The sequence below is a fragment of the Drosophila subpulchrella genome, chromosome X (genome assembly GCF_014743375.2).
Source record: "Drosophila subpulchrella strain 33 F10 #4 breed RU33 chromosome X, RU_Dsub_v1.1 Primary Assembly, whole genome shotgun sequence".
Lineage (NCBI taxonomy): Eukaryota > Metazoa > Arthropoda > Insecta > Diptera > Drosophilidae > Drosophila > Drosophila subpulchrella.
Window position 1 is genome coordinate 27,415,173 of NC_050613.1, and position 252,541 is coordinate 27,667,713.

The following is a 252,541-nucleotide window of genomic DNA, read 5'->3' on the forward strand; positions in this document are numbered from 1 at the left end:
GGAAATCCTCTCGCCAAAAAAAAAAACAAAACTTTATCATAGTTTTAATACCATTTAAATAAGTGTTTAATAATATTAAGCTTAGAAAATGAATGTAGTTGACTTGGATGAATTTTTAACTGAGTGAATCACATATATTAATAAAATATTGAATACAATAAAAATCATAGGGAATGTAAATTGTATTGCCTATATTTTTGTTACCTTTTCCTATTTTAAGTTGTTAAATTTAAGGACAGCGGAGAGCAATTTAACCCTTAAAACCCTCTTCACCACTTTAAGCCTCCAAGGAAGTAGATTTCAGGGCTTCCCCCACTTAACTCGCTGAAAATAAAATACTACCCCATCAATCAATCAATACGTGCTGATGTAAGCAAATAATCCAGTACAAAATTGAGACGTCACGCGTGATTACCGAACGTAGTCGCAGGACATTTCGAGGATACGAGGATACGAGGATGTGTGTGTGGGACCATTTCGTATGATCGGCCGACAGATTGGGAGCTATGCAGCATATATGCTCGCTTATGGCTACGTGATCGCCCAGTTAGGAGGGCACATATAATGGGGGCACTCGACGCGACTCCCAGCAATTTGTGCCGGGCATTTGCATCTGCACATACCCACATCTCCCACTTTTTGGGAGGGGGGCGTCACAGGACCACAAAACACTCGGCAAAAGCAGTCGACCCTTGGCCAAAAAGGACACCCACGCCCACCGTTGCACACTTGGCTAGCTTCTAGCCAAATGGGGATACATTTATTATAACACTTTGTATAGTCATACTGGGTTCTAGCCAAATAGGGATATTTTCCGTATAACCATGCAGAATATTATTTCATTTTCGATTTGTCCAAATTAATTCCCATTTAAAAATTACTTCTTGTCAAAGGGAAAATGATATGTGTTGATAGTTCAAATGCTACTTTGATTAATTATCATTGAAAAATATTCCTCTATTAAAGGGGATTTTATTTTTATTCCTAAGAAAAAACCAAATTTATCAAAATAAATAAAGTTTGAATGCAAATGGTTCAACAAAACAATTGTTTTTATTCGTTTTTTTGAGAAAAAACCTCTCAAAACATCTCATATGTTAACACACATTAATATTCTACAATTTGGGGTTCACAATAAAATTGTTCTTCATTGTGATTCAATCAACAAAGTTAGCTGGAGAGAATTCTTAGTATTTCCCACGCCATTTATTGAGATTCTCTCCCCCAAAGATTTGCCAATAAAGTGTGGGTTTTTAGGGCTTTCGAAAACATCTGGCAAGAATTCAAAAATATGCTTAAATATTTGAGATGATAAATATCATATTTTGAGTCAAAAGCGGCTTGTTTAAGCACCTTTCCTAATTTATAGTCGGCAGCACTGGGCGCCCACTTGTCCAGCTGCATTGGCAAATCCCAGCGCCCCCCTCTCAAAGCCTTTGCCCCGCCCATGCACACACACATATGGCACCTTTGCTTTGTCCCGAAAATTTCCATCGATTTGATTTATATGCAAAATATTTAAATTTTATTGCCCGTTTGCATATGGGCCAGACAGTCGGACGGAGGGAGAGTCAGGACCCAGGAGGCTTAAGTGAGATCGATAGTTATAGTTGGGAAAGCACACACACGAGAACAGTCGGAAAAGCAGCTGAGGTTGTGAAGATAATTTATGCAGCTTTCGGTAATATTGAAAACGAAATTTAAATGCAAACAAGGGAAAGTGTTTGGGAAAGCCAGTTTTGCTAACCCGGCCTCGAACCCAGTTTAGTCGCCACCTGTTTTGTTTGTGTTTGGCAGAAATTCGCTTATGTGGGGAAATGGAAAACGGAAAATGGAAAATAGAAAATGGCCAGGCGATCAAAGGCCATCGAATCTCAGAGATGGCTCCTCAAATGCAGCTAATGAGGGGCCTGCGTCCGCTTTTCGTGTCGCCGACTTGCAACTTTCCACATTTTTCATTATGTCGCAGACAAGGCGCAAATGAAAAGGAGCTGCGAAATGGGCAAAAGGGAAACCCCCGAGTGGCCGAGGGGCGTGGGAGGCGGGGAGGCGTGTCAGAAATTATGTTGATTGTTTGCTCTAGCCAAGGAAATAATTAAGCAAGACATGGCAGCAACGGAGACACGGGCAAGAAACCCGAGCACATTTCGCTGGCGCCAAGTCAAAAATATATATATACACCAGATATATCTGGGCTTTTCTGCACAGCAACAGAATATAGAGTTCTTATTGCAAAATTTGTAAAAAATAAGGATTTTATAATATTATCATATAAAGGAAACCCCTCTTCACAAATTCAGATTTTTCTTCACTGCTATCATTATATTGTTTTCTGTTCTTGCAAAGAAATATTTATTTATTATAATTTTGTCCTAATATTGATTTTATTAATCATAAAAGGATAACTCAGCTAAAAGTCTCTTTAATAAAATTGAGTTTTTAAACAGACTAAGATTTTAAGTATTATAACAAAATTGCTTAAAGTACTTGTGTTTGGTTTGTTTACCTATTAACGTTATTTAAAATAGTAAAAAAAAACGACTTAATTGTTTTTTCAAACAACTTTGAGTACCATAACATTGGCAAAATGTGGCTGATTATATCTTTTAAATATTTATATTTTAGTCTTAACAATTATTTTGTTTAGTGTACGCATTTCCCTATCAGGCTGCAAAAACAAATTCCGAAATTGTCAACAGCTTTTTGTGAGTCACTGTGTGTGCGCTGGTTTTTTGTTGCTGCTGCAAGTTAATCTAATTAGTGTGCCACTTGGAGCTGCAGTTTTGATTTACATTTCGAGCTGCCACTGGAAATTAGCCAGGCCCGCCCCGAAATCCTCATCCTGAAATTTGGGCACCAAAAAGTTCTACTAATTTCCGCACAATTCGCTCAAAATGTTCGAAATAGATCGCTGGCCATCGCCATCGCCCCTTTTGGCTTTGAATGCCGGCATTATTTCGGTTCGATTTCGATTTCGGGTTCGGTTCATTTTATCGCATTTCATTAGCGGCGAACAGCGATTCCAATTTCCAATTTCCAATTTACCAATTCCATTTAGTTTTTCGACTCCGCCCCCCTGCCCAACCGCCTTTGTTCCCCTTCTAATCCAGCCTCCAATGGGATTCTATTTTATTTATTTATTACGTATACGTAGTACGTCCAAACGCAGCGCGTTCCTTTGTCCTCGGCAATCCCTTTGTTTGTCCCAACTGGGCAAATATTTGGCCAACGAAAAGCGGTCCGCGGCTCCCTTGATAAGCGATAAGCCTCGTCTCGCCAGGGCCATGAATAAATTAGTTGGCCAGCCCCAGCAGAACTCGCAGTTGGTCAAGAAAACATCGTCATTTTTCGGTTCCCAAAAGTTGGAGATCCGAAAAGGAAAGTTTAGCAAGAGTGCTGTTACAATTGTTCTATTTTAAGACTGTTTTATATGGTTTTGTTCTCTCACTCATTAATTGCTACTAAAAAGATTCCCTGAAGAACTCGCAGTTTATCAAGAAAACATCGTCCTTGAATATAATCCTTTGGTACTTATTATGTGTAAAAAAACATTGTAAAAGTAAAGCTAAATTCTCTTTGAAAGCAAGCCCTGATATGGATTTCAGTACGAACTTTAGCAAAGTTTCTAGTTCAGTTCTAAACTCCATTCAGTTATAACTAGAACTCCGTCGGCTCAACAACGAAATCGACCATTTATTTATTTTCTTAAAGTGAATTTTTAGTTGACATATTTGGTACGCTATACAAAGAAGTTGTAATATTGTATAATACATAGTGCTATCTGAATCAGTTCTAGGACCACCATGAGCATAATCGAGCATCCAGGGGCGGTGGCAAGGAGGGCGCGCCCGCGAAGATATACGTTGGGCGAGTTAAACCGGATGTTCAGGGACGCAGCCCTGACCCGGTTCTTTGGCCAGATGGTGCTCTGCCGCGATCCCAGGCTCTGTGCCCTCTCGCTGGCTCTGGGACTCGTGGTCCTCGACTTCCTGGCCCGGCACACGCTGCCCCAGCTGCTGGGCATGGTCTGCTGGATGCTCCTGTACCATGGATTGATGTACAGCGTCCTGCGGCGGTATGTCCGCTTTCTGCCCTACGAGGAACTCATCGTTAGCCGGATCAACTTGTCCTGGTCCAGGGACCTGGGCATCCGCATGGCCAGCAACCTGGCCCACTTCATCAACCGCTGCGTGGTCACCGCCCAGTTCCTGCTCTTCGGACCGGACATCGTCTCCAGCCTCCTGCTGGGACTCGTCCTGCTGGAAGTGCGCTCCATCCTCTACTGGATAAAGTTCTCCTCGCTGCTCAAGATCGGTAGGTATCCTTAGAAAAATTAGTATGTACGTTAGGAAGACCATAGAATCTTATTCTCACTCTTAGATTTTGTTTTAAGAAGCTAAATTTGTTTAAGATTTAGTAATGTTTCCATAAAAATTAATCATACGACACGTATGCCAGTTAGAATTTGGTCCAAAAACTTATTCTCCCACTTCTAACTTCTCCAATAATTGTTAAAATAATAGAGCAAAAACACAAATCTTTGTTTTAAATATACTTCACCTAGTTTAAAATAAACTTTGGCTTAAGGGCAACACTACGTATGAGTGATATACTCAAAAAAATCTTTTGGTATGCCTTACTTGTCCGAATGCACGTTATATAAGAGGAAAAGATTAGGATTTTTAAAATATCCGGAGAAGTGTGAAACGCACTAATGTGAATTCATATGATAATACCATTAAAATGATGTAAAATTTTCCATATTACTTCAGTATCAAATTGTTCTTCACAAGAACATCTAATTAAAATTGAGTGTAAAATATAAATATTAAGTCTAGCATGAAATTTCTAACTGGTAAATGGAATATCATTATAATTTATTTTTCTCCCCATAGCCTACATTATGGCATTTACCCTACCGAAACTGTGGGAGGCCTTGCTTCTCTATCTGGTGGACGTACATCCTTTTGGGATTTATCTACTGGTCCAGCTACTGCCGTACCTCTTAAGCAAGGAATTCATCTTCGGGCTCCTCGAGGAGTTGGCCATGGAAGTGGACCTGTACAGTGCACAGTACTTCGAGCTGGAAACGGAGGAAATGCCGGAGGAAACTGACAATGGGAGGCCGAAAAAAGGTGGGGAAATCAAATGGGAATCGCGGATCGAAGGACAATGCAATAATCCAGTTCGGGGCTAAGAATCATCTCTCAAAAGTATTTGTTTTTCGTTAATTCATTAGATTTGTTTAAATTTGTTCACCGTTTTCGTACAAGCCAGCTTCAAATACTGACATCTAATTGCACATAGCCACAATAATAATGAATGACAAAAGGCAAGGCAATATAATAACAATCTTATATACACTTATTACACGTTAAATTGCCAGTTGTTTTAATTAATTTAAAGGGTATTCTAAAATCTGTATATGTAGCCAAAAATATATATGCCTTGAACTTTAAAATTTTGGAGTCAAGGGCGATTTATATTTAAATTATTATTATTATAATAATAAACTACTACATTTGAAAAAAAATTCTTTAAGAGTAGATAGTTTTTGAATTATAAAAATATACTGTGTTTATTTATTTTATTTATTTATTTAACAAATTATGCTAAGCATACAATGACTAACTTAATTGCAAAAATACCGAGCACTGGCTGCGGTGGCCTTCGACTCTGGTTGTGATTAATTTGTTCTATGTATTTATTATGGTTTTATTTATATATATATACATTTGTTTTTCATATTTTTACTTAACTTTTATATTGAGAGCTTTGCTTTTTTAATGAACTCGTGCATTTTTTTGATGTTTTCTGCGGATGGGCATTCTAAGGTTTGTGTGGGTAGCTGGGGCCCAAATAAGTATGATCTGAGGCTAGCCAGACCAGGACAATCATTTAGTAGGTGGTCAATGGTCGGAAGTCCACCGCAGAGACTACAAATTGGATTATTTTGGCCTTTTAATAGGTGCTCGTGTGTTTGTTGAGTGTGTCCTATTCGAAGTCGGATAAAAGTGCTGCACTGGGGTCTACCGGTCGCAGCTGGAAGATGTATTTTGGTGCATGTAGGATTAAAACTCCTGTACCTATGGTTGAAACTATTCCATTCCAACAACTTTTGGGTTTCCAAGTGGTTATATGTAAGGTTGTGTATATCGTTGCAATTAATGGGTGTAAAGATGAAGGTTGGTGAGCGGCCCATATTGTGGGCAGCCAGGTCTGCGTCTTCGTTTCCTCGTATGCCCTGATGGCTAGGGACCCAGAAGAATGTAATTTTTGTGGAATACTGTTTGCCTATCCTTTGTATCTCCTGTATGGTGGGGTCGCGATACTCGGGGTTATTTATTGCTAGCAGAGAAGAAAGGCTATCTGTGCAGACAACAAATTTCCCCTTGTGATCGATTGCAAAGCGGCAGGCTAATAATATAGCAGTGGCTTCTGCAATGAATATGGAATTGTAAAGGGGAAGGCCTCCCCCCGCTATGATGGAGTTGTTAGCGTCTACAACCGCGAATGAGGTTGATTCCGATGTTTTGGATCCGTCGGTATACAGCCAATGTTTTCCTCCGAGGCGCTCTTTTTCGCTTTGAAATCGGGTGCGATATACTGAGCTAGGAGTGTGCCACTTGCTTGAGATACGCAGGTTGGTGTTTATAATCGGTTGTTTCCGAGACCAGGGTGGAAATGGCCCGGGCGACTTGAAACGGTTCGGTGGGGGTAGATCCAATTCTTTGCTGAAGTTTGCGCATATTCGGAGAGTAGAAAGGCATTTATACTTCCTTCTATCTTTGAAAGTGCTCTTGAAGTCGTCAGACAGTAACCGATTTGGGGTGGTGTACAGTTTTGGAATAAGCCGGGTGGTTGTTTCTTTTATCCTTGTGGGGATGCTAGGTAGTCCTGATTCCGCAAGAATGCACTTTATAGGTGACGTAGGAAACGCGTAGATAGATCTGCGTGCAGCTCCATGGTATGGTGGTTGAATTTTCTTGATATGTGTGGCTGCGCACCAGCCGAAGATCGGGAGACCGTAGTCTATTTTGGAGAGCATTAATGCTCTGGTTATGTTTATAAGAGTATTAATATGTACATGAGAATACTTAGAGCTAAGAAATTTAATTATATTTAGGCGAGATTCTAGCTGTTTTCGTAATATTAAGCAGTGTGTTTTAAATGTAAACCTAGAGTCGAAGGTAATCCCTAAAATTTTCAGATTCTCCGTATAGCTTATACTTTTGTTCCTGAATACAATTTCGGGAAAGTTACAATTGTGCTTACGACATATATGTAGGACCTGGCATTTTTCAATGGAGAGTGAAGCCCCGGATGAAGTACCCCATTGCTCCAGCTCTTCCAAAACTTCAGAGAAAGTTTCCTTGACAGAATCGAGATCTTTTTTTTTGGTAAAAATAAAGGCATCGTCCGCATACAGCGAGATGGATATGTCTTTATGCCTGTTAAAGATGGAGGTGATTTGCTCAAAGGCAACCATAAAGAGCAACACCGATAAAGGGGAACCCTGAGGTATACCGTTGTGGAGCTTGTGTAGTTTAGAGGTTGAGTTGTTAACTCGGACCCTAAAAGTTCTATTGGTCATAAAGGCTTTGATAAGGTTATAAAGCCTTGGACCAACACCCCAGAGTTCAAGTTGGTGTAACACTGAATGTAACCCTACGCGGTCGAAAGCCTTTTCAAAATCCGTAGCCAGAACGGATACGTGATTTTTTGTAGAAAGGGCCTTCGACGTGAAGTGTTGAAATCTCAGCAGAGCGTCCATGGTAGAGTGGCTCCTTTTAAATGCCACTTGGTAGTGAGAGATTCGGTTTTTTTGGGTGATAAACCACATGAGTCTACGAGCTATCATTTTTTCTATTATTTTCCCAAGGCAGGAGAGGAGCGAGATGGGACGGAAACTGTTTGTGCTGTGGTCAGATTTCTTTGGCTTCGGGATAGGGATTACTGTGGCTGATTTCCAGACGTGTGGGTAGGAACCAGTGACAAGAGTGAGGTTGAAGATTTCAAGGACCTTTTCCTTAAGAGTGGGGGGAATATTTTTCAGCATTGCATACGATATTCTGTCGTACCCAGGACATTTCCCTTTGGAAGTTCGAATGGCAAGTTCCATTTCCAAGAGACTGAATTTTTGCTCAAGTTGCTTCGCAGCATTGCATATTGAGTTTGGTTGGTATATGCTGTTTACGTAGCTTTGTTTTTGATCGACGTAATTCCGAGAGAAATTACAGTCTGCAGAATAATTTGACCAGGTATTACCAAATTCCTCAGCTATTTGACACTCACTGGTAACAAACCCAGCTACGGTTTTTAGGCACTTTATTGGGGTGGGAGGCACTCCCGCTAGGCGCTTTACATCGGACCATATCTTTTTTGAGCTGGACAGGAGCGAGATTCGTGAGGTAAATTTTTCCAGGCAGGATCGCTTAGCAGTCAGGACGGCCCTTTTGAACCGAGAATTGGATTTCTTGTAATTCAAGAGGTTTGAAGTGGTCAAGTTGGACTTGAAAGTGTAGAACAAAGCTTGTTTTTCATTTCTAAGCTCCTGAAGGGTGCTATTCCACCAGGGAACTTTGGCTTTGTGCCGTATACACTTGGTTTGCGGAATACTGCGATTGGCCGCGGCATGGATGCATTTGGTTACTTGAGCCACTTGGTGGTTAATGGAGTTTGGTTTCCACTGTAGAGGAAAGTTGGCACATTCCCTCTCGAATAGTTTCCAGTTTGCTAGATCGGTTTTATATTTTGGCAAAGGAGGGGAACTGTCTGGACTGGGGTTCAGACACAGAAGAATTTGAATGGGAAAGTGATCACTGCCATGTGGAGATTTGAAAACTGACCATTCCGAAATATGTGCCAGTCGTGGAGAAATGAAAGATACATCTACATGTGTGAGTGTGTTATGGGTGGAAATGTGGGTTGCTGAGCCATCGTTTAAGGTGATCATATTGGAATCGACTATGGCCCGCTCTAAGGCTTTGCCACGCCCATTGGATACAGGCGAACCCCATAGTGGGCTCCATGCATTAAAGTCACCTAACATTAGAAGGGGACCCGTAAACTGATTTCTAATATTTAAAATGTCGCTGCTGGTGAATGCCTGAGAAGGGGGAATGTATATATTTATAACAGTAATTAGCCTATCAAGACTGAGTTGAAGGGCCGTACTAAGAATATTTGTATTTAATACTTTGTAGGTGTGAGGAATATGCTGCTTTATGAGCACACCAATACCTTGCTTGCTTGTGGTATTATGAGAAAGGTTGTGAAAATAGCCAACATAGGCTTTTGGGCAGATGAAGTTTTGGAAGTTATGGGGCAAGTGGGTTTCTTGCAGGCATAAAACATCGGGGGAGAGGTCGTTTAGGATTAGTGTAAGTTCATTGTAGTTGTTGAAAATACCATTTATGTTCCATTGAAGAATTTTTACAGGCATAGAGGATAAAAAGATTATGTTTTACGTTTACCATTTCATTTCATAGTTAAAATGCTTTTAAAAGTCTTGATCCATAGAAGAATCAGACTCGCTTATTGTGTTTTTTGTTTGGGATTCAGAGTGATCTGAATCTAAGGGATATTTAGGTGAACTTAATTGATCTGTTTCATTTAGAAAGTCTCGCACTTCTTTGTTGAGAGCTCGAGACTGCTTGATCAAATCATACGATTTTCGGGAGGAGGTTGTGGGAGGAGAGGGGGAGGTGCGGGAAGGATTTGAAGGTCTGGTGGAAGGGGAAGAGGACGGAGAGGGGGAGGGGGAGGGTGCCGGAACGGCAGAAATTTCTTGCGCTTTGGATGCTGCTGCGGTTGTCTGGTTGCTGATGGTCTGCTTGTTTTGTTGGAGCGTTGCTGTTGTCGTTGGTGTTGTCGATGGTTGTTGTGGAGCGACGACGGTCGCGAAGGTGGCCGAAGTTATTTTTGGCGATAAGGTTTGTTGTTGCTGCTTGTGGATGATTTTGGCTTCGCGCATGCTGCATTTCTTTGAAGTTTTGATTCGGAGTATTTCTTTTTGCTGTTGATATGACGGGCAGACGGGTGAAGAGGCAGGGTGTTTATCAGCGCAGTTTGCGCACTCAGTTCTGGTGCATGTTGTAGGTGCGTGAGGGGGGAGGTTACAGGTACAGCACATGGCAGTGTTTTTACAGAATTTTGCCGTATGTCCAAGTTTTTGGCAGTTTTTGCACCTCATTGGATTGGGTATATATTCCCTAACCTTGACTGTGTGCCAACAAATGTCCAGTTTGCTCGGAAGGTTGTATAAATCAAAGGTTACCAAGATCACGCCAGTGGGCTTGATGACCCCTTCATTTGTCCGGGTGAATTTAAATACGTCATGGACGTTCTGGGATTTCAATTCGGCCTTTATCTCAGCTTCGGGAATGTTGTTTAAGTAAGGCGCATAGATGGTCCCCTTAACAAAGTTAAGTGCTTCGTGGTACTTAGCTTCAATTTCGCAAATACCGTGTAGACGATCGGTTTTTAGAAATTTTTCGGCTACATCTTTGGTTTTAACCAGAATCAGCAGATTCCCGTCTCTGAGGGTGGAAATTGAGATTATCTCTTTGCTGATGATGTTGAGTGCTCGATGAACAGCGAAACAGGAAAATTCGGATATGGTTTTGGTTGAGTTTTTTGCGGTTATGATGATGAACTTTGGATTCTTTTGCACAGTTTCTGGGAGTTCTGGGAATTCCTCGGAAAACTTTTGATAAGGTCGTTTTTTCTTTTTAGTTTTTGGGCTTTCACTGAGGACAGCAAAGCGGTTTTCCCCCAGATTGGGGGGCCCGGGGGGCATGGTCACTATTTGCTTGCTGTTAGGTGGAGATCGGGTGTTCGTTAGAGATAAGAAAAATTTGATCGTAACTCGCACGAATAGAACTGCCGGGAGAAAAGTTACAGACGTCCGCACTCGATGAGAGGTAGTCGGTGACGATACTGTGTTTATGCTATGCCTATTTCATGAAATCAATTCATGAAATGAGCAAATTCGTGTGTGCATAAACACCATATCATGAATTCGATAACACACGAAAGTTGACTATGAATTCAGTCCCAATGTACGAAATGCTGAAGCACAGCCTACTACTCTATATCAAATTCAAAAAATTTGACAGCTTTACTAATATTATTTCATGAATTTGTCTGTGTTCTATAAACAGGGGCTATTATAATTTCATGTATGGGAGAATGCATGAAATTCATAGCATAAACATAGTATATGATTTGGTGAATATCTAACCTGCTTTGAAGGAATCTGAAGGAATCTGCACATTACCATATGGTCAATACTAAAATTCAAATTTCAGGCGCAATTCTGTTACCGGCTTAACAATGTGGGTTATGACAATATATAAAAAAGTCGTATCGATAATATATAACTTAAGACAAGAAAGGAAGTTAACTTCGGCAAGCCGAAGTTTGTATACCCTTGCAGTTATAATATTTAAATTTAATACCAAATTCTTAAAAATAAAAAAAATTATATTCCCAATAGTATAAGATAATATGTCAAAAAACACCGAACCTATAATTTGTTTCATATTATTTTCCCACCAATTTTCCGATCGTTCCTATGACAGCTATTATACTACCTGCAAAAGAAAGAAGACTTTTGGGAAACGGACGGACAGACGGACATGGCTACATCGACTCGTCTAGTGACGCTGATCAAGAATATATATACTTTATGGGGTCGGAGACGTCTCCTTCACTGCGTTGCAAACTTCTGACTGAAATGATAATACCCTCTGAAAGGGTATAATGAAATGAATCATACAATAAATAGTATAGTGTACATTAGTTGAGTAGTTTTTTCTCATATTTTAAAGGTTTATTTAAATAATTCATTTTTATAGAACTCCAAGAAAAGATTGCAATACATGTATATATCAACACGAATTCATATCGCCCTCAGAAAATAAGGCAATATATATTTGAAACGCTTTGTTGTTTAAAACCACTGTGAAAATCCCAGAGATTATTTGCACACATTGGAGGAAAAGGGGCAAAGGTCAAGGCAAAAAGCTTCGAAAAATTCAAAACTTTGAAAACAAGATAACGTTTGCAGTCATCGGCTGATCGCAGCTTAGAAACTCATGGTATTATTCTATGATTACAAAACATACCTATGTCAGCTTATCGTTCCGAAAAAGCGCCGATCTGCCTATATAAGCCGCACATAAGGCCTGTGCTGAGATCAGTATAAAGTTGGCGGATCCAGCAAAATGAAATCGTACTTCACGTTTTTTCTGTCGTTTTGGCTTTTAAATGAGCTTTCTGCCACGGGAGCCCCATTTTCGGAAATAGATTCGGGTCAGTTAACGGAAAATCAGTGCATTGGATATTGTTTTTCTATTCTGAAGCCCGTTCTCTACCGCAATGGGCAACTTGAGGAATCAGCAACAAAGAACGAAGAACTTCAGAATTTAAAAAACCAAGTAGAAAAACTAATAGATGCGCAAACTAGAGAATTCGATTATCAACGTGAAATGATCAAGACATTGACAGGAAGTATCCAAAGTCTGCAGGGTGAAATAAAAAACAGAGACTCTCAGATCAGTGGTCAAATTGAACAACAATTCAAAGGCATTACGAATAATGACGACAGAGTAAAATCTCTGACCGAAACTGTAAAAGATTTGGAAAGTAGGCTAGAAATCATGGGTTCCCAAATCAATAATCAAGCAGAATTGATAAAAGCTAAAAATGCCGAGGTAGTGAATTTAACATTTAACAACAAATTGTGTACGGAATCCATGAGCAAAATAACCGATGATCTATTGAAGTGCAATCGACAGGACTCCTGCCCCAGCGAAGGTCCTAGTGATATTTACAAAATCAACCTGAGGGGGATAAGTACAATCGAAGCTCCCTGCAGTTCAGATGGTTGGCTAACTATTCAAAAACGTTTTGACGGCTCCGAGAACTTTGATCGACCCTGGAAGGACTATAAGGAAGGATTCGGAAATAATAGAGGAGAGTTTTTTATCGGGCTTGAGAAACTGCATGTTATGACCCGGGAACGTCCTCACGAACTTTACATTAAACTTGGCATGGTGAACGGATCCACAGGCTACGCTCATTATGATGAATTTAAGATTAGAAGTGAACTGGAGTCGTATGAGTTGTCGATAGGGACATATAATGGTACAGTCGGAGACTCTCTAGATAGCCATAGGAACCAAAAGTTTACTACACTTGACAGAGATAATGATCAAAATAATAATGGCAATTGCGCTTTAGGTGAAAGGGGTGGTTGGTGGTATAAACGTTGTGCATACAGGTAAAAACATTAATTCACTAACAATTGATCCATATTAATATAATTACTTAAAATTACAGCCAACTAAATGGAAAGTTTTATAAGGAGGGTCGTTCCAGAGACAACAAAACTAATGGAATTACTTGGGGTAGCTGGCATGACTATTGGACCGACTCGCTTACCTTTGTGGAAATGATGATCAGGCCCAAGACGTTGTGAGCTTTATAAATATTGCATTGCGGAAAATATCAAATACCATATTATTATCTTTTGTAAATTTGTTTGTGTAAGGACAAAATGAATAAAGTTTGGGTTCTTTTCAATAAAATATTCTAAGAGTAAAATGTAAGAAACCGTACAGGAAAACTACACTTTTGTATAACGATAGTAGTTATAAGTTCAAATAAAATTTAATTACATAAATCTCTTAGAAGTCTAACAAAATAGAGTGTTCTAAAATCCTTAAATTTGTTTTGTTTCAATAAATTAATGAAAAATTAAAATAAAAAATCTTGAGAAAACTGTGATTTATTGAATATTTAAGCTGTTTCGTAGGAATCTATGCATGTTTATTTATATCAGCTTTATTTTTCAGCTTTACTTATCTTGAGAGTGGGAAATAAATGGGGCGAATGGAACAGGATACGAAACTTTTATATCTATATAATCTTGCTTAGATGGCTGGGAAAATACATTTAGTCTTTACTTATTTACAATTACAATTTATTTAATTGTTCAATGGGAATATAACAAAATGCTGATCATAGACAGCAGCAACTAAGAAATTAATTGGGAAATCTAGAAAATTCATATGATGTTTCATTTTTAAATAAAAATAAGCAAGTTAAAATAAGTTTTAATGTAAATATATCATTTGATTACTAATTACACAAACAAGGAGCCTTATGATTACAAATGTAATTTGAGCTACCATTTTAGTTTTTAAATTAGGAACTAGTAAATAGATCGGTAAAGATATCGGCAACGAAAAGAGTGACCGAAACAGTGACGGATCCGATTCCAAGCGGTGCAATAGATACATAGATACATAGATACATAGATACATAGATACATAGATACATAGATACATAGATACATAGATACATAGATACATAGATACATAGATACATAGATACATAGATACATAGATACATAGATACATAGATACATAGATACATAGATACATAGATACATAGATACATAGATACATAGATACATAGATACATAGATACATAGATACATAGATACATAGATACATAGATACATAGATACATAGATACATAGATACATAGATACATAGATACATAGATACATAGATACATAGATACATAGATACATAGATACACAGATACATAGATACATAGATACATAGATACATAGATACATAGATACATAGATACATAGATACATAGATACATAGATACATAGATACATAGATACATAGATACATAGATACATAGATACATAGATACATAGATACATAGATACATAGATACATAGATACATAGATACATAGATACATAGATACATAGATACATAGATACATAGATACATAGATACATAGATACATAGATACATAGATACATAGATACATAGATACATAGATACATAGATACATAGATACATAGATACATAGATACATAGATACATAGATACATAGATACATAGATACATAGATACATAGATACATAGATACATAGATACATAGATACATAGATACATAGATACATAGATACATAGATACATAGATACATAGATACATAGATACATAGATACATAGATACATAGATACATAGATACATAGATACATAGATACATAGATACATAGATACATAGATACATAGATACATAGATACATAGATACATAGATACATAGATACATAGATACATAGATACATAGATACATAGATACATAGATACATAGATACATAGATACATAGATACATAGATACATAGATACATAGATACATAGATGAATTATAATTATAATTTCGTGAGTTGGAGAATGCATGAAATTCATATTCAACACTGGTAGTTGTATGCATATTTAAATGCATATGCATATTTATTTATTATATAAAAATATAAGAAATAATAATATATAAATTCGATATAATTTAGCTCTTGACCCGCTTTTCCTGAATTTATGTTTCCCCAATAATGTGAAGAGGTGGTAACTGTGTAATTTTTGGCGTGGAAATTAATTAAAGCCCCCTGTTTTTCCGCGCAACTTGTGGGCGATAAAAATCGCGCCCAGAACGTGACGAGCGACGATGAAGTTGAAGGCGCCGAGAGCAAACAAGCCTACGACTTGCCGATGATGTGGGTGTTGTTCCTGTATGGAAAGTGGGTGGCTGTGGGCGCAGGTGGGCGGCAGTGGGTGGTGGGTGGTGGATGCAGCACAGCCTGGTCAGTGGTTAATCATTAAAGCCGCCTCCTCTTGCCAGGGGCTCAAGATGGTCGGATTTATTCATTAGCGGGTGTTTGGGGCCTGCGAAATCACTGTGGCCCAGTGGGGGCATTAAAAATTTAGTGAGCTCTCGGCAGGAAGTGCACGAAAATCGGAGGAGAAAGCGACAGGAAGTGGGTGAAAATTGGGCAAAGGGAGCGCGAGCGGGAGCGGGTGGGAAGGGGCTTTTCTTCTTGCAATTTGCACTCAATTGCAATTTCCGTTCGCCGCTGCCATTTGCTACGTGGCTGCCACGTGAAAAGCCATCTCGCCCACCCCCCTTGCTTTCGTACGCCCCTGCCTACGTGCTGAGCGGCGCAAAACGCGCAGAAATTTGTTTTGCCATTTTGTTTAGTTGTTAGTTGTTGGTGCGGCGGTCCGCCCATCCCCTCCCCCCTTCTGCCCACCACCCATGTTGTTTTTTTAAATATCAATATAAAACGTGACAGAATGGACTTTTGGCTCGACAAAGCTCAGGAAGCACAGCGGACGAGGGGCAGGACATACACTTGGGAAATCTCATGTTCGTTTTTAGAATCTTCTGAAATTTCTTACAACTAGATTTGCATTTTACTGTAGAACTTGTTCGCTTAACAACTTTAACAGGATACGTTTTCTTCAATTGTTAAGACTTTTGTTGGTATTTTACGTGTGCGCCTCAGTTTGACCAAACAACGACCGAAAAACGGCATAACAAGGCATTTTTGGTCGAAAATCCTACTTCCTATTTTTCCCTTAAAATAAGAGTATTTTGGCCGTCACTGTGCGAAATAAGGTCAGAATATGAAGTGCCATACCTCGTTAAGCTCGTAATTAAATTCCCAATCGACTGGCATTAAAACCTGGGAATTTTAATTTTTGGCCATTTTTTGCAAAAATAGATGATCCCCTTGATGAACCCCTTACAAAAAATGCGAAAATCGGTCAAAAAATAAATTTCCCGAAAAGTGATGGGGATCGATAGCCTTGGTTGTTAGCTGCTCATAACAGTAGATCTATTAACTGTGCGCTTCGGTTTGACCGAATTACGACTTTAAAACGTGTAAGAAATAAGGTATTTTGGTCCAAAATTCTACTTTTTATTTATTGCCTAAAATTTCTTGGCATAAAAATATGACACACTTTTTTTCCACGTGCACCGTTTAAAGCAAATCCGGGGAACAGGGAACAGCATTTCCGTAAGCGGTTTAACTGCCTGGCGATGGACTGGCATAAGTAGGCGACGGGCGGTCGGAAAGGGGCGGCGCGGGTTCACGCATTATAATCCGTTTATGGACGTCACCCCCGTCGAAAATCTCTGCTGAAATCCGAGGCAACGAGAGCCGTTCCGAAGGAGGGGTCCGACTTAGCTGTCCCTCAGAATTGTGGAATTAGTCGAGGATGTCGGAAAACCAGGAGGTGAAACAGGAATCAGGTGGTCGGGATGTGGAGCCCTGCTTAAGGTATTTTACGCATTATTCTTATTTTATTGTGGAATATACCACAGGAGCTTGTTGAAGTAGAATCAAAGATTAAGAACAGATTATTACTAGCTTTCTATGGTGAGTGGTATAATACAACTTTACGTTTTTTTTTGTTATTTATTAAACTAGGGTCGGATCGTATCAAAATACACCCGGAATATCTCTTAGTCCCTGTGATATTAAAGCCAACTTTTGGTGGCTGTTGCCATTGTGCAGCGAAGCATTGGGAAGATGATGCCCCCGGCCAGGAAGATGATGATGATAATGATGATTCCAGCGCCAGTTCCAATTGCAATTCCAAAAGGCATATGCGGTTCCCCTTGGATGCCATCGGGGGGTCGCTTCTTGGGCTCGGGCTCGGCCAAATGGACTCACGGTCGATGACGCCGCCTTTCAAAAGGACTCCCCACTATTCCCGTTTGAATGGGAAATCAGACAGAGGTTTCCCCGGTTTCCATGGCACAGCATTGTGCGCAAATATACTCCCCTATAGGGGGGGGGGAGGGGGTGTTTAACTATATAAGGAATGCTCTGGAGGGAGAGTGGTGGCCCGGTGGTGAAAATTGCATTCAGCGAGTGTTTTATGGCCATGTTCGGCACTCCGACTGCAACTGCTTTATGAATGCATAATTTTATTATGCACAAATTCTATTTACAACGCGACACGTTGCGTGAACGGTTCATGGGGTGCAGAATGCGAGGGTCGCTCCACAACTTCGGCCCCCTGCCCATCCTTTTAGAGCAGCAATTTTTCGATTTCACCTGACTGCCCATTTGATTGTAATTAATATTTGCATTTCAATTGCATTTGCGCTGGTCGCGCTGCAAAACCGGGTTTTTGTGGCCAGCAGCCAAATATTTGCCACGCCGCCCTGTCACGCCCCAATTATCACATATGGCGGCACATTGATTAAACATTTAACTGTCCATAAGTATTTTAATAACTATTTCGGAGCCCCGAAAAACAATTTCCCAGCGGCTAATTGTGGGTGCTTAGTGGGATCGGTTTTTGTTCGCCAGTCCAATCCAACTGAAAGTCATCCAAATGGAAAGCAACAACAAGCTTGGATTGAGTTCGGGCTTACACAGGGAGAAAATGTTAAAGTAAATGTCTTAACACATGTACTAAGGGCTAACTTGGTGGTTTGTCACATTCTTTATTACCGTGATGAAGCCAGATTTCTGCAAATATAAAAACCTTAAGTTGTTAGACAATAATAATAACATGTTTTAAAACTAATTTAATTACATGTGTGCATTTGTTGCAAATATTTTAAAAATATACAACTCACCTAAGACCACTGGAAAACTTAAGTTTTAAAGCTTTGTTTATAGATTAAGATATACACAAATTAAGAGATACTTTAAACTTAAGTCAAAAATTTTTAAACAATTTTAGCTACTTAAAAACTATAGTTTTCAGTATCTTATTTAAAGATAACATAAGTAAAAATATATACAGATATGTATGTATCTTGTTGTCCTGGAAATCTTTTTTTTTGCTTAACCTCTAATAATATTTGATTGCATAAGTTGGCTGAGATTTTCAAGACATACCCTCTTGAAATTAGTTTCTCGGACTTTTTTTTCCCGTGTATGGACTCCATGGGCATCTGGTTATGGCACCCGGCGATGATTGCTTCCCTCAGGGCGCTCAGCATCGACATTGACATGGTCCAGTGCGTATAAATCAACAGCTGCAGCAGGTTTTCCGGCACAGCAGTGGAGGGGTTGAAACGGGGACAGCAGCCGGCAGCGGGTTAAAAATCTTTTCAAGTGGTCAACGGACGCAAATCCCTGTATCCCAGTGTCCCCACATCCCAGTATCCCAGTATCCCAGTAACCCAACATCCCGCATCCTTGTGCCATTGCGGTTGAATTAAGACAAACAAAAGGCACTGGCAGAAAATGGGGAACTGGGAAATGGAGAGCTCTGCTTAGATTACGCATACGCCGTGTTGAGCAGTGGGTCCTTTAGGCTTTGGGATTTGAGTTGGTGCGGGGTAATGGGGTCGAGAAAAGAAAGTGCAACACACATGCACGGCAACAGAAGCAGTTGGAGAATGGAGACAGGAGAAAGGAGAATGTAGAGTGGAGAACGGAGAATGGAAAGGACCTGGAGTGGCAGGACAAAAACGAAAAAGGGCAAACGCAAAATGTAAATGGGCTTTTCACAAAATGAATATTAAATTGCAAGTGGGGCAAAGAAAAAGGCAACGGGCGGGGGTGGCGAAAAAGTAAGGGGGCGGGGCGGTGCCGGCTTAGCCAAAGGGTGTTAGACATGTCTGAGCCGACATTAACATGGCCCAAACCGAGACCGAAACAGAAACCGAAGCCGAAGCCTTCAATGGGCTTGGCTTAGGAACTCTTTGCGGTCTCCCCCGTCCACATATTCATTTCCCAAGCATTTCTTTTGTGGCCGATGTGAATATGATTATCGCTGTGATTGCCAAGCTGGGAAATCTGACAGGCCAAAGGATGATATTTTTGGCACCTTCTTTGGCTTACCTATTGGAAAGCCAATGTGGGAAATGAAAATGCTGGCCCTTAACTGAGCTCTAATCGTTTTCAATTTCGATTTCGTATTGGTTTTTTGTTTCATTTGAATAAATAATTCACTTATGGTAAACAACGTACCAAGTCCCTTAAGTTTGCTTTAATTATAATCGATTTTAATAGGGTTCAGTTAAAATCTTGGATTACTTTTAAAGTTTGACTTTAATATGGTACTACTTTTCTTATTGACTAGACTAATTATTAGTCTATTAAATACTTAAAATAAATCTGACTAACATCCAATATTTCCTAGTTACATTAAATAAAATTAAATACATCATATTAAATTCAATGTGCAGATACTTATTTTTACTATTTCATTTTCATTTCAGGGTTCCAGTTGTGAACATTGAAATGAATTTCTTTTTGTGACATATCCTTTACCAGACTCGAAATTTAACTTTCCCACAATTAACACGAGTGCATCATTTTCAACTGGTTGGTCTAATGAGCTTATGGTAACGAGCATTTCTCGCGATTATTCCAGAAAGTTGCTCCTTCGGCAAATGCTAATCCCAATTAGATGCCGCAGCCCGACTAATTAGCATTGGGTGAATCTCGGATATCCGACTTGTTTTGTGGCTGTTTTCCCAGATAGATGAGGAATTTGTGCAGTTTCCTGGAAACGCCCAGGAAAAGTCTCTCTCACTTTTCGCCAACCGCCCACCGCCCACAGCCCCGCCCCCCGGACGCCTACTTATATGACATGGCATATGCATTGTTTTCAAAATGATTTGCGGTTCTAATTTTTCGCACAGAGGCGGCGGCTGGAAAGGGGCCAAAAAGGGGGAGAGGGGGCTTGTACTTTGTCGTCGTTTCTTATTTTTGTGGCTTTCGCTGCACAACTTGAACAGAGGCCCCTGCCACGCCCCTTTTCCTATTACCACTCCATTTCCGCCCCCGCCAGTGTCCACAAAAGTGTGCAGCAAGTAAGATGCCGCCACAAACCGCATGCAGCTCCAGTCGCTCTCAACTATCGCATCTTCCTTGGAAATACACTGTACAAAATTCACTGAAAATGATGACATTTCTTGGGGTTCCCCAGAACATATTAAATCATATATATAAAGTGTTGCAATATAAACCTGATTTTACAAGACCTAACTTTAGTGCTTTTTCAGTTTTTAGTTTATATTGCATTTTTATGAAGGAGAGTGCACTGAAAAAAAATTTATAAAAATTGGAAGTACTCTTGGAATCCTCCAGACCATATACCTAACTTTATTTCAATTTCAGTTTTTAACTTAAACAAAGTGTATAACAATTTGAACCTACGCTTGGGATTCTTTCGAACATATAGCCATACTTTATTGAAAGAAAAACTCGTTTTGAAGGAAAGAACTTTAAGGAGGAATTTTATTTAGTGTTTGGCTAGGCTTTTCTCTCAGTGCACCTTTGTGCCCTGCTCATTTTGTGTGTTTCTTGAGCTGAGGCGCCAAAACAAAGCAGAAACTTCGCTTGGTTCAACATTTCAACTGCTTGGAAATTTATTCATTCCCATTCCCATGCCCATGCCCATCCCATCGCCTATGCCATCTGCATCTCCGTCTTCATTTGTCTGCCGTTTTGTATTTGAGCATTTCGGTATTTGAGTTTCGTCCCGATGCCACGCCCCCAGCCCCCAGCCCCTGCTAAATGCCACACAAAAACTTTGTCGAGCAAATAAGTAAATTTTTAATTGAAACTCACATGGGAGGCAAGGGCGCAAAACGAAATTTGATAATTCAAATGGCAGAACGTTTAATATTTGATGTTGGCTCACAGCTCACAGCTCACAGCTAGCACCTCGCACCTCCAGCGCTCCAGTGAATTTAATTCCATTTGTCGAAATCAATTAAAATGCCTTTCAAAATTTATCACCTGCAAAAACGGACGATTTGCGAAAATTGGACTCGGCTCCTTTCGCCCTCGAGTGCCTCAATTACTCTCCGGCCAACTTCAACTGCAGGCGAATGCAAAAGTTTTCGTCCTTTCGTCCTAGAGTCCTCCTTTCGGCCAAAGTTAACAAATTTTTTTGTGCCCCAGCAAAAGTTGAGGTAAGTTGTGTACTGAAGTCGAAAGTTTTCCCACACACATCCGAGGAAAACGGGGGGGGTAAGCTGCAAGTTCTGCATGGCAGAGGACAAATATTTTTCAACAACTTCTCAATGTTGCTAGTGGGCTTTGAATTGCAACTAAATTCAAAAGCTGCAATCGGAGACTTTGAATAGGGCAGGCTCAAACAGCGGCGGTTGCAATAATAGTTCACATCGGGGTATCCTTGGCAGTTTTAAATTGCTTTTAAAGTTGTTCAAAATATTCGCGAAACCTTCGACTTCCACTATTAAATATTTAGCTTTATTAAAGTTTAAAAAAAATACACTTATCTGGGTATCTGATAGTCGATAGTTCTCTATTGTTAAATTTTTTCCCTTAGGACTTGATTATATCATTCTTTCCAAAATAATATTTTGTAGTAAGTAAGACTAATATAAGCCCTTACTGATTCACTTTGCATAGATGTTGATTTGAAATTCCAAAAAACCAGCAATAAAAATGTTTTCAGTCATTTATTTGTACAGTTTTTCGAAAACATTTTACTACCCCTATTAGGTTGACCACACCTGTGGGAAAAAGGAAAACAGGAAAAAAGGAAGAGTTTGTTTTGCAAATTTACCATGTCGTGGTTGCAGTTCTTACTTTAACAATCAGCGTTGACTAAATCAGAGCTGGTCTGTTGATGTTGCAGCTGCAGTTGTTGCTGCTGCTGCTGCTGCTGTTGTGATGTTGCTGCTGGGATGTTGCTGCTGTGATGCTGCTGTTGTTGCTGCTGATTTATCTGGCGAGTGCGCCAAACGCATGTAAACAAGCATCGGGGCAGGCATGTGTTTTTCCAGCACTCCCGCTGGAAAAGCCACCCGGAAAAACCGCCCGCGCGCCATAATGCGCTATTCAATTTGGCAACGAGGTCCTCTGATGTTGCCCACATAAGTAGGCAATGCATTTTTCCCAACTGCAGTTGCCACCGATTTTGAATGTTGCGCAGTGCTGGGCCTCACTGAGATAAATAGTCTTATATCTGGTTAAATCAGTGTTTTTTAGGGAGTAGGATTTTGGCCAAAGTTATCTCATATTTTAGCCTTTTTTAACTGTAATTTGGTCAAAACAAATCGCGCAGTTGAAAGATCTACTGTTTTGAGCAGCTAACAGTCGAGGCTAACTATCCCCACTTTTTGGGAAATCTATATTTTGACCAATTTTTGATTTTGTTGTTAGGGGTTTATTATCTTTTTTTTTCGAAAAATTTTCAAAAATTAAAGTTTAAAGATTTAAATGCCAATCGATTGGGAATTTAATTACGAGCTCAACGAGGTATCACATTCCTTAATTTGACCTCATTTCGCGATGTGTCGGCCAAAATACTGACTTTTTTTGCGAAAAAAAGAGGGGTATAATTTTTTGGACGAAAAATACGTTATTTTTAGGCCGTTTTTATGTCGTAATTTAGTCAAATGGAAGCGCATAACAAGAAGACCGACTGTTATGAGCTGCTAACAACCAAGGCTATCGATCCCCATTACTTTTCGGGAAATTTATTTTTTGACGAATTTTCGCATTTTTTGTAAGGGGTTACATCATGTTTTTTGCGAAAAATGGTAAAAAATTAGATTTTCCAGATTTAAATGCCAATCGATTGGGAATTTAATTACGAGCTCAACGAGGTATGACATTCCTTATTCTGGATCCATTTTGCAATTTGTCGACGAAAAAACTGACCTTTTTTGGCCAAAAATAGGGAGAAGCATTTTTTGACGAAAAATACGTTATTTTTAAACCGTTTTTCAGTCGTAAATTAGTCAAATCGAGGCGCATAACAAAAGACCGACTGTTTTGAGCAGCTTACAATCTAGGCTAACGATCCCTATCACTTTTAGCGAAATTTATTTTTTGACGAATTTTTGCGAAAAATGGCCAAAAATTAAATTTTTTAGATTTAAATGCCAATCTATTGGGAATTTAATTACGAGCTCAACGAGGTATCACATTCCATATTCTGACCTCATTTCGCAATTTGTCAACCAAAATACTGATTTTTTTGTGCAAAAATAGGGAGTATTATTTTTTGACGAAAAATACGTTATTTTTATGCCGTCTTTAGTCGTAATTTAGTCAAATAGAGGCTCATAAAAAAAAGACCGCCTGTTATGAGCAGCTAACAACCAAGGCTATCGATCCCTGTCACTTTTTGGGAAATTTATTTTTTGACGAATTTTTGCATTTTTTGTAAGGGGTTACATTATCTATTTTTGCGAAAATTGGTCAATAAATAAAGTTTTCAGGTTTTAATGTCAATCGATTGGAAACTTAATACAAAGCTCAACGAGGTATGGCATTCCTTATTCCGACTTTAATTCGCAAAATGATTGCTAAAATACCATGTTTTTTGGTTGTAAAATAGGTAGTAGGATTTCAGACAAAAACACCCATATATTAGTCGGTTTTTCAATCGTGACTTGGTTAAATCGAGGCGCACATCTGAAAGACCGACTGTTTTGAATAGCTGACAACCTAGGCTAATGATTTCCATCGCTTTTGGGGAAATTTATTTTTTGACCAATTTTTGCATTTTTTGTAAGGGGTTACATCATCTATTTTTGAGAAAAATGGCCAAAAATTAAAATTCCCAGGTTTAAATGCCAATCGATTGGGAATTAAATTACGAGCTCAACGAGGTATGGCACTTCATATTCTGACCTTATTTCGCACAGTGACGGCCAAAATACTCATTTTTTAAGGGAAAAGTTGGGAGTAGGATTTCGGACATAAATACCTTGTTTTTTAGCCGTTCTTCAGTCGGTAATAGGTCAAACCGAAGCGCAGAGCTAAAATACCGACTCCTTTGAGAGGCAAATAAAAATATCAAGAAGTAGACACATAATTTGTGGGTCCTTGGCTTTTTCCGCTGTGTCTGATTCTGTCACTCCCGTATCTCTTTCAACCCTAGTTTTCCCATGTGTATATACACATTGATGATTGTGTGTTGGTGTTGGCTGCCCTCTAATGGCCACAAATTAAAGACTTCGGACAAAAGCTTAACTTTCATTAATCGCGGCAAATGTCAGTGCACAGATTTCCCGCCAAAAGAGATGGGGAAAACATAGAAGGAGAGAAAGTGGGAGAAAGGCAGAGTTTTGGGGGCGGTAAGCGAGGTGGGGAGACAGAGTGAGGGCGCTGCAGCTACAACAAACTATCAAAATAAATAACAGAACGTGACGGCAACGTAACGTGCCACATTCTACCCACCGCCCCCTTTATGCCACACCCCCTTAACCCCCAACACCCCCTCTTTTGGACCACCACACAATTGCCACACAAACGAAACTTTTCAGCCACGAAAATTGCACATAAAACTTAATTAGTTTTTTCTCTCTCTGCTTGGCCAGTGTGTGTGTGTGTGCTTGTGAGCCTGTGTGTGTTTCGTGCTATTTGGTCATTTTTATCATTTGCACTTAATTAATTAAGTTGTAGCAATTTTATTGCCACACAACAATAACAGCAACAAGAACAACTATATAATACACAAGTTAAGGAATAGTTGTTGCTAGAATACAAAATGAATGAGCCAATCGGGCAAATAGCCACAAGAAATATTTGGCCAAAAAGGAATTTCACTGAGATTTTGCCAGTAATTACAGAATAAAAGTTTAAAAATCTTTAAAAAAAAGTTTACCTCAAATAAAAAACCAGAAAAGTGCATAAAAAGCTTTTTATCAAATCGAAAACATTTTCTAGACCTATCTTTCCAATGATAAACAAAATAAATATGTTCATACCCTAAAGATATATTCACTTTAATTGGATAGATTAGTTTTTGAGTACCCTAAAAAGTAAGTGGATGAAGTGGCAACACTTGACGGTCTTGATTCCTGATTATGAAACCGTAATTGGATTTGCACAAGCTGGGCGAGGCATAAATATATAATACATATATCGCGGCAAGTAAGTGCCTATTGGTATAAAAAATTGATCAACTGCGCGGGGGCGCCATCTAGCGGGCATTTATGCTACGGCTGCCGTAAGCCGTAAGTCGTGAGTCGTAAGTCGTAAGCCGTAAAAATTAATAGCCAGACGATGGGAATGCGAATGGAAATGGGTATGCGAATGGGAATGGGTGTGGTGTGGCTGTTTTCGACCTGGTCGTCGACTTCAAGTACGTGTAATATCAATAAAATTAAGCCGAGACAAGGGCCCAAAAGCCAGACGACCAGAGAGCCTTGCGTGCAATCATAAAAACGCGACAGTGCCAAACAATAAGCTGAAAGCCTCTTACATGTATTTTTATGCCCCACCCACCGCCCACCGCCCAACGCCCATCGCCCGTTCACCCACTCAACCACCCACTTGGCCACCCAACCACCGCGATGATGACGCCGCCGTGTCGCTTCTAATGCGACTTGAAAAGTCAACGACATCCGGAACGGCAGGAATGGGTTAACGGGGTGGCGGTCTGGAGTGGTGCAGGGGGCACCAGGGGGTTAAGGGAGGAGGGGTGGAGGGGGTAGAGGGGGTTGCTCGTGGGGCACCGAGAGCGAAAGGCTTCTAAATGCGGCCCGTCATTGTTTTGCCCTGAAGGAGCTGCCAGCTGAAATCCCTGCCCCGAGCCAGAAGTCCTGCTCCTCGATCTGCACCACCCACTCGCTGCTTTTGGGTGGTGCACAGTGGTGCAGGGACTCATTTATTGGCCCTTAAATGTAGCTACTCAATTTTTTATGCATTTATTTTATCTTGAAACGCTGATAATTATTATTTTTATATTAGTTGGCAAATTTAAAACCTTATTTATCATTCAAAATTTTGATAGGTATTGGTATAATAAACTTTTGACAATGAAATAAAATCTGAAACTATTTTTAACGTTTGCCATTATGGATTAATCATCTAAGATCCCATTTCGAAATTGATTAAGCTTCCCTAATTTATTTGATTTAAAATGTTGAGCCTCTGGCCATAACGAGTGGAAGTTTTTAAACCTTAATAATCAAATTTTTTTTTTTTTTAATAGGTAACGACTACACATTAAAAAAGCTATTTAATAATAACTAGTGAATTTATATTGAAGGCTACATATACAACATATTAGGCTTAAAATTTGGATTCTTGGCCGAGTTTGGGGCACACGAAATAATCGATCGAATACAAATTAGATATGCGATTGTAATTGGAAGTTCGAAACGGTCGCTTTGAGTGACGGAATAGACACGTAAATTTAGCTAGTGCCGCTGGAAGCCGGGGAACCCAAAGCCCGCGGCAGGATTAATATCGCCGGCTGGAGATCCAGTTCCAGATCCAGTTGAAGATCCAGTAGCAGATCCAGTAGCAGATCCAGTTGCAGATCCAGTTGCAGATGCAGATCCTGTTGCAGAGGCAGATCCTGCTGAAGATGCAGTTCCAGTTGCAGAAGCAGAAGCAGAGGCAGATCCAAATCCAAATCCGAATCCCTCCGCCGACTGCGGGTCGGGATTGCGGAACTGCTCGGCCGAGATGCGGGTGAACAGGATGCCCACGCCCTCGATCATCGAGAGCAGGACTCCGCCGATGATGGCGCTGCCGAACATGGCCGCCACTCCGTTCCGGGACGAGAGCACCCCGCCGGCCACAGCCCCGCTGACAATGGAGTTCCAGGGGTCCTCCTTCTTGCGCAGGTGCACCAGGCTGCAGTCCACGATGCTGAAGAGGAAGCCCCAGGAGGCGAAGCCCCCGCCGACGGTCGGCGCCCTGGCCTTCACCGAGGCCAATCCCCCGGCGAACCGGCGGCGCATGCCCTGCGGCGCATTACGGAATCCCCTCAGCCCCTGGAAGAGACCGCCTCCGAAGCAGCCCATCGCGAAGGCGCCGCCACAATCGTCGACGATGCGATAGGGGCAGGGTTCACGCGAATACTCCTCCATTCCCATTTGGTATCGTTCTATATAGTTATATATCTGGCCGAAATTGAAAACTTAAAAGCTGAATTTGTTCCGTTTGCTCTACACACGACTTATCACTGTTTCGATGGGACTTGAAATGAATGTGAAGCGAGGCGATCGGGGCTGCGAGGTGGAATACAATGACGCCGCCTACTGCTCAACCAAAATTTAAATCAATGTTTATTATCTATATAACTGTTAGTTATTATACTTAAGATCTGTTTAAAGTATAATTTCTTAAATATAATTAATAATGTGAAACCAGACATTAAGCCCTCCTTTTTCAGCTAGACTAGTTGTACACATTTTGCATTAAACCAAAATTGGACCATGGTAATTGGTAAAACTAACCAATATGTTACTATAAAAAGTGTACTACTATTAAACACAGTAGTATGTATTTTGATAGTAAAATAAATAAAATTAATGTTAAAATTATATTTAAATTAGTACGTATTTTGCAGTTGCTGGGGTACTATTTAATAGTTAAGTAACTGTTGAGTCCATTTAACTATTATATCGCTCAATTGCTGGGGTTACTATTTAAATGTAAAATTACTATTGAATAGTTAAGTAACTATAGAGTCCATTTAACTTTTATATTGCTCAATTGCTGGGGTTACTATTTAATTGTAAAATTATTATTGAATAGTTCAGTAACTATAGAGTCCATTTAACTATTATATCGCTCAATTGCTGGGGTAACTATTTAATTGTAAAATTACTATTTAATAGTTAAGGAACTATAGAGTCCATTTAACTATTATATCGCTCAACTTGACTAGAGGTTTTTTTTTCGTGAAGGACATTCCTTGGATTTTGTTTTCTTTATAAATGGTTTATTATTATATATTTAAAGGTATATGTTTGTCAGTTTGTTGTGTAAATATAAAATAAAATATTAATAATAAATAAAATAATATTAAATAAATTAAATATTAAACATTAACAAAAGAGTAATAATACTCCCTAAAAAGGACCTTATCGATCCTCAAGGGAAACAAAAATGGCACGAGAAACTGCCTGACTAATGGCCACATATCGCACGACCTCTGAAAGGCCTAAAGGCAATCCATTTTGCATAGACAACCAACCAGTGTTGTTTGGCTCCCTCCGTTGTTGCTGTTGTTGTTGTTGTTGCTGGGTGAAGTGCTGCTTAAATATGAAAAACTAACTCGCAGCTGCTTTTCACATTTTCCTGCACTTGACACTAAATTCACTTTGGCCAAGTGGGTGCTTGGTGCACTTGAAGCGCACTTTCGCTTGACAACAAACCCACCGTCAGCATGGCATCCACATCCACATTCACATTCACATGGAGCCACATATTCGCATCCATAGAGGCAACATATTCACATGCACATGGGCAGGTGCGCTACGTACGTACCACATAACGTACGTATATTTATTTTATTACTTAAATAAATTACAAAACGGTAGTCGGTTAACCAGAGCCAAAGCCAACGCCATGGCCGTAGCCATAGCCAAAGCCAAATGGCCACCCATCCGGCGGCTGCATAGTTGAGGAGCTTAGCGCATAATATATTGTTGCAGTGCAGCAGCAACATTCCGGCCAACAAAGGCAACAAAATGTTTGCCGGAGCGGCGTTGGGAGGTCCTGCGTGCCTCCTTTCCTCGCCGCCCCCTTGCCAGGATAACTTCCAACTGCCAAGTGCAGGACTGGAGAGGTGGATAGCCGGGAAACTGGGGAACTGGGGAACCCCGGGCGAGGTGTGGCCCCTGCGAAGTGCGAGGCGGCACAGGACAGGTGAGCTGGCAAACTGGTAAACTGCCGAACTGAAACTGCTACGGAAACGCAGCGCATTTCGAGTGTTAAACTTCCCCAACTCGGCCAACTTTTCGGTCCGCAAATCCGCTTGCCTTCAGTCAACAGCCTCTTAAAAAGTTATGATCGCGTTGATTAAAGATCTCTGATATTTTCACAGAGTTTCTGTTGGCCCAAAAGCCATTTACACTGCCATTTGTCTGCGGCTGCCACGCAAATGTGAGCTGTTGTTGGCCAACTTTTAAGATGGCCTAATGATCCGCAAGTACCACTAATGGTTTATTTAAAATACATTCTTTTCACATTCAAAAGGGTAAAAGTTATTTAAAATGCGTGGCATGTGGTTGGAAATTCAATTAGATATTTTAATATTATTTTGCATATCTTTTTTGATCAATTTTCCCTTTTTCATGGGGCGTCATATTTTTTGGCGAAAAATGGACAAAACTTAAAATTGCCAATCGAGTGTCAAATTGCTAGATTTCTTATTTCAGACACCAGGCGAACATAAACGTTTAGTAGGTGTAAAACGATCAGCTGATTAGCTTTATCCAAGCTTACTTAGAGATGCTCTCGTGATTTCTTCCTTTTGGTACGACCAAAATCGTGACAAGATAGTGACAAGATAGTGACAAGATCGTGACAAGCTTGTGACAAGCTCGTGACAAGATGATGACACGGCCATGGTTGCTCATCTCTGGTCTGCGTTTGGCCCACAACTAACGGTCCTTTCCCATGGAGATCAATTCCTATTGGTCAGTGGGGCGAGGGGAAATATGTAAAGGGCCGCCATCTTGAAAATTAAGTTCACTTTTGGCTACCAGCTGTCACTTGCTAAGTTTTCTGTTTGCCTGGTGTCTGAGAGACACAAATCCAGCATTTTGAATGAAAAAAGCCTTGCGAAATACCCCTATTTTGTGCGGTTTTTCAATTGTAACTTGGTCAAAACGGGACGCACAACAAAAAGACAGACTGTTTTGAGCAGCTAACAATCTAGGCTAACGATCCCCATCACTTTTCGCGAAATTTATTTTTTAACCAATTTTTGCATTTTTTATAAGGGGTTACATCATCCATTTTTGCAAAAAGTGGCCAAAAATTAAAGTTTTTAAATTTAAATGCCAATCGATTGGAAATTTAATTACGAGTTCAACGAGGTATCACATTCTATATTCTGACCTTATTTCGCAAAATTACGACCAAAATACTGATTTTTTTTGTGCGAAAAAACAAGGATTGGAATTTTTTACAAAAATACCATGTTTTTAGCGGTTTTTCAGCCGTAACTTGGTCAAAACGAGGCGTAGACCTGAAAGACCGGCTGTTATGAGCAGCTATCGACCTAGGCTTACAATCCACATCACTATTTGGGAAAATTATTTTTTGATCAATTTTCTCATTTTTTGTAAGGGGGTTACATCATTCATTTTTGCAAAAAGTGGCCAAAAATAAAATTTTTTAGATTTAGATGCCAATCGATTGGGAATTTAATTACGAGTTCAACGAGGTATCACATTCCTTATTCTGGCCTCATTTCGGAATTTGTCGACCAAAATACTGATTTTTTTTGCTTAAAAATAGGGAGAATTATTTTTTTGACGAAAAATACGCTATTTTTAAGCGGTTTTTATGTCGTAATTTAGTCAAATCCGGGCGTACAACAAAAAATTACCTTTATTTCTTTTGCGGTTTTTCTATTTTTCAATTTTTGGGAAATTAGTTTTTAACGAATTTTTGCATTTCTCGTAAAGGTTCATCTTTTTTGCGAAAATTGGTCAAAACTTAAAATTTTCCGTTTTGAATGCAATCGATTGTCAAATTTCTCGATTTCCTAATTTCGGACACCAGGCGAACAGAAGTTTAGCAGAAGTAAAAACAATCAGCTGATCAGTTTAATCAGAGTTCATTTGGAGATGACCTCGTGAGTGGTTCCTTTTCGCACGGCCCAAGCAAATACATAGGATTTAATTGTTATTTCGTGCATATCGTGACAAGCTCGTGACAAATTCGTGATAAACTCGTGAAACAGCCATGGTTGCCCATCTCTAGTATGCGTTTGGCTTACAACTAACGCTTCTTTCCCATGCAGATCAATTCCTATTGGTCAGTGGGGGGAGGGGAAATATGTAAAAGGCCGCCATCTTGAAAATAAACAGCTGTTTAGGTTTACTTCTGCCTACCAGTTGTCACTTGCTAAGTTTTCTGTTTGCCTGGTGTCTGAGAACCATAAATCATCATTTTGACTGAAAAAACGTTACGAAGCCTTTCAATTTCTTGAAGTAAATGAGTGATTTTTCAATTTAAAGCACCAGGTGAACAGGAAAATTAGTAGGTGGCCAACGATTAGTTTTTAAGGCCTTTCTAGAGGTGTGCCACTTCAAAAAATGTAAGGGCTTTTGTTGCCGACCAAGCGGTAGCCCACCTCTAATCCACTTGTACTAAACTAACGGTGGTCTTCCAGTAAAAAAAAATTTTACGCCCAGCAGCCACCTGCTACGGATTATGTTGGCCTGGTGTCAAAGATCAAGAAATTTCATTTCAGACCTTATTGAACTGACAATTCATAGAAATCAGAAGTCCAAAATACCTCGAGAAAATGGTCAAATTGCTAAATTTTTTATTTCAGACACCAGGCGAACATAAGCGTTTAGTAGGTGTAAAACGATCAGCTGATCAGCTTTTTCCAAGCTCACTTAGAGATGGCTTAGTGATTTTTTCCTTTTGGCACGGCCTGTTATTTCGTGAATATCGTGACAGGATCGTGACAAGATCGTGACAAGATCGTGACAAGATTGTGACAGGCTCGTGAGACGGCCATGGTTGCTCATCTCTGGTCTGCGTTTGGCTCCCAACTAACGGATCCTTCCCATGGAGATCAATTCCTATTGGTCAGTGGGGGAAGGGGAAATATGAAAAGGGACGCCATCTTGAAAACTAACTGTTCTTTAAGTAAAATCATAGTTACCAGCTGTTACTTGCTATGATTTCTGTTTGCCTGGTGTCTGAGACCAATAAACTCAGCAATTTTACTGAAAAATGTGTCGAATCCTTTTAATTTGTTGAAGTAAATGTGTGGTTTTTTCAATTTGAAGCACCAGGTGAACAGGAAAATTAGTAGGTGGCCAACGATTAGTTTTTAGGGCATTACTAGAGGTGAGTCACTTCAAAATATGTAAGGCCTTTTGTTGACAATCATGCGATTGCCCATCTCTAGACGGCTTACACTAAACTAACGGTTCTCTTCCAGTAAAAAAATGTTAGCTCCCAGCAGCCACCTACTACGGAATATGTTGGCCTGGTGTCAAAAATCAAGAAATTAGCCTTAAAACTCTCAAGTGTCAAACAATTTAATGAGGAAAATTCCTCTATTTTAAATTTCTGAGGCCCCTAGATGTATGCATTAAAAATGTTCATGTATTTTGTACCAAAAATTCTTTTTTTTAGCCGTTCTTAAGTCCTAATACTCCTTCTTCATGGCTTTTGAGTCCCATTATATTTGTCCTAGTTAACTTACCACATCTCCATTTATCCCTTCTCCAAAACCAATAAAAAAAAGAACACTAGCTGGCTTTCAATTCTTACGTATATTGTTCAATTTCAATTTCAGTTACTTTTCTATGTACAAATGAACTCCGAATGGGGCATCTTGTTTTTTTTTTGGGGGGGGAGGGGGATTCTACGCGCACGGTATCTCAAATTACATGTGACAGCTCTCTCAATTATCGGGTTTACATATATGTATATATATATATGCTTGTATATATGTATTGTATTTGTATAATCGTCATTTATAGTTGCGTATAATATGCTTATATATATAGATTTCAATATTGTTTCAGTTAATTTCGTTGAAAGTTCTCAATTTGATTACATTGCCAAAGAACGAAAGAAAAAAAAGGGGTAGAGGGTGAAATTGATTTGGGGAGGATCCTCTGCTGATCTCCAGATCTCCAGATCTCCCGATCCTCCGATGAAAGCCAGCCGTAGCTCAGCCGTAGTAGTTGCCCGGTGCCTGGGTGGGATATCCCTTGGCGCCGCCCTGGGAGGAGTAGCCATCGGAAGAGGAGCCGCCGCCCCTGGAAGAGGGATTCTCGCTGAAGAGGCCGCCAAAGTTCTTCGAGCTGAAGATGTCGCCCAGTCCGCCAGAGCCACCTCCTCCGCCTCCCTGCTGGCCACCGCGGTTGGCATTTCCGCCGCTCAGCAAGCTGCCCAGGAAGCTTCCTGCTCCACCTCCACCGCCGCCGGCTCCATTGGCGCCAGCTCCGCCACCGGAGAGAACGGATCCCAAAAGTCCGCCCAGAATGTTGCTGCCGGTGGAGCCACCGCCTCCTGCTGCCTGGGATCCTCCGCCGTAGCCACCACTAGGCTGATAGCCACCTGGCTGCTGCTGGCCACCACCTGCTCCTCCAGCTCCGCCGCCCTGCAGTTGCTTGGCTATCTGGCCTGCAATGATACCGGAGACCGCTTGACTCACCGCCGGATTCGAGAAGAAGTTGGAGAAGAAGCCGCCCTCCTTGTCCTTGGGCTTCTGGCCACCACCACCACCATTGTTCTCATAGCCCGGGGCGGGTGGTGTGTAGCCGGGACGGGGCTGGTAGCCGCCAGGAGCTTGGGGCTGATAGCCGCCGGGAGCTGGGGGCTGGTAGCCGCCGTTGTAGGGATTGTAGCCACCGTTGCCGTTGCCGGCATATGGATTGTAGGGAGCTGCACCGCCACCGCCATTCGAGTTGGGTAGACTGGGGTAGAGGGAGTGGCCGCCAGCCGAGAAGCCACCACCGTATCCGCCACTTCCGCCTCCACCACCACCACCACCACCACCGTTCGCATCCGTTTCCGGCAGCGGGGCACTCGGAGCACTGGGGGCATTCGGGGCGTATGCGTTATGGCTCACCTCTGCGATCGGTCGGCAAAGCAGTGTGCGTGAGCGCGCAGTCGGCAAAGCAGTTGGTTAGCCACAAAAGCAGGGGAGATTTCGAATCGAAATGGAAATGATATAAGAAAAACATAAGAAAACATAAGTTACAACACACAAATTAGGTAGATCAAAAACAGTGGGACAATAAAGCAATGCGTTTACATTCAATGAACTTAGCTTAGGTTTTTGATTAATTACCATACCGAATACGTTAAATCTACACAACTTTGAGTTTTTGTCCGCCCGGGCTTATTCTAGTTAAGTCTTCGCTGTAGTATATTAAATATAACTCTTCTGTCCAACTCCACACACATTTATATATATAATATATTCATATATATATATATATATTTAATGCTATGTACAACTCTTTAGTTAGTGGTTTTTGATTAGTAAATACTCGAATACTTGTTGTGTGTGTATGGGTCGGTTTTTGGGAGGGGGTGTAAGTATCTTATCGCAATAAAATGATTTCAGTTTGGTTAATACTGGTCGTACTGTTTACATGGTTCCGGTTCAGAGATTGCAAATGAAGTTAGCATTAGTCGGTGTGTCCCAAAATCATGTGTGTGTGTGTGTGTGCAAATACAAATACAAATACAAATACAAATACAAACGGACGGAGTAAATATGCTCGACATGAGTGCTTTTTATCCGGAATTTACAGCGACAAAATCGTTATGTTCTATGTTATGTTTTCTTGGGCAGTTTTGAATTTCTGGGACTTGACTTCGTATGTGTGTGGTTGTGTGTGTGTGTGTGTTGAATGTTTCACAATTTGTATTCTCTGTATTTTTGTATTTTTGTATTTTTGTATCTTTGCATTTTGGCTTTCGATTTCGATTTTGTAGTTGTATTTGCTTTTCTGGCAGTTGGTTAGCAATGTAAATGCCTTTCTGTAACAGCTTTTTGATTTTACGGGAGTCTGCAGCACTTACAGCTTAGTTTTGGGTTTTTAGTTTTTACTTTAGATTAGTTTTGAACACCTTAGGCTAGCTTAATTCTTGTGGTTTTCCTTTTAAAATGCCATTCAATTTGCATCAGTGATTATTTATTCATATTCGTAATCGTATAAAAAAAAAAACAAAATCAATCTGCTGCACTTGGTGCACTGCCCTCGAATGTAGCTCATTATGCATTTTGATTGACATGCGTATCTTGTATCTACAACACTATCCATCTAAGTATCTGGGTTTTATGTATTTTTCTGTATTTTTGACTGCAGCAGCAGTGGCAGCACTGCTAACATCATCGAAATCCCCGGATTCGCCAGAGTCTGGCCGCAAATTCGTAACATCAACAAAAATGAAATTAACATCAAAGTTGCCCAACCATGTGTGTGTGTGTGTGTGTGTGTGAGTGTCTGTGTGTTGGTCAGACTTTGCCACGCCCCCTTTGACCAGAGGCTGGCTGTCTAAGCCCGAAATTAAATTCCAATTTAATTGAGCTGCAAAAAAGAGCAACTCCCAGGGGCCGACGAGCAGTTCCCCTTGACTGATAGTCCAAAACACACACTCGCACACACACCCTCACATATATTGAACTCACACACACACAGACACACCCTGCACAACATTAAATTGAAATTACGTATTCGCAGTGTGGGCCAGACGGCAAAAGGCTGCCGAGAAAAAATGCCAAAATACGAGAAACGAGAGGCGGCAAAGGCTTACAGCTTATGGTGTAATTAAAATACAACCTTTGAATTGTTGTGCAAAGCTACGAAAAGTTATCATTCTGTGAGTGCTTTTATTGTTTTCCGAAGGAACTGCTAGGAAAGAAAAGCATACATATTGCCCTTCCGGTCAAACAAAACCACAAGTAAATTATTTACGAATTCTAACAGTTATAACGAAAAAAAAACTTCCATATTTCTTAAAACCTGACAGGAAATTGAAAAAATATATGTTCCTTTCTGAAAGGGGTAAAAGAAATTTCCTAATTTCTTGTGCATGACTAACTTTTTTAAAATTGTACATTATTCATTTGCTAATTTAACTGCCACTGCCATTGCCTTTACATTTTTCTTAAGCCTAAGCCAAAAAAAAATATTCAAACGAAAAAGGTTGAGAAAAATCAGGAGAAAACGGGAAACGAAGAGAACCAAAAAATTAAACACATAAGCTACGGAAGAGTTGCCATTTTCACTTATTATTTTTTGATATTTATTTTAATTTGGGATTGAAAGGCTTAGAAAAATGCCGAACCAATGGCTTAATATTTTGATTTGTGGTAAAGACCTTATGACACTTGCTTGATTTTTTACTAGATGTCTAGATTTATTTTTAAAAGTCAAGGCAACCCAAACTTCATTTAATATATTGCATTCATAGAATTCTGTTAGGTAGTAAAACCTCTTTTCTAGGTGACCATGAGTTTTTAAAATAAATTCAAAACAAAGACAGTGTTATAAGGCTTTTACAAAAATGTTTGGTAAAGGCCTTATGGCACTGGGTAAAGGTCTGGATTTATTTTTAAAATTCAAGGCAACCCAACTTGATTTAATATATTGCATTCATAGAATTCTGTTAGGTAGTAAAACCTCTTTTCTAGGTGACCATGAGTTTTTAAAATAAATTCAAAACAAAGACAGTGTTATAAGGCTTTTACAAAAATGTTTGGTTATGGCACTGGGTAAAGGTCTGAATTTATTTTTAAAAGTCAAGGCAACCTATGTTTGTTTAATATATAAATTCATAAATGTTTTTCGGATGTATGACCCTTATCTCCAGCTGATCATGGCTTTTTCAAATAAATCCCAAACAAAGCCAGTGTCAAAAGGCCATAAGTATGAAAGTTCAGTGAAAATGGTCTCATTCCGCGATGGTTATGGTGAACATATCGAAAGGCTTAATTTTCCAGGGGGTCGTCGGGGCTGGTATTGTGTGCTGCTGCTCCTGCTTATTACGTGTAGGGCAGTAGGCCGGCCAGGACGAGTCCCATGGCCAGGACGAGGATACCGCCTCCACCGCCGCCCAAGCTGCTGGCTGCCGAGGGATGCGCCTGGGTGCGCCGGTTGTACGGGTTCTGTTGGTTCTGGTTCTGGTACTGCGGCGGCGGTTTGTTGTACATATTCGCATTGGAGTGCTGGCTCTGGTAGCCCTGGAAGTTGCTGCCGTAGGGCGCCAGGCCGCCGCCGCCGCCGCCAAGGATGCCCAGCGTCGAGCTGGGCAGTCCGACGCCGCCGCCGATGCCTCCGTTGCCTCCACCGCCGCCGCCGCCGCCGACGATGCCGCCATTACCGCCTCCACCGCCGCCGGGCGGTCCACCGGTGCCGGTCGGTCCGCCGCCGCCGTAGAACGGCAGCTGGCCAAAGACGAAGGGCGGATTGTAGGGATTCACCGGCTGCAGGCCGTGCATGGGATAGCCTGGGTTGAGGACGCTGCCTGGATGGTTCGGTTGGGGGAACTGTTGGAACGAGGGCGCCGACGTGGGCGAGTTGTACGGGAAGATGGGCATGTTCGGTATGACGGGCATGTGATGTTTCGCCCCAAATACGTAGTGCGGATCGATGATGCCCGTCGAGGAGGCGCCCGCTGCCCCCGCATTGCCGCCCTTGTCGCGATCATTTCCGTTTCCGGCGTGCCCGTTCCCATTACCATTTCCGTTTCCGTTCATACCACCATCGTGGTCATGGCCACCCTGCTGATGGCCATTGTACGTGTAGGTGTTAAGCGTGGGGTTCGATGAGGCGGGTGCAAAGATGTTGTTCTCGGGTCCCTGGCCCAGACTCGATCCTGTTAGTGGTTAGTGGTTTAGTCGGTTTTCGATGGTGGGCAAGATGGCGGGAAAGAAGAGCGGTTTTTATCGTTAGCGTTAGTCGTGGCTATGATCATTCCACCCCACCCAGCCTGCTCCCTTCTCCGGCCAGCACAGAGAGAAAAGGTGCCTATACTTATTTTAAAATAATAATAATAATACAATAAAATAAATTCTAAGTGATGGTAATTTTCTAGTGATTAAATTGTTATAAAAAATGTATGTACGATAAAAAAAACTATGCTTGTTGCTAAAGAATTTTGTAAAATATTTTTAAGTATACTCCAGAAAAAGTATTTCTCCTGAATTTAATAAACTTGGAATCAATTGTGATTTATCTAAAACAAATTTTTTTCCTATTGAAAGATCTTTTGTTACAATTTTTATCGAACCAACACTTTTAAATTTTTTTTTTTTTGTATTTTTAAAACGTTTTAAATAATTCTAAGTTTACTAGATCTTCTTGGGAAAGTTTTCTTATTTATGCCAAATAAAATGGTTTCGAAAATTTCAAATCTAAACGAAATTGGTTCTAAAAAAATAGTATTTTTACATTTGATACTTGCGTAGCTTTTAAAGAAGTGATAGAAGTTTTGATTGCAATGACAAAGTAGAGGTGGCATTGCTATGCCTTTTTTCTCTCCGTGCTGTGACGTCCTAAAACATGCAATAGTGGTCAACGGAGAGGGGTGAGGCGGAGGCTGGTGGGTGGTGGGTGGCTTGCGGTCGAATATTAGGAAGCCTTGAGCAAATGAGGCGATGAATGAGCGAGCGAGCGAGTGATTGATTGATTGACTTGGTGTTAGATTGATTGATTGATCAGCGGAAGCTCTCAGTGTGTTTGTGTGGGTGTGCGAGTGTGTCTGTGTTAGATCGCCATACAACATATTACATTCGGTTATACAGCATATTAGCATATATGTTTGAATACGTATAGAGATGAAAACGATCATAAAACTAAACAAATACTTAAGGCCAAACATAAAACAAGACAAAATAAGTTTTGAGAATTTGGAATAGTATTTATAGCCTTGCAGGGCTTGATGGATCGAGTGGGTCTCATACATTTAATTGCTATTTTATTTATTTAATCAATTAAAATCATTTCGAAATTCAAAAAGATTTGCAGATGAAATTGAATTTTATTGACCTTATATGGGCTTCCTGCTTGAGTTATTTTATCAAATTTTTAAATGTGCCTTAATACACTTCAATCATTGTAAAATCCTTACGATTTTCTGTTTGGCGGGAAAACGGTTGATTAAGAAATGATCTCAAATATAATAGCACAATCGGTTAGAGTAAAACACGGATGACAGCCTGTCTTAAAAGGTAAAATATCCGTATCAGCTCTGCAAGTCTATTATAATCTTCGGCCACCGAAGTAAGCTTTTGTTGCCCCACAGAAATCCCTGTTTTTCGACACAAATCGTTGGAAATAACTCGTATTATGTTTTTTTTCTTTGAGGAACCAAAAAGTCGCCGTTCAAAACACGAGACACGATGCCAATCGCCTGGACAACTCCCCCAGGGAAGCGCACAATGAGTAATCAAGTGGGGGATTCCAAGCTAAATACCTGACGGATTGGCCGAGGGGGCGGCCAAATTGGGGCTGCTGTTCGAGGCCGAGGATGATCCTCCGCCGGAGCGGCGCTTGCAGGTGGGATAGTTGCCGCAGTCCTTTCCATCCCGCTGGTTGTAGCTGCACGAGTCGCTGGTGATGACGCACTCCTCGGTGGGCAGGCATCCAATGTCACCGCATCCACGGCCGTATTCTTCGCCCGCGGGAAATTCGATTAGGTTCGGGGATTACGGAATACGGAATACGGATAACGGATATCGGATATCGGATACCGGATTTTGGATACGGATTGCGGATTGCGGATTGCGGGTTTCAGTGTGTGTTGTTTTTGTGGAGCGTGGAGTGGAGAGTGGTTCGAAATCATAAGGAATAAAAAAAAGGAAAAACAAATTATAAGCCTGCACAAAATCGGGGGTAATCTCCTCTAGCCTCGGTATACGTATGTCAATGATGGGGGAGGGGGTTTGATGAAGGCATGAAACGTTCACCACCGATCCAAAGGATCGATGCTTATCTCGGGATTACAGATTACACGAAAGACAACAGATAACATTTTGGGGAGGGGGTGGGTTTTCCAAGCGGAGAACCCGCAGGTTATCCCCTGCAAAAGGAAAACCCACCCCACCCGCAATATCACGTATACGTACTCGAGTAGGCCTCCACGGAGTAGCCGCAGCTGGCGAGGATTGCCAAAATCAGCACAGGCAGAGCCAGCATCCTGTTGCTCGATTGCTGTCGATGCCACGCCCTTGGATCAAAAGTTGCTGCAAAGTATAAGAAAAATACAAAGATTTTCAGTTGGCCAACTTTGGCACATGAATAGAAATAAGTTTGAAAACAGACCGCTTCGAAAAGCATACGCATATGCCAGAAGTATCCAATCAAAACTGCATGGCAAGTTTACTGTGCAATTCTAGGTTCTGTTTGGATTTCTGATATAAATAAACACCATTTCATTTAAAGTTTGACTTATTCTTGATAAATATTTAGTTGAAATCGATCTACTGAAATTGGTAACAGATTTTATTAACTTGTTAACAAATAAGAAACAACAAACAATAAACCAAAAACCACAACTAGAAAATATATAATCACAGAGTTCTCTCAACAATATATCATATTTATATATATTTATATGTATAATATATTTAATTTTATAATATATTTATATTTATAATATTACTTAGACCCCAAAAAGAAAATGAAAATATTGTTTTTAATATTTTAGGTCTATCCTTTTCATAAGAAATACATGTGTATTAAATATAAACAGAGATTATTTTAAAAACAGTTATTAAGCCCCAAATAAGAAATTATTGTTACGCTTTAATTATAAAAATCCAATTCTTAAGCAAATCTGACATCTTATTTTTACCATAAAGCAAAACTTTGTAATTTATTGCAGTCTATAAACTTTTTTGAAGTGCTCTAGAAACTCTCGTCCCTTCCCTAGAGGATTTATATCTATCACTAGCCTTATATTTGCGAAACGCACTGTGGCCAGACAGCTGAGACAGCCGCTGCCTGATTATTATTTATATGTTGCAGCAGAGCCAGGGGCTGTACCCTTTTGGCAAGCCAAGTTTATTTATCACATTGACAGCTGGCTCAAGTTCATTGCGGTCCCGATGCGTCACAGAGAGAAATGGGAAGGTGGGGCGGAGAAATGGGGAAATGTTGGTTTAGAGAAATGGCAAAAGGGAGCGACCAAATGGCGTCGCATTTGTTTGGCAGAAAAAGTCGAAACTGGAATCCCCACATGTGATCAAACCAACTTCGCTGCCCCCATTCAAAATCCCAGCTGCTTAGGAAATTGAACAGAAAGGGCAGGAAAAATGGAAACACCATTGGGGTTATCAGTGGGTATAGGCACCTTATAGGCATTTTAGTAAAATAATAATAATATTCTTCATACAGAAAATTATAAAAAATTCCCTTGATCCCTAGTTTTATTTTCAAACCAAGTTTAAAGCTACGGCAACCATATTCCCCCTTATGAGCACAGAAGACAAGTTATCTGTTCATCATTTATAAATAATAAAAATCATTTAACTGCACACCATAAAATTCTGGAGAAAGTGGAGAATTCCGAATTTCGTTCGCCTTTCATGTCATCCCTCAAGGACCTAGGAAATCGTCAACTCATTCCAGTCAGCCCACCTGGAGCAGTCACTCCATCACAGTCAGCCATCGTCCCCTTCCATTTTGAACCTCCCGTGGTCCTTAATCAATTGCCCTCCAGTGGGTGAAAAAAAATATAAAGAAATATCAAAAAAAAAATCAGGAGCAGCAGGGGAAGGTTATAATATTTTCCGCGTTTCAATATCAAACAATTTCAAGAACTTTTTCATAATTTCCCCTTCTTGGCCGTCGTCCACTCGCAACATTTCCATATTCAAATTTCGCAAATGACTTGGCAACTTTTCCGGGGGACATGAGCGGAAAACGCTGCTCAGTCGGGGAGGAAATGACTTTAACGTTCGTTCGTCTTGATTAATTTCGAATTCCGCTTAAAGATTTTTGTCATTTTTTTTCTAGTATGAAATGGGAATTTTTGGGGAATGAAAGCGCATAAATTTTACGTCTGTCTATGATTTGTGCCTTGCTTCATCTGTAGCCCCCCTTTTGGACGCTCATGCCTGAATTAGCCCAAGGGCAGCGACAAACAAGAATGAAAATACAACTTTCCCTGATATAAAATTTTGTACAAAGAACGCCTTAATAGCTTTAAAAATAAATTTTACTTAATTTGAAACTCCAAAGATATATAAAAAAGTTTGCCCCAAATTTATAATTGGAATGTTAATATTTTATTATGTTTGTAGCTAATAATATTCTACAAATTGTTATTATCTGAAGATTTATAATTTCTTTTTTACTTGAGTATTTTTTTACATTTATATTGAATGGTAATTGTAATCTAAACATCTAGAAATATAAACAACTTTAATCTTATGTTTTCCTTTTAATTTTGGCACCATTATGAATCACTTTGGTTAGGTAAAATTAATTTTTTTAAATTTAAAATATTTTAAATGTATGGGTAATATTTTGTTTAATTTGTACCTAGGGTATTCCCCCAATACAGGCTACACTCATAGTAATTTTACTGTAAAATCGACCTAAAAACAAGGAAAAGCGCCCTAAAATGGGGGTCAATTCATCATCCTTCTTGGGGCAGTTTAAAAATATTATTTTTTTAAGCTAATTTAATTTTTATCAAATAATGTCAGCCATTGAATGAATTGTGGAATGCTGGAAATTCAAATTCATAAATAACAATTTCGTTTCTTGTATACTTTTAGGCAAAAATAATTTTAAAATAAAATGATATGAATACAATATATAGTATAGTATTAGTTTACACTAAATAGTACATTAAGATATTTCACGCTAACATTTCAAAGAAGGCGGCTGAGTAGTTTTTTCTCATATTTTAAAGGTTTATTTAAAAAATACAGTTATATAGAACTCTAAGATAAGATTGCATACATGTATATATCAACACGAAATCCAATCGCCCTCAGAAAATAAGGCAATATATGTATATTTAAAACGCTTTGTTGTTTAAAACCACTGTGAAAATCCCAGAGATTATTTGCACACATTGGAGGAAAAGGGGCAAAGGTTAAAGCATTTTTTACTGCAAAAGCTTCGAAAAATTCCCAAAATTAAAAACATGATAACGTTTGCAGTCATCGGCTGATCGCAGCTTAGAAACTCATGGTATTATCCTATGATTATGAATCATACCAATGGCAGCTTATCGTTCCGAAAAAGCGCCGATCTGCCTATATAAGCCGCACAAATGGCCTGTGCTGAGATTAGTTTAAAGTTGGCGGATCCAGCAAAATGAAATCGTACCTCACGTTTTTTCTGTCGTTTTGGCTTTTAAATGAGCTTTCTGCCACGGGAGTGGTAATAGATATAGATACGGAAAAGCAGTGCTACGGATATTGTTTTTCTGTTCTGACGTCCGTTCTCTACCGCAATGCGCAACTTGAGGAATTAGCAAAAAAGAACGAAGATCTTCAGAATTTGAAAAACCAAGTAGAGTGGAAGAAAGAACTAATAGATGCGCAAACTAGAGAAATCGACTATCAACGTGACGTGATCAAGACATTGACTGGAAATATCCAAAGTCTGCAGGGTGAAATAAAAAACAGAGACTCTCAGATTAGTGGTCAAATTGAACAACTGAAAACCCAAATCAAAGGCATTACGAAGCAGAATAATGACGACCGAGTAAAATCTCTGACCGAAACTTTAGAAGGTTTGGAAAGTAGGCTAGAAATGATGGGTTCCCACATCAATAATCAAGCAGAATTGATAAAAGCTAAAAATGCCGAGGTAGTGCATTTAACATTTAACAACAAATTGTGTACGGAATCCATTAGCAAAATAACCGATGATCTATTGAAGTGCAATCGACAGGACTCCTGCCCCAGCGAAGGTCCTAGTGATATTTACAAAATCAACCTGAGGGGGATAAGTACATTCGAAGCTCCCTGCAGTTCAGATGGTTGGCTAACTATTCAAAAACGTTTTGACGGCTCCGAGAACTTCGATCGACCCTGGAAGGACTATAAGGAAGGATTCGGAAATAAAAGAGGAGAGTTTTTTATCGGGCTTGAGAAACTGCATGTTATGACTCGGGAACGTCCTCACGAACTTTACATTAAACTTGGCAAGGTGAATGGATCCACAGGCTACGCTCATTATGATGACTTTAAGATTGGAAGTGAACTGGAATCGTATGTGTTGTCGATAGGGACATATAATGGTACAGTCGGAGACTCTCTAGATTACCATAGGAACCAAAAGTTTACTACACTTGACAGAGATAATGATGAACATTGCGCTATCAATGAATATGGTGGTTGGTGGTATAAAAATTGTGCTTACAGGTAAAAACATCAATTCACTAGCAATAAATCCATATTAATATAATCACTTAAAATTACAGCAAGCTAAATGGAAAGTTTTATAAGGAGGGTCGTTCCAAGAACAACAGCACTAATGGAATTAATTGGGGTACCTGGCATGACACGGATTGGACTTACTCGCTTACCTTTGTGGAAATGATGATTAGGCCCAAGACGTTGTGAGCTTTATAAATATTGCATTGCGGAAAATATCAAATACCATTTTATTATCTTTTGTAAATTTGTTTGTGTAAGGACCAAATTAATAAAGTTTGGATTCTATTCAATAAAATATTCTAAGAGTAAAATGTTAGAAAGCGTACAGGAAAACTATAGTTTTATATAACGATAGTAGTTCTAAGTTCAAAAAAAATTTAATTACATAAAGCTAAAATCCTTAAATTTGTTTTGTTTCAATAAATTACTGAAAAATAAAATAAAAAATTTTGAGAAAACTGCGGTTTATTAAGTATCTAAGCTGTTATGAAAAAATCTGTGTATGTCTACACTAATAGAAATTTTACTGTAAAATCGCCCTAAAAACAAGAAAAATAGCCCTAAAACGGGGGTCAATGGCGACTGGGTAACAAAATAAGGGAAACATTTTCTAAAAATAGGCACGTATTGGTCTTACATTTAGGGTTATTTTTCTTAGATCTAGGGTTAATTTTCTTAAGTCTAGGGCGATTTTTCTGTTTCCAAAGGTAAATAACCTTAACATATGAAAAAATATTTTAAGCATCAACGGCGGAATTCTTGAAATTATGGTGAAGCGCCTTAAAAACAAGGGCTTGTGCCCTAAAAATTTAAACAAATTTTTATAAAGAATCGTGTTTGGACATGTTTGCTGCTGGTTCTCGGCAAACATTATCTGCGTCATTTTTTTCAGGAATTTTTTTTAGGATTATTTGACTTAGTGTCCTTTTTTCACTATAAAAAAAGGGCAAGGTTATTATTCGGCCGCTTCGGTCGCACAAAATTGTTTAAGAATTCAATTCTAAAAACTTGCACAAAAAAGAAAATAATAAATGTTGACTCTTTGTGGGCTCGAACTCACGCCATTTAGATGAATTTGAAAGTTCAACGCATTAGACCGCTGGGCGATTTTGGATGATTTTTTGTTCTACGAAATAAGGCGATTTGCCCTAAATATGAGAAAATATTAAAAGCATATGCTCGGAAAAATTCGCCCTAAATAATAGAAATTTTAGAAAAATTAACCCTAAAACATATTTTCTATGGTGATTTTTCCTATATTTAGGGCGATTTTTCTTAATGTTAGGGCGATTTCATGTTTAGGGCGATTTTTCTAGTATTTAGAAAAATAATTTTATGAGTGTAGCTGGGGAACCCAATTTCTTTGTTCCAAAGCTTGCGGCTGGGCTGCCATCATTCCGGCTGTCTTGCCTGCAACTCGACTCGACCACTGTCCGTCCGGCTGTCCGTTTGTCCGGTTGTCCGTTTGTCCGGCTGTCCGTTTGTCCGGTTGTCCGTTTTTCTGTCCGTCCGTCCGCTTGTCCGTCCGCCTGTCCCTGTACATTTGTCTGTGCGGGCCACGTCCCGGTCGACGGAAGCCAAAAGTGGAAATGCATGATAAATGACACAAGGTTTGCCTCTCTTTTTTGCACTGTTATTTTTTATTTTTTTTTAAATTTTTTTTTTCTATGGGCGTGGGCGGACCTTGTACAACAACACGAAGAACGAGAGCGGCAACAAAAATTTTTATTTTAAGACACTACACAACACAGCATAACACACAAACACAAAACAACGATTCTAGGACAGCGAGAAAGTGAGCAAAAGGGGGCCTCACAGCACGAAAATTGTGAAACGATGACGTCGTAAATGTTTTGTTGCAACATTTTTCTGTTGTAAGCGAAAGAAACAACAAAAAATAGAAGAGAAAATAAAAAATAAAAACCAAAAAACAAAAAAGGAGCAACAGAGACAGTTAGATACGCGGTGCAGAGCTGGAGAAAAATGAAGTAAAAACAGCAAAGCAAACTGTCCGCGAAACGGAAGCGCAAATAAAACAACTGCAAGGGGTGCCCAGCCAAGCGGCCAGTGGCGTCGGAAAGGGGCTGTCCCAAGGGGGGATGGACTCTGAAAAAATCGAGGACTAAAGCCGCAGCGAGCCCCACTGTGCGCCGCTTTAAGACGTGGTTTTTTAAATAAAATCTTAAGCCATAATAAACAAAAGGTGTTTTTAAAATAAATTGTTTTTGTTTTTCAAATTATGATTATAAAATATCATATTATATTATATATTATATTATAATATATAAGTATATCAAATGTTTTTAGGAAATATATGACAAACAGAAAAGTCTTTGATATATGTTTTAACGCTACAATCGTTATAAAGCAAAACATAAAATTATTAATTCTATATATTTTATAAATTATATAATAAATTATAAATTTAATTTTGCCATTTATTTTTTATCAAAACTAAAAAAATCTTCAATTATGTGGTCCTAAGCTTCTTTAATAAAATTGTATTTTGCATTAACTTTAAAAATAAATAATTTTTAAATGATTTTAGATTTTTTTTAGGAATTATATGACAAACATAAATGTCTTTTATATATATTTTAACCCTACAATCGTTATAGAACAAAACATAAAATGATTAATTCTCTATAGTTTATAAACCATATAATAAATTATATATTTGACTTTGCCATTTATTTGTTATCAAAACTAAAAAAGTCTTCAATTATGTGGTCTCTTTAATTAAATTGTAATTTCCATTAACTTTAAAAAAAAATAATTCTTAATAATTCATTAATTTTAAATTATATTTCAAATATTATTTGAATCAAAATTGAAAACCCCATTAGGTCGTATTAAAATACACAATTATTATTCGCCTGGCATTTTTGTTGCGAACTAGAGACTCCGCCAGTGCGGCCAAGTGAAGCTATAAATCCAGACCCCACCCGTTTGACCCACCGACAACAGGAAGGAGAACAAGCCACACCAACGAGCAGTGCCCGAGGGAAAGCGGAAAAGCGGGGGAAAAGCGGGGGAAAAGCGAGGGGAAAATGGGGAAAAACAGCAGCAGCGCCGCTTCAACGCTTGGGTTCGCAAGGCATAAACCGAAAATTCACACTTGGTTACTTCCTTCATGACTTTGGATATTATTGTGGTTTATGTTAGTGCTGTCACTTGCCCGCCGGCCGGCCACGCCCCCCGCCCCACTGCCGCCCCTTTAACCCTCCACTGCCGCGTGATGTATGACTCCATGAAATGCGATATATTCATGTTAAATTATTTTTTTCTTTTTACTATTCTTCTTTTTTTCAGTAACACAAAAAAGCGAGTAGCAAAAGGACCAAAAGGCGACATCAGAGAGCGAGAGTCGCCGAACAAGTTTAAAACAACAAAAGTGCAAAGTTTGGCGCCAGTTTGAAATTGCAATTGCAATTGAACAAACAATTAAAACTTTTAAATATTGTGACAGCGTTTTCACAGTTAATTGCACAGGCCAACGAGCAGCTGCTGCCTCCAGTTCTCCAGTTTGCCATTCTGGCATTCTGGCATTTTGGCATTTTGGCAAGCCCTCAGCTCATTCATTCATTCCTTCATTCATTACTTCCAATTCATTTCAAAAACTTGTCCCACTCCCCGGGAAAAGTCCACAGTTTGCCCTTTCGCCCTGCCAAAATAGGTGCAAAAAACGGGGGAAAAAGGAAAAAAGAACGGCGTTGCTCTCTTTTTATCTGCAGTTGTTGCAGCGGCCAACTGACAAACTGACAACCATTTGTCATTAGCCATGGGCGTGGGGCCTGGGAGCGTGGCCAGCCATATGCTTTTACACTCAGATAAACACTAGGCCTCGAATCTCTTGTTATTTACTCACTCTTTCAGCCAAACATAAATATATACTGCTTTATTAAAGCTATTCCAATTTGTTGTATCTTTATGGAATTTTTCTAACCGAATTCCAATTAAAAATACTACCTTTGAAGTTTTCTAAATCACTTTATACATTTTATCCAACTTGAATATGCCAATTTATTTACCAAAATTCCAATGAAACAACAACATATTTTTAACCCATTTAAATATATTTCTAAACTTACTTAATTCCACTTTGCCAGTTTGCGAAAAATAAGTAAACTTCTGCTGCGATTGTAAGTCTGCTTTTCAAACGAAACTAAGATATTTCTCTAAGTGTATTATCTGCCAAAAAAAATATCTAGCCACCGAGGGTGACTTTAATTAGCGAGCGTCGCGAGTTTGCTGATTTTTCAAATTTATTTCGGTTCGGCTGGCTTATTAAATTCCGTCAGCTAACTACAAAAAAGTGGCAGGGCGCAAAAAAAAATTGGAAAAATAGGAGGGCGACAAAACGTCGGAAAAAAAAGGTATTCCATTTCGTCCCGTTCCCCGGAAAAATGTCAATTTGTGGCCAGAACAGGCTCCGGGCCAGCAGCGAATCACAAAAAGGCAGGCAACACAAATAACAAAAAAAAAAAGAAGAAAAAAATACCGGAAGAAGGAAAATCTTTGTAAGGCAGTTAATTAAAAACTTCACATAAAGAGCCCTGAGTGGGCGGTGGGGGCAGGCAATAGGCGTGGCATGTGTGTGCTAGGAAAAGCGGCGACAAAAGAAAAGCTGCCAAAGAGTTTCCGACTGCAGGCATAATTAAAAAAGTCTGGAGCCGAAATTGAAACCCGCATTGAGGGCGGTTCAATGGGGCGTATGCGTGATTTGGCCACCCGCCGCTTACGCATTCAATTAGGTTACAAATTACTGGCCCCAAAGAATCGAATGATGTATGGGCAGCATCATGTTGGCCTCGCATTTCCCGGCACTTGCCATTTTTTATTTTATTTTTATATCGCAGCGTGAGAGCAACGGCATGTGGCGCCTTGCTTTGCTGGACAAAAATGCACAGCGAGAAAAGAGCAGCGAAATGGGTCAGAAAATGGGGATCTTTCAAAGCAGATATCCTCGAGAAGGATTGTATTGAACCCTGAACCATTAAACATATTTTTCACTTTATAAAAGTTTTTATCTTTCAATACGGAACAAAAAGGTTCATTAACAACTAAAAGAACCTCTTTAATATTTAGAAAAAGTTTTATAATTCTCAACTGATTCTAGCGTTCGTCGCATGGTAAGTACGTTAGAAAACATTGTGCTTTAAGGTAAAATATGCACTAATATTTATAGGTAATATATATAGGATAACCAAAGGTTCCTAATTTATTAAATATATACATCATGATGAATGATAGTCCTGATAATCCTATGAGTGACTGGTGAGTGTTTTGAATATTCACTTTTCTTGTTTGTCATGAAACGAATTAAAATATAAGCCCGTACTGTTTGGCTTATTTTGCTGTGTATGTCAGGTGCCATTCCAGGCATGATGATGATTGATTTTGTTAATTTAGTTGAGCAGCTGAGCTCGTGGCGGGCCATGAAAAATGCATGACACTCAGCGGTGGGTGGTGTTTGATGGGTGGTGCTTGGTATTCTGTATTCGGTGGTGCAGTGGGTGGTCTTTGGTCACTGCGATTGAGTTAATTGAATGGCTTAAAGGGTGGAGTCTCCATCTTCTCTTCACTAAAATCAGCTGAAAGGCCACACTCACATGAGTAAGTTGGGGGGTCAAATGTTAGCCAGCCATTCGGATACGTATGTAAGGGTCAAGGGTTAATGCATTGTTGGCTCATCTAATCAGTGAATCGCATTCACTTTCAATCCACAGGCGAGGTTAATTGGATATCAATGAACTGTGCAGGCAAAGGGTTCAAATTCGCTTCTGTTCGATGAGTAGAACATAATACAGCTCACAGACAATTCATTACTTCTAGTCATTACTTTATGAGAACTAAATATAACCTTTAATTCAATTTTATGGAGCCTTAGCACTGAGCTCGGTCACTAAGCAATACTAAATGCCCTTGTAATTAGTTTGACTTCATTGGCTTGATAGGTAAAGAGTACTTTTCAGCTCGATAGCAATGCTGACTTTGACATTTCAAGAAACTAATGATGATGAGCTATATACTTTGGATCATATATATATATAGTTAGAAAGACCTTCAGGCAGTACAACTTTTTGGAACGCTAAACCATTCAGACATGTTACCCTACTGGATTTTTTTGCTACTGCTTTGTGGACAGGAGATCCTGGGCGAACATAAAAATGAATCTGCCATAGAACCCCGCATTGTGGGCGGAACCAAGGCGAAGGAGGGTCAATTTCCCCACCAGATTTCCCTGCGTCTTCGAGGAAACCATTATTGCGGTGGTGCTATAATCTCGGCCACCCATGTCATCACCGCGGCCCATTGTGTGAGGGATGGCAATAACGTGTGGGTATCAAGGGGGATCTCTTAGGGTTTTTCGTTCTTAAATAATCCCCTAATGATTTCTTTAGAATTCCGGCGGATCTGTGGTCAATTCAGGCGGGCAGCCTACACATCTCGAGCGGAGGAGTTAGAATTCCTGTGGCTGAGGTTATTGTGCATCCCGGGTACACGGAATACGGGGATTACGATCTGGCCGTGGTGCGTCTGCAGAGTCCCCTGACCTTTGACTCCAATATCGCCGCCATCCCACTGGCCACCGAGGATCCGCCCAACTGTGCCTCTGTGGACATTTCCGGTTGGGGCTACATCGCCGAAAAGGGTCCCTCCTCCGAAAGTTTGTTGTTCGCCAGGGTTACGAGTGTGTCGCGGAAGCTGTGCAAGCTGTTCTACTATCCCTGGTTGCCGGAGACCATGATATGCCTGGTCCACACGAAGGACAAGGGGGCCTGCTACGGCGACTCCGGCGGACCGGCCACCTACAACGGCAAAGTGGTGGGCCTGGCCAGTCTGCTGCTCACCGGCGGCTGCGGAGGAGCGGGTCCAGATGGCTACCAGCGGATATCCAGGCTGAGGGGCTGGATCGCCGAGAAGGCGGGCTTGTAAAGTATAACATCTCTATTTTGTTTAGTCTCATGCATTTTGGCACCCTAACTATCAAATAATAATGAGCATTTTAAAAATATACAACTGACATTCTCAACAAATCGAGTTACAACTTGTGACAACTTGAACAGATTTTGAAACAAAGTGGGGAATATCTCTTTTTTCAGTTCTTCATTAGTAATTCGGTCAAAGAAAGGCGCCTAGCTAAAGAATCTACTGTTTTTAACAGCTGACAACCTAACGATTCTCATTACTTTCTTGGAAATTGATTTTCTTTGCCAATTTTCACATTTTTTATTAGGGGTTACATCAAGTTATGCATTTTTCAAGTTTTCTTGCAAAAATTGGTCAAAAACTCACACAGGTGCAGGCACTTCTTATTCTGACCTCCTATCGCAATTTGTCAACCAAATTACTGATTTTTTCGTCCAAAAATAGGGAGTATTAATTTTTTACGAAAAATACGTTATTTTTAAGCCGATTTCTAGTCGTCATTTAGTCAAATCGAGGCGCATACCAAAAAGAACGCCTGTTATGAGCTGCTAACAACCAAGGCTATCGATCCCCATCACTTTTCGGGGAATTTATTTTTTGACCGATTTTCGCATTTTTTGTAAGGGGTTACATCATGTTTTTTTGCGAAAAATGGCCAAAAATTAAATTTTCCAGATTTAAATGCCAATCGATTGGGAATTTAATTACGAGCTCAACGAGGTATCACATTCGTAATTCTGACCTCCTATCGCAATTTGTCAACCAAAATACTGATTTTTTTGTGCAAAAATAGGGAGTATTAACTTTTGACGAAAAATACGTTTTTTGTTAGCCGTTTTGAAGTCGTAATTTAGTCAAATGGAGGCGCATAACAAAAAAACCGACTGTTATGAGCAGCTTACAACCAAGGCTATCGATCCCTATCACTTTTCGGGCAAATTATTTTTTGACCGATTTTCGCATTTTTTGTAAGGGGTTACATCATGTTTTTTTGCGAAAAATGGCCAAAAATTAAATTTTCCAGATTTATATGCCAATCGGTTGGGATTTTAATTACGAGCTCAACGAGGTATGACAGTCCATATTATCACTATTATTATTGAAAGTTTTGGCCCACAATACGTGGTCCGAAGTGGAAAACTATAGCTTAAGTTTTGGGCCATAAATAAGATTAAAGTCCTTCCTAGTGCAAAAATCTCTGCAATTCCCTACGTTATACATTCCTTCAAGAAAAGACCTTAATGAATATCAATCAAAATCATTTCGAAATTGGTCAATAAATCGAATCAATGGCTGTAGTTCTCTTCAAAACCACTTTGGATGCAATAAATGTAGTTAGACCCACTTGGTTGACTTTTCGCAGACAATCAGTGGCTGATTGCTGGGCCAAAAGAGTTGTCGCACAACATAATGAATCGGTGGGCCGAAAGTTTCCCGATTCGCCGATATATTTCGATGCTGGCCCCACCAATCGCGCTTTATTTTTCGATCAACTTGAGGAAACTTTTGGAGGACTCTTCAGTCGCTCGCGCTCCATCGACTGGCGATGAGTGGGCTTGGGATTCGGTTGGGAAAACTATCAAGTGGGTGGGGCAATGTTGGCCTTGTTGCTCGCTCGCTCGCTTAACCCTCGAGTGCCCCTGGGGAGCTGAAATGTGGTAGGGATATGGGTATGGGTATCCTGGGCGGAAATGAATGTTATTTATTTATGTCGCTGCGGCATGGTTGTTGGCCCTGTTATTTGTTGTACTTATTAGCAGTACATAAGGATAACTATCAGCCGGCGGCGATGGCGGCGGTGGGTGCACTTTTAGCCGACTAAACTTTTGCCTTGTAATAAAGTTTGCCCCATCCTCAGAAGCTTCGCTTGCAGCTTCATCTTCATCTTCAGCCATGTAAATTCCCCTTTAAGCAATAAAATGCACAGTAACTGGACTCGCTTCCCTGGTCTTGTTTTGTAATCATTTCATTTCTTAGTCAAAGCAGCCAGGGCGGAAGTTATTATTTGCTAGGCAACTGCATAACTGTTAGAAGTACAGACACGCAGAAAAAATTGCAAAAAAAAAAAAAAAAAAAAGGATGAACCATGGAAGGCAAAAACTAAAGGCAAAAGGACGAGGACTGAAAACAATTTCTGAGCTGGCGACGCGTTGTAAACGAAGGCAGCAAACAAAGTTTAAATTGCAGTTGGGCGAGAGTTTTAAATTATGTGACCAGCTCTCTGGCAGCGCCATCTTCAGCATTCTTTTCCCGGCTAATTGCTGTCTCTGGAAAATCCCACACCCTTTTCCCCATTTTTCTCCCACTTCAGCACCCGCATTGCGTATACGCCGCGTATATCGATATCAAGTGTGTGTGGCGGGGTAGATATAGAGTGTTTGCCTAGAGAGGCGGCCAAATGCGGTGATTCGCAGAGACGGCGGGCCCTGTGCTAAATGGAAAATCCATAAGCCCTAAAGAGCCCACTGAGCTGGGGCAGATGAGCTGGAAATGGAGCTGCAGTTGTCCTCCGATGGAGCAACTCCTCGAGGCTCTGCACTCGAAATCCGTACACTGGGGGAAAAGTGTGGCCCTGAAAGTTGGGTATATTAAGCTGAACTATAAGCTGAAACTAGGCTGCAACTTTGAAGACAGCTTTGCTGCTCATAAATTTCAATTATAGGGAATATTTAAAGAAAAACCCGAACCTTAAGACGTTTCTACCTATAAATTATACTTTAGTTCTTATATTTTTTTCCATTTTTTGAGAACTGAATTTTTATTTAATATTAATAACTAAGTGTGTTTAAAATACGATTCAGTTTGAAAAAAGCTGACCTGATAGAGGGGGTATTTATAACAACATTCTTTAAAAATCTAACTTATAAATAATACTCTTACTTTTTTTTTTATCTGACGGAAGAAATGCATATAAAAATCAAGATAAGATATGAAAAATATCTAAATTTTTGCCAATAATAGCATGGATTCTATTTAATGGCCTTTAAAGGGGCTACACTACAAATATTTGATAATACTCAAATTATTATGGTTAAAAAAACGAAATATATCTGAGTTTCTAGAGCTAGCTATATATTTAAGCATGGTTTCTGATAAACAGTAAATAAATAAGATTTGAAGTCTTAAGCCCGCACATTTGACTGATGAGCTGCACAAGTGTGGTGACTTTTCAAATGTTTTCTGATCGATTTGCCGACTTTGGTGCGTTATTTCCCTGAGTGCCCGTCCCCGTGCCCGTGCCCCTCCTGCCAGGCTATTCCGGCTCTGCCGGTTATCCTGGTTATCCTGTGGCGGTTTCTGGGGGTGTGTTTATTGAACACTGAACCCGGGGATCTCCGGATCCTTTTACCCGGCCAACAAGTTGCCGCTGTAATCCACTTAAGTCGTTGCCATAGCTGTCGATGTTGCTGCCGTGCCGTTGGTGTTGCTGTTGCCGCTGTTGCTGCTGTTGCTGTTGTGCATTGGCATTCCAGATGCTGGGCCGCTGACTCTTTTGTGCTCCGGAAGAGGGGCGAAGGGGGCGTGGCATTGCGATTTGCATAATGCCGGGCCAAGTGCACAAAAGCCGAGGAATACGAGCACTCGAAGGCCGGAGAAAGGCCAAAGGAGCAAGGATAAAGGACCAAGGATCCCGGGACAATGGGCAATGGCCTACAGCTAACCCCTGGCCCGCCCCTCCATGTTTATATTTTACAGCATTTTATTTACTAATAAAGTCCTTATGAAGTCAATGCCAAGGAGCCCTCTACAAATCCCGGCCATAAATCATGCACTCTCTACATTTTCCACTCCGATCATCAACTCATTTCGGTGCGTAATTGAAATCCTTTGACAGTCTCAAGCTGATTTAATTTATAGCCGCAATTTCCAATTTAATTGAAACTGAAAATTGAAATCGGAAATATTTATAACCATCCCCCTGGACAACCCCTTTCGAATATTTCGCCTCGAATCGCGCTGAAAATTTAATCAAGCGCCAAAATGCGAGCCAAAACTAAACAAAGTGCCAGTCAAAGGGAGCACACACACACAGGGGCATATATGTTTATAAATTATATAGGTACTTGCACATATATGTAGTTACTACACACACACAGATGCATGAATGGCTGGCACGAGTGTGCGTGCGTATTAGCCGGGGTAGCAGCAAAATTAATTAAGTTGAGAAAATGTCAACGCTGCTGCTTTTTGGCTTGACAACGCTGCTTACCAACCCGCCCCCATCCCCCTTGAACATATCCCACCGCCACCCCTGTACCTTTTGTACCTTTCATACCTTTGTAAACCTACCCTGAACAATGGAGCATATATCCCCGCCGATCTTTTCAGTATGACAACTTAACTAGTCGTTTTTAATTTATTTTCATAGAATTTCAGGGGGATGTAAGATAGCTATGACGGCTAATATTTTTAATTTGTGCTAAATGCTTGCTAAAATTTATAGTATTTTTACCCTAAATCAATAACATTATTATATTATACTTGGGTTTAGTCTAAAATTCGAAATCAAGTGTTCTCGGGGCTAAGCAACCAAAGAACCCCTAAATAAAAATTGGTATATTAATGGGTTTTCTGTATTTTTTCCATTTATCATAAGTAATTTTTTAATCAAATTCATAAATATTCAAATTTTTAGCAAAGCTGTTGGAAAACAAACATATAGCAATATAGTTTCCAATAATAATACATAGTTTAAGTGATAAATCATTATTCATTCAACATTTTTTTAATAAAGGTTAATAATTTTTGATTTATCTGGGCCAAGAACCATTAAAAATTAATGAAAAAATATAAAGTTATAAACAGTTTTGAACATGTTATATTTTTTACCATTTCAGATATATTTACAAATCAGATATGATAATGTTACAGTTTTCCCCATTTTAAATATATTTATAAATTGGTTTTGAAATTGTTACAGCTCTTCCATTTAATACATATTTTATTTAAGACACATTTATAAATCAGATGTGATAATGTTCCAGTTCTTACCATTTGAACAAGTTTAGTATGATATGGTTATAGTTTTTCCCATTAATCTAGTTTAAGGTCCCAAAAATGCTGCATATAGATGGAAAATTATCATAAATAAATTCCATATTTGCTGATTTTTGTCAGGACCTCCTTTGAAGGGTATTCCCAGTTCCCTTTCCTTAAAATCCCCCCCCCTCCCCGCAGCAAATTGACTTTTCGTTCTGCTTGTTCCCATTTTCCGTTTCGTCGCAGCCATTTTGTGCAGCTGCCTGCATTTTGGCCACGTGTGTGTGAGCCCGCTGCTTCTTCTTCCACATCCTTTTATCCTTTCTCCTTTTTAATATTTTTGCTTTTGTTAAGTTTTCCACACACACACACACACAGACTCGTCTGAGCACACATATTCCCACACCTGGTGATTTAATAACGCGTCGTTGCAAAAATTTGCGGTTTGAATAGCTGCTAACTTTATTTTATGATAAGTTTATAATGCCCATGCCCCAACTACACATATATATATATATATATAGTTGGGAATGGGAATGGGAATGGGAATTGCAGCTGTGGGTCGCACAAAGCGAAAAAATCAAATCATAAAGGCAAAGCCCCTGTGGCAGCAGACTGGCTCGTAAAATTTGTTAAAATTGCACTAAAATGCAGCTCCCGCAGCGGCAAAGGAAATCACATTAGAAATTTGTTTGCCCGCGCATCGCCCACATGGCGTATGAGTGACGCCGCCAGAAGGAGCACCATCCTTGTGTCTGAACTTTCTAATTTTCCCTCACTTTTTTTTTTCTTTTTTTGCTTTTTAGGCAAATTTCTTCTCGATTTTTGGGGAGTGGGGGGGGAAAGTAGCTTTCGACTACACAAACAGCAAGTGAAAATTTTCAATTTCCCATGCAAAACTCCCGCTCAGCTTCATAGTCACGCACGCAGAAAGAAGAAGACGTGGCCAAGAAATGGAAGGGGGGGGGGCAGGGAGGGGGCGTGGCATTCGGGGGGGTTCGCTCCTTTTGGGGAAATGATGATGTCGCCCACGGACCTGCCCCCTGAACTGATTCTGTTTGCCCGATAGGCGACAAAAAGTCAAATTGTGGCAGCCAATTAACAGCAGCCAAGGGTTAAGGGGGTTGAGGGGTTAAGGGGGGAGGGAAGGGTACAGATTCACAAGGGTTAAGGGGGGACGGGTAGACGGGGGTGGCCAAGAAAAGAACGCCACCAACAAGTCAAACAGAAACGGGCAAAGTGTGCAAAGGATGCACGACCCAGGTTCAGGACGCAAGGGTTAAAGCCCAAGGAAACCGTGACATAGGACACAGAAAAGTCTTAACAAAAATAAATTAGGCCAGCTAATTAATTATACAAAATATATTTAAGTAAGGAAACGTTAGAAAACAAAGAGTGTACCTATAATCCTAATTGAATGTGCCCTGCTACTTTTTAAGCTATACGTTTCACATTAATTTAAGCAATTTGCTTTTGAGTTTTAAATACTAGTTTTTGATATATTTTGATTGTCCAATTAAAAATATTCAGTACCCACAAAAAAAAAATTAAATATATATTTTATATAAGAGTATATGTTTTAAAAAATAATGATTTTAGTAAACTTACATTTCAAAAGTAGGTAACTTGAAATTATGGTATATCTTTATACGGTTTTTAGAATTTCCTTACCTGAAAATATTAAAAAAATACAAATTATTAAATTTGGTTTTATAGAGAAAAGTTAAACAAATTTATAAAGTATTCCTGGTTTGGGGACTGTCAAATAGAAAATGAAATTTCAATAAGATTCTAAGTCAATTCCTTAATCCTACATCTGGGGAAAGTCACTTTATAGGACTATTTTTAAAAGTAATGGGAGGTGTTCCAAACTATACAATTTTATACTTTTTCTAGGTCTATAACCAACGTTTTGGCTTTTGGATATTATTTCCTACTTTAAACTTTAAATTCAACATGTGGATGATAAAAGATTCTTGATGCTTTTTTCCTAGCCATATTGTGCAGGGCAATTGGTCGAATATTTCTTCGCAATATATCACAATGCATGAAAGAATCTTTGATATTATTTCCAACTATTTTTCCTTTGTGACTGGCCTTCTCAAGTGACTTTCCCTGTTTCCGCTGGACCTGGACCCACTGCTCCCAAGACGTTCGAGTGTGTTCCTTCGCAGGGGGGGGGGGGGATTGCCAGTGATATGGACGTGCCTCGGTCCAAGTCTTTCGTCATGCCGAGATGAGCTCGTTTATAAAGTTGACAAAAGGCGTTCCCCAGTTCCGATAATCATCTGACAGTTTTTGCGCTATCAGCGACAAGGCACACACACACACACAGTGTGTGAGAGGGAGACGGCATGGCACTGAGTGGGCAAACAGAAAGAGACGGGGCTAGGGGGCGAGAAAGAGACAGGTCCATGTGAGCGCTGCCTTCCTGTTCAACACTTTTGCTTTTGTCAGCATTGCGGACAAGATACAAAATTTCCCATTGCCAAAGATGACTAAGGGAAAATCCCTTAGAAATTAAAATAAAAAGGGGAGAGGATATGAAAATGGGAAAGCGGAAAGGCGGAAAAGCGGATGGGAAATGGAAAACGGCGGAGATGTAGTTTCTAGCCCTAGGGGACGGTGACCCGCTAATGAGCCGCCAAAGCATAAAAAATGCGACAAGGGTCGTACAAACCCGCGCCACGCCCCCTTTTTTTCCTGGGAAAATGGGCGCAAGGCCAGGCCAACAACAAAAGCCAAGAAGAAGCAGCAGCAGCAGCGGCAGCAAAAAACTATTCCTGCAGCTCATTAAAAACCCAAAGGGTTAAAAAAAGTTAAGGGTGGCAAAGGGGGGGTTACCACAATGCAATATGCAAAACAAGGCACAAACAACAACAATAATAATAACCGGCGCAGCTCGAGAAATTGAAACTAGGCTGCCGCAGAGAGAGACAGCAATAGCGGTGTGCGAGCGAGACGGCACCATGCCACTGGAGAAAGTGAACAAAGTTAAACAATTGAAATTGAAATTAGTTGGCGAGCGTAAAAATTAGTTGGGCGCCAATTAAACGAGGGTCTCTTAAATTGCAAACTGGGAAATGGGAAAATTCCACCGAGACCATTAATAAGGTGACAGAATGCAATTACAAATGGGCTCTATATTCCTTAATTATAAGCAGGAATTTATTAAACATGCCCGTGTAGAAATGGGTTAATATTAAAATAACCCAAAAAGATTGCTTTACCACCTAAGACAAACGGAAAAATAATTCTTTCTGCCAATTTGTTAATGTTTCAAATGCAAAGATGGTCTAAGGACAAGCATTTACAAATAATTACTTTAATATATGAGTTCAATTAATTAAAAATTCATTACGAGAGTGTTGTTCAGAAGATTTGAATATGCAAAAAATATATTTATATTTAAAATGAAGGTGTAAAACCCTTTTTCTGTCCAGCTTTTCTTCGCTCTTAAATGCTTTTCTTGGCTGACTCGAAATTCTATGCATATATGCTCCATTTGCACATATTTCTTAATGGGTCAGCGCCCCGCGGAGACAACCCTACCCCTCTCGCCCCCTCTTATCCCCTCTCACCCCCTTCACCCCCCATATATAATGTCCTGCCAGTGACAGTTGTCAAGGGGGCTGCCTGATTAAGAACTTAGTTAAATGGAAATCCGCAAAAAAAAGGAGCAACAACAAATAAAAGCGGAGCAAAGAGCAAAGAATTTAATTTGCACAAAATGGCACACACACAGAGACAAAACAAATATGTATATGTATATAAACATAATATGTGTGTATATACGGATAAATAGAAAGGATGGGACGGGGAAAGTGTCCCTAAAAAGAGCAGCGAAATTCGCCTTTTGAGCTTGGCATCATATATCTTTCAGTCAACAGCAGGCAGTCCACAGTTGGTTTGTCACACAAAAGGACAGCTCTTGCCCGCCCCAAAAAAGCTCGGGGGAACCCCCTTCATATCGCTGCGATTCCGAATCCTTCGTCGTCCTGCGACAGCGTTGCAATTAAATGAAGGCAACGCACAAAAGTATGCAATGCAAATGGCGCCCACTGCGAGGCGGGCTAAAAATTAAACAGGGAAAGGAGTTCAATTTGAAGAGGGAACACTGAATACGCCGGCGGCAGGATGTTCCCGATTTATACGCGTGTCTCGAAACTCTTTTTCAAGGTACTGGGTAGAACGGGAAAAATATTATTCACTCCACTAGGCATGGCAAATTAATTTATAATATTTAAGAATTGATTAGAAGTCTTATGTTTATGTTCTGATTTGTAAGGGAATTCTTTGTTAGTATTTATCACAACAACATATTGAATGTTCAAGACAATTTTGAAATCCTTAATTTCCGGAAGATGTTTATTGCTCACCTCTTTCACAGCAAGTCAAATGGAATGAATATAACATATTATCAAGGTTTTCACATGGCAACAAAATGTATTAAAATTTGTGAATAACAAACAAACATTTTGGGAGTTTTACAGATTTGATTAAGAAATTTAAGTTTATCTTATGCCTTGAGATGCATTTTTATTTCATATTTATCACAACAAAAAATTTAATGACAAAGAAAATTTAAAATTAGGCCTTTAGAAAGCAGTTTATTGCTCACCTTCGGGTATTCCAAATAAACTTTTTAAACAGTTAGTGTTTTTTTCCACCGCAAGTCAAAGGGAATAAATATAAAATATGTTTTTATGGCTCACTCTCAAGGCCATAAAAATATTTTCGAAATCTATAAAGATTTTAGGAACGGCCCCGCTAGAGGGAGACGGATGGAGAAGGACTTAGGATCCCAAGGACCCCGAAGAGTGAGCGAGAGGGGGCGAGGGGGAGTGAGTGCCAGTTAGAGTGAGTGGGATGCACACGTGCAGACATAAAAGCGGCCATACCTGAGCTACGTGCACTCAACACCTGCCCAAAGCCTCTTCAATCCGGCAGCTTCACCCCTCTGAAGACCCTCTGCCGGCGCCCCTGCTCCGTCACCCCCTCCCCCCCCCCCCCTCCTGAATTGGCGAGTGTGTGGCAATTGCAATTGAAAGTGATAATTTCATTGCATCATGCACAAAGGGGAGGAGCACGGGGACCGGAAGCAGAGAGGCAGGACGAAGGACGAAGGATCCACCCGCATTCGTATTCGCACTCGCATCCCTTTTCCCTCCCCGATTTACCCCCACTCCACTGTTATCAGGGCACGTCCATGGCCAGTTACACACACACTAGGACTTGCAGAGACACTTACACATACTACTAGTTGCCTACACTGGCAGAAATAATTAAAAAACATTAAGAATCGCAAAAAAAAGCCAATCTTAATGTTTGATGAAATGTAATATTTTTAAGATTTAACTTTAATCCTCTCTTAGAAAAAAAATGTAAAAACAAAAAAACATCTGATCTAGAACTGTTGATCTACCATTAATTAAAAACCTATAATAAATCCTATAGTTCTTGAATAACATTTGATCAACTTTATATGAAAACCCTTAGGACCGAATGGTTCCAAAATGATTTCAAATGATAAATGGAAAGTGAAAATTTAAGCCCCTGGTTTTTGGGAGTTTTCGATTTCTCTCAGTGCACTTAGCGGGCATGACAGTTGGGCACAAATCAGGTTAAACACACGACAAGGAGTGGGCGGTGGGCGGTTTGGGGCGTGGGAGGCGTGGTTTGAAGGGAAATGCAAACCAAAGCCAAACCAATTGGGTCATAATTGCTTTACGGGCGCCAAACGCAAATGAGTCGTAAGCAGAAGGATGCAGGACGAAGGAGCTCGGCATCTGGATCAGGACAAGATTGGGGGCGGTTTTGGTATTCGAATGGAGAGTTAGTGGTTGGGCGACTTTGTCACGCTCCATGTGGAACGATTTTCGAAGGGGACCAAGGGGAAGGGGACCTGCAGATCCTGCAGGACCTGTCGATTTGTATTCAGTACCCAGGATGATGGAGGCCACACAAATATAATTATCAATTGCCATGAGCACTGAGCCATTATCCAAGTGCGGTGTCTCAAGTGGGCGCAACGAGTTCGATTGGAAAAATGTACTCTATAAGCATTCTCAAAAAACTGGTATTATAGAAATAAGCTTGAAAAATATAAATCTAAATTTTGTTGTTTTCTATTTTGGACATTTTTGCATTGATTCTTAGTTTCAAGTGGATAGATAAGATTAAATATATAGATTAGAATTTCTTAAATAGCTGACACACTTTTGTTAATTTAATGTAATTTATTATTATATAAAGAAAGTATTTACCGGCACTTGCTTAAATTTTTTTAAGGTTTCAATGAAATTTTAAAGTCATTATAAGCTGCTGCATAACCCTATAAGTTCACCCCCATTTTGCAAAGCCATTCTCGATACGTTAACCGCACTCATCATTAGTCCATCTGAGTTATTCATTGAAATCATTCATTCAGCGAGTGCAAATATTTGCCAGCTTTTCCGGCCGGGGGAAAGGGCAGGAAATGGAAAAATGAAAAAAAAAGAGGGAAAACAAGGAAAAACGGAAACAAATCAAAAGGGAAACAAGTAAAAATGATTGCGGCTCCTGTGGCGTCGTCATCGTTAATTTGTTATTTGATGTGCGCTCTAAGCACACATAACCGGAGTCCCAGCGCTTAAGTCCGCCCCCAACTAAGCCCCCCTTGAAAGCCCCCCCTCCCTGCCGCAGCCACTGGGGCACACTCAGTCATTCGCTGGAGCCAGTGACGAAGGATGTAGGATGTAGGATGTAGGACGAAGGACGAGGGACGAGGGACGCAGGACGACGACAAACGTCAACGACGCACTTAATGAGCCCCGTGCGGCCAACATGTTAATCCATCCCGGACTGAACGAACCACACTGTCAGAAATTAGGGGGTACTCTCAAAAACTTCTTATAAAAAAATTATTAAGCTTTGACATGCTCTAGAGTTTTTTAAAAAATGTGAACTGCTTCCAATGCGTGTTGTCACTGCTTTTAATATTTATCAACGTTAATTGATTTAGAAAGTATATATCTTTTTAAATACTAGCTACATCAATTTATATAAAAAAAATACTCGAGATAATTATAAAACCACAACAATTTTGAAAATAACTATTTTATAATTGTCATAATTCGAATAACTTACATGGTATGGTAAAGTTTGTTAGTAAAGCAAATGTTAAGGAGGTACATTTAAGATCTCTAAGCTTATAAAGTATATCTAAAACCAATTTGGATCATTTGTGGAAAAGCCAATATTAAAGAAAATCTTCGCTTATTAAGTTATAAAAAAATCAATAATTAAAATCAATAGTTAAGACCCTTTGAATTCTACACATAGATCAACTCAGAAACATCATAGATATTTGTGCTCTTGATTTTATCAGAATATTTTCGCCGAGTGCACCGACTCCGGACTATGGACTCCGGACCAACGGACCCGGCATCAGGCGTCGTCATTCAACACGATTGCCCCCGTCACCCAAACCACCCAACCACCCAATCCACCCACTCGCCCACCGGAAAACCCCCATCGCATTTGTTTCGTGAGCGCATACGAATGCATTTTTGTGTTTTAATTGCCCCCCGGCTGTGGGAAATCCCAGGGCGAATTTAGCAGCAGTTTTTTTTTATACATTTTTCACGCTCATTTATCGGAGTATGAGGGTGTGCAGCTGGTGGTGCAGTGGTGCAGTGGTGTTTGGTGTTTGGTGGGTCAGAAGTGGAGTCGCATAAATCAAGAAGCTGACGAGGCGTCAATGGCAGGCGGCGACGGTCGGTCCAGTCGCCACTTCATAGCTTTTCTTTCGTTTTCTTCGACCCGCCCTGAACCAACCCACCCTAAACCACCCTAAACCACCCACTCACCCACCACCCATCCCTGTTTACACTTGCAATAACTTAACGATGGGGAAAATTCGCCAAAGAAACTCAAAAATTAATAAGGGGAAAAATTCCGTTTGCGAGAACTTGGCCTTAATTGAGCATTTTTCTGTTACATTAATAAATCCCTGCGAATATGAGGAGGCATAAAAAAATGTTAGCCATAAAAGCACTGCCTTAATTTGGACACTATTATTTCGAGCATGAAACTTAAGGCGGGCAAACCTCCAGGATAACTGTTATTTTTGAGAATTCCACCAGTGGTAAAAAAAAAGTACCAGAGCAAGCTAAATTTTACTTTTCAGATTTTTACTAAAATGGTAGTAATACACGCAATTAAAAAGGTTAAGGAAAAATTCAATGATCTTTTTTTAGGGTTTTTTAACCCTAACAATCTTAATGGAAAACATGTTTTTAATTAATTAATTAAAATAATAGAATAATTAATAAAATTATAATAATAACTAATAATAAAAGACAACAGTTGAGATGCTCAACACTTTAGGTAAAACTATAAAGCGCTACAAAAAATTAGAGACAACTTTTAATATAAATTAATATGGTCAAACGAAACTTAGAAACATAAAGGCTTTGAGTTGTTTTTGTAACTAAAATAACAACAATTAAGGGGCATTACACTTAATAGTTTTAGTGAACTATTTATAATAAATGAATAATGTCAAACGATGGAGTATGTGTAATAAACTTTAGAAACATGAAAGGTTTTTAGGATAATTGAGTTGTTTTTTGTTGAGGGGTGGTCAGAAAAAGTTAAGTGAGTGGGGGATTCGAAGCCAAAAAATAAAGAAACAAGAGAGGAAACTATTCCAGCGATAACGGCAGTAACAGTGGGCTCAAACTGGCCACTGGCCAGTGGCTTGGGCCATGGGCCATGGGCAATGGGCCGTCAGACATCGGGCATCAGACATCAGACATCCGACATCGGGACCAATGGGGGACTGGGAAATGGGAAATGGGAAATGGCAAATGGAATATGGGAAGGTGGGGATAGTACCATAGACCGAGGACCGGGGAACGGAGAGCAGAGGCTAGAAACTAGAGACTGGAGACCAGAGACCAGAGACCAGGGACCAGGGACCAGGGGCCATGTCCACGTTGTCGTTGTCGTTGTCGTGGTCGTTGTCGTCATGGCCCTGTTAGATCGCTCTTTGGGGTAAAATAAATTACCATAATTTAAGCGTAATTCAGTGCCAGTGGCAGCAAAAACTGTGGACCGTTCGGCGGGGCGGTTCCTTTTTAGCCGAAACGGGATCTGGAGTTATGGGTGGGCGGCCGACTTTGTCGTTATGTCGTCTTCTTGGCTAAGTGGACATGAAACATGCACGACCGGCCATGATTTGTTGGTGGCCATAAGTGCGAGTGTGTGTGGCTTTCCGCCATATATATGTTTTTTTTTTTAAGATTTTTAGCCCTCCAGAAAGGGCATATGCAATTGGTCAATTGATTTATGCAGCATATATGTCTGTGTGATCCTAGAAATGCTTCGGCATTTATGCTTTCTGCTTGGGTCTTTAGAAAACTTGGTATAGTTTTTTTTTAATCTTAAATCAAACATTCTTTGGTTTTGTTCCCACAAATTGATTATTGCTAATAAATTGAAATAAATTCCAGTAAAATTTTTTTTTTTTTAATATAAAAATGTATTACTTTAATGATAAAAAATCATTTTAAAATAGTATGCCTCTATCAAACATCTCAAAATAACAGCGTTCTATAATGCTTTATAAATTCTTTCTTTTTCTATTAATTTAATTTTCCTTGCCCTCAAATAACTTAATTATTTATTACAAGTAATAGAAGACAAGTGAAATAATGTTGTGTGGCAAGGAAATTAATTCACGGCCATGGAGATGGTTATCATAAGAGCACTGGCCATATATTAGGGCATTTTCTGGTCGTTTGTGTAAAAATCCCCATGGGATTTCGGCCAGGACAAATGTCCGAGCGTGTTTCAGTTAAGCTTTTTGATAAACTGCCCCCTGCCCCTGCAGTCTTTTGAGGTTCTCAAGCGTTTACGGCTGCCATTTTTTTTTTTGCTGCTGTTTCTTCTTTTTCGGGAAACATAGGACCAGCAGACCAAAACCAGCCAGACATCAGAGGCGGTGGCAGGGGGGGGGGGGGGGGGTTTGCCAGGACGAGTACAAGGCTAATAAAGTTCAATAGCCAAGGCGACGCCTGCTAAATGTGCGCACAGCTCATTTGATGCACATTATCGTGGGGGGTTCAGTTCGGTTTCGGTTTGCTTTTTTCATCCCAACGACTTTTCATTTTGAATGTTTGCCAAAAGGGGAAAAGCAGGAGGGGGGGGGGGGCAATGAAAACATTTACAGGGCAGAGAATTCCCACTGACCTGTCCCCTCTTTATGGCCCAAAGAAAATATGCTCATGTTGTTTTCGAGCGTCGTCGATGGCGCCTCCTGCAAATTGGTAGCCATGAATCGGGCCGAATGAATTGAAGGGAATTGCAAGGACTCGAAGGATATTCAAGGGTACACGAGGGCAGTGAATGGAGGGAAATGGCATGGAATCGACTACGAATCGAAACGAATCCAATTGAATTGAAATGAAATGTAGCCAAATGAAAGAAAAACGAATGAATAAAGTAGTAGCGAGTAGGGGAAAGATGCCTCCGGCTCTGGCCAATCAATCCGATGATGAGGCCGCTGATTATGACGGCGATGGTGAGCCGATGAGCACGACTGTTCTCCGTGTATTGTGCCGGGAATCGGGCTCCATTGTGATACAGCAGCCCCATAATTGGGCAGTCGTTAAAAATAAATATATATGGCTGAACAGAAGGGTTAAGGAGTTCAAAGGCTTAAAATCAGAAAAAAAGAAGGAGACGCGAAATAACTGAATTCCTGTGACTTCTCTGGGATACAAGAGTTTCTTTCAAAAGTATTGCAGATTTATATTGAAAAACAAATATTATATTTGGAGGTTCCTTATCACTGTAAGTAAATTTCTTTATATAGAATAATTGGAAAACACCAAAACATCACACTGAAATGTTACTTTTAGATCTAGAACCTAATATACCCTTTAACTGTACGAGTAACAAGTATTTTTATTGCCCTAAAAAATAGATAAATAAAACGTTATATATATTTCTTTTAATTTTCGTTTTATTCAATTTAAAAAATGTTCTGCTAGAATATTGTAGTGGCTAAGTCAACAAATGAAAGATAACTTAGCACTTATACGATTTTTATAAATCTAAAACTCCTGAGGCTTTTGCCTAAAAACTAAATATTTATTATGAATACCTTGATAATGGTGTACATTATATGGCAAGCTGAAATATTTTTAAAAAAAGAAAGAAATAATTGATGGGACTGAACCCCCGACCTTTGAAATATCAGCTAGCTCTAATGACCCCTAAAGAGAGAGCGCCCTGTTCTTAAAATAGAACGTGGATCGTGGCGCAAGTGGGGAATTTTTAAAGATTTGCGATTTGCAGTAATGACGGGGCGTGAAAGCTCTGCTAAAGCCCCCCTTTGAAAGAGGGAGATGGAGCGAGGGAAGCCGGAAATATTCCTTTTCAGCTCGCGGCAGAGACAAAAGCAACAAAAACACAGAAAAAACACAAGAGTTTCCAAGTCATTTTGCACATTTCCTTGACATTTCATTTTTTTTTCATACTCGTTTTTCCGCCGTCTAGTTATTCTTTCCTTTTTTTCCATCTTTTTAGTTTCAGCACTCATTTCTTGCGTATGGAACGTGTTCTATTGTCGGTATTTGTGCTCATGAGCCAGGAAGAGGAAGAGGAAGCAGCTGCACCTTATTGTCCGTCCGTCAGTTCGTCACTCCGGCATTTCCCCAATTCCCCATTCCGGCATTCCGTCAGTTGTTCATTAGAGCGTTTCTTAATTAGCGCCTCGCTTTGTTTTCGCACACACCATTCTCCCTCTCTTTCTGATTCGCATTCTACAAGGCCCCCTCTCTTTCTAATTCCGTAGTTCCCGTCTCCCTCTCGCACTCGCACCCCCCGTTTGCGTTATTCGCATCTTAATCCGCTGGAAAACCAGCGACCGTGTGGCCTAATGGATAAGGCGTCGGACTTCGGATCCGAAGATTGCAGGTTCGAGTCCTGTCACGGTCGAAAAGAATTTTTTATCTTTTTTTTAGGTCTGCAAAATTTTATATAATTAACCCACTATGTTTTTTTAAGTTAACGAAAATATTAAAATATTTACATTATCAAATATCAAAAGGGAAATTACATCAGTTAATATTGCCTTATTATAAGAAGGAAATCTATTTAAATGAAGCTTTTTTATTGAACCTATTGCTTATATTTATTATATATAATATGTTTCAACATCAATGTAACTTACTATATTGCATATAATAAACTTAGACATCTGTACAATCAATTCCAGCCAAGTTTCTAAAGAACACCCAACCAAAAATCAAGAAATCCTCTGTAACTCAAAGTAAAATGCTAGCCTTAATGGCCATAGAATTGAGCTTAAATAATAATTATAATACTTAATCACATACCAAGTTTCATATCAGTGACATCACCAGTTACCTAGTTACTTCAGTAAAATACCAGCTTAAATTGCCATAGAATGACTTGGACAAGCTTACTACACTCATAGAAATTTGACTGTAAAATCGCCCTAAAAACAAGGAAAATCGCCCTAAAACGGGGGTCAATCCATCATCCTTGTTGGGGCAGTTTAAAAATATTATTTTTATACCCTTGCAGAGGGTATATTGATTTCAGTCAGAAGTTTGCAACGCAGTGAAGGAGACGTTTCCGACCCCATAAAGTATATATATTCTTGATCAGCATAACTAGACGAGTCGATCTAGCCATGTCCGTCTGTCCGTCTGTCCGTCCGTTTCTACGCAAACTAGTCTCTCAGTTTTAAAGCTATCGGGCTGAAACTTTCCCAAAAGTCTTATATTTTTTGCAGGTAGTATATAAGTCGGAACCAGCCGGATCGGACAACTATATCTTATAGCTCCCATAGGAATAATCGGACAAAAAAATGAAAAAAAATTATATCTTTGGTGTTTTTTAGCATATAAACTCCTAAGCTTGGAAATAACAATTTTTAAATAATTTTGAATTTTGAATTAAATTTTATCGAAATCGGACGACTATATCATATAGCTGCCATAGGAACGATCGGAAAATTTGTGGAAAAATAATATGAAAAAAATTATAGCTTCGGTGTTTTTCAACATATAACCTCCAACGCTTGGAAATAACATTTTTTAATTAGTTCTGAATTTCGAATTAAATTTTATCAAAATCGGACGACTATGTCATATAGCTGCCATAGGAACGATCGCAAAATTGGTAAGAAAATAATATGAAACAAATTATAGCTTCGGTGTTTTTTGACATATTATCTTATACTATTGGGAATATCATTTTTTGTGTTTTTAAATTTAATAATTATAGCTGCAAGGGTATATAAGCTTCGGCTTGCCGAAGCTAACTTCCTTTCTTGTTTTAAGCTAATTTAATTTAAAAGAAGTCGGCTGAGTAGTTTTTTCTCATATTTTAAAGGTTTATTTAAAAAATACAGTTATATAGAACTCCAAGAAAAGATTGCTATACATGTATATATCAACACGAAATCCAATCGCCCTCAGAAAATAAGGCAATATATATTTAAAACGCTTTGTTGTTTAAAACCACTACGAAAATCCCAGAGATTATTTGCACACATTGGAGGAAAAGGGGCAAAGGTTAAAGCATTTTTTACTGCAAAAGCTTCGAAAAATTCCCAAAATTAAAAACATGATAACGTTTGCAGTCATCGGCTGATCGCAGCTTAGAAACTCATGGTATTATTCTATGATTACAAAACATACCTATGTCAGCTTATCGTTCCGAAAAAGCGCCGATCTGCCTATATAAGCCGCTCAAATGGCCTTTGCTGAGATTAGTTTAAAGTTGGCGGATCCAGCAAAATGAAATCGTTCTTCACGTTTTTTCTGTCGTTTTGGCTTTTAAATGAGCTTTCTGCCACGGGAGCCCCATTTACGGAAACAGATTCGGGTCAGTTAACGGAAAATCAGTGCAACGGAGATTGTTTTTCTGTTCTGAAGTCCGTTCTCTACCGCAATGGGCAACTTGAGGAATCAGCAACAAAGAACGAAGATCTTCAGAATTTGAAAAACCACGTAGAGTGGAAAAAAGAACTAATAGATGCGCAAACTAGAGAAATCGATTATCAACGTGGCGTGATCAAGAGATTGACAAGAAATATCCAAAGACTGCAGGGAGAAATAAAAAACAGAGACTCTCAGATTAGTAGTGAAATGAAACAACTGAAAAACCAAATCAAAGGCATTACGAAGCAGAATAATGACGACAAAGTTAAATCTCTGACCGAAACTTTAAAAGATTTGGAAAGTAGGCTAGAAATCATGGGTTCCCAAGTCAATAATCAAAATGAATTGATAAAAGCTAAAAATGCCGAGGTAGTGAATTTAACATTCAACAACAAATTGTGTACGGAATCCATTAGCAAAATAACCCATGATCTATTGAAGTGCAATCGACAGGACTCCTGCCCCAGCAAAGGTCCTAGTGATATTTACAAAATCAACCTGAGGGGGATAAGTACATTCGAAGCTCCCTGCAGTTCAGATGGTTGGCTAACTATTCAAAAACGTTTTGACGGCTCCGAGAACTTCAATCGACTCTGGAAGGACTATAAGGAAGGATTCGGAAATAAAAGAGGAGAGTTTTTTATCGGGCTTGAGAAACTGCATGTTATGACTCGGGAACGTCCTCACGAACTTTACATTAAACTTGGCAAGGTGGACGGATCCACAGGCTACGCTCATTATGATGAATTTAAGATTGGAAGTGAACTGGAGTCGTATGTGTTGTCAATAGGGACATATACTGGTACAGTCGGAGACTCTCTACTTATGCATAGGAACAAAAAGTTTACTACACTTGACAGAGATAATGATCAAATTAAAAATGACAATTGCGCTAAATTTGAAAGGGGTGGTTGGTGGTATAATAGTTGTGCTTCCAGGTAAAAACATCAATTCACTAACAATTGATCCATATTAATATAATCACTTAAAATTACAGCAAGCTAAATGGAAAGTTTTATAAGGAGGGTCGTTCCAGAGACAACAAAACTAATGGAATTACTTGGGGTAGCTGGCATGACTATTGGACCGACTCGCTTACCTTTGTGGAAATGATGATCAGGCCCAAGACGTTGTGAGCTTTATAAATATTGCATTGCGGAAAATATCAAATACCATTTTATTATCTTTTGTAAATTTGTTTGTGTAAGGACCAAATTAATAAAGTTTGGATTCTATTCAATAAAATATTCTAAGAGTAAAATGTTAGAAAGCGTTCAGGAAAACTACAGTTTTATATAACGATAGTAGTTATAATTTCAAATAAAGTTTAATTACATAAGTTATTAAAAAATAACTTAAAGATGCCACATACCAAGTTTCATATCTATGGGACCCCCAGCAACCAAGTTACTTCGGCACAGCCGGCTAGAAACACAGAAATCCACTACAATGGCGGCATTTAAAAGCAGCCCGGTGCACTTTCATTGGAGTTTCCATGCCAAGTGCCGGGCCGGGCCGGCGATCCGATCGGATCGGGCATCAATTTCGTGCTGTGCCTGACAGCGGCTGTCGCTTATAAATTGCAGAGCCCACAAAAACAGAAAGAACAACAACGGCCATGGCCACCATGGCCACTATGGCAACAACGGCGACAAGCGCTCTGACATTTAACATCCGGTTGAAATTGTTCAACGCATTTCCGGTGCCCTCTGGTGTGCCCACAACCAGCCACCCACCGCCTACCCAATCGGGCCGCCCAGAAGACAGGACGTTGGGTCCTCGACCGGCAATTAAACGCTTATCGAGAAGTTGGCCAAAAAGAGGAGTCTAAGGGGGTGGAGCAGAATACTGAAAACTGAAAACAGAAAACAGACGACAATGAGCTGCCTTGCATATAATTGAGGTTATGGCCGACACCGGCCACCTTTGGCCTTTACCGAACTTTTCCCGGCAGCAGCAGAAAAACAGGTCTCCGCAAAAAGTTTTCGCACAGCGCAGCATAAGTTGAAATGCGTCCACCGACTGGAAGAGAGACACCTGGGTGGCATACCACCACTGCTTGCATATGCGGCAAATAACTGCAGACAAAAGGCGAGGAAATTAATTAGGGTCTTCTCATGACCATCCTGGCCATCCTGGCCATCCTGGCCATCCCGACCATCATCACCATCATTATCGTCGCAGGCAACCTGCATCAAAACTAGCAAAACTAGCAAAACGGATGTCACCCGTAAACAAGCGGCGACACAAAGGCAACAAAACGGCCAGAAAAGGACGAAAAAGGTCCTGCGAGATGGTGAAAGGAGTCGGCAAACAAATCGAGTTGTTGGCATGGAAATTAATTGCTGCAAATTGAGTAATGATGTTGGCCGCCGTCACAAGTGCCACCAAAAAATGCCCAAGACAAGAACGGAGGTACTGCAATTATCCCTAATGATTTCGGGGGCTTCAAAACTAATTTACAAGTTGATAGCCAAGTGGGAGCCTTTAAAATAAAATCAATAGAGATTTTAAAATGTTTTGTATAATACATTGATTTTCTCAAATAGCTTCTATGAGCATGGTTTGTTATCCAATCTTAATGGTTTTTAAAATACGTTACGTTGTGAAATTAGGTATGTGAAATAATTACGATTTCATCTGAAGATATATTTTTTAATCACTATATGAACTTTTTTATCCCTAACTAATACTGTATTAGCTTCTATGGGCATGGTTTGTTATACTATCGTGATGGAACTAGAATTGTATGAATTTGGTATGTACAATTTTAAGGACTTTATCTAAGGCTTTGTATATTTTATCTAATCACTATATGAACTTTTCCATCCTAATCTAATACTGAACTAGCTTCTCTGAGCATGATTTAATTTCTAATTGTTATGGATATTGAAATATATTGGTTTTTAGCTTTAAATTTGGTATAAGACAATTTAAAGATGTTATCTAAGCATATTTGTTTTAAGATAACATTCCCATTCCTAACTAAAAATATACAAGTTATAATAAACATTGTTTTTCATCACATCATTATGGGTTTTACAAATTGTTGTTACATTTGTTTTCCAAACATTTTTAGATATTATCTAAAACATATGTTAAATTATAACCAATTACTTTATTCTTACTGATTTGCAATTCGGGAAACTCGACAACTCAACACCTCTGCCATCCAAGGACCGAGAATCCAGAACTATATTGGGCTTTCCCGGCACCTCAGCGCGGACATCAAAGACCGCCGAATTTCCCTGCATCATCACATTTAAATATATATTCTTCGCTCCCCTAATCAAATCAACCTGGAGCCCCTGCGAACTTATGATTACGCATTTTCCGGCGCTGCCTGCGAATGAAATGTTTTGTCAACTCTGAACTGCCAAAACAGCGTCAAACGGAGGCGGGCAAACAGAGACAAACAAACAAGCAAACTGGCGAACAAACGAACAAATAAGCAGGCAAACAAACAAACGAACGAACAAACAAACATTGACGCAATTTCTGCTGCAATATGAAAAAGTTTTCCCTACTCCTGCCACGCTTTTCCAGGCATTTTTCCCTCACCACTCTGGCATTTTTTCTTTTCCTGTCTTTTTTTTTTGTGCTGTTATTGCTCTGAGCTTCAGTCGACGCTGTAATTTGCATTTGTAATCAAAAAGTTGCACATAAACTTTGTTTTATGCTCATTTTCCTCGGCTAGTCACATGTGTGTGTGTGTGTGTGTGTGAGTGGAAAAGCCTCCTCCGGTTGCTAAGACATAAAAGGACACACAGCGCACAGGACGAACTCTCATCATAATTTTCCTAATTTCAAATTATTTCCATTAGTAGAGTGAAGCGAAAATAAAGCTCGTAGCGAAAAAAATTAGAAAAGATGGGGTTACACAAGGCAGTGACAAAGCTTTTTAGCGAAAACTGTGTGCTCTAGAACGAAGCTACATCAGGGAAAATCTAAAAAAAAAAAGTATTTACAGCTAAGGCTCAAGCGATTTTTATTGCATATTTAATTCAGAGGAACTCAGTTTAAGAAAATCACTTAAGAAACGAGTTGTCCGCAAATGATTTAGAAATGTTGTAGAACGAAACTAGAGTATTGTTCTTTATTTTATTAAAGAGGATAAGTCTTAACTACCCAAAAAAAATACAACTGATTAAAAATCGAAATACCTTTCAATCGATAGAGTGTAAAACATATTTAGAGTTCAAATAAAATCCTACATATTTATTAAGACTCGTATTTAGCCAAATTAAAATTTGCTCCTGCAGTTTCCGCCGTTTGACAAACAACCGGTCTATGGAAATACTCCATTGAATCACTCTTTCACAAACATCACAAAATCTGCAGTTCTTTTTCCACCTCTTAAAACGTTCAATTAAATCCATAAAGGAAAATCACCGAAATTGAAAAGCTGAAAATTGCCATTTAATCAACTGATGCCGTTTCTGGCTCTATCGGTTGGGATGGGAGTGAAAATCAAATCAAATATTTACTTGCTGTTAAATTTATGACGAAACGCAAATCGCATAAAAAGGTTTTGTGCCCCGTCTCGCTCGCCCGGTGTGTTGCCATTTCGCTTGCACCCACTGTGCTTTGTGGTCGCATAAAAAATGCGGCAAATATTTGCGTGCAGCTGCGACCCTTCAAAACCCTTCGGAAAAGCGGAACGGAAAACGTCCTGAAGTGGGGAGGGAAAATCGAGGAGTCGGAAGTGGTTTTCCCGGGGGGCTTTAAGCCATTTTCCAGGGCTCCTTGGTCTCGAGTAGGCCGAAAAAGCGATGCCAAAAGCCATTTAACTGCATTTATCCAGCCAGGAAGCCAGCAAGCCAGGGGCATTTGATAGATATATAGATAAAGATAAAGTCTCCTCGACTGGCTGCCCAATTTTTGCCACTCCCCGGTCAATATTTAATTTGTCAAAGTGAGATTTCACTGTCGGCAGCTTAGCAAAAAAAAAAGTTTCCCGAGGGGCTGGGCTTTATTTCCAGTTGCAGTCGCTTGCATTTAACAATTTGTTGATAAATTAGCCGAAAGCCAAAACCCACTGACGTGGAGGAGAGTGGCTTAAAAAGTTGTTTCCCTTTGGCCCGGCTTTCCTTTGCTTTCCCCTCCTTTCCCTTCCATTCCATGGAAAGCCATATCCGACCTTAGCGCGTGACATTTAATTTTTCGGACACACAAACATGCTCCTCTGCCGTCCCGAGAATGAAGTTTTAATGCAGATTTATCACCCGGCCACCGAAGACAAAGGCGGATGACAAACACTTTTGGCCAAAAGCGGTGAGCTGGCTTCTTTGTCTTGTTGATAATGTCAACAAGTTTAGGGATAATTCCCGGCACACAAAAATGCAAATCTCTACTGTGTTTTATTTTTTTAAGTAGGAAAGAGCTAGGAATATATGTATAAATATGGGGAACATTTTTAAAAATTTATTGAATCACAGAGGCTGGTTGGAACTCATGGTTCTTTGGATCTGTTTTACACCCGGAACTCGAAAGTCATCAAGGGAGGTATTAAAATCTCTACTGGCTTTTATTTTTTAAATTGGAAAGACCTGCACTTGTAGCGCTAGGATATAAACAAATAAATAAATAAATTCAACAAATATTTCTATATTATATTTTTTTTAAATATTCCTGGAATTTTATTGACACCAAGCATGGGAATAATTCTCTTTCCAAAACATAAATCTCTACTGGGTCTCTAGCTTGGAATTATATATTTAAACATATTGCTATGATGATATTTAAAAAATATTCATGAATTTATTCGATCTTAAAGGTTTTTTGGAATTGGTGGTATTTATGATCATTTTTGTTGATGCTATTTTCTTGGTAATATTAAGTTTTAAACCTTGATAAACATGTTCTCATCTTAATTATTTATTTACTTTAAACGGAAAAAGAGAGCGAAAACACATTTGACAAATTTTGAATGCTCAGATATGTTTAAAAAACCATGGAATTTATATTAACTTTCGTATTTTGGAAAATAACCCCAGTTTGGTAAGCATTTTCTCATCCCTGTTTAAATTACCTAATACATTTCACAGTCGTTAGAAGTTTTCTAACTTACTGGGCCAGTCATATTTAATTTTAATTTAATTTCGACGCATTTCCAGGACAGTTGAAGCGAAAACAGGGGAAACTCTTGGAAAAGCATTTTGGGCTGCCCTGGAATTTTGCGCACTTTTTGTGCTGACCGCAAGTTGACAGAGTTTCTGGTCCGGAGCCGGCGGCGGAGATTTAGTTAATTAAAATACAATAAAATATGCACAAGTGCTGAAATACTTAGGCCAAGGGAAACTGGAGGCTGGAGGCCGCAAAAGCCGCAAAATGCCCGGGGACCCACTCGCACTGGATCAACTTGACTCAAACCAACTCTTTGCCAGTTTCAAGTTTCAAGTTTCAAGTTTCTCCTTTCTCGTTTCTCGGCTACTTTTTCGGGCCAAGTCAATAGTCGGGCCAACAGAGGGAGAGGGAAAAAGCTGCAGCAACAGAGATAGAGAGGGACAGAGTGCATGTGCCACATGGCGTATGCGTGATGTGGGGCCATGGAAGGACTCTGCAATATTCAGCAGCCCACTGCCACCGAGTGGCAACTCAATTAATCCGCCCATCCCGACCACGTTAAATGCATTTACATAGATTTATTTTTAAGCAGACACTGCCCTTTAAAGGCCTGCTTAAATTTCGATATTTTTGTAATTTTATTACCATCTGCTCTCGTCTCTGCCATTTTTTTTTCAGTCCCCCAAAGGACGTTGGGTCCTTTCTCGATTTTTATTTCGGTGGTTTTTGAAAGCTTTTCGTGCTGCCACATTTTTTCTTCTTTTTTTTTTTTTAATATTTTGCGAAACGAGAGGATTGCCAATTATGCAGAAGGCCGCTGAATAAATATGAAATGACATAAATGACCACACAACACAGCGGCAACAAAAAGTTTCGGCTTTCCAGCATTTTGCAGACCCTCGTCTAGGCGCCAACAATACAAACACAACGGACAACAACAACATTGACAGGACAACAAAGCCGAGCGGTATAAATATCCTTAAAAAAGGGGTGTGGCCGGGCGGCAATAAATAACATTTATGACTGAACAGGGCGCTTAAATATTTACATAGAATACAATTATTTATTAATATTTCCGACGGTCCAAATAAGAAGAAAAAAAAAGTAAGAAAAAACGGGGAAAGTGGGAGAATTGGAAAAGGGAGAAGAAACGCAAAGGAAGTCCAAAAGGCATAAACAAAAGAAAGAATTTTCTATTATTTGCGAAAAAGTTTAAAACAAACGATAAGTCAACGAAGTGGTGGCTTAAAGTTGACCGGAAATTAATGCTAATGGAATCGTACAAGAAATGTAATGCGAAAAGCTTGTAAAATACTTATATTTAAGAAAAAAAACCAATAAAATTTAAGAAAATATTTTAGATGATACAAGAGATGTTTCAATAAAAAGATTAAAGATGCCAAACAATATTTTACTTCCCCTTTCATTTCATTTTCAAACAATAAGTATTTTGGTTATTTCAAATAAACATGTTAATTAACAAATAATTATTTAAGGTTCAAATCCCATATTTAATGAGTAACTATATTTTGATAACCATATTTGGGATAAATAAAAAAGTAATTGTTGATGCCATTTTTTAGGTAAATAAATATCTATGGTTCAAAATTTAGAGACCCACCAACCCTTAAGTTGTTATAATAATTTCTAGATTATACATAATATATGTACTTCCAGTTATTATAGTTGGTTTTATGAATATCACGTAGATGTCGTGTAGAATATTAAAAAACTATTTTTAGAATCCAAATAGAAACCGTTTTCCCTCTTGTTTTCAGCCCAACTGCTAACAGCTTCCTGCTTTTGTTCGCCGCTCCCTTTGCCCTGGCTAATTCACTTGGAAACTCACTAATAACTTGATTCAATTTACATTTAGTCCATAAAAAGCTGAATTGCCAGCCCCCCGATTCCCGGCCAATTGCGATTACTTTCGGAAAATAAAATGCAAAAAAAAAAAAGGGACATCGAGGAGGCCAAAGAAGAGCGGAAATCGACACAAAACGTAGCGACTTCAATGCAGGCGAGGGCGAAAAGAGGAGCCCCGCACCCGGAAGCCTGCTCCTCGGACACCCAGGACCCGGCAGTCAGGAGCCAGGAGCCAGGATACAGGACTCAGGATACAGGACACGATGTCCGGACAAGATGGGGCAATTATTGTAAGCGGCTTTCATCGTGCGATGATTACACTTACAACAGAAATGGGGCGCGCGAAGAGAAGCGCCATTGAGTATCCCGCCAAAAAAAAAACACACACAAAAAATCAGGGAGAAAAAACTGGATATAGCCACATAAAAATAATATCAAAAGGCGGCCAAGAAAACTTTTCTAAGAACGCATCTGCTGGCGTTTTTGCCATGTTTGTTGGCCTAATTAGTGGCAGTGCATTTTTATAGCATAATTTTCGGCGTTGTAAGCGTTTTTCGTCCCCTTTCCCCTTTCCCGAAATCCCACCAGCCAAATTGTACAACATGGAAATATTACATTAAAATTTATGAAACTGCAGGGGGGGCTCAAGCTCAAACCCACCAAAAAACCCAAAAAAAAAAAAAAAATGAAAAGAGAGAGCCCAGAAAAAAACCAAAGGGTACATAGATAGACTTGGCTACATTACACACAGCGGGTGGAAAAACCGGGGGCGAAATGGAGTTAAAATGGGGAATGCGGTCTGGAATTGAGGCATCTGAGGGATCTCCGCCAACGGGGGCAATTAGTGGCCAGTTTCAGTTTTCCCCCCAAAAGCCCCGGCAGTCCCGGAAAATCCCAGGCTAACCATTCTGGCTACGCCAACGAAACTCACCTGCAACGAGATAAGGAGAGATAAAGAGTTGAATTAATAAATAGTCCAGCGAATGAATGAAAATTACTTAGTTAAATGCAAGCCAGTTGAGGTGTAATTATAAAAATGCTCAAGGCACAAAGGCAGCAGATGAGAAAGGAGCTTGAAATATTTAAGATAACTCTCAGGTTGATTAACGCTTAAACTCTGGTTAATAAATCAAAACTAGAACATAAACCATTAATCCTCTCACTATTTCTTTATTTAGTAAAATCAAAGCTTTAATCAAAGACTAGTTTTCTTACCCCTTTTAATAATAACAAATTATAGGTTGAAATACTTGCAATCAGGGTACTTAAGCGGCCATATTTTTTATGAAACTTTGAACTCCTAATGGGCCGCAGAACCTTTGAGCAAAACTGATAAATGAAATAATAATTTCCATTCGATGAAAGTTTGTCTGCTGCTCAAAGGACTTTTAGCAAGCAACTTGCAACTTGCAACTTGCAACTTGCAACTTGCCACTCGCAACTCGCTGCTTTGGGGTCCTCGTAAATTTATGAACTTTATGGCCGGCAACTCCAGAGGCCGCCAGTCGACAGTCGACGGTCGAGGGTCGTTAGTCGGCAGTCAATATCTTGTGCATTTCAATAGTTCATATATTTCGGTGGTTACCCATGTTGTGCACACACAGTTCCGAACAAACCCCGCCCCCCCTCTCCCTGAAGCGCCGTACCACCCATCGCTACTTGGGCGCAATAAAAATGCATTTCATGCTCGAAACATGACTTGGCTCAATTTATTTTACTTTGCCGCATTTAACGACTTCACACAGGCGCCGCCAGACTTGGCCTAAGCCGGACACTGAGAGAAAATTTATTTCCTCACATTTATATATTTTTTTTTTCTTATATAAGCTAATTTCTACTTGTACTAAAAGTTCATATATCTTAAAAAATATATAGCTAAACCTTTTTCTCAACATAAAATATATTCTTAATATTTTTAGTTTAAAAAAATTATTACAATTACAAGAAATTAAAATTGAATGATTGCCTACATTTGAAAAAAAAAATGTTTTTCATCTGTAACTGAATAACTAAACTGAATAACTAAAAAAAAAACAATCTGAATATTATTTACCGCAACTGAATAACCAAAAAACAATGGAAATATTTATTTCCTTATTTTCAAAAAGATAGTAATATTATAATGTTATCATAATATCTATATATATCGAACTCTTTCCCTTAAGAATCAATGCAGATAAACATAAAACATACACTTTACTAGAATATTGATTTTTCTATTCAAGTGATTCTATTCAGCTTCAATAAAAATATTTATATATTTAAATGCGTTTTGAATCAAGCTTTTGGGGAACCATTTACTATTGCTTTTCTCGCGGTGTAGGCACAGTTGAATTTGGCAACTCCATCTATCTGTGTCTGCCTGCCGCCAACCCTTGACCCCCCTGGGCCGCCCTTCCCACACATGGGCGCCGTCGTACATGGCCGGTGTAATGGTGTTAGACCACAATGAGCTCAATTTACGCCAATGATTGGCGGTGCTTGGCAAAGGCGGAAGCGGAAGCGGCGGACTCACACAGACAGAGATTTTCAGGGGCGGCGTGGCAAGAGGGTGGCGCACCAAAAAAGGGGGCATGGTCTGGCGGTTTCCACCCCCTTCGTTTTGGCCGAAAAAGTTTCTTGTTTGCATTTGCCTATCGTCTGGGACTCAGGAGGAGGTGGCGGCCCAAAAAGGATCCAGGAGCCAGGATCCGAGAAATCAGGAACTCGGGAACTCGGTAGCTCGGGAGCTCGGAACTCAGGAACTCAGGAACTCGGAATCCGGGAAAAGCAGACGTTAAACATCGCGTGCAGACATTGCCAATGTTTGCCACGCCCCCCTGGGCGCTGCCAGCCGCCCCCGCCGGCAGACGCGCGAATTTTTGCCACTGCACACGAAAAATGTTCGACAGTCGTGGAAAAAGCGAGAAACACAAGTTGCAGTTGAAGACTTTGGGGCAACACACGCCGAAAAAAATCAAAAAAAAAAAAGAATAAAAAAATCAACTGCAAGGGGATTCCCAACTACCGAGCTGTCATGTCCCAGACACAGGGGCGTCGTGCGGCCGGGGGCCACAAACTGAGACTGCATTTTTTTGGGCGAGCTTGATCAATAACTTGGGATAACGCAAGAAAAAAAAAAAGGAAAGCAAACGGGGAACCCGGAAAACAGTATGGAATGTCTTGGATTTCTTGGCTTAAGTTCCCCAGGGGGCACCAGGCCGCCCCCTCCCGCCCCTCACGGGACTAAGCCCCTGCTTAGCCAGACAAGTTTACTTGTTACACGTAACCAGCGACAGGCAATTTTTGTATGCCGAAGAAACTAAGTCCCAACCAAAACATTATTTTTTCACCTTTCGGAGCCCGACAACAAAACGAAAAATTAACAGACAGTTTGACTTATAATTAGCCGATGTTTTCCACGGAATTTTGCGCACAAGATAAATATAGACTACCAAGTGGGAAATTGGAGTGTTTAAAAAATAAATTAAAATAAATCAATGTCAACCTATGCTGTTTCGATAGAAACGCAGTTTCTTAATATCAAGTTAGGTTTCATATGGCTAAAAACTCTTAACTAGAAGCAATGGTGGTGAATCCTATTTAAATTACGATTACAAACTGTATAAAAAAGAAGCCACCTACTAAGATGTTTTAGAAACAGAAGCACCCACATATATTCCCCTTATCAACGGCAGGGGCGGCAGTAATCAAAAGAAAAGCCAGTTGCTAACACCATTTGCCATTGGCCCATTATGATAATCATTTTGAAAGGCTTTCCGCACGAGTTTTTGAACAACAAAGGCGATTTAAATTACGCCCGCTAAGCGGTTTATGCAGTCACCAGCAACAACAATACCAAAGGGCCACAACAAGAAACATCCGCAGTGAGTCAAAGTTAACAAGCGAACAAGAAAGTCGACCGGCTTTTCCCCACGAAACTCTGTGGATGCCCTTCGGGCTGTGAGGAAAACGCTGCCGGAAAACTCCTCAGCCTTTCTTTTTTTTCGAGTAATTTTATTTTATGGGGTGGAATCAGGGTTGGGTAACAAGACAGCTGGCAAAATTTAAATTAGGTGATCTATTAAAATTTATCAAATATAAAAACATAAATGCCTAAAAACTAGTTCAATAATAGGGTTGGTGATTGATAAAACCCTATAAGTTATTAAAATATAAAAAAAACAATAACACAATTTTTTCTATCGTTCTCCAACACTTCTACTTTAAATTCTTACTTACTTTAAATGCTTATATCACCAGAGCAACACTTGCCTAAAAAACCCCTCTGTCTTGCTGACAAAACTAAAGTCAACTTAAAATTCTTTTGCTTCCCTTTCCACTTTCCAACACTGTCAGAATTATGGCTGCACTAATGGCAAACAGAAATGCCTAAAAATAGTTCAATAACAGGGTTGGGTAATATGAATTAAAAAATGGTGATTAATAAAATAAAACCATCTAAATTATTACAATATATAAAAAAAAAAAACAATAACACAATTTTTTCTAACGTTCACCAACACTCCTACTTCAGTTGCCTCTACCATTAAGTACTTATATCACCAAAGCAACACTTGCCTAAAAAACCTCTCTGTCTTGCTGGCAAAACTAAAGTCATCTTAAAATTCTTTTGCTTCCCTTTCCACTTTCCAACACTGTCAAAAACATGGCTGCATTAATGGCAAACAGAATCATTAAGTGAACAAGCAGAACTCAAAATTCAACCTAAGCAGTGAAAAAAGGACATGGAAGCAGAGAGGTTTTTTCGAGGGGGGCTTGGCTTGGATGTGGGTAAATGACAAGCTTCCATCTCTTGAGGGGAACGGGGGTGGAGGGCGCTGGAGGAGGAGGAGGGGGCGGCTGTGGCTGGCACTCATCAGCAGCCAAGCATCGCATTTTGAGATAAAACATAAAGAGCGCACCTAATGCGTGCCTGTGTCAGTGTGGGTGTGGGTATGCATGTGTGTGTGTGCGGCGGTCTACGAGTGTGCAAATGTGTGGGTGCCCGTACCGATGTTAAGTGTATGCTTGTATACAGCTGCGGTCACGAAAATAGCAATTAGGATAGTGCACCTGCAGTTAATTAAGGCAGGTGTACATGGAGAGAAAACTCAAGGAAAATAAAAATATAATATTTAATATTTATAGGTACAAGAATGATACTATAGAAGTACTTATAAGAATAAAAAATAATAAGTAGTCAAAGAAAGTATTCTGATTTTAAAAACAATCTTTCAAAGGTCTTGATTTAAGCTGAGTTTTTTCAAAATGATATAAAATGATATATGATATATGTCATAAAGTCTTTTAAATAATACAGTTATAAAGAATGTAACCTTGTAAATTATTTTAATATCCTTATTAACTAATTATTAATTGAAAAATATGAAGTTGCTAAAGTTCCAATGAACTTAACTCTCCTTTTAGGCCTCTCTTTATGTAAATCTCTTTATAACTTATTTTAAGTTTTAAAACATGCTCTTTGGTGCGAAATGCAGCTTAAAATCCCCCCGATCTATTTAGTTAATATTTGATTTGCCAATTGATTGAAAAAATAGCAGCCTCACTATTTTTTTAAACAGCGCTGTGCTTGGGTGCGTGTGATTTGTTTGTGCTGTTGACTTTGGATAATGTCGTTTGTTGGCTGCCATCGCCAACCGCTTTTGTTTGTCTGCATGTTTGTTTGTCTCGGCCGTGTGGGTGTGTGTGTGGGGGTGTGGATGTGGGTGTGTGTGGGTGTGGGTGTGTGTGTATATTTGTCTGTTTGTTTGACTGATTGTCTGTCATTTTGTCTGATTGTGCGCCTATTAGTACACAAATGAATGAATAAGTGCGCACACACACACACCGCACCCGCAATCCCCCATCCACCCTCATTTCATTTTCATTTTCGTTGATTGAATGGCCCTAAACCCCTCCCAAAACCACCCCCTAATGCCCCCCCTCCCCCTCCCCCTTAACCCTCTATTGGCCTATCTGGATTATTTGCGCTTTAAGCCTTTAAGTCTTTGTTAGACAATTTGCTGCCAAACTGGCTAACAAAAAGGGTGCAAAAAACGTCAAGGGAGCGTGTGTGCTTTAATTGTTGTAATGCGATTTTGTCACCTCATCCAGGCCTCCCCCCTTTCCCCATTTCCCCATCAAAGCACACCCCTCTACTTTCCCCACTTTCACATTCATTCATTCCTTTTGTCGGCGGCTTTTGATTAGCTTTTCTGTGTGTTTGTGCGGCGCAATCCAAGTTTCGAGCTCTTGGTCAATTTGATTTGCCTAATTGGCCAAGCCAATGGATTGGAAATTGGCCGAGGGATTAGTCAAAGCGTTCGAAAGGAGTCGTTTTAAGTGGGAACTATTCTTGTTCCTTCAGAGGCTTACTATATAAAGTTCCTATATAAAGTTCCTTAAAAGGATGGTAGCTTTAGGCTACGGAAAAAGAAATTCTCCAAGAATAACTAAACATTTCAACAAAAAGTAAAACATATTTTTCCAATCTGCTCAAGTATTACTTTTAAAATAAAAAACCATATAATTTAGAACTTAAGCCTTAAAATTTTTCACAAGATCATATTTTTCGCTACTTTGTTTAATAGATTACGTTTTCGGAATAAGATTTTCTACAAGTTATTAATAAATTAGTAATGTAAATCTAAAACGAAAGCTTTTTATACCCCCAATTTGGTAATTTAGTCATACCATTATAAATTGAATAGTTTAAAAAACATATGATAATCAATCAATAAAATCATAATTTTAATTTTAAGCTTAATTTTAGTTTTACAGCACTTTTCAATTGTAGTACACACGAGATTATATAATGTTTTCGTATATTTGTACTTACGTTTTAAGTGATACAATTCATTTAAAGAACTTTCCAATTAATAAGCAAAGTTATCAAATGAATCCAACTAAAATATTCTCGCAATCAGACTTTTACTTGACTCATTTTTACGGCAATTTCTCACTTGAGCTCGTCAAATGCCGTGTGGGTGGATGGGGGTTTTCTGGTGGTATTCCGGTAAGGGGCGAAGACCACCCACCCAGCCATGCTATTAACACTTAGTTACAACATGTACAGCAATTGGGAATTTAGCTCGGCCACTTGAGCCACTTAAATGTTCGTGAAAACAAACAAATTGAGTGGACTTGGCTGGCGTTTGTCTACTACAGCTGCGACTGTAGCACTAAATATGTTTATATATATATAGTTATATAGATAGAGATGTATGTAGCTGGTGGTATGCGTAACACACAATATAGTTATTTGGCCCTAATGATGCGCATAAATTTGTCAGGGCCAGGGGTCAGGGGTCGGGAGAGTTGGGCAACATAATTTAGCATCCCGGCCAACGAAACCAGTATCATAAACACAGTGCGCGCAAATTGTTAATTGACACATTGCTACACTCAAGTGGTCCCCTAATGGTCCTTGCTTTTGGGCGGCGGGCAATTTGGAGTGGCTTTCGCCAATTTCAGTGGGCTTTCAATTAGTTTCGGAGTTCGGAGGCGGAAATCGGGAAAAACCAAAACGATAAGGGCAGGCCCAAAACAAAAAACCCAAATGATATGGTCTGAAATTGGTGCTTAACCGGATACATTCTCAATCAATTAATTGGGAGATAACTAATTCGGTAACCGAAAGTTTTTTATATTTATAATATGGATATACACACTTGAAGCCAATTAAGTTTTAACTAATTTACCACTCTATTTATTTGTTACATTGCCATTATTATTATACCATATTAATTTTCTCGGAATAAATTATTTGATATGGTCTGAGGTTGATGCTCAATCGGGTTTATTATTTAATTAGTGATAAGTCTCGACTTTAATTAGGGCACCACATTCGTTTATTTGGTAATTATGTAACAAAATATATTTTAAAAGTAAACAGCACATAATCTTGACATCAAAAATAACAACAATTTATGTGTCCAAAATCCTATCATTTCTCTCCTTTTAAAATCCCCATTAACAAATTTTGATTTTGAAAGACCAACCTATAATATCAATAAAGATAATCAGCTTATTATGATACTTGGAACCAAAAGCACAATCATTTTAATTGAATTATTCCCCGGCCAAACATTTCGATTCCGGCTTAATCGCCAACTGGGGCAATTCATTAGGACAATCTCCGAGTTTAAATTAAATCAAATAATTGTTCTCCGACAATCAGCAGCAATCACGAAGGCATCCTTGGACATTCAGACACCCAAGACATCCATCCATTCAGACATCCAGACACTCAGACCACTTGAATCGCTCTCAAAGACGCTGCTCATTTCGAATTCATTGAATTTTGCGATAATTTGATTAGGCCACGCCTCTGACAATGGTTTGGGAAATGGTTTTGGAAACTCCCCTGTTCCGTTTCTGAGCAGCGGGTATGTCATCTCTGAAATGCCTTTCTGACATTAATTGCAATTGCAGTTGCGAAATGCGAAATGCTAAATTTGGAATTTACATTTAAATGCTTGACATGGAAGAGTGGGCCATTTATCACAAGTATGTATAGTATATCAAATAGATTAGTTAAATATTATGTTATCCAATTACAAAGGGGGGGATGGGGATGAAAATTGCAGAGCAGACATTCTGTCAGCATAAATTGCCAAGTCGCCGCATTTGATATGACAACAATAAAGCCAAGAGAGCCGGGTTGGCATTCAAATTACGACAAACTAAAGCCTGGGAAATTGTCAGCGACACTCGCTGGGTTTTCCCAAGCCACAGCCACCCCAAAACCCCCTTTCCTCCTCTAAGTCCAGCCCACAAGTTGGCAGTTCAAAATGCTAATCACCACATGACATTCATTGTCTGGGAAACAATTGGACTCCCTAACTAACACGCCTCGCCATCATTATGAATCGCATTATGTGTCCCGCTAATTCCGTGGCCTTGGGGGGGGGGGGGGGGTTTGGTGGGTTATAGGGGGTGTAGAGTAACCCCCATCAGTTAAGCAACCCGTCAATATCAGGCTGCGCAAATTGCTGCCCATCAATCGGAAACAGATTTCAATTTGCCACCGCTGAAATCCAATCATCCATGGCGAAATTGCCCTTTAGACCACCAAAAAAACCGCAGGTTAAGGGTCAAGTCGGGATTCAAAGCAAACCACTTGAAATCATAAATTAATTAAAGATTGTTTATGCTTAGTTCATGAAGTTCCACGTCCTATTGTTATAATAAATCCATTAATTGTCTATCATGTATAGTTAATCATATGTAAAAGTCCAAAAATATTTAACACTAAATTTATCAAGCAATAGTTTTATTTTACACAGACAGTTCAAATCAAAATTAAAATGTTAAACAGTACAACAAAATGCTGTAAGCCATCACATGTCAATTGAAATCTGCTGTAAAATCAAATTATTCTACATAATTAAACAGAAGAGACGCTAACAAAACACTAATTAAATCAATGATGTGAAAATTGTTCAATCAATCGAAGCATTTAAATACAGTCAAACTTGACTTTTGGCAATTGAAACGAACATATTTTTTATAAACCAATATTAAAATAAATTAATTAATTTAAATTAAAATGTCGCATTAAAAATAAATGTGCTTGCCTGTTTTAAAAAGATTCTACTCTTACGTTTTTAAACAAAAAAACAAAGTTTTGAAGTTAATTGTATTCCTCTTAAACGGTATTTAAATTTATTTGCCAGTCTTAAATCCAAAATTTAACGCCTGGCAAAAATAAAGAAGAAAATGGCTATGAATCACTTACGAAAACGTTTAAAATTTGCCATGACCACAAGTCAAGGACCAGGATTGTCAAGATTTGAACAAGGAAATTGCACAAGAGTCTCTTATCACACCAGACACCGCACTTTTCATCCATTGAACTCAAAATGCAACACAAACTGCCAAATTCCTAATCGCAAAATATATTTAAAAATAAAAATGAAGTGCGGACCGCAAGCCGAAATGCAATTATTTTTGCCGTCCGTCCAAAAGCCCCGGTATTTGCATATTGTCAACATAATTAAACAGGCTTTTGACTTGTGGTTACACGCCCACTCGAACACACACACGTGTACATTGTGGCACGCTGCGTATGAATATGTATGAACAACAGTGAACACTCACTCGTTCATTCAAAAAACATTCACTCGAGTGTCCTTGAGTGGCGCTGCTGAATACCGAGTGCACAACACTGAATCCTGCAGATGCAAAATTGTTTTTGGCAAAGTGCACAATGCACTTGACGACTGTCAAAACGGACATAAGGGGGGCCATAGTCCTGTCCATGTCCTTGTTATTTATGCAAAATGTTGCACAACATTTATTGTGTTTCCCCCCCGTCCGCCGCCTCACAAATAAAATCGTCCTTAACTGAAAGAAAATGAGGACAATTGCAGCAACTTTTCCGGCAATTTTATGTATATATATTGAAACAATGCCGATGTCCTTGCTGCTTGGGTCAGCAATAAAAATTTGTCCTGCGGTAAATGAAATGGATAGCGATTGCGATTGCGATAACTGGCTGCCCAATGGTCAAGCCAGTAAGCGCGAATCTTCCCCATAGCCAAAGAAAAAATCACGATAAAAAAAAGGAGGAAAATCGGCAAAAAACAATGGGCCACCAAATACAAGTTATAGCCGGGTCGAGGTCACCACGGACTGGTGTCCTCTTTCCGCACTTGCCTACCCTGTAATCGCAGTCCTTGAGAGTTGGCCCCCCAGCGTTTCATTAGTTATGAATGGCCATATACTCAGAAGTCCACGGCTCCAGCCATATTAAAATAATTCAACGGCAATTATTACGAAAGAAAATTGCCATCAATTACGCTTTTATCGAAAGGAAATGCACTTCAATTTTGTTAGGCTAAGGTGAAAAATTAAAAAAAAAAAAATTATAAAAAAAAGTTTTTTATAGGTTTTTATTTTAAAAACTTTTATGTTAATTGTATTTATTAAATTAACTTAAAGCCAATTTTTATAAGTATAGACTTAAATAAATCTTTCTGATTTTTTTTTTTTTTTTTTTTTTTTTTTTTACTTTTATATACTTTATATCGACTGCTCAAGGGCTTTTAAGTCATGTTCATTATTTTATTATTCTTAGAAGTTTATAAAATCACAAATAAATTAGTTTTACCACTTCCAACAAATTGTTAATTTTTGTAGGTTGTTACCCATTACCCAATAGATTACTAAGTAACACCACGTTCACTACTTTTAAGCTGCTTACGCCACTTTTTGTGGGGGAAGAGTTCACGTTGTTTTTGTCTAAGAGGCGATTTCTGTTTCAGTTTTCAACTTGTTGGCATTGCTTTTCGATTTCTGCACTTGTGGGCAAGAAGGGCTTTGTTTTTTAATATTACACTTTTGTTGCGAGTATTCTGTTACGACTTGATTTTTTTTTTTCGGGAAAGTTTATCTGGCCCGGATTACTGGGTCAATTGGTTGGATGGCCTCCACTGTGGGAAATCAGCTTTTTGGGATCGGGGACAGGGGTTTGCCTAATTAACAAAGTCCTGAAAAGGAAAGTTAAGCACACCCCCACCACCACACAATACGTATATGTATATGTATCTCTGTCTCTGTTTTGTTCAACTGAACTTTGACCCGTGCATTGACATCGTTTTTGCGTAAACTACAGAACTGTGTCAGGTAATTGCGTTCAATAAGCAGGTCGAAATGGGAACTGGCACTGAGAAAGAGACGGTTAGATGTTACAAGAAAGGGAAAGGGATATGGCAAGAGGAAGGGAAAGAGAAAGACAGAGAGTGAGGGAGATAGACACATATGTATGGCCCGAATGGCGTCGAGTGTCACTTGCATCCTGCATAATTGGTTTATCAATTGCCGTTGGCCCATTCAAATAACCAACTTGCTTTTGTGCGTTTAACTCTAAGCATGTCAGATACACCCCTCCCTTAGTCACCACCCTGCACATGCCCCATGAAATGTCCCAGTAAAATCCAAGATGACACCATCCACAAGCGACCATCCGCACCGGAAAACCACTGCGCCCCTGGACTTTCCCACTTTGGCCGCACAAATTTGGAGCGAGGCAATGATTAATTTATGCGAAATCCGAAATGAAATCGTGCGAAAACCAAATTTGCTCGCCACACACAATTTAAATGCGAAAAGAGATGACACTCGCAGGTCTCGGAAATCCTCTGTAAAAATTAAAATCAGAATAAAGAGAAGGAGGAACAAACGATTGGAAATGTGCAGGACCTGGTTAAATAAATGTGAACAAACTGCAACTAGCCCTAACTAAATATTACCTTTCTTACTTTGTCCTTAAATATATTTAAAGAATTTTAAGAGAAAATTCGTATGTTTGAAGCTCAGCAGAAAACACTTATCTGAAGTTCTTATATATAATACATTTTTTATATAATTTTCAATTTATTTTGCTACTACTAGTAATTTCTATCCATTAAGCCCTCTTATCACAGGACCAACATCTTTCTTTAGCACAACTTGTAAATTACAGTGAGCCTAATGGTTCCCCAAGATTATTAAGCTTTATATCGCCTGTCTGCATCTTGGTTTAGTTAACCCCTGCTCAACCCATCGAATATTACGTAACCTCTTCTTAGGGGGGGCTTTCTTTAATCCCATTCTCATCCTGGCAGCCAGGCCAATTCAGCCGCACTTAGTGGCACAAAGAGTCTCCATTCCAATTGGCGTCTTCGATGGCACCGCTCTCCTTTTTTTTTCAAAGGCCCCCTTGCTCTTCAACTTGAATGCAATCAAGGATTTTTTCGACTGGCCAAAAGTGCGCTTTCAGCCATGTTCTTTCGGGCGGACACTGGCCCTCCACCATTCTTCTTCCTGGATTCTACATCCTACATCCTACAGCCTCCATCCCCCATCCACCAGCCACCAACGACCATTCCCGTCTCAAAATCCCTCCAATTCCCCGCCTGAATCACGGTCTGGCCACGATTATAAAGCTCGGGGCATAAATATTAGCAAAGGCGTTGCCGTTGACGTCGCTGCAGTCATTTAAATGTTGTCGGTTGTGGTTCCAGATCCTCCAGAGCTCCTCCTGCTGCTCTTCTTTTGCACAACCCCTTTTTCCCCTGTTCCTGCTGATTATGCCTGTCAACGAAGTTTTCACATACACCGTAAAAAGTCTTCAAAAATATATATAATAAGCCGTTCTTTTCATACACAAAACTTCTCTAAAGTAGCTAGTAACGAGTAACTATAACGAGTAACCATAACGATTAACATAAAAATATAATAGTATTCCTTTCATAATTATTCTTTATTATTAACAACCCAACAAATCAGAGTAACAACAAAAAAAGAACAGAAATTAAATGGAGCTAAGTAACTGGAGAATATCTCATTTGAAGAAACAAGAGTAACGAGTAAATATTGCAACTTTTATGAATTTCCAAAAATTTCCTTAAATTACCATTCTATTCTAATGAAATCATCTTTTCTTTACGTGCAATACAATGCTTAACCCTTTGCCACCCCAAAAATCCAGCTCGGCGCACAATGAATTAAATGAATCTCAATTTCCGTTCGGTTTGCGGTTAAAAGCCGCAGTCGTCGTCTTGGGCTTCTGGGCAAAATGCAAATTCCCCGGCGGCGAAAATGAAAACAAGCCGAAAAACTCTCGTTGCAACAACACAAATGGCAGAATGGGAACGTGCCGCCCCCTTGACCTTTCGACCCCCTTTTTGGGGGGCTGGTGCTGCATCAATTGCCTGGATTCCATCTTCCATTCGCTTCTCAAGTTTCTTCCCGTAAATTGCTGCAAGATGCCCCCGAAAAAACCGATGCCGGGAGCAAGGATTTCTGGCCCCCGAAACTTTTGTGCCGGCAAAACTTTTACAACTGCACCAGGACGATGATGAGTTTGGGAGGAGCCGGGGGATTCAGGAGGAGCAAGGAGTCCAAGTCGCTGGGTCGCCGTCTGCAAAACTTTTGCGATTTGTTTGCGCGAAATAAACGCGACGCAGATAATTTGCGCAAAAGTTCGCTTACTGCCCCGCCGACCTCGCGGAAGCCAACCCGAAATCCATCCGAAAATCCCAGACCCAAGACCCAAGACCCCAATCCCCCATCTCCCAAAACCCAAAACCCATTCCCATTCCCACACCATCTTGTCCAACAATTTCATTTGGGAATATGTATTTCTGGTATGTCCAAATAAACCAACCAAAATGAAAATGTTTCGCGTTCGTTTGAAACTTGTGCGGATAAGTTTTTCCGTTGTTGTTCAGAAATTCCATACTCGTTGATTACTGAATCCATTACCCATGTCGCAGGTTTTCCATATTAAGATCAGATTTATATCGGAAATCGTTGGTTAAAGTTTAGTTATTGGTTAAGATATTGAATATTTTCACAAAATCCATTAGATTCACTGTAATTTGCCTTGCTTACGACAATAAAAGGAAAATATACATATCACTTTAAAACCTCTTTCTTGGTAGTTATGTGCACTCGTTACTCGTTAGTTTTAAATAATTTTTGTCTCATCTCCATTTGATTCACGGATAATTTATACTTGAAAATATATAAAAATATGGAGTCGCGAAACCATTTTGTCAAGGAAATATTGATCCACTTATTACATATTCACTCGTTACTCGCCACTCGTCAATGGAAAAATCTCCAGGACTGCGGCTTCCGGATGGAAGAGGCATACATATTTTGAAACTCGTTGGTGGAGATGAAGTCGATGATGGGCAGTCGGTTGGTCAGCGGCACCACCACATCCTTGGCGGCGATGACACCGCCGACAATGGACGATAGTCCAGATGGGCCGGGTCTCCCTGATCCTGGCAGAGCAGCCGAACCACCCAATCTAGATCCTCCTCTACCTCCACCTACTCCTTCTCCGCCTGCCAATCTGGCCTCGAATCCTGCTCCTCCTCCACCACCACGTTGCTGTCGCACCTGTTGATCCTTCGCCTTCTGGCCTCTCATGCCCAGATTATAGAAGAAGTCCACACCCTCGGTGGCGGTCCTCTTCTCCACTTGACTCATCCACCGGGGATCCATGCGGGGCAATCGTTGTTTCCTTCTTCCCGCCGTCGAAGACTTCTTTATTTTCTGGCCCTTTGAGTCCTTGAGCAGGAAGAGCACCGGAGTAGCGGCCGATTTCTTCTGCGGACTGGCATCTATGAGCTTGGTCCTGCGGGACATTCCCAGGGATTGCAATGCATTCATCGGTTTTTTTTGACTCTTCTTGAAGGTCACATGCGATTTGACCAGCGGCTTTACCTTGGCGGAACCTAAAATTGTGGGCTGCATGGCGGTACGCATCAGCGGAGAACGTCGCAAGGGTTTCTTCAACGGATTCTTCAAAGATTTCTGCTGTTTCTTCGGCTTGATGGCCTTGCAGGTAGTCGAGACTTTAGATTTTGACATTTTCTTAACCGCTTTCATTGGCGAACTCTGCTTGGACTTGGTCTTCATTGTTTGTCTACTATGCACTTGGCTCAAATCTCCCGAATTCTTCTTCGATCCGTCGTTCTCAGTTTTAACTGGGAATTTTGGGCGTGATTTCGGGACGGGGGGGCTATTTCGAAATCGAATGTCTCGGCTTGACGGGTTGACTCGGACTGGGGGGCTGGAAAGACGGACTTCGTAGTGCCTACTCTGTCCCAGGATCTTGAGCACGTACCGCATCTTGTTTCCTGTCACCTCTTGACTTGCCCTCTGCTTGTTTGTTTGTCTTGAGTCAACTTCTATTTGCTTTTCACCCCAGCTCTTTTCTTTTTTTTTCCATAAAACCTTTGTCTTTGCCTCGGGCTAAGAAAACTTGAAATCAACTTCCGTTTTGTGGCCCTTGATTTGCATATGTATATGCGACATTGCCTTTGAGAAAATACCCTCACATTTATAGCTAAAAAAACAATATTACATACCTAACCATTAAAAAAGGAACCCCCTTTTTAGAGTAGTGATTTAATTTGTTCCCTATTGATTTTTCCTCCAAACAACTCATTAATAAAGTACGAACATGCACTTGTCTGTGTGTCGATTTTCCTCCATTTTGGTCTACTTCCTTGGCTTTCGGTTTTAGTTTTCCTCTTTGGCTCATTTTGGTGTCAAGTGTTGCGTATCATTTAATGTGACACACTTAGCTGGAAAATGAAGGGGAAAAGTTGTGGAGGGGCTTTTCCAGACTGACAGCCAAACACATGTTGGCTGAATGCTAATTTGCTGTGCTAAGCGAATGACGAAAAACAGGAATAGGACATTAAACCAGGGGGTAAATGCACTAGGGAAAAAGTTTTGGAAACACAATATTTATATACCCCTTACTCGTAGAGTAAAAGGGTATACTAGATTCGTCGAAAGGTATGTGACAGGTAGAAGTAAGCAATTTCGACCCTATAAAGTATACATATTCTTGATCAGTCGATCAAGCCATGTCCGTCTGTCTGTCCGTCCGTTAAGCACCCACATTATTAAATATTATATAAAATATATTTTTTTTCTTTATTTTAATATAGTTTCCATTTATTTCTCGCCCTGCATTTGACCATATTCCGTTGGGAGACATTATTCAGTTCTCAGGAACAGGAACCTATATACAACAAACACACACTCGAGCAGCTGGCAAGACAGGAAATCAACAGGACACCACACACACAGCTGTTGTAGGGACTTCCGTTTTCGGTCAGCTTTGATATATGATCAAAAATCAAGTCTTCAGCCCGCCACATATGCACATATATAGCTCTATATATATATGGATATACTCCATCTGGGGACGAGTAAATTGCAAACTGAAGCAATCAGCTTATGCCCATCTTGGTTGTATGTTTATTACCCACTCTTTCGTCTCTTGTTGCCATGTCTTGATTATCACGTTTCTTTTGTGTGCAGCAATATCAAGTATACGCAATATCACGTATACGCCGCATTGGCCAAAGAGTGGCGAGCACTCTCTCCATCTCTATGACATTTCTCACTCCTTTCTTTTTCGTTCCTCATAAGATTCAATTTTTGAAATTATCTTAGCCTAACACCTCAATAAGTCCCCCGGATGTCAGTTGCAGCCGCCACAACTAGCAACATACAACATGCAATCTCCAATATGCAATCTGCAATCTGCAACCTGCAACACCAGTAGCAAAATGTTGTTTTCCGCTTAAGCACATCGCTGGAAAAATAAAAATGGAAAAAAATAACAGAGGAGGAAACAAAGAGGCAGCTCCATTCCCATTCCCTTACCAATCCCAGAAGTGCGTCCGTCCAAACGTTTGTTTATTTTATTTTGCCGCACAATTTTGCCCCTTCTTTTTCTGCTCTGCCCCTGCCCCTGCCACTGCCCCTGCCCTCTTCAGCCCCTTTCACCGCTTTCTCCTCTTTCTTCGGCTTCGTCTTCTGCCGCCTGTTTCTTAAACAACAGCAACAACAATGGGAACAATGAAACCTCAGTCGAGGACCAGGCCAAAAAAGGAGTGGAAGTGCTACCAGCTCGACATTTGGAATTACCTGTAATTCTGTCACCTACAATGCTCTACATTTTTTAAATTTACTTTTTAAAATTAAATACAATTAGTTAACTTTGAAATTATTTAGGTGATCAAAACTTGAAATTTCCAAGCTATTTCAATGTTTTTCGGTATACATTTTAAAAATGTTATACGCTTTTATGTTTACAAATCTATTTTGCCATCCCTTTAACTTTTTTGATAGATTTTCTTTAATTTGCATGCTGTTTAAATGCTTTTTAAAATTTTAATTTGAAAATTTTTCTGGTAAATGTAAGTTTACAAATTTATTTTGTTGTATAAGCTTATCTTAAAATTCATTTATAAGCTAAATAATAGGTGCTTAAATTAAGTTCTTAGATTTTTAATTATTTTTTAAAGAAATATTTCTTTTTTTTATTTTTAGGTGTTATGTTTTTAAATATTAACCTTGCTACAAATAAAGTTTTTATTCGCTGAGCACCTGCTTGTACATCCCTGAAATCTTTTCTTCTGTTGTTCATGGTGAAAAAAATGAAACAAAACAAATGAAATACAAAAAGGAGCAGAGGACCGGCACAGAGTCGGCAGAAAAGGATGAAAAAATACAAAAAACAAAAAAAAAACACAAATGTGCACATGCTTCGTTGCCTGGAGTGCGCTATTTTGCACCTACGGGATTTTGTGCCTCACACAGATACTCGCACACACTCGAGCACTGAAACACTGACACACACTCACACATGCAAAGCGTGGAAAATCCATTCGAAATCAGTCAACGCGCCAAGGCTTTCATTCAGTTAGAAAGCAGACAGCAGACACACAAGGGCAGGAAAAGGGGTTTTTTAGGTACAGGGGTTGGGGGCTGCTTTTTAGGGGGTTTTCCACCATGGGACCCCCAGCTCACAAGCTTGAAACGGAAGTGCGGCTTGATTTACTCAACTCGTTTGCTCGCTCGTTTGTTTCCAACTGCTGCAAACATATTTTTCTGCACCACCCCAGCTAAAATATTTATTAGCCCTTAAACAAACGGAATAGATGTGCGGCCCCCCGGAAAACTACACGTACCTTCCGATACGAACCATCTCTATATGTATATGCGGGACCCAACTTAAAGACTTTCCAGGCAAATGGCCCGGAAAGCAAACTACCATCTTCCTGCCCCCTCCAAAAAAAAAAAAAAGGAAACTGGTTCCATGTTTATTAAAGCATTTCTTACGCATCATTTGTTGCCTTGCCAGCAAACAAATAAAACCAACGCCAGTGAAGAATGCAAATGAAATGGCCCAAAGGAAAAGCTAATAAAAAGGCCGGAAAATGCTGATGAAAACGCAACTAGAAGTTTGATAAAGTGAAATCTCGTATGAGTAATGCGGATAACTTGAACCAAGGCAAGCCACTCACGTCCTCGTACGGAATGCATCAATCAAAATCGAAAAAATTGAACAGAGCACACCCCTAATTGGTTCGATAGACAGAAAAAGGAATTAAGTAAATCGCCAAAATTAATTGTGCGGGGGTAACGCCAAAAACGTTAAGAAAGTCCAGGACCAAGTCCAAATCCACACAAGGCCAGGTCAATGGACTGGACTTAACTGAGCCAAGAGCTGGCGAAAAAAGGAGATGTGGTCTTGGTTAAAAGGAAATAAATTTAAGAAAATCGAAGTACGAAGAAGAGAAATTAAAATGGCCCCAGAATATGCTATCGGAGTTATACTCTCTTTCTAATTTAAAAAATTGTTTATAGCTTACTATAGTAAAATATATTTAATCAAATCAAGCAAAGCAGTGTAAAAGAACAAAAAAATATTTTATTGCCTACTTTTTGACACTTCTTGGGGGAATTACGTGAAACCCAGTTGTAAAACTTATAAGACTCCAAACGTTATCAAAGCACACTAAAAAAAATAATGAAATATAAATAAATATAACTTAGGGCCACTTAAATGCAAATAAAATATAAAAAGATTAAAAGAAAATTGATACACGAAGAAAAGAAATAAAAATGATACCTAAAGATACTATCGCTGTTATTCTAGGTTCTTATTTTTTAAAATATTATTTTATTTACAATGTAGAAGTGAAAAAATAACATTTAAGATATTTCATTTCATACTTTTTATACTTCTTAGGGGAATCTTATGAAATATATTTTTCAAAATGACTCCAAACGAAAAAAATATAACAAGGATATAAGAATAATATATTTAAGGGTACTTCCGTGAAGTCTAAGTATAAATACATGAATACATGAAATTATAATAGCCCCTGTTTATACAACACAGACAAATTCATGAAATGATATTAGTAAAGATGTCAAGTTTTTCGAATTTGAATAGTAGACTGTGAAGTAGGCTGTGCCTCAGCATTTCGGAAATTGGGACTGAATTCATAGTCAACTTTCGTGTGTTATCGAATTCATGAAACGGTGTTTATGCACACACGAATTTCCTCATTTCATGAATTGATTTCATGAAATAGACATAGCATAAACACAGTATATATCAAAGCAGCCTTAGCATTATCTGAACCTTTCAAAGCAGCCCGAGAACACAAGGTCTGATCACAATCATTTCAAACACCATTGAACAAGGGCACAAGCCAGTCAGAGATCTCCGATTTTCAAAAAATTTTCACATTTTAATTTGAATACTATTTTCAATGCCGGGACTAAATCTGAGGCTGACCTACCGTCAGCGCGAAATTGCCGACAGTATTATCATATCCATGTGCCGCGGGGACTACGAAGAGGCTATGCACTTGCTGCAGAAATCGAGCAGGTCGGAACACCACATTCCTCCATTCCAGGAGGCGGTGCTGCGCAGGATCCTGCAGCGCCTGCTGATGAGGCCATCTCGACGGGATCATCGCCGTCTGACGGGACTCAGGGAGATCCAGCCGGCTGACCAAGCGGAACGAGGACTTCAGGACCTTCTCCTGGCCCGGATGGATATGCCTCGCGAGATACTGGACGAGATCTACGAACGGGCCTTCAGACTCAGCTTCAGACGTTTTTACAACCATCTGCTACGCGTGCGGACGGCGAACAATACGATCCAATTCAATATGCAGATTCTGGCCAATCAGTGCATGCGCCTGATAAGGGCTGATGCGAAGATAGCCCGAATGAAACCCGGCCCATGGGTCGACTGGGAGGAAGTATTGATCTACGCTTTCATCATTTGTGCCTCACTGCTCTTGGTGTTTGTTTTCTAACAAACAAACCTCAAGTCTTTTGACAGCTATTGCTAACCTTTATATTTGTTTTCAAATTTGTCTAGTGTCCGGGGGCTAATAAAAAAAAATGTTATTGTTTTAGGGCCAATTCTGTGAATTTACTCATTAAAATTACACGTTGTTGGGCTGCGTGTTAAATGTGGCAGGCAATAAAACGTAAAAAATACATTAATTTCATAATCAAATTAGAAAATTTCGCTTTTATTTTCATCTATTGTTCTTTTTTTAATATGGAAAGGTTAATAAAATATATTTCATAGAATTAAAAAATGTTAAGCGAGGCTAGCAATGTTTCTATTATTTTCCAACTTGATTCGCATGTTTTAAAATAAAATACCGCAATTTATAGTAATATGTTTTGTTAAAAAATGTTAAAGGAATTATTGCTAGCAATGTTTCTAATATTTTTTCCAACTTGATTCGCAAAAAATGCCGCAATTCATTGTAATATGTTTTGTACTGAATACTATGCTTATTAATTCAAATACTACACCCAAAAAAAAAATCGCCCTTAAATCAAGAAATTCGCCCTTAAATCAAGAAAATCGCCTATGATTTTGAGCCAACGGCGACTCGCCTTTATTTTAAGTAAATAATTTTCTTGAATTTATGGTTTGCCATTTCTGGAAATAATGACAAATTTTTCTTGAATGTATGGTAAATAACCTTAAAATTAAGGAAAATTTTCTTAAAATAAGAAAAAAAATATTTATTTTCTAAGATTACCTTTTTCTACATTTGAGGAATTTGGTTGGTTTTGTATACCAATTTTGGATTTTAAATGGATAAAACCGTTTCTAATTTTAAAGGCAATTATTACATGGTAATATAGTATATAAATTTTTATGTTTACCTGTATTTATGTAAGATTTATTTTATATAAATACTTTTTATAAACATATAAATAACAAATGGAAAAATCCTTACCTCAGACAACCCCGGCATGAACTCGAACCCGAAACTGCTCACACCATAGCCAGACGTCTTAACCATTCGGCCACGCGTGCTTCTTGTCATACAATGACTAAAGAGGGCTATGGTGCTTTTGGTCCAGCTTTACGCATACCAATAACGTTTATTCTAATCTAAACTCTTTTAACAACCGTTTAAACAATTTGGTAAATAGAAAAGTGAAACTAATAAGAATAAAAATTAAATAAATTAAAAAAAAAAAGAAAAATAAATAAACAAAGGGTACACTTGCCGTGGCGTGGGCTCGAACCAGGTACTTTTGTACGATTATTTATTGACCGGACGTCTTTACCAGCTAGACCACCATCAAAATGTATAAAAAAAAGTCACTTTTTCCTTAAAATATGGGTATTTATATGTGTTTATAAACACAAAATCAAATTTCGCAATGTTTAAAAATAAAAAAAACTACTTTTTTAATACCCCATGTGAAGGGGTACATATTTATTTTTTTTATTCCACTTTTTCATCAGTGACTTTGACTTTTGTATTTTAGGAAATCACAAAAGCAACCAAATCACAACCCCTACACATCGTGACTACAGTCAACAACCCCTAATCCCACCCATTAATTTGATGCTCCAACTAGGGTCTGCTACACCCAGCCTGATATAATTAAACCTATTGGCCACTGAGAGCAGTTGGCCAAACTTCAATCAAACATTTAACCAAATTAGTAGCGTTCCTGTCAATTGCCAGTGGTCGAAGGGGAGGTGGCAAAGAACAGGGGCGTACAGGAAGTCACGGAATTGTTCCATTGCCCGCAAAAGTAGGCAACAGATTTTTGTGCTTCAATTAAATTTGATTTGCTGCCATTCAGTGGGAATGGAAATGTGAGTGTGAATGAAATGGGCCAGCCTCCGGATAGGGAGGATAGAGGATGGTCATATGATCATACTGATGGAGCTGTGCGACATCCATGTATGCGCAATTTGATAAGGACCGCCTTTGAACCCAACCCTCTTTACCCATCATTAGTTTCGCAGTTTGTGGACCTTTTTTGCGCTCGCTTGCCGCAAATTTAGTGCCATGTGGGAGAACTGGTATACGGAATTGGGGGTACGGGACTGGGGTTTCGGGATCCAGGACCCCTTGTCCCATTTTTGGCCATTACCTTTGGCAGTTGCGCCTGGAAATGACATTTTCACATCATTTGCTGATGTGGCAAATGTGTCGTGTGGCTCTCCAGCTCTCCAGCTCTTCAGCTAACCAGCTCTTTGGCTCCCTTTTTCCCAGTGTCTCTCGGTAACGCTTCGCTCTGTGTACCAAAAAAAAAAACCCCCCTCTTAACCCACCATAACCCTCGTTGACCTGCGGTCAGCATTGAGTGCTGGTCCTAACCCGCCCCCCATACGTACTACATACGTACGTTTTTTGTCATTTCCGTTTGTGCGAAATTTTCGGATATCCTCGAATGCAGCCTCATCCAATGGGCACTGAACCACAGCCACCACATCCACATAACTTGCACAATTTGAGGCAAACGACGACAGCTTCCAATCATAATGCCAATGAAATGAACTGGCCCAAAACCCCTCTACTCCTCCTGCCTAAAATGTCAGGCTCAATAAACTCCAAAAGCAATCTCTCTACGTGTGTGTTAATATGGGTGGTGCTTCTACTGGTCCTGGTGTTTTTGTAGGTTGCACATGCCATTGCCCTATTTCTTTTGCCCTCTGGTACAGAGTTGATTAACTAGGTCTAAGATCTGCAAAACGTAAGGTTTTTATACAGCAAAGCGAAAGGAAAACTGTATTCGAAAATAGCCACCTCAGGATTATATTTCACAGCTCTATAGAAATACAAAAAAAAATAAAACTAAACAGTAAAAGTCAAACAAGCGTTTAAATGTATTAGCTAGTTCTATAGTAAAAGTAAAATAAATTGTTTAAAGGTATATGCTGAATAGATAAATCAGAATTACACATGGATTTTTAAACTACCTATTAAGGTGTCTACAAGTATGCAACAATATATATTCCTTTATACTTTGCATACTTTTCGACACCGAAAATGAAATTTAAGGGCTTGAAGAACACAAAGTTAATTCCAGTCCAGCGATACACTTTCATATTAGATAAGTGATATTGCAATTTCTGAGGCACCAAAAACCCAATTCTTGAACTTGAATCACTTATTAAGGTGTCTAAAAGTATGCACTAAAATATTTGCAATTCTTGACCACATTTTGTGGCCAAAAAACCATTATTCGAAAGTCGTTAATATTAAGATCTAATAACGTCATTGTGTACGGATAACATCAAACTTCATTTTTTGATATTTTGAAAACACAAAGCCAAGATTTAAAAAATCCAGTGAAAGTAAAAAACGTAGCACTTGAAATAAAATCAATTTAAAGAAATACTTTTCTAGTTCGATAGATAGTGTGAAAACTGGTCTTCAAAATCCCCATCTAAGGGCATTCGCAAATGCGTATACCGTGATGGTGGGGAAATCACGAAATCTGCTGTGTGCAGGGCGCTGCACTTTTCACTTTGGCGGCTGCCCGACACGATTTGCACTCTGGTTGCCTTTGGCCTGCAAATCCGTATACGAATCCTTTGGCTGCTTATGATGTCCCTAAGGCACACAAACAAACACACTCGCACACACAGATGTGTATATCCTGCATGTGCGCGGAAAATCTGCTGCAAATCATTTAATATTTCGTCTGCGGCTTCATCTTCATCGACTTCGCAGGGTTCTTGCTTTTCCGTCTTGCGCTTTTCAGCTGATTTGGCACTTTTCATGATTTCCACAAAAATCATTTAGCTTTGCCCGGTATTCTTGCAGTTTTCCCTCGCATTTTCGGCTAATATTCGTCTAGCTTTGCGGTGATGGATATTTGGTCGTTATTTGTTGCATCTCACTATTAGTGTTTTTCCGGCTTTAGCAATTTTTCTTCGCTCTTCGGCTTTCTTGTTTCGGTGCGTACTTAAAAAATCATTTCTTCCGCTGACGCAGCGCTTAAATCGTTTTTCATGTGCTTATGGGACTCCTCGCATTTCGCAATTCCCCCTTTTTGTTATCTAGTTTTTGCTGCTTTGCAACACTCTTCTCCCTCTTTTCCATTTTTTTCCCAGTTTTACAAGCCCTTTTTTGCGAGGACAGTACTTGAGCATTTCTTTTTAATTTTCCCATTCGGTTGGCTTGGTTTTTAACATTTTAGTTCTCATGTTGCTTGAAAAGTTGTTGGGTTTTTTAGGTAACCAATATTATATATTTTTGGGTTAGCAAATTCTTAAAAGTTTTTCAAACACTTAATTGTTTTTCAATTTTTTACCAAGACTCTACAATGCATAGTCTTAAATTCCTGCTTCTAAATTCAAAAATGAAATGCCAAAGATTTGTGCTGAAAGCTTTTCCCGTCCATCTTGCTCTGCACACTTCCCCTTCCTGCCTGGATTTATGATCATTTCATTTCCTCGAATCCCCTTCAATCCTTGTTGTGTATATCCTCTTGTCACATCTGTGCCAATCCAAAAATGATTCTTTCACGAAAGTTTCGCTTGGCCATAAGTTTGTGCAACAGCAAGAGCAACGGCCATTTGGAGTTGCACATTAGGCCAGAAAAGTTGCTTGCTCCTCTTTCCTATTCTCCATTTTGGCCCAAAAGCTCTTGGCCAGGCCAAAAGCAATTGCGCCCACTGCAATTGCCGTTGTTGCTGTGCTGTGTGCTGTGGTCCCAGCTGCCAAAATGCCCCGTGTTGGGGTCAGCTAACACAACTGGCCAAGCAAAGTCCAAGTCCCAAAGTCCGAGTACCAGAAGTGAAGCCAAGTTTTGGAAGCGTCGACAGACAAACGACAACAGAAGCCTGGCGAAACTAAATTAATGCCATCTTCGGTGGAAAGCAACGAACTGGGGATACCCTAGTTCTGATATAAGAATATTCCTAAGCATTAAACAGCTTTTATTAACAGCCAACAAGTTATACAAAATTACTAAAGATGATAAAAGTTATTATCTTTATATTATTTTATAAAAATTGTTAACCACCATTCGGTAATTCATTCATGTTAACTGTTCCACTTTGAATATAAATATGTCTAAAAGAATGCAACAATATATTGCTATCACAAGATAATTTCACTGCATACTTTTAGACACCTTAATAGTGATTTCAAGCCCCCAAGTAATTCAATGTTAATTTTTTATTTACTAAGGTTTTTAGGGACGTCAGGAAGTGCCACCAACAGGACCCCAAAGTGAATATACCCAGAGGTTAGCTAGAAGCACTCTGGCACAATCACGACTCCTTTCTGAGGACGAGATGTCGTCTGGGCGCTGTCATCTTGGGCGCTGCTGTCTTAGCGCTTAAGTGCGATGGCATTAAGCTATTAGCATAATTTTTGTGCATTATCATTACGGCCGAAGGAGGCGAAGTTTGTTGTGGGCTAAAAAGATTATGCCATTTATCATTGACATATTTGGTTCTGACCCCCCTCCCCCACCCCTCTCACACAGACACACACACACACACAGACACCCCGGAAAATATGGCAGGAGAAAGGAAAACGCATCCGGGAAAAAGGGAAAAAATTTGCTTTTACTTACTTATGGCCGAACCACAGACAAAGCCAAACAAAGTTGTACGAAAAAAGTTTCGGCTTTTTTCTATTTTGCCGTCTTCCCGTCTTCCCTGTTTTCCTTTTTATTTTCTTTTTTCAGAACCGGCTTAGTCCAGGGAAATGAAACGAACCGAAATAAAGATGAAAGAAACTGCACTCACCTGCAATGACAGAAAAAAAATGGAATTTTTTGTTAGTGTTTAATGCACTTTGGGATAGCTATGAGTAAATATGTCCCAGAACAAGACTTTCGTAAACTTAGAAGCTAATTTAATCAGAGAATGCCAGAAAGAACCACTGCCCTAAGCAAATGAAATATGGCAGCTATTAAAAATCACCATTAGTTGCATTCACTTATTTTAATTATAAAAATATAATCTGCCCTTTCCTCAAAACTGTATTCCAAGTACTTTTGAAGTTAATCCCACAAATCCCCACAGCACTTGTTTGATTAAAACTGTCTCCACTTGGGCATATTTTGCATCTCAGAAATCAATGCATTTCAATCATCATCGATAATCCTTTTCCCCCAGTTGAATGTCCTCAAAGTGTGCTGCACTTAATCAAATCAAAAGGCAGCCCGTTTCCTTAGTTTTGATTGATTTTCTCTTACTTATGTGTTTATTATAAGTGATTTTATGGGTAGAAGTCTAGCCGAAGCTTAGGATTGCTTTATAAATGCAATTCATTAATAATGATATTTTCTTAAAAATTTATAAATAAAAATATTAAAAGAGTTATTATCAATTAAATAGTGCAAGTTAAACTATAATTTCTAAAACAATTAATTTATAATAGACTGTAACTATAATTGCAAAGAAAATACTATAGATTAAAACACATATTTAATTAAAAAATCTTTGTGACTATATTTGTGACTTTTTTAAAAACATCTTTAAATCTAAATCTAAATTTACAAATATTTTCCTTACTGCAGACATAATCGGGTTTAATGTATATAATAAAAGTATTGGGGAAAATCTCCTCCCAAAATTCATAAACCAAAGTTGAGCTATAACAACGGTGTATAATAAAAATTCGTCACATGTCATAAGCGAATTTCCATAAACCAGTTGATTGATTCCACCGTCCTCATACCCCCACCCCCCTCGTTTGCCATGAAAATTGATGTATGTAGCTTTTCCGCGACTTTTCATGGGTATCAACAGGCCGAGACGAGGATTATTTTCTTCCTTTTTTTTACCCCAACCCCCAATCCCCAATCCCCGTACCGTGAGGTTGAGCTGAGTGAATAGAGAGCTTGGATTTGTTTTCCCCGCCGCACTTTTCCGCATTTCCACACATATGGGGTGGGGGGGAAAATTGTGGCAGGATAATGGGGCAGCCGCCAGGGAGCGGAGTTCAAGTCCGGACGCATTTTGGCCTGGCCCCAGGACGAGGAGGACTCAACATTTTAATTGCCTCGACGGGAGCAGCGCACGACTTCCAATTTTCAACTCGAAAACTCCAATTTCGTGTGCAATTTTCTTCGCTCCGCCGGAGGAGGCGGTGGAAAGTGCAAAAGGTAGAGCTGGTCGCGCAATATAAAAAAAAAAATAAAAAATAAAAAACACATAGAAAAGGCTAAACGACTTGCTAGATAACTCGCTAAGCCGCAAAACGTTCCGCAGTTCGTTTTTAGTTTTTTTTTTCCAGACCCTCTTTCCCTAATTTCCCCCCTTGATTTTCCCTGGTTTTTACCCATTTTTCTCAACCCACTCACGCCTCAGCAGTTTGTCCCCCAACTAATCCGCCTCAAAATTTATTTGCTTAATTTCATTTGTTGGCTGCAACTTTTTGGGGGTCAGGGGGCAAGAACTGGAGCTGCAACTGAAGCGGAGCTTTGCGGACGTGCGGTAATGTTTTGGCCTAAGCTCTCTCTTTCTCCATCCTGCTGTCCCACTCGCACAGCAATTTTCTCCAACTGGTCAGTGGCCAAAAAGCAACTTGGCTTCGGATCATAAATAATCAGTGCAAGTGTATAAATCGGGTCAGTGGGAAGCCAGGCACTTCTTATCTATAAGGAATGAGATACTACGAACATTTTTAAGATCACCCCTAATACTTTTTATTTTTGTGAAACAAACAAACTGTATATTTTTATTTTTAAAGGATATAAAAAATAACTCCGCATTGAAACAAACCATAAAATCGTATACAAAGTGGTAATGTTATGGTTATATGTTGTACTTTAAGAATACTTTCCTATGAATATTGTCGATGATCAAAATATCTATTCTTTTAGGGGTCTGTTCTGCTTTACTTAAATTTTTAAAGAACATATAAAATTACTTAGATTTTAACCGACCGAAAAGCATCCAATATACTATTGTTAATTTATAAAAACTTATGTTGCTATATCTTAACTCTTGTAATATCTGAATTAGGACATCATAAAGAAATGTTTAAGATCTGGAAAAATATAAAATGTAAAAATAAACATACCAATTATGGGTTTTCTGCATTAAAATGACATATAAGCTACCACAATTTTTAAAACAGACCTAAAAACATTATAAGAACATCCTATGAAACATGCTTATATTATGAGAATATTTAACACACTTTTAATAAAGCCTCTGAAGTTATCGTAAAATTGGTTCAAACATGGTGTAGATGCATATCTCACCATAGGAACAGCTCTTAAAGTCATCGTAAAATTTGTTTAAGCATGGTGTAGTTTTGAAATTTCCATTTCATTGCGATGCGCCCGCCTAAAACTATTTTTGCCCCGAAGGAGTTTTCTCGCTGGCAGAGACATGAGAACGCATCTTTATTATTTCATTTTCCGCGCATCGGCTGCAGCAGCTTTGGCCTCGCGGAAAAGCCCTCCCTGCCCGCGTAAAGGTCCTTGGGAACATTCCAGCCTTCATTTCAATTAATTTTCGCGACATTGATGCGCCTTGGCAGCCCGTAGAAGTTGCTACCCTCGGCGTAGATGTGTGCTGCTGCTGCTGCTGCCCGTAATTTTCCTCTGCAATTTCCCAGCAGCCCCCACTGAATTTTCCTGCATTTCCCCAGCCCCATTTTTTCGGCCGCTCCCTCTGAGATTCCTGCCCACGAAAACGGCTTGACGCCCGCGTTTGTTGTCATCGCAAGCTTAAAACATTTTTGCCCGGCGCGTTTTTAATTAATTTAAAGTTATTTTGCCTGTCGCCACGCCCCCACACGCCCCCACACGCCCCCTTTTCGTATACGCCTTTATTAAATCTGTCTGCATGGCGTTTTAATTGAAATCCGCTTGTTGCTCAATAAATTTACATAAATATCGTAATGGCTTAAAAGGCTTAAGAAAAGAAAAAAGAAAAAGAGCGGAAGACCCGAGACTGGTTGATTCGGGGAAATGCCAAGGATTGGGGGGATTATTTTCCATGATTTCTGATTAGCCCGGTCTGCGTTCTACGGCGAAGTCCCCAGGTTTTTGGGGGCCGAAGACAGATGCAATATCCGCAGACAGGAATCCTAGAAACTCCGGAGGCAGCAGCTGCATCTGGCATAATTAATATTTCCCCTCCGCGGCGGTGAAGAGCGAAATGGAAGATGGTCGGGAGAAATCCGAGGCACAAATGTCAGGGTTGCCAAGTCCTGCAGCCAGAACTACGTGTTCAAACAAGAATTTTCCTTATTTCCTGAATTATTGGATACTTAACTTGAAAGTGGAATACCTCTTCGAGTTTGTGGTTCAAATTTTTCTAATATCGATTTTATCGTATTTCCAAAGGCATTCAGAAAAAGACACCAAAATTGAACTTTTAAAATTCGCAGCTTGGAGCGATTTTGGAGTGGTATACCTCTATGAGTTTGTGGTTGAGTTCCCTAATATTATACGTTATAATATTTATTTTAAAATAGGGTTAAAACTTTGGCCCAATTTCATGTTAGAATTTTCCGTAATACCAATGGTTTTCAAAATAGGAACCCAAAACGGAACTTCTAAATTCTATAACTTGGGTTACTTGAGCCCGATTTAGACGTGGGGTACCTTTATGGATTTGTGGTTAAATTCCATAATATTATACACTGGAATATTTATTTTAAAAGGGGGTCCACATTTTAACCAATTTTTATGTTCGGTTTTTACATAATTCCAATGGGTTTTAGAACGAGAACCCAAAACTGCACTTCCGCAATCCATAACTTGAGTTATATGATACCGATTTTCAAGTGTGATACCTCTATGAATTTGTAATTAAATTCTCTTATATTCTACATCAAAATCTCACTTTTTAACGAGGGTCAACATTTTAGCCCATTTTCATGTTAGATTTTTCCGTATTTACAATGGTTTTCAGAACGAGAACCCAAAACTGCACTTCTACAATCCATAACTTGAGTTATATGATACCAATTTTCAAGTGTGATACCTCTATAAATTTGTAATTAAATTCTCTTATATTCTACATCAAAATCTCACTTTTTAACGAGGGTCAACATTTTAGCCCATTTTCATGTTAGATTTTTCCGTATTTACAATGGTTTTCAGAACGAGAACCCAAAACTGCACTTCTAAAATACATAACTTTGTTATTGATTTTAAGTGGGATACCTCTATAAATGTGTAGTTAAATTCTCTATTATTTTAAATTATATCTAGCCAGACTACTAGTAATATTTTGCCCTTAAGTGTTAGTTATTACATACCATTACGTATTTATTTCAAGAAAAATAAAAAAGGTAAAACGAGTTTAAAACGAATGACTTAGCCGGCAGTTCATATCCGAATTCGCCTCAACTTGAATAATTTGAAGAACTGAAGACTGTTTTGAAACGAAACTCTTCAACTTCCGAACACGAGTTTTCCATTTTGGACTTGGGCAAATCCGAACCCATTCAGTTTATACAAATTTCATTCGGCTTGTTTTTATTTCCAGCTTTCAGTTCTGTTCTGTTCTGTGCTCTTTCGCTAGCCTGTTTCTCTGCATGGCTGTGTATTTGTTTGTTTGTCTGTTTGTTTGTTTGTTTGTGTTTGTTTGGTTGTTTGTTTGATGTCAACATGGCCTAGGCATATGAGCAGCAGCAACTGGAGCTGTGCACTGCCAAGTGGCAAGTGCATCCTGGCATGTCCTCCTCTAAATTCAGGGCCCCCATTCCGTTTCCCTTTTGCCTTCATTAGCCTTTGGCAGTAAGTCAGAGGCGCTCTCTGTATTTGTCAGTATCTGTGTGTCTGTGTATCTGTGTGCCGGAGAGTATCTGTGTGTGTGCCCAACAAAGAGCCTTTTGTGCGGATACAGAGACATAGTCTTATAACCACACGGACATGGCATTGACTTTTGTCTCGTCCTGCGAGCCTCAATTGTTGCCTTTTGCTATTGATTGCCCTCTGGCAGCCAAGGCGTCCACAAAGGTAGCAGCTCGAAATATGGAAATAGCTGGACAGGATGCTAATTAAATTAAGTGATTTACATGAAAAGTTTGGGATCAAAGGGTTCAGAGCTTATATGACAAATATTACCAAGCATTTTAATTAGAATTTTCCAGCTCAAAAATATACAAATAATTTTATTTAAGTTTTGTGCATAAAAAGGGTTTTATGAAAAGGACATCAATTTAGGTTAAGTTGAATAACAAGAAAGAGACTATATTGCAAATATTGCTAAGCATTTGAATTACAATTTCCAAGCTTAAAAATACCCTACGAATTTTTATTAATTTTTTTGTGAATGTAAATAATGGTTTTACCAAAAGAGTATATTATTATAAATTTTATTTTATTATGAATATTATGAAAACACATTTAAAAAAGTTTACAAAAGGGTATAAAGAAAAAAATATATAATTTTTGAATTTGAAATTTAATTCCACAGTATATTCCAAGCTTAACAATTGGAATACAGTTTAAAATATTATTAAAAAAGATTTTGAAATAGATTTTTCAACAAACTTAACTGGATTGAAATCAAATTATGATTATATTAAAATTTATATCAACGATTTTTGACGTGATTTCGTCTAACTGAAAACCCGAATTTACCAAATAAAATAAATTGACATGTTTACAAGAAAAGTTCTCCATTCCCTGGCCTGTCATTTGTGTTTGTATAGGTTTAACTGAGGCTGACAGTTCGCTGTTTGCGTGTGTATTGGTGAGCGGGTGTGTGCTGGTGTGTGTGTGCGAGGGTGTCTGTGAGTGGGCTTTGCATTAAAGTCATCACAAGGCAATCTAATTTGAAGAAAGCGCCACAAAGTCTGCAACAGAAGGCAGCAGCACATGCAATGCCAACTCGCATGTCGGCCCCGCCGAATGTCGAATTTCGCCGGGGAAAAGTCGAGGAAAATCCGGAGAAAGGCGGCGATGCTAGGGCCCAAATGGCGGCGATGCCACACACGTTTAAACATAATAATTCTCAATTTCGTCAGCGATATCAATGGCAGCGGCAGCAGCGCGACAGGAAAGGCATGCACACACCAACATAAACTGACATTTTTTGTATGAAATTGAGCACACGAGCAGCCCAAAAAAAAAATAGATAATCTTATGCACATAATTGTGGTTGAAATGATAGCACTTCTCTTTCTATATACCTTTGAAAATACCTAAAAAAGGGCAAAAATATTTATTCTTTATTTATTTTTACATTATCAAATATATATAATTTAGTTTGAAACTAACCTCTCTATAATTTCCCTATTCTTTCCACCCCAACTGTGCATTCAAACATAAAAAGCCAGCGAAAGCAGAAGGCGAGGAAAAAAAAAGAAAAACAAGCAAACGAAGAAAAAGTCGGCGGCAAGAAAAACTCAAACGACATGCGGAAATCATGTCAGATGAAGCAGCAGCAGTCGCTGCAGTCGGAAAAAAGTAAAATTACACACAGACTCCAGCGAAATAAATGGCGGCCCACTCACACATATGCCAGTCCGCCATCCACACACACACAGGCACACACACACACACACACATAAGCAGAGCGGAAACGGAAGGAGTTGTACATGTTTGATGGCAGGGTTGCAACTGCAGCTGCAGTTTAGAGGGCGCATAGCGAGCAGCCACTGTACGGTGGAGAATTCAGCTTTGAGGTATGTCAAAACAATTCAATATTTCATAGAAATTCATAATATAAATCTTTTAAATGTAGCTTGTTTTAAAGGGATATTAACTTAACATTTAAAGAATTTTAAAGGTAATGCAAGTTCTATAAATAATTCTTAATATTTCTTATATTCATTTCATTTTTAATAACAAGCTTACTGAGTACAGAAACCTCATATGCCACTTTCAAGGTTTCTAATACTTTTTGTTTGCCAGCCAATGAAAATCCATTTTCCTCGCGACCTAATTGCCGACACAAGAGCCCACAAAAGTATCAGGTTTACAATGCACAATATTATCCATATATTTTACACAGTTTTCTAGCTTTCATAGACATTTGATATGCCAGCAAAGGGAAAACCGCAAATGCCACAGGGATTATCAAGTGTAAAATATATCCATTTGCTTTTTCCCATTAAAGTGCGCACTTGAACGGCAATTGATCCCACTGTGCGGCATTGTCATTACTATTTGCGCTCGTTTAGGGCTTCTGATGCTTCAGATGCTGCTGCTGCGACTGTAAGTGCATGGTAATGTTTTAAAAACGCGACACAGACGCCTGACGATAACAGCCAACACAGGGTCAGGGGTGTGGAAAATTGGGGGGCAATGGAAAACTGGGAGGGGGGGGGGTTGGGAAAAGCGGGCTGGTGCAGCCAACAAGCTATGCCATATCAATTTTCAATTTCCAGCGCGCCAGCAACTGTCAGGGTGTCAGGGACAGACGAGCGGACCGACCAGACGGCCACACAGACCCACACCTAGTGCCTACACTGGGCGAAAAACTCCACCCTAATTGGGATTTCATTCTAAGAAAATTTTAAAAACTAAGAGCAAGTCTGCCATGTTCCAATAACATTCCAAAATACATTCTGTTTTGAATTTTAAAAACATTTAAAAACACATTTTTAAATGTTTTTATTATTAAGGTTAGGTTATAACTATATTTCTATCTATGTTCTTGATAGCAATATCATTCCCTTAGAAAAAACTTAATAAAAAAAACAAGGAAGAACGCTATAGTCGAGTACCTCGACTATCAGATACCCGTTACTCAGGTAAAGGGACCAAAGGAAAATGGAGATATGCAAGCAGCAAATGCGCCACCTACCGGCGGTAGACAGATTTAAGCGTTGTGGGCGTTAGAGTGGGCGTGACAAAGTTTCTTTTAAATCAATCGATAGGTATTGACGAGACCAATAAATTTAAGTTAAAATTTTTTATCTAGCATGAAAATTGTGGGCGACACCGATTTGGGCGGTTTGTGGGCGTTAAAGTGGGCGTGGCATATTCGCGTAGCAAACTTGCGCTGCGCTCAAGCCTACGGAATCTAAATCTGAAATCCCGTTTCTCTATCTTTGATAGTTTCCGAGATATCCGCGTTCATATTTACGATTTTTTGAAGTTTGTGGGCGGTTTGTGGGCGTTAGAGTGGGCGTGGCAAACTTTTTTTTAAATCAATCGATAGGTATTGACAAGACCAATACATTTCAGTTAAAATTTTTTATCTAGCATGAAAATTGTGGGCGCCACAGATTTGGGCGGTTTGTGGGCGTTAAAGTGGGCGTGGCATATTCGCGTAACAAACTTGCGCTGCACTCAAGCCTACTGAATCTAAATCTGAAATCGCGTTTCTCTATCTTTGATAGTTTCCGAGATATCCGCGTTCATATTTACGATTTTTTGAAGTTTGTGGGCGGTTTGTGGGCGTTAAAGTGGGCGTGGCAAACTTTTTTTTAGATCAATCGGTAGGTATTGATGAGAACAACACATTTCAGTTAAAATTTTTGTTCTAGCATTAAAACTGTAGGAGCCACAGTTTTGGGCGGTTTGTGGGCGTTAGAGTGGGCGTGGCACTCTTCTGAAACAAACTTGCGCTGCGCAGGAATCTCAGGAATCTGCATGCCCAATCCCAGTATTGTAGCTCTTATAGTTTACGAGATCTCAGCGTTCATACGGACAGACGGACAGACGGACATGGCTAGATCGACTCGGCTAGTGATCCTGATCAAGAATTTATATACTTTATGGGGTCGGAAACGCTTCCTTCTGCCTGTTACATACTTTTCGACGAATCTAGTATACCCTTTTACTCTACGAGTAACGGGTATAATAATAAATATGATATGATAATAAATTCCGTTTTATAGATAAACATTTTCTTTTAGTTTATAATTTCTTTTCTACTTTGCTTGACTAAAATACAAAATTCAACTAAATCAAAAAATTTAAGAAGGGTTAAAATAACCAAAACTTGAAAATAAAAAAAAAAGAAATTTTCAGTGCATTTTTGTACGCATCGCCAGCAAACTGCGACCAGTCTAAAGACCATTAGAGAAATATCCAAATCAACAATGGAATGCAATTTTTTCCACAGCAAGACAGGCTGCATAGTCAGCCAGCTAAACTATAAATTGCCCATTGTGTTAATTGAGAAAAGCAATGATAAAATAAAAAGACACACCACATGTCCAACAATTTGAATAGAATTTTTGAGATTGCTTGATAAATTTAAAAAAAAAGCCGAAATAGTAGAAAATTTGATGGTAAAGCATTTAAGATGAAGCACTTTATGGCAATATTGCCATGTTTTCGGTGTATTTCGACAGGCCAGCTATTATTTTGCTAAGCTATAATTGCATTTTGTGCCAGATACAATTTCATGAATATTTTTAGAGTCATAGAAAAGGATTTATAATTTGCGTTCTTGATGGGATTATGGGAAACACTTTTTAAGGAATGTTCTAGGACTTTACTGAAAAAATAAAATTAATATAATTGGATTAGGAGGGTTTTAAACAATATTATAGATAACTTTAGACTTTATGGGGAGAATTTAATATAGAAGGTTGTGTTTGGGACTTTACAATATTATATTATTTTAGACTACATAACTTGTTTAAAATATGTTTAAAATAAAGTAACAGTAGATTCTGAAGTACCATACATTTTAACAATAGTTATAATATCATAAGGGCACTATACCATTTAATAAAACTATCAGTCGGTTAGGGACAATCGATGGCCATTGATATCACATTCCCAGGACAATAGTTAAGGGATATGGCCAAGTGTCTGGACAGTCGTTTATTGTCAACTCATTTGTTTTCGCTTGGCCCAATTTGGAGTTTGATTTATGTCGAAAATATTTTAATTTTATTGGCACAGCAGCCCAGGTGAAACAGAAAGAGAAAGAGAGAGAGCGGCCCCAAAATGTAGTTGTCGTTGTCGTTGTGAGGATAACCCAGATACACACACACACAGATACACACACGGAGTGTCCTTTCGTCCTTGCTGCATCTGTTTTGATAAACTGCATTGTTATGGATTCTCTTGCCGAATTTCTGGCGAATTTTTCGGCCTCGTGTGCCATTTTGGCCCACATTCCACTTGCACACACACACACACACACACAAACACACACACACTGCCAATACTTTGTAATCACATGAAAAACAGTTTTTGTTCAGGCGTAAGTCCTTCTGATATTTTTTCATCATCTCAGCTTTCGTTTCATTACCCCCTGGCTTTGTGTGTTCCAAGCGTCTTTACTCCGTAACAAACAAAAATATATATACAAAATAGCACAAATTGCATTTGGCAAACTATTTATTCTCTCTCTTATCGGCCATTCAAATCAAATTTACAGTCACAATGAAGACAGAAATGAATATTTTGGTCATTCAATTAATTTGGTTTTATTCCGTTCGAGAATTTCCCTGTTGGTATTTAGCAATTAAGCTCTTCAAATGAAATTCTATCGGCCTAAAAAGAGTTCGGCATGTGTGCTAAGTATTTAATTACTTTGGCAAATATTTGCCCATAAAGAATAATATAATAAAAAGGCTGGATAAAGTTATAAATACTGTTTGCATTTTGCGAAAATAATATAATAATAATGGGGACAAAATGACACTAGCATTTGCATTAAATTCTATTTTTAAATGTATAGTACATTTGAAAAGTGATAGTATTTATTTTGGGTAGTTGATAAATGAGTAGTAAACTATAAGAAATTAAAAAAATTACTTCTTTATCTATGAATTTTAAAATAGTTCTGTAAATCCATATAAGCATCCCCTACATATCAAATATTTTTAAGATAATGCCAACTAATCAAGGAAGCCCGCTAAAGTAGGCAACGATTTTGTATATTCAAGATGGACTGATATTACAATAAGAACGGGGAGAAACTTTCACTTGCTTTTGAATATTTTATAAATATTGAATATTTTCTGTCTCTAAAAATGTGGAAAATTAATGTAAGCCCCATATAAGCACCCCTCGTTATATCAAACATTTTCAAGATCATCTATGTATGCCAATTAATCAAGGAAGCCCGCTAAAGTAGGCAACGATTTTGTATATTCAAGATGGACTGATTTTATAATAAGAACGGGGAGAAACTTTCACTTGCTTTTGAATATTTTATAAATATTGAATATTTTCTGTCTCAAAAAATGTGGAAAAATAATGTAAGCCCCCTATAAGCAACCCTCTTTATATCAAACATTTTCAAGATCATCTATGTGTGCCAATTAATTACGAAAGCCCTCCAAAGTAGGCAACGATTTGTATTCGCAAGATGGATGGCCCTCGTGTGTTTTCGTCCATCTCTCAATCAGATTAATTTATTGGATTTTGTCAGCCCGCACTTCAATTAATCAAAATCAAATTAAAGCTGCAAGCGAACAGAAAAAGGGCCAAAAATGTGTTGACTTGAGGTTTTCCACCCGTTTTCCGGCCATAAGTCCTCGGAGGCTCATTAGGCCAAATAGATATACGTTGACACACATTGATAACCGTACGTGTGTGTGTGTGTGTGTGTGTGAGTGTGTCTGCCCCTAATTAACCCACTAATGCCATTTGCCGACTAACGTCGCTAATTAAGCTTAAAAATGAGTAAAAGGAAAAAGTGCACCAAAAAAAAAGGGGACGAGAAGAACAAAACGAGAAAAATTTTCCCTGCCTGCGGAAAAGGTCAAAGCATAAATCAGAGGGCGGAGGAAGGAGGGGGGGGGGGGGGGGGGGGGAGGGGGGTTTCAGGCAGGATGCAATTGCCTGGCCTGGCCCACTTTTTCTATTTTTTTGTACTCCTTTTTTTTTTGCAGCCAGCTGCAAAAGGGGTCACCATAAAGTTTTTCCATTTCTGGGATCCAGTTTCAAGCAATTTCATTTAGAAGTGGCTTTTTACAGGTGGGAAATGAAATGAAATCTGCCTTAACCGTGTGTCTATAGGTGGTGGGCATCTGGATAGCAAGTTCAGGCGGAAGTTCATATGCGATATCTTTTACGGCCATCTGGCATCCACTTAAGGATATATGTGTGTGTTACCCATTCGGTCATTTTTTATCGGGCCTTTGGCTGGGTTGACATGGGGAAATGCATTGATGCCATTGGAGAATTATTAAGCGGAATAATGTACTATTTTATGCAGGTGGTAGTCTAATAAAAATGTATATCACTGCTATTTGCTGGTTATTTCGTATTAACAAAAAGTGTTTTTATAAACAATACCCATTTTTTAAAAGACTAACATTTTTATATATTTTTCTAGGCTATGTAAGCTATCAAAGTATTCAATATTTTTAAGCGTTTAATTTTAGATAAATATGATGTTTTGTTGTGTTAAAAATTGTGAAGCCAATCAAGGATCGCTAAGATTCGGATTTAAAAAAAAACGATTTCATATAAATTCTGATGTCTAATTATTACATTATCTGTGGGAAAATTGTGATTTATTACCTAAATATTACTTTACAATATAAAAAAAGGATTTAATAAATGGAGCCTGGCTTAAAAAACCGATAAGCAATTTGTAAAAACTAAAAATATATCTTTTTCCAACCACATTAAGAAACCACCCCTTGTTTTTTCCAGTGAACCTGTTATTGATCTCAAAGGAAAACTGGAAACTAAATCGGAGCGCATATTAGTCCTTACCTTACAATATAAAAAAAGGATTTAATAAATGGAGCCTGGCTTAAAAAACCGATAAGCAATTTGTAAAAAATAAATATATATTTTTCCAAAGACATTAAGAAACCACCCCTTGTTTTTTCCAGTGAACCTGTTATTGGGCTCAAAGGAAAACTGGAAACTAAATCGGAGCGCATATTAGTCCTTCTGTCTTTGGCTCTGCGAGGATCTCTGCGACTCCGCGCCGGTGACACAGTTCGCCCAAAATGCAGGGCTCCTTCGCAGGGGTCAGGGGTCAGCGGTGACGCTGGCGATGGCAGCACAATGTATTTCAAGTGGAGCGAGTGCAAATAAAATTAAAAGACAACAAGAGCATCAACAAAGCGAAATAGAAGGGAAAAAAAACGAAGTCGAAAACAAAAAAATATATGGCGCCGACCTCATTTTGGAAAAAAGGGGTTTTGGGTGGTGCATCGCCGCCTTGTTTTGCCACTTTTGGGTGCCATCACCCCCCTGGATTCTTGCCACCCCCCCCCCCCCCCCCCCTGCCCGCTGCCACTGTTTGTCTGTCGACACTTGGCGACCTCTGCCGCTGCCTCTGTCGGCGTTTTGTCATTGTTTGCATTTGGCGCGCATTTTTTTGCTTTGTTTTCGCTTGTGGTTTTCCTTTTGTTTTTGCAGCATCCAGCAAGAAACAAAAAAAATTTAAAAACTGAAATAATAATCCAAAAAAAACAGGCGCAAGTGGTACCCTCTAAAGACATGAAACCAGAGCATAAGATTTAGGAAAGGAAGGTATGTGTTAAGTCTCAATGTTAAAATGAACCAATGATATAACATTCAACACGATTATACAATTTTTTGGGGAAAGTATTACATATTCAATCGAAAAAATAGAAAAAAAGAGTCTTAAATATTTTTTCTATAACTTTTTCATTACATTTAAATTAAATAATTTCTTAATAAAGTAGACCAAAATGCTAAGGGAAATAAATATGGACATATACAATTTTTGACTTACATTTTTGATGTAATTATTTTAAAATGTGATAAAAGGCTTAGTAGATTTTACAATTAAAATTAAATATTTTCATAATCAGGATAGGAATAGCACATATTTTTTTATAGCAACTATATCTAAAATGTGCCACAGAGAAAGTTCTAACTTTCTCATCTGAGTTGAAAATGTTCTTAAAAATATAACGACATTTTTAAGTTGAAAGTGTTTTTATTTTGCGCCAATCAAGTTGAATTGGCGGTATTTGCATAGTACATCTCAACAAATGAGCTATTAGACCAGTCAGTAATGTATACTTATCAAAAAGTTGTTAAAGAAACTCAATTTAACTTTACACTTACACGGTTTTTAAGAACGAATGTTCTTAATTCAAGAACAATGTTCTTGGATATTTCTCTCTGTGTGTACTTATATTACTTTTTAATTTTGTTGAGCGCACTTTTTATTTTTAAGAGGTATCTGGGCTTTGCTTATATCTTTTCCCACACGATCTTTCCCATTTTCCACTTAAATAATAAATATGTCTATAATCAGAATACGGATAAATACATATTTCTTGATAACAATGGTATCTAAAATGCGTAATTAAATTACTTTTTAATTTTGTTGAGCTCACTTTTTATTTTTAAGAGGTATCTGGGCTTTGCTTATATCTTTTCCCACACGATCTTTCCCATTTTGCACATAACCTCTTGGTCGCCTCCAAGAGTATAAACATTTTACGTGGCTTACATTTTTTGTACATATTCCTCAGCGTCGAGGGCTTTGTTGTTGTTTACCTGGTTGGCCTGAGCTCATTGAGTCGCCTGGCGGCCATTTTGTCATATTTGCTGGCACCTTTGTCAAGGACGCGCTCCTTTTGGCCCTTTTTGGCCATTTCTGCTCATGCCGCATCCTTCGTTGCCACATTCCATCAAGTGTGGCCAACCGAATTTCTGTGTTTTGCAACGTTTTTCGTAGTTTTTCTGTGGTAATTTATAAGGGGGATGTGGTGTGGAGCATATACAGTGTGCACACATACATAGCAGATCTGCAGGAAGTTGTGCAAAATTTAAAACGGAAGTCAATTGCCAGACAGTCAGCGATGGCCGCCGGAAGTGGCAGCTGCATGCAGCATCAGCAGCGCCATGTTGGTTTCCCTTCTTTATTGTTTTTTTTTTTTGTCATCTCTTGGCTGTTTTTTTTATTTTTTTTTATTGAGTTATTGGCGCATTCATTTGCCATACGCCGCATGCAAGATTTATGCCCGCCATGTGTCATGTGGCTAAAAACAAACCTACCCCCGACTTTATCCCCGACTTTTCTTCTTTTTTTTTTGCAGCCCCAACATTTCCCCAACATTTTCGCCATTTCCCCCATTTAGCATTTACCCACTTTTCCCCACCATTTCCACAGGCAAACACACACAGGCTGGGCAAATTGTTTAAAAGCCTCGACTACAACAAACAAAACGAAACGATTGCGAGACAAAAATATGTTCTCCACGCTGATCTCTCTCCTCCCTGGCGAAATGTTTGCATAATTTGGCCTGGCCAAAATTCGGTTTGGAGACATTCGGAACCGGAACTGGAATTGGAATTCGGCAAACATGCTGCCCCCGAAAAATGCCTCCAATCCCACTAAAAGCCTTTGCTTTCGGTTTGGGCCAGACTTTAAAATAGGCCACAAAAACATTGTTTTTAAATCGCAACAAGCAGCGAAGTTATGGATAGTTAAAGGTATCACCGTTTTTATTTGCAATATTTGTTATTCCATCAAAAAACAAGGTATAATGTCACAAATTAAGCCCCAACAACTAAACTCACTTTTAAATTTATATAAAAAATCAAAAAATAGTCAAGTATTTGATATATGGCCGGGCCAAGCTTCTTTACTTTTTCCTTCACACTGACATTTTGACATTGTCAAATCGTCTGATAGATGGCTGTCATATTTCATTGACTTATAGGCTAAGCCAAACAACCAAAAAAAAAAAAAAAAAACAGCAACAGCAACTAATGCGTATTAAATTGACAACAAACAATTGTTGCTCGGCTCATTGTTTGTCGTTGCAAAATGGCATAATAATCAAAAAACCGAATCGTGTTTAGCAATTAAAATGAAATTAAAGTTAATTTTGATGTGCAATTAAACGCGAATCGTTGAGGGATGGCCATGGATATGGATGCGATCCATCCAATTCAGCCCCCCCCATTTTCCCCACCAGGCTACATGTCAAAGTTGAAATGCTGACGCAGTCGCGGCTTTCCCCCTCCCCCTTTCGCTGCCCCAGGGAAAACCGACCCCTGACCTCAACGAAGTCGTTTATTATTTGCCGCCTGCTGTTGCGTCATAAATAAATTTTGCAGTGCATTTAACGAATTGTGAACTCACCAAAGGGAAATGCCTCGATATTCATATTGCGTATATTTATTTTATGGTAAGGTGGCTCACTTTCATTATTGAGTATTTTTAAAGCCAGCAATGGCTGTTTAAATATACTTAAACATTTTATTAATAGCTCAAACTAAGCATATTGTTGTTTATCTAAAGTGCTCAAAATAAAATAGTATAGTTTTCATGTATATTTTATTGATAGCATTTTGATAGAATTTTTAAAGTCATTTTTGGCTGAACTTTTTTAAGTATAAATAATAAATTAAATAAAAATATAATTTAAATAATAATAAATTTAATAATATATAATATTAAATAAACAATTCATATTTTTAAAAACGAATTCGAACAAAACACACAACTGAAGACCAATGCGGCCAACACTGCGTATGCGCGATATTCAAGTGCATCCATTAAAAGTAATTGTTTTTATATTTTCGCCTTGTAATTTGGCCACCCTGGTGCAGGCACCAGTATCTGTGTGTGTTTGCCTGGCCATGTTTGTGTGCGGGTGAATATTTATCTCTTGATTTACTGTCCGGAGTCTGAATGAAAGCCGGGAGTTTTCGGGCTCATCATTATGGGCCCATTGTATTGGCCCTGTGTGAGAACAATATACGTTTGATATATATGGTGAAGGGCATGTTCGACCAAAGAGGCCAATGAATTAAGTCCAAATGATCATCAATTACGGAATAAATTACACAAGAAATCGGAAAAGTTCCATGATACCATCTAACCCCGTCTCCCCTTTGAATTAATTTCAATTAATTCCACACAATATAATTCTTTTTTTACAGGATATTACCTTAGTTCAGCCCTTGACGTTTGGCGCATTTTTATGGGCCAACTTCGGCGATGAGTTGAAAATGCAAAAATTAATGCGCTTGCAAAATTTATTCATAATTAAATATAAATTTATGCTCAATTGTGGTTCAACACGATGACGACCACCACACGTGTGCATTTTCTTGACCCCCCCCCCCCCCATCCCCTCAGTGAAAATATACCATTTGTCAACTTTTCCCTGTGTGGATTTATGATAAATTCGTTCGAAGTTCGCTCAATCATCGTCGTCGTCATTAGTTTTGAACAACATTTTTCCAGCACATTTATTTTTGCACTCCATGCAAATATTATTCAAGTAAATCACAATGAATTCGTTTATAATTATTCGAAAATAAACAGAAAAAATGTACAAGTTAACACTGAAAAACTAGTTGTGAATTGTTTTTTCTCTGTGCATTTCTGTTTTTTTGGTAGCCCCATATTTTTTTATGACAAATTATCCTAAAATATGCAATGGACAAATTAATATTTAATGGATCTGCCAACAATTAGTATAAATTATAAATTTGAATATGTCATTTAGGGAGCGGGCCAAAGCACTGAACCGTGTAAATGTACCCACTCAATCGTAAAATACATAAAAAATGGGCATTTTTAGAAAATCTTTCCACTCAATCGATACAATATTGTGCTTGGCATATTAAATACATCAAATTCTGTGTATATTCATAACAAATGATTTGCGATTTCCACAGAGCTGATAAACCGCAGGGCGGAAAATGGAAAATGAGCGGGGAGCTGAGAGCGGAGGGTGGAGTGGAAAATCCCAAACAACAATAAAGTTTAATAACCCAAAGGAATCCGGCGAGGAGACGCGTATAATCAGCATCATCAGCGACATCAATTTGTTTGCCCCGCCCACTTTTCCTATATAGGCGCTAAGCTGTTAAAGTGTAAATGACGTGTAAATGGGCGACCCGAAAAAAAAAAGAAAACATAAAAGGAACATTTTTTGGGCCAGGGAAAGGGAAAGTATTTTCACGTCCATTTTCACTCCCGTTTGAAAGGCAAGACAAACACAAAGTATATAAATATAATTCATATTTCAGTCACCGTTGATTGAACAAATTGTGAGCGAGAAATCCATACACTCAGGAAGGAAGTAGCGGATTTCGATGTCAAGTCAAGAAAGAATTTTCTTGATTCAAGAATGAAAATTTTAAAAAAAGAAAAAGAATTTCAGACTATTTTAGTCTTAGGGATTAAATAACGAACCTTCTTGATTCAAACACAAAAAATGAATCGACATAAGTACGACACAAGATTGTTTTAAGAACGAATTCAAAATTTCAAGAACCATTGGTACATTATTAAGAATTTTCGTTCTCAAATTACTCGTTCTGCCTTTTTCTGGGTGTATATACATTTATTTATATATATTCAGACCAAAATAAGGGATTTAATAACGAACCTTCTTGATTCAAAGGCAAAAAATGAATCAACATAAGTACGACACAAGATTGTTTTAAGAACGAATTCAACATTTCAAGAACCATTGGTATATTATTAAGAATTTTCGTTCTCAAATTACTCTTTCTGCCTTTCTCTGGGTGTATATACATTTATATATATTCCCCTTCTGTATCCCATAGATTTATTAAACAATGGCAACGTAGCTCAGAGGCCGGGACCACTTTAAAAACTTTAGCATACAACAAAAAAAAAACATAAAAAAGGTGTGAGAAGCGAGAATGAATTTCCCTCGAACCCTCCAAAATATTTTTTGAGTTGGGTAAAGTTCGGCTCATAATTTTCATAAATCAAAATGGCCTTTTCAATTGCTTTCTTTTGTGATGAGCACACAGGCAGAGTCAGCCGTTCTCGCGATTCTTTATAATTAAATCATAAATTATATATGAAAAATTATATAAGCTCAATGGATAAAAATGGCGAAAAAGTTCAGAGAGCGACTAACAAATATTTCTTCATTTACATGATTTATTTCGGTGATTTCCTTTTTGGAAATGGAAAATTTTAATGGAAAATCTGGTGATTGTTTTTGGGTAGAAAAATTATTAAAATAGTAATGTGGGTGAAGGCTTTTCTGTGTTATTTGCATTTGGGATAATTTTGATTACGTTTAAGTTTAAATGGCTGATAGAATTTGTTTTATTTTGGGGATAACTTTCACAAAGCATAATTATAATATGCCATTTAATGGGATTTCAGATATAAAAAAAATTCAATTGCCATTGCTTTTGTGGCTGTAAAGCCGGCAAAGTTTATAATTAATGTGCAATTAAATTGTCGCCTTGCATAAAACCGAATTTCGAGTGAGGTGACGAATGCTGCGGGTTCCCAAGGGGCTGTGCTATATTACGCATACGTCATGTGGGCCCGGGACCGCCCAATCAGCCCCCACCAGACTCTCGTCTTGATTTGATTTGATTTATGCCCTGCTGAATGCAAAGCGAGCTGGCAAATGACTTAATATTTATGGAAAACATTACCGCAATATCCTGCTTGCTAGACAGACAGACAGACATATATGTATTCACATATATATATTCCTGTTGCAGCCGTTTTATGTTCTTTTAATTTGCCCTCCCGCCGAGGAAAAGGGGAAAAGCCTTTTCAGTGGGTGGTGGTGGGTGGTGGGTGGTTGGAAAGGCAAGCGCCTGTCTCAAGGGCGCCGCAAAAACCGCGACACACGAAAAGTGGGTGGCAAATGGCTGTGGCGGAGCTAGGAGATCGCAATAGCAAATTTTCGTGCAAAAATCAAAAAGTTTCACCACCCGCCAGCGATTCGTGAGAAATTCGCATAAGTCCTCAGATTTCCAGGCTCGGGGGTTGTAATAAAATATTTATTACTCCACTTATAGAAATGCATATACACCACAGCTGGGCAAATTCCACAGAACATTGAACTGCACGGGAGCAGGGATTTCAAGTTAATCGAAAATTCAAGCTCCAGATGTTGGGAAAATTATAGAAATGCATAACTAACACGAATTTCTAAAAGTTTAAAGGAAAATTTATATTTTCCCAACCAAATAACAGAAATGCAAACGAAACTTTAATAACTCTTATATAAATTATTTTATATTTGTACTTCTAAGAAAAGAAAAATAAGCGATATATTAATAATGTTTTTCTCAAAGAAAATTTACAACCTATTTAAGTTTTCACACAATTTAAAAGCAACAGAAATGTTTGAATATCTAAGCTTCAAACTTTTCAAGGCTCCAACAAAATTTTAAATATTTCACCACAGCTTATACCAATTTTTTTTACAATAGAACTAAGTATACCCAAAAAAAAAATTCTAATCTATTGTCTTTACGCACATATTTTCACCAACCCAATTTCTTAAGAGCCTCATAAGTAATACATATATTTTTGTGTGATTCCCCAAAAGGTTTTTGCATAAAATGGTGCAAGATTAAGGAGATGCAAAAAGTACACACTTTAGGCGTTGCTCACAATTTCTAAATACTTGGGGGACATCAATAATGCAATGCAAACCTTTTTTTATGATAAAACATTTCTTGTTTCATTTATATATATCCAGTATCTGTGTTTCCATCGTCTTTAATCGCAGTCATCGAAGAGATCCAACTAAATATTTGCAAAATTCTTATGCTCCTTTGAGCGACAAACAGACGAAGGACAAACAAAAGCAAACAAATCAACAGACACACAATATCTGCTGTTATCCGAGCGCTTACAAACGGACTTTATACTGGGTACAATATCCATGCACCGACCCCCCAGATCCGTCCCTTAACCCACAGCACGTCACCCCTTAACCCACAAGTAGCCCCGAGTCATTTCTAATGCGAAAACTATCGACAGTCCATCGCAGGGAGTCGAGTGGACTGCTGTAACGCTTGCTGCTACTATTTACTGGCTGGTGTTTGCTATATCTGTAAACGAATCAAATTGAAAAAGGCAAATGCGAGTGGCAGTGCACTGAGCGAAAAGCAGCGGTCGACTCACTGGGGGAATGCAAAAAAAAATTATAAAACTTAAAGATCAGTCCAATTATAGACTTAGATATAAGATTTCTGAGCACTCATTTCAAAAAAAAAACTATTAAAACACCTTAAATATGATCTCTGAATATAAAACTATTAAAATAAAGTCATAAAATAAATGTCCTCTAATTTTAAAAGCAAAATAACTTAAAATTTCTAAAATCTAGTGAGAATGTATTTTCGATTACAGGTTATCGAAACACAACTTTGGGTCACCTTTGCACGCGAAAGCAACTTTACTCAAAAATCGTTTGGAAAGTTATATGTTAAAGGTTGTAAGTCTTTAATGTCTATACAAAATATTAAAATATTTTTGAAATTGCGACAATTACACCAGTTTTTTCCAAAAATTTGGGGTCACCTTTTTTAAAATCCTTATATTACATAGATAGAAAATATTAGCCCAAAGGTTGTTAGATCTTTAAAAGTCTTTACAAAATGGGGAAGTATTTATGTTATATTTTCTAAAATGATACATTTATGATCTATTATTTTTGTCTATTAAGCAATCTCAATTATTTCGCCCAGTGCAGGCAGCACTCCCCTTCTGAGCTTGCTGCCCCATTGCAATCCAATCCGGCTCAGAAGTGAGCAGATGACATGACAAATTTCGCTGGGCTGCAGTCAAAGTTGAAGTTGAAGCTGAAACCGAAATCCTAAATCGAAAACCGAAAATCTGAAATGTGAAATGTGAGCAAGAGCTGGGATTCAGAAATCGAGAATAACAGTATACGGTGCTGACAATTCAATTGTCACATCCGCTTATAAAGTTGGCAACCGTGGATAAAAAAAAAAAAATGGAAAGAGAGAACATTTCAAGGTTAACTTTGGCCAAATCATGGCAAAAAGTCCGAAGGCAAAAAAGCCAGACAACTTCAATTTCATTTCGTCTCGCTGTGCTGGTGATTCAGATACCTATTCCGATTCAGAACCAGAATCAGATTGAGAATCAGATTCAGATTCAGTTACTTGTGCCATTGCTATGACTGTTTCCTGTCTGTCTTCCACTTCCTGCCCTCGATTTTAATTTGGCCGCCCTTCAATTTCACAGATACTCGACATCGCCATCGCCATCGCCATCGACTGTGGAGATTGCGAGGGGCGATTAAGATGGGGCCACTCAAAAAATTGAAAATTTCTCGCAGTCCCCCAACCTATCGCTCATATATATATATATATTTTTTTTTTATTTCGGGCCACAAAATCAAGTCGAGCGTCAAATCACTCAAACAACTTTTGGCGACCTCCTCATCTCCGCATTTGAGTTATTTCTTTTTCGGTTGTGTGTCGTTTATTAAATATTTAAACATAATCCCGTGGGGGAAAATTGAAAGCAAATAGCTTATGATAAACAAACATTGTCCTGTCAGTAAACGACTGGAAATAAAACTCTCGATAAAGTACATTCGGAATATTTATTTGCCCCCGGGCTGTTTAATGTCGAATCAATTGATATGCATAGGAAAAATAAATAAAGTCAGCAAAGTGGCCCTCAAATTACAGTTTAATAGTTTTCTATTTTTTTGTTTACAAGTTTCGCATTGCGTTTTTAATGCGGTCAATTCAAATGATATTACTTTTTTAGGGAATATTTTAATTGCTTTTTTAGTTCTAACATCACTATAATGTATTTAGATACTTTTCAGTTAATTATTAGTATATGTTTCTCACACTCATGACCTTTTAGATAATTTATTGATCTAATTATATATATATAGAACAAAATGAAATTACTATTTTAAGCACTAACATGGCATATTTCAATTGCTTTTTAAACTTCCCTTTCCTCATTCATGACTTATTAGATCATATATTAGAGCTGTAGCATATAGGAACTAATATAAAAATGTATAATAATTCCTGATAATATATATGAAAATAAATAATCATTGTAAACTTGTTCCATTCATATTTCTAATGCGTGTTTATAAGACAGCTTTATTCTATAGAACTGAGAGATTCGTACGTATAATCTTCTCGAAAGCTTTTTATAATTATACATGGGTTCCGCTCTCGGGAGGAAATATAGAAAAAAGAAACGAAAAAGCGAAGAGTGTTGGAGATAATATTATTCGAATGGAAATCAACGAAACGACCTGAAAACGCGGAGACTGTGCTGATAGCGATAGCCTTTGGGGTCAGTTCTCTATCTAAAAACGAGTGCTTATATACGGGGCATACACTATATACCACTATATGTATGTATTTGTATGCGACATCTTAACCAATCTACACGTAATCCAATTTGCCCTCGTAGCCGACGAAGAAGCTCTCCAACAATTGTTTTTGATTATTTAATTTGCCAGACTTTTGCTTTGATTTAGTTTCGTTTTGGCTGGGTTGTTCAGCGGCTCAGAGGAGATCCCTATTTTCCCCTATTTTTGCTGGCCAAAGCTCCATTCTGGAGGGCCTTGAGGCGGGTTCAGCCGACCACAAGATGTGTCCTTAGCCCCTTGCTTTGTCTTCGCCTATGATTTACTCCTGCCGCAGTTCGGGGACCTTGAAAATATGGCAGCACATTGTTAGCCATCGTTGTTTTTGGCCCACAGACAACAGTGGGCGACAAAAGCAGGTCGCCGAGCGGCGAAGGGGCTGCGGAAAATGCCAATGGGTAATTCGAGTATATCCGCTGAAAAGTCCAAAAAACACAAAATGTTTTCTGGGTCGGGATCTCAGAAATGCTTCAAATACCTAACTGATAATACAAAAATGTTTATATTTAAAATTTTCTTAGGAACTTCAATTCAAGTTTGATTTACGTTAATAATATTATATATTTTATTTTTTTATTGAACAGTTGGCTAAAAGACTACGTTTTAGAAAAACCCAGAATAAAACTTAAAACCAAGATTTAAATTTTGCAAAGAGCAATTTAAGTTTTTTTTTATTTAACCATTAAAATACTTGAAATTCCCCATTGATAATACCAACGCATTTATTTTCTAAGAAACAACCACACTGAATGTTTATATAAAAAGATTTTTATACCTATTAAAAATTGTATAAAAACAGCTTTAAGGTCATTTTTGATTACTTGAAGCACTTCAAATATTTCCTGTTTTTAATTAGCAGTTACTCATCCAAAATTAAAAAAAATACTGCTATACCCACATAAGCTATGATTAATGGTTCATGGCTTTGTTAAAGTGATAAAAGGTAAGGAAACGATTTTATAAAACGATTTGTGATTTTTGCAAGTCGTTTTGATAGTAGTTACTTTAACTACATTTTTTAATCGTACAGATATGAATTTTTTTTGGGTTTGAAAAAGTATTTTTTGAAAAAATATCTACAATAAATTGGATACCTAATGGTCGACTCTCGAGAGCTTCGGTGTTGCATTTTCGGAAAGGACGTCCAACATGGCTGGCAACATTTCCACCTCAGATGGCTTTAACCCCCCTTCACCCCCCTTCAACCCCCTTTTCACCCCCTTTCACCCCCTTTTAGCCTTTGTCTCTGTGCATTTGGCTTGACAGTCGCAGCAACCAAAGTGCGCTATGAGCTTTTGTTTTCGCCTTTCTCTTGATTCTAGTTTTGTTGCATTTCATTTTCTTATATTTCAGTTTTGTTTCCCTTTTTTGTCTTGCCCAATTTTCCTGGTTATTCCTGCGGTTTTCCCCGACTTTGGGGAACATTTTGGAGCAATTTCAGCAGGTTTGCATTATTCAAACACGTTTACAGACCAGAAGAAATCTGAAATGCCAAAATACCTTTGGACACACAATTATCTTCTCTGTGTGTTTCGGGGCATAGCTTTCAATAGCAGCTAATTGTTTGAGTCAGCAAAAACTTCCAGAGCACCCCCGCAAAAATTCACTTTCCTCGCCCCCACAAATTAAATTTCTCCCAGCCAACAAGCCCCAAAAAAAGTTGCAAATAATTTGCGGGTCGGGGGCGATAATCGAATAGAACTTAGCCTCATAGAAATTATTTGTTGCGAAAGTTTCGCCTGTCTAGGCAAACTTTGCGACTCGTTTTGCATAATAGCGATATAATTTTCGAGCATTTTTCCGACCCTGACACGGTAGCATTTAATTGCTTTTGATCGATAGTGGAAGACTAATTGAATTTGGTCTTAGTTTTGGGATGATTCAGATTATGGACTTGACTGTGATAGATGGGTTAATTGTTAAATTGGCCATTGTGGGCTGTGGATTGTTGGCTTAGTTCCTTCAGCAGCTGCCATATTTGGTTACTACTCCTTAAAGTTATATGACATCTTAAGCAGGGAACAACAATTTGTAAACCGAGACTTAAATAATACATAAGGACCACAAATATGTTGATCACCCAATAAAAGCTTTAACCAGAAACTGCCAACGAAACAGCTCAAATACATAAATGCAATTGTTTCCTCCGCAAAAACATAAAAAATGCAACAATGAAAACCAACCTCAGTTCTTGCAGCAGGATTTTAAACCAACAAATAAATATTATATCAAGTAAAGTTAAGAAATAAATGTAAAAAATATATTCAATTTTATGAATACATTTCAATTTTAAGGGATGGTAAATAAAAAAGTAAAGTTCAGAAATAAATTAAACAAAAAGATGTTCCAGTGAAGGGATTATAAATAAAAAGAATTTAAAATTTCTTGGCAAATATAAAAGAAAGTAAAGTTAAGAAATTAACAAAAAATTGATCCAATGAATAGACTTATAAAGTGATTGCAAATACATAGCATTTTAAATTTCTTGGCAAACATCAAACAGGGCTATAATAAACACGTTATACCCAACGATTGTCAAAAACGTTTTTCCTGCCGCCTTTCAATCAGTTTCCCCTTAAGTTTTCCTGATTGATTTGTCGGCAGCCACAAGACTTTGCCGACTTTCCCGACTTTCCCAGCTGAAAGGCAGCGAAACAAAAGTCGCAGTAAATTAATAAGCCTGCCGCACACGCGGGGGGCAGTTGGGCCCCCGGAACCCCCCTTATGACTAAATAGTAACACATACTGACCTGACCTACTCTCCGGTTGGGGGTTTAGAGCACGGGATCCAGAACGGGAACGGTAACGGCAGCACAGCGGTGGCAGTGGCGAAAAAATAACAAAGAATAAAACACAAAAAAAAATATATGTAGAAAAAAATATAGAAAATTTTGTTATAGAAAAAATGGTACTCTATGTGGTATAGGCTTATAAGTACGACGAGTGCTTGAGTGTACACTGAGCGGAAAACGCGACAAGGCGAGCATTGCAAGTAGATCATTTCAGATATTTATAAGCCATTATATTAGGTTCAGTTAAAATAAACCCATAAAGTTTCATCAGATCATAAATATTATGTTGATTTAATTTTAAAAAGTATTTTATTTTGGGAAATCTTAGAAGTTTCAACTTGGGATAAGTTTAACCAATCGATGACAGAATTTAGAACTTGGGTGATATTGCAAAACTGGATCATAAATAAATGTGAAAAAAATCAAAACCATATATTATCGAATTTCAACTTGGAAAAGTTTAACCAACAAATTAATAAGTTTAGACTTTAAGTAAAATGGCAAATTTTATACATTTAGAGCCATATACGATTTATGAGCAATACGACTTTATGAAACCTTAAGGACCCATCCTTTCATAAATATTTTGTTCATTATTATATTTGCAGCTTAAAAGTATCTTTATATGAATTTGAACTTGGGAAAGTTTAGCCAATAGTTTATAGAGTTTACATAATATCGCAAAACTGGATCATACATATCATATATTATGGAGTAATAGGCTTTGGTAACAACTGATCTGCTAGCAATATCGAACTTGGTCGAAGTTTTCAGCCGTGTAAAGTGGAGATTGGGAGCCTTTGGAGCCTTTGTGGCCCTCGCTGTTTGAAGCCCCCTGTGCAGCCCCCCGATCCCCGGCGAGGGTTCTTCATGCTGGGGCCCCCGAAACACGCGATGTTACTGGAGGGGAATACCTACATATACATTTATATGCAGGGAGTAGGGGAGAAGTAAGACTCTATATATGCATTTTCCGGGGGGGGTCTGCAAAGGGGGTCTAAAACGACGACGGTGGGCATGGCTGACTTTACTCTGACGGACTGTTGCGTGTTTTGGAGCCAACAACTGCGACGTACTCGTTGCCATTGTTGTTGTTCTTGTTGTTCTTGTTGTTCTTGTTGCTTCTGTTGTTGTTGCGGCTTCTATATACTTTCTATTGTATTATATTTTATATGGTTTGACAAAGCCCCAAGCCACTTAGACAAACTGCTTCAACTTTCTGCCCTGCCCGGCTCTTGTTGCTGTTTATTATTGTTATTTAATGTTTATAGTTCGCCGAACAAGACGCGATATGTGGGTGGTTTTCATCGCGGGGAATCCCCTTCACTTTCGTAAGGAGAGGCGTAAGAAAAGGCATTATTAGCCATGTATATTAGATGACGTTACACGACTCGGCCTAAAAAAAAAACAGAACCAGAACCAGAGGACCTCAAAGGAAATTGCTCGACAAAGTGGAACACTCAACACTGATCATTGTAATTATGTTCCCATTTAAAAGTTGGCTTTTATATTAAAGAGTAGTTGTATTTTTAAACGTATCCTATCTTTTGCTATAAGAACAAAATGTTTTGATAGGCCTTCATACATTTTTAGATCCCTATTGCTTACTTCGGAAAATTATTCAGAAAACATATCTCCTTGATTTAGTGAGTTTACTATGTCTTTAACAGTTTTGATTTTCTTTAAAAAAATTAGCACAGCAATTATAGCATTTTAAACCAATTTTCCAATAGATAAAAAAAATTTTGAAAATATATTTTAAGCTGTTGAGTTTTGTAAGCATTCCAGCATTTTATTTTCGAATTTATATATGTATAACTTGGGTTGACATTGGACAATGTTTATCACTTGTGATTAAAGAAAGGGAGCATTCCTTATAAAAGGCCTAAAAAAATCAACTTTTTTGAAGTATTCAATTTGCATTACAAATTTACATTCATTTATAAAAATCTAAATTTTTTTTAAGTTGTATTAAAAGCTTTATATTTTTGTACAAAGTTCAATGGCATTATTTGGAACTCTAAAATTAGGCTGCCAGAAAAGGTGAAAATTAAATTCAGAAAACGTTTCCTGAATTTATGCACTTGGCACGCTATTTTTCGAATTCGAATTCGAATCGATCAATTAAACAAGCTGCAAAAACAACATTTCAATCGCTAATTAGCCAGAGAGAGAGAAACAAATAAGAAAAGAAGGCAAAAGCGGAGATGACGATCACGATCACGATCAATGCGGTCTCACACACTTGAAAAAAAAAACGGTATATGCAAAATAGGTTTTAATTGAGCACAACAACAATGACAACAACGCAGATTGGTTTCACTTTGTATTTAGCACTTTTTCGCTGGAAAGATGATTTAATGGCACACAAACGTAAAAAAAAAGTGAGCAACACAATTAAAAAAATGTTTAAGTTGTGAGAAAAAATCCCAAATCATTAGCACTTTAATTGTGTTTAGGGGTTTTTTTTAATGATTTTTCTTTTCGTAAGTTTATTAGTGGGTTTTATTGTTACTTTTGTTGTTCTTTTTGGAATCGAAACGCGTTTTGTGAAATCACCGGTTTACGTACGTTTCAAAATTTGCGTCAAATTCGCTGAGAGTTGCGTCGGCTGTGGGAGCTGAGAGTAGAACCGTCGGGAGCCAACTGACACCTTCAGTGCGTCGATTTGCACTGAGCAAGTGGCGTAGCGCCATGTAGCGCCAAAAACCGGTTCGGCTCCCCATCCGACGGCTCGTGCTCGTTCGGGCCCCTTCGGCCAACTGGCCTTCGTGCCCGCATCTTCGCTCTCTTTCCCGCTCGCCCCCACAGCTCCCCAATTCTCCGCTCTCCATCTCCTCTCTCTCACTTTCAATGCCAAGCGCCAAAGCAGCTGTTTCCAGCGTGGATTTTGTTGTTTTGATTTTTTGTCGCGCTCGCACGTGAGCCAGTGTGTGTGTGTTTGTTTTGTAAGCGGCAAGTGCAACGCTTTGGAATACCGTACGCTTTTCAAAACTGCGGTGGTATTGGTTGGAGCACCAGAAAACAAAATGGGAAATTACAAGACCAAACGGTAATTCCAAAACCAAATACTTCTGAATTATGTTCATGTGCATATGTATAAACATGTGTTTGTGTATAAAACAAAGAACAGTGTGTTTGGGAAAAACAGACAACATAACGGAGTGATTTGAAAGTCACTGGAAAAGAGCATTGCAAAGGGAAATTTAATAGAACCGTTATTTCTTTTCAAAATGGAGGGTTTAAAATAATACCATAATATGCGTACTAATAAAAATATCAAAAAGGCCGTCTAAAATTTCCTATATATTAAAATATATATGTTTGTACATGCCAAACATCAGACCCCTGAATACCCTGTATTTTAACACTAATTCAACTTACCCACGCCGAAGAAAGAAGAGGGCAGCTGGCCATGAAGAAGAAAGAGCAGCAATCCAGTTGAAAGAAAGTTAGCAGCGCAATGATTTTAATTGGGAATCGTTTATGGGACACAGATTTTTCTAATCCAAATGAGTTATTCGGCCATTAGTAGGGCTATTACTGTTCTCTCTCTTCCGCGAGGTCCACGTGCTTTTGTTTTGATACCCTACAAAAGAGTTGTGTTATATTACATGTTGTGTTGTGTTATGTTAAAAGAATGTCATCTATTTTCGATTGTTTTCGAAAACTGAATTTTTAAAATTTTTTTAACTGTCTATGGAAAGTTAATGTTTCTGTATTAAAAATGAAATACATATTAAATATTTTTGTATTATAAAATTTTAGAATTGTTCAATAGGCATAAAAAATAAACCAATCCATATTTAAGTTCCGCAAATTTTCGCTAGATGACCTTTTTCGTATTTTATCGAAGGAAGGCTTACAAAACTAATTTTTTTTAACAAACATTGAATTTTAGCTAGTTTTCGTAGGGCCTTTGAAGATTCGGTGATTCCTACCTTATAATACCAGTTGTTTCTCCTAGTGTTGCTGTTATTATGATGATTACTGTTGTTGTTGTCACAAGCATTTTTCAAGTTCAACATGTCGACGCTTATTTTAATTTTAATCGCACAAAACATGAGCCGTTGTTGTTGCTGTGGCTTTTTGTGTTACATTTTAATGTTATGCGGCCTTTGTTTATGCACACAAAACACAAAACATTCATAAAAGTGACCCAGGGTGGACTACAATTGTTCCTTAAATTTAAGGTCAAGCGGGGAATTTTAAAGGAAATTATTTCAGGCAAATAAAAGTGTAAGACACAAAGAGGTTTTTAAGACTAAGACTTTTATTTCAGAGAAATATCTTCAGTTATATCATCAAAGTTGAACCAAAATCCTTGTTATTTACTCAAAAATTGGTATTCCTTTTCCAGTATTTTTTACTTTCAAAGTCCACCCCAAGTAGCGTATATTTTATGGGATATTTTTGGAGTTTCTTTATTCCGACTTTTGGTCCGCTATGTCCTATGAGATATTATGTTCCACACACACAAACATAAACACCAGCACACACACATATCAAAAGATAACTGTAATGTTGTAATGTAGTCCATTTGCGACAAATATGCGCACCCAAAAAATGCTCCTCGGACAATGGCTAAAATTGTTCGCATATTCATGACCGAATTACCCACATTCGGCTGGCGAGTGAGGGAAAGGGAAGATGGAAGGGGGAGGGGGGTTTGGGCCAGATGACTGGACACAGCAGAACAAACAAAACCATTGGCAAGGCACGCAAATCTCGACTATGACCAAAATATTTGCCAAAGTTCGTCGAGTCCTAAAAAAAAAACAAAAAAATGTACACTGAAGAAAACCCGATAAGCAACCTTGAACCCCAAAATCTTGAGCATTTTCAGGTAACAAAGCTAAATAATTTTATTACAAAAAAAAAATAAACGTTTGATGAAGGACAACAGTACGTATGAGTGATGTCGTATGAGTAATGTACATGCGTATGAGTAATATACGTATGAGCAATGCGACTAATTAAATTTGTAAAAAATAAAAAATAGTAGTAACAGTAAAAAATAAGCTCAAGCCATGGTTCATAATGTTAAAATTTTATTGTAAATACCTATAAGGAGATAACATCTCACTGTAAGTATAAATTATATTTTCTATGTTATAAAGCCCCTTTGTTTTAGATTATTCAGAAAACTATTCCCTTTAAACAATATTTGTATTACAAATTTCCGGAATACCATTTTGGTGCATAAAAAAAATCCATTTCTTGGCCATAAATGTTTTTTCGAGTGTGCCAGATGAGTAAAAAAGCGTTGCCAAGAAATCAAAGTGAGAGAGTGCGAAGCAGCGGGGTGAAGGACGAAAAGGATGAAACCAGGCCGGATATATTAGCCAAGACAGGACAGGGCCAGCATCATCGTTCCATTTTGCTGCCTGCGTCAATGACAACAAATTCGCTGTAAGTCCCTCTTACCAAAAAAAAAAAAGGGAACACATTCCCGCCATTGACGATGGGCAACTAATATTTGCCAAGCGTAAAGTAATAAAATATTTCTTAGGTCAATAAATGCAATTGAATGCGAGGCGCAGAGCCGAAGACACGAATCGAAATGGAAACGAGTCCGAGGAACGCGAAGGGATACAAATTAAATGAGTTCAAAAAGACACGAACTTGGTATGCTCTACTATAAGAAATATTTTGGAAAATATTTATTTCTCACTAATCCAAATAAAATCTACATCAAAAACAAAAAACCTTGATTAATTTTCTGATGATATTGTGTTCAAAAATATTTTATTCGCTTCAAAAGTTTTTAATTAAATAAAAAAGCATCCTTTCAAACAAAAACTACATTAACAACTTTTTATAGTGATTTATTTCCTGTTGTCTTGTGCTTAAAAATATTTTTTATAAATATTTAATTCGATTCAATAGTTTTTAATTAAATAAAAAAAGACAATTTCAATTTTAGGAATGAGCTAAAACTTTTTAGGGACTAATTATATTACACATTTTTAGGGTAGGAACTTAGGAATATTATTTATTATAGTTAAGATATCATGTCTTAGCGGAAGAACTTTGAATTGTGTTGATAATACCCTGTCATCGCCTTTACTAAGCCTCCCCCACACTTCGTCTGGACTTTAGAACTACTTTTTCTGGGTTTTTTGATTTTTTTGGAATCACTCTCGTGTTATTTTAATGCCCACTCTTTCGCTTTTCTATTCGGAGGAATATATGTACGTAAAAGCTTTTATTGTCATTTGCTTGCTTTAGAATGCAATAAAAATGTTATGCCAAAGGATAAATAAATACGCCAGCATGTTGCCAAAAATCAACATGCAACTGACACGATATATCTATCGCCCTATACTATATACATACCGTATAAAGGAGGCCACATAAAGCAAAGATGACCAGCAGAAGGAGCAAAAGAGCTGAAAAAAGAGTGCTCGAGAGCGGATATGACAATAGTGGCTGACTACAAAAGGACTGTAAAGGAATCTAACAAAATTGAGGGGCTTATGCTATCCAAAGGAGTGTGAAAACAAGCGGAACAAAAGGGGAATGGAATGTTTAAAATTCAATTTTAATGTTTGTATCAGTTTTTAAATGGTGTCCATAATTGATTTAAATATAGTTTCAAGAATTCCTTAGAAGCACTTTAAAGCTTTTAAGGTCTTTCGATTGCATTGGAAATTTGCGTGTGCGACGACTACGGTTCCACACTGTTCGTGTGGCGGCAGAGAACATGCAGATCTATTTTGTATACCAACTTATTATTAAATATTATATATTATATAAATATTAAGTCTTACAATAGTTTTACAACTTCCCGCATTGGTTTCTAACGAAACCATTTTTTTTTTAGTTCCAAAACAAATTCTATTAACCTTGAACTATTTTTAAAAATACCTTTGGAGTCCGGAAAATATGCTGACTTTGGGATCCAGTTCCGTTAGTCCTTTTATAGGGTCAGCTCAAAATTAACGGATCCGTGTATAAGCAGAACGAATACCAGAAAAGCTGCTATCAGTTGTAGGTAAATCCCAATGTCAGCATGTCAAGAGCCAACCGGAATCTTATCAACCACTTCCCCAGAAGCTCAGCGCTTTCAAGGAGATAGTTTCCGGATGCATACTCCCCCCATGAATTACCCAGACATCACATACATTACATTTAGATAAAATTTAATTCAATCGTATAGTATACATTTATCATTATTTGTAAATTCTCATATGTATCGTAGAGTTTGTGCCACAGTTAAATTGACTTATTTACACGCTTTGGTTAGCCGGTCTAAGTACATTGAAATAAATACACATATTTATTTATTACTATATATGCAACAAGTTTCCTTTAGGCGCTGGGAATAGTTTCCGGCCAAATCCGGCCAATACTTTTTGGGGGTCGAAAACAGAATGATGAAACAAAACTAAAGGATCATTGGAACTTATCGTGCAAGTCAAGCAGATATAACCATAGGTACATATATATAGGTATATAGATAGATATCTCTTTGTTATAGTGTAAATTTTGCTAGATGATCACAATGAAAAAAGGCATAATCGCTGCTATCTATTGTCAGGTCGAGCTTAGAAACTATTTGTTAGCTGTTCAGGCATCGGCGTTCTTTTGGTATAAAACATTACTATCTGTGAGTGTTTTTAAGATCAGGTCAGGATCGGATCGGATCGGATCGGATCGGATCGAAACGGATTGGATCGGATCCGTTCAGGTATTTGGTTCAATACTCGTTAGCTAGCAGGCACTTGCACAGCTTCCTCAGTTCGGAGAGGCGGCTGGATATTGTGGGGAAACATTTTAGAATGGGAGTAGAAAGAAGAGACATAACACGGTTAAAATTAGCTCGGGATTCAGAGTGTCAAGGAGTTGGTTAGTTGGTTGGATATTGTTAGCTCCCCAAGGTATATACGCATGCAGCGGAGTTAGCTTGTAGCGATCGAAGGGTTTAGCGTTAGGGTTACGATGTTGGCTAATACTACAAACAAAAATTCGTTAAGCAAAATCCAAAAAAAATACAGATGAACTACGCCGGGTGCTGTCGTGTATGAGAAATATGATGTTCTGGCGGTGCTGCCGTGCTGGTTTTTGTGTGCTTTTCGTGGTTATGCGATGCGACAGGTAGAAGATGAGGCCAAGAAGCAAGAAGCCCGTTAAAAGCCAGGTGGTGTTATCAACTGGGTTTCTGTGTCTTTTTTTTTTTGTGGGGCTAGCTCACTGATTGGCGCGCGTGTCCTCGCGCTGGTACTTGGCGAACTCCAGAAAGATCTCCTCCAGCGTCGTCTGGCTGACCGAGTAGTCCTCCACATTCAGCTGGTCGCGATTGCTCTCCATCAGGCCAAAGATGCGCGACCATTTCACCCCAGTCAGTGGAATGTAGAACGTCAAAATGCCCTGGTACTCCTCCCTTTTGAAATAAATTAATCAAAATATTAAATATATAAAATGATATTAATTAAAACAACAAAACTTACTGGAGAATGGAGTGGGGATACTCGTGCTCCACAAACTCCTTGACGGCATCAATGTCCTGCTGGGCCATTTGGGCCGGCACCGTCTGCTCATCCGGATTGCGAGCATAGCCGCCGCTCAAACGCGCCTGCCGCAACGCCTCCAAATTGCGACGCACCTTGATCTTGAGGATCAGCCCCTTGGAGAACTTGTTCTTCAGGTGCTGCGTGGAGCCAATGCACTTGAACTCTCCGTTCACCATAATGGCCAACCGGGTGCAGAGTGCCTCGCACTCCTCCATGCTGTGCGATGTGAGGACAATGGATTTGCCCGAGTCACGGATGCGGCAGACCATGTTCCATAGCTGACGCCTGGCGGCCGGATCCATGCCAGTTGTGGGTTCATCCAGATAAATAACGGACGGACTACCGATCACAGCAATGGCCGTACTCAGCTTTCGCTTATTTCCGCCACTATAGGCGTGCGTTTGCTTATCGATGTGCTTCATGAAGCCAAATGACTTGGCCAGATCTTCGGATAACTGACGAATGCGTGCCTCTTGGACACCGCGTAGCATACAGAAAATCCGGAGCACCTCGCGACCCGTCAGATCATCCAGTAGCGCATCGAACTGCGGACAGTAGCCGATCATCTTGTAAATGCTGTTCATGTTCGACTCCAGGCTCAGACCTTGGACGAAGGCGGCTCCCGAGCTGATTCGCTCGTCGCCGGTCATCATCTTGAACGTGGTGGTCTTGCCTGCTCCGTTCACGCCCAGCAGCCCAAAGCATTCGACTCTATAAAAGGCGAAAGCGAGGATTTCCATGATTAGAAATAATCTTAAAAATTGAATCTTTTTAGAAAAAAAAGTTTGATGTTTGATTTAACACTCTAAAAATGTGAACCAATGAAATCTTATATTCAAAAGGTACTTGTAATAATTTAAAATTAGACAACATTTTAAAATCATGCTAATTTAGTTATGTATACTCACACTACAAAATAAAAATAATACAAAAAATTGTTAACTATGTAGTCCTATTAAGAAAAAAGTTTAACGATTGATTAAATACTTTAAAATAGTAAACCGTCGAAATCGTTCGTCACAAACATTTAATAAAGGTAATGATTATAAATTTATAATTTAATTTTGAATAAAAACATTTTAAAATAATATGAAGGTAATTATTTATAGTTTCATTACAAAATTCTAAATTATTATTAACACCTACTTAAAAATATATTTAATTATCTAAATTAATTAAACATTTTTACTTACTCCTGTACGCAGAGCGACACCTGATTGACGGCCAGGAATTGGCCGTAGTACTTGGTGACCCGATCCAGCACCAGATTCTTGGTGACCAGCTCATCGGAGGACATGTGAATGATGCGCTCCCGTTCGTTGGCCACGTCGTCATCCAAATGGCCCTCCGCCGGTGGCGGTGGTGGCTTACTAAACAAGATTCACCAAGTTATATGGGGTGAAAGCCAGGAGGTGATTTAACTTACGAAAGCATTAGACGTATCTTAAACATCAGCTCGTTGATTAGCCTAAACTCCAGCACTATGATGATGAGGAAAAAGACGACGCCGGTGACAGTCATGTAGATAGTCTCAGGCAGAACGCCGGGCTCCTCCCAAGCAAAGAATGGCTTGATGTCTGGAAGTGTACATTTTTGAAAAGCACATATCGATTTTGCAAGCCTTAAACCTATGCTAAGGTCTCTAAATATAAAATAAATCGAAATCATAAGGATCTCCTATTAATCTATGTTAAAATCTCTAAATAAAAAACAACCATAACGCGAATTCTTCAGGATCTTCTTGGCAAACAATCGCTCAAACCGCTAAAACCCGTCTAGCACCCACATTTTTTAATATTTGTGATAATTTTAAATGAGATTCTTTTGTTGACTATTATGTCCATCTACATGCCAAGAACTGTTCAATTCGGACCATTCATTAAAAAGTTATAAGCAAATCCATGCTACTGGTATATCTCTATCTCCCTCGCACTCCGATGGCATCGACTATAGCGTTCTCTCTTTTTTTACAAATAAGTTATTTGAAAAAACATAAAAAACAATATCACAGCTCCTGGAATACTCACTGCAGCATTGTGGAACCAACTCGCAGAGCAGTATGGGTGGGATCGCTCCGGCCTTGGCACAAGCATTCCTTGTGGCCGTGTTGGTGTAGACCTTGTTCAGACTCATGGCCAGCGAAAAGTGCGGGAAGATGCGGAAGATCCAGCCCAATATGTCCGCCGTATCCTTGGTGTCGAACAGTTCCGAAGACATCACCACAACCACAATGAACAGGGCCATGCCGCAGAAGATATTGATAATGGAGACTCGAGCGAAGCCAGTGGCTGGTTCCTTGAAGAACAGCGACATAATGTAGATGAAGGGCAGCACGGCGAATCCAAACAGCAGCAGCAGCAAGTAGTATCGGCCAAGTTCCCCGAAGCTGGACAACCCAGGCTCCTGGAAACACACGATCGTGATCACCACGATCAGAGCCGTCACAATGTAGGTGGCGAAATCGCAAATGAATTGCGACAACCAGAAGGTCCACACTTTCACGCCGCCCACAAACTGTAGCAACTTGGCTCTGGACTCGCGCTCCTTGATCAGAAACAGGATATAAATCGAGCTCACGAAACACATACAGAAGCACAGATTGGAGGCCAGCTGGGTGCCCAGATTGTTGCCCATACTCAGCTGGGAGAGCAGGGTGTTGGTCGTATACGGCAGCGGTGCATTGGTCACCGCGATCCTCACCGATGAACCCATCAGCCGATCGGCAATGGCATTGTGCACCATGTTGACGGTCAGGGGAGCTGTGTGCAAGGCCTGATTGTTCAGCCAGGCGATGATCATGGACTCGTTGATAGTGGCTGCCACCAAATAGCGCGAGTTGATGCGCACCTGTATGGTTTTTCCCAGATCCAGGATGTATTCCTATAAAAAAAATTGCGTAAGATAATGATAGGGCAAAGACTAAATCAGACCTACCTCGAAGCCCTTGGTGCCCGTTAGTTCCAGACCATAGTTGCTGCCATACGATTCGGCCAACTCCGCGTACTTGTTGGCAATCTCTGAGCTGTTCGAACCGCTTACCACTTGGGAGCGATCCAAAACGGTCACAGCCAGGGGATATTGGGTCAGCGACATGGTAATGGGCTTGAGCTCCTGGAAAGTGCCCTGCGTCTCGATGATCAAAATGGTTACCACCACGAAAAATACCGGCATAATGTTCTGGATGAGCAGCAGCAACTTGTTGCGCCACGTATAGAGGAACTTCTTGAGCAGCATTGCCTTCCATTGATTCGACAGCAGCTGGAATCCCTGGAGCAGGCGACGATTTTCCGAGAAGATGCCATCGGCTGCAAACAGTTAATTGAGCTTATCAGGAGTCCAAGATCCAAGATCGAGTTCAAACACTGCTTACACTGCACAGATTCGTTGTCATCCTCGCCACGGAATCCGCTGCCGCCGTTCATGATCTCACTTTGGTCCTTTAGGTTGCCGGTACTGTCCTTCTCGGCGCCGACCTTCATGAACACCTCCTCCATCGAGGTGATGCCCACGCCGTAGCCATTCAGGTGCAGTTCATCGGACTGATCCTCCAGCTGGCCGAACATCTCCTCGAATTTGGAGGAGGCGCTATCGGGCAGTTGATAGGACAATTCAGCGCCAATATCGCACTCGGGCTTTAGGCCCGGAATGTACTTGTTCAGCAGGGCAGTCACCTCATTTGTCTCGCAATCGTCTCGCTTCACACAAATCTTAAAGGGATTTAAACGTTGCATAAGTATACATTTGTTACCATGATATATGAATCCCTTTCCCCACTTACCAAACGGTAGCCCGATCCATATTGTTTTTTCAGGAAAAAGGAGGTTCCATGGCACTTGAGCTCCCCATCGCACATGATGGCAATCCGATCGCCTAGCACATCGGCCTCGTCCATAAAGTGTGTGGTCAGCAGCAGGGTGCGTCCCACCTTCTCCTGCTGCAGCAGATCCCACAACTGCCGCCTGGCCGAGGGGTCCATGCCGGAACTGGGCTCATCGCACAGCACCACCTTGGTGTCACCACAGAGGGCACAGCAGACGGAGAGCTTGCGCTTCATGCCGCCGGAGAGCTTCACTGAGGCCACATTGGCCTTGTCCTCCAGCTCGATCATCTTCAGATACTTGGCCACCTCCTGCTCCACGGCCTTGCCGCGCAGTCCCTTCATCCGGCTGAAGAAGCGAATGTGATTCGACACACTCATCTCATCGAAGAGAACATTGTGCTGCGGACAAATGCCGAGGGACATGCGAGCCCCTTCGATATTGGTGCGGATGTCACTGCCGTTTATAATGGCTGTGCCGCTCGTGGGCGGGAACATGCCCGTCAGCATCGATATGGTCGTCGTTTTGCCGGCACCATTGTGACCCAGCAGGACAGTGATCTCATCCTCGAACATATTCATCGAGAGCCCCTTGACGACCATCTTGTCGGCGAAGCGCTTCTTTAGGTGCCTCATCTGCAGGCCGATATGCTTGCCCTCCGGCTCCGTTTCGAAGGCCTTGGGATCCCGCTGCTCCACATGTCCGTTGGGTATGTCCTCCACGCCCGTGTACTCCCGCTCGCCGCACCAGAACTCTCTGGTGAACGGAAAGTTCCAGGGACGCGGCACACCAAAGCTGCCCGGCATCACTTGCTCCACATACAGGCAGATGGTCATGCAAATGGCGCACGACACCAGCATCATGATCATCACGGCACCCAGCGTCAAAGTGTCGTCCACGGAGACGGGTGTGAAGAAGTTGCTCCACTGCAGACCCTCGCCCGTTCCCTCGAAGCCCAGGATAAGCTTGATGCCAAAGCCCATGGCCGTGTTCGAGACCAAACTCCAGCCCAGCTTGGCCGTCAGGCTCAGGTCGTCGTAGGTGTTGATGGTGAAGGAATACGGGATGTAGGCGATGAACCAAATCAAACCTGTCACGGCGGCCGCTGTGCTCGCTCTCGAGAAGAAGGTGGCCATCATGAAGCAAAAGCAGATGCTCGCTATGATGTAGATGATTAGGAAGAAGACCAAAGCGGTGAAATTGGCATGCGTCAGCACGGCCACGCCCTCCGTCCAGTTGATCTTGACCAGGATGGCTATAAGAATGGCCGATATGGTCAGCATGATGAAGGACTTAACGAACCAAGCGGTCCAGTGCAGCCAGTTGCTTAGGCCCATGATCTTCATGACCTCCTTGAGCTGTTTCTCCTTCTCGGCGGTGATGTACTGCAAGTGAATGAAATGCCGTGAGTGGAGAAGGAACCTCTAGTCGAACCACAATCCCGGCATGGCCACTTACCTTGGTGATGTACGTGCAGGGATAGATGAAGCTCAGCAGTATGATCAGCGACATGATCGAGGACATGCCCTCCAGCAGGGGATCGTAAATGTAGGCGGGATACGGATAGCGTTGCATCTTCACTTCCGGCAGACTCTGTTCGCCCGACTTTTGCCGTATGTACGCCATGGAGAGGCTGTGCTGCAGGGGCAAGAATCCCTCGCGCAAATAGCCCGGCGGTATGCCACCATCCTGATCCGGCTCATTGCGCGGACCAGTCAGATCGATGGTGGGAAACAGACGCATGGTCAGCCAGGTGTTGGCAACCGCCATCGTTGCCGTTCGCAGTTCCGATGGGAAGCGCAGGGCAAAGTGAAAGTCATCGGGCAGGTCATCCGACTCCGTGAGATTCGCCCAGGCATCGTCGAACTGGATGCCGGCAAAGGCGCTCTGACTGACCGTATCCACCTGCAGTTGGGTCGCATTCTGCGATTCGCAGACATCCTTCATTCCGAGGCTCTGCCACGCCTCGTCGACCAGTTTCTTCAGCACGGGATTCACGGGGGAGTAGCACACGGTAAACTTGAAGTTCGACAATCCGCTATTCGCCCAAAACATTTCACATTAAACGGCATTAGTACGGCTCTTAGGAAAGGTAATGCAACACACAATATAGCGTATGGGGTTAGTTTCATAATGGATTTATATTAGATGGGGGTGCAGTCGTTATTTTGCATTATCTTGATATCAACCCTATGAATACGTGAGTGTTTGTCCTTTTAGCAGTTAGACCTTCATCTTGTTTTGAGTTACAAGGCCTTAATCCCTAGGTTTTTAAATGTTAAGTTTTGAATATATTATAATCTAATTAAAAATGCAAAGCAAATCCATATTCACTTCTGTTGATATTAAAGATATTTATCAGTTACCATAACGAATATAATTTTTATTTTAAAACCACAAATTAAGAATTATTTTTGAATTTTATACAAGAATTATTTTTTATTTTTATTTCGAAAGATCTTTGATCAGACTTATTAATTTTGGATAGCTGTACAAATGTGTCAATTATAAAAGTTGTTTGGGACTTTTATTTATAATAATCAAAAATAATTTTCATACCAGACCTTTTTGAATAAAAGTCCTTAGAAAGTCTTATAAAACTAGTATTTTAAAAACCCTAAACTTTCCTTTATCTTAATATGTGTATCAATGTATTAACTTTATTTCGTGTATACTGTGTTCTGAGTTTTGATATGTTATTTTATTTCAAGGGGGTGCCAGTGAAACATTCAAAGTTTTTGCATTTAGTTAATCGTTTTTGGTTAGGTGGCCAGTTAAGTTGGTTAAACGTTGTATATTGTGCTGTTTGGTTTGATCTTCTATTTTTGATTTGTTTACCTTCGTCGATTGGGTGCAATCAGCGCTATGAGCTTGCCAAGGTAGGACGATCTATGCAACGAATGTCTTCAGGTTTCGTGGCCAGAACAAGACGAAAAACATTTACATATTGGATATTGGATATACGAAAATCGAAAAGGGTGGATGATTAAGGGAAAACTGCATAGTCGTAAGCCAAATATAAATTCGCATCTAAGTATTGACGAAAGTAATAAAAACTGGATAAATATGTACATTGTAAACATTAGTGATGAGCAAATCAATAAAAAATTATAGGTATAGTAAAAATGAAAAATAATAAAATACGAAAATACCAGTAAAAGCATATTGAATAGCAACATATATAGATAATAAGTAAAGCAGTAGTGCTTAAATAAATAAATAAAGTAGCAGATTGGCAAAGCAAACAGTTTTACATTATAAGTTTTATAAATGAATATATAATAGAAAATCTGTACACATATCAAAAGAAAAAATTATTTGGCAATTACAAAAATTAAGCATTGTTTGGAATTATATAAGCAACTAGTTATGAACAGAATTGAAACATAAAGGCCTAAGAAAGTAAAAAACTGAATTAAAACTAGGTCTAGCTAAAAAGTCCAAAACTAAATAAGGACAACAGCAACAAATCTCTGTAAATTTAAACAATGGGGTAATAAACATAAAATGCTAGGACAGAAAGCACAGGCATGGCGATATCATGGCTAGAACTCACTGCAACAGACTGAGGTCGGTTAAGTTCTGCGGATCATAGGTCTTAATTCCCCGCTGCTCCGTATCGACCAGGGTGCGGACCAAGACCAAAAGCAGGGAGAATATCGCCGGCAGCACCAGCTCGATGACCATTTGCCACTTGTGGTTCCATTGGAGCGTCCAGTTCTTCCACAGGAGCAGCACAAACTTATCCCAGTTCGTGACTTTGGCCATTTTGCAGCTTTGTTCGATTGGCTTTTGGCTTTTACTAGATTATCTCGACATTAAAATTGCTTAAAATTGGGATCTGTAAATAAAAAAGAAATGTGTTTGAGTATTACGTTGTACCAAAAACCTTTTTCAAATTCAAAGTTATTTAAAATTAATACATAACATCAACACAAGAGCACATTGACTTATTGATTTTCTGACAAAAAGTAAGTGTTTACAAATTAAAACGAAGAATTTTTAAGGACTACTTTTTATTGACTCTTGTCGACCTCGATTGCTACGTTCAGTTATTCATAAGGTTTGGGTGTTTACCTAAACCTTTTCTTGGGTGAAGTTGAACTAAAAGTGAAAGTATAACTAATATCGAATGATGTATGGGGTGTATCTTCACAGATGGAAAATTATAATCAAAAAAGGATGGGAATATTAGTTCTGTGTACTTCAAAGTTTTCAAATTGAAACGGTGAGTTTTATATTGCTATTTTAAGAGCTAATATGTTTTATTTCCGGTATTATTTTCGTAATCTTTGTATGCGAAAGAAATAATATAACTTGTTACATAGGGAAGTTAATTGACCCCGTGCTCGAGTGGAAACCATCGTAGTACATAAACAGTAAACAGTAGTAAAAATCCAATGTGCAATGTCAAGTGCGTCTATCGATCTATGCATGTTATATAAAGTATTGCGAATTATCTAATCACCGTTGGTTATGTTAGACTGATAAGGCTGTGTACAAGCCAAAAAACCCAATAACCAACGTAAATAAATCATTACTCTTGTAATATCATCGTTACGGTTATTTTGCGGTACGCCCCCCGAATCATTGGAATTTTCGAACCCCAGATAGACCCTATTAATGAGCCCTATTAAGCCCATGCCAATTTTAATGTGCTTATATGGAGTATCGAAAACTACCACGATACCATACCATATAATATAATACAACAAGTTATAGTATTTTTTTATATAAATAAATAAAAGCGATATTGAATAATTATCTCCTTTGAAACATTATCATCTTGTACATTATAACTAGGGAAACATTTTACACCCCATAACCTTCGTTCCCTTTTCGCTATCCGCCCATAAATGTAGAAACTTTATTGAACTGAAAATACACTTTTATGGCCTTGATTTCAGCTTGCATTATCAAATGCACTTAAATCGTCTGGTATTTTAATCTTTCTATGGCATGTGTCTATTTATATAAAGGGTGGGTTAGTCCCAAAAGTTTTCTTTCTTTGGATTACCAGGGAGCCCATAGCTTGACTAGAAACAATTATACAATAGCAATGAGATCCACCGGCAGCTGGCAGTTAACTGAAATTAAAATGAAAACTGGAAGTCTGGCGACTAACTGGTTCTGATAAACATTCAGTAAGTGGGTGTCAATGGGAAAAAGTTGCTGATCTAAGGATGATTCGCATAAAGTAAAGTTGAATGTGCACACGATTCGATAAGTCGCATGCTTCTGAGGAAGTTTCTCTATGACTGTGGAAATTGTGATGTCGTTTTAAAGATACATCTCAAAATATCTATTATTGATAGATACTTTTAGATATTTTATACTTTGAAATGATGAGTTACCAATGAAAATTGTAAGTTTTGAATTTTGTTTTGAATACATTAAAAAATTAATTTTAAATTAATTTAATTTAAGATAAGATACAGACTGCACTTTCAAAATATTTTTATCTGGCTTAGATTTTTTTATCGGAGTTTTCTTTCAGATTATCATGATCAATAAAGATTGTAAGTGGAAAGCGAATTATTACTGGGAATGGAAGTACACGTAGTGACGAAGGACACCAGAAGGTGTGCAAAAAAGAACATCTGCTATGATGATCCGATCATTATTGAAAGGTCTGATCACCAATCGAATGGTACCCAAAATCCAAAAGGATGAAACTTTAAAAATGGTTATTGGTTCGGAAGGAAGAGCAGTGACAGGGAAAAATGTAAGAGGAAAATTATAGCTGTTGTTCATCAAAATCGTATTGTATTGCAGGGTGCCGAGTGAAAACAACTTAAAAATGTATTTATTTAGTGAATCATATAATACATTTTCATCACAAAAGTTGACATCAGAACTTTGGTATGTTGAAGGTGCGATCGTCACTAGAGTTGGTGTTTTTCCTCTATATTGTTGATAATCTGAAATCAACTTCGTGCTTATTTCGCTTCATGCTTGCTTTACAGCATAATCGATGAGCTTTCAATGGTCGGGAAAATCCAAGTTATTCCGGTGATGACTTTTGCGAACCACCCACGTATCCGGCTAGAGCGACACTAACGCACGAACCCGTGTAGACCAGGAATAAACAGAGATAGATAAAGGGGCATAAATCCAAAAGGCCTCAGCGACAGCTATACTACCAATATGATAATCGGAGGCGGGCTGGGCAGTTGACAATGGGCGTGGCATATCCACCTGCCAAGCACCGGCACTTACCCGAAGCTTAGCCAAATACAAAGTGTCACACGGCCACCGCACAAGAACAAATAAAGAAAAAACAGTCGGTATATACAATATACGTATATGGCTATGAGTGCGCGGGAACTTGGGTCTCGGGAACTTGGGAACTCGCGAACTCCGGCGGATACTCGACCGTTTCGACGAGCGGACTATTTCGAACTGAATCGCAGCGCTGGGCAATCTTCCTTATTTATCAATAGCCCTGCTCCATGGAAGGCCAATAAAGCAAATAGCATTTATTGTTTTGGCCGGGCTAAAAAATGATAAGCCCCCATACTCTCCATTCTCTCGGTACAAGCAGACATATGTCCGCGTTCGATTTTCGGCTTTATCGGGGCAGGGATGTCTGGGGAGTGGATCTATTACTCACGGAGTGCCCTGTATTCGATGTCATGACTGTCAATAATTGTTAACTAAAGAGTTCATTATAAAGTTCGAAATAAACCATGGATTATTCACTTCTTTTAATTAGTTTTTTAATATTTAACTTTTCCTATCACAAAAGATGGAGCTCATTAAACTATTTATTAGTGTTAATTGGTTATGGACTCTACAAATAAAGATAAACATTTATTGTGGGTCAAAATTCTTTCAGTTCATTTATTCTATTTTAAAATGGAAATATGGTTGCATCAGGATTTCAACCAAATAATATGGTTTATTCAAAAGCTTTAAAGTATCAGCTGAACAATGTTTTAAATTCTGTAGTGCTGATAAGAAAAAAATATGTATAAGTGCAGTTGAATTCTCTTAGCAATCGTGACTAATTCTAAGCCCCTGGGGGTTCAATCTCCAGTTAAATGGATCACACACACACAGTGGTGACTCATCCGGGACGCGTGGCCCTCGTCCTTATCTTTGGTCAACTTTCTTATCGACTGTGATCACTTCTGTGATTCCGGAGTCGCTGAATGATTCAAGTTAGTTATGGTTAATAGCTTGTCTGCATTATGCGAGTCTTGAGTGGCCATGTGATGGTGCTCAAGTAGTCTACTCTTGGCCATTGCGATTAAACAGAACTAACTACTTTTTGGCAAACATTCTAGGGAGTCGTGATGGCGGGATCTTTGATAACACCTGGTCTTCCCGCAGACCTTATCGCAGAGCAAGTTTAACAGTAACTATGGAATCGAGGAATTATATCGCTGCCCTAAGTTTATATTGATCGCTCCAGAGTGCAAACACGTTTTACTTTCGCCTGGGCGGGCAAGCACTTGTGCCATAAATGTTGGGGGCGTTCTGCACTTAAAATTCTCAGGAAAACGAATGATTATATACTAACGACTTTACAAAGATAAATATAAGTAACCAAAGAATATCATTAACATTTAAAAATGTAATTAACATATTTTACTAATGTTAACTAATCCTTTTCATACTTATAAAAAAACATTGTTTCCATCATTAAAATAAAAGTATTGCTTTATATATTTTATATAAGACTTGTATAAGCATATCGATGCTTATCAAGAGTTTAACACAAAGTTCTACACAAAAGATTAACAATCATAGCAAAAACAATTTTGTAAAAAAGCAAAAAAAAATCCTTCGAGCCGGATTTGAACCAGCGACCTATGGATCTCTGCTGTTTCGATTACCATCTACAGTCCACCGCTCTACCAACTGAGCTATCGAAGGGGGCGATGGGGGCAGCGTCCGAATAGCTAAACAAGAGCTACGAAAACCGAAGCCACGCGATCTACGAAAAGTGAAAGGTAAGCTATATAGTGCATATAAGTATGTGGCATATAGTATAAAGAAATTATAAATTGAACAATGTCGGGGGCACAGATGATGACACAACCTTCGATAGCTCAGTTGGTAGAGCGGTGGACTGTAGATGGCTGCATATGAATGCAAATACTAAGCAGAGATCCATAGGTCGCTGGTTCAAATCCGGCTCGAAGGATAATTTTTTTGCTTCTACTTATTCCGGAAAACCAAAAGATCTTTCAAGCGATCTTGAATAATAAAATACAATAGAAGTACAAGAAGCGTGCTCCCGCTGATATGAACACGATGTGAAGTATTTCATATGAACTTTTTCGCAGAATGCACCGAAATCCATAACCTATCAATTCATCACAAGCACCTCCGCACATGCTGACTAATTTGCGAACTGCGATTATGAATCATCGGGTGTCGGTAAGGGCGTCTGACATTTTGACATGTGACGCATATAAAAGAAGGAGCACTGTACTATCGCCAACTGATTGGACAATCTATCGGCCAACTTAGCATTTCTCGTGGAGAGTGGATTGCGGTGATAATAGTGGTATTATCATGCCTTCAAAAAACCCACGGCACGCAACCTACACCACCACCCTAGGGATTCGGACAGCAATCTTTTAATCTTACTGTGGGTAACAATAGAGGTACTAATACCACTGATAAATGTATGTATATATACTTATGTAAATTATTTTAAAGGATTTAGTAACTTTTTGACTCTAAAAGTTAAGATAGGATAGGATCCTTCAAGATAACGAAGTTTCTTCTCTCAGCACTTACATCTAAAGGTTTCGATATATTATATGTAAAAAATGTTACTTTTTTTTTAAAGATTAAAAATTCTTGGCAAATCAGAAATAACTGCATCGTTGCCCCTAGGATCGTGAGTCATATTTTTAATAACTTTGAACCAGCCAATGGGCTCCCTAGAATATTAGATAATGTTCAGTTATATTTGCACTTACCCCTGGCACGTTTTGCAGGCAATAATTGAAATTGTAATTCCGTTGTGTTCTGTTTGCTGTTCGTGCGATTAAGTGTGGGCCCACTTAGTGATAAAAATTAGATCGGCGTCGAGCATTACTGCATAATCGATTGGCAATGTACTTGCGGCGAGGGCAATTAATTATTTATGCTGACGCGATGCCCTTTCTACACTCTTATTTGCACAGTCACTGCAATTGGAATATAGTATATGGATTTATTATAATAACAGGGCTACAAAGCTTAAGCAGAGCGAATTAGAATTAAACTTGATAGTGACAAACCCTTTTGATTAATTTTTATTCAATTTATGAGATTTTCATTATTATATGTCGGGTTTATAAACATTAAAAAGAAATAGTTATAAATTCTTAACTAGATCTTATAATAATAACCAAAACCTTTAAAAAAAAACCTTTTTAAAACAAAGTTATAGATTAAAAAAGGTTTGGGTGAGATTATTTAGCTGTGAAATTTGATTATACATATTTGTTTTAGGGAGTTCAAGTCCAAAAGTCTTCACTAAATCTATCGGTTTTTGCTTTGTGCACAATGACAGTGTAGAAGTTCGAGACCCTGCGATCGCTTGATGCAGCCCTGGAAAGTAACGGTCAAAGTTCAGCGTCAATGAAATGTAACTGCATCACTTGCAGATGCGCATGCAACACTTTACGCCCGGGGAAAATGTGTGTATGCACCGTTATACAGACATTTTTGGCGCCTCGTGAGAACTAGATTTCTGGATGCGTGCTTGTGTGCGTGCATGTTGGCCAAAATATTCGGGAAAACTTTTCACGGGCAGCCCGCAACAAGAACAAAAAAAAGCAACGAGCCGGCAAATCTGCGGCGATAACTCCGATTCTACCCACCGTGCGGCCGTCTAATGATTATTTCGCACCAACACCTCGATACGTAAACAATATATATGCACAAATATAGTGCTGTTATTAGTTTTTATCTCTCGCTGCGTCATTGAGGGCCCGAAAGTTCATAGTTTATTCGATTCACTTGGCAGAGTGCGCATTGCCTTTTTTTCCACACAATCTAATAGTTTTTGCTGAGATTTGATATTTTTCAGGGTTAAACAGCTGTTGCCGACACAAACACACAGTAAAACAATGATAAAAAATAATAAGTTGTACTTCTAACGCCGCCGGAGATGCCAAACAAAATGAAACGAACGAAACGGTTAGGCGGGCAATAACAACAATCAGCGCGGAGAGAGGAGAGCACAGAACTGTGCTGCTCAGGCGGACTCTAGCTTTTTACAAGCTGGCGGGAAAACGTACATTCTTATTAGAAAATAAACCCCTCTTTGAATTAAAAAAAAAGATAACAAATTTGCTTAAAGGCCCATGTTAAAAAGCCTATAGCTAGGGTAATACTCACTCTCAGCGCTCAATGTAATTTAAATTAATATAATAAAATAGTTTCTTAAAACGCCTTTTTCCTAGCCATAATGGCATCACTGACGGATAACTGTTACGTCAGCTGGTACGGAATGCGAGAGCAAGAAAAATTCTAACGCTTAATCGTCTATCGATTAAAATGGCGCGCGCGGAGCGATAACTTTCAAAACTTAATTTAAAATGATGTCCTTTCTCAAATGCATATCAACAAGGCCTTTACTTTTTTATATCTGACTTTCTTTGTTAGAAAATTTTGTAATTTTAATTTTTCACATACCTTAAAATCGATGCCTAATTGGAAATGTGTCATTCGTGGTTTTTCTTATTGAGCACGCAAATGAAATATGAATACCCACACGTGGAGAACTTCCCAGAGCTTGTTAACTCCCCAAGGAACTCGCATTATTTATGCAAAACAACACGTGTGCAACCAGTAATTTATTGAAAGCGGGAATGCCCACAATTCCGAGGTCCTTAGCCTGGACAGCCGAGGCCAGACATTGGCCTTCGCGTCGGCAGTGTTCAGCAGTTTAAACTAGATTCGAATTTGCATTTAATAAATTTTTAGGGTTTTTTGAAACATCAAAGACGGGGGGTTACATATGTATTTCCATTCCGGGAAATAAAAAAAATGAATCCTTTGCATCACCGTTTAGAAACGTATAATGGTTATAATGTATAAAATACACTTGGCGATATAGTGGGTTTCTCACTTTACTTCTTGCCCTTGGCCTTGGCGCCCTTTTTGGTGATCGTGGTGTCCAGGGGCAGTGGACCCTCCGTCTGGACGAGATGGTGTTTCAGCTGGGCCCGCGTCTCCTGCACCTGGGCCACCACATTGATCATGTCCGCCTGGTAAATGCAGTAGTCACTCACGTTCAGACGCACCTTGTTCTTCTCCATGGCGCCATAAAGAAACGAGTAGACTATTTGGCCTACGGGCACGTAGAACTTGAACCAATTGTGCAGCCGAGCCCTAAAACAATAATATTTATAGCTATATTAATATCAACAGTGAATCCGCTAACTTGGTGGGATACCATGCAAGCAGTGCTAGAACTTGTTGGGAATTATAGTGGCAAGATCGCTAAACATAGAAAATCTAATCTCCAAAAAGGGATTTTACACATCTTTAAAGGTAACTTATTGCTATAAAACAGTACTACAACAAAATCATTAAGTCCTTGCAAGTCAATTAGTTAATCTAAATGCTAGGAAAGGAAAAATGTTTGAGGGTATCAACTGAACCTATATCAAAAGATAAACTAAAACTATTAACCACTTACACCAGCTCGGATCTGTTGTGCAAGAAGTTGACAAACTTGGCCAGGTTATCCACATCCTTGCGCAAACTAAGGAACAGGAAAACGGGATTACTAAACCCAATAGAGAGATGGACAAAACCCACTTCTCCTCCGATTCGGCAAGGGTGGCTCCATCGCGGATGAGCCGAACCTCCAGGTAGAATCCATGGCTGTACTTGTATCGCAAATACTGCAGGCTGCCAATCGCCAGCATCTCGCTGTCCTGGAACAGGATAATGAAGTCGGCCAGGATCTTGCACTCCAGCTCATCGTTGGTGGCGAAAATGATGGTCTTGCCGCAATATCGGATGTATCGCAGGATATTCCAGATTTCCCGCCTTGTAGTTGCCGGCATGCCGCACGTGGGCTCGTCCAGAACAAGGATCTTATTGTAGGCCACCAGGGCCAGGGCGATTTTTAACTTGGTCCGCTTCTCCGCCGTCAGCAGACTGCACTTGCGATGCATCCAACCGGTCATGTTGAGCATCAGGCACAGATCGTGCATCTTCTCGCCGATCTTCGCCTCGGGAACACCGCGGATCATGCACAACAACCGGATGTGCTCCCGCGGCGTCAGCTCGTTGAGGAGTCCCCGGTGCTGCGGACAGTAGCCCATGTATGTGTGGATGCTCTCCAGGTCGTACTTGAAGTCCAGGCCCCGCACGTAGATCTCGCCAAAGGCGAATCCCTCCTCGCCCACTAACTGCCGCATCAAGTGACTCTTGCCGGAGTTACGGGGCCCAAAGATGCCCATGCTCATGTATCTTAAAGTAGTAAGATATACAGATAAATAAGAGTGCGGTTCATTGAAAAAAAGTGAAATACAAACTTATCTCCGTTTTCATAACAACCTGTCGATTAGAAATGATTCTGAATATTCTGTTAATCCGTTTAAGTTGGTAAATTTAAAAGTTATTAAATTTTTTGAAATTTTATTCATTTTTATAAAATAAAATAAATGCTTATCTCTGTTTTCATATCAATCTATCGATTTAAAATGAATCGAAATATTCTGCTTAAAATATAAAGATATACAGATAAATATGTGAGCGGTTCATTGAAAAAAAGTGAAATACAAATTTATCTACGTTTTCATAACAATCTGTCGATTAGAAGTGATTCTGAATATTCTGTTAATAGGTTTAAGTTGGTAAATTTAAAAATTATTTAATTTTTTCAAATTGTAAACCTTTTTATAAAGTAAAATTAATGCTTTTCTCTGTTTTCATATCAATCTGTCGATTTAAAATGAATCTAAATATTCTGCTAATAAGTTTAAGTTGCGTTATTTTACAAATATTTTGTATATATTTTAAAACAATGTGAATGTAATGGAATCTACTTACTTGTTCAGGGCAAAGGAGACAGTGTTAATCCTTTTGCCGGAAGTTGGAACCTTGGCCTCCACCTGATCCACCAGGAATACGGATTGCTTGGCCTTGGTATTATCCGCCTCAGCGATCTTTAGCTTCACGTCAGCCACATCGCCATCGTCGAAGGGATAAGTAGCGGTCCTCATTTTACGCAGACTGCCGAATAATTAGATAATAAGATCTCAGGAGATACTAAAATATCATATAAACTCACTCTCTGGGTGTGTGGAACTTCTTCTCCCTGCGGTGCAGCTCTATCCAAAAAATCAGCATCAAGAAAATTAGAGCCGAGACTAGCATGAAGACAATGGCGGGTAAAATCCCTGGAGCAGCCCACTTAAAGTGTGTGCCAACTGGAATAAAATAAAAAATGTTACAATGGTTATAGGAATTTTATAATAAGATAGTTTATTTAAAGGTATATTACTCAGATTTCTTAAAATTGTATTAATTTTTATCATATTTTAATATGTATGTTAAATATTATACTGAATTTAAGCAAAATAAGTACAATTTAATATATAAAACTGGACTAAGGTTATTCAAAAAGGGACATCTTAATGTTACTTCTAAATATTTTGTTTAAACTTGTTAAAAATAGGTAAATCAACTAGTAACTGAATTAAGGTCTATCATATTATAACATGTGATATAAAATATTATACTGACATCAAGGAAAAGACGTATAATTTAGAATAGAACACTGGATTTACGTAAATTGTAAGGGATATTTTACCGTAAAAGTTTGTCCTCTAAATATTTTGTTTTAAATTGTCAAAAATATGTATATAAACCAATGTTCGTGTTTATCAAATCTTTCAAAAGATAATATACCCGTTTTTCAACACTCATGATATTGTTTGCCTGGACTCACATCTGCAGTTGGGCACCACCTCGTGCATGTTCTCCTTGGTGCAGCTGATGTGCGCCTGGCACTTGGCATTGCAGATCTCCTGCTCCAGACGCTGGGTATAGACATTGCTGACTCCGTCGAGGAGCGAGAATCCCGGCGACATGCAGGCGCCGTAGAAGAAGATCGTATTGCTGTTGGCCACATCCCAGTAGATCATGTAGAGCACCAGCCCGGACACACCCTGCAGGAGCACGGAGACCAGAAAGGCCCGCACCAGCGACTTGTTCACAAACATGGACACCAAATAGGTAAGCGGCAGGGCGGCCAGTCCAAAGATGCACAGCAGGAGCAGTAGTATTGCATTCTCGGTGAAACCAAAGCCACCGATTCCCATCAGACTCATGATCACCACAATGATGACCGAGTAGATGAAGAAGGTGAACCAGTCCCAGAACAAATTGACGCCCCAGAAGACCTTCAGGCCGAGTCCGGCCATATGCTGCAGGAACCGGACATTGTAGATCTGCTCCTCCACCAGGGGGATGACGAAAACGGATACGGTCAGGGGCAGGATGCAGCCGATGGTCAGTGGGGCATGGATGTGGGCGATCTTGTTGTCCAGCAGATTAATCTTTCGCGACAGCTGCGTGGGAAGCGGATGGTTCTCAACCAGGGCAACGATGTTTTGTTGCTCCGGATAGGAAAGTCTGGAAATAAAAGTGAAATCATTAGTATACCCCATAGAATGTGTAAGGTGAGTACCTTAGTATAATATTGTGCAGCAGATTGAGCATCATGGGAGCCGAATGGAAGAAATCCTGACTTATATAGCCGTTGAGCTCCTGCTCCCCGTCCGCCTCCACGGCCCCGTAACTCCTCATCTCGTTCTTCTTCTTCAGATCATTCCGATAGCTACCCTTCTCGCAGGCAAACGACTTGGCATTGAAGGTCCTAGAGGTTTCGATGGGCAATTTCTTGGCACCCTTCACGGTTGGCTTGATGTCGATGTAGCCACATTTCTTCAAATTCGGTATGGTCTTGGACACATCCGCTGCCTCCATGAAACCAATGTGTATAGTGTTCTGGCGCACTTTCGGCATATCCAACAGCACCGACAGACGAGCAATGATGGCGATCAGGACAAAGCTGGTGAAAATCATGATAATGGGCCACACATTGGGCGCCGTGTGGATCATCTTCTTGTAGAACATGGCCCGCATCCGTTGTCTGGTCAGCTGAGTGTGCGAAACCACCTGGTACTTGAATGTTTGGGCTGTGGATATGAGTCGTAAATATATATTGATATTTGAGAATTTCAATTTTAGAGGTCCTGTCTTTAGTTATTTCTTTATAAAACTACACCCCAAGTCGGCATACCAAAATTAAGTGGTTCACCTACAATAGTACCCAAGATCGTATAGTTAGAAACTTACTGACATCCGGAATCATTTGCTGCTGCAGTCGAAAGGAGGTGACCAGCTTCATATATATGTCGGAGAGTTCCGCACCCACCACTCTCACATTCTCGATGCCCAGCATCTTGCGATCGATTTCCAGGTGAATCAATAGCTTTTGCAGCCTTGGACGGAAAATTACAGGTATTCGGTAGGTTAAAGTATCACCGATTTCATTCTCCGGTTCGATGTTGGTCACAAACTGGTTGATATAGTCAGTGATGGGCTGATCGGGCACGTGTGGCTTCTTGATAAGGACCTGGGAATATGTAAAGCATATTTGAAATTATAACTACTATTTATACAATGATCAACGTGTTTATAACATTTTTTTAAGAGTTCCATACATACCAGATCCACACTGCTGCTGAACTTGGCTCGCAAAAAGAAGGGGGTGCCACTGGCCTCCAGGACGCCCATGCTGAGGATCCCGATGCGATCGGCGGCGTGCTCCGCCTCGCCCACACTGTAGGTGGCTATGATGAAGGCCCGATTGTCCTTCTCCGCGTTGACAATCGACCAAAAGACCTGTGCCTCCCGTCCCGTCAGCGGAATGGTCGGCTCCTCCAGAATAATGATGCGCGTATCACCGGCCAAGCAGCAGCACAAGGCCACCAGCTTCATGGCGCCCGAACCCAGCTTCCCAATCCTGGTTCGCCGACTCTCGACATGCTGATCCAGTATGGCCAACCATTTGCGCCGCTCGATTTCGTAGCGATCGGATTCGTTGGGCGCCAGTTTAAGGCGGACATGGTAGTCGATGGTCTGCTCCACGGTCAAGTGCTTGTTGAGTCCGTGCTCATCGAAACGGAAGTCAACCATGCGCCGGGTTTCACCTATATTTTGGAATAGGTATTATACAGCAAAAACTACATATATATATATATATCCCTACCATAGGGCTGGAAGGGTTTCCCCAGAATGGAGACACTGCCGCGAAGGGGGAACTTGAGGCCGGCCAAAATTCGAAGAAGTGTGAGTTTACCGGAACCAATGTGGCCAAGGATCACGTAAATCTCTCCACGATAAATCCGCATGGATATGTTCTTTAGGATCTTTCGCTCCGAGTCGCGATGTGTGGTGCTGACATGACGCAATCGCATTAGCTCCTCGCTGCCCACATCGCCGAACTCGAAGTTCTGGAAACTTGGCGCTCTGCCCAAATACATAATGGTGGCATCCGATTCCTTTTGCTTCCGGGGTCTATTGTTCACTATCCGGCGACTGAGAAATGTGCCCGGCATACGCCACTGTACGGCCAACAAAATGAGTAAATAAATCAAGGCCGAACTAATGGCCGATGTGAAGAGCACTACAAAGTCAATGGTTTGCACTCTATCCGGATCATCGATGCAGTTCCTGAACAGGCTCATGCTGAAGTGCATCTGGCAGTTGCAGAAGGCCACCAGGATGAAGAACACATAGTACTTGTGGATGTCCCAGTAGCGTTCCAGTATAATGCAGAATGCCGCGTACATAAAGAGCCACAGGAGCAGGGCGAAGAGGACCGCATTGGTGGGATTGGCAAATAGTTTGGCCACCACCATTCCGGTGATTACGATCTCCACGGTATAGACCACGATGAAGCAGATAAAGGCTATCATTCCCTTGCCGGAGAACTCCCCGTCTCGCCCACCAAACGCCCAGAAGAGCTAAATATATAAATACAATACTTTACATTTTGCTACGGTTATAAGGCAGGCACTTACCAAAACCATTATTAAAAATAGTGCTCCCAAAATGAGCATTCTCAGAAAAAGCACCATAAACTTAAAGCCCCATTGCAGGCCAAACGAGTAACCATAATGCCACTGATGCACCATAACACCATCCTCCACCTGGGCAGCCACGTTCTGGGGATGACACCGAAATCGTATTAATATCATGGGAATTCCTCTATGTATATATATTTGCATACTAAATTTCACAACTCTAAGCCAAACTCTAAATAAGATCACGAATGAGCTTAAAGTTAAATATGATATTTGAATCCCGATGATATTTTCGATATATAGTAATATTTGTAATAGATAATACATAGGTTTTTGGACACTCACTCTGATAATATTCAGGAAGGGCAGTAGATATATGAAGTTATATAGGAACGTGGGCAGTCGGGCGATACTCATCACGGAGCACGGTTCGTCGGCGGCGTTCAGCAGGATGTTGTAGACCTCGACATTGGGTTCCGGATAGGTGGTGATGAAGTCAGTGCGCAATCGATGGTACCACTCCACAAAGATCTGATGCTGCAGCTGCAGAAATCCCTCGCGTATATATAGATCCTGCTGTTTGTAATGCTTGGCCTGATCCCGTCCGGGATTAATGCGACCCGAGCAGCGGGTTATCCACAGGCGATCCTCGGTGAGAAACGGAGCGATTGTACGAAACTCGCTGGGGAAGCGGATCGAAATGGAGAGCTTTAGGGGAGTGCCCCCACGACTGGCCTCATGGAATACGATGCCCGCCAGGGTGGTCCGCTCGTCGAACTGATCCTGCATCTCGGACTCGAGCCTGTAGCCCACGGTGGAGTTTAGTTCCAGCGTTTTGGCCACGCTCCTGGCCACGTCCGTTGTAAATGGTGTTTTGGGCGTGTAGGCCAGGCTGTACTTGGTCTTCTCCCGCTTCGAGTCCGCCATTCGACTGCGGAATGTAGTAGATGATGATGATAGAGTACCACATACCAATTTTCCAGTTTGGAACTTTTAATGATCCTGAGATCTTTGCGCTTTTCATATACCCACTTACGTTAATATGTTTATATCCTGAAGCTTGTGTGATACAATGCTCTGTTCATTTTCGTGCTCGTGGCTCGTGTACAGGAGTCTTCTGGAGTGGGCAATGGGATTGAGAAGGATCACCAGGACCATGATCAGCATGGTGATGATCTCGAACAGCGTCCGTCGCCACAAATTTAGCTCGATCCGAATGTAGCGCTTGAACAAAAGTCCCTTGGTAGCCGGCATTTTCGACTTCAATGTGTATACAATAACAAAACCAAAGGAATATTGACTATGTGCAGACCTCTCACGCAAAATAGAGGGTGAAAAGGTGTAAAATTCAATGTTCGGCAGAGGATTTTGAATCTATTGTTTAGTTTTCTTAGCACTAAACAGTACTTTGTTCTCAAAGCACATGTTGATGGAGGCCGTCAACTCATTTGGATCTTTTGACTGGCGATGTGGTGAGTAATGAGAATACACTGTATTCTTTTCATGTCCACCATAAGTATTTGTATTGTAGATTCCAAGAACTTTAGCTTAGTTTGAATTCAAATTTAAATTTCGAGATTAACTAAGTATGAATTCAAATTTAAATTTCGAAATTAACAGTGATATCTAGCTTATTGTTATCGATAACTCTACAAGCTTTCTTTGTAAAATGAATAAATTCTTCTTGAAAAATAATGAATAGTGAATGTGAATGTGATAGTGAATGTTGTTGTCTACAAATAAATAAATAAATAATCAAAGTCATAACAACCATTAAAATATATTTGTATCTAGCTATTTTATTTAGCTATTTCTATCAAATCCGATACTTTAAGAAACCGATACTAGCGATATACCGGGTATTTTATCGTACTATCGCCTATCACTAGAAACGGTCACTCTAAAAATACTAAAAACGAAGCAAAGTGCCGAGTCATACGAAAAATCAAAATTAACTCGAAGTTTTGCATGGTGGAAGAAACAACACGAATAAAAACAGGTTAAAGCGCAACAAAGAGGACACGGGCAAAATGACGGTCACGAATCGGGTATGTGGTTTCGCTTCCTTTGATTTCTTTGGCGCGAAAGGTCTGATTTACTTTTTTTCGCAGATGGAAATCGAGTCGGCCTACCAAAAGGGCGAGGGATTCCGGTCCTACTACATCCAGAAGATCGAGGAACTGCAGCTGATTGTGGCCGAGAAGCACCAGAATCTGAGGCGTCTGCAGGCCCAGCGAAACGAGCTCAATGCGAAAGGTAGTTATGGGGGTCCAAGAGGCACTTTGCTTCATTATTCATGGGCACATAGCTAGTTAAACTAGTGCATCTTCAACAAGCCTAATCATTAACTTAGATAATGTGTAGAGAAACCGATCCTAACAAGTCCTTTTTTTTGCAGTTCGCATGCTGCGGGAGGAGCTGCAGCTGCTCCAGGAACAGGGAAGCTATGTGGGCGAGGTGGTGAAGCCCATGGACAAGAAGAAGGTGCTGGTCAAGGTGCACCCCGAGGGCAAGTTTGTCGTGGATCTGGACAAAAACATCGATATCAACGATGTCACGCCCAATTGCCGTGTGGCCCTGCGAAATGAGAGCTATACGCTGCACAAGATTCTGCCCAACAAAGTGGATCCCCTGGTCTCCCTGATGATGGTGGAGAAGGTACCAGACTCCACATACGAAATGGTTGGCGGCCTGGACAAGCAGATTAAGGAGATCAAGGAGGTGATTGAGTTGCCCGTAAAGCATCCCGAGCTGTTCGATGCCTTGGGTATTGCACAGCCGAAGGGAGTGCTGCTCTACGGACCACCGGGTACGGGCAAGACCCTACTGGCCAGGGCCGTTGCCCATCACACCGAGTGCACCTTCATTCGCGTCTCCGGCTCAGAGCTGGTCCAGAAATTCATCGGAGAGGGTTCGCGCATGGTGCGAGAGCTCTTTGTGATGGCCCGCGAGCACGCACCTTCGATTATCTTCATGGACGAAATCGATTCCATTGGCTCGTCGCGTATCGAGTCTGGATCCGGCGGCGATTCGGAGGTGCAGCGCACTATGCTGGAGCTGCTCAACCAGCTGGATGGCTTTGAGGCCACCAAGAACATCAAGGTGATCATGGCCACCAATCGCATTGACATCCTGGATCCAGCTCTGTTGCGTCCCGGCCGCATTGATCGTAAGATCGAGTTCCCGCCACCAAACGAGGAGGCGCGTCTGGACATCTTGAAGATCCACTCGCGTAAGATGAACCTCACGCGTGGCATTAATCTGCGCAAGATTGCCGAGCTGATGCCGGGCGCATCGGGTGCGGAGGTCAAGGGCGTCTGCACGGAGGCCGGCATGTACGCGCTGCGCGAGCGTCGTGTCCATGTCACCCAGGAGGACTTCGAGATGGCTGTGGCCAAGGTTATGCAGAAGGACTCGGAGAAGAACATGTCGATCAAGAAGCTGTGGAAGTAGGCGAGGACCAGCCACTGCGAATGCGAACCCAATTTCATTGTCAATAAATACATATGTTAGTAACCTAAATCTTATCTTGTTTTTCTTGAATGGTAAAATTACGCTCTGCAAGAAAAACTTCTATTGTATTTATACAATTTTTAAGCAGAATTTAATAATATTACTTAATTTTTACAAACCCTAATCAATTTGAAAAGTAAACCTTAACTTCTTAGCCTGCAAGGCTGCATACTTCTATCTCTTTCATTTTCAAATCGAGCCAGTCACATATATGAACGAAAACATAGTATTTTTAATAGCTTACATATTGTGCTGTATGTTTATTACGTTTCCAAGGAAGAACTAACAACTTAATATGTTAAAAAGCGTAGCATTTATATGGATATGAAACCCCTAGTGAAAACAGAAACCAAGTTTACAGAGGATTTATCGGTGAATTTCCATGGCTCACAACACTTTACAGGGTTTCTAAGCAAAGGAGCACCTAACAACTTAAGATTTAAAGGCGTTCAGCATTAGGAAGCGGATCCGCCAAGGCGCTCTCTCTCCGTCTGGAGCACCTGGCAGATCTGTTCGTCGTCGGCCACGTCGTAGCAGGTCTGTCCATCCGAATCGCAGAGCTCCAGATTGGCGCGCAGCTCCAGCAGGCATCGCAGAGCCTCCAAGTGGCCACAACTGGCGGCATAGTGCAGCGGCGTCTGCTGCTCGGCATCCCGCTGATCCACACTGGCTCCGCTGCGCACCAGAAACTGAATGATCTCGACAGCATTGCGATCGGTGGCCCAATGGATGAGGGCCATGCCGTGTTCGTCCAGCTTCACCAGATCCCCGGGCGCCAGCAGTTCCCTCAGCCTGTCCAAATTGTTCTCCTTGACGTGATCGAAGAGGGTCTTCTCGCTGTCCGAACGCTGATCCTCCAGCGGGGCGGACTCGATGGAGTGCACCACCCAGCCGGGATTTCGTCGCGAGCGCCAGTTGGGCTGCAGCTCGTCGAGCTTCTGGACGTAGGCCTGCCTGGCAGCGGAGGTGGACATCTTGCCGAGATTCCGCCAGGCCTGCCACTTGCTCCTGGCCCTCAGCTGCAGCAGCCCGGGACTGGGCTCCTCGCAGGGGCCCTCTGCGGCCTGCTTGTAGTAGCCATAGAAGAGGAGTAGATCTGAGGAGCCAATGTTGGTCGTCTGCCGGGCCACATGCTCGGTGGCCAGGTGGAAGAGCTCCTCCTCGGGATCCGTATCGCTGTCCGACATGACCAATAAAAATAAAACTAAAAAACTTATAAACTAAATGACAAACTGGAGCGACTGGGGCGATCTAAGATTTCTGTATGTTGAGGTAGTTGCCCTCCAGTATGTGCTTCTGCTCGTTCTCGATCTTCTCCAGCGCGGCCAGGCTGTTGAAGCTAACGAAGCCGTAGCCCTTGGAGCAGCCGGTGCGCTTGTCGAAGATCACGTTGGCGGACACCACGCGTCCGAATTCGCGGAAGTAGCCGCGCAGCTCCTGGTGGCCCACTGTCCACGGCAGATTGCCCACGAAGATGCGGTGCACAGATTTTCCCACTTTTGCTACAGCTGCGGCGGTGGCCATGGATTCGGTTTTCTTTAAATCAGAGGGGGGTTTCTATCTTAAAAATTGGGGGATTGCGTAAATAATACGGATGTGAAAAATATCACGTATCAGTACATCGATATTTTTCAAATAAAAATTATATATCGATATATCGCTGTTTCGTGCGCTTAACAGCACTGGCAACACCTGTTAGGCAGAGCACCTTGCTAACAGCTGTTAGTTACAACATTCTGTTAGGCTGTCAAGAGGCGCCAAATTCAAAAGGAGAAAAAAAGAAGACACATTCTTTTGATTTTGCATGGTTTTGTGGTATTTTTTGTAATTCTTTTTCTGCTTTTGTGTTCCCTTTTCTCATTTATTTCATTTACGTTTCATTTTAACAAATTTGCTACAAACTACTTAAAATTAACAACATCGCATACACGTATTATTCTTGTTTTCCTTGCAATAAATAAACAAATAGTGATTGTTATAAATTTACAATACGATAAAAAGAACAATTCGATAGGGGTGGGGCAGAAGGTAAAGGTAAAGGTAAGGGCGTGTGTGCAAGCTTTCCGTTGATTAGTTTAGATTTAGAGTGGTGTATTTATGCTTTTGGAAATAACATTAACTATGGAAGCAGATTTCACTTGTTGCCCTCTCAACTAACTTATTTGCTGCTCTCCTCAATCCTGAATATCCTGTGATGCCTCGGATGATGTGCCACGATTTCTCAATTCTCAGACTAACTCGGTTCTCGTATAATTAGTGATTTGGCTCTCTCTGAACTCCCTATCTATATCTGTCCCAGTCTGCGGCTCGTCATTAATCTGATCCGATCAGAGTTAATGTGATTTCTAATGCTCATTGCTTCTTGGCTCGCCTTACAAAATATAACATTTGCCTTGCTTGTTCTTCAAGTTGTTGTTGTTTACTTTAATAGTAGTTCATAGTTGTTGGTTGTTGCTTAGTTGTAGATTTATATATATGTGTATAAATATATATAACTCCCTCGAAAGACAAAAATCTTATCCTTAGAAAAGTGTTATGTTTGGTTTGCAAGCAATGAAACTCTCGAAAGATCTTCCGTCCGTTTAGTTTTGTACAGGAAACGAGGGCAGAACAAATATAAGTCTATACAGAATCGGTTACATTTAATAATTATCCATAATAATGATGTCCAGGAAAGTTTCGTAATCAACTAATTTGTATAATTATAAGTATTTTGCTTCGCCTTGTTATCTTCATAAAAAACAATTTCAGTTTTATAATAACTAATTGTAATCATGGGTATAGAAATTACAAATTACAAGACTCTTGTTGTAATTGGCCTTAGATTTAATTTATAATAATATGATATATAACTTGACAAATTTGTTCTTACTGTTGTTTACTTCACTTCCTCTCATATTTATATATATATACTGTGTTCAAGAGTTTCCATTTGATATTATAATCAAAATATACACGCGCAAAGAACAAACGAAAAAGGTTCGAAAAAAAATACAAAAAAAAAAGAGGTAATAATAAAAATAAAAATAGCTGGTCTACATATATCGACAAATATGCATGTATAATTAGATTGTTACAAAAACAGTTAATCATAATACACAATAAAGAATAAATCCATCGATTTCCAGATCTCCAAATCTCTCCTCCACTCTCTCTATTATCTCTGTGTGTGTCTCCTCCTCTTTTCCACTCATCGCTCCTCTGACTTGAATGGTAAACGTAATAGTAATAATGAAAAAATTCGTTAATGTGTCACAGCACCACCATGTTTGTTGTTAATTTCAGAAGGTATCCTCCTCCTCCTCCTCCTCCTCTTCCTCCCCACTCCGCTGGCCTACGAGGCTCCTCCTAAATAGATAAACTACACTAGCGACAGGCGGCCCACCTGCTACCAGAGGCGGTGCAGGTGCAGGTTCCTCGACAGCACCGATCTCACGTCGTTCGTGAACCTCAGCGCATCCAGCATGGGCAGCAGCGACAGCAGCGCCGTGTCCATCGGGTCCGAGAACCAACTCTTGATGGGTATGGCATTGTTGGGGAAACAGCGATAGGCCCCGGGCGAGTTGTCAATGATGAATATCTGCAAGAAGTGCGAGTCCATTAGCGTGGGAACAGAAAAATCTAATATGTAGTTAGATAGGTTCATAATAAATATGCTTCTATTTTCTAATTTACTTAAAGAGGTGTTATGATATGATCTTGAAATAAAAACCCTGCGAGTACGAAACCATTAGCACAGAAACAGACAAATCTAATGTGTAGTTAGATAGGCTTATGATAAATAACCTTCTGTTTTCAAATTTTACTTGAAGAGGTGTTACGATATGATCTTGAACGAAACCATTAGCAAAGAAATAGATAAATCTAATGTATGATACGAACAGTTCAAGATATAAAACCTTACTTGAAAAAGGGTTATGACATGATATAGAAAAAAAAATCACTTTGGAAGAAGTACGAAACCATTAGCGAAAGAACAGAGCGATCGAATGTATGGTTTGGAGATAATAAATAACTTTCTTTTTAAAATTTGTTCTTAAAAAGGTATTCATATCACATCTAGGAATAAAAACCGTCTAAGAAGCATTTTCCATTTCATTTCAAATAAGTTTTAATAATTGGAATGGGAATAGTAGTTGTTAAATTCATTTCTTATTTACAAGTGTGTTAAAAAAAGGTATTATTACAAGCTTTAGAAACAAAATACTCAAACAAGCATATTTTCTTTCAATTTTAAATGGGTGAATATTAGGCAAAAGGAACAGAGCAATCATAGTCGTTGTTAAATTACTATCTAGGATAAGTATACTTTACTTTAATGAGACATTACTACAAGCTCTATATATTTATAATGAAATCTTAACTGCTATTAATCAAAATAAGCATCTGAAACTGGCTAAGGACATAGAAAAGGCTAATATCGAAACACATCTCTGGGCTCCCCAATCTTACCCTATTTAAGTCACTGCAGATGGCCGACAGGTCTTTGGTATAGGATCCGTAGTCGGGCGTGCAGTGTTGTCTGTAGTATCGCCTCCGGAGAATGTTTCGGCCGTTGTCCAGCTTATCCGCCACCGCCGCTCCGTAGATCTCCATGCTGGCCGTGAAAACCACCAGGTCGTACCACTGTGAGACCTGCGACAAAGTCGAGAAACATGAGTCCAAGTCTCTGATATTATATATACAATCCCATTCAGAACTTACCACATCCAGGAAATAGTCCACATGCGGTCGCTTGTGCACAAAGAAGCGCACTGGATTCCGATCGATGGTCACTTTTACGGTGAAATCGTGCGGCGTGCCGGGCTTCACCGTGTTCCGGGGCATCGCATTGTGATGGGAGTGGATGAGCGTCTCGTCCAGGTCCAGAACGAGTGTCTTGCGCTGCACCAGGCTCAGGCGATGGCGCGAGACGGGCGACAGCGGGAAGAGTTCATATTTAACCGGTTGATACTGGATAAACTAAGAAAGTTAATACATAATCAACGGAGCAGTACTTGAAAGGCATTCAACATGGGGTCTATATAATAAGCTTACAAGATGGGTCGCTACTAGATCTCTACTCTCTTGGGGGCTAAAGTGCGAGATGGTATTGAAGGTGTGGGAGATCTTACTGAATCGAACTACAACTACACAGATATTTTACTGCATTTATTTTTTAAATCATTAAGCGTTTAAATAGTAAATACAACTAATGGAATTTAATTTCCATGTTGTTAGAATAATTATAATTAGGAGTTGTGTCATTAAGAATATTTAGCTGTGAGTGAAAGGCTATTGGGTCAGATCTACATAGGTGTTCATAGAACAAGAACTAGGAGGAGGTCGAAGGTCATTGCTTCCTGCCGCGTCACGATTTCGAGTCAAAAATGCCGGCACTGTGGAGAACTTTAAAGGCGGGTGGTCGATAAGGAGTGCACTTGTGGAGGGAACGGGGTTACAGTAGAACAAACCCCATCAAACGTGTTCCGGAAAATATTGATAGAGGCTAACTTTAAGACAGCCGCCTCTGGCTAAGGGCTACACAGAAACCATAACCATAACTTCTTTAAAGACATAAATATGCTGCTCTATTTTCAATTTAAGAATTTAAAAATAAGGGCAATGGAGTATAAATGGACTGCTATCATTTTAATTTAATAAGAATCCGTCTGTTTAACAATAAAATCAATCACATTTACTGTTCAGAACTATCTTTAAGAGATCCTCACATAAAAGTAATAAATAATAGCCTTTCTGATAAGATAATAACAAACTATATTATTTCAAGAGCTATAATGTTAATTTTTTTCGGATTTTTCGATGAGGCACTGTAAATGTTTTTGCTAACTACCCCATAATGGTAAAATGTTCAATATGCACTGTGCACCTTAGCGAGGGCGGACTGTATTATTGGAAGTCTTATCACTGCGGTGGTGGCTTTTATTATTATTATTTTGTAGCAGTAGTACTTGTGTGCCGATTGCGGGAGCGGGTTGGGAATTGTTTCAGTATTTCAGGGTTTCGGGCGGTTAAAAATAAAAACTATTTTCGTTTTTTTGACAGGCAATAGGCAAAGGCATAGGCAAATTCATTTCTTCTCGCTTTCGGCTAATTTCTGTACTTACAGCTCGCACTTGGCGATTGAACATGAAACAGATGCATGTCCAGACTTTTGATAGCAACAACAAAAGCGCATGGAATTTCATTTGCAGCAGCGAAATCATTTGAAATAAGTGAGTTATGGTGTTTTCCTCCGTTTTTTGGTGTTTTGTTCAGTGGGAAAGGGGGATCGATTAATTCGATAACTCGACCACGATCCGCGATTGAACGCGGTGCGAGCGAGATGGCGCGATTTGCAACCGGCTAAAAGATCTCTTCCTCTTCTTCAATTCTCCTTTTGCTGTTACTTTGCAACCAATTGTTGTTGTTTTTGATAACGCGCCGAGAGCACACACACACTGCCGCACGCGGGCGCGCTTCGCACACACACGCACGCACACCCTCCCCTCGAATAAAATCGATAACAAGGCTTCTAGTTCTCTTTTTGGTGGTAAAAAAAATAAGAGTTTCTCCCTCTTTGCACTTTTCGCGGTCTTTTTAGGCTCCACTAATTATTCGCCGATTAGTTCTGTTCCCCTTTTCTGGGCAAAGATTTGGCTTGCACTTTTTTGTTGCCCTTTCTTTAAGCTGGCGTCTGCTCTTCTTCTTCGCCTCTGTTGTCTTGCACACGCGTGTGTGTGTGCGTTGTGTTTTTTATTTGATTTTACTTTTCGGCAAAAAAAAAAAAGAGCAACACCCACACAGCAGTAATCGGAAGCGATTTTGGGGAATAGATTTTGTTTTTGGCCGAGCCGAGCTGAGCAAAACGAATCAATTGATTGAGCCAGTTGCACTTGGATTTCTGTCGATCGAGCGGTGCGTGCGCCTAAATAGTCCGTCCTAGTTGTGGACTGCTCATAACTCTTTGGCGCTGCTTTTATTACATAAATATAGTTTGTCCGCGTTTCGTTTTTGTTTAATAAATTCCCACACTCATGCACCCGTGTGTCCGCGAAATTATCGATAAATCATATCGTCCAGCTCCGAAAAAAAATACTTTTGATACCATTTAAATATACCGAAGGAAATACCAAAAGCGGTACCACTAAACTAGCAGCTCTAGCTTAGCGGTGTCATCCACCACACATTTGGGTGAGACCGCTTAAAAAATAAATTTAGTATGTTTAAATATATACCAACACACTTTCTAATTTCTAATTGGAGGTTCAAGCCGGTGGCTTATGTCCGGGGTATTGCTTATAATATTTTTCCCGCGTTTAGTTAAACTTTTTAAAATCTTTTGGCACCAAACAATAGTTAAAAAAAATATTTAAAACAAAATTGGTACCAGGTACAACAATATCCACAATATGAGATTGCTTAGGACTTCAATAACAAAACAAATATGATATTTTCTCTTATGAAAGGCAAAAATACCCCCTTCCACACCAATAAACCGACCACCTTGATAACTCAAATTTATATATAACAATTTCGTTAATTAATATATCTTCACATTGTGGCCCACTGGTAAATTGATGACTTACTTACTTACTTATCATAACGAATCCTTTTTTTTAAACCACTTTCATATCAATTATGTTATGTTTAATTACATTTACAAAATTCAAAAGTTGATAATATCAGATTTTGAATATGATAACATATATGAACATTTTCGCCAAAAAATTTATTTTTAGGGGCGACGGAAATACCCAAAAATTAAAAGCTAGATAAACTTCGAAAACATGGGTGTTATCAGAGCTTAGGAACACGCGGTATATATATGTTATTCTCTGATAACGAATTATTTTATATTCCATAACACATGTTGAAACTAAAATAGGTGCTATTTTATTTTTATATGTAAACTACTTTTCTTCTACATATGACTGTATTATATTTCTTATTTCGATAGCCGGATACCACTAAGATAATTAATTAACAAATCGTTCGATTTAAATTTAGCCGCCAACTAGTTTCATCACCACATCATCGAATAAGTAATCGCGCGACGGTCACACCATTCCCCACACACACACACCCGCACCCTCGCGCTCACACTCACACACACAGACGCAGTGGCTCGAAACGAAAACAATTATTTGAAGATAAAGTTAAAAGCGATTTAGACCGCATTGAAACCATGTCAGCGGCTGGCAGATCGGACGACGATCCCGGCCAGAGTCCGGCGGTGGATCAGGAACCGGATCCGGGCCAATCGACGCCAGCGGTGGCCGAAATCGCCGCCTCCAGTGTAAGTGTTCTCTTCTCTCTTTTTTCTGTTCTTCCGTTTTTGCTGACGACGACGGAAGACACGTCAACTTCTGGAGCTCCGTTGTTTATCCATCCAACTTGAACCAAATGTAGATTCGATCCGGCCTGGCCGAACTGGAGCTGCGATCCTCGCAGGTGCTGCAGCGCTTGGAGAACGTCAAGGTGTCGTCATCGCCAGAGAAACCCAAAGCGAATCCCAATCCCAATCCCGACGAGCATCGTGAGCATGACGACGACGACGAGGAGGAGGAGCCGGTGCTGCAGGAACGGGAGCGGCGGTTAATTAGCGAGGATCTTTTGCCGGCGGAGCACCGGGTGCCCTCCGATATCCTCAAGTCCCTGGAGCAATTGGTCTCCTACACGGACAGCGATGACGATCCGGAGTTCCCGCTGCCCGCCCTGGATGACGTCTCCCATTTGGCCCTCATCTCGCACAGCATTGTTGCCTATCTGTCGCACTTGGACCGCCAGCAGCTGCTCCGGGTGACCAATAGCATTTCCGGTGACGCCACCAGATGGCTGGGCACGCTGTTCCACTTTGCCCATCCGGCGAGCAGCTTCCATGCGGACAACGCGGACGCAGTGCTGCGCACGGTGCGTCTGGCCATTGTGGCCAGGTGTCCGGGTTACTTGGAGGGCGGCATACCGGCTCTGGCCCAGCCCACGTTCTATATATCGGAGAACACGACGCCGGTGAGGCTGCAGTACGCCTGCCGGCAGTTGGGCATACCGGTGGAGGCGATCAAGATCATACCGGAGCACAGTCAGTACGGGACGATGGATGTGGCCCTGCTGCAGAAGCAAATCCAGCTGGATGTGGGCAACAACAGGACGCCGCTGCTAGTGGTCGCCGACATTGGTGCCTCGCTGTGCGGCTATGTGGACAACCTGCTCCGGCTGCGGGACGTGTGCAAGGCGCACAACATGTGGCTGCATGCCAGTGGCCACGGACTTGCCGCCTTGGTCTGCTCCCAGAGCCAGGGCCACGTGGAGGAGGTGCTGCACTCGATGGCCCTCAATTTGGGCAGCTGGCTGGGCGTGCCCAGTCTGCCCATCGTCCTGCTGCACCGCCCGCTGCAGAACAGCGCGCTGAGTGCCTTTGAGTCCGATCCCATCCTGTCGCGTCGCCTCAACGCGCTGTCCCTGTGGACCAGTCTGCAGGCCCTGGGCCGCAAGTCGATTGCCGAGCGTCTGCACGTGGCCTTCCAGACGTGCAGCATCCTCTTCGAGATCGCCTCCAAGTGCGAGGGCATCCGGGTGCTGAGCCACACGCCTGGAGCGCAGACCGGTGCCTCTTTGTCGGACATCATCCAGAGCCCCTTCGATGTCCAGGCTCTCTTCGATGCCGCCGCCCCCGTGGTCGCTTATCAGTTCGATGGCAGCACCACCATTCCACTGGGGGGCAGTGGCTCGTCCGCCGCCGCTGCTGCTGAGCGTGAAACGGCCGAGGGTCTCCGGCCGCTGGAGAAGATCAACAATGCTTCCTACTTTGACCGCCTGAACTCCTGGCTGGGTCAGATACTGCAGCGCGACTGTCCCAATGTGAGGAATACATCAAAGTGACCATGCAGCCATGTACAATGTTACCTAATCGCCCACTTACTTTCAGTTTGACTTCGAGGTGATAGAGCATCCGACGCATGGCAGCTGCATTCGCTACTGTCCGCTGGAACTGGGCCTGGGCGAGCAGCCACCAAGCTCCGAGAACCTGGAGAGTTTCGCCCAGAGCTTGGAGGCTCACGTGGACATCCTGCGGGCGACGATCAAGCACAAGGCTCGCTTCATCCACCTGGTGGAGCGCAGCGAGGTGCTGCGCCTCGTCCCGTTGCCCGAATGGGCGGGCATGGGAGGCGTGCGCTTCGTGCCCGAGGGCTGGGAGTCGCTGCTCACGGACCAGGCCAAAACCGAGCTAAACAAGCTCAATATTGATTTGGTGGAGGCCCTAAAGTCCACGGACAATGCCTTCTCCCTCGGCGAGGGCACCGATGGCCTAATTTGTGTGCGATTCGGCATGGTTACCCACGAAACGGAGGTCGAGGAGCTGCTGGACTTGGTGGTCACGGTGGGCAAGAGCGTGCAGGAGAACTCGCGTGTATTGGACACCATGTCGGAGATTGTGAAGAAGGTTCGCTATTCTGCTTGTATCCATACCACTTAATAACTTGATTTCAATTTTAAGGGCATTGAGGCGGTCACCGCCGATCTGCAGCGGGAGTCGGAGGAGAAGCTCTGGCAGGAGGGTATCCTGCGGCATGTGCCTGTGGTGGGGCGCGTCTTCAACTGGTGGTCACCGCCGGCCAAGGAGTCGGGCATCAAAGGGCGCAGCCTCAATCTCACCCAAGGCGTGGTCGAGAGCACCGAAAATATTTACAAGTGGGTTTTGAAAGCACGGCCCTTGTTGAATTGTTAGACTTAAATGAATCTTTCTCTTCAAAAGGTACCACATGCAGATGACCGGAGCCACTGCCCATCAGTTGCCAGCGAATCGTTCGCCACCCACGCCCATGGTGCAGACGCCCGTGGGCTCGCCCTCGTCGCCGCCCGTCTTTCCCACGGTGGAGCCCGTTCCCGGAACGGAACGGAACGCCGGCTCCGGATCGGAGGAAGCCACGCCCCCGGCAGCTGAGGCTGCCGGATCAGGAGCCCCGGGAGCGGGAGCGGCCTCTGCGCCCACCCAGAACCATGTGGATCATGGCCGCACCGTCAGCCAGAGCAGTGCCGCTTCCTCCAGCGTTCCCGAGCTCGTGGCCGCCGCCAACAGTGCAATTAACAATAACTAACAAAAGTATAACAATTTAAAATACCTATAGATGAACAGCAGAGGAAACATTTAGATCAAGGCAGAGCCAGCAAAATGGATTTCAAAGTGGGAGAGGCCTTAAAAGCAGCAATATCAAACAAGGCTTAACACGTAGTCAAAAACTGAACAGATTTACCATATACACATATAGAAGGCTTCATTTCCACTCCCCCTACTTAAAAAAAAGAAAAACGAAAACAAAACAATTCCTAAGATGATTGTTCGCCCGAAATGATGATAACACAAAATCCAATTTAATTGCTTTTATGTATATTTATATTGCTATTCCTATGATCTTTTATATATCTCTACTATATATATATTATATTATTTTATCCTATATATATATACTTTATTCCCACCATTGTTGATGTTTATGATCAGAAAGAAAACGCTCGTTCCACTTTTCTTATATGTAATATTTTATTTTATTTTTTTTGTGTCTATTTGTAATTAATATTCAGATGCAAGTACCTTTGAGAGACATATTATATAGGCAATTGTTCAATGTTCAATTGTGCGAAGCAATAAATTGCGCTATTCTTATTTCTTAAGAAGCTAGGTGACAACAAACTAAAGAAATTAAAACAAAAAGTATAAATTTAAATAACGAAAATATATTTATTATACAATTTGCTGCTATAAGAAATAAAAACTGCACAAATATGATAAAATTAAAATGAAACTATACAAAATAAAATGTGAAATAAATTAGAAAGGGCTTGTGTTTTCGATTATGTTTTATCTTATCCAAGGGTTTCAGGTCAAAGCGATATTACGAACCGATAAAGGTACAATTTGTTGATGACCTCAATCGAACCTACCTTGAATTCGTATCATTTCAGTGGCTCCCAATAAAAACAACTTTTCTCCATCTAACTAATGCAATTAAATTTTATATTTTTATTTAATATTTTTGTTGGATTTTTTTTTTAGCGTTTTACTTTGCCGCTGTTTGCTTTTGAAAGAAATTCATCTTCATTTCACGGGAATCTCGGTTCTTTTAATTACCCGATTCATTTCGATTTTGCGCATAAAATATTTTTTTCGTTCCAGAAATTTGGTTTTCCCCGCTTTTCGGAACAGTTCCAAAAAGTTTGGCGGGCCAAAGCGTGTTTTCTGGAACTCACTTATTTAGTAGATCTTTGTATTTCGTACTTCTTACAAGAATTGTTCAACTGCCCTTACGATTCGTTAGAATTACCATTTGTCGTTCATTTTTGTATTTTTACTCGTTAATTAATATGCCACTAAGCGCTTCGATTTATGCCTCTGTTCTTTACATTTTCTTTAACTATGCATACTATATATTTATATATATATTTTATATATATGTTGTACAACTCGATCTTAACTTGCCTTATTGCTGCTGCCGTTGAGCTTTCGAAAAAAAATGCGAATTACTTTTTGGATCTTGTTTAGCCCATTTCTCGGTTCTTCTGCATTTTGAGTTAATCTTGGTTTTTTTTTTTAGGGATTTTCTTTTGTAATAACTACAACGCGTACGGAGACAACATTTAACACAGAAATATATTTACGAACTAATTGTGTTATATTTATATATACGTGTTAATGGAGTTTCAATCTGGGCTCGAAACTTTTAAGACCAAAACAGTGCTTCCCAAGGGGTTCGGGGTCGGGTTTTTTCGGTGTTTTCCAATCCATTGTTTGGGGCCTTGGGGATCCTTAAAGGATTCCATTCATTTATGCATTTTCCAGAACCCCTGAGAAGTTCTGTCTTGTTTTTTATAACTGGTAATTGTATAATAAGCGAATAAAAAACTTGATTAGTTTGTTCCGTTTCCGTTTCTCTTTACACCATCTTTACATATTTACTTTAAAAATGTCACTGGTTTTTTTTTCGATTGAGTTAATTTCAATTTCGATTCGAGTACCCGATTGTTAATATCTTACAATTGATCATTTCAATGAGAGTACGCTCTAGTTAGGGTCGTTAAGTGTATATTACGGCTAGATCGATCGATCGATCGATCGATCGTTAAATGTTGAGAACTTTCGCTGTGTGGGCAGTGTTCGGGGCTCGACTTAGTTGATTGGCCTCGTCCTCCTCGATGGAAGTTGGCCTCCGGGAATCCCTCTAAAAATGCTTCGATTATACTTGCTGTGTGTTGCTGGTGTATATAGTTGTCGATAGGCTTAAGTATCTTGTCTATAACTATTTTATTATAATATCTATTTGTGTATATATCGCTTGTCTGTGTGTATATATCTATATAACTTTGTAGTTTGGTTCGTCGGTTGTTCGGCTGTTATTTCTTATTTTCGTTTTGGTTTTTTTGGGGGGGCAGTACTTTGTGTTAGTTTCATATTGCTATCGGTTCCATGCCAAGTCGAATGTTCATCTCTCATCTATTTGGTTATTGTTTACGCTAGTACTATATATGCCTTTCGTTTAGCTACTAAATATACAGTTAGCCCACTAAATATCTACATATATCTGGTTTATGTTTAGGTTTAATAAATGCATTCCATGTTAAGCTTAGGTTAGATACACAATAAAATTGCAGGCTCAAATCCTCGATCGATTTAGCCCGCCAGTCCCGGACGATCCCGATCCCGATCCTGATCCCGTGATGATCCCGATCCATTGATCCTGGGATCGTCCGCAGCACAACCCAGACCCAGGACAGAGTCGAGCACTAAACGGGGTATCCACCTGAATGGCTGTGGCTCGGGCATCGCTGATTCGATTCGATTCGGTTCCTTTTGGGATCTTAACAATAGCAGTACTTCGTGTCTTTGGGGTGCTTAAATAATTGTCCATTAACTAATATACGTTTGGCATACTCGAGGTCATATCGGTTCGATTTTCTTATAACGTAAAATAAGGAATGGCTTATCTGCGCCACTGCCATGCGATTTAATAAACATTTATTTTAGGAGTAGTAGGTATAAATGCAATCAGTCAGGAACTTAGGCCATTAAAAATGATGATAATGATGACTTTTACAAGTAAATATTTTAAACCCCTATATCTTGAGCATAACTTTTTAGGGGTATTTCAAAAATTTGAATGACTAGAGTTCGAATATATCACATATTAAAGAAGGTTTAAAAATGCTTTGGGTTAATAAGAACTACAAAAAAATTATGTAAAATGCAATGACTTCTAGAAATAAATAAATAGAGAATCCTTTTCGAAAATCGGTTGAAAATATGTAAAAAGAGACTCTGATTATAGGTATGAAACACGTGTAAATCTCCAAAAACCAAACAAGAACCTGCCACGCCCCTCTGCCCATCCATTCAGTTGCCCGTTGTCTACTTAAAAATTGACTCCCGACAAGTGCCTAAAAAATCTTTGCTATCGTTTCTACTACAGTTCGATTCTGAAACTTATGGCCTACGATCCGAATTCGATTTTCATTATTTGGTGGTGGTTGGTTTTTAGGTTCAAGTGTCGGTCTTTCGTTTCCAGTATGGTATCGTTTGGTTTTTGTTTCCCCGTTCTTCGGTTGTAGAGGATATACAATATATATATACTTTTGTAGATTAATGTTGTATAATACAATAAGTTAGCCCCCGTAAAATTGTTTCTTTTTTGACAATTTAGCGCATTAAAATTGGTAAAAATATGCTATTATCAAAAAGGAATAACCGTGAGTCCTAAATGGAGATATACATATATTTATATATAAGTAATAGATCGCTGATATATGTTACATATCCGTTCGTCTGTCTGTCTGTATGTCTGTCTGTCTGCCTGTGCGTGTCTAGTATCTGTGTATTCATATCCGCTGTATCCGCATTCTTTTGGATGCTCGGATATACGGATATAGTCCTGTGTTTAGTATGTACAAAAGTCGAAAAGCAGGATTCCGGTCTAGGATACGATTACGCTACGATACGTTAAATGCAACAAATCAAGAAGGAACACTCGCCGCTCCAGCAATCCATAGTCCCAATCCCCCGATTCCATCGATTCCCACCGATATATATGTATCTATCCTACATCCGAGTTCTAGGAAGACGCCCCCAATCTCGAGTCCTGACCAATTCCTGTCTTATTTCCGGTTTTCTGCCTTCCTTTTCTGGGGTTTTGTTCCGTTTTTTTCGTCGTTTTCGGCCATGGCCATCTTACAGCTCCGTCACCGCATAGTTGCTTTCGTCGGTTATCGCTGGCGGTGGCGGCGGCAGGTCATCATCATCGTCCACCGCTCCACCGCCGCCGCTGGCCACGCCCCCACCGCCTCCGCCGTTGTGCAGGACCTTGCCATTGGCGGCCGCTCCTGGTCCAGCTCCTGGTCCCATTCGACCCTTGGTCCCCTCCGTTTGCGCCTCCAGCGGCGGCGGCGGCAGCGAGGTGTCCTCGTTGGCGTTTCCAACTCCACCTCCACCTCCGCCTCCTCCTCCTCCTCCGCCTCCTCCATTCTGGAGGACAGATGGTACTCCTCCATTGGCCTCACCCAGCGGCTGGGCGACGGGCGGTGGCGGCGAGGTGGGCGTTCCAATGCGCGGCGGCGGAATCGCCTTCATCTGCGGCGGCAACTTCATCGGCGGACGCTGCAGGGTCCTGGACAAAGTTAGAAAATACCATTAGAGCTATACCCTTATAAGGCTTTGCTTATAAAATAATCGTATTCTAAAATCTAGCAAAGAACGATTTTTAAATAACCATTATTATAACTTACAGCAAATAAAAAAAGATAATAGTCATTAAAAAGCTAAAAACAAAGTGTTATAAAGTCAATAAATACTATATTGTTATATACTGATTTTTAAAAACTGAAACAACGTTCTAAATAAATATTTCTTATATACATGGATAACTCTATTATATGTTAAGTTAAAAAGTTAGTTACTACGCAAGCTTAGTTTTTTCAATATAATTAGAGAAATATTCATGAAATTCAAGCTTTCTGGATAGCATTTGAACCATTTCTAGCGCAGCCATGCCAGGAACTTGAAGTTCCCTTGTTTGGCACTCGGGCTGGGAGCCTTACAACACCTACTTGGAGTAGTTTTGGTGATGGGCCTGCTGGCGCTGCTCGTAGATCGACTCAACCTTGGGCTGCTCCGCATCCTTGGGGATCTCCGGCAGCGGGCAGTTGAGTATCGATGGCTTGTACTTGGGATCGAACTTGCCGCCCTGCCGCAAAGTGGAGCACTTGTAGATCTGCTTGTCCCGATCATAAATGGCGCCATCCATGGCCGTGCTAATGGGTATGACGTCCGATTCGTTTTGCTGTTGCTGCTGCTGGTGATGTGGCTGCTGTGGCTGCTGATGCTGCTGGTGGTGTTGCTGCTGCTGCTGCTGGTGGTGTTGCTGCTGCTGCTGCTGCAACTGTTGCTGGTGTTGCTGCGGCGACTTGAGCTGATGCAACTGTTGCTGCTGCTGCGAGGGCGGCGGTGGCTGCTGCTGCTGCTGCGGATGCAAGCTGGGTGGATGCTGATGCGCCGGTATCTGCGGACCACCCTGGCTATTCTGGCGCCGCATCGTGGCCAAATTGGATACATATATGGAGCCCTGGCTGACGGCAACTAGCGGCTGGTATATGGAATGCGGATTCCCATTGGCCGCCAGTTGGGGCGCCAAATGGGCCGGGATCTGCTGGTAGATCTGGCTCTGGCCCGGCCCCAAATGATGCGGTGCGTGGTGGGCGGCCGTGGTGTAGGTGCCATATTGCTGCGCCTGCTGTTGCTGCTGCTGATGGTAGATCGCGTGCTGGTGCTGCACTGCAGCGGCCACGGCGGCGGCCGAATGCGAGTGCGGATGCTGGTGCGGATGGGGATGCGGATGCTGATGCGGATGATGGCAGTAGATGGGCTGTGGTCCTCCCAATTGCTGCTGTGCCTGCTGTTGTTGCTGCTGTTGCTGCTGCTGCTGCTGCTGTGCCTGCTGTTGCTGTTGCTGTTGTTGGGCGGCCTGCGTGGTCGGCGGCATGTTGGCGGCGGCGTTTGCTGCTGCTGCGACTGCTGCTGCTGCGGGGGGTGGCGACGGTTTTCAGTAAAAGTCATTCGCTTCCAATGTCTTGCATTGTTTGCTTAGGGTTGCATATTTACCATTATTGGGACCTACAAAAATGCACACACACACAACGATTAGCAATAGGCGCGGGTTGGGCGAAGGATGTGGAGTTGGATGCGGATGCAGGATGCAGGATGCAGAATGCAGGATGTCGACGCATCGATGGTAATGGTGATGGTGATGGTGGTTATGGTGTGGATCGTTGGATGGGCGCGGGCATTTGGCATGGAATGAGATTATATAGAAGAAACGTACATAATGAGAGCGAAGTGAGCGGTTGATTGGCAGTTAGAAATAGCTGAACCGGTTACGAATCGGTTAATTATCGGTTATGCATTTTCGAAACCAGGCAATGAAGCGGTTTTCGTCACGAACCATTCAATTACAACTTTTAAATCAATACTATTTCCATTTAATTGACAAAACATTAAATATTCAACTCGTTTTACGGTTATACCCGTTTCACAGACATATGGTTTATTGAAAGTTTTACTGTATTACTGTAAACGCGATTTCCTTGCAAGTCCTTTTCAATTGCCAGCTCAATTTGGTCTCCGGGTTTTATACACATATGGACACAAAGATTGATATAGATATGTAAACATACACTGAGAGAAAAGGCGCCTTCAACAATTTGACTTTAAGAATTTTCAATTTTAGTTATTACAAGTTTAGAAGTTACGATGCTTATCCTTCTAAAATATATTAACTATATATATAACAGTCGCGTTTGAATTAAGTCAAGTTTAGCTACAGTACATTCCGTTTTATTGATTTCTTTAAATATTTTCGAAATGTTTTTTAAGTTTACTCAGGTAATAAGGAGTGAACCCACTCCATAACATTTATCTTTGATATTAAATATAATATATTTCAATCATATTTCATCATATTTTAAATATTTGAATTTAGTGGAATCACTTGGATATTTCTTCTGTCTATTTTTGTACTACATTCAATTACTTAGGTCGCCTTTTCTCCCAGTGCAAAGTCAGATAGAGAAGTGGGCGTGTGGTTCGAGATTCGAGATTCGAGATTCAACTCTCGGGAGTGGGTGGTGCGGGTCCCCACTTACCGGTCATGTGGGTGGGGCTGTGGTTGTGCGACGGCAGCCGGCCCAGCGTGTGGGTGCCCATGGCGCGCATGTTCTGCTGGATGTGGGCGTGGGCCATCATCTCGTGCTGCTGCCGCTTGCTGGGATGCTGGAGCGTGTGGGAGCCGCTGATCACCGGCGGGCTGAAGTGCCTGGAATGTCAGATATGGCGCAAGAGCAGAGGAAAAACAGAGAGCAGAGGGACGAGACAGAACATAGAGAGAGAGATCGAGAGAATGGAGGCGGGAATCGGGCGGCGGGACGGGTCTTCTATGGAGGATCTTCTATAACATACCCATTATGGTTTCGCGGCAACGTCCTGGCGGCATTCATCATCTGCTGATGGTTCTGCGGTGCCGGGTGCGAGATATACGATGGCTCATCCACCTGGGCGTAGTCGTTCCGCTTCCGTATGTAGATCCACGTGTGCGAGTCCACCCACACCATGATGGTCAGCAAAATGGCCGCTATGAAGCTGGCTATCAGCATTAGGACCAGTCCCAGGAGTCCCCCCTCGCAAAGTCCCCGGGCGGCGGCCAGGAAATTGTGATGCACCGCCTTGCAGTCCACCAGGGCAGTCAGTTGGGTTAGCAATCTCTCGCTGCTATTCAGATCCGCATTCACCGCACCCAGTTTCGGTTGCAGGCCCGAGGACTTGAACAGCACCAGCGATATCTTCATCACCGTGGCCATGGCACTGCGTGCATTGTTCAGCGAATTCTGCGATTCCCTCAACCGCTGGGTGAACGGATTCGTGTGGCCCGGCTCGCATTGGGTGTAGTGCAGCAGGACGTTCGTGGGCAGGTCCCGGGGTGCCGTGGACACAAGGAAATCCGCTGGCGAGATGCACAGATCGCCGACGGCCACCGAGGACGAGAGATACAGACCGGACATCAGCCAGGAACCGGTGACGGCCAGCAGACCGCAGACGCTGAACAGGATTAGGGCGCAGCGCGAGTGCCGGGCCACGCCCACCAGCAGCACGGCGCACAGGACAAGGAGCAGGGCCAATGTGGCCACCGTTCCCGGCCAGCGTATCAGTTCCCATTGATCGCCACGCTAATGGGAATTACAAAATTTGGTATTTGGTAGTCAGCATTTTTGGTCTTGAATAGGGCTTACCGTGAGGAAGTGCGTCATGGAGATGCCCATCAGGGGTCGTCGGATATCACTGGCCGCATTGGTGGCCAAAGTAACATTTCCCTGGACAATATTCAGCGATACAAAGAGCTTGGAGAGGGCCGTTTGATTCGACACTGGCTGATCGAAGATGTCCGCCAGTTCCACCAGTTGCGGCCTTATGCGATTCGTCAGCGTGTTCTCGAGGATGTGCGTCTGGTTGCGGATGGTGGTGACCAGGTTGTCCACCTTCCTGCCCGCCGTCAGCACCTCCAGCAGTCCGTTGTGCAGATCATCGTTGCCATACAGTCCCAATCCGATTGCCGCACAGCACATGACCGTCACGATGGACAGGGCCACCTTCAGGCTGGTGATCGAGTGGGCTGGTCGGGGCTTCCGGTCGCAGCAGCGGGTCATCAGATAGAAGAGCAGTCCCAGCAGCGAGACGATCAGCAGGGCAGCCGGAACCGAGCCCAAGATGCCCAGGCTCTATAAGAGGAAGCGAGGGAAAGCTGTGGTTACTCAAAAGTTAACTAGACTCTCTTGTTTTTCGATGTTTTTAAACGGTTTTTAATGTACTTATAGTGAAATTATTATTATATTTATACTTTTGACAAGTCCACCAAACCACTATTTAAATAAATATATGTATATATATATAAAAGGGGACTACACTTTCTTATTTTGAAGCTGAATATGATGTAAACTTATATTAAATAGGCTTTAAACATAGAAAACATACGAAAATTTGGAGTTTAAAAAATGTGCGGCCTAGAAAACGGACGTATGTCACTATAAAGATTAGATTATTACAATTTCGAGGCAAATCAAAAAAGATATAATGAAAAGAACTTGTTTAAAAACAGAAACATCGGTCCATAAAACGTATATTATAATATATAATACAAGTTATGGAAACTCGACTATACTTTTAATATGAGAGATTTAGTGCGAGTCCTTGAGTATACATAGTTCACTAACCTCCAGGTAGATCTCATCGTTGGGCCGGAACGTGCTGTTGATCTTGTGGAACGTAATGTTGTAGTGGGGCAGGGCGTGGAGTAGCTTCGCTATCACCGGCACCTTGTACTGGTCCGTGAACTCGTGATAGTCGCCCATCCTGGCCTGCTTTCCAACGGCTTTCCCCCTTCTGGAATCGGAATGTGTGCCTGCTCTTCCTGTCCTTTGTTGCTCCTGACGGTTTTCCTTCCCTCGTTGCTGCGCGTTTTCCTGCTGCGTGCTCACGGGCCTGAGTTTCCTAACCTCTTGACACCGAATCCAAATTGACGTGCACTGGAGAAGGGGCGAAGAAAGCAGGGGGGAGAAAGGATATTAAGTAACCAGAAGTGCACGTTTCTTAATTAATATAAATTCTCTGAGGCACCGAAGGCTCCGGTTATTGTTTAATGTTCAAAGAGCTTACACCCAATTCAAAGTAATCTGATTGGGAATTCTGAGCGGTTTATTTTTCAAAAACTCTTCTAATCAATTCTATCATCCAAAGTACTCTTTGGAAAGATTTCACTAGCGACAGATAAGGGTTTAACCTCTATAAACTTAGCTCTCCCAGCAGATTAGAGATTTAACACTGAAAAATTAAATGAATTCGTTAGTTGTTTGTTAGAAAACGATAATATTTATGAGTATGCCCAATAATAAAGAGAAAAAATGCTAACGTTTCAGAAAAATGTAGCATACCAGAAGGAGTCGTCTTTGTGAATAGAACAATATAGTGGGTAACTTTACGTTCAAAAAAATGTTGATATATTCAAAACAAATTTGTAAAGACCAAAAAAATACAACTTGTTAAAAATGAATGTGGGCGTGGCAAATTGCTGCCAACAAACATGGCTAAAAGCTATTTATTCAATCAGAATTCTCGAGGTGTTATAGTTCTGTGGGCGGACCGACACATTTAATGATTAGTTTTAAAGTACTTTATAAGGAATATGAATAAAAAAAATAGACTTCTTTGTTTGGTTTCCTACCAATGTGTTCCTGACTTTATACACTATATGATTGTAAAGCTTCCATATAAAGCTACATATAATCTGATTGAACTTAAGGTTTTATTTTATAATTTTGAATGATACACAAACATCACACTCCCATTTCTGCATATACATACATATGTATATTTAAAAATTAAACTCAACAAATTGGCGATAATTTGAAAATTCGCTAAAATATGTAAAAGGAAGTAGTCTTATTTTCTTCTTCTTCATGCTCTATAGGGATCTGCGTTGGCGATTTTAACCCCACTTTTTGGCATACTCGAAATAACGGCTCCTGTATGTACACACACATACATACATATGTGGGCGTGCATGCGTGGGCATGGCCTTAATTGCTCAATAAGTAGGTTGCCCCCACACTTGCGGGCTCTTTTCAATTAAAAAACAAACTACTGGGATTGCCGGTTGATGGATTTGCATGTTGGTTGTTACGTTTAAAACTTTAACGACACGAACGCGGGTGTTTTCTTTTATTTTATTTTCTATTTTATTTCTATTGCTTTCCTAATTCCGTTTTTTTTTACATGATTTTGATTGAGGACGAACGATGCTGCCCAGCGCAATAGCAACTTTGTTCACTTGTCTTCCTCTTCCTGGTTCGTTTTGTCCAACAGTGCAGCAACAACAACAACAATAACAGCGACAACAACAAGAAGGATAGGGCAAAAAGAGGCGAGTGTGCGAGTAACGGTAACGCGGCTGCGCGTGCGTTTGTATATCTATTGATTATAAGTTCGCTCTGGCTTTGCTTCAGCCCGCTCCTGCTGCTTCCTCTTCCTTATCCTTATTCCTTTCGGCAGTTCTCTCGTAATTGCTGCGCCCACTTTCCGCTGCCACGCCCCCCTCCCCTATCATCCGCCACCCCCCAACCACCCACACGCACACACTAACGCAGTGCAAAATGCGTTTGCTACGCAACGACAAATGCAACAATAACACTCAGACACACATACACCAGCACACAGAGGAAATAACGGCAAAAATTAAATTCGCCAACTATTTGGACACTTAAACTAGTGACGAAGGAACACCAAATAAAAACACTCCCTTTTTTCGGGGGTACACAATTTTCCACAACAAACAAAGCCCAGGGAAGTCACTTGGCAGAAATTCGAAATGATTACTTTTTGCTGCACTTTTTCGTTTTCAGCTGTCAGACTCTCAGCCTTTTCGCATTAAATTGGTTAATAATATCTTTTGTTTTCAACACTTGCAATGCAATCGGGTTTGTAATGTTCGAATCTATTGAGAGTTTTAATTTCTTGTTTTTTCAATTTCGGGGAAAAGGCAACACAACACACGAGCAAGGACCTTCACATTCCGAAGACTGGGCAAAGTATGAAAATTTCGTGTCGTTCAATTTGGTCACACCCTCTGGATTATGCTGTTTTTTTTTGCAGGACGAAAAGGACCTCCGAAAAAACCGAACCCCCAGCAGTGTGACCGGCAGTTGTGCGCTAGCATGCACTAAAAAAGGCTGTAGCCATTTTTCTTTTTAGTTAAAAAATTAGCTTTATTATTTATGTTTAATTTTAAGCCAGAGCTTAATCAATTTTATTTAAATTTGAGCTCACAAATTCTGTAAAATTAGAGAACGTTTTCGCCTGTTTATTTGTATTTTTCATTGATATCTTTAGCGAACTAAGAGACTTCTCAAAACTTACGTTAATTTTTTTAAAGAATTATAAGCTACTACATTTTCAGTTAAATTTTAAAAAATAAAAAAATAGTGCGCCATAAAGGGTCACACTGATTTACACCCTAAGTTGAACAATGATGGCCAATCAGTTAGCAACTGTGAAAAACATAAAAATCCCATGTTGATAACGTAAAAGTGTGAGGTCCAAATAATGATATTACTTTAAAAACAATTAAGGCCACAAAAGGCGTATTTATCGTGACCAACTCCTTAAAGTGTTATGTACCCACACCTATTTAAAGATACGCGAGTGTGCCGCATGTGATTTCTAACACTCCAGTGTTGGCTAACGCGCTCAGTGTGACCAGGTCTGCATGCTGCATACACAGGGGCGTCGCGCAGTCAAGCCGTTTGCATGGCCGAGCGGTGGACGGTCACCAGCTAGTCTTCTTCTTTTTTTTAGTGCAAAAAAAACAAAATAAAGAAGAAGAAACGAAAAACAGGGCCAGCAGCTTGAGCCCAAAATATATAACAAATATAACATTTTATGTGGTCAAAATGAGCGTGCTGCCGTTTGTGCGCGGTGTGGACTTTACGAAAAATGATTTCAGCGTGAGTACAACAAACCAGATCCGCCCGCAGTGTTGTTGTTTTTTCGGAGATGGGGTACGGGTTCGGGTTCTAAAAAAAAAAAAGAAGAAAAAAGCAAAAAAAACAGGTCACCGAAAAGCACACACACGAAAACACACAAAACCTGGGGCATTAGTCATAACTCCGGTGGAAGAGATAATCCTGAAATATGATCGATTCGATTGCAGGCAACATTCCCCAGCTCTATGCGGCAGATGTCGCGGGTGCAGTGGCTCACACTGGATCGCACGCAGCTGGCGGAGATTCCCGAGGAGCTGGGCCATTTGCAGAAGCTTGAGCACCTGTCGCTGAACCACAACCGCCTGGAGAAGATCTTCGGCGAGCTGACGGAGCTGACATGCCTGCGTTCCCTCGACCTGCGGCACAATAAGCTGAAGAACAGCGGCATACCGCCGGAACTGTTCCACCTGGAGGAGCTGACCACCCTCGATCTGTCGCACAACAAGCTAAAGGAGGTGCCCGAGGGCCTGGAGCGGGCCAAGAACCTGATCGTGCTCAACCTGAGCAACAATCAGATTGAGACCATACCCACGCCGCTGTTCATCCATCTCACGGATCTTCTCTTCCTGGATCTGTCGCACAACCGACTGGAGACATTGCCACCGCAGACGCGACGTCTGATCAACCTGAAAACGCTCGACCTGTCGCACAATCCGCTCGAGCTGTTCCAACTGCGCCAGCTGCCCTCGCTGCAGAGCCTGGAGGTCCTCAAGATGAGCGGTACGCAGCGCACGCTCCTTAATTTCCCCACCAGCTTGGACAGCCTGGCCAATCTCTACGAGCTGGACCTGTCGCACAATTCGCTGCCCAAGCTGCCCGACTGCGTCTACAATGTGGTTACCCTGGTGCGGCTGAATCTGAGCGACAACGAGCTCAGCGAGCTGAGTGCCGGTGTGGAGCTGTGGCAGCGCTTGGAGTCGCTCAATCTATCGCGGAATCAACTGGTGGCCCTGCCCGCCGCTCTCTGCAAACTGCCCAAGCTGCGGCGATTGCTGGTTAACGACAATAAGCTGAATTTCGAGGGCATACCCTCAGGCATTGGCAAACTGGGTGCTCTGGAGGTCTTTTCGGCGGCCAACAATCTGCTGGAAATGGTGCCCGAGGGTCTCTGCCGATGCGGTGCTCTGAAACAGCTCAACCTGAGCTGTAATCGGCTGATAACCCTGCCCGATGCCATTCACCTGCTCGAGGGACTGGATCAGCTGGACTTGCGCAACAATCCAGAGCTAGTGATGCCACCCAAGCCAAGTGAGGCTAGTAAAGCCACCAGCCTGGAGTTCTACAACATAGATTTTAGTCTGCAAACCCAGCTGCGGTTAGCTGGCGCTGCTGTGCCCCCTTCAATGCCATCGTCGGCCACGCCCAAGGATTCGACGGCAAGGAAGATCCGCTTGAGGCGCGGTCCGCGCAGCGAGGGCGATCAGGATGCTGCCAAGGTGCTCAAGGGCATGAAGGATGTGGCCAAGGACAAGGATAACGAGGCGGGTGCTCTGCCCGAGGACGGCAAACCAGAGTCCCTAAAGCCGAAGAGATGGGACGAGTCGCTGGAGAAGCCGCAACTGGACTACTCCAAGTTCTTCGAGAAGGAAGATGGCCAGCTGCCGGGCCTGACCATCTGGGAGATCGAGAACTTCCTGCCCAACAAAATTGAGGAGGTGGTGCATGGCAAATTCTATGAGGGCGATTGCTACATAGTCCTCAAGACCAAGTTTGATGACCTTGGCCTGCTTGATTGGGAGATATACTTTTGGATCGGCAATGAGGCCACCCTAGATAAACGTGCCTGCGCTGCTATCCATGCAGTGAACCTGAGGAACTTTCTGGGCGCACGGTGTCGTACGATTCGCGAGGAGCAGGGCGACGAGTCCGAAGAGTTTCTGGCCCTATTTGAAACGGAAGTCATCTACATCGAGGGCGGGCGAACGGCCACTGGTTTCTATACCATTGAGGAGATGATACATATCACCAGGTTGTATTTGGTGCACGCCTATGGCGCCACTATTCATCTGGAGCCTGTGGCTCCTTTGGTCACGTCCCTGGATCCCCGGCACGCCTTCGTCCTGGATTTGGGCACCCACATTTACATTTGGCTAGGCGAGAGATCGAAAAACACGTTGAACTCCAAGGCCAGATTGATGGCGGAGAAGATTAGCAAAACGGAGCGGAAAAACAAATGTGAGATCCAGTTGGAGCGGCAGGGCGAAGAAAGTCCGGAGTTCTGGCAAGGACTGGACATGACGCCGGAGGAGGGAGCCGCCGCCGAGCCTCCAAAGGAGCACGTTCCAGAGGACTATCAGCCAGTGCAGCCACGCCTCTACCAGGTGCAACTGGGCATGGGATATCTGGAGCTGCCGCAAGTGGAGTTACCTGAGCAGAAACTCTGCCACACCCTGCTGAACAGCAAGCACGTCTATATACTCGATTGCTATACGGATCTGTTTGTTTGGTTTGGCAAGAAGTCGACGAGATTGGTCCGAGCGGCCGCCGTCAAGTTGAGCCGGGAGCTCTTCAACATGATGGATCGCCCGGACTATGCGCTGGTAATGCGTGTGCCCGAGGGCAATGAAATGCAGATCTTCCGCACCAAATTCGCTGGCTGGGACGAGGTAATGGCCGTGGACTTCACACGGACAGCCAAGTCGGTGGCCAAGACGGGGGCTAATCTCACACAATGGGCCCGCCAGCAGGAGACGCGCACGGATCTGGCCGCCCTCTTCATGCCCCGGCAGTCGGCCATGCCTTTGGCAGAGGCGGAACAGCTGGAGGAGGAGTGGAACTACGATCTGGAGATGATGGAGGCCTTTGTGCTGGAGAACAAGAAGTTTGTCCGGCTGCCGGAGGAGGAATTGGGTCGATTTTACACCGGCGAATGCTACGTGTTCCTGTGTCGCTATTGCATTCCCATTGAGGAGCCAGAAATTGGCCCTGAAGATGGTGCTAACCCAGCCGCGGATGAGAGTAAACTCAGCGCCAACAATCAGCCGGAGGATGAGATCCAGTGCGTCGTCTACTTCTGGCAGGGACGCAATGCCGGCAACATGGGTTGGCTCACGTTTACCTTTACGCTGCAGAAGAAATTCAAGGCGATGTTCGGCGAGGAACTGGAGGTGGTGCGGATCTTTCAGCAACAGGAGAACCTCAAGTTCATGTCGCACTTCAAGCGCAAGTTTATCATCCACACCGGCAAGCGAAAGGACAAGGCGCTCACGGCGAAGGGTAAGTCGCCCGTGGAGTTCTTCCATCTGCGATCGAACGGCGGTGCATTGACCACGCGCCTTATCCAAATCAATCCGGATGCAGTGCATCTCAACTCGGCCTTCTGGTGAGTATGGCGTGGCTTAAATTCCACTTAGCTTGTTTATTTTGTGACATAGCAACCCGTGGGACCCACTTTCTTGTCTTATCATTGTTTAACTTTGAAATTTTTTAAGTCTTAAGAGATATGTATGACCAGTATTTTTGTGAAAAGATAAACAAAACTAAATATTGTATGTGGCGAACTGTTGAAGTACATGTATTTGTTAACATTGTAATATTTTGTATCATTTTCATTTCAGCTATATACTCCATGTGCCATTTGAAACGGAGGACGAATCGCAGTCGGGGATTGTATACGTGTGGATAGGTAGCAAAGCCTGCAACGAGGAGGCCAAGCTGGTCCAGGATATTGCCGAGCAGATGTTCAACTCACCCTGGGTTAGCCTGCAGGTAGGAGTTCTATTTAGTCCTGTAGTTCACCCAAACAATCCCTTTTATCCTTTTATTTAACTAGTGAGATATTCTTCATTCACCTACCAAACACTTTTTCACAGATTCTTAACGAGGGCGACGAGCCGGAGAACTTCTTCTGGGTGGCGCTGGGCGGTCGCAAGCCCTACGACACGGACGCGGAGTACATGGACTACACGCGGCTGTTCCGGTGCTCCAACGAGCGGGGCTACTACACGGTGGCCGAGAAGTGCGCCGACTTCTGCCAGGACGATCTGGCCGACGACGACATAATGATCCTGGATAACGGCGAGCACGTCTTCCTGTGGATGGGGCCGCGTTGCAGCGAGGTGGAGGTGAAGCTGGCCTACAAGTCCGCCCAGGTGTACATCCAGCACATGCGGATTAAGCAGCCGGAGAGGCCGAGGAAACTCTTCCTCACGATGAAGAACAAGGAGTCGCGCCGGTTTACCAAGTGCTTCCACGGCTGGAGCGCCTTCAAGGTGTATTTATAATTTCAGGCAACTGAAGGAGCATTGTCGAGGGGTTCTTTAATGTGTTCTTAATTTATGCACAGCCCTTGTGGTGTGAGCTTAGTTTCTACAAATCAAAAAGACCGACTTCAAGGTGTACTTTTAACTTTTATAACTTAAAGGGAGCGCCTTTAAGGCCTCGAATTCATTTGTATAATTAAAAAAAGCGACTTAGAGTGTGCACTGCATTTTACAGGAGCTAAAGAAACGCCTTGCGGGTGTGCATTTATTATTAAGAACTTAAAGAAGCGCCTTTTAGATGCTATTTTAGTTTTGTAAAATGGATGAAAGCACCTTAGAGGTGTTAACTTAATTTTAACAAGTTAGAGGAGCCCCTTCGAGGTGTAGGTTTATTTTAAAGAATTAAATTGGACATCTGTTGGGTGGCTCGCGGGAAGGGGCTTGGGCAGCTGCCGTGACAGAGCAGCTGCCCCAACACACATGACAAAGCAAAACCGTATCGAAAAGAAACAGAAACAAAAACGAACAGAAACGTAAGCATAAACAAAATACCCATCAGATCGCAAGAAGAACGTGTTTGTACTTTTATAAAATGTATTTAATTGTTTTGTATAATTAATTTAAATTTTTTTATTAGCTCACTTGCTCCCGCCCTTAACTAATTAGCTAACAACTCCAACAACGCCAAGTATTCGCCCACTCTTTACGAGAAAACCTTATAGATATATATAATGCAAATATATATATGCCTACAAATACGCAATATTTATATACGCTGAGCTGAGAGGATTACTATTACTCCTTGTGCTAGTCCTTTTAAAATGTTAACCTACTTAAAGCTAGCCTGTAATAAAATCGAAAGAAAAAACACTAAAACTAATTGTACAAATGCCACGTATTTATTTTATTTTTATTAATCCCCTGAATAAACATTTAGAAAAATTGCAATTCGTTCGTGTTTCAGGTTGGAGTATAAATTGTTAATAAACAAAAAAATAAATCAGTTTATACATATATATACTGATTTATTAAAAATAAGTTTTGAATAGTTTAGGGGGTAATAAATTGAATTTAAATTTTACTTTAAAAAATTTAGAAATACTGCTTATAACCGAATTCATAAGTTATAGTGATCATATATTAAAGCATACCAAATTTTTGTAACTTAATTAAATATATTAAAATTACATCGAATTTATGTAATATTTAGCTTATTTTAAGTATCAATTTTTTTAACTGTTCTATTAATGTAAGCTTTTTGCTAAAATAGAAAAATACAATAATTTTTTACGTGTATTTCTTTAGTTAGCCAGTTCACACACCGTAAATAGTGGGGACACCCTCCCATGGTGGTGCTATCGACTATCGATACTTGTGGTATATTTTTGGTATTTTGGAATACTATTTTGTTGTTGTATCTTAACATTGCTGTTAGAAGTTCGCTGGAATGTAACATTTGATCGCGCTATTGTGGTGGAGAAGGGGAAACTGATTTTAGGAGAGTATTAACTATTATGTATATATTTAACTAATAATATTATTAATACTTATTTAATAATTATTATTAATCGATAGTCGCCGTGAAACAATAGTGTTTCTATCGATGTTTCCATCTCATGATACCTGAGTCAGAACCGGCATCATTTATCGATAACCGCGGTCACTGGGCTTGCATCTCTAGTGGATTGTTGAAACAATTAAATATTTGCACTTTTATTGTAAAATAAAGCCAAACCACCATGCCAGATGCCGAACAACTGCCCGAGGGCTGGGAGAAGCGCACCAGCCGCTACACGGGTAAGCAACGTAGCTGGGCGGCGGCAGAAAAACCGCAACTATTCGTTCAGAGAAATTCGCAATCTGATGGCCACGCTAAAATGTTGGCATTTTGCAGGATTGAGCTATTACCTGAATGTGCACACCAAGGAATCGCAGTGGGACCAGCCCACGGAGCCGGCCAAGAAGAGTGGCGGCGGCGGATCCGGCTCCGCATCCGGATCCGCGGCCGGGGGAGATGCCCCCGACGAGGTGCAGTGCCTCCATCTGCTGGTGAAGCACAAGGGCAGCCGGCGCCCCAGCTCGTGGCGCGAGGCGAACATCACCCGCACCAAGGAGGAGGCCCAGCTGCTCCTGGAGGTCTACCGCAACAAGATCGTCAACCAGGAGGCCACCTTTGACGAGCTGGCCCGCTCCTATTCCGACTGCAGTTCCGCCAAGAGGGGCGGCGACCTTGGAAAGTTCGGCAGAGGTAAGTCCAAATAGCTCCTTAGAGCTCTGCAGGAGCAGCAAATAGTGCTCTCCAGGATCTGATTAACACTAGGTTCAAAGGAGTCTCGGTTTAGCAAGGTTTATCTTCCACAGTCGAAATTATCCTTTGCAAAATGGCGGATTTTTTGAATAATTCTGTTATTTTCCTAGTATATATTCGCCTAGTTTTGTAGATTTTTATTTTCAAAGATGTTCGGCAAGAACATAGATTTTATTTACATTTTTCGGGTCAAATTCATGCTTTTAAGTATGTAACCGCAATAATATAATAGCTTAAGCATTAGCACCGTTCCTAAATTTGATGTTTCTTATCGAATTATATATAGAACACCATTTAACTCATCCTATCAAGTTATATATAATACACCATATACATATAACCCACAATTTGTAGTAGGCAACTTTGTTATTTGAACTTCTACGAAATAATGCAGGAAACTGAATAGCAAAGCTCTTTAAAGGTATTTTACCTATTTGAGTGTTTAGAGAGGGGTTCTTGAAAGCATGATCAACCCTTTTAACCTCCACTTTTTCCCATCACAGGTCAGATGCAGGCTTCATTCGAGGACGCCGCCTTCAAGCTGAACGTCGGCCAGCTGTCGGGCATCGTCGACAGCGATTCCGGCCTGCACATCATCCTGCGCAAGGCCTAGACTCTCTCAGCCCCTCGACCACCGACTCCACAGCTCACGCGTCTCTTCACATGAATAAAACGGAATATACAGTCATTTCAATATAGATTTATGTATTTTAAAGTGTTAGGTTTTTCTAAGCTAAAAGGGGTTTTCATTTGCCAATGTTCAGCTTGGCGGCCAGCAGTTTGGCCCCGAGCGTCTTCTGTTTCACGAGCGTCTGGCTCAGGCTCTTCTCCGCCGCGATGGCCTTCTTGCAGTCCTCCAGCAGCGCGGGACTCTCCTCCACCAGCTTCAGCAGCACGAAACAGGAGCGGTTCACGCCCAGCCAGACTTTGAGCTGCAAAAGGGAATCGTAGGTAGAGTTAGGGAACAGAAACCTAGGCAACTACTTATTGATAAAATAATATTATTGAAACATTTATTAAATAAAGAAGTACTCAATTTATCAAAACGCATTCTAAAGCACTGATCGATTTAGCATACATACGATGCGTTCTTTATAATAGTAATGTTATCATGTCCTTTAACAATAAATAAAAAATTACTTGAACGCAATTAGAGTGTTCTTATTTCTCAGGATTGAAAGATGTTTATAGGCTTATTGATCTGTAGAGTTGGATATATGAAATGCAAGTACTCACCACATCGGTGGACAGGCTTTGCAGGAGCTTTTGGCTGAAGGGATGGCCCTCGCGTTTGCCATCGTTCTTGAGGATCTTCTTTAACACAATGTGCATGCCGGCCTCCTCTATTCCGATGACCAGAGCAGCCGCCGGCTCCTCCACCTTTGCCTTTGATTTGTTGGCCTCCTTTTTGGTCTTCTTCAGCTCCGGCTCGGTTTCATCCTCATCCTCACCCGTCTGCGGCTCCTTCTCGCCATCTTCTTCTTCATCCCCATCTTCATCTCCTTCGTCACTGCTACTGCTGCTGCTGCTATCGGCATTTAGCAGCTTCCTGCGCTGTTTGGTGGCCTCGGCTATGATGGCCTCCACATCGTTGTGGGGCTTCTTCTTGTCCTGCGGCACGGGCCCAGCGGCATCGGCTGAAATGCGCCAATCCGGCTGGGCAACCACTTGGGCGAGGGCTGCAGCCGCCTTTTCATAGGATTCGCCTTGAACTGAAGGGCAGAAAAAAAAAGAAAAGCAAGCGATTAGAACACATTTCTCGTTTTTGTTCCCAAAAGAGTTGTGAGCACTCACTGTGATTAAGAATGTCGGCGGTGACCAGGCCAATGTGGCTGTTGGACAGCCAGAAGTCCGCCTCCTCGGCGATGGCCTGTGCAATGGGCGCCTCGATCTGCTCGAAGATCTCCTTGCGACGCAGCTCCTTCTCCTTTTTGCCAAAGGCCAGACCCTCGTCCACCACGCGAATGAACTCCGGGTGGAAGCATGTGGTATCGCCCGGGGCCACTAGCCATTGGACAACTCGTCGTCCATACTGGTTGCCCACCAGCGTCTTCAGATCGCCGTGCAGATGGTCGTAGATGGCCTTCTTGGTGGCCTTGGTGTCGTCCAGGGAGTTTAGCAGCGAGATAAGAAAGACGTGGCCATGCTCGTGGGTGGCGATCTTCAGCAGGTGCTCCTTGATGTTCTTGATGATGGCCTGTCGGGGAATGTCAAATACATTAGACTTTTTCTATAACATCTCCGACTTACTGTTTACTCACTCGTCGGTTCTTGGGCGTGGACTTGTAGAAGCAGATAACGCCCGCCTCGCTGCCCTCCTTGGTGGACAGCATGTGGGGCACCAGGGCCGCAAACGCAGTGACCGTCTCCTCCAGCTTCTCCTCATCCTCGTCGCAGGCGCGCAGGTATTCTAGCATTACGGCGTGCACCAGCGAGCTGTCCACCAGCTGCTTGTTGGCCACATGGTCCAGATTCGCCTTCACCGAGCCCAGGATGGAGGCCTTCATGTTTGTGGCCTCCTTGTAGGTGTCGCTCAGTGTCTTGACATTCGAATCCTTGGCCTTTCGATACAGATCGCCGTAGAACTCCTGACGCATATGGATGCGCTGCTGGGGCGTGGCACTCTGGTACATCGTGTCTAGCAATCCGCTGGCAATGCTGTGTCCGGCCAAACGGACAATTTGGCCGTACAGGCTGTCCACCAGCTTCGACTTGGTGGCCGGGGAGCCGTATTTAAGCATCCGCTGAACGCAGAACTGGGCGTACTTCGACTGGCACATGATCACGGTGAAGGGCAGCAGCTGCTCGGAGATTTCGGCCCGCAGAGCCGGCGAGGCGTACTTCAGCATGCACTGGAGCACGCGGGCGGTGTCGTGGGCCTTGACCACCTTCGAGATGGTGTCGCCCACGTTGAGCACCTTGTATATCTGCTCCACCAGTTTGTCCTTGTTCTCCGTCTTGCGGCTGCATGATGAAATTATGTTAATAATCATAGTGAATGTTTTTATAATGCAAGGAAAGGTAATATAAACTATATATATAATCTTAATTATAGGAAGAGTAGATTGGGCAGTGATCATTGATCCTATGTAGGATAGGGATAGGGAAAGGGAACGGAAGCTGTTTATGGATATGGAATATATTGTCCTATACTATGTTTAAACTTTGTGGAAATGGAAATAGGAGAGGCACGCCTGTAGTTCTTAAAATTCTGATTTAAATGTCCCTCGAGATTTTTTTGGGGAACCTCACCATCGCAGCTTCTCGTAGATCTGCTTGGCCTCCTTGGTGATCTCGTAGGTGTCCTTGGAGCTCTTGCGCTTGAGCTTGAGGTCCTTCTTTTCCTGCTTGAACTTGTTCCAGTCCTGTTTCTCGCCCTCTGCCGGCGCCTGTGGCTGTGCCTGTGGTTTTCCCCGGAACTTGTTGCCCTCGGCGAACTTGTTGCCGCCGCCGCCGCCGAACTTCTTGGCGCCGTCTGGCCCGGGTTTGTCGAACTTCTTGAAGGCCCCGGATCCGGACTTGTCGAACTTCCTGGGACCATTTGCACCTGGTTTGTCGAACTTTTTGCCCGGCCCTCCGCCGGATTTGTCGAATTTCCTGGCGCCACCAGCTCCGCCGGGCTTAAATTTCTGTCCATTGGCGGGCTTCCCCGGCGAGGTCGTTTTGGCCACCTTGGCAGGTCCTTTTGGCTCCGAACTGACCATGTTTTCTGCGATTTTTCGGCACTTAAACTAGTAGCAAATGTTGTTGCCACACAAAAATACACGTGCAGATGCAGAGTGACCAGAGCGCGCAAATATACCAAATATATCTGCGTAAGTAATACCAAAGTCATTATTTTCGCCTGGACTACAGTGAACACTAATTAAGTATTGTAGCAGAATTTAAGGGATGGAACGGTGGTTTTGGGGAACATAAGCGGTTTTTAATTTAAAATCTTTTGGCAAAACGGAAACTCAATGAGAAAAGAACAAAGAAACGTTTTCAAAAAATGTTTTGAAAAAATCTATATCCCACAACAAATGGATTAAAGATGCCCACAAAAAAGATTGCTACTCCGGTTCCGAGAGCTAGCAATTGGTATTTTAATTTTGGCTGGCTTACATATGTTCCCAACTCTTTGGCAACATATATTCCATTGGTTAGTTTAGAATCTATACTATCTACAAGCCCTACAAGTAACAACCCCAATAATATCATAAACTTTCTTAATAAATTCCAAGCCATTAATAAAATGTAAATAATATAAAAACTTGATAATAAGTATAAGCAACAAAACCATGTAAATATATAACCATATAAGATTTAGCCAAGCAAGTCAAGAAGAACTTGTAATTAAAAGAAACACATTGTATTTTTATTTGCAATTAGCTTTCTTATTTGCAAAGATTACAAAATAAGCTCTACTCGTTCCATATTCCAGTGTTTCAAGCCCCAATGGCACTTAGCAACACTGGCCATGCGGGTTCACACACTCGGATTCGGACAACCCTGCAGGTGCGGGCATCCGCGCACCTCGACAACCCTGGCGGCAACAGTTAAAAAATGGTGTGAAACGAAACGAAACGGAACGGCGACGAAACGGAGAACGCGGCGTGCAACTGTTGGAAGCCAAAGCCATCGCTTGGTTCTCGTTTTGGTCCCGGGCACTGGCACTGGTCCTCCTAATCGATCTCCATCTCCGCCCGGCCACCACTTCCATTGGCAGTTCCGGGCACCACTTCCACAGCAGCCACATTCGCATCCACCTCCCCCGCATCCACTCCCCCGCCAGCCAGCCAACAACAACAACAACAACAGCAGCAGCAGGATAAGCTTAGCTTGCAACATAAAAAAAAAAACCGCAGCGATTCCCCCGCGAAATGGGCACCATCTCATCCGTGCTGCAGTGGTCGTGCACCAAGTGCAACACGATCAATCCCACGGAATCTCTAAAGTGCTTCAATTGCGGCACCGTTCGCAAGGTGTTCCCCCAACAACAACAACAACATCAGCAGCAGCAGCGAAGGGTCACCGCCTCCTGGACAGCTGATGATGCACTGGAGCACGAGCAGGCGGAGAAGGAGAAGGAGCAGTCGGACAAGGACAGGGACAGGGAGAAGGAGAAGGGCAGGGCGGCGGTTGCCAGGTAAGCGCAGCGGTCGCCACAAAAACAAACAGCCTGTGCCCCCAGTGTGCGTGTGTGTGTGTCCGTGTGAGCGCCAGTGCTGACACCCAGTTGGAGCATAATAATGCTAGCTAAAGGTATATCAACCTATAGGAAATGGAAAGCACATAAATATAGAGTATGCATCACTACATCTTAGCTTAATAGATTTTTTTAAATTTAAATTTAAACTTAAAGCTACAAATTACTGCAGACTGAAGTATGTATGAATGTACATATTAAAATCCATTATTTTCAAAATCGCTAGATTTTTACCAGAGCTTTTAGAGGAAAGGATCATGTTTTAGTTCCCCTTTGACTATAAAACTCGAAGTCTCCATAAGTCGCATAGTTTCATTGGCAATAGAGAGTTTGAAATGTGTTCTATAACAATTCTATAAACAATTTTGCTATAAATATATCCAGACATAAAACTTAATCCTACCATATTTAATTCCTTTAATTCTGAACACTTAAGTTGAAAAACCCACAAAGTTGTTGGATCTAAAATACCATATTTCTTAAATACTTAATATTATATTTAATATTTATTTAGCTTGGAATGGTAACTATAAAAACCAACTTGTTTTGATGATTTGATGTAGGTTAGGGCTACTCTGTTATAAATATAGGTACCTATTTAGAGGTAGAACTTTATCATTGCTTTGAGTTCGAAAAACCTATTAAATTGCTAGGAGAGGAAAACGATATGGTGGAAAACGATAGTATAGTATTTTATATTTAACTTAGGCCCAAATATAATTCGAATTAGGATAAGCAAAAAAAAATTTTTTTTATCGTTTATTGAAACAATTATTTTTTGATTTTGAAAAAAGGAACCATAATTGTTAAGTGTGAGTTTCCGGAGAAGGCTCAATAGGCACAATATAAAGTTAAAAGAACTGTTTTACCAATTAGTTTTTATGATTAAAAAGAGCTTATTAAGGCTAGCTTTTAAAGCCAAGACGTCGGCACTGGCGATTGTCCCTGAGCGTGTGTGAGTGTGTGCGTGAGAGCATGTATACACAGCAGCGGCAGAAGCAACAACAAAACAGCCGAGCAGCGAGAATTGGGGAAAATCGATTTGGATAAAGAAGCATTGTTTACAAGTTTATCGATTCGATTCGCGAACTCGCTCGCAAAAGAACTCCACTCCCGAGGCGAACGGACGAGCGGAGGGCAGCAAAAATGGGCAGTCATTGAGATAACCTTTGCGGTCAGCAGAACAGAAAGTTAACCAAAATCAAAGATCCAATATCCAAAATCCGAAACCAAAACCAAAACCAAAACCCATCCAATCCAAACCAAACCCGACGACAAAAAAGCGAAAAACCCCATTTACCTATTTTGCAGGAGCGAGTACAAGCATGTGTACAAGTCCCTGCTGCGCGGATGCTTGAAGAGACCGCAGCGGAACAGCCAAAACCTGCCCGCCAATTGTGTCGACTGCGAGGACACGCGCAAGTACATCAAGAGCTCCATCGAGCTGTACCGCCACTTCTCGAATCCGGCCCTCAACCGGCGGTGGGTGTGCCACGCCTGCGGCACGGACAACAGCTCGGTCACCTGGCACTGCCTCATCTGCGACACGGTCAGCTATCTGGCGCCCATCTACAAGGACGCCATTGCCGCCGACCGCGGCAGGAGCCAGGAGCTGGCCGGCAGCCTGGGCAATCGCGGCGAGCTGCTGGCTGCGGACCATCCGCATCCACATCACCATCATCACTACCTCCATCAGGAGCTGGAGGAGCAGCACCATCAGCATCAGTTACATTCCCAGCACTCGCACAAGAGGCACCTCAAAGGTAGATCTGGATCGGGATCGGCATCTGGTTCGGGATCTGGCTCGGGACTGCGGCGCACTCAGAGCCTGAGCACCGCCATTGACAAGAGCGCCTCCGGACGCAGCTGTCACATCTGCTATGCGAACAACCAGAGCAAGGACATATTCAATCTGCCGCAGGTCAAGCCGGCGCCTCAGCTGACAGGTGCGTTCCGCAGAGGGTTTTCAGATATCTACACCTGAGATCATTAACATTCCCAGTCCATGATGTAAAGAGATCTTGCATCACAGATCAGAACTTAATGGTATATAAGTAGATAATGGTTAGAACAAGAATTTAAGGCCTATGGAAAGATGCTAATATTATGAAATCAAATAACACTGATACAGATCTTATAACGATAGATTATAGTTTCGTATAGTTAAGTCTCATATAGTTGGTATACAGATGAGATGGATATAGATAAGCTATGGAAATAATATATTTACAGAACATTTTCTTCAATAATTAAGAGCTGGGTTCTAATTAATAGAACAAGAGTTATATATGAAAAGGGAGACGTAATATGTAAAGCTTATTCAAGTTATAAAATGATATAATTAATTTTTCTTTATATAATTAGTTTAATTAATATATTTGGACAAATTGATAAATGAAGACCTTGTATATGAAAGCAAAACTTATGATCATGATCATAATGAAATTAGCAAATGGCAAAAATAACTACCTTACTCCTGCGAAATAGTTTTAAGTTAGAAAAAAAAAAAACCAAAAATCCATCTAATCCCTCTCCGATTTCTCGCAGGGATTCCCCCCATTGCCGCCTGCAGCAACTCCCGTTTCGCCATCGCCAACGACACGTTTTGCCGGCGCAAGCAGAACAACAATAACAAGAACCAGAACCACAAGGTGGTGCGCGAGAGCGGGGCCAAGCGGAAGTACAACTTCACCATCACCACGCTCTCGCGGTCGGCCACCAAGGACGCTGGCCAAGGACAGATGAAGCCCCTGCGTCAGCCCCTTAATCTGAACCTGAATCAGAATCTGAATATCCAGCAGGAGCAGCAGCAGCAGAAGTCGCCGGCGAATCCACAGCAGCAGCTGCAGAGGAAGAACCAGCGGGAGCCAGCAGCAGTGAGTATGAATCCAACGCAGTTCACCATTCCGCGGAACGGCGTCTTCATAGCCGTCAACGAGTGGTCGGAGCCAATGGCCAACAGCTCCTCCGGCTCCTCCAGCTCCAGTCATCACCATCATCATCATCATCATCACCATCATCACAGCAGCAGCAGCAACAGCAACAGCCACAGCAACAGCATAAACAACAACAGCAGCAGCTCCGGGAGCAGCAACAAGTTGTATGAGAACGAGTGCGTGGCCCTGGCCCAGCAGCAACTAAGAGCAGCTGCTGCCCAGGCGGCACAGGCGGCCGCCACGGCAGTGGCCATTGTGGGCTCGCCCTCTGCCTGTGGGAAGGCATCGTCGTTGGAGCCAACACAACCACCATTGGCCACCATGCCCATCTATGCGCAGGTGAACAAGCAGCACAAGCTCAAGAAGAAGCAACAGATTGCCAACGCAATTGAAACGCATGCGAACAACAATGGCAGTGGGGAGGTCAGCGGTCAGGATGCGGTCAGCGAATCCCTCACAGGACTGGGCACCAGCACCAGCACCGATGGCAGCGGCGAGGCCAGCGACTCCGAGTCTCAGGTGGAGGAGCACTCCATCTACGCCAAGGTGTGGAAGGGACCGCGCAAGACGACCGAATCGAAAATGTAATTGCCAGCAGGCGAGCGAGCGAGATTAGCCCACACCCATCCAACTTCCTATCCCTCCAAACAAAAACACGCCTTTGTTTCGCTTATCAGTTGGCTAGGTTTTTCTCTTTTATTTGTTTGCTGATAATTTGCGTGGCGCTTAGTCACTCGGGGCCTTCTGTTTATATTTCGCGTTTTTTACCCGGCTGCTAGCTTATTATTTCTGCCTGTTATATGTTATTTATTTAAGCAAATTTGTGTAACTATATGTTTATGATTTGTACCGGCGACAGATTGTCATAACTCTTGTGAGGTAATTGCAAAGAAAACATCCTTGTAAGGAGTTATTTAATATAGCTTTTGAAATATGCTGATTCCTCTGAGTTATGACAGCTCGTGTGGTCGTCTATGATTTCGTTTATCTCCCATTATTAATGAATTTTGAACTTGACTGCAAGATAATTGATTGTTTTGTTTTCGATTTGCAGTACGCATGATCCAGGGAGCAGCAGCAGCCGCCTGATAATAGCCACATCCGCAATAGCGGCAACAGCATCCTCTGGAGCGGCGATAGTTGCAGCAGCAGGAGCCGTGGCTGCCACGCGCCACGACAATAAAGCACAGCTGGGCAACAACAACGGCAGCCGCAGCAAGATGTGGACATGCATCAAATGTTCCTATGCCTACAATCGACTTTGGCTGCAGACCTGCGAGATGTGTGAGGCCAAGCTGGAGCAGCAGCAGCTCCAGCAGCAGATCCAGCAGCAACTCCAGCAGCAGCTGCAACAGCAGGCAGTTGTGTCCTCCTTGGGTCAGGAAAAAGGTAAAGTTCGCCGCCTTTCATGTAAATCCAAATCGTAACGCCCGATTGTGCTCTTCCAGAAACCCCCCGCGACGAGCCCTGGACCTGCAAGAAGTGCACCCTGGTCAACTACTCGACGGCCATGGCGTGTGTGGTCTGCGGCGGTTCCAAGCTGAAGAGCATCTCCTCAATCGAGGACATGACGCTGCGGAAGGGCGAGTTCTGGACCTGTGACCACTGTACGCTGAAGAACTCGCTTCACTCGCCGGTGTGCAGTGCCTGCAAATCGCACCGCCAGCCGCAGCTCTCGATGGCCATGGAGGCGGTGCGTGAGCGACCGGATGGCCAGTCATATGAGGAACAGGATGCAGCAGCCGTTGCGGGAGGAGGTGCAGGCGGAAGCGGCGGTGGCAGTGGAGCCACTGGCCATCAGTCGAGCGGCAGCGAGGTCATCAAAGCACCCACAGCTTTAAATCTTCCGCTGGCTTCGGTGGCGTTGCCCATGCCGCTGCTGCAGATTCCAACCACATCGGCGGCTGGGTTGCGTGGCTCACGCAGTCCCTCACCCAGGATGCAGCCACTGCCATCGCTCCAGCAGCCGCAGCAGAGGAGTTCCAGCTCTTCAGGCGCAATACCTAAACGCCACAGCACCGGCGGCTCCATTGTGCCCAGGAACATTTCCATCGCCGGCCTGGCTGGCTACAACCTACAGCAGGGCCAGGGTGTGGGCTCCGCATCGGTGGTGTCGGCATCGGGAGCCGCTGCCGCAGCCGCAGCCGGAGCCGTAACCAATTCCAGCTCAAAGAAGTGGCAGTGTCCGGCATGCACGTACGACAACTGTGCCGCTTCCGTCGTCTGCGAAATCTGCTCGAGCCCGCGAGGCCTGGCGAGCGCTGTGCTGGGCGAGGCTCTGGCCAGGAAATCGATTCGAGTGGCCCTCACCCCGGCGGACATTCGGCAGGAGAGCAAGCTAATGGAGAACCTGCGCCAGCTGGAAGAGACCGAGGCGCTAACCAAGTGGCAGAACATCATCCAGTACTGCCGTGACAACAGCGAACTCTTCGTGGACGATTCGTTTCCGCCGGCGCCGAAGAGCTTGTACTACAATCCGGCGAGCGGAGCGGGCGACGGCAATCCAGTGGTGCAATGGCGTCGACCGCACGAGATCAACTGCGACGGCGGGGCGTATCCGCCGTGGGCTGTGTTTCGCACCCCGCTACCCTCGGACATTTGCCAGGGCGTCTTGGGCAACTGCTGGCTGCTCAGCGCTCTGGCAGTGCTGGCAGAGCGCGAGGATCTGGTCAAGGAGGTGCTGGTCACGAAGGAGATATGCGGCCAGGGGGCATACCAGGTGCGCCTCTGCAAGGATGGCAAGTGGACGACGGTGCTGGTGGATGATCTGCTGCCCTGCGACAAGCGTGGCCATCTGGTCTACTCGCAGGCCAAGCGCAAGCAGCTTTGGGTGCCGCTTATCGAGAAGGCGGTGGCCAAGATCCACGGCTGCTACGAGGCGCTGGTCTCCGGCCGGGCCATCGAGGGACTGGCCACGCTGACGGGAGCGCCCTGCGAGAGCATACCGCTACAGGCGAGCAGCCTGCCCATGCCCAGCGAGGATGAGCTGGACAAGGACCTGATATGGGCCCAGCTGCTGAGCTCGCGCTGCGTTCGATTCCTCATGGGCGCCAGCTGTGGCGGTGGCAACATGAAGGTGGGTTCTGCAAATTCGTATATATATATGTACTATAACTACTCAACTGCTCATCCCTAATGCTAGGTGGACGAGGAGGAGTATCAGCAGAAGGGGCTGCGCCCACGGCACGCCTACTCGGTGCTGGACGTGAAGGACATCCAGGGACATCGGCTGCTCAAGCTGCGCAATCCATGGGGTCACTACTCGTGGCGTGGCGATTGGTCGGATGACTCCTCCCTGTGGACGGACGATCTGCGGGACGCTCTGATGCCACACGGCGCCAGCGAGGGCGTCTTCTGGATCTCGTTCGAGGATGTGCTCAACTACTTCGACTGCATCGACATCTGCAAGGTGCGCTCCGGCTGGAACGAGGTGCGGTTGCAGGGCACCCTGCAGCCCCTGTGCTCCATCTCCTGTGTGCTGCTCACCGTTCTGGAGCCGACGGAGGCGGAGTTCACACTCTTCCAGGAGGGACAGCGCAACTCGGAAAAATCGCAGCGCTCGCAGCTGGACCTGTGCGTTGTGATATTCCGCACCCGCTCACCGGCGGCGCCGGAAATTGGTCGTTTGGTGGAGCACAGCAAGCGGCAGGTGGGTCTCTCCCCCTACCCATTGCATGGGTTTAGGCTAAAGCAATCTTGTACTCCAGGTGCGCGGATTCGTGGGCTGCCACAAGATGCTGGAGCGGGATATTTACCTGCTCGTCTGCCTGGCCTTCAATCACTGGCACACGGGCATCGAGGATCCGCACCAGTATCCGCAATGCATCCTGGCGATACACAGCTCTAAGCGACTGCTGGTGGAGCAGATAAGTCCCTCGCCGCACCTCCTGGCCGACGCCATCATCAGCCTGACCCTAACTAAGGGGCAGCGGCACGAGGGGCGCGAGGGCATGACCGCCTACTATCTGACCAAGGCAAGTGCTCCACAGACATCGGTGTTCCACGGAATTTTCGCTCTTACACCAGATGGCTTTCCTTTGCAGGGCTGGGCGGGTCTGGTTGTGATGGTGGAGAACCGGCACGAGAACAAGTGGATCCATGTGAAGTGCGACTGCCAGGAGAGCTACAATGTGGTGTCCACGCGGGGCGAGCTCAAGACGGTGGACTCGGTGCCGCCGCTGCAGAGGTAGGTCCTTCTTCCTGCCCTGCCCATCGAATGTGCAACTAGCTAATTGTATGTATACTTGCAACACCCACAGACAAGTTATCATCGTGCTCACCCAGCTGGAGGGCAGTGGTGGCTTCAGCATCGCCCACCGGCTGACCCATCGGCTGGCCAACTCGCGCGGCCTCCACGACTGGGGGCCGCCAGGAGCCACCCACTGCCCGCCCATCGAGAACGTGCATGGACTGCACGCGCCACGGCTGATCACCTAGGATGGGACTGGGACTGGGATCGAATGGGAGGATGGCGGGAGATCTCGCGATCCCGTATCCTGCATCCAGTATCCTGATGTGCTTGCCTCTCCGCTCATTTCTATCCGTACTCTAGTCGATGTTTTGCAAACGTATCACATCACAGCGAAGAAAACCAAAAGCTAAGACCAACCATCAATCGAATCGAACCATATGTATGTGTGTATAGATCCGTGCAGATATAATATATGTGTTTATGTACTAAGGCGCATTCGGAGCGGCGGAGCAGATTGGTTGGGATACGGCAGAGTCCGGAAGCCGGAATGCGGAGTCCGGGGACCTCGGCACAATTCCCTCGAGATCAAATGATATATGTTTTGATTTGAGCGCCGATGATTATGGATTATATAGATATGTATTGTAAATTTAAGTGCATCCAATATTAATATGTGTATTGTTTTAAAAATAAAGACTACAAGTTATGAAAGCCGACGCAGTTCGAGTAGTTGCGATATTAAAATATTATTATTACCCAGAATTTGAAGTTGCCGGTTAGGGTCCAGAGTTATCTTTCTTTACTATTCAAAAACATTTATTTATCTTACCTTTCATATTTAAGTTATATATTTTCCGAGATTTATAACATCCTCAGTTCTGTGTTTTTAGTCTTACACTTTTTATTGGGAGTTTCCAAGTCTAGTATTTTTTATTGAATAGGTTTAGGTTCGGAGAATACTTTTATTATTATGACCATTTTTGTGGACCTACTAATACTATTAATTAGTTAGACAGAAATATTTATCAATGTTAATAAAATGGAGCTTGTAATAATGTAATATTTTTAGCGCTCACATCTTTTTGGGCCTAATCATCATTTCCACAAAGGTAAGGGAGTATTTCTTGTTATGCCAGGAAGTCTAAGAAATTCCATTTATCAAAAAAAAGAGAATTGGCCCGCGAAGCTTAAGTTGGAAATTCACCTTAATTTTTTTGACCACAGCAGTATCCGGTGGACGGCACTCCCTGCAGTGGTGAATATGTTTAGATCTGGGTATGGTGTCTCGGCTATCGCTGCCAACACTTTGGTGAGACCGTACTGTTGATATATACCATAAAATACCAGATATACCTATGTTGGGTGGGTGTCTCGGCTATCGCGGCTCAACATTCCACCGTTCCTAAATCACCGTTAAGCTGCCGCCGCTAGCTTGACGCACATCACACGCCAGCGAACGGTGGGAACTATCGATATATCGATAACTTCGCGGTAGCACTACACTGTTGCATTTGCATTCGCCAAAAAAAAAGAGAGAAAAAAAAGCTGGGCGAAAATGCCAACCGAATTGGTGGGCCAAAATCAAGTGAATCCCATCTAAAGCAGAGTTTAAGCAACCGAGGCGTGCCCGAGCGAGGAGCAGCAGCTGACCACCAGCGGACGAGCGTAGCGAGCGGTAAGAGAAGTGCATCGTTCAGCGTTCATCGTTCAGCGTTCAGCATTCTGCATTCTGGCGGACATGAACGAAGAAATCGTGCGCGAGCAGCGCGGCGGCGAGGAATCCTCATCCTCCGTCTCGCCAAAAACTGCAGCGGCATCGATGACGTTGGCCTCGGCGGCCTCGGCCTTGGAATCGCAGGCGCACTCGCATTCGCACTCGCAAACGACCAGCCCAGCCGCCAGCAGCGCCAGTCCCGGCAGCAGCAATCCCCCCACCACCATTGGAGCAGCTGCCTCTCCATCGCCATCGCCATCTCCGCTGGCGTCTGGCGGGCAGAAGAAACACCCGATGCAGCTGGAGCAGCAGCAGCCGCTGCCGCTGCCGCAATTGAACGCCACCGATATGCGCGAACTGCGCGAAATCAAGCAACTGCTGTGGGGCGACAATGTGCGCGAAGATGTATTCAAGCGTTGGTCTCAAGGTAACCACCCAATCAACAGCCCCATCCCCTTGACCATCACCACCACCCTCTATTAACATTGTGCACCACCCAGTGCAGGCGAAAAAGCGCGCCCTTTTTCGCTCCCAGCCATGGAGTGCCCAATTGGAGTGGGAACGGGCATCCGAAAACTTGACCCAGGTCATGTTCAAAGGTTTACTTCCATTTTTCCCAATTAAACAAACCATTTTCAATGTTAGTGCTGAATAATGTAGACTAAATGGGGCAAATGTCTTATCCTAGAATATTTCCACCTTTCCCAGGTGTCATGCTTATTAAGGGGTACTCCTATTTTCCCAGTTAAACAACACATTTTGTACATTAGTCTTGAGCAAAGTAATCCAAGATAATTGTTAAACATATATTTCAACTTATTCCAATTGATTATTCTGAACATTCTTCTTGGAACTTGAAAATTATTCTTGCCAAAACAACTAAAAAACTCCTTTCAATGTATAAAATTGATTCCTGACCCATTTTAGTGTTATTTACAACACAATAGTTAAACTTATCGCAAGTCATGTTCATGCGTGTTCACTTTACATTTTCGAGTTAAAGAACTCTTTTTAAATAATCAACTTAAGTAAAGTAATCCGGGATTTATCCCAGTTCATGTGCAAGAGTGATTTTGTTCTCTGAACTTAGAACGTTTTATGGTTTAGCAACAGAAATTCTATATCAAAATAGTCCCTACTTTTTTATGATTCAATATTTAATTGTATTATTTTTCTTGTAAAAAGATTCTTTGATTCTATTTTATTTATTCCATGTCACGCTTCAAATTACCTGCTAGGGACCGAGAAAATGCCTTCAAAAACTAACAATTCCAATATAAAGAGTTTTTGGTGGTCAAAATGATGTATTGAACTGTTTTGTTTTGGAACAGGTTGTAAATCAAGAGAACTTAGTTTTAAAACCTTTTTGCTGTCTTATGATGGTTTACTTTCTTGTACAACTCTATGATCAGAACTTTCGCAAAGTTAGGAGCTTCTAAACCTTATCTTCCAAATACCATTCCTTGTCAACAAATTGAAGGCAATAATTCGATTTCAATCAATGAAAAAGTTGCAAATGCTAGTAAATGAATTATAATATAAACGTTATCAGGATGCTGGTGAAATACTCATTCTCAGATTTTTAACTTTGACATTATGAACATATCACTAACCCGCAACTTGTACCCATCCAGGATTCGAGTTTAGTAAAGTGGAGCCGTCGGCATTAGTCCAAAAACAGGGCGGCCCATGTGCTGTGATAGCGCCGGTGCAGGCGTACTTGCTTAAGATAATTATCATGGACATGCCGGGCGTCAAGCTGTCGGAGGTGGGTATACTGCTGCTGCCCCGCAATGGAGCCCCAGTTTAATCACTCTCATCCTAACCCCTCAGATTCCCTACGACAAGTGCCAGAACCTGCTGATCCAGGCGCTGTGCAACATCCTGAAGAACTGCAGGGCGCCACGATACCGCATCGTCCATCTCTTGCGCCGTCGTGGAAACGCCACGGAGGATGGTTCAACCAAAGAGCGCTCGCCAGCTGCCGAGGCAGGATCTGCTGCTGGTGCTGCGGCTGGCCCAGCCGGATCGTTCGAAGAGGCAGCCGGAGGCGTGGAGCTGGCGGCCGAGGCCACACCCGGCTCGGTCAACGAGTGGCTGCAGGAACAGCTGTCCAATCTGGATCCGCATCGAGAGCTGTCGCCGGATGAGTTCCACGATCGCCTCCACACGCTCCACTTCGAGGACATCGCCTCTGTGGCCCGCTACTATATGGAGAACTACGGCCAGCTGGCGAACACTTACGGTGTGCTGCTGTTTATGTACTCGGTGTTCCTCACCAAGGGCTCGGAGCTGGTGGCCGCCGACATATCGGACACGTCGGAGCCCCTGATACACAGCACCTATGGCTACGGCGGCCAGTCGCTGATCAATCTGATGCTAACGGGTCGCGCCGTCGCCCATGTCTGGGATAATGAGCAGGATGTCGGCGGTTTGAAGCTGCGCGGCATCTGCGAGCAGAGCGACATCGGGTTCATAACGCTAATGGAGCAGATGCGCTACTGCACCGTGGGCTCATTCTTCAAGAATCCACGCTACCCCGTCTGGGTGATGGGCTCCGATACGCATTTAACCGGTGAGTCATCCCGATAATCGGACCTTTTGTTGATAGCTCCTTAAGTGCATTCGCCTTGGGTTGCCTTTGCCCAATAACTCTTATCTTATCCAACTCCCAATCCCCAGTTCTGTTCAGCAACGAAAAGAGGCTTGTCTCGCCAGAGACGCCCTCGGAGACGGGTCGTCGCATCTTCAAGTCCTACGACCCGGAGGGTAACAATTTCATATCGACCACAATGCTACGCGAAGTTCTTGCCGCCCTGAATTTGGTCAGCGAGCCGGCCTAGTAAGCTAAAACCTCTGTCGTTCCTTAAAGCCTGTTTTTTTAATCGATGCCCTTCGCAGCGTGGCGCTCATGCAGAAGCGCTTGGATCCGGAGAACTTGGGCATCATACTGCTGAACGCATTCATGGACGAGTTCTTCCCACTGGAGCGCCGCTCCACGCCGGATACCTTTGAGCTGATGCACTACAACGGCATACCGGGCTCCAATGAGAGCAACAGGGTGAGCTAACTAATCTGTTTGTGAGATATGTTGTATTTAAAATTAAAATGTTTACCCGGCAGGTGCGCTACTATTGCGGATCGGCCATTCTGCTGGAGGGCGATCTGAAGTCGATCTGCACCTCGAACCCGATGGTCACCTGCCTGCAGACCAAGTGGCCCAACATCGAGATCAACTGGCACGACACCCACATGCCCTCCTTGAATTGACGCCGTCAAGGGGGCCAGGGGAAGTCGCAGCCGCAGCAGAAGCAAAAGCAGAAGGAGGGCAGGAAACCAAAAGGACGTGGGGGACGCCCAGGAGTGGAGAAGCCACCGCTGTAGACACAACAAGAAGAGGAAGCGATTGCACGTTTTTATTTCAAACACCCTTCAGTTTTTTTTTGTATTTATTTGATAACAATTTTGAATACTGCTGACACAACAAGATATTTAAACTCAGCAGCTAAACACTAACAAATGCGCTTCAGAAAGGAGCCGCAGCCATGTTGATGAATCCGCAGGAGAATATAAGATTTACGCCAAGCGTTGACTCACACAAAACCCACAAAAAAGGTATATTCCATATGTGCATAGCTCTATGCAGCGTGGAAAATAGAAAACACAAAAAAAAAATGTAAAAAAAAAACGAAGGGAAACGAAAGAACGTACATCCAATAAGAACTCAAACTTAAATTCAAACATTGTACGTTTAAATTTGCATTGCAAAAACGAAACTCAACTAAAAATACAGGCAACACAAATATACCTTTATGAATAAACTAAACTAAAACTAAAATAAAAACTAACAGAACAGAACAAATTTAAATTGAGAATTAGACAAAGCGAAAAAACGAGGCGACCCAGGCGGAAGTATAAGCGAAATTAGTTATTTGGCCTTTTACCAGATTACTTGTAGTGTTAAACCATTTAATGAAATTAAATAGACACAGATCACAGATGCATGATGCATGGTAGACAGGGCTAAGAAAAGGGCTACTTGAGGACTAACATCAAAGCGATAGAGACAGGGAAACAGGGAGAGAAAGAGATAGAGAGAGAGCAAGCAAAGATTACTTCGACGTGAAACAAAAAACTAAGTATAAATTAACAAGAATAATAATTCAATTTAAAATAAACAAGAAACCCAAAAATCTCACTAAAATGTTGTGCATTTGTTTTCCATTGCAGAGCAATTCCTCCGCCGAGTGTTTGCTATATTCCCACTTTTATTCCAAAGGTGTCAAACATAAACAATATCTAAATGTGTGTTTAAGTAAGCGTCCGCAACTGGCTTCAATGTCCCCCTTGTATAACACGCCCCCATCTGGAAGCACTAATTGCATCCCCACTCCATTGTATGTATTATAAACCAAATCAGTTGAGATATTAGGGCTACGATAAGAACATTTGGTACCGTTTTGTTTGTTCATTCTTTTGGAAGAACCTTTCCCTCGTATGTGATAAGCGAACACCAAACCTAAATTGATTCAGTTTAAGATCGTTGCACCTAAGTATTACCACTGAAAATTGGGTAGAGTTAATCTCACATTAACCAAATTAGACTTGAGATCCTGGGACTTCTTGAGTTCTCGTAAAACGTTTACAAATTATTCCATGTTGCCTGAGTTGCTTATTACAAATAGCTTAAAACATTAACAATAGCCATTCTGAATGTATTTATTGAAATAAAACTGAACTTAACATTATTTTCGGCACTAGGTTTCTTATAAAACTGTTCCCAACAACGATATAATAAATCTACTATTGAAAATACCAACAGTTTCCTATCCTTTCTTCGCTCTCGCATCACGAACCCATATGATTTTCAGCACGCCATACCTAATGCAAATTAAAATCGACTCTTTTTTAATAGGACAGTAACTTTTATTAAGAACATTTGTATATATGTATATGTATTTATGCATTTGATATTCACAATTTTCATAGAAGAGGAATCCACATCAAGTTTTATCTTACAATTACTAAGCTTACTGCAAACAATCATCTTCTAGTAATGCCCCCGTCCGCGCTCCTTGCCCTCCTGGCCACCCATGAAGATCTGTATGTCCAGTCGATAGTGACGCGGCTTGCGGTGCCGCCTCACCATCTCGCCGGGCATCGGATCTCATTTGACATCTAGGAGCCGGCGCTGGAACATCTGCATGGCCAGGTTCCGTAGCCCCTCGCCCACGATCGGCACACTGCGCGGAAACTCGCACTCCCGGGCCGGCAGACCGCACAGCTGGCGGCGCAGTCGCAAATCCTGGCGAGCACTCAGGGCCCGACTGCCCGGACCGCATACGTTGCCCACCAATCGTTGGCGCTCTGCGGCGGCACTGCGCAGACCCATCTGCACGCATGCCAGTGGCTCCAGTTGCTGCTGACTGGCCAGGAATTCACGGTAGTCGAGCAGCGGCGAGGACATCTTGGCCGGCGGCTCACCGTCTCCATCCAGTTCGCGTTCCCGTTCGCGCTGCTGGCACTGCTCCTTCTCCTGGATCAACTGCTGGCGGGCCTCCTCCATCACGCGGCGGGCGTAGCTCTCGCCCGCCATCCCGAACGAGATGCCCATGTCGAGGAGCACGCGATGCGGCTGCCAACGCTGCTTGGCGGAGGTGCCACGGTCCACGCCCTGTTGCGCCGCCTGGGCCTCGGTGGCCTGCTGCCGGGTCTCGGCTATCAATCCCTGCCAGTCCACGCCCAGGGCGTCGCCAATGCCTGTAAAATGATGGATGGGATAACGGATTTTAGTACGGATTTAGAGCGTGAATCATGTTAGGTGACCACAAATCTACGTGTACATACTTAGAGCCTAGTGCTTGAAGTGATATCATCAGCGGAAAAGTCTATCTAATACTTATACATGCATTACGGCATATTAGCTATATGTCACGTTCGTGGCTAGCAGACTGCTCACCTTTGTGCCGAGCGTCCTCCTCCAGCTCGCCATCGGATATCTCCTCAAAGTCCAGCACCTCGTCGACCTCCTCGCCCTTGATCGGGTGCCCGGCCACGCCGTGCAGGCACTCGCTCTTCGTCACCTCCGCTCCGTTGGTGTCCATTTCCTGTTCCCTTTCTGCTGGCAGCTCGCTCTTGGGTCGCACCTTGTCCGTCTTGTTGAGGATGTCGTCGTCGCTGTCGCTGATCTCGCTCAGCTCACCCTCACCGGCGACGGTGGTGCGCATTGGCTCCAGTTTCACGGGATTGCCCTCGGAGGTCAGCGACTGGTTCAGATTCTGCGTAGGCGAATCCTGGGCGCCCAGCTCCGGTGTGCCTGCCGAGTCCTCGGAGGCATCCTCCTGCTTGATGCACACGGTGTTCAGTTTGCTCACCTGAAAGAAGGATTGAGGCACTTTAAACGACATCGCTCTACAATATGCAGTTGTCAACTGGCTGGAGACACTCTTTGAATGAGCGAACGATGTCTACAGTTGAGGGGAGCCTATGCATATACTTATAAACAAAAGTGGCCAATATGATACGATGGGATGCATTTGATATCATTATGGGCTTGGGCCTGGGCAAGGTCCAAAGTATATGAAAAACTAAACCAACCTGAGCTAGTATTCCGGGATTGGTTGTAGCATTGGCGGCACTCTGGGCCGCCGCTTTGGCCGCTGCCACTGCAGTAGTTGCGGCAGCCACAGCGCTCGCCTGAGCGGCAGCATTCGGTTTACCGGCGGCGTTCAAGAGGGGATTCAACAGTGGTGTCTGCGTCGGCGAGACGAGCGGTGCGTGTGTGTGCTTCTTGAGGAAACCAGAGGAGCCGGCCAGTCCTCCGTCCCGGCCGCCCAGACCGCCTCCATCTCGGCCACCGCCATAGGGTAAGCGTTTGTGGGGAAACCCCCGGGAATAGCCGCCGGGTGGCTGCACCGGCAACGTCATCAGCGGAGGCGGATGGGATCTGTAGCCGGGCCGATCGCCGTGATCGCCATGACCACCGTGGCCACCGCGCCGGAAGCCTCTGCCCGATCCCCGCTCGCCCCTCGGATGGACATGGTGGTGCGGGGAAGCCGGATGCGGATGGGAGGGTGGTGGCGGTGCATCATCGTTATCTCGCCAATCACCGCCAGAATTGGACGACTGCTGCTGCTGCCAGGCGCGGGGCTTCTCCCGCTGATCGTGCTCCAGCCAAGCGGGCTCGTTTTTAATCGACGGTCTGTCGCCACCAATGCCGCCACCGCCGCCTCCGTTGTCCGGCCGATCCTCGCGATCTCTCTCGCGTTCCCGTTCGCGATCGCGCTCTCGTTCTCGCTCCCGTTCCCGCTCCCTCTCACGCTCGTCGGCATCCCAGTCGGGCTCCGAAGCTGAGTGGTGCTGCTGCTGCGAGGAAGGTCCTCCGCCCGCGTGCGATGGAGGCTTGCCACGCTTGGGTCCTCCCACAAAGCCGCCGGGCCGACCCGGTGTGCCACTGGGGCCGCCGGGACCGCCACCGCCGCCGCCCTCCTCCTCCCAGTCGCGCTCCCATTCCGGCCGGAAATCGCCACGCGGCCCAATATTGCGTTCCCTCTCCCGGTCGCGTTGCTCTCGCTCCCGATCACGCTCCCTGTCGCGGATCAGACGCTCCCGCTCGTCCGGATACAGGCTATCCTCTGTCTCGAGTTCGCGGTACTCGCGTCCCTGCAGCTCCCGCTCCCGCAGCTCACGGGCCTCCAGCCAGGCTTCCCGTTCCCGCGAGGAGTAGCGGGCATCCAGATAGGCGCGCTTGTAGGCCCTAAAACAGGGGATTTCAGAGTATTGGATTAGAGATTTGTAGGGCCATAAAAAGGAATCGAAAAGGTTGATTTCCAGCTACCTGTTAGTTCAGGGGGTTAGGTAAAAACCAGGTTAATGTTTCCAAAATTACCACTTCCAGGAATGGGATTATTATTTATTCATTTACCTTTCCCGTTCCTCCTCCGAATACATTTCCCGGGGATCTCGCATCCTGGGCGCATAGTGCTCGGGCAGGGGACTGAGATCCCTGCGCCGATACCTTCGCATCTCGTCCATCAGGCCGTGGCCATGTCGCTCCTCCAGGTACTCTTGCTCCCGCTCATAGGGATCCAGCTCCCGCTTATCGCGCACATGACGACCACCACGTTCGCGCTCCCGTTCCCTTTCCACGGTGTCCAGAGATCGCTCCCGACTGCCGTACGGCGGGAGATCCAGGTCTCGTCCCGGACCGCCCCGCTTGCCGCCCTCCTCCTCCTCCTGGCGGCGCAGTTTCTCGCGAGCCAAACGTTCCCGCTCCCGCTGACGCTCCTGGCAGCGGGCCAAGGCCTCGGCTCGCTCCTTGTCCCTAGCCGCTTCTCGCTCCGCCCGCTCACGTTCTCGATCCCTTCGATCCCGCTCTCGCAGGGAGAGATCGTGCCGTTCGCGTTCCCTTTCCCGTTCTCGCTCACGCTCCCTTTCACGTTCCCGCTCCAGGGACGGAGTGCGTCCGCGTGCTCTGGTCTGGATGATGATCTTCTCCCGCGACATCAGCTGGTGGTGCATTCGTGAGGACGAGCTGCTGCCTCCGCCTCCAAGTCCAGAGCCCAAGCCTAAGGATGCAGGTATGGATATTATTCAGTTGTCACTTTTTATATAGATGGTCACTAGGAGCTACAAGAGTTTCTGTATCTGAGACTTTCTGGCCAATGAATTTGACATCTCAAGCATGGAAGCTAGAGCAATATTTAGATCATTAAGATCAGAACACATAATTTTAACCAGGTTTAACCAGTCCTTGGAACCCAGAAGTGGGTTATTATCTCGTGGGATTTACATGACCGTCATAATCGACTCCTTGAACACAAAAATGGGATATTCCCTGAGGACTACATCTCTAGATCTAGAGGATTAACCAGCGTTTCTACCTGGACTCTTCTGCCGCTTGCCCACGATGTCCTGGTGGATGCGTATCTTGGTGGTGGTGGTGGTGCTGCTGCTCGGCGGACTCCTGCTGCTGCCCAACCGGTGATGGTCGCGCTCCCTGTCCCGCTGGACGGCGCGCAGCTTGTCCCGCTCCCGCTGCTCCTTGCTGGCGGCCCTCAGCCGCTTCCGTTCGGCCAGCTTCTTGAGCTTGGCCCGCGTTGTGGGCGACAGGGAGCGATGGACATGGCCGCTCAATGCGGCGGCAGCCCTCTTCTTGAGGCGCGCCTCCTTCAACTTTCGCTTGATGTGATTCCGCTTGGCCACCAGCTTCTTTTGCACATGATCCCGTTTGTCCCGCTTGCGACGCGATGATGGCTCATCACCGGACGAGCTTCCACCGCGCCGGGAACTCTTCTTTTTGCGATGATGGCGCTCCGCGGAGCGCGGATGATGGCCATGGACGCCATGGGCATGGGGATGGCCATGGACGCTGCCGCCGCCGCCACCGCTGCCGGGACCACCGAGTCCGCCGCCGGGACCGCCCACACCGCCCACGCCCACGCCCTGCTCGCTGTCCGTGCTGCTGTACGAGCTGCTCCCGCTGTCCGAGTCCGAGGTGGAGTCCGAGCTGCTCGAGTGCGTCGCACTGTGGCGGGCGGCCTTCTTGTAGCGGCGCAGCGACGCCTTCTTCTCCATCGCCGCGATCTCCGCTAGCCTGCGCGCCTCCGTTTTGGCTGATTCTTCGATTGCGTTTTCCGGAAGATGTGTACGGATATTTTTCTTTTTCTCGCGCCTGCTTTGTTGTCCGTTTCGCGTTTTCTTCCTCCTCCTTTTTCGCCTCCGCTTTTTCCCTTTTCGAAAGTTATCGATAGCTTGTCGACATGGCTCGCGGACCATCGATAACGGTGCGAACTATCGGTAATGAGCGGTCTTTTTAAAACGTTCATCCCTATTTATTTACAATTTTTTTTTTATAATAATCATTAATATCTTTAATTGGTTTATTATTTTAGTTAATTGTCTAAAGTGAAATTAAAAAAAAAATGGTTTGTCTTATTGTGTAACTTAAGTGTATTCGTTACTGTTTAAATTGTAAATATTGCTAATATTTTAATACCTATATCTGTACATATGCTTAAATTTATTAATTTACAACAGCATATTATATATATTATATTATATATTTGTATGTCATAATTGATTTTGAACAGTTTAATCTTGCAACAAATATGTTAATTTTTTTTTCCTTTTTGAAAACTTTTCTAAAGAATTTTAATTTCCAATTAATGATTATGAGTTATAAATTTACATTTGGTTTATGGTAGTAATTAAAAATGCATTTTTATTTTTAGCATTTCCTATTTTCTAACAGTTGTATAAAGCAACCTTGTCGGCCACTCAGTTTGACTTGGGTTTTCGCTTTCTAAAATGCTTGCAATCCAGCTATCCATGCTCCTTAAATCGAGTCGTATTGGGGCCTATTCGCAGCTAATCCTCAGTTTTGATACGAAGTTCGACATAACAACACCTAACAGCGCATTCTCTAGCAAACTAAAAAAAATAAAAGTATTATATTTTCATCTAAAGCAAGTTTAGCTGCGGCTTTTGGTGAAATACCAAATCGAGGTCTCATTCTGGTAAAGCCGATGATTTTAATGCGCCGGCAGCCTTGGCTGCTGAGTAGACCAGGCGCCTGGCTGCTGAAGGGTCTCGCGGCTGGCGAGGATGTGTCCGAACCCGTTTCCCGTCTTGCGGCGGCTATGTCCACAGCAGCGATATCCGGACCAGCGATGGCTGCCGCCGCCACAGTATCCGCAATATCCGTGGTATCCGTGGTATCCCAGTCCTTCCAATCCAGGGCCCAAGGAGCAGGAGGAGGATGGCAAGGAGCAGGTGGGTTCCAAGTTAAACTATATATGCTCGGGTGTATTTGGTTAGCAAATCAGCTGTCAGAAACGTAGCTGGTTTCCAATTTACTTTACATCGCAAAAATAAAATGGTGATTAAGAACTCAGAACTATTTAAATAAGATAATATAATTACAAACATGTATTCGATTCTTACATTATTAATACAATTTCGTATTTACTTTACATCGCGAAAATTAACTGGTAATGAAGAACTCAGAACTATTAAGATAAGATAATATAATTACAAACATATATTCGATTCTTTCATTGTTAATAATTTTCCAAAGTATGTCCACAAAAATGGTATGGTAAATCAGCTCACTTTTGACTTTCCGAATTTCCTTATTTTTCAGTACATGTTCCATAATGATATGAAAAATATATCATTCTTATACATCCCGTATGAATCGAATCAGTATATTATATTATCTATTCAATTTTTAAATTTTTAAATTTTTCAACAGCACCATTTCTTGGCTAGTTATTCATGAGTTTATTTCCTTTTTTCCCAACCCTACTCACCAGGAGGAAGAGCCCTCGGAGGATCGGCCGCCGGAGGAACAGCCCCAAGAAGGCGGTACGGAGGAGGACCAGCCCCAGCAGCAGGAGCAGGAGGAGGAGGAGCCGCCGCCGGAGGAGCCGCCGCCGCCGGAGGAGCGTCCGCCGGAAAGCCACCTGCAGGCAATGCCCCACCCCCTCCACCGCCTCCGCCTCCGCCTCCCCCTCCACCGTCTTCAGCTCAATCACCTCCTCCAAAGAAAGCCAAGTCCGCCAATCCCAGGATGAAGAGCTTCGAGATCTACCGCTGGAAGCCCGGAGAGCAGCCGCAGATGCAGACCTACAGCTTGGACCTGGAGAAGTGCGGCGCCATGGTGCTGGATGCCCTGATCAAGATCAAGAACGAGATGGACCCCACGCTGACCTTTAGGCGCTCCTGCCGCGAGGGCATCTGCGGCTCCTGTGCGATGAACATCAATGGGACAAACACCCTGGCCTGCGTGTCGCACATCGACCAGGACGAGAGCAAGTGCTGCCGGATCTATCCGCTGCCCCATCTGTATGTGGTGCGGGACTTGGTACCGGATCTCAGCCAGTTCTACGACCAGTATCGCTCCATCCAGCCGTGGCTGCAGCGCAAGGATCTCAAGCGGGAGGCCGGTTCGGCGCAGTATCTGCAGTCTGTCGAGGATCGCCTAGTGCTGGACGGGCTCTACGAGTGCATCCTGTGCGCCTGCTGCCAGACCGCCTGTCCATCGTACTGGTGGAATAGCAACAAGTATCTGGGACCCGCCGTCCTCATGCAGGCCTTCCGCTGGGTCATAGATTCCAGGTGAGCGTGGTTTTCCTACTTTGTATTATATACATAAATCGAACCCCATTTCGGTTCTCATTCCGATACGTACCGGTTTAGCAAAAAAAGATTCCAAACAGTTTTTTTTATTGACTCGATATGAATAAATTTTTTAATTTTTTCGCTTATACCAAAACTTAGTAACAAAATCGAAACGGTACAAGTTTGTATTTCGGTTCTGGTACCGGTTCGGGTTTCCGATAATGGATCGGTTTTTATCGGTTAATCATTCTGGTTGTATTCCCCGATACAAATCTCTACTTTTTTCAGGGACGAGGCCACCGAGCAGCGTCTGGACTTCCTCAAGGATCCCTGGAAACTCTATCGATGCCACTCAATCATGAACTGCACGAACACGTGCCCCAAGCACCTCAATCCGGCTAGAGCCATCATCCAGCTGAAGCAGCTCCTCGTGGGCATGAAGAAAAAGGAGAAGCCCCAACTCCAGACCGATGCCCTCTTCAAGGGAAAGTAATGGGAAGTGGTCACACTCGGGCTTCGACATAACGTCAATGGGAAGTGTATATGCAACACTGCCCCAAGCCAAACTGATCTGATCACTCATCTACAAAAAGTGTGGACAAACTCATTACAAAGCTATTGGGAGATATGAACACTGCGGGCAATATAAATAGAAAACATTCAAACAAATTTCAGAACACAGATCAAAATTTTAACACAGGACCTTGTGGACTTTACGATGTAGCTATGTTTAGGGAATAAATGCAAAATAATAAAGAATAATCAAAAAAAGGGTTTTTTGGCAATTATCAATATATTATATGAATATTATTTTTATAATTATTATAATGATCCCAACATCATATATGAAAGTATACAATACTATGTAATAAAATTATGAAACATGTTTTGCTATTGCAAAGAAAGAAATTAAATAAGTAAAAATTTTACCCCGAAGAGTGTAAAAAATCAAGACATCTACTAATTGATCAATTGAAAAACAATCTTTGAAATGCCAGGATGGGCAACCAAAATAGAGATCGTCAGGCAGATGGATTGCAGTTGGACAGACGGATCGAACTGATCCCGATTTCGATCCCCAGCACGCCCAACACTCCAATGAATCCCCGGAATTTCCATTTCCCTCGTCATCGCCAGCTATTTCTGCACTTCTCGTTGCAATTAAGTGGGAAAATGCTGTGGCTATGTGGATGTTAATGTTCGTGTCTGCACCAGACCAATCCAAACAAAGAATGAAATCGGATGAAATGAGCCACTTCCTACACAGGAAAAAATACTCCGTGTTAAAGCCATTATGAGATTATTATAGAGATAATAACAATTCTATTTAATAATTTTAAATGTGTATATAAAAAACATAGATTTAAAATTAAAATTAAATTAAAATACTATTAAGAGCATACAAATTATTTCTGTGGAGGCAAAGGAGATTGGTTTTCCAATTGGCCCCAGAAGGGAGTTTCGGAGGGCAGTGAAGGAAGCCAACTGTGAAAACGGTCCAAACGTCTCGCTGGGCGTCTAAAAATAAGCCACTGCAAATCTTCCGCTGGCAGAGGAATTGGAAATGGAAATGGAGTGACGCGAGTTCGGAATGGAATACTTCGATGTTGTTTTCTTTAAAAATAACAAGGCCCTCCGAACTTGTCAGCAGCCGTCGCGAAAACGGGGAAATGAAAGCAAGAAAAGCGGGAAATCTTGTCACGCTCTCATTTACACAACTTGCACTTTTCATGATGTAGTTTTTTGGATTTTCTTAAAATACCCTTTGAACATGTATACATACTCTAGTATCTTGAACCTTGTCTAAATAAAAGAAGGTATAAAACCTCTTACAAAAGGGCCAATAAGTATGCTGTGATAAGAAAGGTTAAAAACTTTTGGGTTTCAAATAATTGTATGGCATACTTTCTGTAGCCTGTTCAAAGGGTTTCAAGTTACTGGAGATTTCTGTTGATTTATACCCTTATTTACTTTTAAGCATATTTTTAATAAATATTTACCTTGACAGAGTATCAAAGAGTTCGGCTTGCACACTTGACATATAGCTCGTGTTCATTTCTTCGGGCTGCGACAACACTCAATCGAGCTGACAGCCACAAATCAGATGAAAAGCGTTCGGCCAGAGCCCTAGCAGATTACCCAAAGCCAGTTGATCCGCAGCTTCCCATTCTTCAGCCGCTGGAGAATCGTTCGGGCCATTCTCCAGAAGCTTAGGCCCATCAGGAGCTGCAGGGCGAGGAGACAATTAAAAGGCAATTCCAGCAATGCGTCTGCTTGCACCTGCCGGCCAGATATCAGCGACAAACGACAACGACATTGTCAACAATGAGCCAGTCGAGCACGATTAGTACACTAGACTACAGAGATAAAGTATTTTTTAAAGATATTCAACATTTTTTGGAATATCAAGGTTTTACATCGAGAAAATTGTGTCTAAAAGTACACAGAGAAAATTCTGACGTTCTCATCTGAGTTGAAATGTTCTTAAAAATAGAACGACATTTTTAAGTTGAAAATGTTTTTTTTTTTTGCTCGAATCAAGTTGAATTGGCGGTATTTAAGTACAAATAAACTATTAGTTCAGTCCTTAGTGTATACTTATAAAAAAGTTGTTAAATGAACTCAATTTAACTTTTTTCTTCTCACCATTTCGTTGTTATATTGATACCAAAATGATCTTACACGGTTTTTAAGAACGAATGTTCTCAATTCAAGAACAATGTTCTCAATTCAAGAACAATGTTCTTAGATAGTTTTCTCTGTGTAGGCATTTTAGAACCGAAATAAATTTATTTTAGCGAATCTTTTCTGGAGTTATATTGCTAAAAATACTAATAAATATCACATTATGTTAAAAACAGTTTCTTAAAACACATAACTTGTAGTCCAGTGCTTTGCTTTAAAAATAAATACATCACACACATGCAGACGGACTCACTCCGAATAGCTTGGAGCAAATTATGTTGGGCTGGAGTCTCCGCTCCTTTGTCGCATTTCCAAGGTGTTGAGGCCGTTGACAATGTGGAGCATCCCCATCCCCCCATCGTCTTACAATTTAAGCTGCTAAGCCGCCGCTGACGTCTGACAGGTGGCAAGTGGAATCGACGCATCGGAGGGCGAAGAAACAGGCGTTTTCCAAACACATTTCGTCATAGACGCGTGCTGGAACTAGCCGACAAGAGACAATCGATCCCGAGATGACAACTTTCCCTAAACAAATATAATGTAGCCAAATATTACTAGAAAAAGGTAAAAGTCAGATGTTTTCTTATATTTTAAAAATGTGTTGACCCCGATCCCTTCCACACTTTTCAAGTGTATGTCTTTATTAAATACTTTTTTCTTCAGTTTCCTTGCCTTACTCAATGGTGTAGTGACCTCAGCTATTTAAATTTCTCTTTTTTTAGTTTTGGTTACATTTTTAGGCCCCGAAATCTTAAATAAATATTTAAAAAAAATCAGGTTCTTGGAAATTCCATCGAAATTCGTCTAAAAAAAGCTAAGTTAGCAACACTACCGGGGGGGGAATTGTTTCCTGCTTCTTGCCAGTTAATTTGATTGCAACGCTGTTGTTGCCATAGTTACTGATGATATAAAATCCCCAAGATTTATGGCTTTTAAATTTCCATTCATGCCGGGATCTGGCTGATTGCTGGCATCCAGAGCCAAAAGCGGATGCACAAATCAATTGTCATTGGGCAGGGAGAGTTGTCGAGGAGAGTAAGTTACTCGTAAAATGAAGTTTTCAATAAAAAATGCCCACCACTGATTGTCTACTTTAAGTCTTGATGGCTTTCTCAGTGGTTCGTTTTCATTTTCCTCGCTGCCAATCACTTTCATTTACTCAGTAGTACCATGCATAGATTTGAAAATATTTCCACTTCTGCATCTCTAACAGTAACCAAGTTTAATAAATATCAAGGCGAAAAGTATTTATTTATTTATCAGTCATCGCTCGACAATTGAAAGAGTCAAACGCATAAGCTATTTAATCTCTCGTCTTAAATTATATTCGCAGTTCTATTTTTGATTCTCACAGTCATATTGCTCAAAATGGGAGAATCGTTTCCGAATAATAATGAAAAAGCTTTCATTGAGTTTTGCTCAGAGTATTTTGCTATAACGAATCACAGATGTCCGATGGCTTTTAGGATTTTGAAATATTTATAAAATAACACTAACAGCCTAGACTAAAGATCACCATTAATTTTCGTGAAATTTATTTTTTTTTACAAATTTTTCAATTTTCCGAAAATTGGTCAAAAATTAAAGTTTCCAGGTTTAAAGGCCAATCGATTGGGAATTTTACAACGAGCTCTACGAGGTATGGCATTCCTTAATCCGATTTTGTTTCGCAGAAAATATTTAGTTTTTTTGGATCGAAAAAAGGGTATTTAGGATTTAGACAAAAATACCCCTGTTTCTGCGCGGTTTTTCAACCGTAATTTGGTCAAAACGGGGCGCACAGATGAAAAACCGACTGTCTTGAACAGCTAACAACCTAGGCTAACGAGTTCTATCACTTTTGGGAAAATTTATATTTTGAGCAATTTTCGCATTTTTTATAAGGGGTTACATCATCTTTTTTTGCGAAAATTGGTCAAAAACTAAAGTTTCCAGGTTTGAATGCCAGTCGATTGGAAATAAAATTACGAGTACAACGAGGTATGGCATTCCTTATTCCGACTTTAATTCGCAAAATGATTGCCAAAATACCTATTATTTTGGTTGAAAAATGGGTAGTAGGATTTCAGACAGAAACACCCATATTTTTGTCTGTTTTTCAATCGTAACTTGGTCAAAACGAGGCGCACAGCTGAAAGATCGACTGTTTTGAGCAGCTTACAACCTAGGCTAACGATTTCTATCACTTTTGGGAGCAATTATTTTTTGAGCAATTTTCGCATTTTTTATAAGAGGTTACATCATCTATTTTTGCGAAAATTGGTCAAAAATAAAAGTTTCCAGGTTTGAATGCCAGTCGATTTGGTATTTAATTTAAAGCTCAGCGAGGTATGACTCCCCTTATTCTGACCCTTTTTCACAAAATGACTGCCAAAATTCCTAATTTTTTTTAGGTTGAATAATAGGTTAAGGTATTTCTGACAAAAAGGCACCCCTTATTCTGACTGTTCACACTTAAAAATGTTAGAGTTTTATTCTAACAGATAGGTTCCAACAACTCATCGATAAGTTGAAGATTTACCCTAAACACGTCGCTCATATCACACTGAATACGATACCCAGCACTCAGGTGGGCGAGGGCATCTGAACTTGGCCGATAACTTTTGGCTTAAAGCTTTGGCCCCTGTCAGGGCTGTTCTCTCTCTCTCTCTTGCCAATTTTGTGCGACTGAAACATGAATTACTCGTAAATAGCTAATGTAACTACGAAAATATTTACATATGCGTAAGTGGGTGTCGGTAACCCACACACGTATTACACTCGAAAAAAGAAATCTAGATCATTAAAACTATTTAGGATTTCTTGTTGTGTTTTCGTTTATTTTTTGGTAACTTCATATGGATACTACTAAACGGGTTAAAATATTTTATTATCCAATGAATATAGCAGAAAGGAGACTCTTTTTTTATGATTGGAACTCATAACTTAATCAGTTTCCATCTGATTGTATTTATCCAGGTAATAACTAGCTGAACTTGGGTTTTGGTGACCCAAAATTAACCGATTTTAAATATATCGTTTTATCTTTGGATGAGTTGTTATTAAGCTAGTTATATTTGGAGTGAGAGGGGAGATATCTTAAGAATAATAATAAACAATCGTAATTTTATATTATGATTCCAAAACATAGAAATCGTTTCATTATTTTTGATGTGGATTATAAGGTTATGGGGTAGTTCTAGGGTACGCGTTCATATTTTGAAAGGGGAGATATCTTAAAAATAATAATGAACAATCGTAGTTTTATATCATGATTCCAAAACATAGAAATCGTTTCATTATTTTTGATGTGGATTATAAGGTTATGGGGTAGTTCTACCGTACTCGTTCATATTTTCTTCGAGTGTACGGAGCGCAGTGCCACGTGCAGAGCGTTTCAAAAGCTTCGGCCCGAAAGAGCGAGCTTTGTTGGGGCGCCTACGTCACAGGGCCGCTTTTTGGGGGGCGGACGAGCTTTCGGCGCCTAGAAAACAACCCCAAAGCGGCACCGCGAATCAGTCGCAAAAAAGTGCCCGTCGCCAGAACGCTGAAAAACAGCAAACAATTAAGACAACTAAATAGATCCGAAATATAAATAGTTATTGAGTGTCAAGAAGCAGCCAAAAGTGAGAGCTGCCGCAGAATCGAATATTTTGAAAGGGAGAGAAAAGAGGTAGCTAACCATTGTTTATTTTATTTTTTTTTTTGGCTGTGAGTGGAGTGTTTTTCGTGTGTGGGTGACTGAAATCTTCTCTTTTTGATCCTAATAATTGTTATTACCATTTACCTGAATCGATCAAGGAAACCGCCGAGAGGATAACGAAAGCGCAGCCCCCGCAAACGTGCGACCCCCTCCATCAGTCCATCAATCCATCAGTCCATTCAGCCAGCACTATTCCCATATCCAGATAGTCCGAATATCGAGAACTGTAGGAGAGAAAGGTGACGAAGGCGCAGGAGAAAGGAGAAAGGAGCAGGATCCAAACACAACCGAAACACAACAAACCCAAAACACACACTCCACAAAGATGTCATGGAGATATGCGGTAAGCGGAAGGACAATGGGGCAAAGCGGGGAAAGTAGGGTTAAAAAAACAAAGAGAGTGGGCGGATAAGGGTGGCGATAAAGTGTACAGAATACTGGAAAAAAAATGCATAAATAACAGAGATCTTAGCTCGAAAATGGAAATTCGGAAATAGTTCGTAGCTAAACAATGTTATATCAAAAAAAATTGGGTTTCTTTTAATTAAAGTGTACAGAATACTGAAAAAAAGAGGAAAAAAATAAATAATAGAGATCTTAACTCAAAAATCGAAATTCGGAAATAGTTTGTAGCTAAACAATGATATATCAAAAAAATTTGGTTTCCTTTAATCAAAAATTGTTTTCTCTCGATAAAATACCCTCCTTATATCAAATTTCTGTGTTTCTTTTAATTTAAAATTGTTTTATCTCGAAATAATACCCTTATTATATCAAATTTCAAATAGAATATTTTTGCAAACAACATTTCTCAGCTCTAAAGCATAAATATAAAGGCCACTTTCCTTTCTGGAAAAGTCTTATTTAAGTTGTTAGCTTTAAAGATTTTGACTAGATATTCGCGCAGTGTAATGACGGGATGGGGGCGTGGCGCAGGCTGGCTTGTCAAGTGCCGCGTGGCAGACTTTTCGACGCTAGCGTCGGGCATCTGTCAAAAACAGCTGATGACGATGGTGACGGCGAGCGCTGATGACCTTGACTCGCCTCAATCTGCGGCCATGTCGTCCTCCCGCTCGGCTGACCCAATTTGGCCACCCTCTTCCGTACCCCCCACTCAACCCCAAGCCACTTCACCTATAACCCACAAGGAACAACGACACAAAAATCAGGCTAAGGAAAATATATAATTTGTTCTATTTTCTGTGGGACTGAGGCCTTGGTACATGTGTGTGCACCACCACCTACCACCCACCGCCCTTTTTGAAGGCCTCTAAATGCAAATGCAAAGTTCAAGTGCCTTTCCAAGGCGTGGCAAGCCCACCACGCCGCCCCCTGCCACCCAAAGAGCCCCACCGAACTGTTCCCAACATGTGGGTCGTTAAATAACCATCTTTGTCTGTGCCTTTTATCGGGCGATTATCCCGGCATTAACTCGGTTTTGGCGCTTCATTTTTTGGGTCACCACTGCACATGGACCTGGGTCGGGGTCACCATTAGAGTTGGGCATGTCCTTGGAGGGGTGAAGATTTCTCTAAAGATTACTGCAGCCTATTTGAAACTAAAATACTTCAAGTTTTCTGGAATTCTTGGGATCCTAGCGAGGTTATCTGGTACAATTTTCTAGTAAAACATTAAAAAAACATTAACAATTTAAAACGTTTCTCACGAATTCGAAAATATATATAAAATAATGTGGCTAAACCTTTTAAAAAATTGGTTATTTTTAAAAATGTATATTAAATATATCTGCTATTCTTCGAGTTAAATATTATTTCAATAGGTGTACTAAGAATATAATTTACTTCGAGTTCCGTTTGTCTATTTTATCTTTGGTTTTCTGTTATCTTTATTTAAAAATGTGACTTAATTAATTACTACATTTTCCCATGGCCTCATGATGGCCAATTAAAATAACAAATGTTTTCAAAAATCAATCAATGCACATGACAGGCAGCCTTAAATGCGTGTTGCAAAAATATGTCAATAAATGGAAAGCCCCCCGACTACTAATTAAAAACTCCCACCCTCGGCAGTTAAACCATCGGGAATTAGCATTAGCCTAACCAAATTAGTGACGCTGCACTGGATTTGATTGACCCAAAAATGCGGATCGGTGGTAATAGGCTTTTGGCACTTGTGGGTTGACTAGAGGAGAGTACTCATACGCCGCTTGGACCAGTTAACTTGATTATAAAATGAGAAAAACGTAAGAATTAAGTGGCCCAAACCAGGAACTTGAGGCCCCGAAATCGAATGCAAAAACCTAATGAATTCAGGAGGCAGTGAAGCGAATTAAGTTGGTGGCTCAAATTAATTGCTCGGCTTCCGTGTAATGGCCATTGTGAAGTGCTGTAAGGCCCATGGCTGATAAACATATATAGGTGCTTACTGTACTGCCAGTATATAAGCCCCCGAGCTTAGCAAAATGTCAATGTCATCGCCGTTTTCCGCTGCCAGTGCTGCTGGCTCAGTGTCAAGCCCATCGGGAGCGCTAATTGAACAATCGATAGAGTACTGTATCTGTGTAGACCCACATATTATACGTGTATCGTAGGTAAATACTATATATAGCCGCTTTGTGCCGATATTGTGGGCGTGTCGCATCGCAGCTGTTGCGCCTGATTGAGCAGAAGGCGAAAGGCAAACGCTTGAGCTGCACTGCGAAAAAAACTCCAGATCTCCTGAGATGGGGTGTATTTCAATTCTACAATAGGAGTCTATACAGTTTTGGAATTTATAAGCTTATAAATCACACAAATGTAATCTATTCGTGGTATATTTTTAAATATAAAAATTTAATGTCTGGAAATATGCATTACAAAATTTAAAAGCCGCGGAAAAATGGTTGATAGTGATCATATAATTCTAACATACCATATAAAATATCAACAATTAATGTACCTACATTCATAAAAGTACAAAGACTTAAAAACACCTAATAAGGCGTATATTTCTTTTCTAATTTATATTCTATTCTTATTTCTGTGAAGTTTTAAGAAAGCATTTTTATATATACCTACATATTGTCTTTAAAATTATTCAGAAGTGTATAAGATCCTAACTTCATAAGCACGTAGATATTTGAAACCCAGAAGTAAACATTTATATCCAGCTAAAAGCATTTGATGCTTTAATTTAGGTAGGGTTTTATTAGTTTTTGAAAATCCTGAAAAATATTTGGGTATTCTAAGAACTCAGAAATATTTTTAAGCAAAAGGGGCTACCAATTTTCTCTGAGTGGTAGCTGCGGCAGAAGCTGAACTCAAAAGCGGCGACTTGAAAGCGTTTCCCCATTTGGACCGAGCTAGAAACCCACCCAAAATGGGGGAAGCGTTATTCTCAAGCTCAAGGTCAATCGGCGATCTGTTGTCGGCCTTGGGAAATGGGAGAGATAATCGTATATGGGAAAAGTATGTGAAGATATTAGATACAATATATCAAATAGTCAAAAATCCCTACATATTACTGAATATCATAAAAGTCTTATTAATTTCTATAATCTTAATGGAGAATATATCTGTATAGCAGTCCCTGAACCTTTAATTTCCCACTTGTAAGCTGCATAAATTTGTGAATGACAGGCAGACAGCTATATGATGGGATAGTCGCATATATCTTTCCCAACCCATAAACGTGCCCGCCTTAAAAGGCAAATTAAGCATCCTCTGAATTGCGCATTTAATTGAAATTTAGTTTTGCAATGTGGCAAATTGTTTTGTTTTGGCTTCGTTTCATGACTTGCTGGCTGCCAAAGTTTTTCGCGCTCAATGTTGGGAAATCAGCTGAGGAATGTCTCTTTCAGTTTTCTGTTTTTTTCATAATTATCTGGGGAATTTTGTTTACATTTTCCTTAGTTTTTCGGGGGATTGGGGGCATTCCACGTTGGTTCGTTGACTGTTTAATCAATAACAAAAAAAGTTACTGCAGAATACTACTGGCTTGCATGTCAATGCGATTTGCATTTGTCGAGTGCCCAAAAACTATGCAGATTATGCAGATATACAGATAACTATGTATCTATACTTTGTATATGTGTCACACTTATATGTATAGATTTATCAATGCCATTGGCCAGACGAAAAAAAGAAGGAAAGCTTGTAAATTTCCTTTTGGTCGAAAATTAATTGTTGCTCTTGATTTTGCTGTGCTTTAATTTCCAACATTTTCAGCCGAGCATTTTCACACTTGAAAAATGATTTTAGGAAAATTGTTTTTCGCCATTTTTTCCTCGCTCTCGTATTTCTATTTCTGGGAATTCCTCTGCCCCAAGGCCAAGCAAGTAAATCGCGAATGAATTACAAAAAGTTTTGATAAATATATCTATGGAAAATGTCCGCCGATGCTTGTATACTGTGTTCCATTAAAAAATATAGTAAACAGTTGTTGTATGCTGAGAAGTATTGGAGAATTTTTGATTTCTAATCACTAAAAAGTTTTTTCATTCAATAAAAAAGTGTATATATAGTGTTCATATTTTAAAACCATCTTCTTATCCTACATTTCTGTAGGTTTTTATTTTGTATGTTTGAATTTTGGATTTGTTATAAAAGAAGAATTAAATATTTTACTTGAGATATTTAATTCTGAGTAATAGTAAACAAAAGGTTATATTTAAAAAAAACTGTGTTAACCTAAATTACTTTTGGCTTATATTTTATTTTAGTGTTTTATAAATTATTAGTGATTTGTTCCGATCAAATATTTAACTTAAATTGTATTATCTTGAAAACCTCGACAGTGGTAAAGCTTATATTTAAAACCACCTTCTTATCCTAAATGGTTTTTATTTTATTTCGTGTTTTAAATATTACGATCTATTACATAAATGTCAAATATATAATCAAATACTAGATTCTAGATTCTAGATTCTAGATTCTAGATTCCCTTTCTAGAAAACATGATTTATGATGTATATATAAAAAATTACATCGAAAATACCTGGTTCTAAAGACTAAAGAGTGGTTTTATAACTAAGGCAGCACCACTTAATAATAGTAAAAGGCGAGCTCGCAAGGCTGACCGCATAATTTCCTTTCACGTCCTTTCTTAGTGGGCTTAGTTTATTTAGCTGATTGCATTGTCTGGCCGCATTCCCCCACCCCGCCTCCATGAAACTTTCCATCATGCCCCACATTGTTGCACTGTGGCATTGTTTTTCCATTTTCCATTTAGCCTGCTGCACTTCCTGCAGATATCGAAGGCAAACGAGAACTGTGTCAGCCCAGGGGTCAAGCAGGGGCCCAACTGTTGCCACCTGCAAGCCGCAACATGTGGAGCGGATGTGGGTCAAATGGGAGACGTGGCTGTGCATGTGGCTGACCTGACCCACCCAGCGGTGCCAAAGGACATCAATCGCAATCGAAACGAGATTATGACGTCCTTTAAGTGGCTGCAGTGTGTGGGAGCCCCCGTTATGAACTAGTTTATATTGCCCGGGGGTAACAGAAATTAAAACGAGATTGATACAGCCTTTGGAAAAGAGTTCGATACACGGGAAAATATTTTTTAAAAAATTCTGATCCTTAAAATATTGTTGGTTTTTAATCCATTTTTTCAAACGCCATTTTTTTAAATCCTTAAAATTTGTATTGAAAATGAGCTCCTAAAAGTACATTCTATAAATTGTTTTGATTATTTTAAAAGTTGAATAAATTTTATAGATTTCTTGGTAGATATATTAAAGATATTTAGTAACTGATTGAATTAATTTAAAAAGGTCAGAGGCAACCTGAATTGTTATACTATCTAAATTATGAAAATGTTGTAAAGATTTTCTTCCAGATTGCCATGACTTTTAAAAATAAATCCTGCCAGTTATTCAAAAATCAAACAAGTGTCAAAAGGCCTTAATCTCCTTAGATGCATTTTACTTACATTTACTTATCATTCAAAGCAAATAAATTGAAATCGGTAGAAATGTTTTAAGTGGCCCTCTCCCAGTTTCCCCCTCATATAGAACACACACCTCTCAGGTATTTTGGCCCCTTCGCTGTCGACTGCTTTCAATGCGGCTATAATAAGATACGAACGCTTTCAAAGTTGCCAATAGATTCACTCACACGAATCGCTCAGACATCTGGGGGTGGGGGTTTATCGGAATGGGAATGGAAATGCCATATAGATGCCACGACTATATATCTGTATATGCTGGCGATTAGACGGGCCACCGTTCCAACAACATTCAATCATGCCAGTGTTTTCCACTCGCTTTTCGATTTTGTTTCCATTTGGCTTGCATTTTTTTCGTGCCTTGTTTCGTATCTGGTATTTTGTGTATTTTCCCCCTTTGGATTTGTCGTGTCCAGCTAATTGTCTTGTCATGCGGGCCTCACTCATCTTTATATATATATATATATCTATATATGCATCTATAGTATATATTGGGGGGATCGGATCGGGGGCGTGGGATGAGTCACAGACAAGAAACTCGTAGCTGGGTTCCACTTGCTCCAATATATCTATGTGTTTTCTCTTTACACAATTCTCGTTCGTTTGTTTTTCACTGTACATCATCGGTGAGTAATTTTTTTTTTCTTTCTATCAAGTATTTTTAGATGCAAATCAGTGGGCGGGGAGTGGGCGGTCGGGAGTGGGTGGGCGGTAGCGTATTTTTCTTGGCAAGGGGGACAAGGTCAAGGCGCGCAGCTTCGCACTCACCTGAGCAAAAGCTTTCCCTCTATTTCCGTTTCCACCTAATATAGCCCACGTTTCTCTCTTTTACCAGATATTTTCCGTATTGTATTACCCTTAGCAAAAATATCTATTACTAAAGGTCATTAATTGATATGCCAAAGGGAAGCTTAACGAGCTAGTTATTTTATATCTTTAATACTCTATTTACCCTATTACACAAGTATTTATAATCATTTTTTTCAGCTTCTCACAGACAGATACAGCAGCAGCATCGGCGATAGATATAGTCCCCACTATTATCAGGTTTGTCCTGCTGCCAGAGAAAATAAATAAAGCTTTGCATGAGGTTTTCTAAATGTGGATACCATGTTTCTGTTTTTAAATTGTGCTGTCCCGAGTGCTTCCAAAGTTAGAGTTCCCATAACTAACCAATGTTGAAAACTAATTTCGCGCAAACTATAACACTCGTATCTGGCGGATATATGGGCCACGGCGAAAATAATGCTATACATAATCGCCACATTTTGTGCGCTTTTCATCAACAGATTTAGAACAATTAACCCACACACACCTTGCGCCGACCAGAATCTCAGATGCTATATATAAAAGACGTCTTCGCCGAGAGCTATATGCCATAGATCAGTCACAATAGATCAAGCCAAATGTTGGGCAAAATGTGAAAGAACTCTGGCGACAGATGCTTAAAATGATATATATATTTAATTTTTTCCCTCGATACCGCCGTCGTTTCTCTCATTTTCATTTTCAGGGTCGCATGCCGCGACAAAAAGCAAAAGTTTCCGAAACGTGAACACCTATCCACCGCCCCCCTCGTCCTCGAGATTATAATATTATGACAAGTCAGACAGTCGATAGCCAACAAAATGGTATCAAAAAGGGAAAACAAAATATAAGATACAAAACAACACAAAAGGCAAGACAAAGTTTTCACTTTCTGTCCCTGAAATTGTCAGACAACGAACTGTATATATATATACATATAAGGCGGAACCCTCTGGGGCGACCTCCCCTTATCCGTCTGATTTGTCATCTTTTGTAACCAAATTGCGACCTTCGCCTTTGCCATAAATCTGCAAGGCTAGGCATTTTAGTTCCTGTTTTTTTTTTTTGGCAATTGGCGCTAGGACTGTGATGTCATATGAAGTAGGGGGGGGATTCCTTAGAAGGCTGCCAAAAATTTCCACAAAATCTAATTACCGAAGGACTTTTAAGTAATGGTAAATCGATTTTGCAAATACCTATTTACAGAGTTCCCTTTTAATGAAAAGCTCTAATGGCAGCTTAAATACAGTGATCGGCCTCAGGATAAAAACATGCTTTAAAAATACTTTGTATGATCCTTAGACCAATGCTGCGAATTACCCGATCTTTATTTTTTTTATATTTTGATATTATAAACTTTTGCTGGCCGCAGTTAGCTTCCTTTCTTGTTCACTATAAGGTGATAAAAAATAATACATTTGAATTGCTTTAATCTTTTAAGGGAGAGAAATTGAAAAATGCAATTTATAGTATCTATTTACATTATTGGATGGCAACAATTGTGTGTGTAAATTTTGCTGCTAATAATCATTCTGGGTGATGAAATTGGATAGGTCTTTGAATCAGAAATGTGAGTTCCTAGGACTGGAATAGTTTTCAGGCGCCTAAGAGCTTTGTCAACCGAGAGCTTACTACTAACACCTGGTTAGCCTGTGAATTGTTTGGTTTCTGTGTAAACATGTCGCTGTTGTCTTGAATACTTGGCTTCCACTTACTGATCCTTGTGTATAATTTGAAACCCATTGCAGTCGCCCAGCCGCATGGAGACCTCCGAACAGACCACTGGCCGCCAGCTGCAGCGAGTCCTGCACTACTCGATGGCTCCTAGCCGGGCACTTCCAGGACTCCGGCGCGCCGAGTGCGCCATCCACGACGTAGACTGTGATGAGGTCTATCCGGGCATCTACATTGGCGATGCGTAAGTGCTCTATCCATCCCATCCCCCAAAATATCTCTTTCAACAATGATATACCCCCTCCTATTCCAGTGCGGCGGCCAAAAACAAAACCTATCTGAGAATGATGGGCATCACCCATGTCCTGAACGCGGCCGAGGGATGTCGCTATGGTCAGGTGGACACCGGACACAGTTACTACCGGGATATGCCCAGCATCAGGTGAGTCCCACGCTCCGATCTATATAATCCCCCAATCCCCAATTGCTGAACCGACAAGAGGCAACAACATGAACAATCGAAAGGAATGCAAATTCTCCAAAAACTTTCGCTCAAAATTTGTTCATATTTTGTTTTGACTCGCATACAGTTTTAATTTTAATTTTGCACCTACACTATTTTATGTCACACATTTCGAAATTTCTTTGAAAAAATATTCCTATTTTTCTTTCTCTTTTTTTATCTCTCCTACGCACTCGTAAATACCATTTTTGTACCATTATTCCATTACACATTACCATTATATTGCAATCAAAAACAACATCTCATCTCGATTTTGGCTCAACTTTGTTGTTGCTGTTTGTTGTGTACTGTGTGTGTTTGTTTGTGCGATAGACGCAACCATAAGGATTGTGTTTTTAGGTACATGGGCTTCCCCATGGTCGATGCCCCAACGACGGACATCTCACGGTATTTCTACGTGGCCTCCAAGTTCATCGACAGCGCCATCAGCAGCGGCGGTAAGTGGTGAGGTAATGGGTCCGGAGTAAGCAGCGTTAATAAAAATTTAGAAAAATTTTCAATTCGGTTAGCCAGAATCAAAAAAGTCCACTGTCTCTCAGTACTTAACAAAGTTATAATGCTCAAAAATATGTTTTTGGTGACCCCAACATATTTAAAATCTAAATTAGTTTACTAACTGGTGATTCTAAATGTTTTGAATTTTCTAAATGAGCTGAACATACAGAATGTACAATGTTATAATTCTTATAAAGATGCGTTTGGTGACCCCAAAATCAATACTTCCTTGCTGTAAGGTGACCCAGACCTTCATTTTTCAGTCTTTAAGATAAAGTTTTAAAATGTAATTTTTGAATGGCAATGTCTCTAAAGATTACACAGTAATCATTGAATTCACAAGCTCAAGCTAAAATCAATTTATGAGCTTAGTAAACCATCTCTCTAAACTAAAGTTCAGACCTCAAGAATTTATTGACATTTAAGTATATGCAAGCTTATTCCGGATCGTTTAAGCCAGCGGTCGGCATGCAGTACCGCTGTTGTACACTGTTTGTGTGGCGGCACGGAGCGAACAGAGCTTTGCCCGCTCAATCGAAAGCTGCCGACCGCTGGATTACTCTAATGACAACCCTTTAGAAGAACTCCCTACTAATCAGTTTTCTTTTCTAACAGGCAAGATCCTGGTCCACTGCCTGGTGGGCATGTCCCGATCGGCCACCTGTGTGCTGGCCTACCTGATGATCTGCCGGAAGATGTCGGCGGTGGACGCGATACGCACGGTGCGGATGAGGCGCGATATCCGGCCCAACGATGGATTCCTGCAGCAATTGGCCGATCTGGATATGGAGCTCAAGCGCAAGAACCTGTATCCCTATTAGTGGGACTTACTGGGCAATTGACGGGGAGCCTGAGATACAACCAAAGATCCAAGAGAGGAACATGGGGGAATGCGGCGCGGTTCTTGAGAGGATCCGGCAACTAAACCAAAATAAGAATATTATTATGAAATGCAAAATGAAATCGTTGTTCTGAAAAAATTGAAGCCTACAAAGCTAACGACTTATAATGGTAACTTGGTCTTCTGATATATAAACTGTTCATCCCCAAAACTGTATAATCGCAGCATACCCATATTGTAGAACTAATATACACATATATATATATACAACCAGCCAGAAGGGAATCAAGTTATCTCCACTCTCACGAAAAAGAAAACACACTCACTCGATAACACACACTTAGAGACCTAGATTGGTAGAGCCACGATCGAAGCAATACGAGGCGATCGACCTATATACCTTGCCTATACCTAGAAATACAGATTTATATACATGTATTCCGGACCCACATCCATCCGTATTTTTTCTAAGGCTCATCTGTGTTAACGTTCTGTTCCATCTCCATCTCCATCACCATCCCCATTTCCATACCAATCCCCCATCTGCAAAAGCAATCCCGACTCTTCCATCCTCAACAAATGTCTACATATATAGGAAGAAAGAGCTGAAACTAGATCATGAACAATGTTTGCGGACACAAACGTAACCAGATGCATATATACTGATATATAACTGTGTAACGGATATACAAGCATGCGTTATATACACCTATACCATATATACTATATACACCCAGGGTGGACAATGTAATAAAACCAAATTCATATTTTCTAGAAAATGTACGATGTTTAAGAGCAGACAAAACAAATAACTAAACCAAATCAAATGAGCAGAACAAGTAACTAAAAACTAAAACTATACTTAAGAAGTGATTAATAATAAAAAAACAAAACAAAACTAAAACAAAATCATTTGCAAATTTCATGTGCAGTGGACTTTAGTGAACCATTTAAGGTAGATTTGTTTTTTACTTTTGGTGGGAAATTCTTTTGGTGCACAATATTCAATCATCAGAATTTTGAAATAAAATATTTTTTCTTTTTAGACTTAATCCTTTTCTTTTCCTAGTTCTAAAAAAAATTATGGCACTCACAACTTAGTCTCAAAGCAAACAAAAATCCTGAAAATGTATTTGGCATTTAATTTTTGTAGATTTATTGATAAATTTGAAAAAATCAACCACAATATAATGGTACAAAATATAACCATATAGTAATTTAAAAAAATACCATTATATTTGATCTAGCTTATGTTTACAATAGAATAGAAAAGAGTACTGTTTGTAAACTTGTTGAGAGTATGGAAATGGATCGTATTACTTAAATAGTTCCAGTTCTTAAATCACTTCGAACTCTCTCGGCGAAGTGTGAAGGAAATTGAATTCGATTTCCCTCAGTTCCCACCCATTCTCCACCGATCTATCTATCCGATGGTGTTGTGGGGTCTCGGGCATTAGCTGCGCCTGCTAAATGCCTGGAAACACCTGCAGAGGCATCTTCTTATCGAGGCTCTGGGCTCACCAGGCTCACCTCTGTGCGTAATTAAAACAGATGATATTGGCTACCTGGAACTGGACTATGGCTGCTGCTGCTAACCGCATAGTTGACCCTAATTTGGAACTATCAATAACCGAGGAGAACTGACCCAAAACAGTGGAGAATCCATCCAATGAAGCCCAACAACAAGGGCCGCGAAGATTTCGATCGTGCGCACAGTCAAAACAATAAAATTAATGTCTCCGCTCGGGTTCACGGGGTTCACGGCTAGGCCGGGATCAGCGGGTGCCACTTAAGTGATCCCAAAATGGGATTCCTCTAAACCCTAAACAGGTAGCAGTTGTTAAAAGTCGTTGAACAAGAAATGGAACAACACCGTTTTTAAGGTATACCAGCGACAAGACTCCAAAACCGACGGTTTAGAGTCCACAAATTGCTCTCAGATGCATACTAGTCTGAAGGAACTCGACTTTGGCTGATACGATATCGGAGTAAAGTGGTATGCAGGGTGCTAATACATTAAAATGTGTTATAAATAGTAAATCAAAGCACTGTGTGTGGTAGTCACCAAGGTAAGGAAAGTGTATACCCTGTTCGTGGTGGGGCTACCTATGTATGTTTCTGATCAGGTCAAATGGCAAAAGAGACGATGTCCAGCGGCGTTGTTGGTATTTTTCGACTCACTTTTTTGGGGATTGGGAATGGCTGAACTAGTTTCTTGGTTTCCCAGGTCCCGAACTAAGCTGCTGAAAATCATTTTTCAAAGCCCACACTTAAGGCCCGCACTTCGTGGAACAGCTGCCCCCTGAGAGCCGGCGATATAGCCCATATCCGCATCCCTTGGCTCCAGAGGGTGACACATGCTTGGGGACTGGGTGAATGGATGAGGACTCTATATGTGTATATGCGCATGAAACAATTATTATTATTAATAAGTTAGTTTTGCTCCACCTGCCACCACCACCCCTCCTGTTCTATCCTGGTCTATCGTTCCTAGGAATTACGTTATAAGATTAAGCATGAAAAATGTTACGAATTTTCCTCTCTCATAATTAATCTTCATCTGGCGCTATGTTTGCCCCTCCATGTGTGGAATGGTCGGTAAGGTGGTGTGGTGGGGGGAAGTGCGAAGGATTTCACATGCAAAAGAGTTAAATAATTATAAGTACACATACTACTCACGGGGAGTGAGGGTGGCAACCCTTTGCTACACAGAAAAAATAAATATTTATTTATATTTAACACTACTCTTTAATCCATAAAGGTGCTCTATATATAATTTTTATAAGTAATTTAAATATTTTTGGTAGTAATAATATTTATATTTAAGACTACCCTTTAAAAGTGCTTTAACTGCTTTAAATGTAAAGTTTTTTTTATAGTTATTGGTGAAATAGATTTTTATATCTACGTATCTTTAACACTACCATTTGATATTAGATATTTAAATTACCCAGGGTGTCTTAAGGTCCTCTAAATATTATGTTAAAAAATAATATAAATATTTGTTATACTTATTAAAACTTTATTGTGGTTTTTATGGTATGACATGGTAACCAAATTTGTATTTAAAATAACGTATTAGGCAGTCACAACTGGGAGATATTGATACTTTTTTCCAGTGTATTTGTTCCTCTGTTTCCCTTCGAATTGTCCTTTTAAGCTCTACAAATAGTTGATGGCCCAGCAGCTGTGTCCTAGCGAATCAGGAGGAGATAGATTGCGATGGTGAGTCCAGGTTTCCGTTGGCACGGGGGGAATTACCTTGTTACGGGTTTGTTTGAGCACCTGTAATTGTTTACGAAACCAGCATGTTATGTTATTTATATCTTTACATGCGCATGGGTGTGTTACTTTAAAGTGCTGATTGTTGATCATATTAATAGAACCAATTAAATGGTTCAATTTCATTATTAAAAGAGTATATTATATATATTTTACTGGGAAATCCCAAATAATCAGATCAAATGGAATCATAATGGTAGATTTAAGCCTTTACTTTGGCTTTTGCAACCTTTTTGTTCGTATATTTTATTAATATCCCCAGCATTTATTCACACCCAATGCTGAAATGTTCAATTGAAAATGTTTAATTAAATTTACACACAAAATAATAAAAGTTAAGGAAATTCCAATTCATTTTTACACTCCAGCGCTTTGTAAAGCGTTATTATTTTTTTGTACTGTTCATTTTTTTTTTTCGGAATTATTAATGAGCTCAGGAGCTTTGGGAGTCGCAGCAATTTGGATGGGCTTACAGCACCACACAAACTCACGCAACTTAAGCAAATATTAAATGCATTTTCGGTTTTCAACGAAACGGGCAAATTCCAAAAGGGAAAAGGCCAGATGGAAGTGCAGAGATGGGAAATTTGTGGCTGCTCGACGGAGTGAAAAACAATAAATAATGCAGCCAATTAAAACTTTGGCTGTTTGGCTTCAAATTCAACACCAACAGCAATAACAATGCGTTTGGGCAGCAACAAATGAACAAAGAAACATACAAACAAATAACAACAAATGCAATAACAACTAATTGACAAACAACAGAAAATTGAATGCAATAAAGCACATGGCATGTGGGTTAACTTGTATATGTGCTATGTGTCGATAAGTACACCTTAAAATATTTTGTAAGAATTATTGAGAAATTATTGAGGTAACTTTTGTATAAAGTAGAAAAACCATCTACTCCTAAGCAACTTTTTTTTATAAAAGAATATAAGTTTTCAAAACTATAGAAATTTGTTCTAAAAATTTCTAAAATTCAGGGTGAATATTTTTTTGGGTGTATAGACATACAGGAGTTTGTGAGGATATATGCTGTGTTATATGGTCATCTATCTGTTCGGTGTGATGTGATGGACAGACAACAATCAATAAAAAAAGGGAAGAATAAACGGAGTGATAGAAATAAGTCGACTTTGTGATACCTATGAGAAAATATTAACTTAAAAAATTATAAAATTATTTTATTGCCGGTATTAAAATTGATGAAAATAGTATTTCATATTTTTTATTTAAATATGAATTTTGGTATCCAATACATTTATCTCTGTTGCGATCTAAACCAAGTGAAAATAATTCAGTCTTAGGAATTTATTTCAAAAAGCTCTTATATTTCTTCGCTAATTTATAGTCTCTCTCTCTTTTCGAAAGGGTATCGTAAAAAAAGGAATGAAAACCAGAAAAATCAATGCAATTTGACAGGAACACGGCGATGCAGCAGCATCATCTGACCGAGAAAAAGAAATAAAACCAGCCACATGCGTCCAGCCTCTCGGCTACTCGAAATTATTATTATAAACTTCTTCACTTTTAATGGAATTGTTATCAAAACACATTAAAAACGACAGACAAGCAGAATGAGTGAGTGAGTGCCGGGTGAAGGGGGCGGGGGCGGGGAAGGGGGCAAAAAGGGAGGGGGCAGAGGGCGTTGGAGCGGCAAGGGGGCGGGGCAAAAGGCAGTGGAAGCTGGGCGGCCGGACACGCAACCCGAACGCATCGCAACGAGAACCAATCAAATGCACTTTGTCAATGCCAATTCACACAATAAATCTACAGCCAGATAGCAAAGTGCCAGACAAGGCCGAGGGGCGGGGAGGGGCACGGGTTCCAGGGGGTCTCCAGATATGCACAGAGAAAAAAACCCAACTCTAAATTCTTGCAACATATAAATAACTCTACTAATACGTCACGAATATTTAAAGGGATTGTTTCTAGGAACATCCAAAGCTTAAATCATTACGTTTCTTAAGTTTTCTGACCCCGACTTGTTATTATTATAATAACTAAGAAGTCTTTAATATCTCTCATGTATAAAAAAAAGTATTCCTCTCTTTATAAATTTTATCTGCTCATACTCGGAACATTTTGAGTAACTCTTCTAATATGTCAGGAATATTTAAAGGGATTGTTCCTAAAAGCCTTTTTTGAGTTCTTCTTTAAAATAAATATGATCATTTTAGTTTCGCTGGTGACCCCGACTATAATAATCCTTAAGTATACAATTTTGAAACTCCCTGTTCTTTTTATAAATTTGATCAGATTAATAAGACTAATTTGATCAGATTTGTAAAATAAATTTTCTTATCGGGTTATAGAGCAAATATTCTCAAGACCCCGGATCTAGATGTTCTATTTAGTTTAGCTGGTGACCCCGATTAAACTAATATTTATGTAACAAATGCTGGTAACTTGGAATAAATAAATCTAATTTCCAAGTATTAGGCAAGAAAAAAAATAGACTTTGGTTGGCTATTTAGTTTGAAAGATATTTAGATTATATTATGAACTATTTTTCTGAGTGTAGTGTAAGGGGATGGGTGATGGTTTGACAGAGAGAAGAGCAACAAAAAAACGAAACATGAGAAACGATTTGGTGGAGAAAAATAAAAAAGATCACCAAAAAAAATGAATGGTAACTTAAGCGCCAAGCAGGAATGCTCACAAAAACCTTTATCACTGATGTTACAATGTTATATTAAGTGTTGTATTACTCAAATATCGTAAACTGTTCTCAAAGAATATGTTCCATGAAGTGCGAAGATTTAGTTGGCTTTTTAAGAGTCTTTAAAGTTTTTTTTTAATTTTGGGGCTAGAGTCCCTCGTAAGCCGGGATCCAAAATGCATCGCCAGGCATTGACCCCGAACCCAATGATAGCCACGTGCCCCAAGGCTAAAGTGCTTTTGGGGCAGCTGGGGATAGGGGATCGGGGATAAGGGTTCCAGGAGGAGGCTGCCACATGGCATGGTTGCCAATGGGACTGGAGTGGAGCTTTCTACCTGAGTCGAGTCCTCGAACCGCGTAAATTGCGACCACGCCCTCTCCCACCTGGGGGAAGATCAGCCTGCTGACACCTAACTTCTTTTGGGGATTCGCATTCGGGACCAGGATGTGGATCCAGCTGGCACTGCCGGTACCATTAGAGCTCATTATGATCTTGGGCCTCCAGCCTCCTTTCGTCTGACACTCTGTTGATTTCGGCACTGACATTTTGTGGATTTTGCACTGCTCATTAATTTCTTTTTTTTTTTTTAGGTGTCTAACCAAAACTAACAAAAAAATAGAGGGAAGGGAACAAAAAATTGGACACGCTTCGTCGCCTTGGAAGGGGAAGTGCGGTGCTAGAGACAACGAATTGTCTCTGAATTAATGCTGAAAATTAAAAACTTCACACGCACCTTTCTCGACCATGAAAAAACGCGTGCGACAAAGCGATATAAAAAAGTGAGGGAGAAATGGGAAATGGAAAAATAGAAAAAAATGGGAAAATAGCAAGATAGATGTTCTGAGTGAACCCACCGAAGTTTGATCGACGACACCAGCAGATAAGACCCATAAACACAAGAGCCCCAGAGAAACTAACAACGAAGTAGGGGCATAAAATTGAGATGGATATCTAAGTTTAACCAGAATCACACAGAACTTTGTAGACCCTTCGGGCGAAACTGGAAATACTTAAAGTAGATAATGGAAGCCGAAAAGGGGAAAGTTTTCGGAGGAATGACTGCAAATGTATTATGGTATTCGAAAGCTTAAAGAAAAATGGGGGTTTCAAAATACTTCCCTTTCCAGCTATGCTACCTGCTACCCCTGCAGAACTAAGCAAAAATCAACTTTTAAGGTTACTTGCTAATTTTATTGTTGCTTCTTTGGCCGTAGGCTTCAGAAACCCTCTTACACTGAGACAAATAAATTATGGGATGTGATAGAGTGGAATTTGAAAATAGTTTAAGCGGTTAAAAAAGTTTAAAAATGAACTAAGCAAATACTTAAAAAACATACGTTTAATAAAATGATTTTTTAATTTTATTTTATTTTATTACACTATATATTTATGTTTTGTTTTTTAACTTAAATATAATTAATATAGAATTAAATTAAAAATTGTAAAAATATGATACATGAAGTATATATTTTAGCACAATTTTTTTTTGTTTTCCATGTGTACGCAGAGAAAATTCTAACGTTCTCATCTGAGTTGAAAATGTTCTTGAAAATAGAACGACATTTTTAAATTGAAAATAGTAGTGTATTCTTATCAAAAAGTTTTTAAGTAAACTCAATTTAACTTTTCCCTTCTCATCATTTCGTTTTAATATTGAGAACATTGATACCAAAATGTACATACCCGGTTTTAAAGAACGAATGTTCTTAATTTAAGAACAATGTTCTTGGATATTTCTCTCTGTGTAGGCCTCGGGCCTTCTTACGCTTACTAATTAAGCAAATCGACGCCAAGTGCGTGTTGCGCGTTCACATCCGTCGGTGGCAGAGGAGGGTGGGTTGTCAGGGGCATGGCAGGAGGGGGGTCGGGCGCACAGGTGGGGGTGTCATGCGTCAGCGGCGTGGGGGAGGGGGGTTTGGCAAGTCAAGGAAGGGAAACAATGAGAATGCGTGGCTGATGAATTACTTGCGATGTGGAGTGTGAACCCAAGGGGGTGAGTGAGGTTGGTCAAGTGTAAGCTCCCCCCTGTGACGAATTGCCAAGCTGCCCCTGAAAATGCAGTTCAGCCTTTGAAAAGTGCAACAAACGAAAAGAAAAGAAACTAAAATAAAATAAAAGGGCGGTTCCTCCAATGGTGATCAATCTTGAGGGCTTTGACTGGCTTCTATACGACATACCAACATTTATATATTTATAAGCACGTATACCCTGTTTTAGGGAACGGGATACTACTTAACAACTGAACAAGTTGGCATTGTCTTAAATTAAAATATAAATATATATAAATAAATATATAATATATAATATAAAATATAACTCATAAGTATAACTGCGCAGAATAGACTAAGTACTCATTGCTCTTAGAAATATTCCTTAAACTTAAGTTTGAAAATTATTTTTTTAACATTTTTAAGATTAAGATATACAAAATACTGGAATATTTGTCAGAAATAAGGGTATTTAAGTCCCTAATAAATTTGATTTCTAATCCTTGTGGGTGATTCCTTTTGGCCAGGGCTTCTGGCATATTTCACATGTCCGCGTAACGCTTAATAATTTGACAGCTCGTTTGACAGATGGGCCAAAAGCGCAGAAGAAAGCGAGCGAGCAGTGCGGACCCTCAATAATAAATTAGCTAAAAAAAAAAGGAGTCAGAGGAGCGAGGGGAAACCAACGAAATGTAAACTGTAAATGGAACAAGAACTCAACGAGCGACAAATGCAATTTGGGAACGCATTTCAGCATTTCACGAGGACTTCGAAGGCCCAATTCGAGTTTGCAGTCTGCAGTTTCCAGCTCGCAGTTTTCAGTTTTCAGTCTGCCTTAATAGCCATTAGCTGGGCAATTTTCTCAGCGCACCAACACACGGCCAGACGGACTCACACATGTATGAAAAATTGGCAGAAACGCATAAAAAAGAGTGCGAGCAAGAAGCAGAAATTTAGCGACAGGAAGCGGAAATTGATCGAATTGTCTGATGCTGTGTTGCAAAGTCACAAGAAAATCATACGCCATGTTGGCCGCTACTTTAGAAATAATAATTATTTTTATTTTCATTGTTCTATAATTATATAATTTCTTTAAAGATGAAAAACTCTTTATAACATTTTAATCATAATTTTTCCCCTTAGAAAATGTTTTGATATTTTACATAATATGTATAACTTGCTGTTGGAAAGAAAAAAAAAGTACTTAACAAAATCTTTTGTCAAATATTTAAGTTTAACTTGCTTTTAATTTATTTTAGTTTACTTTATTTTTTCTGATAAAATTCGTTTAGTGATAAAGAACTCCTCATATGTATGTTAATGTTATGTTAAATATGTAAGATTAACTTGCTGTTTATTTTGAAAAATTAACTTTCCCTTTAAAAAACTAAATGGATAAAAATCCATTTGGATAATTTGACAGGTCCAGCATACCCTTCGACCAGCCTTTTGGCACTGGGTATGCAAACAGTTGGGCAACCAGATACAGATACCCTCGACCAGCTGCAATCTATCAACCGACAAAACGCCTGCAGACAGAAACAGAAGGAAGCGAAATGCACACAAAAATTAAAACAAAACAGCAAATAAATACCAAAAAAAAAAAAAAAAAATGAAAATATAATAAATGAAATAAACAAGCGACCCGAAAAAAATTGCGGGCAACCAAATAAACGAAAACTGAGCAGAAATGGATTTATGTAAATATTAATAAAAAATGCGGCCATAACAATTTGTATTCAGCGTCCGTCTGTCTGTGTGTCTGTGTGAGTGACAAATATACCAATTAAATAAATGTCAAAAAATAAAGGGCTTAATGCCAGAAGAATATGCAAATAAACATTTATTAAGCCAAATCACGCAGCAGAAATAAATCGAAAAACAAAGCGGAGAGCCATTAAAAATTGAGCGAATTGTGAGCACAAAATATGGTTTATACAAAATGTGGAGTGCAACCTCCCGCTGAAATAACTTTGAAACGGGGCAATTCATATTTATTGATTATGCCACATACTGGTTGTTTACAAAAAAGAAAGGCTTACAAAAACATTTTTAAAGGTTTGCTATCTAAAAGCATGTTTTCCTGCTTTAATTTGCCAGCTGATATTTCTCACTAACTTAAATGCCTCAAAAAGAGAATGAAATCAATACTAAATTCTAATTCTTAATATACATTATTCTATCTAATAATTTATAATAATAAATATTATGAAATAAAAGTGAACTTTAATTTGCCAGCAGATATCGCTTACCCACCTAAAAATAAATAAAAGAAAGTATATCGTATGTCTGTTTTCGAAATATACTATTTTTAATAAATTATTATAATATAATCATTATGAATTTAAAGTGAACTTTAATTTGCTAGAACATATTTCTCATATTTCTCTACATAAACAAGGAAATATTTCAAAAGGTTTGTTTTCTACATATATTGGATTTACGCCATCTCATAATCTGTTATAATTTTATAATGAAATAATGAACTTTAGTTTGCCAGCAGATACTTCTCACCTACTTAAACCGCCCCGAAAAGAAACAGAACATCGAAATTCCTCGATGCCAAACAAGGGCTCATCTTTTGGCCATGTCAGCATCTTTTTTTGTCTGCAGTTCATTAAGAGTCAACTTGGAGTCTTTTGGACCAGTATCTGCATCTAAGTGCGGCTATATCTCGGGATGTGTGTGGATGTGTGGGTGTGGGTGTAGGGGTGTGTGTGTGTGTGCGGCTGTCATTTGAGCGCCATTTATGCGGCACATTCAACATTATCAGCATTTATTCGACTCTCCTGGCTCCTTCTATATTGTCTTTTTTTCCTGTTTTTGGTTTTTATTTCGCTATTTTTGCAGCGTAATTTCATAGCCCAGTTAACGTGGGGGGGGGGGGATGAGGGGGCGGTGGCTGAGGGGGTGAATGTGTGGCATGACAAGTGTTGTTGTTCTTGCTGTTGTTATAGCCGCCAACACTGATAACAATGTTGGATGATGAAAGCCATTGATGGGACCTGCAGCAATGACGTCCACGATGATGAGGATGACAAAGGGGACGATGATTAAGCAGGCGATGATGCCACGATGATGATGATGATGATGATGATGATGATGATGATGGCTTTGGCGTCTGGTTCAGATACACTAGAAGAAAAGGACCAGTACTCAACCTAACCACATTTTTTCCAAAACAAAAAACTCCTTAAGTCATTTTAAAACATCAAAGCTTTCAATACGCACTGTATTTTATTCTTTAAAGGAGATTTTCTTAGCCTACACAGAGAAAACTATCCAAGAATATTGTTCTTGAATTGAGAACATTGTTCTTGAATTGAGAACATTCGTTCTTAAAAACACTTTAAACTTAAAAATGTCGTTCTATTTCTAAGAACATTTTTAACTCAGATGAGAACGTCAGAATTTTCTCTGTGTAAATAATAATAATAAATAATCTTCTAAAGAACTATGATTTTACTTTCCATATTTATTTGTATAACACTAAAATACATTGAAATAACCTGAAAAGGTGACCCAAAAAATATATTTTGGTAACCATAACTGAACCTATTCAAAATCCGTTTTAGAGAGGTATAGCTAAATAAATTACTAATTACATACATTATCCATAGTAAAATAGTTGTTGGTCTCCCCCGATAAAATGTTCTATTATAAAGACCTCGGCTTACTGGTCCTGTTGGTAAAGAATTTCGATGGATGAAGTTAGTTGATGTTTTTTCTCCGTGCCCACATAGACATAAAACACACACAAACCCACAGAAAGCTTCATATAAAGCATATAAAGTTGCGCTTTATCAACAATGTGTCCAATTTATGGTGGGCGAATGGCATCTAGGATCAAGTGGGGGGAGGGGTTGGTCACATAGCTGGCGATCCCTTCCCCCCCTCCCCATTTAAGCTCACACCCCGCCTCTGGGCTCCTCACCACGAATCCCTCACTCATCGTCTCGTTCTTATTATTTTTATTGCTCGTCGGACGCACTTAGGCAAAGTGCAGTAACCCTGTCCCCTTCTCAGCCCCCTCTTAAAACCCCTTGACCCACCCATGGAAAAGGGGGAGGGGGCATGGCGGGGAGACCCAAAAAGATAAGCAAGAGCTACACGAAAAAATCAGATTTCATTGTAATTGATTTCTTTGATGCGCGAGGCAGGGAGACATTTTAAATGGAACTAGAGTAGTGGCGACTTGAAGATACCATATTTTATGATTTTTTATAATATTTAAAACAGTTTAGTTTTAACCTATGACTAAAAAATATGTTTGAAAATGAATAAGGAGGCAAAGAAAAAAAATGTATTACTATATGTATTTAAAGGATTTTATTTTTAGTGCCATAATTTGTATATCCTTTCAGAGGGTACATAGATTTCAGTCAGAAGTTTGCAACGGATCGGAAAACTTTATCCTATAGCTCCCATAGGAATGATAAAAAAATATTTTCTATAAAATGTAAATAATATAACTTCAGTGTTTTTTGACATATTAACTTCAACTCTTGGGAATAGCATTCCTTTAATATTTCAGAATTTCGAATAAAATTTAAATCAAGTCGGACGACTTTATCATATAGCTGGCAAAGGAACGATCGTATAATGAATTACATTACCTTAAAATTGTTGTAATTAGTTTTAAGTTTTCTAAAAATCGGAAAGCTCCTGCAAGGGTATAGAAACTTCGGCGTACCGAAGCTAGCTTCCTCTCTTGTTAAAAATAATTATAGTTATCTATATTAAATTATATTTTCCAATGAAATATCTTAAATTTATGTTTATAATAATATTCTTTTATTTCTGTATATTAAAATGCTAGTCCTAATAACCCCAGAATAGTATGGGGTACCAACGAAAAGCGCTGGGTGAGCAAAAGAAGAAGATAAGGTTTGGGGTCGCCGGTACTTTACACCTTTTTTTGAGGTTACAATCAAGTGAGACAGACTAAAATTAGAGTAGCGTTAGACAAACAAGTCTTCAACGCCTTCGCTCTTCCGATATGCCCCTCCCTGTCTAACCCCGTCTTTCCTCTCCCTCTAACCCTATCTTCCCTCCCTTTCTGCGGCTGCTGCGACGACTGACAGATGCCGATGGCAGTTTGTCGTGGCTGCCGCTGTCAATTAAGTCAAATATGATCGAGTGCGCGGCGTCATAAATCTCATACAACTGTCAAATTTTAGACAACTTCAGACTGCGACACAATCCACAACTTACACTGGAAAAAAAGCTTTAAGTGCTTTTAATTCATATTTGAATTCTATGGTGATTCACAGTTAATATACCAAATTATGGGAAAATATATTTCTCAGAATCGTAAGATGTTGCAAATCTTTAATATTATAGATTTCCTGACAAATACGAAATAACTACTCTCCCAACAACAATATACACACAACCTACAATTTTATAGTAGTTTTACTATTAAATAGTAACCAAAGCCACAATAAAATCAAGTCACTTTTTATAGTAGTTGATAACCATTTTTATTAGTAACGTAATTTTACAAACTGGTCACTTTCATTCGAAAAATTTTATTGTGTGCTCCATATTCATATTCATATTCATATTAAACTAGCATATTTTCTCTCAGTGCACCTTTGTGCTAGTGTGTGTACTTAATGGCTAAGAGTGAGAGAGTGTGTCCAAGTGCAACACCCAACTATGGGCAGGCAATTGCAACTGCGACTCCAACTGCAGCCGCACATTTACAGCAATTAAGCCAAGACATAATCAAGGGTTATGGATGGGGGGTTGGGATTGGGTGGGGAGATCGGGCGGGCAAGGGGGCGGCGTTATAGGGGGTGGAACACAATGTCTGGGAATCGAGTCGAAGAATGTTTAATTGTTTGCTTTTGATTTATACTCGCGATCCAAGCGCGTTGCGAATGCAGCAGTGGGAAATCAAAAATGGGCAGACAAAAAATGCAGATACACATTTATTAAATATTAGATATGTATGTACGTTAGATTTGAAAAATATAAAAATAATGTAAGCATTTTGAGCGAATATTTTTTATTTCTTTTTACAAAAGCAAAATCAAAAATGGGTACTCAAAGATACCTTTACAAAATGTATTAATATTAAGATGGTTCTTAAAATATACGTTTAATTCATTTTTATAAAAATTTAATTCTTTGAAGTGTCCATTTTTGCCACAATTTATAATTCACTTCTCTCAATTTACAAATACAAAATAATCGCTAAATGTGTAAATTAAACGTAGGGTACTTCAATTTATTTTTTGTAATTTTGAAAATGCTTAATTCCTGAATGAATGTATGAAACACTTCAACCGCAAGTGCAGGTAATGTGATTACTCAAACACTCACTGAAGTTTCGGATTCGCTACCATTATTCATTCCATTTAGTTTTATAGTTTTTTTCTGCTTCCATTTCACGATTTCTGTTTCGTGTTCAAACGCCAAAGAAACCAAAAATACCACCAACAACTTGTCAGTCCGTGCCTCTATTTTTGGTAAATTTATTTATGTTTTTGTTTCCATTTAGTTCCATTCACTAAACCGAATCGGAAAGCAAATTTTGGAGCACTTGTCGAGCGACTTGAGGTGAATAAAAACCGCATAACCCCCTCTCCCCCAACCGACGTGAATGGAGTTGGAGTAAATTATACAATTTAGTTGATAATCATATGGTTGGAATATGGTGGGCGTGACGAGTGAATGGCGCACAGGTGAAAAAGCAGGAGTGAGAGTTCAACTAAGTGAATATTTGCTCGGAATAAATCAGCAGTCAATTCTGAGAGTGGTAATTATTTTTAATTTGTTTTTAAAACCTAATTGAATAAATTAACAATGGTTTTAAAAGATGTAGAGATTCATGAGACTTAAGAACAATTATAAGATAAAGGGCTCAACTAAGTGAATATTTCTCTGAATAAATCAGCGGTGGTTATTATTTTTTGTTTCTTATTAAAAACTAATTGAATTTTAATTAGTAGATGCCCACGTTTTAAAAGATAGATTGCTGAAAACAATTTCTAGAAAAATAAGCTAAATAGTTCTACTTAGTGAATATTTTCTCTGAGCAAATGAGTAAAGATTATTCAGAATGAATATTTACTTTTAAATAAATTAACAGATACTTAGTAAAGATTATTTATGAGTAAAGATGATTCAGAATTAATATTTGCTTTTAAATAAATCAACAGATACTTAGCATTTAGAGATATACATTTTAAAGGGTATAGGGTAGAATTTGTTTTTTTGAGAGGGTAGACTTAACAACGAGGCCAAGATCACAGCAGCCACGATACCGATCGCCAAGTGAATAAGCCAACTCCATTGGAGAACGGCGGCAAATTCAGCTTTTAACCCAGGTAAACCCCAACTGCAGTGCAAAATGCGATGAACAGATTGATTGAATCGCATTACACGAAACCAACTTCGCACCACAGTGGTTCTAGTGGTTCTAGTGGCAACCTAGAACCTGAACATGACCCACCGAAGGCTCCCAGTACCGCAAATAAAGTTCAAGCAATTGCGGTGGTAAATGTCTTTCCGTAATTGTTTCTGAGTGACATTAAAACCTTTTGACATTGGTTGTAATTCCAAATAAAATTTGATGGCCTAGAATTCAGTTTTTTGTCTTAAATCGTAAAAAGGTGGCCCCAACGCAAGTTAAGAGTTTGAGTTTTGGTGAAAGATAATATCAATCTTTGAACATAAAGGAGAAAAATATAATGCATTTCACCTAGTTATGATTAACCTATTTAACTCCGACTTAAGTGCAGTAATCCCTCAAGATTTTTGGATTCAATTCCCAGTTTATCTCTCTTAAATTTAGATCTTTATTTATTTTTTATAAAAAATTCATGGCCTTTAAATTACATGATGATATTATACAAGTCGCATGCCTCGTTTTGGTCAGTTTTTTTATATTTTCACTCAACTTGCCTTGTTTATGGGCCATATTAGGCAACTTTAATCTGGATTAAATGGGCTTATTTTGTCAAATTCATTTCATCAACTTATCCACATAATTAAATTTTCAATTTGGA

General features: G+C 40.8%; 24 protein-coding genes, 1 long non-coding RNA gene and 3 other non-coding genes across 39 annotated transcripts; 16 read left to right on the plus strand and 12 right to left on the minus strand.

The window, feature by feature from the left end:
- Positions 1-3,649: 3,649 nt before the first annotated feature.
- Positions 3,650-5,376, plus strand: LOC119557203. The gene is made up of 3 exons (XM_037869859.1): positions 3,650-3,734; positions 3,791-4,314; positions 4,896-5,376. Exons 2-3 carry the CDS (start codon positions 3,804-3,806, stop codon positions 5,195-5,197), a joined length of 813 nt encoding a protein of 270 aa, XP_037725787.1. The 5' UTR covers positions 3,650-3,734; positions 3,791-3,803; the 3' UTR covers positions 5,198-5,376.
- Positions 5,377-12,350: 6,974 nt separating this feature from the next.
- LOC119556979 (fibrinogen-like protein 1) lies at positions 12,351-13,637 on the plus strand. Its single transcript, XM_037869497.1, has 2 exons — positions 12,351-13,288; positions 13,348-13,637. The coding sequence occupies exons 1-2, from the start codon at positions 12,495-12,497 to the stop codon at positions 13,484-13,486; spliced, it is 933 nt and encodes a 310-aa protein (XP_037725425.1). The 5' UTR covers positions 12,351-12,494; the 3' UTR covers positions 13,487-13,637.
- Positions 13,638-26,803: 13,166 nt separating this feature from the next.
- Positions 26,804-27,783, minus strand: LOC119556927 (mitochondrial import inner membrane translocase subunit Tim17-B). The gene has a single exon (XM_037869415.1). It carries the CDS (start codon positions 27,667-27,669, stop codon positions 26,986-26,988), a length of 684 nt encoding a protein of 227 aa, XP_037725343.1. The 5' UTR covers positions 27,670-27,783; the 3' UTR covers positions 26,804-26,985.
- A 5,300-nt stretch (positions 27,784-33,083) lies between these two features.
- LOC119558341 (RNA-binding protein FUS) lies at positions 33,084-133,519 on the minus strand. Of its 2 annotated transcripts, none has more exons than XM_037871815.1 (4): positions 133,384-133,517; positions 40,371-40,490; positions 39,719-39,916; positions 33,084-34,360 (listed from the first exon to the last, which is right to left on the minus strand). In XM_037871815.1, the coding sequence occupies exons 1-4, from the start codon at positions 133,508-133,510 to the stop codon at positions 33,456-33,458; spliced, it is 1,350 nt and encodes a 449-aa protein (XP_037727743.1). In that variant the 5' UTR covers positions 133,511-133,517; the 3' UTR covers positions 33,084-33,455. The 2 variants fall into 2 exon arrangements, with proteins under 2 accessions (XP_037727743.1, XP_037727744.1); XM_037871816.1 differs by lacking the exon at positions 33,084-34,360 and adding an exon at positions 35,412-37,768 and having other exon boundaries at positions 133,384-133,519.
- Positions 44,002-44,956, plus strand: LOC119558345 (fibrinogen-like protein 1). Its single transcript, XM_037871823.1, has 2 exons — positions 44,002-44,630; positions 44,690-44,956. Exons 1-2 carry the CDS (start codon positions 44,017-44,019, stop codon positions 44,829-44,831), a joined length of 756 nt encoding a protein of 251 aa, XP_037727751.1. The 5' UTR covers positions 44,002-44,016; the 3' UTR covers positions 44,832-44,956.
- Positions 50,741-51,666, plus strand: LOC119558344 (serine protease SP24D). The gene is made up of 2 exons (XM_037871822.1): positions 50,741-50,984; positions 51,050-51,666. The coding sequence occupies exons 1-2, from the start codon at positions 50,752-50,754 to the stop codon at positions 51,582-51,584; spliced, it is 768 nt and encodes a 255-aa protein (XP_037727750.1). The 5' UTR covers positions 50,741-50,751; the 3' UTR covers positions 51,585-51,666.
- On the plus strand, positions 68,474-68,546 carry Trnar-ucg. Its single transcript has one exon. It is a non-coding gene; the product is annotated as a tRNA-Arg (tRNA).
- On the plus strand, positions 70,695-71,783 carry LOC119558342 (fibrinogen-like protein 1). The gene is made up of 2 exons (XM_037871817.1): positions 70,695-71,460; positions 71,520-71,783. Exons 1-2 carry the CDS (start codon positions 70,730-70,732, stop codon positions 71,656-71,658), a joined length of 870 nt encoding a protein of 289 aa, XP_037727745.1. The 5' UTR covers positions 70,695-70,729; the 3' UTR covers positions 71,659-71,783.
- On the minus strand, positions 92,586-93,993 carry LOC119558343. Its single transcript, XM_037871818.1, has one exon. The coding sequence runs from the start codon at positions 93,851-93,853 to the stop codon at positions 93,032-93,034; it is 822 nt and encodes a 273-aa protein (XP_037727746.1). The 5' UTR covers positions 93,854-93,993; the 3' UTR covers positions 92,586-93,031.
- A 4,423-nt stretch (positions 133,520-137,942) lies between the features above and the next one.
- On the minus strand, positions 137,943-153,337 carry LOC119555964 (ATP-binding cassette sub-family A member 3). 4 transcript variants are annotated; one of them, XM_037867686.1, is made up of 14 exons: positions 153,249-153,337; positions 152,088-152,297; positions 146,705-146,989; positions 145,987-146,052; positions 144,607-145,186; positions 143,109-144,533; positions 142,701-143,037; positions 142,265-142,635; positions 141,358-142,210; positions 140,757-140,907; positions 140,524-140,700; positions 139,268-140,041; positions 139,012-139,200; positions 137,943-138,571 (listed from the first exon to the last, which is right to left on the minus strand). In XM_037867686.1, exons 3-14 carry the CDS (start codon positions 146,914-146,916, stop codon positions 138,517-138,519), a joined length of 5,190 nt encoding a protein of 1,729 aa, XP_037723614.1. In that variant the 5' UTR covers positions 146,917-146,989; positions 152,088-152,297; positions 153,249-153,337; the 3' UTR covers positions 137,943-138,516. The 4 variants fall into 4 exon arrangements, with proteins under 4 accessions (XP_037723614.1, XP_037723613.1, XP_037723616.1 ...); XM_037867685.1 differs by having other exon boundaries at positions 152,976-153,267; XM_037867688.1 differs by lacking the exon at positions 145,987-146,052 and having other exon boundaries at positions 152,976-153,267.
- On the plus strand, positions 148,376-149,859 carry LOC119555965. Its single transcript, XR_005219947.1, has 3 exons — positions 148,376-148,513; positions 148,646-149,021; positions 149,115-149,859. It is a non-coding gene; the product is annotated as an uncharacterized LOC119555965 (long non-coding RNA).
- Positions 150,936-151,029, minus strand: Trnay-gua. Its single transcript has 2 exons — positions 150,993-151,029; positions 150,936-150,971 (listed from the first exon to the last, which is right to left on the minus strand). It is a non-coding gene; the product is annotated as a tRNA-Tyr (tRNA).
- Trnay-gua lies at positions 151,195-151,300 on the plus strand. Its single transcript has 2 exons — positions 151,195-151,231; positions 151,265-151,300. It is a non-coding gene; the product is annotated as a tRNA-Tyr (tRNA).
- Positions 153,338-154,051: 714 nt separating the features above from the next.
- LOC119556530 (ATP-binding cassette sub-family A member 2) lies at positions 154,052-161,619 on the minus strand. The gene is made up of 13 exons (XM_037868807.1): positions 161,248-161,619; positions 160,557-161,142; positions 160,209-160,352; positions 159,395-160,151; positions 158,851-159,335; positions 158,479-158,758; positions 157,808-158,318; positions 157,067-157,752; positions 156,407-156,545; positions 156,166-156,348; positions 154,924-155,583; positions 154,802-154,867; positions 154,052-154,491 (listed from the first exon to the last, which is right to left on the minus strand). The coding sequence occupies exons 1-13, from the start codon at positions 161,463-161,465 to the stop codon at positions 154,230-154,232; spliced, it is 4,977 nt and encodes a 1,658-aa protein (XP_037724735.1). The 5' UTR covers positions 161,466-161,619; the 3' UTR covers positions 154,052-154,229.
- Positions 161,620-162,102: 483 nt separating this feature from the next.
- On the plus strand, positions 162,103-163,733 carry LOC119556956 (26S proteasome regulatory subunit 8). Its single transcript, XM_037869463.1, has 3 exons — positions 162,103-162,259; positions 162,323-162,467; positions 162,610-163,733. Exons 1-3 carry the CDS (start codon positions 162,242-162,244, stop codon positions 163,662-163,664), a joined length of 1,218 nt encoding a protein of 405 aa, XP_037725391.1. The 5' UTR covers positions 162,103-162,241; the 3' UTR covers positions 163,665-163,733.
- Positions 163,734-163,951: 218 nt separating this feature from the next.
- LOC119556957 (acyl-CoA-binding domain-containing protein 6) lies at positions 163,952-164,936 on the minus strand. The gene has a single exon (XM_037869465.1). It carries the CDS (start codon positions 164,909-164,911, stop codon positions 164,180-164,182), a length of 732 nt encoding a protein of 243 aa, XP_037725393.1. The 5' UTR covers positions 164,912-164,936; the 3' UTR covers positions 163,952-164,179.
- A 12-nt stretch (positions 164,937-164,948) lies between these two features.
- Positions 164,949-165,333, minus strand: LOC119556958 (SRA stem-loop-interacting RNA-binding protein, mitochondrial). The gene has a single exon (XM_037869466.1). The coding sequence runs from the start codon at positions 165,246-165,248 to the stop codon at positions 164,976-164,978; it is 273 nt and encodes a 90-aa protein (XP_037725394.1). The 5' UTR covers positions 165,249-165,333; the 3' UTR covers positions 164,949-164,975.
- Positions 165,334-166,764: 1,431 nt separating this feature from the next.
- LOC119557201 (CTD nuclear envelope phosphatase 1 homolog) lies at positions 166,765-170,776 on the minus strand. 2 transcript variants are annotated; one of them, XM_037869856.1, is made up of 4 exons: positions 169,832-170,776; positions 168,429-168,677; positions 168,177-168,359; positions 166,765-167,304 (listed from the first exon to the last, which is right to left on the minus strand). In XM_037869856.1, exons 1-4 carry the CDS (start codon positions 169,928-169,930, stop codon positions 167,113-167,115), a joined length of 723 nt encoding a protein of 240 aa, XP_037725784.1. In that variant the 5' UTR covers positions 169,931-170,776; the 3' UTR covers positions 166,765-167,112. The 2 variants fall into 2 exon arrangements, with proteins under 2 accessions (XP_037725784.1, XP_037725783.1); XM_037869855.1 differs by having other exon boundaries at positions 168,429-168,686; positions 169,832-170,775.
- A 1,029-nt stretch (positions 170,777-171,805) lies between these two features.
- LOC119558249 (pyridoxal-dependent decarboxylase domain-containing protein 1) lies at positions 171,806-175,429 on the plus strand. Its single transcript, XM_037871575.1, has 5 exons — positions 171,806-172,002; positions 172,116-173,564; positions 173,632-174,147; positions 174,202-174,395; positions 174,460-175,429. Exons 1-5 carry the CDS (start codon positions 171,892-171,894, stop codon positions 174,800-174,802), a joined length of 2,613 nt encoding a protein of 870 aa, XP_037727503.1. The 5' UTR covers positions 171,806-171,891; the 3' UTR covers positions 174,803-175,429.
- Positions 175,430-175,698: 269 nt separating this feature from the next.
- On the minus strand, positions 175,699-186,375 carry LOC119558248 (protein tweety). 2 transcript variants are annotated; one of them, XM_037871573.1, is made up of 8 exons: positions 186,163-186,375; positions 184,005-184,316; positions 183,027-183,512; positions 182,200-182,963; positions 181,887-182,056; positions 180,847-180,858; positions 179,796-180,765; positions 178,921-179,356 (listed from the first exon to the last, which is right to left on the minus strand). In XM_037871573.1, exons 2-8 carry the CDS (start codon positions 184,140-184,142, stop codon positions 178,921-178,923), a joined length of 2,976 nt encoding a protein of 991 aa, XP_037727501.1. In that variant the 5' UTR covers positions 184,143-184,316; positions 186,163-186,375. The 2 variants fall into 2 exon arrangements, with proteins under 2 accessions (XP_037727502.1, XP_037727501.1); XM_037871574.1 differs by lacking the exon at positions 186,163-186,375 and having other exon boundaries at positions 175,699-179,356; positions 184,005-184,142.
- Positions 186,376-187,120: 745 nt separating this feature from the next.
- LOC119558058 (protein flightless-1) lies at positions 187,121-192,424 on the plus strand. The gene is made up of 4 exons (XM_037871208.1): positions 187,121-187,289; positions 187,496-190,650; positions 190,886-191,036; positions 191,141-192,424. Exons 1-4 carry the CDS (start codon positions 187,236-187,238, stop codon positions 191,549-191,551), a joined length of 3,771 nt encoding a protein of 1,256 aa, XP_037727136.1. The 5' UTR covers positions 187,121-187,235; the 3' UTR covers positions 191,552-192,424.
- A 749-nt stretch (positions 192,425-193,173) lies between these two features.
- Positions 193,174-194,538, plus strand: LOC119557068 (putative peptidyl-prolyl cis-trans isomerase dodo). Its single transcript, XM_037869621.1, has 3 exons — positions 193,174-193,327; positions 193,425-193,778; positions 194,342-194,538. The coding sequence occupies exons 1-3, from the start codon at positions 193,270-193,272 to the stop codon at positions 194,449-194,451; spliced, it is 522 nt and encodes a 173-aa protein (XP_037725549.1). The 5' UTR covers positions 193,174-193,269; the 3' UTR covers positions 194,452-194,538.
- Positions 194,519-197,618, minus strand: LOC119557066 (protein penguin). Its single transcript, XM_037869620.1, has 5 exons — positions 197,091-197,618; positions 196,100-196,802; positions 195,633-196,035; positions 195,075-195,550; positions 194,519-194,770 (listed from the first exon to the last, which is right to left on the minus strand). Exons 1-5 carry the CDS (start codon positions 197,540-197,542, stop codon positions 194,585-194,587), a joined length of 2,220 nt encoding a protein of 739 aa, XP_037725548.1. The 5' UTR covers positions 197,543-197,618; the 3' UTR covers positions 194,519-194,584.
- A 758-nt stretch (positions 197,619-198,376) lies between these two features.
- Positions 198,377-206,870, plus strand: LOC119556202 (calpain-D). Of its 3 annotated transcripts, XM_037868156.1 has the most exons (9): positions 198,382-198,966; positions 200,338-200,972; positions 201,574-202,546; positions 203,017-203,351; positions 203,411-205,038; positions 205,105-205,611; positions 205,670-205,936; positions 206,006-206,148; positions 206,222-206,870. In XM_037868156.1, the coding sequence occupies exons 1-9, from the start codon at positions 198,701-198,703 to the stop codon at positions 206,397-206,399; spliced, it is 4,932 nt and encodes a 1,643-aa protein (XP_037724084.1). In that variant the 5' UTR covers positions 198,382-198,700; the 3' UTR covers positions 206,400-206,870. The 3 variants fall into 3 exon arrangements, with proteins under 3 accessions (XP_037724086.1, XP_037724084.1, XP_037724085.1); XM_037868157.1 differs by lacking the exons at positions 200,338-200,972; positions 201,574-202,546 and having other exon boundaries at positions 198,383-198,966; XM_037868158.1 differs by lacking the exons at positions 203,411-205,038; positions 205,105-205,611; positions 205,670-205,936; positions 206,006-206,148; positions 206,222-206,870 and having other exon boundaries at positions 198,377-198,966; positions 201,574-201,902; positions 203,017-203,157.
- A 787-nt stretch (positions 206,871-207,657) lies between these two features.
- LOC119556909 (ubiquitin carboxyl-terminal hydrolase MINDY-3 homolog) lies at positions 207,658-211,576 on the plus strand. Its single transcript, XM_037869396.1, has 6 exons — positions 207,658-208,295; positions 209,503-209,636; positions 209,702-210,443; positions 210,551-210,710; positions 210,770-210,929; positions 210,992-211,576. The coding sequence occupies exons 1-6, from the start codon at positions 207,893-207,895 to the stop codon at positions 211,136-211,138; spliced, it is 1,746 nt and encodes a 581-aa protein (XP_037725324.1). The 5' UTR covers positions 207,658-207,892; the 3' UTR covers positions 211,139-211,576.
- Positions 211,577-212,770: 1,194 nt separating this feature from the next.
- LOC119556774 (fl(2)d-associated complex component) lies at positions 212,771-217,590 on the minus strand. The gene is made up of 5 exons (XM_037869203.1): positions 216,751-217,590; positions 215,793-216,435; positions 214,466-215,624; positions 213,828-214,242; positions 212,771-213,628 (listed from the first exon to the last, which is right to left on the minus strand). The coding sequence occupies exons 1-5, from the start codon at positions 217,442-217,444 to the stop codon at positions 213,036-213,038; spliced, it is 3,504 nt and encodes a 1,167-aa protein (XP_037725131.1). The 5' UTR covers positions 217,445-217,590; the 3' UTR covers positions 212,771-213,035.
- Positions 217,591-218,239: 649 nt separating this feature from the next.
- LOC119556738 (succinate dehydrogenase [ubiquinone] iron-sulfur subunit) lies at positions 218,240-220,762 on the plus strand. Its single transcript, XM_037869147.1, has 3 exons — positions 218,240-218,641; positions 219,184-219,988; positions 220,280-220,762. Exons 1-3 carry the CDS (start codon positions 218,395-218,397, stop codon positions 220,482-220,484), a joined length of 1,257 nt encoding a protein of 418 aa, XP_037725075.1. The 5' UTR covers positions 218,240-218,394; the 3' UTR covers positions 220,485-220,762.
- A 5,408-nt stretch (positions 220,763-226,170) lies between these two features.
- On the plus strand, positions 226,171-237,496 carry LOC119556773 (dual specificity protein phosphatase 3). Of its 4 annotated transcripts, none has more exons than XM_037869199.1 (7): positions 226,171-226,328; positions 226,457-226,701; positions 233,235-233,294; positions 234,803-234,972; positions 235,042-235,170; positions 235,564-235,688; positions 236,362-237,496. In XM_037869199.1, exons 2-7 carry the CDS (start codon positions 226,684-226,686, stop codon positions 236,565-236,567), a joined length of 708 nt encoding a protein of 235 aa, XP_037725127.1. In that variant the 5' UTR covers positions 226,171-226,328; positions 226,457-226,683; the 3' UTR covers positions 236,568-237,496. The 4 variants fall into 4 exon arrangements, with proteins under 4 accessions (XP_037725127.1, XP_037725128.1, XP_037725129.1 ...); XM_037869200.1 differs by having other exon boundaries at positions 235,591-235,688; positions 236,362-236,567; XM_037869201.1 differs by lacking the exon at positions 233,235-233,294.
- The last annotated feature ends 15,045 nt before the right edge of the window (positions 237,497-252,541 follow it).

Coding starts and splice junctions, on each gene's coding strand:
- LOC119557203 (XM_037869859.1), top strand. CDS start 3,804: ATGAGCATAATCGAGCATCCAGGGGCGGTGGCAAGGAGGGCGCGCCCG. Junction 4,315..4,895: donor CTCCTCGCTGCTCAAGATCG/GTAGGTATCCTT, acceptor TTCTCCCCATAG/CCTACATTATGGCATTTACC.
- LOC119556979 (XM_037869497.1), top strand. CDS start 12,495: ATGATCAAGACATTGACAGGAAGTATCCAAAGTCTGCAGGGTGAAATA. Junction 13,289..13,347: donor TATAAACGTTGTGCATACAG/GTAAAAACATTA, acceptor TTAAAATTACAG/CCAACTAAATGGAAAGTTTT.
- LOC119556927 (XM_037869415.1), bottom strand. CDS start 27,669: ATGGGAATGGAGGAGTATTCGCGTGAACCCTGCCCCTATCGCATCGTC.
- LOC119558345 (XM_037871823.1), top strand. CDS start 44,017: ATGATGGGTTCCCACATCAATAATCAAGCAGAATTGATAAAAGCTAAA. Junction 44,631..44,689: donor TATAAAAATTGTGCTTACAG/GTAAAAACATCA, acceptor TTAAAATTACAG/CAAGCTAAATGGAAAGTTTT.
- LOC119558344 (XM_037871822.1), top strand. CDS start 50,752: ATGTTACCCTACTGGATTTTTTTGCTACTGCTTTGTGGACAGGAGATC. Junction 50,985..51,049: donor GTGAGGGATGGCAATAACGT/GTGGGTATCAAG, acceptor TGATTTCTTTAG/AATTCCGGCGGATCTGTGGT.
- LOC119558342 (XM_037871817.1), top strand. CDS start 70,730: ATGAAACAACTGAAAAACCAAATCAAAGGCATTACGAAGCAGAATAAT. Junction 71,461..71,519: donor TATAATAGTTGTGCTTCCAG/GTAAAAACATCA, acceptor TTAAAATTACAG/CAAGCTAAATGGAAAGTTTT.
- LOC119558343 (XM_037871818.1), bottom strand. CDS start 93,853: ATGAAGACCAAGTCCAAGCAGAGTTCGCCAATGAAAGCGGTTAAGAAA.
- LOC119558341 (XM_037871815.1), bottom strand. CDS start 133,510: ATGGCGCTACGCCACTTGCTCAGTGCAAATCGACGCACTGAAGGTGTC. Junction 40,491..133,383: donor TGACGCAAATTTTGAAACGT/ACGTAAACCGGT, acceptor TCTTATACTTTG/CAGCAACTTTTGATCCAAGG. Junction 34,361..39,718: donor CCCCTCGGCCAATCCGTCAG/GTATTTAGCTTG, acceptor GACCGATCGCAG/AGGTGAGCCATAACGCATAC.
- LOC119555964 (XM_037867686.1), bottom strand. CDS start 146,916: ATGGCCAAAGTCACGAACTGGGATAAGTTTGTGCTGCTCCTGTGGAAG. Junction 139,201..139,267: donor TATCCCCACTCCATTCTCCA/GTAAGTTTTGTT, acceptor TTATTTCAAAAG/GGAGGAGTACCAGGGCATTT. Junction 138,572..139,011: donor GAGGACACGCGCGCCAATCA/GTGAGCTAGCCC, acceptor CACAATATCCAG/CCGCCTCTCCGAACTGAGGA.
- LOC119556530 (XM_037868807.1), bottom strand. CDS start 161,465: ATGCCGGCTACCAAGGGACTTTTGTTCAAGCGCTACATTCGGATCGAG. Junction 161,143..161,247: donor CAGGATATAAACATATTAAC/GTAAGTGGGTAT, acceptor TACATTCCGCAG/TCGAATGGCGGACTCGAAGC. Junction 154,868..154,923: donor CTTGCCGAATCGGAGGAGAA/GTGGGTTTTGTC, acceptor CCTGTTCCTTAG/TTTGCGCAAGGATGTGGATA.
- LOC119556956 (XM_037869463.1), top strand. Junction 162,468..162,609: donor AAACGAGCTCAATGCGAAAG/GTAGTTATGGGG, acceptor TTTTTTTTGCAG/TTCGCATGCTGCGGGAGGAG.
- LOC119556957 (XM_037869465.1), bottom strand. CDS start 164,911: ATGTCGGACAGCGATACGGATCCCGAGGAGGAGCTCTTCCACCTGGCC.
- LOC119556958 (XM_037869466.1), bottom strand. CDS start 165,248: ATGGCCACCGCCGCAGCTGTAGCAAAAGTGGGAAAATCTGTGCACCGC.
- LOC119557201 (XM_037869855.1), bottom strand. CDS start 169,930: ATGATTTCGCTGCTGCAAATGAAATTCCATGCGCTTTTGTTGTTGCTA. Junction 168,687..169,831: donor TCAATCGCCAAGTGCGAGCT/GTAAGTACAGAA, acceptor TAACTTTCTTAG/TTTATCCAGTATCAACCGGT. Junction 167,305..168,176: donor TCTGCAGTGACTTAAATAGG/GTAAGATTGGGG, acceptor CACTTCTTGCAG/ATATTCATCATTGACAACTC.
- LOC119558249 (XM_037871575.1), top strand. CDS start 171,892: ATGTCAGCGGCTGGCAGATCGGACGACGATCCCGGCCAGAGTCCGGCG. Junction 172,003..172,115: donor CCGAAATCGCCGCCTCCAGT/GTAAGTGTTCTC, acceptor AACCAAATGTAG/ATTCGATCCGGCCTGGCCGA. Junction 174,396..174,459: donor AGCACCGAAAATATTTACAA/GTGGGTTTTGAA, acceptor TCTCTTCAAAAG/GTACCACATGCAGATGACCG.
- LOC119558248 (XM_037871574.1), bottom strand. CDS start 184,142: ATGGGCGACTATCACGAGTTCACGGACCAGTACAAGGTGCCGGTGATA. Junction 183,513..184,004: donor ACGATGAGATCTACCTGGAG/GTTAGTGAACTA, acceptor TTCCTCTTATAG/AGCCTGGGCATCTTGGGCTC. Junction 182,964..183,026: donor CCATGACGCACTTCCTCACG/GTAAGCCCTATT, acceptor AATTCCCATTAG/CGTGGCGATCAATGGGAACT.
- LOC119558058 (XM_037871208.1), top strand. CDS start 187,236: ATGAGCGTGCTGCCGTTTGTGCGCGGTGTGGACTTTACGAAAAATGAT. Junction 190,651..190,885: donor CATCTCAACTCGGCCTTCTG/GTGAGTATGGCG, acceptor TTTTCATTTCAG/CTATATACTCCATGTGCCAT. Junction 191,037..191,140: donor CACCCTGGGTTAGCCTGCAG/GTAGGAGTTCTA, acceptor ACTTTTTCACAG/ATTCTTAACGAGGGCGACGA.
- LOC119557068 (XM_037869621.1), top strand. CDS start 193,270: ATGCCAGATGCCGAACAACTGCCCGAGGGCTGGGAGAAGCGCACCAGC. Junction 193,328..193,424: donor GCGCACCAGCCGCTACACGG/GTAAGCAACGTA, acceptor GGCATTTTGCAG/GATTGAGCTATTACCTGAAT. Junction 193,779..194,341: donor CCTTGGAAAGTTCGGCAGAG/GTAAGTCCAAAT, acceptor TTCCCATCACAG/GTCAGATGCAGGCTTCATTC.
- LOC119557066 (XM_037869620.1), bottom strand. CDS start 197,542: ATGGTCAGTTCGGAGCCAAAAGGACCTGCCAAGGTGGCCAAAACGACC. Junction 196,803..197,090: donor ATCTACGAGAAGCTGCGATG/GTGAGGTTCCCC, acceptor TTCATCATGCAG/CCGCAAGACGGAGAACAAGG. Junction 196,036..196,099: donor CCACGCCCAAGAACCGACGA/GTGAGTAAACAG, acceptor ATTCCCCGACAG/GCCATCATCAAGAACATCAA.
- LOC119556202 (XM_037868156.1), top strand. CDS start 198,701: ATGGGCACCATCTCATCCGTGCTGCAGTGGTCGTGCACCAAGTGCAAC. Junction 203,352..203,410: donor CTCCTTGGGTCAGGAAAAAG/GTAAAGTTCGCC, acceptor GTGCTCTTCCAG/AAACCCCCCGCGACGAGCCC. Junction 206,149..206,221: donor TCGGTGCCGCCGCTGCAGAG/GTAGGTCCTTCT, acceptor CAACACCCACAG/ACAAGTTATCATCGTGCTCA.
- LOC119556909 (XM_037869396.1), top strand. CDS start 207,893: ATGAACGAAGAAATCGTGCGCGAGCAGCGCGGCGGCGAGGAATCCTCA. Junction 210,711..210,769: donor TTGGTCAGCGAGCCGGCCTA/GTAAGCTAAAAC, acceptor TGCCCTTCGCAG/CGTGGCGCTCATGCAGAAGC. Junction 210,930..210,991: donor GCTCCAATGAGAGCAACAGG/GTGAGCTAACTA, acceptor TTTACCCGGCAG/GTGCGCTACTATTGCGGATC.
- LOC119556774 (XM_037869203.1), bottom strand. CDS start 217,444: ATGGAGAAGAAGGCGTCGCTGCGCCGCTACAAGAAGGCCGCCCGCCAC. Junction 214,243..214,465: donor ATCCCGGAATACTAGCTCAG/GTTGGTTTAGTT, acceptor TCCTTCTTTCAG/GTGAGCAAACTGAACACCGT. Junction 213,629..213,827: donor GGAGGACGCTCGGCACAAAG/GTGAGCAGTCTG, acceptor ATCATTTTACAG/GCATTGGCGACGCCCTGGGC.
- LOC119556738 (XM_037869147.1), top strand. CDS start 218,395: ATGATTTTAATGCGCCGGCAGCCTTGGCTGCTGAGTAGACCAGGCGCC. Junction 218,642..219,183: donor AGGAGGATGGCAAGGAGCAG/GTGGGTTCCAAG, acceptor CCTACTCACCAG/GAGGAAGAGCCCTCGGAGGA. Junction 219,989..220,279: donor CGCTGGGTCATAGATTCCAG/GTGAGCGTGGTT, acceptor TACTTTTTTCAG/GGACGAGGCCACCGAGCAGC.
- LOC119556773 (XM_037869199.1), top strand. Junction 234,973..235,041: donor GGCATCTACATTGGCGATGC/GTAAGTGCTCTA, acceptor CTCCTATTCCAG/TGCGGCGGCCAAAAACAAAA. Junction 235,171..235,563: donor CGGGATATGCCCAGCATCAG/GTGAGTCCCACG, acceptor TTTGTGCGATAG/ACGCAACCATAAGGATTGTG.